At 49.9% G+C, this 249,354-nt stretch overlaps 5 protein-coding genes and 1 long non-coding RNA gene across 23 annotated transcripts; 3 read left to right on the top strand and 3 right to left on the bottom strand.

The window, feature by feature from the left end:
- The first annotated feature begins 21,195 nt into the window (after positions 1-21,195).
- Usp30 (ubiquitin specific peptidase 30) lies at positions 21,196-52,957 on the top strand. Of its 3 annotated transcripts, none has more exons than XM_078038951.1 (13): positions 21,196-21,405; positions 25,222-25,331; positions 26,395-26,577; positions 32,933-33,036; positions 38,335-38,433; positions 39,013-39,055; positions 40,121-40,215; positions 47,405-47,464; positions 47,987-48,073; positions 48,683-48,763; positions 48,861-49,080; positions 51,346-51,466; positions 52,287-52,957. In XM_078038951.1, the coding sequence occupies exons 1-13, from the start codon at positions 21,323-21,325 to the stop codon at positions 52,549-52,551; spliced, it is 1,551 nt and encodes a 516-aa protein (XP_077895077.1). In that variant the 5' UTR covers positions 21,196-21,322; the 3' UTR covers positions 52,552-52,957. The 3 variants fall into 3 exon arrangements, with proteins under 3 accessions (XP_077895077.1, XP_077895076.1, XP_077895078.1); XM_078038950.1 differs by having other exon boundaries at positions 21,198-21,405; positions 39,010-39,055; XM_078038952.1 differs by lacking the exons at positions 25,222-25,331; positions 26,395-26,577 and having other exon boundaries at positions 21,234-21,405; positions 39,010-39,055.
- A 2,151-nt stretch (positions 52,958-55,108) lies between these two features.
- On the bottom strand, positions 55,109-61,874 carry Alkbh2 (alkB homolog 2, alpha-ketoglutarate dependent dioxygenase). Of its 5 annotated transcripts, XM_040289365.2 has the most exons (6): positions 61,737-61,874; positions 60,759-60,816; positions 58,205-59,238; positions 57,560-58,016; positions 56,388-56,586; positions 55,109-55,329 (listed from the first exon to the last, which is right to left on the bottom strand). In XM_040289365.2, exons 4-6 carry the CDS (start codon positions 57,837-57,839, stop codon positions 55,125-55,127), a joined length of 684 nt encoding a protein of 227 aa, XP_040145299.1. In that variant the 5' UTR covers positions 57,840-58,016; positions 58,205-59,238; positions 60,759-60,816; positions 61,737-61,874; the 3' UTR covers positions 55,109-55,124. The 5 variants fall into 5 exon arrangements, with proteins under 5 accessions (XP_040145299.1, XP_013220555.1, XP_040145298.1 ...); XM_013365101.4 differs by lacking the exon at positions 61,737-61,874 and having other exon boundaries at positions 55,109-55,428; positions 59,035-59,238; positions 60,759-60,822; XM_040289364.2 differs by lacking the exons at positions 60,759-60,816; positions 61,737-61,874 and having other exon boundaries at positions 55,109-55,428; positions 57,560-57,841; positions 57,931-58,016; positions 58,205-59,072.
- Ung (uracil DNA glycosylase) lies at positions 61,789-73,705 on the top strand. Its single transcript, XM_005340106.5, has 7 exons — positions 61,789-61,922; positions 62,514-62,720; positions 63,272-63,367; positions 67,024-67,121; positions 67,684-67,772; positions 68,638-68,816; positions 72,656-73,705. Exons 1-7 carry the CDS (start codon positions 61,791-61,793, stop codon positions 72,794-72,796), a joined length of 942 nt encoding a protein of 313 aa, XP_005340163.2. The 5' UTR covers positions 61,789-61,790; the 3' UTR covers positions 72,797-73,705.
- Positions 73,706-79,143: 5,438 nt separating this feature from the next.
- On the top strand, positions 79,144-203,777 carry Acacb (acetyl-CoA carboxylase beta). 9 transcript variants are annotated; one of them, XM_078038943.1, is made up of 53 exons: positions 79,144-79,268; positions 101,463-102,124; positions 124,609-124,741; positions 127,628-127,766; positions 130,577-130,686; positions 131,109-131,190; positions 132,650-132,748; positions 133,429-133,538; positions 133,663-133,773; positions 137,355-137,564; positions 137,872-138,042; positions 139,682-139,843; positions 141,951-142,114; positions 144,736-144,886; positions 144,968-145,071; positions 146,542-146,623; positions 149,288-149,433; positions 150,352-150,502; positions 152,528-152,662; positions 153,507-153,653; positions 155,076-155,264; positions 157,053-157,153; positions 158,618-158,706; positions 158,808-158,932; positions 163,316-163,429; positions 163,518-163,631; positions 163,999-164,088; positions 166,616-166,734; positions 169,748-169,885; positions 171,172-171,271; positions 171,361-171,468; positions 174,148-174,204; positions 174,443-174,484; positions 175,480-175,695; positions 177,170-177,325; positions 178,160-178,363; positions 179,553-179,708; positions 184,132-184,254; positions 184,356-184,625; positions 186,306-186,403; positions 187,276-187,396; positions 189,581-189,691; positions 190,113-190,256; positions 190,697-190,817; positions 192,023-192,119; positions 193,586-193,682; positions 194,151-194,286; positions 195,207-195,384; positions 196,701-196,813; positions 200,655-200,809; positions 201,304-201,474; positions 201,556-201,692; positions 202,402-203,777. In XM_078038943.1, the coding sequence occupies exons 2-53, from the start codon at positions 101,472-101,474 to the stop codon at positions 202,526-202,528; spliced, it is 7,377 nt and encodes a 2,458-aa protein (XP_077895069.1). In that variant the 5' UTR covers positions 79,144-79,268; positions 101,463-101,471; the 3' UTR covers positions 202,529-203,777. The 9 variants fall into 9 exon arrangements, 8 of the variants coding, with proteins under 8 accessions (XP_077895069.1, XP_077895075.1, XP_077895074.1 ...); XM_078038942.1 differs by lacking the exon at positions 79,144-79,268 and adding an exon at positions 89,730-89,939; XM_078038945.1 differs by lacking the exons at positions 79,144-79,268; positions 101,463-102,124 and adding exons at positions 113,870-114,139; positions 118,978-119,042.
- On the bottom strand, positions 202,725-209,463 carry LOC144375175 (uncharacterized). Its single transcript, XR_013434660.1, has 2 exons — positions 208,809-209,463; positions 202,725-207,810 (listed from the first exon to the last, which is right to left on the bottom strand). It is a non-coding gene; the product is annotated as an uncharacterized LOC144375175 (long non-coding RNA).
- A 1,409-nt stretch (positions 209,464-210,872) lies between these two features.
- On the bottom strand, positions 210,873-230,625 carry Foxn4 (forkhead box N4). 4 transcript variants are annotated; one of them, XM_005340107.3, is made up of 9 exons: positions 230,531-230,625; positions 217,761-217,906; positions 216,191-216,315; positions 215,985-216,095; positions 215,616-215,746; positions 214,994-215,090; positions 214,128-214,335; positions 213,386-213,778; positions 210,873-212,569 (listed from the first exon to the last, which is right to left on the bottom strand). In XM_005340107.3, exons 1-9 carry the CDS (start codon positions 230,614-230,616, stop codon positions 212,316-212,318), a joined length of 1,551 nt encoding a protein of 516 aa, XP_005340164.1. In that variant the 5' UTR covers positions 230,617-230,625; the 3' UTR covers positions 210,873-212,315. The 4 variants fall into 4 exon arrangements, with proteins under 4 accessions (XP_005340164.1, XP_040145296.1, XP_040145294.1 ...); XM_040289362.2 differs by having other exon boundaries at positions 215,985-216,098; positions 230,531-230,619; XM_040289360.2 differs by lacking the exon at positions 230,531-230,625 and having other exon boundaries at positions 215,985-216,098; positions 217,761-219,073.
- Positions 230,626-249,354: the final 18,729 nt, after the last annotated feature.

Genomic DNA, 249,354 nt, shown 5'->3' with positions numbered 1-249,354 from the left:
CATGGATTCTAATGTCTCTGAGTTACTATGTAACTCAGCCATTTCCCCACTATCTGTAATCTTCAAAGAATTGAAAGCAAACATTCAAGCAGATCCTTGCCCACCAATGTTTTAGCAACATCATTTACAATAGCCAAAGGGTGGAAAGAACTCAAATCAACCCCAAAAGATGCATGGATAAACAAAATGTGCTTTATACACACAAAAGAATATTATTCAGTTGTATAAAATAATTTAGTTTTAAATAACTCAATCAATAAATGGGCTGAGGATATGAACAGACACTTCATAGAAGAAATACAATCAATCAACAAATATATGAAAAAATGTTCATCATCTCTAGTAATTAGAAAAATGCAAATTAAACTACACTGAGATTCCATCTCATCCAGTCAGAATGGCAATTATCAAGAATACAAGCAACAGTAAATGTTGGTGAGGATGTGGGGGGAAACGGCACACTCGCACATTGCTGGTGGAACTGCAAATTGGTGCAACCACTCTGGAAAGCAGTATGGAACCACCATTTGACCCAGTCATTCCACTCCTCTGTTTAATACCCAAAGGACTTAAAACCAGCATATTACAATGTCACAGCCACATCAATGTTTACAGCAGCTCAATTCACAATAGTTAAACTATGGAACCAACCCAGATGCCCTTCAACAACATACAAATGGATAAAGAAACTGTGGTATATATACACAATGGAATAGTACTCAGCCTTAAAGAAGAATGAAATTATGGCCTTTTCAGGTAAATGGATGGAGCTGGAGAATATCATGCTAACCAAAATAAGGCAATCCCAAAGAACCAAAGGCTGAATGTTTTCTCTGATATGTGGATGTTAATTCACAGTAAGGTGGGGGGCTAGGGAAGAATAGAGGTACTACGGATTAGACAGACGGAAGTGAAGGAAGGCCAATCCATAAAGACAGAGAGTAGGATCAGAGCCAACAAGGGCTGCGGGGAGAGAAGAATGGGAATTATTTAAAGAGTACTGAGGAACTGTGCTCCATGTGTGTAATATGAATTGTCATGCATTCTGCTGTCAATATAACAAATGAGAATTAAAAGAAAAAAGAAAAACATTGCTTGTCTAAATAAACTTGTCTATTTGAAATCTAAAAAAAAATACAGAGTTTCTGTTTGGAGCAATGAAAGAGTTACAGGAATGCATAGCATGGCTGGTTAGACAACGTTGCGAATGTTCTTTATACCACGGAATTGTACACTTAAAAACTGCTTAAAGGAGCTGGGCGTGAGGGTGCACGCCTGACATCCCAGAGGCTTGGGAGGCTGAGGCAGGAGGATCGTGAGTTCAAAGCCAACCTCAGCAATGGTGAGACGCTAAGCAACTCAGTGAGACCCTGTCTCTAAATAAAATACCAAAAAGGGCTGGGGATGTGACTCAATGGCTGAGTGACACTGAATTTAATCCCCTATAAAAAACTGGTTAAAGGATATATAATACATGCAATTGTTATGGAAGAGAGTTTAAAAGTTCCCCTCCAAAAATTGAAAAGAATTAACCTATGATCCAGCAATTCCATTGCTTAGTGTGTATCCAAAAGAATTGAACACAGGGTCATAAAGAGATAGCTGCACACCGGTGTTCATCACCAAGAGTGGGAAACAACTGAGATGTCCCCTGAAAATGAGTGGATACAGAAACCATGGTATACGCTTACAATGGAACATTATTTAGCCATAGAAAAGAAGGGAATCCTGTCATATGCTACATGTGTATCAGGACATACTGCTAAGTGAAATAAACCGGTCACAAGGATGTGGGGGAAAGGTACACTTATACATTGGTGGTGGGACTGCAAATCAGCCAAAGGAACCAAATGCTATGTCCCATTATAATGTTCCAATAAAAAAAGGAAATAAGGTGGTCACCAAAAGAGAAATACTGTATGATTCCTCAAAATCAGAAAGAATGGTAGTTACTATGAGCTGAAGGAAGGGGAATGGAGAGTTGTGTGTATAGAGGATTTCAGTTTTGCAGAACAAAGAAGTCCTACCAATCCATTGCACAATGAAGTGCATACAGCTGGCACTACTGTACTGTTCGTGGGCACAAATGGTTAAGAAGTTAATTTGTAGTGTAATCCCAGTGGCTCCGGTGGCTGAGACAGGAAGATCTCAAGTTCAAAGCCAGCCTCAGTAATTTAGCGAGGCCCTAAGCAAAGTCTCTGAATAAAATATATTTTTTTAAAGGGCTGTGGCTGTGGCTCAGTGATTAAGTGCCTCTGGGTTCAATTCCTAGTTCCAAGGGAAAAAAAAAAAGAAAGAAAAGAAAGAAAGAGGTGTTAATTTATGTGTGTATGTGATCAAACCCTCATGCACTTCAGGCAGGGGCTCTACCACTGAGCTACATCCCCAGCCCTAAGATGCAAATATGATGGTATGTGTTGCTTACTAAAATAAACAAAATGGTTAAAGAGTAATTTTACATTGTGCGCATTTTGCCACAATTAAATTAATACCACTGGAAATGTTAGTCTGACCCATGAGCAAGCATTCTAGAAAGCATTAATGCGGTTGCTTTGCTCACTCATTTGTATTTCTCACCTCCACAACTTAACCACTAACTGTACCGCGTTTTTTGGGAGTCAGGGGAACCAGGGATTGAACTCAGGGGCACTGGACCACTGAGCCATATCCCCAATCCCATGTTGTATTTTATTTAGAGACAGGTCTCACTGAATTGGTTAGGGCCTCCCTGTTGCTGTGGCTGGCTTTGAACTCGCAATCCTCCTGCCTCAGCCTCCCAAGCACCACGGCTCCGCTGCTTTTTAAAGTAATCTTTTGGGCTGGGGATGTGGCTCAAGCGGTAGCGCGCTCGCCTGGCATGCGTGTAGCCCGGGTTCGATCCTCAGCACCACATACCAACAAAGATGTTGTGTCCGCCGAGAACTAAAAAATAAATATTAAAAATTCTCTCTATCTCTCTCTCTCCTCTCTCACTCTCTCTTTAAAAAAATAAAATAAAAGTAATCTTTTAAATTTTATTTTTTCTATTTTTATGTTTTGGCAGTGCTGGGGACAGAACCCAAGGCCTCGTGGGTGCTAGGCCGAGTGCCCTGCCCCTGAGCTACACCTTAGTCCTAAAGTGATCTTTATAAAGCTTGGCTTATGAAAACGTTTGCCATGTGAGGTCGCATCCCCCGGTTAGTCACCACACCAGTGCACCATCTCAGTGTCCTTCACCTTTTAAAAAGACACCTCCATGAGATAACCTCTAAATATTCCAAACTAAGCAAATTATCCTTCTGCAGGTAGGTATTTCTGAAAACATTCACACACAGTGTCTTTTTTTGCAGGGAGGGGTGGTACCAGAGATTGAACCCAGGGGCCCTTAAACACTGAACCACATCCTCAGCTCCCCAGCCCCTGCCCCCTTTTTTTTTTTAATGTTGAGACAGGGTCTTGCTGAGTTGTTGCTAAATTGCTGAGGCTGGTCTTGAACTTGTGAGCCTCCAGCCTCAGCCTCCTGAGCCGCTGGGATTACAGGCGTGCGCCATTGTGTCCGGCTGCACACAACATCTTTTCATGTGATTTTATAAGATCTTCAATATAAGATAACTCCCTTCTTGCACTAGATTTTTTCACCTTTATTATAATTTTTACCCCAAAATAAGAAAGTAGAGAGTTCCTTCCTATATTCACAATTTTCTGTCAAACATTGGCTAAGCCATCATGACTCTGCCTGTTTTTAGCCGACTTTCACTCAGAGTTCTACGAATCTGCAGAAGCAGAAATAACAGAATTGAAAAGTTGAAGGGCAAATCTGAGCTCTTTTGGGAAAGGAAAACCTCTCAGCCCTGAGAATAACCTTGAACCAGGAATTGGCTTCTGACTCACCGCCCTTCCCCTGGTTGCCCTGAAGCCCAGAGCTCTGCACGGTGAGCCCTCCGTGAGTGCTTCAAACCCCATCCGAACACACCCCTCTCGCATGCAGGTGAGGAGGGATCCAGGATCTAGGTTAATCTGCGGAAAGCTCCAGAGGGTTTATCTCAGGGTAGTTGAGTCCAAGGTACTTAAGTATTTTAGTATGTTCACAGGGTTGTGCAATGATCCCATGAGCAACTCATCCTGGGTTGTCCAAGACGTTCTCAGTTTGACCACTGAAAACTCTGAGTCCTAAAAACCTGGGCCGTTGGTCAGCTCCATGTGACACAGACAGTGTTTTGTGTAGCCCGAAGGGTTCAAAAATTATTTTTGAATTTAAGAGTTAGTCAGTTGGATGTGGAAACCCATCTGTAATCCCAGCTACCTGGGAGACTCAGGTGGGAGGATCATCTGTGCCCATGAGATCTAGACCAGAGCAACATAACAAGATCCTGTCTCAAAAAGGAAAAAAAAGTTAAAATTAATAAACTCAGGGCTGGGGTTGTGGCACAGTGGTGGACCACTTGCCTGTCATGTGTGAGGCACTGGGTTCCATTCTCAGCACCACATGTAAATAAATAAACAAATAAAATAAAGGTCCATCTACAACTAATAAAAATTATAAAAAAAGAAAGCATACAAGTACATTTTCATGACCTTGGGTTAGAGGATGTTTTTTTTACACGTGATCTCAAAAGCACAAGTAACAAAAGAAAAAGCAGGTACCCTGTACTGGGTTAAAAATTTTATGTGGTATGTGAGACCATCACACAGTGAAAAGACAGCAGGGCACAGGGCACACACCAGTAATGCCAGTGGCTCAGGAGGCTGAGGCAGGAGGATTGCAGTTCTAAGCCAGCCTCAGTAATTCAGCAAGGCCCTAAGCAACTCAGTGAGACCCTGTCTCTAAATAAAATACAAAAAGGGCTGAGGATGTGGCTCAGTGGTTAAGCATCCCTGGTACAAAAAAAAAGTGGGGGAGAGACAACCCACAGAATGGAGAAAATATTTGCAAGTCATATATCCAATAGAATAAAAAAGACAGATAATAACTGGGATTGGCAAGGATGTGGGGAAACTAGAACCCGTGTACACTCCTAGTTTAAAATGCTGCAACCACTATGGAAAAACAACTTGGCTGTTACTCAAAAGTTGATACATAAGCCAGGCACAGTGGTGCACACCTGTAATCCCACTTATAATCTGGAGGCTGAGGCAGGAGGATTGCAAGCAAGGCCCTAAGCAATTTACCAAGACCCTGACTCAAAATAAAACATACAAAAGGTCTGGGGATGTGCTCAGTGGTTAAGCACCCTGGGTTCAATCCCCGGTAATAACAAAACAAAACCAAAAAAAGTTGAAACATAGGATTATCACATGCTTCAGCAATTCTACTCCTAGAAGTTTTCCCCAAGAGTAATAAAAATGTACTCCATGCAAAAAATTATACAGAAATGTTCATAGTGTATATTTATTGATCATAGCAAAAAATTCAAAACAGACCCATTGTTACCATCTGATGAATAAACAGAATGTGGTACATCCATACAGTGAAATATTAATATGGCAAGAACAGGAGTTGAGGCACTGATTCTGGCCATAATGTCGTGGATAAAACTTGCAAACATTGTGTGAAACAAACAGGGCACAGGAGGCCCCTAGATTTGATTTCATTTATATAAAGCATACAGAAGAGGCAACTTCCCCAGAGACAGAAAGTAGCTGCTCAGGACTGGGGGTGAGGAGGGGACCCCGGGACCGACTGTAATGTATGTGAGGTGCTTTTAGAGGGAACATAAATGGTCTAAAGTGACATGTGATCATCACACCACCCTGAGAACAGACTAAAACACATCCAAGTGTATACTTTAAGGAAGTGAATTGGGTGATATGCAAATTACACATCAATAGATCCCAGCTTTTAAAAAGTAATGATTGTGTGTGTGTGTGGTGCTGGGGATCAAACGCAGTGCCTCAGACACGCTGGGCAGGTGCTCTACCACTGAGCTACATCCCCACTCCAAGTGTGTGACTTTTAAAATTTATTTCTAACATTTAATTTAAAAGATTTCCCTTGAGAGGACTATCAGCTCCTCGGGCAAAGGGGACACGCTGGGCCTGCCTTTGTCTCTGGACAGGAGCAGCTAAGGCCTCTACAGTCTGCCCCAACCTGCTCAGGCTGCAGCCGGCCATGGCAAGTTTGGAACTGATATTCCCTGTGTCCTCTCTGGCAGCTTTTGAGGGTTGCCCCTGAAAACTGGCAGCACAGTATTCAGTACACAACAGGCCCTGAAAGAGAACTTAGATGCATTGGTGCATGCCTATCATCCCAGTTTCTTACCAGGCTGAGGCAGGAGGATCTCAAGATAGAAGCCAGCCTCAGCAATTTAGCAAAACCCTGTCTCAAAATAGGGAATGAAAAGGGCTGGGGGGTGTAGCTCAGTGGTAGAGCACTTAGCATGCATTCAATCCCTAATACCAGGGGAAAATAATTAAGAGAACGTATTGCATTGACTTGTTCTTTTCTGCCTTAGACACATTGACTTATTACCCTCCCCCTCCCTCACCTGGATTGGGGTGAGGCTGAGCGTTTCAATGCTCATCAACTCCCTGGTGAGGCCGCTGATGGAGATTAACCACACAGAACCTCTGTTCTAAAGTTATAATTAGATGAGGTTATCAGCCAAGAGAACAGGGCCTGAGTGTGTTTGTACCTCTCATCTTGGAGACATCCTTGGACAGAATGGGACATTGTAAAGGCCGCTGTCTCCAGCCAGCCATGTATCCATCTGTCTGGGAGATGGGGCCATGTCAAAGGCCAGATGGCAAGGTGCCCTCCCCCACCCCAGCTCCTTAAAACAAAAGTGGATATTTTAAAATAGAGGCTGGAACGGAGATGGACAAGCTGCCTCTTACCCTGAAATACTGAAAATAAAAAATAAAAAATAAAGCATTTGCTGTGTACAAGCAGTCCCCCAATCAATCCTACCCTAAAGACTCTTTTTATCAAGTTGATATTCTACTAGTTGTGAAAGGGTACTTAATTTTAGAAAAAGAAGTCCATGATTTAAATTCGTCAAGAGAGATGTCTTTCTCCAACCCCCACTCCAACTCCCGTTTGGAGCTTTGATCAGATAAAAAACAAAACAAACAAACAAACAAAAAAAAAAGGAAAATAAATCTTTGGCACCGGTCTTGCTGGTGGGATGGCCTCTCCATCTGGAGTCACTCCCAGGTCCCAGGCACTGCGCTGGGAGCTGTTAATTGCCTCCTGACTTTGCCTCAGAAGCCAACAGAAAGGAGAGCCTTGGTTAGGAGGTGAACCTTGTTGACAAATGTGAAGATAGACCCCTGGGAGAGAGCTCTTCGGTTGCATATCAGTTGCTCCATGAAATACAGGACGTGTGATCTATGACTCGAGGACTGGAGAAGCCTCAAAGACATACTCCAGCCAGGGGCGGGGGACCACGCCGGTCATCCCAGTGGCTCTGGAGGCCGAAGCAGGAGGATCTCAAATTCAAAACCAGGCTCAACAAAAGCAAGGACCTAAGCAACTCCATGAGATGCTATCTCTAAATAAAATACAAATCAGGGCTGGGGATGGGGCTCAGTGGCCGAGAGCTCCTGAGTTCAATCCCCAGTGCAAAAAAGACGTAGTCCAAAACCCTCCTAATAAAACCATGATCTCTTGGACCATGCCTTTATAAATGGTTGCAGAATAAGCCAGAGAAGGAGGTGACTCAGCAACCTGTCCAGACCTAAGGGAGTGTCCATCAAGCAAAGCAGATCAATCCATGAGAGGAGCCATCGGCAAGGAAATGGTGACTTCTCTCCACGATGCCACGACTCAGAACTTGTGTTTTCATTTTCACTCATTCCAAGTCTTTTCTAATTTACCTTATTATTTTATCCATTGGTTATTTAATTTCCACATTTCCCACTGTCCATTTATTATTGATTTCTGATTTAATTTCATTGTGGTCAGAGAACACACTGTCTCTGATTTCCATCCCTTTTAAAGGTGTTGAGATCTGTTTTATATTTGAATATATGGTCTCTATGTTCCATGGACCACTGGACCAAGACTTTTGCTGCTGTTGATCAGAGGGTCCTATAAATGTCTGTTGGAAATAGTTGGTTTATAGTGTTGTTCAAGTCTTCTATTTCCCTGCTGATCTTCCCTCTGGTTGTCTGTTATTGAAAGTAGGGTATTGATGTCTCCAAACAATTACTGTCAAATTGTCTAATTGACTATTTCTTCCCTCAACTGTCTTTTATCCCCCCAGTGCAATATTCTGAGGCTCACCAGTTGGGGTGGCACATGCCTGTCATCCCAGCTGCTCGGGAGGCTGAGGCAGGAGGATTGTGAGTTCATCTTTAGCAATTTCACAAGGCTCTAAGCCACTCAGCAAGACCATGACTCTAAATGAAATATTTTTCAAAAAAGGGTTGGGGATGTGGCTCTGTGGTTAAGCACCCCTGTGTTCAATCCCCCACTGAAAATTTTGAGAGTCTGCTTTCAGTATATTTATGTTTACAATTGTTCTTCTGGATAGATGGGCCCTTTTATCATAAAACATCCTTCTTTGTCTCTAGTAACCATTTTTGTCTTAAAGTTTATCTTGGCTGATATTAACATAGGCACTTCATCTCTTTTTTGGTGGTTGTTTGGTTGGTATAACTTTCCCCATCTTTTCTCTTTCAACTTATTTGGATCTGTAATCTAAAAGAGACTCTTGTAGATAGCATGCAGTTGGATCATGTTGTTTCATCCATCCTTCCAAGTCTCTGTCTTTTTACTGGTGAGTTTAGTCCCTTTAGAATTAATGTAAAACAAAATAAAATAAATGTAATGTGATCACCGATGGTATAGGATGTGCATAGCTATTCTGATATATTTTTTTCAAGTTCTATGTCATTTTATTCTACTTTTGCATTAACTGTCTTCTTTTGTGTTTAACATACACATTTTTCTGCTGTGGCTTTTCAATTTGTCATTTCTTTCACTATAAATTTTGTGAGTTATTTTCTTAGTGGTTGTCCTGGATGTTAACATTCACACCTCAATTTCTCATAATCTAACTTGGATTAGTATCAATTTAATTTCAGTGGTATACAAAGACTTTGCCTTGTACAATTACTGCTATGTGCAGTTATTTATTTATTTATTTATTTATTTATTTATTTATGGTGGGTACTGGGGATTGAACCCAGAGGTCCTTTACCACTGAGCTACATTCAAGCCCTATTTTTTTTTTTTAAATTTTGAGACAGGGGCTAGGGATGTGGCTCAAGCAGTAGCATGCTCACCTGGCATGTATGAGGCCTGGGTTCGATCCTCAGCACCACATACAAACAAAGATGTTGTGTCCACCAAGAAAACTAAAAAATAAATATTAAAATTCCCTCTCTCTCTAAAAAAAAATTGAGACAGGTTCTCACTAAGATGCATAGAACATTGTTTAATTGCTGAGGCTGGCCTCAAATTTGTGATCCTTCTGCCTCAGCCTCCTGAGTCACTGGGATTACAGAAGCACCTAGCAATTTTTAAAATTAGATAGGAGAAAAAGGAATTATAAAAAAGAACTAACAGGGCTGGGGATATAGCTCAATTGGTAGAGTGCTTGCCTTGCTTGCACAAAGCCCTGGGTTCAAACCCCAGCACTACCAAAAACAAACAAACAAAAAATATATATATAATGGGGTTGTGGCTCAGTGGCAGAGCACTTGCCTCGCACATGTGAGGCACTGGGTTTGATCCTCAGTACCACATAAAAATGAACAAATGAAATAAAGATATTCCATCCATCTATAACTAAAAAATATTTTTAAAAAAGAAAAGAACTAACAAAAATGTATCACACCAATTGGGCATGGTGGCACACATCTGTAATTTTAGCAACTCAGGAAGCTGATGCAGGAGGAACACAAGTTCAAGGCCAGTCTCAGCAACATATAGAAACTCTGTCTCAAAATAAAAAAAGTAAAGAGGGCTGGCGGTGTGACCCACTAGTAAAGTGCCTCTGAGTTCAATCCCTAGGACCCCCCCCCAAGTCATCCCACTACCCTCTGATCTCCATGGTTTCTGATGAGAAATCAGCTGTCAATCTTACTGAGGAGGATTCCTCCTGTGTGAGAGAGGCTTCTCTCTGCTTTTAAATTTCTCTTTATTTTTGTCTTTTTACTGTTTAAATAGGTTTGTCTAAGTGTGGAGTTCTTTGCATTTACCCTCCTTTGAAGTTCATTGAGTTTCCTTAATGTGTGGATTGATGTTTTTCATAATTTATAGGTTTTGGACTTCCATTATTTCTTCAGCTTTTCATCCTGACCTTTCTCTTTCTCTTTCTCTCTCTCTCTCTCTTTTTTTAATACCAGAGATGAACCCAGGGATGCTTAATCACAGAGCTACATTTCCAGTTCTTTTTTTATTTTTTAATTTAAAAACAGGATCTCCAGAGTAGAATCTATGTTGTGTTTGCTAGTAAATGTACACTAAAGGATTGCCTGTCACATGCCAAGATTGATGATATTATAATACATTTATTTGGCTACAAAATTCATCTCTATGTATCAATGTACAAAAATAAGTATCAAATTTAATTAAAGTATAAAATTAAAATGTTAAAATGTTAAAGTATAAAAAAAATAAAATAAAATAAAAACAGGGTCTCACTAAGTTGCTTAGGTCCTCAGTAATTTGCTGAGACTGGCAATCTCCTGCCTCAGCCTCCTGAGCCACTGGGATTATAGGTGTGAACCACAACACCTGGATTTCTTAAGAAAGGAGAGAGAGAGAGAGAGAGAGAGAGAGAGAGAGAGAGAGAGAGAGAGAGAGAAAGAAACAGGACTCTGAGACATTGACTGAAGTATCATGATGCTTCTTCTCATGGCAAGTTTGCACAGAGAATGCATGTTTACCTCTTGGCTTCTTAGGCTCTCCTTTGTCCATTTTTAGTTATTTCTCCCCAGTGAGGCACAGTCACCCAGTGCCCATCCAGCTCTCCCTTGCTCTAGTGCTATCTCTGTGGAGCTCAATGCACTGCAGTGGCTATGGCAGGAAATTGTATTGTGCATTTTGAGGTTTACAACATGGTGTTAGGAGATACATGCAGATGCAAAATCATTTACTATAGTGAGGCATGTTAACACATCCATCATCTCACATAGTGACTCTTTTTTTTTTTTTTTTTTTGGCACTGGGGATTGTGTGCATGAGTGCTTTATCACTGACCTGTGTCCCCGGCTGTTTTTACTTTTTATTCTGAAACAGGGTCTCTCTCGATAAGCTGTTGAGGTCCTCACTGAGTTGCTGAGGCTAGCCTCAAATTTGCAATTCTCTGGCCTCAGCTTCCCGAGTTGCTGGGATTATGGGTATGTGCCCCATGCTCAGTTCACATAGTGACTTTTTAAAAAATATTTTTTGGTAGTTATAGTTGGAAACAATGTCTTTATTTTATTTATTTATTTTTATGTGGTGCTGAAGATCGAACCTAGTGCCTTGCACATGCTAGGTGAGCATTCCACTGCTGAGCCATAACCTCAGCCCTTCACATAGTGACTTTTGTGTATGACAAAAAGCAGCTAAAATCTACTTGTCCAACAAAAATCCCTAACACCATACAACTTCACTAATTTTGGACCTCATGTTTTCCTTTAGGCCTTTGAACTTGTTCATCTTACATGTGTGCTATTTTGTATCTTTTGACCTGCATCTATTTCCTCTCCCTACCTGCACCTGTGGTCACCACAGTTTTGTTCTCTATTTCTATGTTTATGAACTCTTTTTAAAATGTATATATTCCAGCCAGGTATAGTGGCTCACACATGTCATCCCAGAGGCTCAGGAGGCTGAGGCAGGAAGATCTCAAGTTCAAAGCCAGCCTCAGCAACTTAGCAAGACACTTAGCAACTCAGCAAGACCCTGTCTTTATTTAAAATATTAAAAAGGGCTAGAGATGTGGCTCAGTGGTTAAGCACCCCTGGGTTCAATCCTCAGTACCAAAAAAAAGTACATATTCTATATATAAGTGACATCATGCAATATTTTTCTTCCTGTGTCTGTTTTATTTCAATTAGCATAATGTCCTCCAGGTCCACCTGTGCTGTAGCAAATGGCAGGATGTACTATTTTTAAGGCTGAATAACATTACATTTTATGTATATCTACGCATTTCTGGATCTGTTCTCCTGGTGGGCATTTAGGTTGTTTCCATCTCTTGCTTATTGTGAATAATGCTTCACGAACACGAGATTCCTGGTATCGTCATGAGGAAGTGATTTCTCTCCCGTAAGTATATACCTAGAAGAGGGATGGGCGGGTCAGATGGTAGGTCTATTTTTAATTTCTTTAGGATGCACCATACTGTTTTCCACAAGGGCTGCACCAAACTTCATCCCAACCAGCCACATGGAGAAGGAGCAGATGGCAATACAGGAAGCCAGAGAGATTCAGGGACTGGGTTCAATTTTTAATTAATTTATTGTTTATGACAGTTTGCTCTTTTGAGAGCTCAGTCTATGGGGTTAGTATTAATGCCTTGAGACAATGATGCCCCCATGATCTACTGACCTAGCATTAAGTCCCTCCTCTTTTTTGGGCAGTACCAAGAATTGTACTCAGGAGCCCTTGACCACTGAGCCCCCTCCCCAGCCCTATTTTGTATTTTATTTAGAGACAGGGTCTCACTGAGCTGCTTAGCACCTCACTTTTGCTGAGGCTGGCTTTGAACTCTCCATCCTCCTGCCTCAGCCTCTCCAGGTGGCTGGGATGACAGGCGTGTGCTACTGTGCTGTTGAGGGCCACAGCCGAGTTGGGATGATGCATGGCATTTTTGCCAGAAGTAGTGGTTGAGAGGTGATGCCAGCGAGCCATTAAGATGATGACTTTTGAGTTCTCGCGGAGTTCCTGTTGAGTTCTGGTTGAGCTCTCGCAGGGATTCCTGAAGAGTTCCCGTTGGTTGGTGAAGTTCTGGTGGAGGGAGTTCCGGTTGGTGTGTGGTGTGTTCCTGGAGGAGCCGCGTGGGCGGTGTTGGGGAGAGTTCCCGGGGAGTGTGCTGGTGGAGTTCAGAAATAAAGTTTGTTCCTGCTTGAGTGACTCGTGATTTGTGCCCAGCCAGACTGCGGCACGGTGCCTGGCTAGGAATGTCAATTTTGATATGATCCTCCTTTTCCAAGTTTTAAATTTTAAAAATGTGTTATTTATACTTTGTTATACTTTCAGAATAAATAACACATGCACATAGAATAAAATTCACAATGGACCAAAGCAGGTTCTTTCCTGTCCCCTGTCACATACTATTCCCAGCTTCTTGATTATCCTTATAATTAGGAGCACTTAATTATGTGTTATCTCACACAAATGTAGCATTCTTTCCACCATCATTCTACCCTTTTCTATTTTTAAAAAATTTTTTTAGTTGTTAATGGACTTTTATTTTATTCATTTATTTTTTTAAATATATATTTTAGTTGTAGATAAACACATGGTATCTTTATTTATTTTTATGTGGTTCTGAGGACGGAGCCCAGTGCCTCACATGTGCTAGGCAAACACTTTGCCACTGAGTCACAACCCCAGCCCCCTACCCCTTACTCTTTTCTCTTAACGGTACATCTCAGGTTCTTCCTTAACAGCATACAACAGCACATAAAGAGTTGGCTTGTTTCTATCACTACCTAGTACCCTGTTGTGTCTGTATATTCTAATTTTGCAGGACATTTAGATTGATTCCAGTTTCTTACTGTTGTAAACAATGGTGCAGTGCCTTCTGCTCAATGGTGAAAGATTAAAATCATATCCTTTAGGATAAGGAACCAGCTGAGGATGCCCACTTTCATAACTTCTATTCAACACAATACTAGAAGTACTAACTAAAGCAATTAGATAAGAAAAAGAAATAAAAAGCATCCAAATTAAGGAGAAGGTAAAACTGTCTCAGTTCCCAAAGATATAGTCCTATGGGTAAAAAATCCTATAGACTACACACACACACACACACACACACACACACACACACACGAATTAACAAATGAATTCAGCAAAGTAGTAGGATACAAAGTCAACACACAAAAAACAAAAATCGATTGCATTTATGTACACTAATAATGAACAATCTGAAAAGGAAATTGCAAAAACAATTGGATGTATAATAGCATCAAAAAGAATAAAATGCTTAGGAATTAAACAAGGAGATGGAAAGTTTACACAGTGAAAACCAGAAAACATTGCTCAAATAAACTAAGTAAGGCACAAAGAAATGGAAACAGCCCATGTTCATGGATTAGAAAACTGTCAAAATGTCAATAGTACCAAAGGTCGTCTACAGATTCAATGCAATCTCTACCAAAATATCCTGATTTTTTTTTTTTTGCTAAAATAGGAAAACCCCAAATTCGCATGGGATGGTAAGGGACCCCAAATAGCCAACACAGTCTTACAAGGCTGGAGGTTCATGCTTAACAACATACTATAAAACTGTAGTGATCCAAACGGTGTAGCCCTGGCATAGAGGTAGACATACTGACCTTATAGACAACAAACTGGAGACCCAGGGATTGCAGTTCAAGTCCAAAGGGCGTCTGCGAGCACTGTTCTTTCTTGCTTGGGGAAGTCAGTCTTTGGTTCCATTCAGGCCTTCTGCTGAAGGATGTGGCCCACTCACATTATGGAGGCTAATTTGCTTAGTCAAAGTCCACGGATTTAAATGTTAATCTCATGTAAAAACACCCTCAGCAGATATCCCTGAATAACATTTCGCCAAAGATCTGAGCACCCTGGTCCAGCCACAGTGACACTTAGAATCATCCCTCACACCCAAGGATAAAGATGAATTCCCTAAGTTCACACAACTGGGCTGCTGGAAGTTCTGATCTAGATCTAGGACTAAGGATTTCTTTATTTCAGCTCAGTGATTAGGTGGCCACACATTTGGGGACAGTCTCAGTGCACACCCTGTACAATTAATAATGCCACCTTTTGATGGGCACGGTGGGGCACCCTGTCATACCAGTGGCTTGGGAGGCTGAGGCAGGAGGATTGTGAGTTCAGAGCCAGCCTCAGCAATAGCAAGGGCTAAGCAACTCAGTGAGACCCTGACTCTAAATAAAATACAAAATAGGGCTGGGGATGGTGCTCAGTGGTGGAGTGCCAGTTTTGATTCAATCCCTGGTATCCCTCCATCCAAAAAATATCATAATGCCATTTTTTACTCCCCCAAGCATCCGATTTGAACAATAAAGGTGACCACTTTTTAACAGACGGACCCTTTTCAATGCCACCCGACATGTTTTAGCCTGAGACGTGATGTTTAGTCTACACTTTATCCACTCTGGCCCTGAAATTCACTCATCAACCTGTTTGGGGAGGAGGATGAATCAGTCCCCAAAATGTGACACTGACATGATGAAGGACAAGGTCAGAGGATCGTTGGGGGAGAAAAACCCATAGCAACTACAGGAGAATGAAGGGGAGTCTGTCCGCTGGGCGAGGTTGCTTCGAATGCTTTCCGACCCATTTGCTGGGTTTTGTTTTGGCCTTCAAAACAACCACTTATGGAAAACATAAATAAAAATTCTGGTAGTGTTTGAAACAACCTGTTATTATTCTCCCTGCTTGTGGACAAAAGGAAGTATCTTACATGTGTGGCAGCATCTTGTTTTTCTAGGATAGCCATAAGACCCAAAGCTGAGGACAAAAAGTATCTAGTGTATTATTATTCTTTCTTTTTTTTAATATTTGTTTTTCAGTTCTTGGCAGACACAACATCTCTGTTTGTATGTGGTGCTGAGGATCGAACCCGGGCATGCCAGGCGAGCACGCTACCGCTTGAGCCACATCCCCAGCCCCTTATTATTCTTTCTTTTCTGTACTAGGGGTTGAACCCAGGGACACATTATCACTGAGCCACATTCCCAGTCCTTTTTTAATTTTTTTTTGTTTTTGTTTTAGGTGGACACACAATATCTTTATTTATTTTATGTGGTGCTGAGGATCGATCCCAGTGCCTCACGCATGCCAGGCCAGCGCGCTACCACTTGAGCCATATCCCCAGCCCTCCCGGTCCTTTTTTATTTTGCATTTTGAGACAGGGACTCACTAAATTGCTGAGGGTCTTGCTAAATTGTCTAGGCTGTCCTTGAACCCAAGATTTTCCTCTCTCTTGCGTTGTTTGGATTACAGGTGTGCACCACCATGTGCCCAGTTCCCAAATGCTGCAGTTTAGAGTAGTGTTGACAATCAGAGATCGTCATTTGGACCAGACTTCCCTTCTCAGGGGCTCAGAGAGTGGTTGGGTATGGCCGGCTATGGTGGCACTCAAAGGTAATCACAGTGGCTGGGAGGCTGAGGCAGGAGGATTGCCAGTTGAAACCCAGCCTCAGCAAAAGTGAGGCCCTAAGCAACTCAGTGAGACCCTGTCTCTAAATAAAATACAAACTAGGGCTGGGGATGGGGCTCAGTGGCCGAGTGCCCCTGAGTTCAATCCCTGGTACACCCTCCCCTGTCCCCACAAAAAAAATAGAGTGATCTGGGTAGGTGTGGTGTTTGAGAATGACAACCCAGGTCACTACCAATGCAGAGTGCCTCAAAAAAGAGGAAAACATTGTCTCTTGCCTCACAAGCTACATCAAGTCCTAAAGACTCCCTGTTTGTTGGAAAGCAATGTGCTCTTCACAGGCTACTTGAGGAAGGGTAGAAAAGAAACAGAAAGAGAAGTATAGAAAGGACACTGATCTGAAAGTCTTGTGTGAAGACTCCACCCACCCCCACAGCCAGTTCCCTCCCCCACACCTGGGACTCCCAAACTTCTAGGAAATCCTAAACCTTCACTCACAATCTTAAAGTTAATGGAAACTCACTCACTCATGAAAATTGCCCCATGAATTGCACTACGAGTTAGTCCACACGTATTTTTTAGAAGAGGCTGAGCAAAAGAAGATACAAAGCCTCTATGTATAGAATACTTTTGCAGAAACCTATAACGTAGGGTGATTTCCCCAGGTATGATGGAGTAAGGGTGAAGATGTCGACCTAAGATCCTGAGAATTGTCAGACTGCCACAGACCGTCTTGAGATCCCCAGACTGCTGTCCCCTGCACATACCTTCCCACACCCGCCCCTTCGGGACCTCAGAGCACATGCCGTTCTTGAGATAGCCCTCCTTCTCCACTGAATGCGTCTCTGCTTTCCTAAGGGAATGTCTCTCTGTGTCCCCGACACATCCTTGAATTCATTTCTGTGATGTTTGTTAAGACCTCCACTTGTCCCAGGTTGAGGTCCCCTCTCTGGAAACTCCTCAAACCTCCTCCAGCGACGTGCCTGTCACAACAGGATAATGATCACTTTTAAACATATTTTAAAGGTACCCGTTGGATTCTGGATATCACTGGTGGCTTCGGTCTGACCACAGGGATCATGTTTCTGAAGCTTTATTTCTGAGGTGCTGGAGAGATGGAGGAGAGGATGGAAAGGTCAGAGTTGAGCGTTGACATGGTGTCTTTATGAAGTGCCCAAAATCAATGGTACTTCTTTGTCCGGGCCACTGTTGCCTCTAGAGAAGACCTTTGAACCACATTTGTGTTTTAAATTAAAAAAAAAAATAATGCTGGGTGTGGCTATGCATGCCTGTGATCCCAGAGGATCAGGAGGCTGAGGCTGGAGGATGGAAAGTTCAAGGCCAGCCTTAGAAATTTGGTGAGGCCCTAAGAAACTTAGTGAGACTCTATCTCAAAATAAAAAATAAAAAAAGGGCTGGAGATGTGGCTCAGTGGTTAAGCACCCCTCGGTTCAATCCCTGGTGCCAAGTTAATAAATAATTAAAAATAACCACGACAGGGGCTGGGAATGTAGCTCTATGGTAGAGCATGTGTGATTCAATCTGCAGTACCCAAAAAATAAAAAATGGGGTTAGGTGTGTAGCTCAGTGGTAAAGTGCTTGCCTAACATGCACAAGACCTGGATTCAACCCCCGGGACTGCAATAAATTCGTTAACTAATTAATTAACAGAATAGTAATTAACCATTGAAATGAAATCGCTCTCTGAAAGTGGCTGTCACCTTGTATTATGAAAGGACCTATTCCTTATAATGAAGAAAGGGAGGTATGGCTTCATACAGATGGGACAACTAGAAAAATACCACTCTGGATTTTCATCCTGAGCAGTTGAGGTTGCTAAATAAAACCATTTACTGAAAGACCAATCCCAGCAGCTGAAAAATCTCCAAGGCTCTAACGAATGACCCTGTTATCTCTGAAGATGCCCCCCAACCTCTGCCTGCCTGCCGGAGGTCAGACCTGGTTCCTTGCTGCGTCCTTCTGTATAAGAATTGCCCACACCCCTCAAGGGTGTCAGAAGGCAGGAGACATGGTTAGTTTTCGGATTGTCCTCAATTTTGTCAATATTATTGGATATTGTCCAATGTGGACGAGAGTGACTACTCACGTGGTCATCGCAAGAATTAAATAAAGCAGGCTATGTGCTTAAAATATGGTGGGTGGATTGATTATAAATGCCGTGGTTTGGAATGGTCTGGGCTGTGGCGCTCCGAGCAGATTTGCAAGCGGGGTGGCGAACACGGTGGTCAACAGGGTGGTCCTCAGAGTGTAGACTACAGGCTCCCTGAGGGTACCCCGGACCCTCTCAGCAAGTTGTGGAGGGAAAAATTATTTTCATAATCATACAAAGACATTATTTGCCTTTTCACTCTCACCCACTCAGGAGTGATACTGGAATTTTCCATAAGCCACACACATGTGGTAAGATCCTGAATCCAAAGTCTGAGAGAATGTGTGTCTTCCTATTCTTGGGTTTTAAACTATTCTCAGTTTTCATTAGCAGTTGCCAAAGAGTTGGAGGAGAGTGGACGGGTTGACTCAAAGGGGCAGGGATAATCTGGGGGCAGTGGTGAGTCTATATTTTGATTGTGGTGGTGGTTACATGGCTGTGTGAATTTGCCAAAACTCATCAAACTGTACACTGAACATGGGTGAATTTTACTATGTAAATTAATATCTCACTTCAAAAGTAAAAATTATTTCTCAATTTCTTCCTTTCTTTCTTTTTTTTCTTCATATTGGGGATTGAACACAGGAGTGCTTAACCACTGAGCCATACCCCCAGCCTTTTTTTTTTTTTTTTTGGTATGTTTATTTTGAGACAGGGTCTTACTAAGTTGTTTAGGGCCTTGCTAAATTGCTGAGGCTGGCTTTGAACTTGTGATCCTCCTGCCTCAGCCTCCTGAGCCTCTGGGATTACACGCATAGGCCACCCTGCCTAAATCTCAATCTCAATTTCTTAATTTTTTAATATTTATGTTTTAGTTGTAGTTGGACACAATTTTATTTTACTTATTTATTTTTATGTGGTGCTGAGGATCGAACCCAGGGCCTCACACATGCTAGGTGAGCGCTCTACCGCTGAGCCACAACCCCAGCCCCTCAATTTCAATTTCTAATAGGATAAATATAATGAATTAGAACCCACATGTACAAAAGCTCTCAGTTTTTACAAAGGACTCCTGAGACCAACACTTTTGAGAACCTAACTGCACTAACAAATGTCTTTCTTTTGGCACTGGGGATTGAATCCAGCATTGCTTTGCCACTGAGCTAACTCTTCAGTCCTTTTTATTTTCTGTTTTGAGACAGGGTCTCCCTGAATTGCAGAAGCTGCCCTTGAACTTGAAATCTTCCTGCCTCAGCCTCCGATTCACTGGGATCACAGACACGTGCAGTGTGCCCAGCATGTGTAGATTTCTTTGGGGAAGCAGTTGGAACTCAGTCTGGAGTTGAGGAAAGTGATTAAAAAAGAGGTCAAAACTTCTCTGGCCTTCATGCTCTATAAAGTGTACTGCCAATGTGGACGCCACTAACCACCCGAGGCTTCTAAGCACATGAGCTGGGGATGTAGCTCAGTGTTGCACATGCTCAGCAAGTTCAAAGGTTCCATTGCTAGCAAAACACACACACACATACACACACACACACACACACACACAGCCTAAATTGACACGGTCCAAAAAGACTATAAATTATCTCACTAATAATTATATATGGAAATGACAATATTTTAGATCCAGAAAAATTTACCATTAAAATTTATTTTCACTCCTTGTTTTTTTACCTTGATTTAATTACTGAAAAATTGAGAATTACTTATCAGCTCCCTATTCTATTCCTGTTGGACACTGCTTTTCTGGAGATAGCCAGACTTGACTGCCAAACTCCATCCCACCTCTTACAAGCTGCATCAAAGTCTTACTACATCCCCAAATTTCTTGGATTTTCTGGAATGTAAAATGTGGGTAATGTTGAATTTGTTATGAAGATTAAATGCAGTCGTACTTGGCAACATGTACTGAGCACTTAAGGGAAAAGGAAGTTTGGGGCTAAGTTTCCTATTGGCACCTCAGTTTCCCTATTGGCACCCTCGGAAATCGTCCACGTGCTCATGAAAGGTCCTTCCTCTGCAGCCCATTTCCACCCTGTGACAATATAATGGCAGTGTTACCAGGAATTCGCCCTGTGAACTTTGGCTCTTGTGTTCTAAGGAGAGATTTAGAGCAAGACACGAAACGCAGCTAAAGTGTAGCTAGCAGCCGGGTGCGGTGACCATGCCTGTAATCCCAGCAGCTAGGAGGCTGAGGAAGGAGGATCTCAAATTGGAGGCCAGCCTCAGCAATTTTGGGAGGCCTTTAGCAACTTAACGAGACCCTGTCTCAAGATAAAAAATAAAAAGGCTGGGGGTGTGGCTCAGTGGTTAAGTGCCCCTGGATTCAACCCCTGGTGGTGGTAGTAGTAGTGGTAGTAGTAGTAGTGGTAGTAATAGTAGTAGTAATAATAATAATAATAATAATAAAGTGTAGCTAGCGAAGTCGATGGCGGAAGTGGGAGCAGGCCCTCGGAGTAAATTACAAATGCAGTAAGGTTAAAATGAGACGCTAAGGAACGCAGGGAGTCTCCCGCTGGGATTCCTGGACCCTGGGAATACACGATGCTCGGCGCGTACCTCCAGGCCTCGCGCAGAGGCCGCCTCCACTGCCGGACGGGCCCTCCCCCTCCACACTGAACATATGGCCCAGGGTCCCTCCTGAAACTGGGTCGGTCATCTGCATTTGTGAATGGAGTCTGCTTAAAATGTGAAAAGGAAGCGGCCAAGAGCAGGTGGGCCTCCCTTAGCAACAGTCCTCCGCTCCCGTTGCTAAGGGGGACAGGAAAAACAAAGAAGTGGTCCGGGGGCTATTGCTCTCCGGTGGCCGCCACTTCCGGTTCTCTCGGGGAGCTTGTCCTTCGGCCTCGTTTCCCCCGAAGAGCTGCATTGTGGCCGTGGGTTCCGCCGCCGCGGGAGCCTGGGGAGCCCTCCGGCGGGCGGCGGCGGCGGAGTCGGCGGGGTAGCGGCGGGGCAGCGGCTGGCCTCCGGCGCGGCCGCGATGTTGAGCTCCCGGGCCGAGGCTGCGCTGACGGCGGCTGACAGGGCAATCCAGCGCTTCCTGCGGACCGGGGCGGCCGTCAGGTGAGCTTCGCCGGCGGGGGCGGGGCGAGCGGGAGGCCGGGACGCAGGCTGCAGCCGGAGCCGGCGGGGCCTTTTCACGTCCTGGTCGGGTCCTCCGGGGTCCCCGGTGGACGCTCCCCAGGCCTCTGCGTTCTGACGCGGGGGGAGGCCCGGGCGCCGAGGCGGGAGGGGTGACAGGCCTATCAGGGCCTCCAGCCCTGCGGCGACACCGGTTCCGTTTGCGTCCCCAGTTCTGTCGCTGTCCCCACCCCGCGCCATTGCCACCATGCTGCCAGCGTCCCCGACTCGGAGGGCCCCCCAGTCTTGTCTAGGCCCCGGTGCCCCCGAGCCCTCTAAAGCCCCCGAGGCCTGCGAGGCCCCTCGATCCTGAGCCCCCCACTCATACCGGTCCCTGGATGCCGGGTTCTCTGCCAACCCCAGTCCTCGGTAGCTCCCACGGTCTTACCAGTGCCTCAGGCCCGCCAGACCCCCCCCTCCATTTTGACCATACTCCTGTTAATGTCAGACCCCCCCAATTCTGCTAGGGATCCCCACTTCTGTCTGAGTCCTCAATCCTATTCGTGGGACTGAAGACCCTTGGGAAGGCTCCTAAACCAGACCAGGCCCCTTGATCCGTGAAGATTGTCTGGTCCTGCTGAGGCTTAAGGACCCCCGCCCTTTCCTGGTGTGACACCTGTGTCCCCAGTCCTGTCATCGTGTCTGTCTTTTCCGCTCTCTCCAGGGTGCCAGGCTTCAGAGCTGCTTGCTGCACCCCCATTGCTGACCCTAAGTGACTGAGACCTGTTGCTCAGGTTTGCTTCCTTTGGAACTAGAGCAGGTGGAACGAGTTCATTATCCCGGGACTGGAAGCCCTCAATGCCTGTCCTGTCCAGGGCCCTCATTCTGTAGGTGGAAAATGAGCCTTGAGCTGGCCTTGCCTGGGACCTGATGGCAGAACCGGGAGGAGAAGCCAGATCTCTTCACTCCCAGGCCCTGACATTCTGCTCATGATGTCGTTTTTGTAGAGAAATTGAGTTTGCAAAGTCATCATTTTCCCCTGGGATTCTTGTCCCTGCCCTGCTGAGGACCCGGGCAAGTCCTCTCCCCAGCCTTTCAACACTGCCTTTATGTTTCCCTAGTGAACTTTGGTTTTAAGCACAGACTTTGGAGCCAGCTAGGCGTGGATTCAGAGCCACATTCCCTCGCTCAGTCACTCAGTGACTAAGTTGGCCACATCTCCCAGATCCTTCACCTTGGATGTCAGCAGAACCTACTTCCACAGGGTTGTTTTAAGGATGAGATAAGATTATCAATCGGGCTGGGGTTGTGGCTCAGCCGTAGAGTGCTCTCCTTGCATGTGTGAGACCCTGGGTTCGATCTTCAGCACCATATAAAAAATAAATAAATAAAATAAAGGTGTTGTATACAAGTGGAAAATAAAATTATCAATCACAGTGCCTGGCGTAGCGTATGCATGCTTAAATTTTAGTGTTTGATCAGGAGATTTTAAAGTGCTGCTCAAGTGCTTTACATTTCAGTGTTCGTTCATTTTAGCATTTCCAGGCACTTTTTAAAAAATATTTTTATTAGGTATTGATGAAATTTTTATTTTATTTATTTATTTGTATGTGGTGCTGAGAATTGAACCAAGTGCCTCACACATGCTAGGCGAGCGCTTTACCACTGAGCCACAACCCCAGCCCTCCAGGCACTTTTGTGAACACATTTTGTAAAAATCAGCCCGGTGATACATTAAAAAACTTCAAGAAAATGTCATGAATGAGCCTGAGATTATAATGCTTAATAATTATAGAAGTTGATACTTAAGATCTTGTTATGTACCCTGTGCATGAGAGCTGATGCAATCCTCAAAACAACCCTATGAGGTGTGTCCGCGATGATCACTGTTGAACAGATGAGGAGGCTCAGAGTTACAGGGTGAAATGATGCCCTAGGGAATAGCAAAGCCAGGCTTGAACTTGAGGAACGTGATTCCATTTTCTTAACTAAGTTCTGTGCATTCTTCTGATTCTGTCTTGGAAGATCAAAGGCCTATTTGAAATTCATTTGTCAGCTATAATGCTAGGAAAATATAAGACAGAGTCACTATTATCACTAGTGACTCTTCACTTAGTTATGTTTACTGAGCAGAAATCAAAATTATATTTGGCTAGGTGTGGTGGCTCATGTCTGTAATCTTAGCTTCTTGGGAGGCTGAGGTGGGAGGATTACAAATTTGAGGCCAGCCTGGGCAATTTAGCAAGATTCTGTCTCAAGATAAAATTTTAATAATAGCCTGGGGATGTAATTCAGTGGTAGAGTGCTTGCCTAGCATGTGTGAGACACCCAGTATCAATAAAATAATCAAATAAAACCCCCTATATTCACATAATTCATGTATTGGGATAAGAATTAGCTGGGCATGGTACTGCATACCTTTCATCCCAGCTACCTGAGAGGCTGAGGCATTTATTCTTAAAAAGGCCTAGGGATGGGCTGGGGATGTGGCTCAGCGGTAGAGCACTCTCCTCGCATGTGTGAGACCCTGGGTTCGATCCTCAGCACCATATAAAAATAAATAAGAAAAATAAAGATATTGTGTCTATGTATAACTAAAAAAATTTTTTTTAAAAAAGGCTAGGGGTATAACTCAGAGGTAGAGTGCTTGCTTAGCATGCGTGAGACCCTGGGTTTGATTCCCAATACTGTAGAAGAAAAAAAGAAAAAATAAGAATATATGTGCTACACGTATATAGATATATATTACACATAGAAATCCATATGTGTATGTGTTTGCCTTGGTGGAAATACAGAGCTTTGCATAAAAATAGTTTTTAAATTACTGGAGAAATTTCTTTATTTGTAGTAAAAGAATAAATTCTGTTCAAGGGTGAAATTAAGAAATCCTTAATTTTATAAATGTTCAGAAGATCTTTAATTATATATATATGCTTAATATTTTAAAATCCATTCCAAAATATTTGCTACAGGAGTCAGTCATTGAGTAGGTGTTATTGAGAACCTCTAATGTGCCAGGCAGGGCCTAGACACTTCTGACCCCTGCCCTCACTTGAGGGAGACATACAATAAATGTACTAAGTGGATTTTATGTTAGAGGGTGATAAATACAATGGTTAAAAAACAAACAAACAAACAAAAACATAGAATCCTGGTAGAGAAGGCCAGGAGTGCAGATTCCAGTAACGGGTTCGGGTGGGTCTCTTTGAGAGGTGGAGGGTGGTGAAGAAGTGAAGGAGTGGGCCACGCAGTCTTCTGGGGGACAAGGCTTCTGGGGGAACAGCAGTGCAGAGGCCCTGAGGTCAGGGTGTGGGCTGTGTGGCAGCCAGTGTATCAGTGGAGGGAGAGAAATTGTAGGAGGAAAACTTCTGCTTTTCTTGTGAGACACTTTTGAAAGGTCATATTTTTGTCTTAGATTTTAAATCTTGTTGTCAAAACATCCTGATTCATTTTATTTTTTGGTGCTGGGGATTTGACCCAGGGCTGCTTTATCACTGAGCTGCATCTCTAGCCCTTTTCATTTTTTTTTTTTTTTTTGAGTCAGGGACTCACTCAATTGCTCTGGGCCTTCCTTGCTAAGTTGCGGAGGCTGACTTTGAACTTGGGATCCTCCTGCCTCAGCCTCCTGGGTTGCTGAGATTATAGCTGGGCAACATCCTGGTTTTCAAAACATAATTCTGTTACTATATATTACATTAACCTTAAACTTAGGTATTTGGTAGGATATTTTGACAAAATGTTCTTCTATTTACCTATGGCAGTGTATCAATATGTCTTGTCTGTAATGAGGGAAGACAATAAACTTATTTTCTTTTTTAGATACAAAGTTATGAAGAACTGGGGAGTTATAGGCGGAATTGCTGCTGCTCTTGCAGCAGGAATATATGTCATTTGGGGTCCCATTACAGAAAGAAAGAAACGTAGAAAAGGTAAGAATGGGACCATTGCCTTGTGGTGTTTTTATCTGAGAGTGGTACAGAAAGCTTGGGGAGTGGGTAGTTTTTTCTTCTTTCAAAATCTTCAAAATGAGGCCTTTGGTTGTGAAACAGTGCTTTTACATTGACTCGTTTATTACTGTTTAATGAAAAGATTTCTACCCTGCCTTTGCAGACTTTTGTTTAAGGCAGGCTTTGTAATGACGAATTTCATGCAGCTTAATCAGCTCAGTGTTCTCATTAATATAGCAATTGTATTTTTGGTAGTAAAATTGATTAATTGTGTCATTCAGTTGTGGTTTCTTTGACTAGCTACTGGTAACCAATAAAAGTTTCAAGTTTGTTTCTTCATTAATAGAAAATCTATTTCTTTAAGTGCTCCCTTGTGTAAATATTGTTTTACTTAACATTGGTGAAAGAGAGAGAGTTGTAGCAAGATTTGATCATTGCTAAATCTGGGAATGGTAATAATTTGGGTTCATTATACAGTCTCATGCATGTTTAGAACTTTCATGTTTAAAAGTTTTACAAGATTTTCAGCAGAAGAGGGGATTATATCAGATTTTGTTGATCTCTTTGCAGAAAGATTGATCAGAATTGGTAGAGTGGTGTCTTTCCCAGTGGTTGTTATCAGAACAAAATCATTGTCCCCTGGGAGCAACAAGGGAGCAATTGTTTTCTGTTGTGAGAAGCGTTGCTTTTTTATTGAAGTAGAGGGAACATGTGAGAGAATGACGCAGGGGAAGAGGAGGATGTGGTCACCAAGTGTTCCCATACACTTGACAATAATCCAAGCTGTGCCAGACACTGTGGTGGAGTCAAAGCTAACATGAGACAGGGATGAGTCCTCCTGTTACTCACGTCTGTAGGGGCAGAACTGGGACCAGGCCTGGGTACAGACACAAAGCCTGGCTCCCAGAGCTCATCAGATAAGGACCTGCTCAGATCAGGGTTCCAAACTTAAGGTCACCGTGTAGAAACTCTGGGTCCCAAATGGGAGGAAAAGAAAGTTGGTCCCGTGTGATGTGCTGTTCTCGTGTTCCTCCAATGTTTTTAGGGCTCGTGCCTGGCCTCGTCAACTTAGGGAACACCTGCTTCATGAACTCCCTGCTGCAGGGCCTGTCCGCCTGCCCGGCCTTCATCAGGTGGCTGGAGGAGTTTACCACCCAGTACACCAGGGACCAGAAGGAGCCGCCCCGGCACCAGTACTTGTCCTTGACCCTGCTGCACCTCCTGAAAGGTATCTAGCGGCACTCCCAGGGGGTCGCGCACATTTTCAAGAAAAGGCCTAGATGGCAGGCAAACAAAGGGTTATTAGCTTTTTTGTAGAAAAAGATCACGTAGATGGTCATGCAAAGATAGATAAAACAGGTGTATTTTTTAAAAATCAAAGATTAAAGCATTTATTTAAAAAATAATATTAGCTTTTTTTAAAAAAGGAAAAAATCCACTACCAAAGAAACATTTTGATTGTAAGAAGCGCTCTAGTTTCAAAACCATTAAAGTTGAAAGGAAAAAAAAAGTGTGCCTTAGCCTAGGAAATAAGGGAAATCACAAAAATAAGTCATGTGGAATCCTAATAAATACTCCAGAATTCATTAAAGAAATGTAAACAAAATAATAGTGCCACTTAAATTTTTTAATATATTCTTTTGCCTGTCAGTAAAGATTAAAAATTCACAGTCCTGGCCACTGTCGGATAGCACCTCCACATGCTGCTGCTGATGGGTGGAGCTCTATGTATTCCTTCTGGAAGGTGGTTTGGAACTGCCCAGTAAGAGCTTGTGGAGTGTTCAGTACCATTTGGCCTCATACTCCCACATCTGGGAATCTGTCCTGAGAAAGTACTTAGGAATATGTACTATGGGGCTGGGGGGGATCAGGGGTAGAGTGCTTGCCTAGCAGAGCGTGGCTCTGAGTGTGATCCCCAGCACACACACACAAGAAGAAAACAAGACATGTGCACTGTGATTTATACTAGCCAGGAAAATGGGGTTCTTTTTTTTTAATTTTAATTTAATTTTATTTTATTTTACTGGTTATTCAAAACATTACAAAGATTGCAGAATCACATCGGTTACACATCCGCATTTTTACATAATGCCATAATAGTAACTGTTGTATTCTGCTACCTTTCCTATCCTCTACTATCCCCCCTCCCCTCCCCTCCCATCTTCTCTCTCTACCCCATCTACTGTAATTCATTTCTCTCCTTATTTTTTTCCCATTCCCCTCACAACCTCTTATATGTAATTTTGTATAACAATAAGGGTCTCCTTCCATTTCCATGCAATTTCCCTTTTCTCTCCCTTTCCCTCCCACCTCATGACTCTATTTAATGTTAATCTTTTCCTCCTGCTCTTCCTCCCTGCTGTGTTCTTGGTTGCTCTCATTATATCAAAGAAGACACTTGGCATTTGTTTTTTAGGGATTGGCTAGCTTCACTTAGCATAATCTGCTCTAATGCCATCCATTTCCCTGCAAATTCCATGATTTTGTCATTTTTTAGTGCTGCGTAGTACTCCATTGTGTGTAAATGCCACATTTTTTTTATCCATTCATGTATTGAGGGGTATCGGGGTTGGTTCCACAGTCTAGCTATTGTGAATTGTGCTGCTATGAACATAGCAGTACGCTCTTTTAAGGTCTTCAGGGAATAGTCCGAGAAGGGCAATAGCTGGGTCAAATTGTAGTTCCATTCCCAGCTTTCCTAGGAATCTCCATACTGCTTTCCATATTGGGTGCATCAATTGGCAGTCCCACCAGCAATGTACAAGAGTACCCTTTTCCCCACATCCTCGCCAGCACTTGTTGTTGTTTGACTTCATAATGGCTGCCAATCTTACTGGAGTGAGATGGTATCTTAGGGTGGTTTTGATTTGCATTTCTCTGACTGCTAGAGATGGTGAGCATTTTTTCATGTACTTGTTGATTGATTGTATGTCCTCCTCTGAGAAGTGTCTGTTCAGGTCTTTGGCCCATTTGTTGATTGGGTTATTTGTTTTCTTATTGTCTAATTTTTTGAGTTCTTTGTATACTCTGGATATTAGGGCTCTATCTGAAGTGTGAGAAGTAAAAATTTGTTCCCATGATGTAGGCTCCCTGTTTATCTCTCTTATTGTTTCTCTTGCTGAGAAAAAACTTTTTAGTTTAAGTAAGTCCCATTTGTTGATTCTAGGAATTTGGAGCCCGACCCCACAATATGTAGATCGGAGCCAACCTTTTCTTCTATCAGACGCATAGTCTCTGATTTGATATCAAGCTCCTTGATCCAGAAAATGGGGTTCTAACAGCAAAAATTTTAAGAATGGCTGAACACTGGCCTTCAACTGAGAGACTCTCAGTTGATAATGGTAAAGATTTGAAGTTACCTGTACAACTTCATTTTTTGTGGGGAGTGGTAACAGAGATTGAACTCAGAAACACTCAACCACTGAGCCCCATCCCCAGCCCTATTTTGTATTTTATTTAGAGACAGGCTCACTTTGTTGCTTAGCACCTCACTTTGGCTGAGGCTGGCTTTGAACTCATGATTCTCCTGTCTCAGCCTCCTAAGCCACTGGGATTAAAGACACATGCCACCGCACCTGGCTACAACTCATTTTTTAAAATACTTTCAAATATTTATTTTGACCTTTTTAAAAAAAATTATATATGACAGTGGAATGTATTACAATTCTTATTACACAAATAGAGCACAATTTTTCATATCTCTGGTTGTACACAAAGTATATTCACACCAATTCATTTCTTTATACGTGTACTTTGGATAATAATGATCATCACATTCCACCATCATTTATAACCCATGCCCCCTTCCTTCCCCTCCAACAACTCATAGGGATAGGGAGAGAGGGAGCATGGGAAGAATAGACAATTTCATTTTTAAACTAAACTTTTTGACTGCAGAACTGTCTTTCTTCCTTATAACATCTGTTAAAATCTCATAGGCAGGGCTGGGATATAGCTCGGTGGTAGAGTGCTTGCCTAGTATATACAGTCCTCTGACTTCAGTCCTCAGCACTGCAAAACAACAAAACAAAAAGAAATCATGGGTATTATGTAGAACATGATAGATACACAGAGGTCTCCAGCACAAGCCTATAATGGCAAAAAAAGAAAGAAAGAAAAAAAAGACCATGAATGGTTAAAATGGAATGCTTAAGCAATCAGTGATGTATAGCTATGCAGAATCATTTTTATAAAATCTTTTTAATTTGGGAAAGGCTAAATATTGTTTAAAAGAGCAAGAAACAAAATGTGATATAATGTCATTCAGCAAGGTAAAAACTTCCACAGATAAAGGCTGGACAGAAAAAGACCAAAGCATTAGCAGTGGCCATGCTGGTGTGCAGTTATTGATAGTTTTAGGAAACTTTTAAAAAAATTATACTTCTGCCTTCAATAATAGCATGTATTGCTCTCATAGTCAGAACAAAAAATCAGACTTAAAAAACTCCCAGCTAAAGATTGCTTCATTGAGGTATTTTGCCTTGGGAATCTCTGCTTGATACAAAAGTCTCTAGGAAACAGGTCTACTCTTCTGTATAAGAGGTGAGTTGAGAATAATCCCCTTTCCTACCCTGTTTGAAAAAAATACCATTGCAGTCCTGGTGCAGTGGTACACCCTTGTCATCCTAGCTACTCAGGAGGTTAATCCAGTTAGTTGCTAATCCAGCAAGTTCAAGGCTAGCCTGGGAAACTGAGACCCTGTCTCAAAAATAAAACATAATGGGCAGAGAGAGGACTTTGCTTAGTGGAGAGCATTTGCCTAGCATGTTTGAGGCCCTGGGTTCAATCCCAATACTAAACAAACAAACAAACATTTAAACTATTTTTAAGCGTATAGTTCAGCGGTCTTTTAATATTTACTTTTTAGTTTTCGGCGGACACAACATCTTTGTTTGTCTGTGGTGCTGAGGATCAAACCTGGGCCGCATGCATGCCAGGCAAGCACACTACCGCTTGAGCCACATCCCCAGCTCCTAGTTCAGTGGTCTTAAGTACAGTCACATTGTCATATGACAGTCCCCACCACTCATTTCCAAAGCTCTTCATCACCTTATACTGCAGCTGCACCCATCAGACAGAAACTCCCTCCCTCCCCTCTCTCCAGCCCTTGGGAGCACTGTTCTGTTTCTAAGATTTTGACCCTTACCTCATGGAGCCATGAGATGCTGCATGTCCATGTGCTTCAGATCAGTGGACCCTATAATATTTGTCCCTTGGTGGCTGTCTTACTTACTTAGTATAAGGTCATCAGGATTCATCCACATTAGAGCAGGTACCAGAATTTCATTCCTTTTTAAGGGTAAGATCCATGTGCGTGTACTGCATTTGGATTTTCCATTCATCCATCAGACAGGGGACATTTGGGCCTCCATCGTTGGCTGTCCTGAGTCACGCTGCTGTGAACATCAGTGTACAGATATCCGTCCAAGTCTCTGCTTTCATTTATTTTCTCTGTAGATCCAGAAGAAGCCCTGCTGGGTCAATTGGTAACTTTGTTTAAATTTTTGAAGAACCACCATTCTGTTTCTACAGAGGCCACACCAGTTTATCTGCCAGGCAACAATGCAGAAGGGTCCCAGTCTCTTCATGTCCTTGCCGTCACTTGCTGTTTTCTCTTAGTTTAATGATAACCATCCTCACGGGTGTCGTGTGGTATGTTATTATCTTAATTTGCATTTCCCTAATGATAAGGAATGTTGAGCATCTTCTCATTTGTTTATTGGAAAAAAATGTCTGTTCAAGACCTTTGCCTGTTTTCAAATTAGGTTGTTCAGAGTTTCTGTTGTTGAATTTTGCTAGTTCTTTCTGTGTTCTGGGTATTAATCTTGCATCAGATGTGTCATTTACAAATCTCCTCACTTTGGTGGCTGCAGGGTGGCTGTATATTGAGATGCCCCCATTTATTTCCCTCTTGTTTCCAGTGTCTCGTCACAGTCAGCAGGCTGTGGGGAGCATCCTGTGCGCTGTGGGCTCTTGGGCATATAAGCACGTGGGTCCTTAGGTAAATCCTGAATAAAGTCAAGCTGCTGGACTGGGGGACATGGAACTGTTAGCAGATATCACCAGGTCACCCTGCAGCATTTAGACCAAGTCGGGTTAAAGGAGGCATGGAAATTTTCCTTGGGAGAGAAAAGGTTCTCAGAAGGGCTGCCCAATGAATGTAGGAAGCAGGAAGACTACAGTTCTTCTCAGTCCTTCCCTTTGTTCTGGAGGGTGGAAGACTGACCCCAGGATATGTACACTGATAGATGGACCCTCAGGCCTTCTCAGCACTAGCTGCCCAGGGTGCTCCTTCTCACATGTCCCCATTCAGGGTCACCAGGCATACTCAGACAAGGATGAGGGTGGTGATGGATTGGGGTGGGGTCAGAGTCTACCCCCATCAGAGTCAGAGCTTAGAATATATTTTAAAGGAGTCTCTCTCAAGTCCACTGACTGCAGATCCAAGATGAGAAACAGGCTGACTTACTTGTCTGCAAGTCATTGAACTTCCAGAACACCCCACCCTGAGGTGGCAGGCTCGACTTCTTCTCTCCCACACTCTAGCAGTACTGGTCCAGTGCGGTCTCCTACAGAAACGGGGTGTTTGAGATCAGCAGTCAGGCCAGGCGCGTGGCACAGCTTGTAATCTCAGGGACTCTGGCTGAGGCAGGGGCTTCACAAGTTTGAGGACAGCCTTGGCAACTTAGTGAAACCATGTCTCAAAGTTAAATATTTAAAAAGGGCTGGGAATGTAATTCAGAGGGAGAATGCTCCTGGGTCAAAGCCTAATAACACACACACAGACACACACAAACATACACACAAAATCAGCTGTCATCTCCCTGTGGCCAGTGGGCCAAATCGCTCCCCTTTGTTTTTATTAATAAAGCTTTATTGGAACACAGCCATGCTTATTTGTTCAGGCACTGCCTGTGGCTGCTTTTGTGCTGCAGCAGCAGTTGAGTGGTTGCAATAAAGAACATGCAACCCTTTATAGAGAAAGCATCAACCTCTAGATGTATTTATAAATTCACAAGCAATCAAACTTCTATTTTCTTTTATTAGGATTGCTTCTACGCTTGACTGACAAGTGAAGCTCTCAGCAGAGTTTTCTGGCTGCCACACACACCCTGACACGCTCTGCTGTGGTGGCCAGAAGCTCAAACGCAGACTAGCATGGCGAAGGCCTTACCAGGAGAGAGCCCTGTGTGGGGAGTACACCTCGTTACCCACTGGGTAAGGGGTGGACTAGATGAGTGTTTGAGGGCCCTTCCCCCCAGAGAATTGTGAGCTAACATGGTTTTATTGATGAGAACCTTGCAACAATAGATTTAGACTGACCATGGTAACTCAAAGATCAGAAATCAGTTCCCGCATTTAAATACTACAGACTCAAAACATTAGATCCACTCGACAAACATGAAGTGCTAATAGCATAGTAAGCACAAAGCTACAATGAATGATGACGAAAGCCCTCTAGTTCACAGTGAGTTCTGCGTTCTTAAACTGTGATTAACTGTGGCCTGGTGTACTGTTGTAGATTTTCTGGTGTTAGTCATTTATTGGTGCATTTAGTAACTGGCTTTCCTTTTCATTTCCAGCTTTGTCCTGCCAAGAAGTTACTGAGGAAGAGGTCTTGGATGCAAGCTGCTTGCTGGATGTCTTAAGAATGTATAGGTGGCAGATCTCTTCCTTTGAAGAACAGGTGAGCATAGCATGCAACAGGTGTGGCTCAGAGAAGCCTTTTCCCTAGAGGCTTAGGGAGCAACCTTGCAGTTGCCTGGTGTGAGTGTATGTTTATAGTGCAGGTGACAGAACCCAGGGTCTTGAACATGTCAGGCAAGTGTTCTACTATTGAGTTCCATCCCCAGTGTTTCTGTGACATTTAGACAACCTCAGTGTTTTGGGACCAAAGCACCAACTTCCTCCCTGCTCTCGCCATCAGAGCAGACACACAGCCCTTTGCCACCCAGTGGAGAAAGGTTAGTGGCATGGAGCATAAACAGTTGCCAAAGAGGGAAAATATTTCAGTTCTCCAGTGACCTTGCTCTTACAGTGGCTAGATAGGGAGGCCTGGGTCCTTTAAAAAGTGGCAAATGGTGTCATCTTAGTGTTCCAGAGATTTAAGTGAGATCCTTTTTTGGCCAAAGCTCTCATTTTTAAGGAAGTCAGACTTCAGAGATGAGCTTAAAGTGGCCCCAAGCCTTGAGTAGGGTCATATGCAACCCCAAGACTTTATTCCAGCCACTCCTCCCTCCCTGGTCCACACCTGCAGCTTCGCTGTCCACTTGGGATTTGGCTGCCCTCCTCCGTCCCAGACCACCATTGCCGATGGCAAGCCTGAGCCAGAGGCCCCCGGGGGCAGTTGTAGGAGGGAAAAACCACTCTGTTGCTCACTGCGGCAGAGGGGCCTTTTCTGTTTTGTGCAGGCCGCTTCTGCCCCTCTGGTGCAAACACAGACCTGAGAAAGGGGACATGGCCTTCTAGACCTCCCCAGACTGTGGGGCTGGAGCAAGAGGCATTCTAAAAACATGAAAAGGGAACAAGGGGCCTTTCTAGCTCCCCTTCGTTTAAGATGACCTCTAGTTCCTCGTTCCTCTCTGATCTGAAGCCACGAACATGTTGGTGATGTCTCTGCTTTATATGTATATTTAGTTATATATGGACACAATATCTTTATTTTGTTTATTTATTTTTATGTTATGCTGAGGTTCGAACCCAGTGCCTCATGTGTGCGAGGCAAGCACTCTGCCACTGAGCCACAACCCAGCCCATGTTTATGATTTTTTAAGATGCATATCTTTTAATCCAATTGTATCTTGAAATGTTTTTCCATTTAGAACGCTGGAAAGCATGTGTGTGTGTGTGTGGTGCTGGGTACAGGTACACAAGTACTCTACCACTGAGCTGAACTCCAGCCCTTTTAAATGTGTCTCAACTGAGAGTATGGATTCGAGGTTCAGTCCCTGATGACATTAGATAACTTTTGTCATCAAAGACCCACGTAAGGGCTAGGGTTGTGGCTCAGTGGTAGAGCGCTTGTCTAGCATGCATGAGGCACTGTGTTTGATCCCCAGCACCACATAAAAAACTAAATAAACAAAATAAAGGTATTGTGTCCATGTACAACTAAAAATATTATAAAAGACAACAAAATAAAATAAGACCCACTTAAATTATACCTGATTTCCTGGAAGTGTTCTCAGCATGCTCAGCCCAGAGCAGTCCTGGCTGGGTAGTGCTTTAGTATGCAGGGAAGCCGGTGATCGTGTCTTTCTGTTGGTCTCTTGCTCTTTGAAGGGATCCAGAGCATCTGGCACGGCACCTTGTCCATCTGCACCACAGAGGATCTAGTCAGTCAGTAGCTTACTCTTGCTGACCATCAACACATTTTCTGTCTATAGCTCCAGAAATCCTTCTTTGTGTAAACTGATTTGATCTGTACAACAACCCTGTAAGCAATTACTGTTATTATCCCAAATTTATAGATGGGGTCACTGAGGCTTGGAGAAAGGAAATGATTTATCCAAAGTTACAACGCTGCTTGGTGGCTGAGTCCCATTGGAGCTTACCCGGCACTACAGCATACTCTCAAGTTCCACCCTCTTCTGCAAAACTGTTCATTCCTGGGAGATTCTGCAGCTCTGTGACTGACAGGACAGATTGTGGTCTGACTCTGCCCTGCCTCAGGAGTGCTCCAGGGCTGGGGCGGAGTCCTGACTGTCAGGGCCCATCCAGTCTCCTGGGAAGAGCTGAATCCCTCCCGGCTCCCAGCTTATCACTCCCTGTTCCAGGGCTGACTCTGTGCTTGTGCTCTTGGTGACTGGCCAGGCTGCCCCTGGATTATGAATCTGCCCCTGGATTATGAGTCCCTGGGTGGCAAGACCCTTGCCTTGTTTATTCTTGACTCTTTTTCCAACAAGTATCTATTGAGTGCCTGCCTTGGGCGGGGCCTGTTGAGCACAGGCAGTGGTACAGCAGTCGACTTGGCAGATCCCCTGCTCCCATGAACTTGAATTCTTGTGGTGGAAGGAGAGGGTTGCAGGCTGTAGACAGGTGATTTCAAGATGTGCAAACAAGAAAATAAATAGGATGACATAATAAGTCCGCCGTGGGGCAAGGGGAGCCTGCTGTAGGCAGGCAGGGCCCATCTGGAGAGGTGAGGTTCTAGTGAGACTGAAGCATGAAGAGGGGTGAGGCCATGCAGAATGTTCTAGACAGAGCAGCAAGCCAGGATGGAAACATAAAGATGGCTGTAAGCCACAGAGTTTGGAGGACAGCAGGAAGGCTGGGGTGGCTGGCTGGGGCTGGGGCAGTGGGAGGGAAGGCAGAGGTTGTCAGGAAGCAGGGAGGCTGTGGCAGGGCCTAGCTTTTACTGTGTGTGCAGGAGGGGGCCATAGAAGGCTTTGAACAGCGCCCTGGTTTGATCTGACTTGTACTTGAAAAGGAAGGGGGCCAGAGTGAGAGGGAGAGGAAGGCGGGAGGCTGTGGCTACTCCACCTAAGGTGGCTTATTGGCGGTGGGGGGACAGGCAGCTTTGGATATTGGCGGGGGAGGTCCCCCTGTGGGGAGCCATTTCAGGGAGGCCTGAGGGATGGAAAGGGCAGCTTGGGAACAGGTGGGCACGGCTTGAGATGGGAGTGAACTTGTTTTACTCAAGGGCCATGAAAGAGGCCAGGGGCTGGAGCACGTCGGTGAGGTAGAGTGTTCTAGAATGTGTCAGGGTCAGAGCCTCTCGTGGAGGGCTTTGCAGGAGATCAGAGGCTTTTCCCTGGCAGTGAGAGCCGCCGGGAGACTGGAAGCAGAAGAGCAAAACCATTGGCCTTTAAAAAGATGGCTCCATCAGTGCTCAGCCTTGGGGCTCAGGTCAACAGAGTGCTGTTCTCATTCTGCTGGCCACGTGGAGTCGGGTGAAGAGTGGGAGTCAAGGTCTCCAGGAGGATCAGCACCCTGAGAGCCTGGGGAGGAGAGCAGGAGAGATGGGAGTCAGGGCTTGGGCTTTTGGGGAGAGAGAGGATCATTTGAACTGATCCTTAAAGAGGAGCCTCTTGCCACGTGACCCAGAAGCTCCACTTCGGGGTACATACCAAAAAGTCACAAACAGACTCAGAGTTTCCACACCCCTGCTGCACAGAGCAGGGTTGTTCTCAGAAGCCCACAGGTGGAAGCAACCGTGTGTCCATCAGTAGAGGAACCGATGAACAAAAGTTGTCTGTGGGTGCCAGGGATTGAACCCAGGGCCACTGTACCACTAGCCACATCCCAGCCCTTTATATATATATATATTTTTTAAGCTTTTTTTTCTCTCTCTCTTCTCCCCTCTCCCCCTAACAAGTTTTTTTTTTTACTTTTTTAAAAATTTTATTCATTTATTTATATGTGGTGCTGAGAATTGAACACAGTGCTTTATATATGCAAGGCAAGTGCTCTACCACTGAGCCACATCCCAGCCCTTTGTATTTTTAATTTTGAAACAGGGTCTAGCCAAGTAGCTCAGGGCCTCACTAAGTTGCTGAGGCTGCCTTCAAACTTATGATGCTCTGGCCTCAGCCTCCTGAGTTGCTGGGATTATTGGCATGTGCTACTGTTCCTGGCAAAAGTTTCATGCAATAAAATATTATTCAGCCTTTAAAAAGGAGGAGGGCTGGGTTTGTAGCTCCGTGGAAGAGCACTTGCCTTGCACATGGGAGGCACTGGGTTCCATCCTCAGCACCATATAAGAATAAATAATTTAAATAAAGTCATGTGTCCATCTACAACTAAAAAAAAAGAAAAAAGTTTAAAAAAGAAGAAAATTCTGACACATGCTTCAGTTAGATGAACCTTGAAGACATTGTGCCCCGTGGACTAAGCCAGTCACAAAAGGGCTAATAGTATATAATTCCACTTCTATAATGTCCCTAGAATCGTCAGAGTCCTAGAGACAGGACATGGAGTGGGGCCAGGTCCTGGAGAGGGCAAATGGGAGTGAATGTTTAATGGGGAGAGAGTTTGAGTTTGTGAAGATGGGAAAATCCTAGGGGTGAACGGTGGGGATGGGGACAAACACAGAGTGTATTTAATTCCACTGAACTGTATCTTTAGAAGAGGCTAACGTGGTACCCAGGCATGGCGGCACACACCTGTGGTACCAGCAGCTCAGAAATGGCTGGTGTGGTAAATTTTATGTGTATTTTACCATAACCTAAAAAGAAAAAGCACTCCTTGGGAGTCCAGTGGAGTGAAGGTCAAGGCCATTGTTAGACCAGGACGCAAGAAAAGACCACTGACTCCAATTAAAATCAAATTAAAGCAAGCTTATTATTTTGACCGGCAGGACTGCCTTTCCCTCCCAAAACGGTGGGAACAAGACAGCAGCCCCACCTTTCCTACAGCCCAGCTTTATAGCCCAGAAAGTTACACAAAAGAGGGGTTACAGATAACAGAACTCTGACAAGCATCACACTAACGGTAGTTTACATTTTTTGCTGGCCCCAACATCAGAATTTATGAAGACCATTAGAGCCTCAGAGAGGGTCGTTGTCTGGCCAGGGAAGGCCAATATTTATGAGGTGTCACTAAAGTTTCAGAGAGGGCTGCTATCTGGTCAGAGAGCCAGGCATGGGTGAGTTCAAGGCACGGGCAGGCATTCCAAGCAGGTTCAGAATTTGCAGTAATTTATAGTAAAGCCGAAATTAGCTTTTCATGGCTTTGTGGCAAGATGGCTCCCAATTTAATAAAAGATCAGGTTGGGTCTATCAGCCATGTCAGTTCAGCTGACACTGGCTGCTGATAGGAGGACTGCCTTCTCAGTCCTCCTGGACCTCTGAGTTGAGAGTCCCCACCTTTGGAGTCATCATCTACCATGTGACAGTTTTCCTTAAGGAGCAGGGTCCTGAGAAGGTGGAGAGCCCATTCTGCCCTCTCTAACTACGGGGGTCCGCCTGGTGGCCACAGAGGAGGTGGTGCTGGTCTCGAAGTGACTTCATGGGGCCTCTCTGAAGAATGCTTTGCTCTGTGACAGGATGCTCATGAATTATTCCACGTCATTACCTCATCACTGGAAGATGAGCGGGACCGCCAGCCAAGGGTCACGCATCTGTTTGACGTGCATTCTCTGGAGGTAACCGTTAATATTTTTCACATGCTTAATGCTATTTGAACGTATTTAGTCTTTGTAGAAAACACAAGTATAATCTTTGTACAACTTTAAGCACAAAAAGGTAGGCTTTAGAAAGAATCAGTAGTGGGGATGAGACTGGGGAGGGTCTTAAGGTACACTGTGCAGTCAATGCCTTTAGCTAGAGATGTCAGGCTTTTTAAAATGATGCATTGCTGAGATTTGTGTTCTAGAGAAGAAAGAATGTATTATTTTTCCCAGTTTAATGGAGGAGAACAAAGGGCCATAGAATTGCTAAGTGGGACCTCATTTCCCTGAACAGTGTCATATTTGGGGAGATGATAAAAGTTAACTAGTAAAGGGGAGTGCCCCAGGGAGGGGAGGCGTTTTAATCGCCTTGGATGGAGGAGCCTGCAGGAGCCAGCCAGACACTAGTGAGCATGCTTTGAGAACCATGGGCTGTGTCGGAAGTTCATTTTGAGTGATGCCATCAGCACAGAAACTTGTAAACTCTCTCGGGGTGGAGAGGGAAGGAGGGGCTGCCGCGGGATTTTCAGTCTGTTTCTTTTTCCCTTACAGCAGCAGTCAGAAATAACTCCCAAACAGATCACCTGCCGCACAAGAGGTAGCTGTTTTCTATTGAATGTAACACATAGATGCATACTTTGTAGATATGACACTAATCTACTTGTTTTAAAAAGTTGTTGTTATTTAAATTTTTCTTGATGACACCCAATCCAGCCTGGACTGTGGTCTAGTTACAAAGGAACTTGTATTTTGGGAACAGCTTTAAATGATTGTCTCAGTGTTCCTTGCACCCCAGGCCTGCTCAGGTTCCTCCAGAAGGACTTTGCTTTTCCCACAAGGGCTTTCTTTTTGCTTCTGGAATTTCAGATCGTGGGTAATTCCATTTTAATGCATTCTGTCCTCAGGATTTCCACCTTGGCCCACTTTTACTGCAAATCATCACAGTTCTCCTTTGAAGGGGAATCCTTGTTAACTCTTAAGGCTTAAACTTAAAAAGTAAAATTGACACATAATTTCCTTTGTGCCTTAGTTGTAATAGAAACAAAATACCTCTTTTAAATGCATTTTGTATTCTAGGCATTGCAATTTGTCATCTAAGTTTCCCAACAACTCTATGAAGTTGATTCTGGGGACAGTGGATTAATAATCATCCCTGTTTCCAGCAGATGAGACTTTCAGAGATGAAAGAACTTCCCAGGTCATGAGCAGAGCCAGCAAGGAGGTCGGGCTGCCTGACCCCGAGCCCGTGCTCCTCTCTAGGGTGTGGTCCTCCAACCTCCATCCCAGCCAAAGCAGATCCCAGTTCTTCAGAACTTGCTTATTCTGATCATTTCAGAAGCTTAGCTCCCTGTATGGAATGCTCACTAGTGAAACCTTTCATTGAAATCCCTAGCATTTTAAGCCTGTATGTGTAAGAAGATGTTATTAAATGCAGATTCTTTTTTCAAATGTGGCTGTACCCATGATATAGAGACCCATGTGAAGAACTATGGGAATCTGTGGAGAAGGAATGCATGTGTGTTTGCTGGAAGTCAATGAGGAAAACTCTTTGAATGAACTTTTTATTTTACCTAAAGAGTGTCTCCTGTAAAAAGGAGGGTATGTTTTGAGATTGGTGCCAAAGGGCTAACAGTGGCATATCAAAAGGTGTTTTGTGTCCCAGGGTCTCCTCACCCCACGTCCAGTCACTGGAAGGCGCAGCACCCTTTTCATGGGAGACTCACGAGCAACATGGTCTGCAAACACTGTGAACACCAGGTAAGTGCAGCACCAGCGCTTGATGTTCCTGCGAGCTTTGCTTCTGAGTCAGGGTTCATGGAAGGATCTAGAGAGTGTGGGCTAACCTCAGTGAATGGTGCTGGTGTGCCCAGGCTCTGCATACCTGGAGGGCTGACTTCCCGCTTTGGTCAGCACCAACATGTCACCTGTTCTCACTTGGCGTCTTCTGCACCAGAAGCAGCAGATCTATTGTGAATCAGCAGAATTTTGAGTTCTGAGGTTGAGTTTATGCTAAAGTGGACGCATAGATTCTAGGACTGGAGGGTTTGGTTTTGTTTGCATTTGATATGTTAAGGTAATTTTTTTTTAGAAAGTTTCATCTTTTCTCAAATATTTTATAGTTATACATGGACACAATATCTTTATTTTGCTTATTATTTTTACGTGGTGCTGAGGATTGAACCCAGTGCCTCACATATGCGAGGCAAGCACTCTGCCACTGAGCCACAACCCCAACCCAAAGTAATTTTTTTTAAAATAGTTTTTTGGTTGTAGATGGGCACAATATCTGTATTCTATTTATTTATTTTTATGTGGGCTGAGGATTGAACCTAGTCTAGGCCTCATGCATGCAAGGCAGACACTCTACCACTGAGCTACAGCCCCAGCCCCAAAGTAATTTTTATTATGGAAAATTTTCAACATAATAAAAATATTTTGTAACTGTCACTTCTACCAACTTTAGACATCTCTCCTCTCCTCAAAATAAACCTCATGCCCATTATCAGTGTCTCCCCATCCTCTCCATGTCCCCACCTCTGGCAACCACTGATTGACCTTCCATCTCAGTGGATCTGCCTGTTCAGGACATTTCAGATGCATGGAATCATACCACATATGTCCTTTCATGTCTGGCTTCTTTCATTAGCAAAATATCTTCAAGATTCTTTCACATTGTAGCGTGTATGAATGCATTTCTGTTTATTGCCAAATAATATTGCATTGCACAGATAAACCACGTTTTGTTTATTAAATCCATCAATTGATGGGCATTCGGATTGTTTTCATTTTGGAAACGGTTGTATACATGTTGTTGTTTATTTAATTGGTTCCTTTTAGTTATACGTGACAGCAGAATCCATTTTGAAAAAAATTATACAAGCATGGGATATATCTTATTCTAGTTAGAGTCCCATTCTATGGATGTTCATGGTGGGTATACAGGCTTTTTGTGTGCAAACTTTTATGTAGAAATATGTTTTCAATTTAGTTAGGAGTATATATATACCTAGAAGTGGAATTGCTGCCTGATGTGGTAATTCCATTTTGACCTTTTGAGAAACTGCTGGTCTTTTCTAAGGTGGCTGCACCACTGATTCTCCCCCAGCCGCATGCTGAGGGCTCCCGTTCTTCACAGCTCACCGCCCCTGTGCAGGCTGACTTTTGATTGCAGCCGTCCTTATAGCTATGGAGTAGTGTCTCTCTATAGGTGTTTTCCCTGCTTTACTGAGGCATAACTGATGAAATTGTGTCTATTTAAGGGGTATAGAGCAATGGCTTGAAGAACGTGTGCCCTGTGAGATGGTCACCACAGTCACGCTGTTCAACACATGCATCTCCTGGCGTGGTCACCTTTTCGTGTATGTGCAGTAAAGGCACTTGAACTCCTATCTCAGAAAACAGGACACAGTACAATACTAGCTGTAGTCACCGTGCTGTGTGCAGGACCCGGACCGTGAGCCTTGTAGCTGGAGGTTTGTGGCAGTGTCCCTGGCATCCCCGCCTTGGTAGTTACCATTCTACTCTCTGCTTCTGTAAATTCGACTTTGGAGTCTAGATTCATACTGTAGCGTGATGATGTGGTATTTGTCTTTCTGTGTCTGGATGACGTCAGTCAGCATGTAATGTCCCCTGGGTGCACCTGCGGTATCACAAAATGGCAGGGTTTCCTTCTTTTTTATGGTCAGTACTATTCTGCTGTACGTATTTATTTGTGTATGTGTGTACGTACACACATGCACCACATTTTCTTTTTCCACCCATCCATTGACAGACACCTAGATAGTTTTGGAATCTTGGCCGTCCAGACTAATGCGAGGGGTGATTCTGTCTCCTCTGGGTATCTGCACAGAAGAGGAATTCCTGGGGCACATGGTAATTCTAATTTTAACTTTTTGAGGGGTCTCCACAATTTTCCATGAAAACTGCGTCAGTTTGCATTCCCACAACAGCATAAGGAGTTCCCCATCCTCCACACCTTGCCAGCACTTGGTGTCTCTTGTCTTTTTAATGACAACCTTCCAAATAGGTGTGAGGCAATGTTGTAGTTGGGGTCTAGATTTGCGTTTCCCTGACGGGTAGTGATGTTGAGCACTCAGGGCCCTGTTGGCTGTTTCTCTGTCGCCTTTGGAAATGTGTTTACAGGTCCTTTGCCCAATTTTTAATGATGTTACTTGTCTTGTTTGTTTTGGGGGGAGTTTTCTTTTTTTTATTGTTGACTTGTATGAGTTCCTTATTCATTTTAGATATTAACCCCTTTTCAGATTCATCGTTTGCAAATATTTCTAGCCATTCTGCATGTTACCTTTTTTTATTGTTTATTTCCTTTACTGTCTTGTTTTGATTGGAGTTACCCTGAAGTCTGAGGTGTTGAAAAAAAAATAAGGCTGATACACCACAGCTCCTTGACATGCCTTATTTTATAAGTCACCCGCTCTTCCCTCCTATTTTTTCATTGCATTTTATTTTTATTTTAAAGCTATTGTAAAGTGGAATTAAAGTTTTTTTATTTCCCAGCCAACTGAGGTGGCAACACCTGTAATCTCAGCTACTCAGGAGGCTGAGGTAGGAGGATGGCAAGTTCAAGGCCAGCCTGGGCAACTTAGTGAGACCCTATCTCAAAATAAAATAAAAAGGGTAGGGGATACAGCTCAGTGGTAGAGTGCTTGCCTAGCACATCTGGGGCTCTGGGTTCAGTTCTCAGTACCACACCCAAAAATTATTTCCTGGTTGTTTGCCAGTAGTAGTTTATAAAAACACAGTTGTTTATGAACCTTGTATCTTGAGAAAGCTTCATGTGTCAGTTGTGGAAGTTTTGTTGTAGATCATATGTATATAATCATGTCTGTGGACGTGAACACTGTTAGTTCTTCCTGTCCAATCTTCACGCTGTTTACCTATTTATTTTCCCTGCCATCTGTTCTGGCGAGGACCTCTGTACAGAGTTGCTTAAGAGTGGCCATTGCAGACATCCTTGTTTTGTTTCAGATCTTAAGAACCAAGTCTTTGGTGTTTTATAACTAAGATTGGTATTAGCTTTATTGTAATGAGAAAGTTTCCTGCTATTCCTAGTTTGCTGTGAGTTTTTTTTTTAATATTTTTTTAGCTGTAGATGGACACAGTATTTTTATTTTTATTTATTTTTATGTGGTGCCGAGGATGGAAGCCAGTGCCCCACACATGCGAAGCAAGTGCTCTGCCACTGAGCCACAGCCCAGCCCTGCTGCAAGTTTTTACAGGGAATAATGATTGAATTTTATCATGCTTTTCCCATGTCTGTTGAGATGATCATATTTTATTCTTTTATCCCATTAATATGTGAAAAGGCAGTTTTAAATTTTTTCTAGCATTAAACCAACCTTGAATTTTTGAAACTCGTTTGATTATGATGTTCTGCTGGACATGATTTCTAATATTTTCTAAAGGCTATGTGGCTATTTATGAGGAAGGTTAATGTTTCAATTTTCTTCTCTTGTAATGTCTTCATCAGACTTTGCTAGGATCATGCTGGCCTCATGAAATAAGAGGTATTCCCTCTATTCCTGAACAATTTTGTTTAACATTGTTATTATTTCTTCCTTAAATATTTGATAGAATTTTTATTTCTTTCCTTAGTTCATGGTTCTGTTTACACTTTGCTATGAGATACAGGCACATATACTTTTTCCACATTTTTAAAAATATTTTTATTGTAGATGGTTACAATATGTTTATTCTATTTATTTATTTTTATGTGGTGCTGGGGATTGAACCCAGTGCCTCATATGTGCTAGGCAAGCTCTCTACCACTGAGCCCCAGCCCCAGCCCTTTTCCACATTTTTTATTGGTGCCCAAGCATATATATTATGAGAAATTGACTCTTACTGTCTTAATAAAATGTCCTCTTCATCTCTGACTCACCTACTTCCATGAAATCAAGTCTGTTTGATTCATTTTCATCTTACTAGTGTTTTTTTGATATGTCCTTTTCTTTCTTCATATTTTCAACCTTTGTCTTTGTAGCTAAAGTATAGATTTTATAGATAGCATATGATTAGGTCTTGCTCTTTTATTCAGCTTGAGAATCTGCCTTTTAATTGGAGTGTTTAGTCCATTTACAAGTATTCATATGCTTAGATTCAGGTCTGCCACTTTACCATTTGTTTTGTAAATTGTCTTACATATTTCTATTTGGCTTACACATTTCTTGTTCCTCTGTTTCTTCTTTCTGGCTTCTTTTGGGTTAATCAATACTTTTTGGAATTCTGTTATTGGCCTTTTTGTGTATATGTGATTACTCATTTTACCCATATCATAGCCTATTTAGAGTCAATATCTACTCTTTTATGTAAAAAGTATTGGAATGTTTAAAAATAATTTTGCTGGGTGTGGTGGCACAAACCTGTAATCCCAGAAACTTGGAAGGCTGAGGCAAGAGGATGGCAGATTCGAGGCCAGTCTCAGCAACTGAGCAAGACCCTCAGAAATTTGGTGAGACTCTATTTCAAAATAAAAAATAAAAAGGGCCAGGGATGTGGGACTGGGGTTGAGGCTCAGTGGTAAAGTGCTTGCTTAGGACAGTTGAGAACCTGGGTTCCATCCTCAGCACCACATAAAAACAAATAATAACAACAAAAAGTGTGTATACATGTATATATGTGTATGTGTGAATATATATATATATATATATATATATATATATATATATATACACATACATACATACACACACACATACACAAATCTGTGTATATATGTGTGTATGTTCATATATACATATATGTATTCTTCAAAAATCAGAGCTGATCAAAATATTTTATAGACATGAAATATCAGTGTATCTGCCACAACTAGACCTATAAGAAATGTTAATTGGGGTCATTTTAGGCTGAAGGGAAAAAACATCAAATGGACTTAGATCTACAGGGAACAGAACCAGGTGCAGTAGAGCATGCCTGTAATCAGAGTGCTCAGGAGGCTGAGATAGGAGGATGGAGAGTTCAAGGCCAGTCTCAGTAAAGTGAGGTACTAAGCAACTCTATAGAATTTGGAGTTGACCTTGTTGCTTTTATCTTGCTTTGGTGTACTTTAAATATGTTATTTTAAAGACGTTGTTTTCTTCTGGGCATTTTTTTTCAAAAAGTGTGTCATTCATATTTTCTTCTGAATTTAAAATATCATTTTTCTAAAGCTTCTGCTTACAAGGTTTTCTCTTTTGTTCATCCTGTGTGTAGATAGTTTTCTTAAGATTTATCCTGCTTGGGGTTTGCTGAGTTCCTACAATCTGTGTTTTTGTGTTCCACCAAAGTTTGGAGCTTGGCCATTGTTTGCCCAGTCGTCTTGCCTGTTGTGGACTCACCAGGCTGCTGATGTGTGGTTCCCCGGGTCACTGATGCCATGTTCATTTCTCATCGTCTTTTCCCTCTGTGTTCTACAAACTCAGTCATTTCTATTGACCCATCTTTAAGTTTGCTGACTCCTCCATCCTCGGTCTTTGCCTGTCCAGAACATTTTCCATTTTAGTTCTCTTTAGTTTTGGAATTTCCTTCTTTTCAATAGTCTCCATGTCTCTGCTGAGGTCCTCCATTTGTCCATGCACTGTAACTATGTTTCCCCTTTCTGACCTTGAGCATATTTACAACATACCTCTGAGGTCCTCCTGGGCTAATTTCAACATCTAGGTCACCTCCTTTTCACTTCACCATGGGTCACATTTTCCCTTCTTTGTATTGTGTATTCAGTCATTTTTATTGCATATTTTATATTGTAGTAGAGACTGGATTGTGTTGTTTCTCTGACGGAAAATGGCTTTTGCCCTGGCAGTCAGTTCATTTGACGGGGCTCAGATTCCAGACCCTCCCTCTTCTGCCTGAGGGCCACAGAGTCTCTGCTCAGGTGTTTTCGCTTCCAGATGCTCCCTTTTGCCAGGTGCCCTGCATTCGGCCCTGAGCTGGTGCCATCCAAGATCAGCTCTAAGACTGGGCAGGATCTATCCACAGGTTTTGGAGCTCCTCCTCTCTTGGCTGCCCTCTTTCTGGGATTTGTCTGTGTCTTTTTACCAGCCCTAAACTTGGCATTCTGACAACTCAGGCCTGTAAGATTGCTGCTTTTGCCACCTGGCATTGTGCAGAGCAGGCAAAATAGGGCACATGGCGAGTCATTTTAGTTTCTGCCAGCTTCTGGCGATCATTCAGATGTTTTTTTTTACTGGGTCCATGTTTTATGGTTGTTGGCTGAAAAGGGGCCTGTCTAGCCAGGCTCCCCCGCTGCTACCCAAAGCAGGGAGCTTATCCTGTTTTATGTCTGACTTTTTCAATTAATCATATAAACATCATTTCACATAATCACACGTTCTTCTACCAATTAAGAGCTGGAAGAAACTAAATCCTTATAGTTATGTCTGTGGTTATTTCCTTAGATAAGATCCCCATGTTGCTGGGTCAGGTATGTGATCTTAAAGCTTTTTCAAGCTATTCTGTAGTATTATTGTTGCTGTTGAATTTGTTTGTTTTGTTTCTGTGGTGCTGGGAGTGAACCCAGGCCTCAAGCGTGTATGCAGAATAAGTGCCCTGTGCTGAGCTACACCCCACTCCCACAGTGCTTAGGTTTATAAGGTTGTTGTTAATAGAATTTTCTTCTGAGCACATTATGTTTTCTTATGTTAAATGTGAGCATCTAAATTAAATTAAACCAGGCACAGCAATTCATGCCCATAATCCTAGCAACTGGGGAGGCTGAGGCAGGAGGATCCCAAGTTCAAGGCCAGCTTCAGCAACTTAAAGAGACGCAGTCTCAAAATAAAAACTGAAAAGGGCTTGAGTGAGGCTCAGTGGTCAAGTCCTCCTGGGTTCAATGCCCAGGATTGCTGAATGAATAAATATGTACTAAAGTGTCTCACAGGCACATACATTCCATCTGTTGCATGGAATCTAAGGTTTTGTTTTTTTTTTCCTGCAATATTTGTTTCAGAGTCCTGTTCGATTTGATACCTTTGATAGCCTTTCACTAAGTATTCCAGCTGCCACTTGGGTATGTACCTCTGGTTGATTTGGGGTTGTTTTGCAAATATTTCAATCTGAAAGATCTTCAAGGCACTTTATGTAGCTCAGATCCTGTGTGTTATTCAAGACACATAGTCAGTCACACAATTCTTAACTCTAGGGTGTGGCACCAGGGCCTGATCATGGGGGAGAAAACATGGAGGGTTTTTGTCTTGCTGCAGGAAATTTGGCTTTTTCATCAAACACCACACATGTGCACACACACACTCCTCAAGATTTAAAGACACATAAAACAGATTTAGACGTCCAAATCATGGAAGTCCATAATTTTCCACTGCCTTTTATCCTTATACTCTTAGATGGGTCAGTAGTCGCAGTGCCAGATCCTTTGAGCTCCACCTTTGTGCAGGAGACATCCAGTTGTGTCTGCGGGGCTCTGTTGCCTGGGTTCAATTTGCAAATAATTGGGCAGCTCTGAGCTCCACCCAGCCACCTGCGAGTTCAGTACAGCTCTTCTTTGAATTATTCTAATTTTCTTCTCATGCTGTAGGGTCATCCCCTGACCCTGGACCACTGCCTTCACCACTTCATCTCCTCGGAATCCGTGCGCGATGTTGTGTGTGACAACTGTACAAAGGTATGCCTTGAATCCCAGTGGCGTCTCCCAGCTGGCGCGTGAGCTCCCGTAGTGCCCCTCACACTGCTGGCCTCAGCTCCTCTGACTGCTTGAGCCCAGAGGATGTGTGCAGTCCCTGCCATTTCCACCCGACCTGGTTTGGAAAGTGACTGCCCAAGGAGTTTGTTTCCCAGATGAGTTTCGTCTCATCCACAGCGTGTTTAAAGAAGAAGCATACAGGTTAGGCTGGAGCTGGGAGACGCAGTTCTCTCCACTCCCCTTTCTCTCGTGCCCTGCCTTTTCTCTGTGCTGTCCGTCTGAGTCCCCATGTGACTGCATTTCACCCTTTGAATGGAGAGGAATTGTGTGGACCGAATTTTTGAAGACAGAAGACAAGATAGATTTCATGCCAGAGTTTCAGTTTTGACTCCTCATTTTTCTCCTCCCTCCATGGCTACCGTAATTTAACAATCAAGAGGATCAGTGGGAACAGTTTGCAAATAATTGGGCACTGAGTTGATTTCAGCAGGTAGCAGTCCAGTGCCAGTCACATGCACCAGCCCCATCGCTGCCCTCCATAGATGTCCTGTTCAGGGTTTTCACAGAGAAATGTTGTTACTTCCATTTCAGATTGAGGCAAAAGGAACCTTGAATGGGGAAAAGGTGGAGCACCAGAGGACCACTTTTGTTAAACAGTTAAAACTAGGGAAGGTGAGCCCACCCTTTGCACCAGCTTGACTTTGCTTTGGAGGGATCCCCTATCCTGCCCTGAAACGTCCCGCCCTTTCCGCTTCCTCTCCCTCCGCAGCTCCCGCAGTGTCTCTGCATCCACCTGCAGCGGCTGAGCTGGTCCAGCCACGGCACGCCTCTGAAGCGGCACGAGCACGTGCAGTTTAATGAGTTCCTGATGATGGACATCTACAAGTACCGGCTCCTGGGCCACAGGCCCAGTCAGCACCACCCTAAACTGAAGGAGAGCCCGGGGCCTGCGCTGGAACTGCAGGACGGGCCAGCCGCCCCCAAACCAGGTGTGTGCCCGAAGCAACCACCTTTCCTCAGCACAGAGCAGGGGTTTGGCAGCACCACATTCTGGCTTTCCCATAATCTGAGCACAAGGCTTATACAGTGTTAGTCAGAATTCTTGGGAACAGCAGGTTCGGGAGTAGAAAAGGGGTTTTTTGTTTGTTTTTATGTGTGGTGCTGGTGCTGGGATCCCACCCAGGACCTCATGAATTCTAGGTAGGTGTGATACCCGTGAGCTACACCCCAGCCAAGATTTCTTAAAGAGGTTAAAATTGTACAGTAATGAGGGCTGGGGATGTAGTTCAGTAGCAGGACTCTTGCCTGGCATGCATAAGGCCTGGGGTTCAATCTCTAGAACCGCCCCCCCCACACACACACAAAAATTACACAGTAATCAGAAACAGTTCTTAAAATTCCATTATAGATGAAAAAGTACAGGAGGAAAGCTCAAGATTGTAGACTTCTTTTTCATCTTTGGACTAAACAGTAACTGACTCTGATCATTCCAGTGAACTTGCATTTCTTTCTCCTGGCCCCTAAAACAAGTCATCGCATTCATACAAGGAGTATGTGGCGGGGTAAACGTCCTGGCTGAACATCTTATTTGGGTTCACAGGACTTTTTACTGGATTGTTGATCTCATTCTGTTACTGTCCTCGTCTGAGATTAATTGTTAAATGGGTCCCCATTAGGCAAGGTCACCCATGAGAAACTGGAGGCTCCCTGTGGTTCACAGTTGGCCCAGGGCATCCAGCAGCTGGTGCTCTGGCCTGCAGTGTGGGTCGGGATGGTGTTTGAAGGTGTCTTGTGCAGCCCATTGGGTTCTTTGGAGTTGTAGGTGAGGAAGACCCACCGACTTGTAGGCTCCATGCCTGAACCCACCCGCTGCACGCTGCCCCCAGGTGATCGGGACTGTCCTCCTGACTCCCACACTGTGTGGACTGAGGTCCCTCCCTCCTTTGGTTCTTTTTTCACAACCACAATTGCACGGCCTGGCAAGACCTCATCCGAGGAGACTCTACCTGGTTCTCCCTCACCAGGCCCAGGATTCACATCAGGAACCCTGAGGCAGGGAAGCCAGTCCCTGACCCTTGTTTGGCACCACAGCTCTCTTGCCCCAGCCTGCGCCAGCCCTGACCGAGGGGCAGCCTGCTGGTGCCCAGAGCACGCGGCTCTGTTCTAGATGCCAGTGTGAATTACGTGGTACAGGAGAGCCCCCAGACATGATGCTTGAGCTGAAAAGGGATGGAAATGTCCCCCTAGTGATGCTACCCATGACTCATAAGTGTTAATGCTGCCACATGTTGGTGTTCTTTAGAAGCGGACAGGGGTTTTTAAAAAATACAATGTTTACATCAGTGGTTCTCAGCATGAAGCGATGGAAGACTTTGGGCAATGTCTAGTGACATTTTTGGCTGTCACAAAACACCCTGTAACACAGCACATCCCCCACAATGAAGAGTTGCCCAGCCCAGAGTGTCTGTAGTGCCAGGTCGAGAGACCTTGGATCAAGTCAAAAGCCAATAAATTAACCCTTGCTTGCCAGGTGCCGGGCCACCCGCCTACAAACCCAGCCACTCAGGAGCCTGAGGCAGGAGGATCACAAATTCAAGGCCAGCCTCAGCAACTCTTGATGGCCCTAGCAACTTGTGAAACCCAGTCTTTAAGTGAAAAAGGGCTGGGGATGTGGTCAGTGGCTAAGCACCTCTGGGTTCAGTCCCTGGTACCAAGTAAATAAATACTGCTTTACTTTGGTACCTGTTGTTTGCCAATGGGAATGGGAATCTAAATGATCCACACAGTTATCAAGGCCAGCCCTCGATCTGGGGCTTGATACGCTTTTCCTACCTGGATTTAAAATAGGGACTGAGGGCTGGGGATATGGCTCAAGCGGTAGCACACTAGCCTGGCATGCGTGTGGCCCGGGTTCGATCCTCAGCACCACATACCAACAAAGATGTTGTGTCCACCGAGAACTAAAAAATAAATATTAAAAAATTCATTCTCTCTCTCTCTCTCTCTCTCTCTCTCTCTCTCTCTCTCTCTCTCTCTCTCTCTCTCTCTCCCTCTCCTCTCACTCTCTCTTTAAAAAAAAATAAATAAAATAGGGACTGAAGGGTAGGGAATTTTATGAATTAATTTAGTTCAAAAGGAACTATTGTTTTTCTTTGTGGCATTATAGGGAGCTCATTTTCAAGGCAGTCAAAACCATATTTGTTTGCTGAGAGCCACTGCTGGTGTTCACTGATTCAGGCCTTTTTCTCTTGCAGTTCTGAATCAGCCAGGGGCCCCCAAAACACAGATTTTTATGAATGGCGCCTGTTCCCCGTCTTTGTTGCCAACCCTGCCACCCCCATTGCCCTTTCCTCTCCCAGTTGTTCCTGACTACAGGTGAGCTGCTCTTCAGAAACACGTTCTTTATTCATCATGAGCCGTTGTCTCACTTTCTGATGCTAACTTTTCACCGACATGAATTAATGACAATTTAGAGATTAATTATTACACATTCCTATTTAGGAATTATAAAAGTACATAGAAGCCGGGCTTGGTGGTACATACCTGTAATCCCAGTGGCTGGGGAGGCTGAGGCAGGAGGATCGTAAATTCAAAGCCAGCCTCAGCCAAAGTGAGGCCCTAAGCAACTCAGTGAGATCCTGTCTCTAATTAAATACAAAATAGGGCTGGGGATGTGGCTCAGTGGCCAAGTGCCCCTGAGTTCAATCCTTGGTACCCCCTCCCCCCAAAAAATGTACATAGAATGTATATGTATGTGTGTATATGTATGTATATAAAGAAGAAAATTTTAAATTTCTTGGATTGATTAGATAACCCATTACATCTGTAGAGTCCAACACTGTAGGAGCTGTGTGTAGGCGGGGGCAGGGGCCTGTAATCCAGCTTCTGGGGACGCTGAAGTGTATGCTCCAGGCCAGCCTCGTCAACACAGAGAGGCCCCTTTCAAAACACGAAACAAAAGTGCTATGTGTCTGTGTGTATACACCTGTGCACACTCAAGGTTCTCCCTGCCACCCTCAGTGTGGACATCCTGCCTGGCCAGTAAATGGGGTCTGTATTTCCATGGCTTTATGGTGTGATGCCGTGTGAGTGCACCGCTGTGCTGACCCCTGTGTTTAACACCCATGGTTCTTGTTGTCCTTCTGCCTGTGTGAGAGTCCTAACTGTGAACCCGGCGCTTCTCCCCCACATTCAGCTCCTCCACGTACCTCTTCCGGCTGATGGCAGTGGTCGTCCACCATGGAGACATGCACTCTGGACACTTTGTCACTTACCGACGGTCCCCACCTTCGGCCAAGAACCCTCTGTCGACCAGTAACCAGTGGCTGTGGATCTCCGACGACACTGTCCGCAAGGCCAGCCTGCAGGAGGTGCTGTCCTCCAGCGCGTACCTGCTGTTCTACGAGCGGGTCCTCTCCAGGGTGCAGCACCAGGGCCAGGAGTACAAGTCTGAAGAGTGACTGCCCTGGCCTGAGCTGATGGCCTCGTCCGCGCCATCTAGGATAGAAGCCAGCTGTGCTGTGTGTGTCGCGCAAGCAGCCCCCCAGAGCTTGCCGCGTGTTCCGAAAGTGGGCTCCGTGGAGGAGCCCCCCACCCCCGGCCCTGCTAGCAGCTCTGGAAGGGCCGGCAGCCGGAGAGTGTCCCTGTGTCTAGAGTGTCTTTTTACTCATCTGATTCAAGTAATTAAAAGCAACCAGATCCAGAAAGCACCTTTCTATATTGTAACATGTGAGATGTTCTCAGAGGGCAGTCACCTTCCTAATCCTCTGACATTTCAACATAGATTTTTTATTTTTAATAAGCAGGCCCCTAAAAATTGTTGACATAATTAGTGAAATCATTAAAGGCAACAATTTAGAAGAAAAAGTGCCTTTCACTTTTGATTGCTTTTGTAGCCCAACCATTCTGAGAAAGAGACATGATCTAAGAGTCCGAGAAACAGTTTTTGAAGGCCCTTTTCCTTCCAGGTCACTCAGAGGATATCAAAGAGCAGTTACAAGATGCCTGAAGAGCTCCTCTCCCTCTTTGTACGCCTTTTTCTAACCTTTTGATTCTTTCTATGTCTTAAAGACACATCTGCCAAGTCTCCCCGCCCTGGGCGCTCTTTCACGACTTTGTCAGTCAATGTAAGTGAAACGCTCGTTGCTTTTCTCTTTTGTGTACAACACCAAGAGATGTGATCCTAGTACATTATGAAAACCGTGTGGCCAGCCAGACCGGAGAGCGTCTCTGTATCTGGGCAACCCCTGTGTCTTCTGCCATATAGAAAACCATTACACGAGGACGGTTACTTCTGTGTTATTTATTGCCTGTGCAGGAGCTCTGAAGGCCTACAGGCAGGGTCTTGGGGCTGTGTGAGCTCATCCCTGCCTCAGCTGGAGAGCTAGATTAGGATGCGCGCTGTATATGGGCTGCACTTTTGCTGGGCCTGTTTCCTCATTTGTAAAGTGAAGGGTTAGATTAGATGACCGAAAAAGTTCAATCCTACCACACACAGTGGCACACGCCTATCATCCCAGCAGCTCAGGAAGCTGAGACAGGATGATCGAGAGTTCAAAGCCAGCCTCAGCAAAAGTGAGGCGCTAAGCAACTCAGTGAGACCCTGTCTCTAAATAAAATGAAAAATAAGGCTGGGGATGTGGTTCAGTGGTCAAGGGCCCCTGAGTTCAATGCCTGGTACCAATCCCCCCCCCAAAAAAAAAAAAAAAACAAAAAAAACCTCCAGTCCTTCCCACAGAAGGAAGAAAGCAGTTTGATTTCTGAAACACAAATACAGCCGACATTAGGCATCATCATTATTTTGGCCCACATTCTGAATTTATTCATTCCCAGTAGCCTAATACAAAAAGAGTATATTGAGCATTTTCTTCCCTTTTCAGATAAGTCTCGGGAATGCAACCCAGGGCTGAAGGAATTTTGATGACACAATAGTACCGAGTTTAAGCTAGGTTTGTGATTTTTAAAAAAAGATGCCAAATTCAAACTGACTCTTCAGAGAAAACATTTGGAATCAGACCAATACAAAAGATCACCAGAAGTCAGGCCAAGAACTGTGCTCCTGCTGGGCATGCCCCTGGACTCCAGAGGCTGAGGCAGGAGGATGGTGAGTTCAAAGCCAGTCTCAGCCACGGCGAGGTGCTGAGCAACTCAGCGAGACCCTGTCTCTAAATAAAATACAAAATAGGGCTGGGGATTTGGCTCAGTGGTACCAAAAAAATAAATAAAAGAACTGTGCTCCCTCTACCTGGGGTGAGCTTCCAGATGTGTGTTGGCATTAGTTGACAGTGCAAGAAGCCCAGGTGGTCACCATTCAGCTGGGCCAGTGTGCATCCTAAGGACTTGGGGACTCTCCCTGCCAACAGAATATACTGTGAAGGTTCTCGGAGCCACCAATGTCAGTGTGAAAGCAGGAGCTTGAGCCACCTGGTCCGTGCAGTGCAGACCTCAGCGTTGATGTGGAACTGAATGCACCAGTTTTATCTAAATCCAGTGACGCAAACAACAGGTCATGTGACTGTGAGCTGCACTGCACAGTTGAAGCTCTGAGTAACTGCTGTTCTGCAACCCCGGGAAACTGGCATCAGAGAGATGCATGCAAGGATCCAACAGTGGGTTGGGAGGAGCTCCTTGGCCAGAGGCTGGGGTGTGAGTGAAGGCTGTAAATGTGAATGACAACCTGTCTGAACGCTAACTTCCTCATTTTGTAAATTATTAGGCATTAAGTAGTGGCAGAATAATCTGATTTCTTGTTTTAAGTTATTTACAAAGTCAGTAGCTTCTTTTTGGAAAAGCCTAAGTTAAATTAGTAGTCTAGGCCATAATAACTGATTTATGTATTTGCTAAAGGTACTTTTGTATCTGCTATGTATTATAGCAATAAAAGAATCATTTTGTTAGGAAAAAATCAACTGGTATTCTTTTATAATTCACTGTGCTTTCCTTAACCTGCTCCTGTAAAGAAACACCAGCTCCCTCTCAGACAAAAAAAAAAAAACAAACAAAAAAACAAAAAAGAAACATGTTAAAAACATTTTTATTTCTTAGGCAAAATTTTACGAAATGTCAGGTTGACCCTCGGAGCCAGAACCTTCTTGCGCACGGGAAGACTGTGATACCAGTGGGCATTGGTCGGGGGGTTCATCATCAGTAAGCTTCCGTGGGCCAGCTGCAGCCGGATCACCTCTAGCTTCCGGTGGGGGTTCTTCCCTCGGGAGTCCTTGTGCCGGAAGCAGAAGTCCCTGCAGGCACCAAAGGAGACAGAGGCGATGGGGCTCCTGGGCGCCAGTTCTCTCTCATCGTCTCGATGCTCCCCAATGTGGTCACAGCCATCTTTGTACCTGCAATGAGAAAACAGGCAGCGCTCAGAATGACCTTCTGGAGGCTGTCCCTGCAGGCTGTCCCTGCAGGGCCTAAGCGCCTCCCTGACTCTGCAAGTGAGGCTGACCTGGGGCATCTACATGGGTAACCTCTCCTAAAGCAGGCCGACAACACCTCATCAGCCCCTGGCTCATGCATGGAAACCTTCCTGTCACATAAAAGGATTTCCTCCCTCCATACAGAATAAACTCCCATTCCTGGCACATTCTGGCCCCTGGCCACTCGAGAGCACCCCGCATCCCTTCCTCCCTCCCTCATTGCTTTCTGGCCATACCAGGAGTATTCCTGCTCCACAGGTGCTCTGGGCTTCTCTGGGTGCCTGGTCTGAGCTCTCCAGTTAGTTGCCAGCTCAGGTGTCTCCGTGAGCCCTCCTCTAACCATCTCATCTAAAGTGGGTCCTTCTCCTCTGCCCAGGGTTCTCAGCCAGGGTGATGTTACCCCAGGAGATACCGGGCAATGTCTGGACACATTTCTGGCTGCTCTGATGGCATAAGGTGCTACTGGCATCCCCTGATGGTGGCCAGGGACGCTCTCAGTCCTACAATGCACAGATCAGCCCTGGGCAACAAATTACCCAGTCTATGATGTTCACAGTCCTGCTGCTGCTCAGAAACCCTGAGTCCCAACCTTTCCTCAGCTACTCATTCAAATCAGCCTGCTTGACTGTCCCCACCACACTCCCCACGGTCCCAAATGACCCTGCCCAGCTGTCTGTCCAGGAGTTAATCACCCTTCCCTCCTGCTGCTGCCTGAGCTCCCTGAAGGACGACTGGGCTTGCGTTCTCCCACCATGATGTCCCTTGTGTGCTACTGGAAGGTTTGCTGTGCAGGACCAAGTATGGGGGAGCCCTGAACGCTTCCTTTTGGAGGAGACAGAAGGCTATAAAACTTACACTCCACCAGACAAGGGAGGCATCACCTGTTGACGAGCACGAAGTTGAAGGTATGTCCTGTCAAGCCAGAGACACGATCCCGGACGCACTCTAGAACTGGGATCCAGGGCTTTGGAGACAGCGTAAGGCCTGAAAACGTGTAGGTCAGTCCAGCGTCACCATATGTGGCTTGCTTCCTTGGCACACTGTGCCACTTCCCAAACACCTGGACCCTGGCCAGTGCACCTGTGCAGAAAAAAACAGCAGTGCCAACCCCCGGACCCAGAGAGGCAGGCAACACACCCTCTGAGTACTCGGGAGAGCAAGGGAAGGAAAACAGGAATGGCATGTCCCTCTGTCCTCCAGTGTCATGAAATGCCCTGTTCGGTAATACACCTCCTCAAAAATCACAATGGCTTGCCAAAGTTTTTTGTAAAACCACTCTTGCCCTTCTTTCTGCGGTCAATTCTTGAGCACGGTAATTTAATTGCCTTTCGGAGCAGAACAGAGACTGAACTCTGAGCACAATGAGGTTTTCATGATAGCCAATTTGTGTCAACCTGTCACTCCATGGAAGGCGGAGATTGTGTAGCTCATGCTGGGCCAGATCCCATAACGGCATCATGGGGGGTTCTTAGCCTGTGGTTTGCAGACCAGCAGCCTCCTCATCACCTGGAAACACCTTAGAAACCAGACTGCAGCGTGGCCCTCTATGAGAGTCTGGAGTAGCAACCCCCCCCCCCCCCCCCCCGAATCACGTTCTACCACTTCCTGTCCTGGAAGCTTTTTAAAAAACACTGATGCCCAGGCTGGACCCTAGCTATCCTGATTCACTAGGTCTCCTGTTGAATCCAGCTTTTTTTTTTTTTTTTTTAATTTTACTGGGGATCAAACCCAGGGCCTCACACATGCTAAGGCAAGCTCTCTACCACTGAGCAACAGCCTCAGCTTCAGCTTTGGGTTTTTTCTATGATTGCTTTTGAATTTTCCCAGGTGATTCTAGTCAGTAGCCAGGTAGATGCACTCTGGTCAACTGTCAGGGGCCAGGCCATCCTGTTTTTCCCAGGTTGTATCCCAAGCCCAGAGTGGCACCGAGAGTATTTGTTGATTCCATTAGCAAGCCCATCAGTAATGGCCCTGAAGGCCAGATTTCTCCTGATATAACATCATGGGTTGTAGGAAACAAGCCTTGAAACCCACACACCCGTCTTCTGTTTACCTGTAAAATATTCCACTTTTTCCTCCAACTGTCGGAAAATCTCGTCTGCCTCCGTTTTGCCAAACAAGACCGTGTAATCGCAGTCCAGGCCCTCGGCGCGAATGTGTCGCCAGCTGGGGCCTGCCAAGTGGGCGGCATTCCCTGGGGGATCTCTCCTGGGCCTCTTCCTTGTGTGTCCTTTGTCGTCACCCAGGGTAGCTCCTTCTTCTGTGCTCTGCTCTTGCTCCTCCGGCTTTCCCAAAAGGCTCCCTTGAACCTCCTTCCCCAGGAATCTGTCCATCCCTTCCCTCCACGGAAGAGGATGTCAGCAGCAAGACACCCAGGAAGAGTGCCCAAGCTCTGTCCCTGATGAAAACTCAATGAAAACTCACAGCAATGCTTCTATTTGGGGATGGAGCTCAGTGGAAGGGCCCTTCTGTGTCTAGAATGTGCGAGTTCCTGGGTTCAATCTCAGGGTCTGCAACAAAGAAAACAGTTTCAGCTGGAAGAGCCCTAGGGACTTTCTGGCCAGAGTCTTCAGGCAGCACATCAAAACCGCTGGCTAGGAGTGTGGCTTAGTGGTACAGCATGTGCTTAGAGCATCCTGTAAGCAACTGGGTTCAATCCCGAGCTCACAAAAAACAAACGACAAACAAAAATACCAACCAGGTGAGAAAAGGGATCAGCTGAAAAGCTTGCAAAAACTGAAGCCGGAATCAGAGAGGCAGTCAGTGTAGACAGGTAAACCGAGTCAGGTGGGATCTAGGAGGCCAATTTTCAGTGAGTCTGGGAAGCTGGAGACTGTCTCCTGAGGGGTCTTATCAAGAACCTGCCCCTGCTCCACCCTGTTGCCAAGGTAACCGGTCCCAGGAACTTCCCCTCCCTACACCTCGCCTCTTGGGATACCATGATACCAGCTGTGCCCCCTTCTCCCTCCCTGGAAAAGTCGGTATTTCCCCCCTTTTAAATAAACCCTGCTTCATACGCTTGCCCCGGCTGCTCCTCTAATGTTCAAACCTCAACATGTGGGAAGCAGGACACCGCTAACCGGCGGTGTCAAAGCCTGACACTTGCACTTCACCCCCACGCGGAAAATTTTTAAAGAACACGCCAATCAGTATTTGCAGTCAAGTTTGGAAACTCCAGACAGGGAAAATGACGCCCAGAGGGAGGGGACAGGGAGTTTTGTCAAAGTCACCCACAAATGCAGGTTCTCTATTCCTGTCCACTTTGCTGAGGAAGAGACACCTGGCTTCCTCTTTCTCACCAGCATTAAAACAAGTCAATACGGCGACACTCAAGGGGAAAAGACCCGGAATCCAAATACCAACTAATTACGGTCAAACCCTCCTCCCCTTCTGATAGAAAATAAGAACTGTAACACGTGCGTGCGGTGGGAGCTGGAGAGCTCTCTTTACACCCCCGGACCGCCCCTGCGTGGCTCAGAATCTGGAAAAAACCACAGCAACTCCCGGCCGGCGGGAAAAGATACTCACCCCGCCCGCGGGAGCTCAGTCGCGCTTGCGCATAGGTCTCCGGGGCAGGCTGGGAAGCACAGGCGCATTGGTAAACTCAGTGGCTGCTGACCTCCTGACGCCACCTGTCGGCCCCTGGATGCATCGCAGGCACTGCTCCGTGCCCGGCAATATCTGCTGCATCTGGGCTTAACTGCCTCATCTGTAAAGTGGGGACTACAACCCCTGCCAAGAGAGGAAGTTGCAATGAAGTTGGGGGCTTTGTTTTAAAACTTCTTGGTATACAGTTCTGCAAATTTTGACAAAGCTACAATACTTTATAATCACTGTTGAAACACAACGCAAAGAAAAGGCCACCGACTCCAATTTTAAATCAAATTAAAGCAAGCTTTTATTTGTGTACACCGGAGCTGGCCAGGACTGTTTCTCTCCAAAACCCTGGGCTAGAGATCAGCCCCCCAGCTCTCCAGGAACAAGGTTTTATAGCACAAAAAGTTGCAAACGGGGGGGCGTGTCTTGAGAACTTACAGCCAACAGGATTTTGACAAGCATAGTAAAAAGTCAGATAGATTAATGATCTACATGGGAGTAAATTCTCAACATCAGAAATGATGAAGTGCCACTGAGATTTTAGAGAGGGTTGTTATCTGGTCAGGGAAAGTGAGGCATGGGTGAGTTCAAGGCACCGGGAGGAATTCCAAACAAGTTTAGAAAGCTCAGTAATTTGTAGTAAAACAGAAATTAACTTTTCATGACTTTGTGATGAGATGGCTCCCAATCTTAAAATGGAATTAGGCTGGGTTCATCAATCACCACAATCAAGATATATAACAGTCCTGGCCAAATTAGATTGTTATATTGTGTATTGTGTACATGTGCAAATATGTAACAACAAATCCCCTCGGTATGTACAATGATATTACACCTATTAAAAAATGTGTGGGGGGTGTAGGGCTGGAGCTAGAGCTCAGTGGCAGAGCGCTTGCCGGGCATGTGTGAGGCACTGGGTTCGATCCTTAGCACCACATAGAAATAAACAAAACAAAGGCATTCTGTCCATTTACAACTACCAAAAAAAAAAAAAAAAAAAAAAACTGGGGGAAGGTGGTTAAGATCTAGAACAGTTTCATCATCACAGAAATTCCCCCCATCTTTTGGTTGTCAGCTTTTGCTCCTTACCCAGTCTCTGGCAACTGCATTCTTTCCTCTATCCCTCTAGTTTGCATTTGCCTGAATTTCATATGAATGGAATCATACAATACATAACTTTTTGGGTGTGACTTCTTTCATTTAACAATGGTGCTTTCAAAAAAAATTTTTTTTTAGTTGTAGAGGGACACACAATATTTTTATTAATTTATTTTTTATGTGGTGCTGAGGATCGAACCAATGCCGCACACATGCTAGGCAAGTGCTCTGCCACTGAGCTATAGCCCCAGCCCAAAGGATGCTGCTTTTAAAAATCCACAGCACTAAAAAGAAATATTGTTTGCATCAGTAATTTGTCCCTTTTTTATTGTATCCTATGGATGTAACACAGTTGTTTTTGGGTGATATGAATAGAATCATTACAGTCATTCCTGGACAAGTTTTTATGTAAATATAGATTTTTATTTCACTTGAATAAATGCCTAAGAGGATAATGCTGGGTCACAGAATAAGTGTATAAATGTTTAACTTCGTACAAACTGCTAAACTGGTTTTCAAAGCAAAGGATATTCAATTATGAGTCTTTCTCTTCTTACCTTAAGCTCCTTGCCCTGGGCACTGGCACACAGCATCAACAAGGATAAAGCTCCTGCCCTGGTCCAGGTTACATTTTAGAGATGCAGACAGGAATAAGCAAGGGAAAAATAATTTTATATAATATAGAAATTACAGAGCGATAGGCCAGGAGGTGGGGCTGGAGGAGAAGGCCACAGGGAAGAGTCCTGAGCAGAGACCCAGGCCTTGGGGGAGGAACTGGCTGTGTCCAGCTAAAGTGCTGGGATCCAGATTCAGTAGTAGGGCTTTGGTGGGAGAGGGAAGGAGCCAGCAGAGCTGGGTAAGACGCGAGGGTTTTATTTCAAGCCATTTTGGAAACTGTAGGAGGGTTTTAACCTGGAGGTTGTCGTGACATAATTTATATTTCCAAAAGATCACCGATAGGAAAGAGAAAGCCAGCCTGGGTTGTAAGCCAGAAGATGGGAGAGCTGCTGTTGAATTCAGGATTTGGAGAATTGATTTGCAGATATTGATAGTTTGAACCCCCGGGGAGGGATGGGGGAAGGAACCCAGGTGTGTGTTGGGGGAGGAGGGGGACCATGGTGCTTTTAGAGGGTGAACAGTTTGGGGTTTGACCTCCGTGACCTTAAAGTCAGCTCCAAACCTGGTAGATAAGGCAAAGCGTAGCAAAGCAGGCTGTGAAAAGTGGTTGAGATCCGTATAGCAGTTCAACAAGTAACGGAGAGAAGGCTCGTTTTCATCCTGCCACACCCTGTGGGGCCCGTCCCTTTTTTACAGCTGAGCAATTGGAGCACCAGGCCCAGAGGCAGAAAGAGGACGAAGGCATTTAACTAAGAAAGAGTAGGCGGTCCAAGCCCTACCTCTCCGCTCCCGCGTGGCTCAGCAACCCCTGGGGCGCATGCGCAATGAGCCCTCTACGCCCCGTCCCGCCCCTAGGGAAGCCCCCAACCCCCGGCTCCGAGCATGCGCCGGCTGCTTGGCGCCAATTGCTGACCCACCACTGACTTCTGGGTCCCCGGGCGGCGCTCGTTCGCTCCCTCCTCGGTTCCGGGATGATTGGCCAGAAGACCCTGTACTCCTTCTTCTCCCCGAGCCCCGCCAGGAAGCGAAGTGTCCGCAGCCCGGAGCCAGCCGACCTGGGGACCGGTGTGGTAGCTGTAGCTGAGGAGAACGGCGATGCAGCGGTGAGGCGCGGCGGAGAACGCTTCAGGGCCCGAGGGCGAGGGGCAGGGATGGGGAAGAAGTCAGGAATGCCATCTGCCCGGGGCGGTGCAGGAGCGCACAGCTCGCTCGGTAAATCAGGGACCCGAGTTGAATACAGCCTACATGCCTTCAAAACAGCCGCCTCCATCCCTCATCGGCCGCCATGCTGCAGGGCCAGCCAATGGGAATGGGCCTCGGGAACCACAGCGCCAATTGGCATGCAGCTGTCCCACCCTTCTCAGCCCTCTGTCCAATCAGAGGGGGAGGGAGGCGGGACCCCGGAGGAGGGGTTTTTTGCCGCGAAAAGGCCACGTGGGGACGCTTGCCGCGGATCCCGCAGGGCGGGGCGCCTGAGTGAGTCTCAGGACCCCGCGGGGTTCTCGGAGTTCGGACCCCAAAGCTCTGCACTGGCTCCACCCCGAGCCCTGGAGTCAAATTGTCTGATTTGGCTCGCACCCGCCTTCGCCATGGGCGTCTGTAGCCGACCGCTGGTGGGTTTGGCCCGGAAGCTGCGGGCGCCCGGGAAGCGGCCTGTGCGGTTGGTGACCCGCCTCTGCGGGGACTCGTTGCAGGACCATCCCACCAAGAAGGCCCGGGTCGGGCAGGAGGAGCCCGACACGCCGCCCTCCTCGCCGCTGAGCCAGGAGCAGCTGGTCCGCATCCAGAGAAACAAGGCCGCGGCGCTGCTCAGACTCGCGGCCCGCAACGTGCCCGTGGGCTTCGGCGAGAGCTGGAGGAAGCCCCTGGGCGCCGAGTTCGGGAAGCCGTATTTCATCAAGGTGAGCCGCACAGCCGCCTTGCCCAGGGGTCCAGAGAGCACTGGCTCTTAGTTGGCTTGGCAGGTCATCTGCCTTTAGAGCATGTTGGGCTTCCACGGCCTCCTGTTTTCCCTCCTGCACTGGGTTTTTACCACGAAGCGAGTAAACTAAAGCCGTGATGATCTGAGTGTGCACTTAGGTTGTGAAGGACGGTAAGATGATGTCATGGGTTTTAAGCCACTTAGTTTGCTCCCCAGGAAAGGTTGGCATAAAACAACCAGACCGATTCCCCGCTGTGCTCTTGGGAAAAAGATGAGAAGTATTGGCATTACTCGGACATGAAAGCCATCAGGCAAAACGACAGCGATCCGTCCCCGAGAAACAGGGGAGTTGGGGTGATCCGAACTTAAGGCCCTAGTAGGAACAGGGTTTTTTTTTTGTTTTGTTTTAAAGAACTTGGATTTGAAACGTTTCAGGGAGTCAGATAGCTTGCATGAGAAGTTTTCTTACTGAATTCTTACAGGTTTCCAGTAAGAATCTGATATTTAAATCTAATTAATCTTTTAAATCAGCTAATGGGATTCGTTGCAGAAGAAAGAAAACGTTACACTGTTTACCCGCCTCCACACCAAGTCTTCACATGGACCCAAACATGTGACATAAAAGATGTAAGTACAATTGTGGGTGAATTTTACTAGGGGCTGGAATCAAATAGTACTTGTTAATTAGAGACACTGGAGAAAAGCCATATAATCTGTCATCCAGTAGAAATTAATACTAAAGTTATGGGGTTTGGCTGACTATATTTCACCCTATATTTAATCTTTACTGTGCTACCTTTGCAACAAAAAGGAAAAATATGTACAACAATGTCACTCTTTTATTTATTACTTATTACTACAAATTTATTTCGATGAACCTTTAAAAAATTTATTTTTATTTTTTATATTTTTTTAGTTGCAGGTGGACACAATACAGTTATTTATTTGTTTTTATTTTTGTGTGGTGCCGGGGATCAAGCCCAGTGCTTCATACATGCTAGGCAAGTGCTCTACCACTGAGCCACAACCCCGGCCCTCACCCCCCAATTTTTTTTTTTTTAAGTTGTTGAGGGACCTATATTTTATTTATTTGCGGTGCTGAGGATCGAACCCAGCACCTCCCATGTGCTAGGTAGGTCCTCTACCTCAGAGCTACAACCCCAGCCCCTCCATGAGCCTTTTAAAAATCTTGTTAATTGCAGATAATGGGACTGAGAAAGAAGGATCTCTTATGTACAGAAATGCACAAAATAGGCAAAAAAGAATGAGAGTTATGTTTAGAATCAGCAGGAATGGGCTGGGGGTATGGCTCAGTGAGAAAGCATTGCTAAGCATGCAGGAGGCTCTCTGGGTTTCTTCCCAGTTGGGAGCAAGGCTGTTCAGCTCAATCAGCCTTCAAGAGTAGGGGGTTGTTGAAATCTTGGTAATTTCCCAACTCCATCTCATGTAATAGCCTCATCTTCCCCCATCTAGCCTTCCTATCAGAACTGACACTGCTAAATTAATTGGTAGAGGAAATAGGACAAGGGGTCAGAGGATAATACATTAGTTGGACAGTCAGCCTCCCAAAAATTACAGAGTGACTGAATTGCTTTCCTGTGTTTCGTGATGAATCTCTCAGGGCTTTGTGTGTCCTACCCAGGTATAATCTTTGCTGCTGGGGGAATATGGTCGCTACAGGCCACAGCTGTGAGAGAGCCACAGTTCTAGGAAAAGGACTTGATTGGGCTCATTTGAAGTGGAACGCTTGAGTGTGTATTTTTGGTGGTGGGAGACAGACCCAGGGCCAAAGCGGCCACACCACACAGTAACAGTCCATATATATCATGCTGACATTTTGTGGCTAGATCCCCTCCTCCCTGTTCTTAAAGTATTTGGTCTGCAAAATAGTTACATAGTTAACCATTATTGCCCTTCTCCTTTTATTTTTTAAATATAAACCGGCATGTAGTAATTACACATGTTTATGGGATACAGTGTGACATTTCAATACATGTATACAATGTATAATGAGGAGGTCAAGGTAGTTGTATTACCTGAGACATTATTTGTGTTGGAAACTAGCTATTTTGCAATATTCAATTAATTGTCTACCATAGTTAATCCTACTAGAACTGGAATGTGCTTTGGAACATTAGAAGTTATTCCTTCTTACCAACTGCACCCCATCCTATTAGCATGGAAGACCCTCCTTAGATAGGGCCACATCCTACCTCCCAGCCTTACCTCCCCCCCTCACTCTCCCCCTCCAGAGTTACAGCAACACTCCTTGCTTCTGTCTTGAAAACCAGCATCAGAGGTTTGGGTGTGGTTCAGTGGTAGAGTCCTTGCCTAATATCTGGCTCTGGGTTCTGTCCCCAGCACTGCAAAGAATAAAATAAAACCAGCTGCATCCATCTGTGGTAGTTGAACCTTTGTGATTTGGTTTTCCATGTAATACATTCAGTATCTGCTTACTCTGAAATTTTTTAGGTGTTTTCTTTTTCCTTCCCCATTTAAAAATGGGAGCAGGAATCATATGATTTACAAAATATTCATTAAATCCAGTAGAAGTGGAATAGGTGAAAAACTGTCTTGATAAGGCAGTCACACCTAACGCTTAGAAAAGTTTCACAATTTATCTCCTAGAGCAAGAATTTTGAATCTAGCTCCTTGGTTTTAAAGTTTAAAAAAAAAAAACCAGAAACCAAGTCCTATTAAATTCAGTACTAGCCAGTGGTGCATGTTTGTAATAGGACTGCTTGACAAGTGGGCAAGTTGGAGGCCAGCCTGGGCAACTTAGCAAGACCCAGTCTCAAAAAAGCCTGGGGATAGAGTTCAGTGGTAGAGCATTTGTCTAGTTTGTGCAAGTTCCTAGGTTCATCCCCAATACCAAATATATATAAATATGTACATATTTTTTTCAATGCTAGTTTGCTCCCTGTTTGAATATTTTGCCATATTGTGAACACCAGTGATAATGAAACAGGGTGGCCTCTCAGAATCCACTGGGCTGGCCAGGCTGCTTTATAGGTAAGTGTACTGGGTCAGGGAGATTAGATAATTTGCCCAGAATCTTCTACATCTAGGACCAGAGTCTCAGCGCCAGAAAGCTTTCCTACCTGTCCAGCTGCTTCACCATGAAGAATATGCACCAGGGGCAGGAATTGAGAGCTTCCTGGTCATGGGAACATCTGTAGCTGGATTTGAAGGATATAGAATGCAGAGGAAGGTTCTGAGAACTCCAGGGACAGAAGCAGGAGGAAACAGGCAGGTGCTGCATCCAGAAGCTGAGCCAGCCTGCATTTCACACCTCTGAGTGGGGACCTCATTGCTCTTCCTTGCTTCCTGCTGCCTACTCCCATGCCCTTTGACCTGACCTCATTCTCCTGGTTTCTTCCTTTCCAGGCTCTAAAATGCACTCATCCTTTGGTAGTTCCTCGTCATGAATCTGTGCCACTGAGTGTGTCAGTCTGTCCGGACTGCACTGTTGATCTATAATGGAAAACACCAGGAAATGAGCCCACTGTCCATGGGTAGTGACGATATGCTGTACTGGTTTGCACACTGCTCAGGTGTGTGGCAGGAGACATACGCAGGATAATGAGTGCATTAACCAGTCACATAGACGGTTAAAAATGGTTAACTCTGGAGCTGGGGTGCAGCACAGTGACGAGCACTTGCCTAGTGTGCCGGAAGCCTGGGTTCCTCCCCAGCAAGCATTGCAAAAAGAAAGAAGGCCAGCTTGAGGTGGGATAGGGATCGCCACGACTTCAGCCACTTTGTATATTCCTGGGTGGCTGTGCTGTTACAGGGCACATTCCTTTTTTTTTTTTTTTTTTTTGAGGTACCTTAAATTGAACCCAGGGGTGCTTAATGACGTACCCAGTCCCCTTATTTTTTATTTTGAGACAGAGTCTCACTAAATTGCTGAGACTGGCCTCAAACTTGGAGTCCTCCTGCCTCAGCCTCCTGAGTTGCTGGGGTTACAGAGGTGCACCATTGTACTCAGTTCTACTCTGTAATTTGAAAAGTGAAAAGAATGAATGCAAAACTGACCCCAACTTGAACATTTGTGTTAGAGAAGGGGCGGGGCAGGGCAGCATTTCAGAGTGTTTGACAGATGACTTGGTAATTGGACATAATGGTGACCCGTGGATCCTCCCTTGGGCTTCTGAATTGGGCCAGGAGCAGGGTTTTGCTTTTCACTGTTGTGTCTTCCCATGTAGATGACCAGTCAGCCACATGTTCACTTAGGCCACAACAGTATTATGGTTCAATTCTTTGCCACCTGGTGTTTACAGGTGAAGGTTGTCATCCTGGGACAAGATCCTTATCATGGACCCAATCAAGCTCATGGGCTCTGCTTTAGCGTCCAAAGACCTGTTCCACCTCCACCCAGGTACAGTTGTTTTGCAGATGGCAATGGTCTAGTCATAATTGCTTTTGGATGTGTACGTTGTAAATTACAGGCAGTGGTATTGGGGGGACTTTCACTAGCCTCTGGAGGAGGATTTCTCAACCTGGCACTATTGACATTGGACTGGGTCATTCTTTGTTTTGGGGAATTGGAGTTGTCCTGTGTGCTATTAAAGTTATATGGGGGTCAGAGCACCCCTGGTTAAAAACCACTGCCTTGGAATATTTATATAAAAAAGATAAAAGGGATATGAAACTGTAAGCATCCGTGGGGAGGTGGGTTGTAACTGCTGGGTGATTTACTTGGGTCTTTTCAAGGTATTACTCTGTTCCTTATATCCAAATACAGACCAAAGTAAAGGTCTGTCAGATTGACTTGTCAGGACTGCAGGTGTTTATCTTGTTGATTGGTTCCCTGGTTTCCATTGTCCCTTCCAGGGGCTAGCTTTAAACCTATAGCTTTTTCACATGTTGTCTTAGAATCACTCAACTTTCAGGATTCCACTTAAGATCCTGTTTTTGTTTTTCTTCCTTCTTTCTTTCAGTTTGGAAAACATTTATAAAGAGCTGTCTACAGACATAGATGGTTTTGTTCATCCTGGCCATGGAGATCTATCAGGATGGGCCAAACAAGGTAAGCCAACCCCTGCTAGATGCATTTTGTATTGATACTAACAGTCATCATTTTATCCTGCTCTTTACAGTTTTAAAAGGTCATCATAAAGTACTAAATGTCTAGTTTTGCTGGTTGCAAGTGGTGCATGCCTATAATCCCAGCTACTCGGAAAGCTGAGGTAGGAGCATTGTTATGTTTGAGGCCAGCTTCATCAACTTGGCAAGATTCTATCTAAAAATAAAAAATAGAAAGGGCTGGGGGTGCAGCTTAGTGTCGAGTGCCCTGAAGATCAATGATCTGAAGTACTGGAGGGGGGCAATGATTAGTTTATATGAGTGAAAGTATTTTTTTAGGATATGTCTTTTGTTCTGCAGTCAGTTTTTAAAAATAATTTGAAGCATAATATTTTAAGTTTATCCAGTTCACCTAATTGAACATTCAGAAAGTGGCTCTGCTCATATTGATAGGAGCTGTGTGTCTAGTGCCTATTTTGAGACTTCTTTTTTTAAATAAATTGTCCACAACCAGGATGAAAAAAGAATGTTTACTCTTAATTTCTTGAAGTCTGTTTTTGTTTAAGTGGAATGTTTGGCCTGTTTTCTTATTTGGGGTTATTTAGTATCACATAGGGTACTTAAAAGACATTCTGCTGGTAGGTAACCCATGTTCACCGCTGTAAACTGGAAGGTGCCAAAAGGGCAGAGATGACAATAGAGTGGCCTCTAATCTCACCAGAGCCCACCCTGGCCATGTCATAAGGCTTTCCTCATAACCTAGGGTCATTCTGCAGTGCACATGGTTCATCGTGCGTCTGACCCTCTTGTGGCATCTGCTGCTGCGGCTGAGCCTCCTCCTCACGTGCTCCTGTGGCCTGTGTTCCTAGGTGTCCTCCTGCTCAACGCCGTGCTCACTGTCCGGGCCCATCAAGCCAATTCCCACAAGGAGAGGGGTTGGGAGGAGTTCACTGACGCAGTCGTGTCCTGGCTGAATCAGAACTTGAACGGCCTTGTCTTCCTGCTCTGGGGCTCATACGCCCAGAAGAAGGGCATTGCCATCGACAGGGTATGGGTGTTAATGCTCTAGGCAGTTTAGAGAATTCTAGGAATCCCTGCCAGTCAATGTTAGAAAATGACTCTCTTGGGTTTCCCTTTGAGAACTGAGGGGCATCTGTCCACACACATGGTGAGCTGTGAAGTGGGAAAGGCAGCCGGCCAGCTTTGGTTTCCTGCAGTTAGTGGTACAGGCTCGGCACGCCCTGTTCACAGAGGACACAAAGGTCCCTGGCATTACTCCTGTAGCATGTGGTGCCTTGCCTTGTGAATGAGGCAAGTGTCCTGCTTCCAAGAAATTGGGAGCATGTAGGAAACATGAGGAATTCCACTTAATCACACACCCAGTTTCCCCTGCACGTGGGTCACTACCTGAGGTCTAATTGTGAACGTCCAACACAACCAGACCAGCTCTTTGTGCTGCCTTTGCCGCATCCTCTCCAATTTGCTACCTCTTTGTCCTTCCCCGTGTACCTAGCACACCTGGGTACCTGGTTGCTGAGTTTAACCTGGAAATCATCCTTGAGTCCTCTTTCCCCTTAAATCCTGTCTGTCTGTGAATCTCATCAACTCTGCCCCTAAAACGTCTCCATCCTCCTGCTTCTCACAGTTGCCTTGCTCCTCACAGTTGCCCTGCTCCCCACTGGCATGAGCTATCAGCTTCTCTGCAGCACAGCTGTGGTAGAGGACAGGTGAGGGTGTAGGGTGGAGAGCAGAGGAGGGTTTTGGGTGGGAGGGGGAGGGGGAAGAGTGGAGGAGTGCTGGGTGGGAGGATTCAGAAAAGTGCAGTGGTAGTGAACTGCCCAATTTTGCATGTGCCCAAAGCGGCAGTGAGTGGTGGAGCCATGCTTTGAGTTTGTCCCACAGAGCTCTGGTTTATGTCCCTGCATCTGTGGAGCAGCCCACCGTCACTAGGCATAATCCCCGCAGTCTGTGGGCCAGTGGGTGTGTTAGGGCTCAGCCAAGGATGGAGCTCAAGCCTGCAGACCTCACTCATAAGTCATTGCCTATCTTTTCTCTTTAGTGGAGCTTTGTCTGTATTTTTTAATAGAGTTTTTCAAAGGTATAGTAAATTCTCATGATTGACAACAAGTGCAGTTATGTGATGGACAGCCTCCCTCCCTCCTGTTCTGTCCACTTAGTCCCTCCACCTCACTTGGCTAAGCACTGGTGTTTAGTTTCTGATATTTTTCTGGAGTCCTCATGCATATATAAGCAAATAATAGCCAAGCATGTAAGTCAGATCAAAAAACTTTTTTGTCTGACAAAGTTTGTGTGAATACGTAACATTTTCAGAGTTTGGGGAAGGGGGGTTGTTTTGTTTGTTTGTTTAGGGGTACTGGGATTGAAACCAGGAGCACTCTGAGTATGTCCCCAATTTCTTTTTAAAGTTATTTTATTTTGAAAAAGTTTCCCAATCTGGCTTTGAACTTGCCATCCCTGAGTTTCTGGGATTATAGGCCTGTGCCACTGTGCCTGGATTAGGGATTTTTCTAACTGGAATCTTGGAGGGGGGAAAAAAAAATCTAACCTAAGATTAAATCTTGCATGGATTGCTAAGGTCTTTTTTTTTTTTTTTTAAACTTGGTATAGACCTTTATTTATGTGTGGTGCTAAGAATCGAACCCAGTGCCTCACACATGCCAGGCAAGTGCGCTACTGCTCAGTCCCAGCCCAAAATCTTGTTTTATAAGTAAAGAAGTATACATGGGAGTAATTACTCTTTACCTTAAGGAGGCAGTGAGTGGCTGCTATAGCTCTTACTGTGTTGGTAATCTGTGTTATCTATAAGCATGGTTTGGTCTGGAAGTAAACCATTACCTAGCTCCAAGGCCAAGTCTCCTGAGTGCTAGATTGTCTAGTGCCCCCTCATTAGTGTCCTGGAAGCACATCAAATTCAATCTTGTTTGCATTAAATTCTTCTCTCTCCTCCCTAAACTTGCTCCTCTGTACTCTCCAACAATAGAAAGTGCCACTATTTGCCTACTTGTCCAGCCAGAAATCTGGCACTTAACTCTGGCACCTACCTGCCTCTTCCTCTTCCCCCCTCTTCCCCTCCATGTGAAATCAGTCATGTCTGCGTTCTTCTCTCTGCTGTTTCACATCTCTTCCCTTCTGAACACCTCTGTCCTGAATCGACCCTCATCTGATCTTGCCTGGAGATTCAGAAGCTTACTCTAGAGAAGGCCTTGGCGTAGGCTGACCAGCTGGGTGGGAGATGGCCTCCAGCAAGCCTTACTTCTGACTCCCCGGTTTCCCCTCTGAGCTCCAGGCTGACTGGCCACCTGCACCTTTCCCCGAGCCCCACTTCTTGCCGTTCTTGGCACAGACCGTTTCCTCTGCCCAAACTGGAAGTCTTTGCTTTCCTGGGAGGTGTCTTTCAGAGCTCCGTGTAGCTGACTTTACAGGGGCCTGTAGGGTTGCCGGTGTGGTGAGCCCTGACGTGCCTTCTCCTGACAGCCACCCGTGTTCACTCATTTGATTCTCACAGTGGCCTCCTCCTAGGTGAGGCATAGCTGTCACTTAGCTTACAGATGAAGCTGAAGTGCAGCTTGGTGTTGTGGCCATTCTTGTGGTCACAGCGGCTGAGGGATAGAGCTGGTCTTGGACCCAGGCAGTCATCCCAGGCTCTGCTCCTGGCCGTGCTGGGCTCCTTCCCTGTAGTTTTCCCCCACATGCACACCAAGCAGGGATATTTATTGTGAAAGACCACAGCTTGTTAATTTTTACATAAAATGCAGAAAAGAATTGAGAGGAAAACAAAAATAGACCATAGTCTCTCTGTTCCAGATAACTTCAATTGGAATCTTAAAAATCAAGTATTCCACTTTGAATGCTTTTTACCATTTCCTCTAAAGGAATACTATAGTGTCTTGGGTATTTTTCCAAAAAAATTGTTTGTATTGCTGGAGATCAAACCCAGCGCTCATGCATCTAGGCAAGCACCTTACCATTGAGCGATACCCCCAGCCCTCAAGGAAAAAAAAAAAACAAAACTGAAAATGCATTTATTACTTTATATTGCTTGTTTCCACCTGATAAATTTTAGGGGTCTTGGGGCCAGGGGTATAGTTCAGTACAAGATGTGTGGATAGCTCTGGATTGCCAGTGCCACATTTAAATTTTTTTCTTTGTTTTTTGATGTCCTCCCATATCAGTACACATAGGTTAGTCCAGTTTTGTTTTGGTGGGCTTTTGTTTTTGCTTTGGCACTAAAGACTGAACCCGGGGCTGCTTGGTCCCTTAACACTTGGAACACTGGACTTACATGAAGCTTCAGCCGGCTTTAGACTTAGATCTAAGCTGTGCTATGGTTAGTCTCAATCTCTGCACATCTGTGTGGATGTCATAGCATCCTTTAGGAAATGCAATCTAAATGCAATTATAGCCGAGGAATTTCTAGATAATATATGGGCACTTGAAAATGGCATAGATAAGCCGGGTGCAGTGGCACATGCCTGTAATCCCAGCAGCTCGAGAGGCTGAGGCAGGAGGATCACAAGTTCAAAGCCAGCCTCAGCAAAAACGAGACACTAAGCAACTCAGACGCTGTCTCTAAAATACAAAATAGGGCTGGGGATGCAGTTCAGTGGCCGAATGCCCCTGAATTCAATCCCTGGTACTCCCCCTGCCCCCAAAAGGCATAGATATTGCCAAATTGAAGGCTGAGATGGATCCCCTGCACCACCTAGCAAAGGTAGTCCTGTATAAGTGATGAACAGGTGAGCCCTGCTCTAATAGGAATGCTGAAGGTAGACACCTTTGGGAGGTGGGAATTGCATGGCTGTGTCGAAGTATGTCGTAGTCTTTTGTGAAGGTCCCCAGTCTGCCACTTTTTATTTTCTTTTTCAGAAGCGGCACCATGTACTGCAGACTGCTCATCCCTCCCCGCTGTCAGTGTATAGAGGGTTCTTTGGGTGTAGACATTTTTCTAAAGCTAATGAGCTGCTGCAGAAATCTGGCAAGAAGCCCATCGACTGGAAGGAGCTGTGACCTTGTACTGAGAGGGGGTCTCTTCTCTGGGGGGTGGTTTTTGAGAAGCTGCTGCTGAAGTATTTGTCAATTGTGAAGTCGTTGAAAATTTCCTTATTCTTAAGTGCCTTGCCTAAGAGGAGAGAGCTTCCATTCAACAGCAGAGAGCCAGGCTGCCCAGCCAGGGACAGCAGAGATACAGCACTGTGACCATTTCTGTATTTGAACCCTCCAGGCACAATAAGATGAGGCCCAAGGGTGGCAAAGGTGGCTCTGCCTGAAATAAGCACACTTCTCTCCAGTGAGGTCAGGTTCTGGTCCTGTCCAGCCTCTTACCTCTTTGGTTCAAAATGGAAGAGATGCACCTTTTTGGGACGGCTGTTTGGTCTTGCTGCTAGCATTTTTAGCTGATAGGTTAGACTTTAGGTTACAAGGTATTTGGTGGCTTGGCTTGGAAAAGCCCCTTAAATTTGTGAATCTTCAGGCCATTTCCTAGAAGAATCTGGAGGACCTTTTGCAAGCCTCTAGGAATCTGTCCCAAAAGCTAAGGATCAGAGTTTCCTGATTATAGTAAAGGCCAGGATCCCTGAGGATCACACCCTCAGTGTGAGCCTCAGTGTGATCCTCAGACTGGATGAAGAAGCAGTCTGGAATGATGGGTGAACAGAGAAGAAGGTTCTGTTTTGTTTTCATGCTGGGTGGGAGACTTTCTCCTAGGGTCATCAGTTGAGGTGTTTTAAGGAGGGACAGATTGCCAGATTCTATTTTTATGGACTTGGATTTTTTTTTTTTTCATCACTGGAGATTTTTACATTTTTGTAAGATACGCAGATACATATTTTTTTTTTTTAAAGACAGTGGTTTTTGCTGTTAGCTGGGTTAAAGAGTTAACCCTTATAAGTTTGGTAATAAAAGATCTAACCCGTTGAAGTTTTGCTTCCTGTCCCCTCTTTTCTTTGGAATGTGTGTAAGCCCTCGGGCTGCCTTGTCCTTTGTACTAAGGGACCCGGTGCTTGTTACCATGGCAACCATTGTCTGCAGGAATGGCCAGGCCTTGCCCTTCCTCCTTCCACCCTGAATGGAGCCTCCCACTTGGCCGGGAGGCCTAGTGTTGTGGGACAGGCCAGCCAGGCAGGTTCTGGGGATCCTGGGTGCCATCTGTCTTGCCCAATCTTCCCTCTGAATCTGTCATATGTGACCCATTGGTCTGTTGGCACTTGGCCCTCGTCACTGGTAGGCTGAGGAAGAAGGTGCGATTCCCTGGCTGTCTAACAAGAAAGCAGGATATGGGGCTGAGGTGTAGCTCTGGGTTTGCTATGTGCTTGGCTTGCAGGCCTAGGCCCTGATGAAAAGCGCCTCAGTGAAAACCGAGTCCAGCAGAGGCTTTTCCCAGGAGGGCATGGATGTGGAGACAGACCTTGGCTTTGCCCAGATACGTTGCTTTCTCTGGGTTACCAGAGTTTCCTTTTTTTAAAATTTTTTTTTATTTTAATATTTATTTATATTCTCGGCGGACACAACATCTTTGTATGTGGTGCTGAGGATTGAACCCGGGCCGCTCACATGCCAGACGAGCGTGCTACCACTTGAGCCACATCCCCAGCCCAGAGTTTCCTTATCTATGAAAAAAGGGGCTCAGGATTCCACTGTTCTGTGAGCAGGACAGACTTCTCAAGTGTAATAGATGCCTTCTCAGTTGGGCCTCTGGTCACTTTGGGGTCTTTCCAAAAGCATTGCAAGGGATCAGTGAGTGGATCCTCCTTCCCAGTAGGAGCTACTGCTGTACAAAAATTAAAGAAGCGAACAATTTGGTGTTTTTAACAACTTCTGGTGTGGCAGCCAGCTTCAGGAGGCTGAGGCAGGAGGATCACAACCTCAGCATTGTGGTGCGATCCTCAGCAACTTAGCAAGACCCTGTCTCCAAATATAAGGACTAGGGTTGGCATGGGAATGTAGCTCCGTGGTAAAGCATCTTGGGTTCAAGCCCCAGTACCAAACTAGCAACAATAAAACTTTAACATAGTGAAGCTGTAAATGGAAAAGAAAATGTTAAAAGGCCTATGATTCCCCCCAGAAAAAAATACAAGTTGATTATTGATTATCTACTGGTACTGAGGGTTGAACCCAGCTACTCTGTCACTGATTTATACCCCCGGCCCCTTTTAATTTTTTATTTTGAGGCAGGGTCTCAGTTACCCAGGCTGACCTTGATGTTGCAGTTGTGTCTCAGCCTCCTAGGTTGCTGGAATTATAGGTGTGTGCCACTGTTCCCAGCTCCTCATCCCTCATTGTTTTTCCAGTGCTCAATATATAAAAATGAATAAAAGACAGTTGGCTTTTCAGGCTGGCTTGGCACACTGACGTCTGAGGTACTGAACATTTCAGGTTTCACAGTCGCCTAGTGTGCAAACTGCTTGACTATCATAGACAAAGCAGCCAAGCAAAAAATGTCAACGAAGAGGTGAGGTGTGTTTCAATAAAACTTTATAGACACATTGGGGCTGGGGATGTGGCTCAAGCGGTAGCGCGCTCGCCTGGCATGCGTGCGACCTGGGTTCGATCCTCAGCACCACATACCAACAAAGATGTTGTGTCCGACGAGAACTGAAAAATAAATATTAAAAATTATCTCTCTCCTCTCTCACTCTCTTTAAAAAAAAAACAACTTTATAGACACTGAGATTTGTTCTTAGCATGTTTTTCACGTATCTATAGATAGCTTTTGATTTTTTTTTTCCCTCCAAACGTTTAACAAATGAAAAAACAACTTCTCGCTTGGGAGTTCTAGTTTGCAGGCCCTTAAGCTCCCAAGTTGGACAGGGTGCGAGCAAGCGGAAGCCACAGCTGTATCCGCCCAAGAGAGGGCAGAGTTTGAGGCAGGGTTTGAGCTGTGTCCAGACCAGGAAGAAAAAGGAGCATTCTGCATGAAGGAGCCTGCCCCATGTGCCGTGTGGATCTAGAGAGTTCCACGTGGCACGATGTGGGACGCACAGGAGAACGTGGATGGAATGTTGTTGTCTCCCTTCACTCCTTAGAGAGTGGCTGCTAGTGGTCCTGCTTCCTGGCTTTGGGGATTGCCAACCCAAGGAAGTCGGTTATTATGCAAATGTCATACTGGGAACCCCAAGTTATAAATTAATTGTGTGAAAGTTTACTACGTCATTTTGATCTGGATCCATAGGGGGCAAAGTCGGGGACTGAATTGTTGATAAGGTTTTTTTTTTTTTTTTTTTATGGCCTGGATAATATATTTTCTCTTGCTTAGAATTCACTCACTATTGCTTCAGTTTGCTCCTGGGGTTTTCAGTGGAGAAGTGAACTTTTGGTGTAGATGCATGGAAGCAGCTTTTTCGTCATGTCAAACCTTCCAGATGTATGAGGAAGAACAGGTAGGAGAGTGCTGGGCTACTTTGGAGGGGCCTTAAGGTTGACCGGAGCATCTCTCTGCTGGAGGTGGCCTTGTTTTCTCGGAGCGTCTACCTAACCCTTAACGTTCCCTTGTAGATAATCTGGGTTGGAACCTTTTGTCTTTTTGATGCTGCAGTGGAACCCAGGGCCTCAGGACCTACAGGCAGGCATTCTACCGAAGCTATACACCCCTAATTCTAGTTTTTTAAATTGCTATTTTTTGTGGTACTGGAGGTTGAACCCAGGGGCACTCTACCACTGGGCTGTATCCATAGTCCTTTTTTATTTTGAGATGGGATCTTTTAAATTTATGAAGGTGGCCTGGAACTCGAAATCCTCCTGCCTGGGCCTCCTGAGTTGCTGGGATTATAGGCATGTGCCACCATGCCGGTGCCCTGCTCCAAATTTTCAGTTTTGAAGTGTGTGTGGAACTGTGAGTACTGGTAAGTGGGCCAGCCAGGAAATACTACTTTGCTTCTCACTTGCATATTTCCTCTGTGCCTTTGTCTCTCCTGTTCCTGGTATTTGGCGTAGGAGGAAGGGAGGCTTCAAACAAGTGCTCAGTTCTCCTCAAGCTTAGGAGAATTTAAAAAAACAAAGATGAATTCAAGGCTCAGGGTATAACTGAGTGTGGAGTCCCTGGCTAGCATGTACACAGCCCAGGGTTCCTCCCACACTGCCGAAATGAGGCTTAGGCAGAGTCCATCATTATTATCTGTGGGGACGGGCACCTCATTTTTATCAAGTGTCTGGTTTGCAGCAGGACTGGCATCTTTTTCCCAAATGCCGTTTCCTTGGCCTGTGGTCACTTACTGAGTTTTGTTGTTTCAGCAAATAACTTGATGTATATGACTTTTTTTTTTTAAGAGAGAATGTAAGAGAGAGGGGGAGAGAGAGAATTTTTTTTTAATATTTATTTTTTAGTTTTCGGCGGACACAACATCCTTGTTTGTATGTGGTGCTGAGGATCGAACCCGGGCCGCACGCATGCCAGGTGGGCGCGCTACTGCTTAAGCCACATCCCCAGCCCCTGTATATGACTTTTCAAATCTAGGACGTTTGAAGAGATCTGTTTCTTGTGTTTGAGTATGAATAACTTTGGTTCCAAGCCTTCCATGTGTGTTCTCCAAAACATCTGTCTTGGTGTCAAGGGAGAGTACCCACCTCAGGGCTCTCTGTGTGCCTAGGTGTTTTTTGTTTTTGTTTGTTTTAAACTGGCGATTGAACCCAGAGGCACTTTACCACTGAGCCACACCCCCAGCCCTTCTTATTTTTTATTTTGAAACAGGGTCTTGCTAAGTTTAGGGCTCAGCCTCCCAGGCTACTGGGATTTACAGGCACCACTGCACCTAGCTAGTATTTTCAAAAGTGAAGATATTAAATGCCCATTATGAGCAAGCCACTGTGTCAAGAGCTCAGTGTTTATCATGTCATTTTTTTTCAACCACATGGTGAAGTAGTTAATGAGAACACAGAGGCTCAAAGTCAGGGAAAACCAAAGAAGGATTTGAACTCACTTCAGCCTGATTTCAGAGCCTAATCATCTTGCACTATCCATACCCTTCCTAGATCATAATTGTTTGTGGAGTCATTGGGAGGCTTCTGTTGGTGGTGGTGGTGTTGGTGGTGGTGTTGGTGTTGGTGGTGGTTTGCAGTGGTGGTTGCAATTCTGGGCATGGAACCCAGGCCTTACCCAAGCTAGGCAAGTGCTGTACCCCTGAACTCCACCCTCGGCGTGGGAAGGAATTTTTTTAAATGTAATTTTTAAAAATTCCTTTGAGTTACAGATGGCTTTCCCAGGAAGTGGGGTGTAAGTGGTGCCTCTTTCAGGGGATTGCATGAAGCTGTCTTAATAAATAGTCTAAGGGCTGCACTCGGTTAGTTAGAGCATTTGCCTAGCACTTGTGAGGCACTTGATTTGGTCCTCAGTAAAGGTATTGTGTCTGTCTACAACTAAAAAAACAAGATTTAAAAAATGAAAATAAATAAATAGTCTAAGAATGAACACCAGGTTACCCCTCCGGAGACCTTAGGGCGGGCAGGCCATGCTGAGCCCTGGGCCTGCTGTGTTAGCCCCAGGTCCTGCAGTGAGCACTTGCTGCTTGTGGGGTTTGGCCCAAGATCCTGAGGCTCTGTAGCAGGCATGAAGTCCTCTTTCTGCTCCCAAGTTCACTGGAGAAAATCCCTAGAAGCCCAATATTCAATGACTTCTTTTTCAAAAAAATAAGTCCACAGTGAAATCGCTTAGGCGACTGCCCCTGCCTGGCAGCTCTTGCTGGCTTCCCTACTTGCTGTTCAGTCTGGCGCTTCTCTGCTCGTGGAAGGGGCTGCTGTGTGCCCTCCCTCCCTGTGTGAAGCACAGTGCTCTCCTGTGTGGCCTGCTCAGGTTGGAGCCTGGAGCTGACCTTTGTCCCACATGCCTCAGCACTGAACTGCAGCCTGTGCTGAATTCCTCTGCTCAGCCCCAGCAAGAGCCAGCAGACCCCGAATGGAAGGGAGTGTGTTTTGGTTTGGTTTGGTTTCAGTCTCTCTGTCCCTAAAACCAGGAATGTCTCATTCAGTGGCGTGATTTTGGAGAGTTTTGCCAAATCTTTCAGGGAGAGGAGCCAGAGGATCTTTAAAGGGAACTGCCTTCCCCATTCAGGCTTGTCTCCGTGAGCTTGTTTTCTCACACGCCCAGCAGCCCGTGGACAGCATGTCTCAGGAGGGCCAAGATGACTTTCGTTCCTGTTGCTTATGACAGCTTGGACCTGAGATGCCTCATGGTGAGAGCGCCATGAATCATGAAGTAAAGTGAGTTACAGGGCGGAGAGGTGGAAAGCAGAGCCCTCCCTGGAGTGGCCAGTGCGGGATTGTTTTCCTCTTGCCCGGGCTGTTGCTGCCATTCAGTACCTTGAAGGTTAAGTGCTCCAGGGATATTTTTAAACAGCAGGGGCCAGCTAATCTAAAAGTGACATTTAAAGTCACATAGTGAGCAGCCTGCAGGCTTAGACTCAGGCCCTTAGCAAACAAGAGACTTGGAAAATGTCACCCTGAACGCACAGTTGAGAGGACATGGGAAAAGAAAGGCTGAAGAGCTAAAGTGGTAAGTCAGCCCCTCCCTCCCTGGGATCAGCAATCAGCCTGTGTCTAAGGGACCAGGAACTGAATGTAGCCTGAGAGCAGCCCCAGTACAAAAGTGGGCACTTGGGGTTCCTAGGAGACCCGCTCTGTTTGAGGGATGCTGCCCAGAAAACCTTGGGACACAAAGCAGACAAAAGAGAAGGGCCTTGTGTGGCTTCTGTAACTAGGTTGCTGGGGAGCCACCCAAGTACGTGCCCCTTGATCTCCACAGTTCATTTAAATGAAGTTCTGTGATTTAAATTTTTTTTTTTCAAAACTCCTGTCTTAAGAGAAAGTATGTTTCTTACAGCTGTCCCCTGTCTCAAACTGGCTCATTTTTTAAAAAGTAGACTGTAGCTGGTTGCATTGGCACACCCCTATAATCCCAGCAGCTCCGGAGTCTGAGGCAGGAGGATCTCAACTTCAAAGCCAGCCTTGGCAACTTTGCAAGGTCATGAGCATCTTGGTGAGACCCTGTCTCAAAATAAAATGGGCTGGGGAAGTGGCTCAGTGGTAAAGTACCTCTGGGACCAATTAGTTCCCAGTACCAAAAAAAAAAAAAAAATTTAAAAAGACCCTAAGAGTAAAGCATATTTAGCACTCCTTTGTTACTAGGAAGACAAGATTTTCTTTTAATTTTTAAAAAATGCATTGTAAAGTGACAAGAGTCTAAAAAACAGGAAGAGTCAAACGAGCTGTCTTGCCTATGGCTCCCATGTAATTCCAAGAGATACTGAGCAGAATTTGCTATAAATTCCCCACATTTTTGTGCCCTCACATGGTATGCAGCATAGCTTTCAGTTTTGTTGTTGTTGTTGTTATTGTTATCATTAAATATAAATGGGCTTCCATGTAGGTAGGGTGACCAGCATCCCATTTGTCCAGGATTGAGGGGAACTCCTGGGACTCAGGGCTTTAAAAACAAAGGTTTTAGAAGTTACACTTTTCCATCTAACTGCAAATATGAATTATTTACAGAACCTGGTGTCTTTTTTTTTTTTTGTAGTTGTAGATAGACAGCAGCCCTTTATTTTATTTGTATGTGGTGCTAAGGATCAAACTCAGTGCCTTACACATGCTAGGCAGACACTCTGCCATTGAGCTTCACTCCAGCCCCAAGACCTGGTTTCTTTCCTGATGTTTCCAAGTTTTCAATGGAAAGACTCATCCAATCCGGAATCACATAGGGACTGGAGATGCAAATGTCCCCAATCTGACTTTCTTTGAGAAGCTCTGGGAGGGTACTTTAAATTTGTGCAAAGGCATTTTTATCTATTCCTGCTCAGAGGTTGAGTAAACTGCCTTGTATTTTTATCACCTTTAGGTCCTAGACCAAAATTAGAAAGTTGCATTATGTGAGCTTCTCAGGCTGCGGGGGTTAGGGGAGGTTTCTTTTGAGTGGAAGTTTCCTCCAAGTTTACCCCGCGTGATACTTTGGGATACCTAGTTCTAAAGCTTCCTCTGAATGTTGAGCCAGGGGCTCCTCACTTCAGAGGTGAATTTTCTGTATCCAGAGAACCCTGGATGCTGTCAGAAATCTTGCATTTGATCTGAAAAAGTACATTCCATGTTTATTTCACACTCTGTTCTCACAGATGTGTTTGCTGTAATAATAGTAAACTTCATATCTAGAGGAAGAGTTTTCTAGGCAGATGGGCAAAGTTCATTTATTCTAGGAATCGGGGGTTCCTCGTACCGAGAGACCAGGCAGAGCATAGCTGGAAAACGGAGGTCTTGATTACTGGGTAGCTGTAGGTGCCGGGTGTTTTCTAGTCCATTCCATGGCCAGAAACCAAGATTTAGAGGGTTTCCATGATAAGCTCAGGGCAATAAGATGACAAATGGCAGAGCCCCACCCAGGACTACTCTGCTCCTGAAGTCCTTAGCCCCATACCTGGGTTGGGTCCTCAAGAACACCTGCACTTAGAAATGGTCCCTTATTTATTTTTTACTTAATTTATTTATTGTTGTGCTGGAGATGGAACCCGGGGTCTCCCACCCACCAGGCGAGCACTCTGCCACTGAGCTCCATCTCCAGGCTTTTTATTTTGAGCCAGGATCTCACTAAGTCACCTGACCTTGTGCTTGTGATCCTCCTGTCTCAGCTTCTGGAGTAGCTGGGGTTTCAGACGTGTGCCACCACACACTACTGTTTACCTTTTAAGTCAAACTCATTCCCGAATCAGTGATAGTAAGGAAATCTGACACATTTTCCTTTTTCTTTGGAAGTCTGCAGTTGCAGGCTCGAGTTGTAGCTGGAATGATCAGTTGTGGGAAGCAGCCTTCACCTGATCTGGAACCTTCTCCCCACTCTGTTGGAAGGAAGGCTGGTCTCTTATCTTCACCTCCCAGCAGAGGGGGCCTCTGGAGCCGCCCTGTTGTGGAACAGGGGTTCTGACCAACCCACACGGGGATCCAGACCTTCCCACTGTACTGTGTGATTCTACAAGGTGTGACAGAAACGTTTTTTTGACAGAGATGGGGACCATCTTTCAGGACTGACCCATGCCACCCCAGGGGGACATTAAGCCCCCAGCGCCTTCCTCACTCCTTGCACCATCTGGGGGCTGGTGAGGACTGGAGAAGGGCCACAGGCTGGAACTCTTGAGCAGGGCTTGGGGTGGGTGGGTGAGTGAGTGGCGCTTGACTCCTGGGTGCTGGAGGGTGCTGGAGGAGTCCGCCAGGGAGAAGCTGGAGTGACTCAGATCTGCCACAGCCTGTGGCACTTGATCTCGGAAAACGTTGACACATGCCAGAGCTAGACGAGCCATCGCAGCCCCAGCTCTGCCGCTTCACCACGATGTGACCCTGTCCAGCAGACGCCCCCTCTGGGCCTTGTGTCCTCATTTGTAAAGTGAGAGCACACACATCAGAGTTATTGTGGCCATTCAAAGGGACAGCATAAAGAGCACAGCCCAGGACTCACTGAGTAGCAAGAGCACGACAAACATCGGCTTTCATCATTATTCAACAGGCTTTTGCTTGTCCAGGGCCTGCTCAGTGCCTCCGTGGGAATGCGCTGCCTTTTCAGGAACCCTCTTTTCAGAGTTGTTTTTTGAATGCCAGCTTGCTAGAAGTGGGGCAAGAGGGAATCGGGAGTTGGTGACACACCTGGGCCCTTCTGGCCTTGTTTGGTTTTTGGTACTGGGGACTTAGCCCAGGGGCACTTTACTGCTGAGCCACATCCCCAGCCCCGTTTTTTGCATTTTATTTTGAGACAGGCTCTCACTAAATTGCTTAGGGCCTTTCCAAGTTGCTAAGGCTGGACTTAAACTTGCGATGCTCCCAGCTCGGCCTCTCGAGTCTCTGGGACTGTAGGCGAGCACCACTCACCCGGCCCACTTGGGTTTCAAGCCCTGTCTAGTCTCACTGAGCTCACCTTCCTGTTGGGGAGTCGGGTATATTGTGACGGTGACCCACAGACTACCTGTGATAAGTCCTAGGAGGAAGAGACCAAGGAGCCACAAGCCCAGTGCCACACCTTGACATTCACGCCCGTGGGGGCTCCATGGGAGGGAGGATCCTCCAGGTGGGCAGGAGGGCATTGGGCTAGGCACCCGACACTCCCAGCTAGAGTCAGCATCCAAGCCCATGCTGCCCCTTCTGTGTTCCAAGAGCCCACCCCTGCCCTCGGGAAGCCTGCAGTCCACGGGTGGAGATCAGCAGGTGCATTAAAGACACGTCAGCCTTGATGAGTGGCAGGAAGAAAAGGGACATGTCATTGGGACTAAGACAGACTGTGGAGGGTCAGGACGGGTCTGGAATGGCAACATGGATGCCAAAGACAGTAAAAAAAGCAAGAGACAACAGATAAAGGTGTGGAGAGGGGACGGCCAGAGAGGGAAGAACATTCCAGAACATTCCAGGCAGCATGTGCAGAGGGATTTGGAGGCCCCAAATGACCAGGGCCCTGTGGACCGTGGGAAGCAACACAATGAGAAACCATTGAAAAGCTGAAATTTAGTTGCTGCATCCTGTCAGGGCGGCTGGGTACCTTTAACCCCAAGTTCCCTTTTCAGTAAAATAAGGTACTGGTACTTCCACGGAACTGGTCTCAGGGTGACACGAGATAACAACCCTAACCCTAAGACAGAGCCCAGCGCAGTGAGAACCAGGACGTATTAGCTACTCGTGTTCATGGTTAGCTCTGTGGGTAGGATGCCGGGCATTCCATTTTACGTGGTGTTTGCTTGGTGGGCCACACAAACGCCAGCTTTAAACTTTGTATCCAGGGCTGGGGAGGATAACAGTGAATGCTCATGTGCTCACCTCAGTTCTTAGCTCAGTGATCACCGATGGCCTGTTCTTGGTGTTTCATCTGCCTACACGCTGGCTCTTCTCCCCTCTATTTGGTTTCCTGGCATTTTTATTATGACTATTTCAAACATACAACAGTTGAAAAGAATTTCACAGTGACTGCCCGTGCTCCCACTGCTTGGGTCCTCCTGGTGACATCTTAGTATCTTTGCTCTCCCTCATGTCTGTCCTTCTATCCACATTTTTTATGCATTTCATATAAATTGTAGTCATTAGTATCTTTACCTCTCAAATACTTCAGCATATTTATCATTAACTAAAGTTCTGTTTTTCTGCAATATTTTGAAAATTTCAGCCAGATAGCTTTCTGCCCACAAATATTTTAGTACCTATGTCTAGAAGAGATGAGGATTTTTTAAAACCATACATCACCAAAAGGGTCTCCAACCCAGTGATAGTTCCTTAATCTAGAAGAAGCGTCCCTTGGGATCTGGAATGGGTTGGTTCCAGAACCCCTCCCTTTCCCTGCCCAAGGATACCAAATCCACAGAAGCCCAAGTTCCTTATATAAAATGGCACAGTGTAGCCGGGCACTGTGTCACACCCCTGTAATTCCCTAGGAACTTGAGAAGCTGAGGCAGGAGGATCGCAAGGTCAAGGCCAGCTGCAGCAACTTGGTGAGACCCTCTCTCAAAAAATGCAAAGGCTGGGGATGAGGCTCAGTGGTAGAGCATGTCTGGGTTCAATCTCTAGTCCTCCCCCTAAAGAAAGTCACTTAGATTATTTATAATCCCTAGCGTAATGTAAGTGCTGTATGAATAGTTGTTATACTGTGTTGGTTAGGGAATGATGAAAAGAGAAAAGAACTTTTTTTTTTTTTAATATTTCAATGCGTGGTTGAGTCTGAGGATGTGGACCCACGGTGTGGACAGCTGACGGCACCTGCTGCATGCTCAACTGTCCTCCAATTCTCTCACACTGATTTTTAATTATTTCAAGTCAGGACCCACACGAGGCCTATTAAGCTCTGTCTGATTGTCACCACACCTTTATTAAGTGCCAGTTACTGACTGAAAAAGCTGGGGTTTTTTGTCTTGTAGAATTTTCTACATTCTGCATTTGGCTGATCACATTTCCCAAGTGTCACTTAACTTGTCCCTCTGTGCTCTCCATAAGTACTTAGGCCCAGGGGCTTGACTCAATCAGGTGCACATCCATGGAGAGAGAACTCGAGAGGGTCGCTCTGTTTCCTACCCTATCACAGCAAGAATGTGGCGTCCGGTTTCCTCACTCAAGTGATGGGATATCGACCTGAACCCCCTCAGAATGTTCTCCATCACCCTTTCACCAGTGGTTCTACGAATCATTGGTTAGCCAAGCCTAGGTTATTATTATTTTATTTTATTAGTTGTAGATGGACACTACACCTTTATTTATTTTCATGTGGTGCTGAGGATCAAGCCCAGGGCCTTAGAGGCGCAAGGCTTGTGCTTGACCACTGAGCCACAATCCCAGCCCCATATTGTCTTATTATTGGTTGCAAATGGTCAGTTTCTGCTCCCATCAGCCCTACACCTACTAGCTGTAATTGTTCCATAAACATGACTTTCATCAAGCATTTGGTCACCCTGAAACAGTCCCTATGGTAAAGTTAGTTTGTTTTGTTTTGTTTTAATAATGAGTTGCTCTTGAGGTTTCCGCAGGTGTCAGTGAGATTGTTTTGAGTGACATTGTGACTTCCTGATTTGTGAAAAGATACTTGATGTTTTTCAATACACTGCCATCATCATTGTTTTAGGGCCCTTAGCAGGGCAAACTTCTGGAAGCTCCTTGCTTTCAGGCAGGACAAGTCATCTCTGTTGGCCATGTAACATCTCTGCCCTGTCAATGGCGGTCACATCAGCCATTTCTCCAAGGGGTCAGGTCCCTTTCAATGGGAAGAGTACTTAGAAACCATAAAGAGGACACGAGGGTGCCTGTGAACTCTCACAACATCTTTATGGCTCTTCTGTACCCAGAGATCTGGAGGGATAAGGCTGGGGCCAGGCAGCTGTCGGGAAGCTTGTGTAATGGCCCGAGTGAGAGAAAACAGTGGCTTGAACTTGATCTTAGATAAAGTGCTTAGCACAAAGCCTGGAACACTGGTGAGCGCAATCAACGTTGGCAAACTAGCTTTCATCGTTTGCTTGACTTAAATTGGTTCACTTGAAGCTCACCTACACTATGGGGAAGACGGCCTGACATCCCCACCACGTACATGAGAAAACCATGTACGCACTCACAGTAGAGAATAAACTGCTCAAGGTCATGCAGCAATGAAAGATAACTTGGTTTCAGATCCCATCCTCTGAGCAGTTCACTGTATTAGCCATAGGGTTCAAACTCAGAAATGACTTAGATGATGATGATTTTGTGGTGCCCGAGCTGGAACCCAGGACTCCGCATGTGATAGGGAAGGATTCTACCACTGAGCTACATCTCCAACCCCTTAAATTAATTTAAAAAATTTAAAATTTTAGTTGTTGAAGGACTTTTTATTTTATTCATTTATTCATACATGGTGCTGAGAATTGAACCCAGTGCCTCACACATGCTAGGCAAGCGCTCTACCACTGAGCCACAACACAGCCCTCAAATTAATTTTTGATACATTAATCCAAGAGGCTGGCCCACTCTCACTTTATCAGATTGTAAACTGTGATTCCAGCAAGGCTCCTGAGGGTCAGGCCACCCTGCAGATCCTCTCCCTGCACCTAGAATCTCTGCATCCCTGCTCATTAGTAACCTGAAGTGACCCTTGAGACTGCCATTGATGACCTTTGCCTGTGTGACCTGCAAGCTCTTCTGAGAACACATTCTCATTGATTTAGCCCTTCCAGGCCCAGAGGAGGTTAGCCTTGTTGGAGAGCTGCCATTTCAACACTGTCACCTGGCTGGTGACAGTGCCAAGCCCTCCCCTCTGGACACTGTATCTAGAACTGTTTTTGTGTTGATATCTGAAAGGGGAGGTGGGGGGGATCGCTGGCCCCTGTTTAGAAAGGCAAATTGCCCCCAGGGCTTCATCAATTTCCCCCAACATTTGCACCCAGATCCCAAAGGTGGTGGAAAGCCCTGGGTCAGCCTCAAAACCGAATGCTGTCCCATGGGGAGGCTGTGGCTCAGTGGCGAGTAGGTGGCAGGGCCTCTACTGCGGAGATCACTTGCTGATTGACCAGGGAGTCCCAAGTCTTAGCCCACCTCACTCCTGTCATTGTCATGCTGGATGGTGCAACGCTTCTGCCCCGGGACTGCAGGTTACTAAGAGGCTCTCAGCCAGCAGGGCCAGGGCCAGTTGGTGGCAGAGGTAACCCATCCTGTAGCAGTGACGTCAGAGTAGAGCATTGCATTAAGGTCCCTGTTTCCTGAGGGCCGCCTGCACTCCCGCACATTCGTCCTGCCAGCCACGCCTGGTTCTGAGCTTCCTTTATGCCAGGCTCAGCTTTCACCCATTGAACCAGTCCAACAGCTGCTCTGCTGAAGCTGGCACTGTTACTGTCCCCATTTCCCAGGTGGGGAAACCGAGGCTTACGGCCACTTCTCCTGTACAGAGTGGAGCCGTGATTTTAGCCAAGGCTGTGCCGCCTGAGTCCTTTGCCTAGTCATTGCAGGCCCTCCTTGGCCCCAGAAGGAGAAGTGCCCCGAGTACACCTCAAGACCCTGCCTGGTGCGGTCTGCTGCCGTTGCCATCTCTGTCCCACCCTCGTCCCAGCTCCAGGCCAGTTGGCCTAGTTTGGGTCCTGGAGAGGACAGCTCCCTCTCAGCTTTGTTTTTTTTTTTTTTTGAATAGTGCGGGAGATTAGAACCCAGGGCCTTGTGCATGCAAGGCTAACACTCTACCAACTGAGCTATATCCTCAGCATCAGCTTTGGGTTTTTGAGTTTCCGCTCCTCTGCCTTGCATGCTTGTCCTCCACCTTCCTGCCTGGGCCTCTTCCTGCCCTTCCTTGCACCGTGTCCCCAGCAGGCCAAGCCATCCCTGGTGGTTACTCGGGAACCAGCCAAGGATGCTGCTGGCAGAGTCAGAGCACTGCAGAAGCAGAGGGGCGGGCGGGGAGATTCCACCTGAAGGAGGTGAGGCCCCCCCCCAACCGAGGTGAGCTGGACGGTGGCCTCCCACAGTCTCTGCAGGGTGACTCAAGTGGACTACAGCCCAGCAGTCAGCCTGGTGGCCTTGGAGACAGCAGAACAAGTTCTCGTTGGAAGTGGGAAGCTGGCTCCTGTCACCCTCACCCAAGGCATTGGTGGGGGTTCCCCGAAGACCTGGTGCTCTGGCGTGTGGTAGGTTTGAGAACTACTGACCCTTTTAAGGTCTCTGTTCTGGGTCTCTAATTCCACTGCTCCAAGGGAGTGGCCAGTTAAACCAGTGGATTAGACTGCTCACCTCGACCCACTGCACACCTGGCCGGGATTGTATGCCATGTGTCTCCAAGCTGTGTGGCTTGGGACAAATCAGGCCACCTCTCTAGCCATCAGATTCTCATCCTTGAAATGAGATAAGAATAATATCTCCCTTATAGGGCTGCTGAGATCCCGTGTGGAAGGTGCTGGCTCTAATGGAGGGTGTTAGTGTAGACCCTGTGTGTCTGTAGTCAGGCGTTATCAGAGAGCAGCCTCTCCTTAGGGTTAGGGTTGCAATTCCTTTGTTCTCCCTAATCATTTTTCCCCACAGTGGCAGGGGAAGCCGGGTTCTTGGCCCACATAGGAGTTTTGTCTTCTCAAGTCTTTCTGTCCCTCCACTGTCACCTAAAGGTTGTCATGTTTCCTCCCTCCCTCTATCCCTTCCTTCCTTTGTACCAGGGATTGAACCCAAGGGCACTTAACCACTGAGCCACATCCCCAGCCCTTTTGAGATATATATATATATATATTTTTTTTAAAGAGGCAGGGCCTCACTAAGTTACTTAGGGCCTGGCTTTGAACCTGCGATCCTCCTCTCTCAGCCTCCCAAGCCACTGGGATGACAGGCATGCACCACCAAGGTCCACTGGTTGCCCTCCTGCCTCCTCCTTGGTTTTGCTGTGCCTTGAAGGGGAAGGTTGTTGACTGAGCAAATCTGGCTGATACTCACAATAATTCTGCAAAGTGTCTTTTCTAGATGGGACTCAGAGCTTCAGAAAGAGGATGTGATTTGCCTGTGATAACTCTCCCTTGGCGACAGGGCATCACATCCTGCCTGAGCCTCTGAGTGTGGATGGGGAGTGGCCATCATGGGCAGGGCGCAGCTGCAAACCCAGCACTGTGCAGCGCGAGCCGTCCCACTGAACTCTCCACCATCCCAGGATGTAGGTACTGTCCTTATCCCCGTTTTGCAGATGAGACGGAGGATCAAAGAGGGCATTTAACTTGCCTAAGCCTTACCAACTTGTGGGTGGCAGAGCTGAGATGTGAACCAGGACCGTTTCCAGGGAACCAAGCAGGGTGCCCAGGGACAGTTGGCTTTTGCTGCCAGTACTATCTTGGTATAGATGTCATGCCACCCTGGAGCTAGGGCTCCTGGCCCTAGTCCTGGGGCGGCCTCTGCTCCTCTGTAAATCGAAGGTGCATGGCCGGACAGTCCCTGCGTTGCCCTGCGCTGGGCTGTGGATTGGAGCGGACAGCTTCTGGCGCACTGTGGGCGGAGCCAGCGGCACCGTCTGGGTGCAAGTCGGTGTCCTCTCCAGGCACCTTCTCGGCCCTCAGTCACATTGACTTCTCCCTATCAGTTTTAGGGCTTGCAAAAGGACCTTGTGCCACCTTCCCCCAGCTGGAGTGTCCTCGGCCACCCACTCTGTCCCGATCCTAGCTCTTCTCTTTGCATTCTGCCCAGCGTGGTCAGGCCTAGGTCGTGCTGAGCCTTCCCTCCGGGGGCCACGGGTGTCTGACTGGTGAACGCAGAGCCCCGTCCCGTGTCCTGTCTCCCCAGGCCCTCGTAAGGACGGCATTTAGAACCTAATCCAGAACCTAAGGACATTTAGAACCTAATCCAGAGACGCAGATTGAGCAAGGGGACAATTGCATGAGAAGCAAAGTAGGCTCAAGTACAGGAATGTGGCAAGCCAGAGGGCGGTGGCCCTGGAGGCTGGCCAGCCAGTGAGCGCAGTTGGCCTCTGAGAACTGGAGCTAAGTCAGGTGAGGGCTGAGCCGGGACCTTCACAGATGGCTTCGAGTTGCGGGTGACAGATAAGGGTGCGCGGCAGGACTCGGGGAACACTCGCCTTGGCTGGAACAGCCGTCCAAGCCCCTCCCCCGTGGCCTGATGCAGCACACCACCAGCCTCCCACTGAAAGGTGACACTCCACAGGCCGGGTTCCCTTAGTCACCCTGTGGGCGCCTGTCAGACTCACATGAGAATGGAGCCGGTGGCCACGTCCCCAGGGACGGTAAGTGGCAGAAGCGCTCAGGACTTAAACTGGGTGGGAGGAAAAATCCAAGTGGGAAAGGGGATGGCTGGATGGGGACATTGTGTCCCCTCTGTCCCTGAAGACCTGGCTGTGTATTTGGTGAGGGGTGCAAGGGCAACAGCCTGCCAACCCCCCCCCCAGCTTTCCTCCCCCACACCATGGTGGTTGGCAACTGGCCAGGCTGGCCAGCGCTTGTTGAGCCCAGAGGTTTTGTGTCACAGCAAAGCCACAATGACTCTGGCACCAGGCGGCTGCCACCTGAATTGATCTGCAAGAAGTAGCAGGGCTGGGCCGCAGCTCTGTGGGAGAGCCCTCTCTCACCTTGCATGTGGGAGGCTCTGGGTTCCGTCCCCAGCGGTGCAAAAAGAGAAAGTAAAACAGCTATGGCTGCATCTGGTGCCCGGCTCAGTTGGGTTATCTCAGAGACATAACCAGGCAACAGCTGGGGCATGGTCAGGTGCACACAGGCTCCTTGGGAGCAGGCGTCTGGGTTTTGCTGCTCATGGACTGAAACCAGCAGAACAGGGCTCACTCGGGGTTGCGGCCCAGGTCTGGCCTTGCTGTCTACGCGTCCACCTGCTCTAGCTTGAACCGGATCAGACCGTGGTGTGGGTGATGATTCCTTATGGAATCGATTTGTATCCACTTTCAGTGCGAGGAAAACAGGAAAGGTCAAGAATATTGGGCCAGGATTTGAGCCAGCACTAGTTACTGAGCTTCTCTGAGCCACAGTTCGCCTAATGGTAGAGTGGACGTAAAATCATGACCGCAGAACAGCAGTGATGTCCAGGAGGTCATTCTGAGGATTGGAGGTGGGTGGTGGTGAGGAGCCTGGGGAGCTCGGTGGCTATGTCTGTGCAGGTGTTATTTGAAGGGCAACTGCAAGGCAGGTAAATAGGGCAAGAGGTAGAATCCCTATTTTATAGAGGAGGAAATGAGGCAGAGAGTCTGGTAGCTCTCTCAGACAGTTCCCTCATCTGTCTGTGTGTACCCACTTGGAAAAGGTTCTCCAAAGGTGGGTTGGGATTTTCATGAGATCCACTGGTCCCCATCAGAATAGCAGCAGGTCTTAAAGGGTTGCAGAGTGAAAAAGAAGGCTAAATCATGTTTAAATTTAAGCATTTAAAACTTGCCTAACGTTGGCCACATGTAGATCTGGTCGCTCTACTTACAGAGCTTCCAGTTTCAAATGTGGCAGCTTCACTGACTGTCCCTCAATCGCCTGCCATGCCTATGTCTGACCATCTGCCCGTCCACTCACCTTTTCTCTCCATGCACCCCCCCCATCTGTCTTAGTCCATTTTCTATCACTATAACAAAATACCAGATGCAGGACACTTTAAAAAGAAAACAGGTTTATTTAGTTCATGAGATCAAAGAGCATGGTGCCAGCATCTGCTTGGCCCCTGGCGAGGGTCTTCTGGCTGCATCACAACATGGCAGGTGGCAACATGGTGGAAGATCACATGGCAAGACAGGAAGCCAGAGAGATTCAGGGGGTCTTCCCCTCACCATACTGGGGATGGAACCCAGGGACTTGCACATGCTAGGTGAGCAGGTGAGCACTCTGTCACTCAGCTGCATCCCCAGCCCTAGGCTTGCTTTTGTATTTTTTATTTTTCAACTGACTCTACCAGACCAGCATAAATCCCTTCCAAGGGCCCCACCATGACCTAATAATCAGTCACCTTAGGCCCCACCCCTTAAAGGTCCCACCACCTTCCAAACTCACCACGCTGAGGACCAGAATTCTAACACATGAAACTCTGAGGGACACACTAGAATCAGATCCAAACCATAGCTCTCCATCCAGCTAATTCCAGAACAAAGAGCTTGCATCCTTCAAAACTTGCACCATTAGATCACCTTTCTAGTGGGGATCCATGTACACATGGGTTCTCAGGGCTCACCCATCCTGCACCGCGGCCATCTAGTTTGGCTCTTTTCTCAGATCAGAAGTTTTTCGTTTTACTGTTTTCCTTTGGGGTGGCAGGATGTCCACTACTGATTGCATGCTGTTGCTATTTCTTATTTTACACAATTTCAAAAATAAACATTTAAAACTCGCCTAACGTTGGCCAAATGTACAGGTAACTCTCGGTCCAGAGCGCTCAGAAGACTGGACTCCCTGTCCACGCCCCTGTCGTTCCTAAATGTAACTTCAGACACGAGACCCTAAAGTCTAAAGGGCAGCTTGAGTCAAGCCCTTGGCTGGGCGCTGTGTGTGGGCATGGATTCGGCCTCTCACTCAGCACGCGCTTGTCAGACACCTGCTGTACGCCAGGCACGGAGCTGGGCACGAGGATCCCGAAAGGGCCACCCCACCAGTCAGGGAAAACAGACAAATGTGGTGACATCTGTGTCATCAGGACAGACGTCTGTGCCCGCCAGCTAACTGGGGCAGGCAGGCTGGCCAGGGTTGTAAAAGTGCTTGGCCAGTGTGACCAGCAGAGGGCGTGAGAGGGGACTGCCACTGGGCCAAAGCCAGAGCTAGCAGGACCTTCCACCTGCCCGCCTGGAGCCTGGGGAGGCTGAGCCTGCTGGACCTCTGGGAAAGCCAGGGTAGCTTTCACAACCTTTGTGGCAATGCCCTTGCACCGATTTCAGATTTTTTCCTGGGGGCATGGGTGAGCCAGCAGTTTTCAGGGCTCTGACCTTTCTTGCTGAGGTTCAACTTTTTTTCTTGATAGCTTACTAAGTGCAATAGAAATAGTAATAAAAAACACACCCCAAGCCCCAGAAGCTTCCAGTTGACCACTAGGAACAGGAGGGAGACGGAGAGGCATAGGTGCTAACACAGTGATATTTTGCCCCACATGGGACATTTATCAACATCTGGAGACATTTTGGATTGTTACAACAGTGGGCATGTAATGGGAAGAAGCCAGGAACACTGTTCAGCCCATAGTATCACGCAGGCCAGTACCACGACACAAAGAATTTTGTAGCCCCAAATGTTGGTTATGCCCAAATTGAGAAATCCTGGCATGAGAACAGGCTTGGGCCTCAGAAAGAAACCTACAGCACTGCTGCGCATGTTGAAGTACCTCTTTCTAATTTGGCGGGGGGATATAGCTAGGAGTGAGGTTGCTGGATCTTATGGCAGTTATGTGTCTGTCTTTTTAAGGAACCACACAAACTCTTTTCCACAGTAGCTGCGCCACTTTAAATTCCCATCGACAATGGACAAGGGTTCCAACTTCTGTATGTCCTCACCAACACTTACTGTCTTCGTATATGTACTAATCAGCTTTTTTCACTATAAGGAAATACCTGAGGCAATATGTTATAAAAAGAAAAGGTTTATTTTGGCTCATGGTTTTTGAGTTCTGGTCCAAGATCAAGTGGCCCTAATTGCTTTGGACCTCTATTTGTTTGTTTTGTATGTGTGTGCACACACTTGAGTTTAATGTGCTGGGGACCAAAACCATGTCCTCAGGCATGCTAGGTGAGTGCTCTGCCTCTGAGCTGTGTTCCTAGCCTGCCCTGGGCCCCTGACAAGGCAGCCACCAGGGCAGGAGCCCCTGGGGAGCAAGCCACTCACTCCAAGAACCAGAAAACAGAGCAAGACAGGCCAGGCCAGGGCCCTGCAGTCCCCTTCAAGGGCATATTCCCAGTGACCTTTGTTCTTCCCACCAGGTCCCACTTCCAAAAGGTCCCTGAGCCTCCCAATAGCATCACCCTAAGGACAGAGCCTCGGGAGGCCCTTCTCCAAACCAGCACGAGTCCAAGTTTTCTCTCCCCCTCCCCCACCCTTGCTTCCTTTTCCTCTTTTCCTTTTGGGACTATGGTTATTCTAGTGATATGTCACTATAGTTTTGATTTGCATTTCTCTTATGACTAAGGATGTTGAATAAAATAACTTCATGTTCTTATTGAGCATTTATATATTTTCTTAAAGAAATGTCTGTCTATTCAGATCTTTTGCCCATTTAAAAATTGTCTTGTGATGGGCACAGTGGTATATGCCTGTAAACCCAGCCACTCAGGAGGCTGAGTCAGGAGGATGACAAGTTAGAGGCCAGACTGGGCACTTAGTAAGAATCTGTCTCAAAATAAAAACTGAAAAGGGCTAGAGATATAACTCAGTGGTAAAGTGCCACTGGGTTCAATAAATAAATAAACAAATAAAAATAAATAAAATAAAAATTGCATTGTTTATCTTTTTGTTGTTGAGTTGTAAGAGTCTTTATATATTTAGGACACTAGATCCTTAGCAGATATATGGTTTGCAAACATTTCTCCCATTCTGTAGTTTTGTCTTTTCAATGTTTTTCTTTGTGTACATGTGGTGCTGGGGATTGAACCCTGTGGGCCTGGTGTTTGCTAGACAAGAGCTCTCCACTGAGCTACACCCCAAGTCCCCTTTTAAATTCCTTGATAGTGTTCTATTAATCTCAAAAGTTCTTATTTTCAGCCAGTCTGGTCTATCTATTTGTTCTTAGGATGCTCTTGCCTTCAGTGTTCTGTTTAAGATTCCATCATCCAATCCAGGGTTTCTTGTCAAACCCCTGTTTTCATCTATGAGTTTTATGCTTTCAGTTCTTATATTTAGGTCTTTGATACATTGTGAGTTAATTATTTATTGTATATCATATAAAATCAGGTTCCAGCCTCGTTCTTCTGCATGTGGGAACCCAGCTGAGACTCTTCTTTCACCATACAGTGATCTTAATGTACTTGTCAAAAATAAATGGCTGGCTGGGTGCAGTGGTGATTACACCTGTAATCCCAATGGCTCAGGAGGCTGAGGCAGGAGGATCACAGGTTCAAGGCCAGCCTCAGCAACTTAGTGAGGCCCTAAGCAATTCAATGAGACCTTAACTCTAAATATAATATTAAAAATGGCTGGGGATGTGGCGCAGTGGTTAATTATCTCTGGGTTCAATCCCTGGTACAGAAAAAATAAAAGAAAGTACATTGGCTGTAGAGCAGGAGGTATGTTTGCAATTGATTCTATTCCACTGGTCCATCTTTATGCCATTACCACACTGTTTTGTTGACTGTAACTTTGCCTTAAGTTCTGAAATTAGGAAATGTAAGTCCTCTCACTTGGTTCTTCTTTCTTAACCCTGTAAGTGCCACCATCCCAGAAGGGGATCACCTATCAGAAACTTCAATCCAGCAACCAATATACCATCATAGTAATTTTTAAATAAATGTTATAAATAAATTCTAGAGGATTATTTTTCTTCTTCTTCCTCCTCCTCCTCTTTCTCCTCCTCTTCCTCCTTCTCCTCCTCCTCCTCCTCCTCCTCCTTCTCCTCCTCCTCCTCCTCCTCCTCCTCCTCCTCTTCCTCTTCTTCTTCTTCTTCTTCTTCTTCTTCTTCTTCTTCTTCTTCTTCTTCTTCTTCTTCTTCTTCTTCTTCTTCTTCTTCTTCTTCTTCTTCTTCTTCTTCTTCTTCACTTTTCTTTGTATTTATTTTATGTGAGTTTATTCCTGTGCCATGTTTTCCTTCCCTCCTTTGTCTTCTGTGCTACCTCCTCTTCTGGCTTAGAAACGGAGTGTCCTTTTGCAGTGAGGATCATTGAAATGTGGCAGGGGGCTCAGGTGTGGGTTAATCCGACCACCTGGATGCTCAGTGACCAGAGACCTACCCTCTCTGCATTTTTAAGCATGTGCAGCAACAATTCAGCACTCTTTTGAGGCCACCAACCCTGCATCCAGCCCCACTGTGTGGCCTGGGCACACCTCCCAACTCCACCACTGTACACTGGAATAGCACACATGGCTTCTTTAAGGTGACATCTTTCAGGTACTTGGTGGCTTTTCGTATATGCATACCCCTGATGGCCTACGCACCTCATGGGTGTTCTTAAAATGAACGTGAAGATTTGAACCTCTTGATTTGCATGATTTCATGGGGTTTTTCTGGGTCAAGAGAGTAGCAAACTATTTTCTTTCTTTTTTTCTTTTTTGGCACTTGGGATTGAACTCAGGGCCACTCGACCACTGAGCTCCATCCCTAGCCCTTTTTTGTATTTTATTTAGAGACAGTCTCACTGAATTGCTTAGTGCCTTCCCATTGCTGAGGCTGGCTTTGAACTTGCCATCCTCCTGCCTCAGCCTCCCAAGCCACTGGGAATATTGGCATGTACCACCACACCTGGCAGCAAACCATTTCTTCACAAATCACCTCAGTCACCTCAGGCTACTTACAGGAAGAGGAAGACCAATGTACACTGGAATGGCACACATGTACAGATCTTCACTTCCTTGGTTAAATTTATTCCCAGGTATTTTATTCTTCCAGATGCTGAGTCGCTGGGATGACAGGTGTGCACCACTGTGCCTGGCTTAGTGTGGTCATCTTTACAATAGTAAATCTTCCAGTCTAGGAGCTCTTCATGTATTTTTTTAATATTTATTTTTTAGTTGTAGATGGACACAAGAGAGAATTCACAAAGAGAGTGATATTCTTTTATATATATATATATTTTAGACATTGATGGACCTTTATTTTATTCATTTATTTATATGTGATGCTGAGAATCGAACCCAGTGCCTCACACATGCTAGGCAAACACTCTACCACTGAGCCCCAGCCCCAGCCCTGAGAGTACCACTCTTTTGATAAAACTAAGAGATGAATGATTGGAGCTTTTGAAAATATATATACTTCCTGAATATGAAAAAATATATAAGTATATATAAGCTCTAGGTTATGATTTCCAACTTACTGTAATGCACCTGTGTCAATTTCATTGAAATGTTTGCAGAATTGAAAGCTTGGGACTTGACGGATTAATACAGGGCCATCTGGGGCCTCTTGCAATTTCACTGGAAAACGTATATCACTTTGGGTTGTGTGGTTGTCTTTTTTTTTTTTTTTTTGGTACCAGGGATTAAACTCAGGAGTATTTGATCACTGAGCCACACCCCCAGCCCTATTTTGTATTTTATTTAGAGACAGGGTCTCACTGAGTTGCTTAGCGCCTAGCTAAGTTGCTGAGGCTGGCTTTGAACTCACAATCCTGCCTCAGCCTCCTGAGCCGCTAGGATTACAGGCATGCACCACTGCGCCTGGCTTAGTGTGGTCATCTTTACAATAGTAAATCTTCCAGTCTAGGAGCTCTTCATTTATTTTTTTTTAATATTTATTTTTCAGTTGTAGATGGACACAGTACCTTTATTTTATTTTTAGTGCTGCTGAGGATTGAACCTAGTGCCTCACACATGCTAGGCAAGCACTCTTCCTCTGAGCCACAATCCCAGCCCCTCATCATGTCTTTTTATTTAAGTCTTTTTTAAAATTATTTCAGCAATGTTTTGTAGTTTTTAATGTACAGATCTTCATTTCCTTGGTTAAATTTATTCCCAGGTATTTTATTCTTCCAGATGCTGTTGTAAATGTAATTCTATTCTTACTTTCCTTTTCAGATTGTTAATTGTTGATATATAGAATATAACAACCAAGTGTCACATGTTGATATTTTATCCTACAACTTAACTTAAAATTTTGTTACCTCTGGTTGGGGCTGTGGCTCAGTAGCAGAGCGCTTGCCTAGAATGTGTGAGGCACTTGGTTTGATTCTCAGCACCGCGTATCAATAAATAAAAATAAAAGTCCATTGACAACTAAAATATATGTGGTATATATAAAAAGCAAATAAAATAAAGGCATTCTGTCCATTTACATCTACAAATTTTTAAAAAAATTTTTTATTACCTCCAATAGTATGTGTGTGTTTCTATACACATCTTCTTAAAATAGAAATAGTTTTCTTCTTTCTTTTCAAGGATGCTTTGCATTTGTTTTTCTTATCTAATAGCTCTGTCTAGCACTTCTAGTACAGTGTTGACTAGGAGTGGTGAAGTGGGCACACTTGTCTTGTTCCTATCTTTGGAGGAAAGCTGTCTTGAGTATGATGTTAGCTGTTTTTCATAAATTAATTTTTTTGAGAGAGAATTTTAATATTTATTTTTTAGTTTTCAGTGGACACAACATCTTTGTTTGTATGTGGTGCTGAGGATCGAACCCGGGCCGCACGTATGCCAGACGAGCATGCTACTGCTTGAGCCACATCCCCAGCCCCATAAATTAATTTTATTTATTCATTTTTGTGTGTGTGGGGGAAGTACTGGAGTTGAACCCAGAGGTGCTTTATCACTGAGCCACATCCCCAGCCCCTTTTATTTTTTATTTGGAAAAAGAGTCTTGTTGCTGACATTGGCCTTGAACTTGCAGTCTCCTGCATCAGCCTCCCAAGTCTCTGGTATGCAACACCACACCCAGCCACTTTTTATTATTTAAAAAAAAATTTCTTTTTGTAGTTGTAGATGGACAGAATGCCTTTATTTATTTATTTATTTTAGAGAGAGAATTTTTTAATATTTATTTTTTAGTTTTCGGTGGACACAACATCTTTGTTTTATTTTTATGTAGTGCTGAGGATCGAACCCAGCGCCCCGCGCATACCAGGTGAGGGTGTTACCGCTTGAGCCATATCCCCAGCCCTATTTTACTTATTTTTATGTGGTGTAAAGATCGAACCCAGTGCCTTATACATGCTAGCTAAGCACTCTGCCACTGAGCCCCAGCCCTAGCCCCAGCTCCACTTTTTATTATTTTGAGTTCCCCTTCTGTTCCTGTTTTTCTGAATATTTTTGTCATGAAAGAGTGTTGGTTTTATTCATATTTTTTTTTGCACTGATTGAGATGATTGTGTGGATTTTTAAATTTGTTCTGTTAATGTGGTATATTAAGTGATGTAGAATGACCTTCGACAAACTTTTCTTTAAGGAGAAACTTGAGCCATTAAGGGGGCATACTTCTAGGGAGGCTGAGGCAGGAGGATCTTGAATTCAAAGCCAGCCTCAGCAATGGCTAAGCAACTCAGTGAGACCCTGTCTCTAAATAAAATATAAAATAGGGCTGGGGATGGGGCTTAGTGGTTGAGGGACCCTGAGTTCAATCCCAGGTACCACCCCCCAAAAAAAGAAACTTGATCTTAAAAGATTAAAAAAAACAAAACCCCTCTGACCCTGTGTGTTACCTAGAAAAATACCCTTGCCAACATTTCAGCAATTCTGCTGCCAAAAATGTTCAAAAAGTACTTGGGTCATTTCCAGGAAATCTTGAGAACTTTTCCACTTCGCTTCAGAACAGTGTGTTGAAATGACAAGACAGTGCCATTGAGATACCACAGCCATCGGCTGCAGCTTTGTGGCCCTGTTGTGACTCCTCTGGCATACAATGTGGCAGAAGGGATCATTCTTTTTTTTTTTTTTGCGATGCTGGTTATGGCCCAGGGCCTGGTGCCTGCTGGGCAAGCGCTGCCCCTCTGAGCCACATGCCAGCTTGCAAAACTGGTTCAGAAGTTGTCGAAATATGTTCGGGTGCTAGTGTTTTTGAACAGTACTTTCTTCAGGGAACGATTATGTGCTCATTAAAACAGCAGAGTCTGTGAAGGGAGGAGGCGAGGGCCAGACACCAGAGCCTCCGAGCTCATTCAGCCGCAGAAGCCCCCACTGCACACAGAGTCCTAGACCCTGGGACTGGAGCCCCCCTGGTCTCACTGAGGGGTGTCCCAGTGGTCAGCACACCTGTGTCAGGCAAGGAGGGGGCCTTCCTCCCTCCAGGACTGCGGTGACAGCGGGGACAGTGATACAGTGACGCAGGGGGATGACAGGAGCAGTCACACCCTTTACTGTCCCACGGTGGGACATGCACATCCACGAGAGCCTCAGCAGATTGGCTCCAGGGCCGTGGATACCAACACCCATATGGAGAGCGGTGTGTCTGCCTCCAGACCTGCGCTCCTCCCCTCGTAGGCCACCATCTCTAGGCCACTCACATGCCTGACGCAGGGCCATGCTGTGGGCAGCTGTGCACAGAATCGTTCAGGAAAACGTCTGTTTAGTGCAGATGCAAATGTTTTTTCTCTATTTTTTAAAAATTTTTTTGTGGTGCTGGGGATTTGACCCAGGCCTTGTGCATGTGAGGCAAGCACTCTACCCACTGAGCCATGACCCCAGCCCTTCCCCAGATATTTTTCATCGGTCGGTTAAATCTGATGATATGGAATGCACGGATACAGAGTGCTAACTGTATACCCTAATCTTAAAAAAAGTTAACAGTTTCATTGAGACATAATTCACGAACCATACAATTCACCTGAGTGAAGGAGAAGTCAGTGGTTTTCAGTGTCTTCACCGTCTCCTTGGTCAGATTTAGAACATGTTCATCACCTCCCCGCATCGTCATATGCTCCACCTTTAGCCAGCCCCTGCCTCCCCACCCCCAGCAGCCTTCAGTCTTCCTCTTGTATGTGTGGGTGTGCGCATCCTGGACAAGTCATATGCATGGAACCATCCAGTCTGTGGTCTTGTGCCTAGCTTCTTTCACTTGACATAATGTCTTCAAATGCTTCCACCTTATAGCATGGATCAGAGCTTCGTCCCTTTTCATGGCTGAATAATACTCCATTATATTGTAGATTGACATTCTGGTTACCTATTCATCAATCAAGGGTATCTGGGTTGTTTCTGCTTTTTTGGCTTTAGGAAGAATGCTGCTCACTTAGTCCTCTTTCACGTGCAGGTTCATGGTGCATGTGAAGCATGTGTTAGTATTGCTACCTTAGTAGTGTGCTGTTAGAATACCTGAAACCAGTCATTTTTAAAGAACAGAGATTTATTTCTTACAGATCTAGAGGCTGGGACGGCCAAGATCAAAGGGGGCCCTCTTACTGTGTCTCAAGCAGGAGGCACAGGGCAAGAGAGCTCCTGAAAGAGGGGTCCAGACTTTCTGGGTGTGGTGGTGCACACCTATAATCCCAGTAGTTTGAAAGGCTGAAGCAGGAGGATCATAATTTGAGGCCAGCTTTAGCAATTCAGTGAGGCTCTAAGTAACTTAAAAAATAAAAAATTTAAAAGAGTTGGGGATGTGGCTCAGTAATAAAGTGCCTCTGGGTTAGTACCAATGGGGGAAAAAAAGAGGAGTCCAGACTAACTTTTCTAAAGACCCACTCTGGTGCTCACCAACCCACCCCATGAATCCCTCTCTCACAGCACATTGCAGTCACCTCTCAAAGGCCCCCCTCTCCACAGTGCTGCACTGCAAGGGGGACTCCATTCCTACCACATGAACTTCGGGGAACTCATTCAAACCGTAGCCATGGCTCTGCTCGGGAGGCCGAGGCAGGAGGATCGTGAGTTCAAAGCCAGTCTTGGCATAATCAAGGTGCTCAGCAACTCAGTGAGACCCTGTCTCTAAATAAAATACAGAATAGGGCTGGGGATGGGGCTCAGTGGTGGAGTGCCCCTAGGTTCAATCCCCAGTACCACGCCTGTGCAAAAATAAAACCCTTAGCCCTGTCATTAAACTAGAGTCAAGAAACCTAGACCCAGGCGGCGGAGGACCAGCCCGGTCACAGAGCACCTCCTGGGCCAGGCTGGGTGGAGGACCATCTCTGCCTGCTGCCCCGCGCCCACCAGCTCCTTTATGTGAGAAAGGACTCCTTACTCAGACCTTAAAGTCTCTCTCCTTTTCTTTACAGATTTCCTGAATGGTCTTGCTTCTTTTCCTGTCTTGCCTGATCTTCTACTGTCTGACCTTCTCCTGGTTAAAAATCTGGGGGAAAATGACAGATACCCAGCCAGCCACCAATGGTCAGCTGGAGGCCAGCTTCACCCCGAGCCAGGAGGCCTCTCCAGCCTCAGACCGCTCGGAGGACCACCTCCAGGGAAATGGCAGCGCCACCCTCCCGCCAGGGACCCCCGGCGGGGCCGAGCTGGCCGCGCCCCCGAGCCCCGAAGGCGCCCGTCGGCAGAGAAGCTCCAGACCCCCCGCGCACCAGAGGCCCCCAAGAATCCCCGTTTCTTCCGATGGCACGTGGCCCTCCCCGGAACCCACCGCCAGCGGGACGGGGACCCAGGGACCAGAAGCCCCAGGTACCAATGGCCTGTCCTCCCCAGCCCGGCCCCAGGGCCAGCCAGCCAGGCCCCTCTCCAGAGCCGACGAGAAGCAGGCGCACCTCAAGCGGCAGCTCCTGACCAGCTTCATCCTGGGCTCCTTTGACGACAACTCCTCCGACGACGACTCGGGGGCCAGCTCCTTCCGAGAGTCCCCCCGGAGGGGCAGCCGGGCCAGCCTGGGCGCCGCGTCCCCGGACTCTCCTCACACTGCCAGTGAACCCGAGACCTCGGTCCCCACCATGAGGTAACGGGCCTTTCTCCTCCAGACTGTGCTGCACAGGTGGGCAGCGTTAGGGGTGTCCCGCACCCCTCCCTGGCCTGTCCCCCACCAGGCTGCCCCCCCCACCGCCAACATTTCAAGGGTAGCTATGTCAAAAAGTAGAAGTAGCAGGATGCCGTGGTGCATGCCTGTTACCCCAGCAGCTGGGAGGCTGAGGCAGGAGGATCGCAAGTTCACAGCCAGCCTCAGCAAAAGCGAGGCCCTGAGCAACTCAGTGAGACCCTGTCTCTAAGTAAAATACCAAATAGGGCTGGGGATGGGGCTCAGTGGTCAAGTGTCCCTGAGTTCAATCCTCAATACCACCACCCTCCAAAATAGAAGTGATAGCTATTTGCTTCCTTTCAAAATCATCTATTAAGCACCTACTGAGTGTACTGTGTTCTGTACCAGCAAACTGTCTTTCTAGTCAATCTCAGCCCAGCTGGGGAGGATGACTGGAGTGTAACTAGGATTTTTTTGGGGGGGATGGATAGTGGGGATTGAACTCAGGGGTGCTTTTCCACTGAGCTACTCCCCAGTCCTTTGTATTGTATTTTATTTTGAGACGAGGTCTTGCTGGGTTGCTGAGGCTGCCTGAACTTGCGATCTCCCTGCCTCAGCTCTGCCCCTGCCCCTGGGATGACAGGGGTGTCTGCAGCCCCACACCTCGTGTGTTATCTAGTTTATGGTTGAAACCCAAAGAACCAAAGGTGATCTGGGGAGCCTGAAGGGAGAGGGTGTTCCCAAAGAGGCAGCCATTCATTCATTTCCGCTAATTGATTCAGCAGGTAACTAACAACTGAAAACCAGCGTCCCCTAGTGATGCCTAAAACACACAAACTCAAATAATGATAATCCTCCACCACCATTGATGTTGGAAATGAGCACTGACTTGAAGGTTGATAACAGGTGGGACTGCCCCAGGGGTGCAGTTGGTGGCTTTTTGCTGTTGTTCTGTTATTGACCTTCCAGCCCCAGAGTACAGCAGTCTCTGGAAGAAAATTTGGGGAAAGAGAGAAGAGCAACGAGCCCCCAGCATAACTGCCCGCTGGAGAGACTCTGCTCTCTGTCCCCTGTTCCTTCTTCCCGTCTCCCTACCTTAAAGGTGAAGTTTTGTTCCTTCCAGTATTTCCTGTCCTCTCTACCCCAATGGGAAAGATCTGGGTAGGGTCTTTCACATGCACCATCTTCCCAGTGACCTTTAACCCTGGTTGCTGGAAGAAGGTAGAGAAAAAAGAAAAGGCCAACCTTTTGCATAGAGGGTCTTCAGGGAGACTGTGGTGAACTTCTGGAAGGGCTGAAGAAAGAGGAGCCTTGGGAGCCTGGTACCGGGAGCACAGCCCTGGCTCTGTCACCTCCTGCTACGGCGTGGCCCTCACCTCTCCCACCTCTGTGCCTTCTCTGTAAAATGTGGAAGGGGTTAAATAAGATAATGTTTGTGAAGTATGCAGAGTTTGGTACACAGTAGGCGCTTAAGTGGTCAGTTTCCCCCAGCTCCTTCCAGGCCTGGCCCTCGTCCACCCAGTATCTTCGCCCCACCCCGAGCACCCAGGTTCACCCAGAGCCTGCCCGCCTTTCTTCTACCCCCAGTTTACCTACATTGCCCACTTGTCCCTGACAAGGGTACAAGGCTGGAGCAGGCTCACTTCGTAGATGGGGAAACTGAAACCCAGGCAGGGAGATCTTTCTGAAGACACACATCTGGGAAGTGGCAGAATCAAGTTCAAGGCCAAATCTGCATCTGCAAAGCCCAGGTCCTTTCCACGTGCCACAGGGTGCTCTGTGCCCTGCTCTCCAACTTTCTTTCCCCTGCACCCTCCCTTCGTGTACCCAGGGGCCATGAGGGGACTCTGCTGGCACCTCCCAGGATGCTGACAGCCATGGGGAACAGCCCCAGCCCCAGCTGACTCCCAGAACCAGGAGCCTCTGGTGGAGGACGCCCACAGGGTTCTTTGTGTCCAATGACCCATCATGAGAATCTCGTGTCAAAGAATCTTCAGGGAGTTAAGCTCAGACAGTTGTGCTAGTGCCTCTGCCTCTGGTGGTTGGATTAAAAAATTAGGTCAAAACCTATGTGTTCCAGCCTGTTGGGAACAACACAAATCAAAATGAGGCTGAGCAGGCTGTTATGTAGAATTTTTGGCCTTGGATTTCGGCATCTTTGGGAGGCGCAGTACCTGGTGTTTGCCAGTCCTCTGTTGACCCCTTTTCCACATCTACTGGTAGGGCCTTGGGCCAACTCCTGAAGGTATGTCCACGGGGCCCCTTAATCTCATCTTCATAAAACCCCTCCACAGTGTTGCTTTGTGGACGGCGCCCCTGGGCTCTTCCTCTCCTGCAAGAGAGTAATGCCTAACGCTCAAGCAGGTTTTGGACATGAGTTCTAGAGGGTGGTGTCAAAAGAAAATCACCACAAATTATTTTTAAGATTGATTTGGCTTCTATTTACAAGTCTAGAACGAGGTAATTCTACAACATAGAACAGGTATTCCAGGAAGCTGAGCACAACAGGCTGGTTTATAGATAGAAAAGGGCTGAGGAAAGGAGGAGTATGGAATAGAAAGCAGACTAGTCGTTTCCTTATAGGGTTAAACAAGGGGGACTGCCTTAGCATGCTGGCCCCTTCTGATTGGTTGGTGTGAATTTCTTGTTCTCTAAAAGCTTGATCCATTTTCAAGTTTAGTTTGATTATGTGGCACTTAGCATGAGTGACTCCATTCTGGTATGGACTGCTGGGGTTTAGTACAGGAGCTTAGTCTAAAACAAGGGACTCACATATATTTTATCTAACAGCAATGTGGTAAGGCCAGCTGATGAGTTGCCTATAACCAGATGTAGCATTGAGGAAGTGAATCCTGACCCAAGAAGGCAGGTATGGTGAACAAAAGTTCCTGTTAATAGAATCCAGGAAGCTCCATTTAATTAGTATTTTTCCTTTAAAGCTATTGTCTTAGTTTTCATTGCTATAACAAAATACCTGAGACCTGGCAGCATATAAAAGTTTAAGCTGGGTGTGGTGGTATATGCCTGTAATCCCAGTAGCTTGGGCGGCTGAGGCAGGAGAATTGTGAGTTCAAAGCCATCCTCAACAACTTAGCAAGGTCATAAGCAATTTAATGAGACCCTGTCTCTAAATAAAATAGAAAAAAGGGCTGCGGATGTGGCTCAGTGGTTAAGTGCTCCTGGGTTCAATCCCCAGCACTACAAAAATAAAAATAAAAAAATAAAAGTTTATTTGACTCCCATTCTGGAGGCTGGGTGGGCCAAGAACTTGGCTCTGGCATCCGCTCAGCATCTGGTGAGGGCCTACTTGTTGCACCACAACATGGTGGAAGGTATCACATGGGGAGACAGAGCGGGAGTGCTAGCTCTGGTCTCTCTTCCTCTTCTTATAAATTCACTAACGCCATCGCGGGGCCCCACCCCCAGGATCTCATCCAATCCTAACTACCCGCCAAGGGATCCATCTCCAAATACCGTCAACATGTGAATCTGGGGATTGAGTTTCTGGCCTGTGAACTTTTGGGAGACACATTGACACCTTAGCAGCTGCTAAATTGTCTATTTTTGGACAAATGTGACATTTTGAGGTACTCACTTTCCACAAAATGAAAGCAGGGGCCAGGGATTTGTCCTGGTTCTTCTGACCCTAATGTAACCACTTCCAAGACAGAAAACTAAGACGTGGGAGAAGCCCAGGGTATTTGTCCAGGCCCTCTGTTCGTGTGGGAGCACAGTCAGGTGGTGTGGGTGTGGTCTGCTCTCTCCCTCAGCCATTCCTGGGGCCCCTCTGGCTTCTCTTCTGCCTCGGAAGGCTTCCTTCCTTCTGGGCCTCTTCCTGCAGGGCCACTGGCAGGAGACTGCAAAACCACAGATGGAAAATCCATAAGTTGAAACCTGTGCCTGGGGAGAAGCTCTTTTGAAGCAATCTTCAAAGAGGCTCTCTTTCCTGCTGTGTCCTCACCACTGAGCACTCAAGCTGGGCCTCCTTCTGGGCTCTTGCCCTTGGTGTGCCTCTCTTTTGTCCTCTTCCTGCAGGGCCACCCACCAGGACCAACTGTCCAGGCATGTGCCTTGCCCTTAGAGGGACCACATGCTTGATTTAATACTTTGCCGTCACCCTCTTGTGATAATAATTTTTGAAGGCGGCACAGTGATGCACACCTCTAATACCAGAGTTCCAGCTCTTTGGTAGGCTGAGGCAGAAGGATTGCAAGTTTAAGGCTAGACTAGACAGTTTAGTGAGCACCTGTCTTAAAATAAAAATAGAAATAACAATAGTAAGTGCTGGGGATATAGCTCACCCGCAGAGCGCCCCCTGAGTTCAGTTCCCAGAACTGCAATATATATTATTAAAATATATATATTTTTAAATAAGAAAAGAGTTTCTTGTTTGGATTTTGCAACTGAGCTCTGAAAATTTATCTGGTCCTGCCATCACCTTCCTGTCCCCCAATTCCTTGCTCATCAAAATCACCTTTTCCAGGGGACTTCCTTGCCCCTGTCCCACCTTTAAGGTATCCCCTTATCCTGACCCCAAGTTCTGTTTTGACCACTCTGTTTTAGTGTCCTCAGGACACTCACTCACTCCTTGCGATTATAGCTTTTATTTCCTCATTTGGCCACTTGTTAGTCCCTGGCTTTCTGCCTGGGTCTGCAGTTCGTGAGTGCAGGGCCATGTTGATGATAACCGTCTCTGATTTCCCCACTGCCCAGCTTCATGCTAGTTCACAGGATGCTTTGTTTATTTATTTATTTATTGGTACCAGGGATTGGACTCAGGGCCACTTAACCATTGAGCCTTTTTATATTTTATTTAGAGTCAGGGTCTCACTGAGTTGCTTAGGGTCTCACTGAGTTGCTGGGGCTGGCTTTGAACTTGCGATCCTCCTGCCTCAGCCTCCCAAGCCACTGGGATGACAGGTGTCCAAGCGAGGCTTCATAGTGGATTTTCAATGAATATTTTTCAAATGCCAAAACGGAGCAAGCAACCTGAGCTTGCCACAGACAGAATTTTGCATTCTGGGGGCATGAAAAAGACTTGAATGGGTGTGGGAAGGAAGGAAGGAATGGGCAGACAGACAGATGAATGGCTAAACAATTTTATTGTAGCAGTGGAATTTTATTTTCTTAAAATTCCTCTTGCGTGTATTTGGTGACCTCATAGACGAGTTCTGGAGTTAAACTCCGATTTGGAATTTCTCTTGGGTTTTTAACATGTTGTGCAGACCCCCCTCCTCTCCTTTCTGGGCCAACGGCTGCCCAAGCTTATAGATCCAGTGGCTCTGCGCAGTCTTTTCTGCTCCGTCTTCCCATGTCCTCTGCTTTGGGTTCATCTCAGGTCAGGGGTTGGAACTTGGCCTTCCTTTGGACTTGGAAGCTGTCCTTGGTGGCTGGAATTCCCGTGCAACTCAGAAACAGAGCTGAGGAGAACATTACACGATATGGCTGAAGAGCTGCTTGCGTACTCTGAAGTGAAGGTTACCAAAGACCATGATTCAGTGTTCATTTAGTTTCATTTAATTTTTGGTACCGAGAATTGAACTCAGGGGTGCTTTATCTCTGAGCTTACATCTCCAGCCTTTTAAATTTTATTTTGAGACAGAATTTTGTTAAATAGCTAAGGCTGGCCTCAAATCTGTGATTCTCCTGCCTCGGCCTCCTGAGTCTCTGGGATTACAACATGTACCACCTTACCTTTGTGTGACCTTACCTCAGTGTGACCTTATTTTTTTTTAATAAACAGTGATCCTGGCATAAGGTGCCCAGATTCAAAGCCACCCTTTACTAGCTCATTCCCCTAATAGCAACATTGTGGGGTGCATACTAATGGGATCAGGGCTCAGCTTCAGTGCTGAAATTTAAAGCTATGCAAGTGAACATTTTCAGTTGGCAGTGAACTTATTTGGAAGCAAAAGTTCCTGAATCGTTGAGAAGTTATTTATAGTCTTTACCTGGTTTTGTGTGAATATTCACGCTCTGCTGCTGAAATTTAACACGGTGATACAGGATATAAAACTTGACCTTCCTGCCAGGTGCAGTGGCGCACACCTGTACTCCTAGCAGCTCTGGAGGCTGAGGCAGGAGGATCCCAAGTTCAAAGCCTGCTTTAGCAACTTAGAGTGACCCTACCTCAAAATTAAAAATCCAAAGGGCTGGAGATGTGGCTCAGTGGTTAAGCGCCTTGGTTTCAATCCCCTGGTACTCAAAACCAAACCAACAAACAAAAATAGCTTTACCTTCATTCATAAACAAACAAATCCCAATTTCAAAGCACACAGGACTCTGGGAGTTTTAGATAAGAAGTTCTGGAGCACATTATGCACAGAAATCCTGGGGCTTAATAAGTGTGTGTGTGTGTGTACTGTAAGGAGTGTCTCCAGATAGTGAATGGTCATTGTCTTTATGGAGTATGATTATGAATGATTGAAAATTTCTTCTGCATTTTCTAACTTTCTCCTCTAAATATCATAACACCTTTAACGATGTCTCATAATAAAACAGTATAAATGATGGGGGAGTGAACCAGCCGTCGCACTTCCTAGATAAGAAGCTGAAGCCCAGAAGCATCTGAGGCTCCCAGGGTGCTGGGACCTGCAGTGCCACCGAAACCTAGACCCAGCTGCTAGTGTCGGGGCTGCTGCTCCCTCTTCCTGGGGTGGGGAAGAGGCTTGGGCTCCAGAAAGCCACCTCCCTCCCCTTCCTTCCTCATTTCAGAGTACACAAACCACTCTTCAGCCATGTCCTCTCATGTTCTTCCTGTTGACAGGAAAGGTCAGGAGGCAGGGACTGTTTCCTGGGTGACCTTTAAGCCGTTTGACCTTGGAGAGCTCTCCTGCCCTCTGGAGACTGAACTGCAGGCTCCAAGGCTGTTTGTGGCTCTTATAGTCTTGGTGTGGGTGTGTGCAGAGGGGACTGGGGAGGGAGATGGTGGAAAATGTAGGAAACGAGTCCATTTGGAGCAGTTTTCTCCCTGGTCCCCAGAGAGTTTGTGGCATGGCCAAGAGGAGACGCTAAGGTTTATGCCATCAGTTCCTTGGCTCGGGAGCATTTGTGCTGGGTGCCAGGCACTGTGTGGGGTGCTGTGGATGCATCTGTAGAGGGCGAGACTGGTCCTTGTCCTCAGGGAGGCCAGCATGAACCAGAGGCCCGGCTGCCCAAGGCCCGGGGCATTTCCCACCCCTGCCCACAGGTCATGGAGCCGTGAAGGGCACACATGCTGAGGCCACCTCCTGGAGGCTGCCGGGCTGTCCCTCTACATAGCCGCCATGTGCCTTTGGGGCCCAGTTGCATGACGCTCTGTCTCCTTGTCCTCTAAAATGAGGTCCTAGCGTCGCTCCCTCGCAGGGCTGGGATCAGGCTTTTGGAGTTCCCGTGGTCACCACAATGAACGCAGGTCACGCTGCGCCATCACGGTCACTGGGTCCAAGGCACAGTGTCACAGTGAGGCCACAATCCTTACTATCTGGGTCAAGTCTAGGTTCAGGCCTGTCCCGTTACTCCTCTGAGCTGCGATTTCCTGCTGAGCAGAAGTAGGACCACAACATGCCTGCCTCGGCCGGTTGGTGAGACGAGCTGGGAGCAGATGGCCCAGAGGTGGCTCAGTGGCCCTCAGTGGCCCAGGCTGGTATGAACCTAAGGATGTGGCACCTGCATCCATGGAGGAGGGAGGGGACTGCAAAGGCAGATGAAGGACAAAGGACCAGGAGGTGCCGGGTCCTTCCCCGGCTGCTGCCTCGTCCCTGCTGGTGTCCTAAAGGTAGGAAGTTTAGGGGTGCAGACCTAGGACCCCAGGGAAGCCCCGTGGAGTCTGCCTGAAGGAGGTGGCCCTGCCCAGTAGGTCAGAGAACACCAGGAAAGTGACACCAGGGCCCTGTGCCACCCTCCCTCTCCAAACAGCATCCCCAGTGGCTTGAAATGGGAGCTGCGGCCTCTTCCTGTTCATGGTCCCCGTCCCCACCTCTTCCCATCAGCGCCAAGCACTGAGCAGGCCATGAATCTTTAAATCACCTATAAATATTTTTTTTGTGTTTGTAAGCAGAACGCCAAGGATCTTTCTATATTTTATTTATTCATTTATTGATTCAGGAAGGGGCTGGAAGAAACCTCATTTTCATAGCTCCTAAAATGTTTTCTGGGGGCTTGGGAGAAAAAGATCTCTTGTCTTTGAGTTGTTCTACTTGGGGGACAGATATTGAGGTTGGGGGGTTGCTCTTAAATGAGTGCAGGGTACGGAGCAGCTAACTCTATTTACTGCCTCTGTTCCCTTAAGCATCATACTCTGTTTTTTTTTTTTTTTTTTTTTTTGGTACTGTTATTGAACTCAGGGGCACTCGACCACTGAGCCACAGCCCCAGCCCTATTTTGTATTTTATTTAGAGACAGGGTCTCCCTGAGCTGCTTAGCACCTCTCTTTTGCTGAGGCTGCCTTTGAACTCATGATCCTCCTGCCTCAGCCTCCTCAGCCGCTGGAATGACAGGTGTGACCCATCATGCCTGGCAGTGCTGTTTTTTAGAAAAATCCTTCATTTCTGCTCTGAACTTAATGTAACATTTCCTCCCTCATATATTGAAAGGAATTCTTTCTATTTTATTTTTCTTTTGTTGAAAGCAAACTATATATGGGTGTGTTTATAGATGAGTAAGTGGAGAAAAGAGATTTCCTTAGGGTCACATTGGAGGGTAAGGACAGGCCCACGGGAGCCTGTAGAACAATGTTTTTACCATTCTTGCCTTTTTTTGTTGATGGTGTGTGGGTTTTATCTCGGCAACACAAACAAGCTAAATTTAGCCTCTGATGAGTCTGAGAGGAAGGTCTTAAAGGGCAAGACGGTGCCAGGATCAGTGCACACCCCTGTAATCCCAGCCTCATCGGGGAGGCTGAGATAGGAGGATCCCAAGTTCATAACTTAGCAAGGCCCTGTTTAAAAAAAAATAAAAATAAAAAGGGTTGTGGACTTAACTCAGTGGCAAAGCACCCCTGGGTTCAATCCCCCCAAACAAACAAACAAACAAACAAACAAGACAGCTATTGAAGCCACTTTCAAAAAAATTTTTTCAAATTCATTGAAAAGCACAAGTAATGTCTGTATAAAGGTGGTGTAGTAGCCAGGCGTGGTGGTGCTCTCACACCCATAATCACAGCTATTGGAAAGGCTGAAGCAGGAGGATTGCAAGTTAGAGGCCAGCCTGGGCAATTTAGTGAGACCCTATCTCCAAAATGAATGAATGAGTGAATGAATGAATGAATGAATAAATAAAAGGCTGGGGCTGGGGATGTAGTTCTGTGGTCGAGTGCCTCTGGGTTCAATCCCTAGTATTGCAAAAACCTATCAACCACCATAAAGGTGGCTTAGTGCACAGGGTGCATAGTGTTCCTTCATTCCTATCTTCTATTCCCTAATAATACAGGCAGAGAGAAACCAGCTGGGTGCTAAGGTGTCTACCATTAATTCTAGCTACTAGGGAGGCTGGGGCAGGAGAACTGCTTAAGCCCAGGAGTTGGAGGCCAACTTAGTGAGAGACTGTTACAGGGGAAAAAATAGAATTGGGATAAATCCATGTCATGATCATTCTCATTATCTAAGCCCACCTAGGTGACCTCCCTTTCCTTAGGCCCTGGGTAAAAGCAAGGTGTGTTAGATGCCTTTCAGGTAGTCTTAGCAGAGGAGGTAAAATATCCACACAGTGTGAAGAATGTTTGGGCTTTGGCAACCAAGAATAAGAATCTAGAACAATGCAAGGAAGCTGGCAAACAGTTCTCTTGTACACGACTGGGCAAGGTCGGGTGTTTGAAATATTTTAATTTCCTGATTTCCCTATGTTTGAGGTAGATACTTATTTATTTGTTTACTTCGTGGTGCTGGGGATGGAATCCAGGGTTTCATGCATGCTAGGCAAGGACTCGACCACTGAGCTGTATCCCCAGCCCCCAAGATTTTTGTTCATGTGTGTGGCCGAAGGGATCAAGCTGCTAGGCACGTGCTCTACCTCTGAGCCACACTCCCCAGCTTGAGGAGTTTTACTTTTAAATTTGGGTCACTGGAAGAATGAATACTTTTTGGTATGCTTTGAAACTTGAAAAAAAAAAAAAAAGAAAAAAATGAAAGCATGAAAGAACTTCCAAATGTGGATTTCTTTTTTGGAGGGGCAAAGATAAGGCCATGAAGAACCTTCTAGAACCCTGAAGAACTAAGAATTTTATCCACCTGTTTGGTTTGTCTCTTTCTCCCCTGGGGTAGTAACTCAGGGGTGCACTACCACGAGCTACATCACTGTCCTTTTTGTCATCGTTGTTTTGTTTTGAGACAGGGTCTGGTTAAGTTTCTTAGGGCCTTGCTAAGTTGCTGAGGCTGGTCTCCAGCTTGCCATCCTCTTGCCTCAGCCTCCTGAGTCTGTGGAATTACAGGCGGGCATCACCCCACCCAACTATTTTGTATTCTTTTAAACTTGTTGAAATGTTATTTAACACATGGTTAGAGCACAGCGATTCACTGCCCTCAGGCAGGACTGTTTCTAAAACTGGGGCAAAAGGGTCACAGTTCACATTATGGCAATTTGGGGTGCTCCCTGGAGGTGTGACCCTGCCTGTACCTTTTGAAAGGAATTTTTTTTTTTTTTTTGTACTGGCGATTGAACTCAGGGGCACTCGACCCCTGAGCCACATCCCCAGCCCTATTTTGTATTTTTATTTAGAGACAGGGCTCACTGAGTTACTTAGTGCTTCATTTTTGCTGAGGTTGGCTTTGAACTCGCAAGCCTCCTGCCTCAGCCTCCCGAGCCACTGGGATGACAGTTGTGCACCACCCCTGCCCAGTCTTTGAAAGGAATTTATTAGCCAGTATTTACAGTATTTTTTTTGTTTGTTATGAACATAGGTTATATTTATTACACTATTATTGTTGTTATTTTCTTGTGCTGGGGATCGAGCCCAGGACCTTCTGCCAAGCTCTCTCTGCCAACTGAGCCCCAGCACCAGCTCCCGTTACATTCATTATTCTTAGTGTTTTCTATGCAGTATTTGAGTTTTTCGTCTTATATTCCTTGAAATTGCATCCTGCATTCCTTCTGACTGAAACTCAGGCACTGAGTCCAGCTCTGTCACTTTGGCCAACAAACCTGTCTGGGCCACGGTTTCTCCTTCTGTGGGATGGGAAGAAAAACTATCAGATCACTGTGAGGGTCTGACTAAGGCGTACTCCGTAAATGTCAGTCTTCCTGGGATTTTATTTAGGATGACAGGGGCAGCTGGGGTCCTGTTGACCTGGAGGGGACCCAGGTGGTTCAGAGTGTGCGCTGGACGCTCACTGGGTTGGCAGTGGTTGCCAAGCACACCAGTTCCTGGGAGTTAGAAACAGGAGCTCGGAAGCCAGAAGTTGTCCTGACAACGGGATCTTTTAACAGGCTCCGCAGGAACCTCTCATTTTAAATTTCCCGTATTTCTCAACACTTCCCAGTGCTGCTTGGGTTCTAGCATGTCCATTGCTGTGCTCGGTAGGGGTACGCAGCCTAGAATTCTTCTTCCCCAGGGCAGGGAGCTGGGGAGGAAAGCGAAAGGCAGGGTTTTAATAGTCTTCCGCTGCTCTCCTCCGGCGCCCAAGGTCAGCGCTGGGTGACTGGTGGCCGGCCCGGGGGGGCGGGCCCTGCGCAGGGGGCGGGGCGAGCCCACCCGGGAGGCGTGGGCGGGGCGTGGGCGTGGCCGGGCGGTAGCGTCGGCCTCTGACACTCGCGCGCAGGACGCATTTCGGGATGGGGCGGGCGCAGCGCAGGGTCGGGAGCCGGCTGGCTGTCGCAAGACGCGGCCCGAGGCGCTCCAGGACGGCTCCTGCGGCTCCGGGCCGTGACCTGGCGGCCCTGCCGGGCCTCGGGATCCCGGGCTGCTCCAGGGCACTAGGGGGTGCAAGCGCCGCCCCCCAGCAGGAGTTGGGTGGGACTGGTCGGCGGGTCGGTCATCATGAGTCCTGCCAAGTGCAAGGTCTGTTTTCCTGATCGCAAAGTAAAGTAAGTAAAGCCTGCAGTTTTACTGACGGTTACCTTTGACCAGTGTATACAGTTCTCCCTCCCCAGCCCCCAGAAGTCAGGCTGTGCATCCTCCTAACACCCTCCTTTTCCCTTATTCCGATCCAAAGAAACGCAAGCTCAGGGTTGGCTGCTGGTTCCTGGAGCCGGTCTTGCTGCCCGGGCTGGCCATGGCGAGGAGGCGGGACCTGCAGGGAGCGCGGATGCTCGGAGGGGGGCGCTCCAGAGCCCCGTGGTGCCCCGAGATGGGTCGGTGGGTGGGAGCCGCCCTCTCCCCCTCTTTATCCCTGTGGCCTTGAGAAAGGTGACGGGTCGTGGAAGGCAGGATTTTTTTGAAGCTGAAACCTAGGGACAGTTGAGCTGGACCGGAGCAGACATCGCATTAAGGTCATTTTTTCCCAGTCGATTAGTTCAAGCATCTTTGTGCCCCAGAGCTTCTTAGCTGAACCTGCTTGATGTTGCCTATTTGTCCTTATTTTATTGCATTTTCCAACAATTTACCAAAACAATGCTATTTTTGTTGTGGAAAGTTATAGATTAGCCAAAAGGACGAACAAAACCCACCATAATTCCATTCCTTCTGAGGGTCAACAGTTGTGTATCCTTGAAGTCCATTTTCTTTTTTTCCAGGAGGTGTTTTAATTTATTTACAATATTGGGTCATTCAGAGCATATTGTACTGAAATTCGCTTTTAGTATTCTTCCATCAGCTAGATCCAAACTGACCCATTGCCTGCTAATGACAGCATGAGAACACAGACTGGTTCTTAGGGTACTTAAAGGGTTGAAAAATTAAAAGAATACTGTTTTGTGACTTGTGACAGTTATGTGAGATTCAAGGGTCAGTGTCCACAAATAAAGTTTTATGGGAACACAGCCACACTCATTAGTTTTTGTGCTTTATCGTCAGGGTTGAGTTGGGGGCAGAGATTGGCCCATGACACCTGAAGTGTTTGTTGACTGACCTTTGACAGAAAACACTGGTCAACCCCTCCTGTACACCATGCTTTTACTGGGTCCAGAGTGTTTGTGTAAATGGGTACATCTTAAATGTGTAAGTGACCCACTTATAAATAGAGGATATTTGAGCTGTTTCCCCCTTTCTTGCCATTATGGACAGCATGATGAGGAACTTGTAGCTGAGTTTCTGCCTCCTTCATCATGTAGGGTAATTTGCCTGGTGTGTAAATGTTCCTTGCACACCTCCCAGCCATAAAGCCTACCTCTGGGACCAGGAAGGGTAACAAAAATGTTTGGGAGACATGACTTCTGCCCTCCAAGAATTTCCGATCCGGAGGGGAGCCAAATGTCTTCTGGATATAACATTCCCCCCTTATCTGTGGTCTTGCTTTCTGTCAATCATGATTCAAAAATATTAAATGAGACATTCTAGATAAATTCCTAGAGTTTAAATTGCTCACCATTCTGAGTAGTGTGGTGCAGTCCTATGCAGTGCAGTCTCACCCAGGATGTGAATCATCCTGTTGTTCAGTGTATCCATTCCATATATGCTACCTGCACGTTAGTCATGGTATTATACTACTTGTGTTCAATTCACCCTATTTTACTTTATAATGTCCCCCATGCATAAGAATAGCGATGCTGGCAGTTTTATTACAGTATCTTGTTATAATTATTCTATTTTACTATTAATTGTCATCAATCTCTTATTGTGCCTAACTTGTAAGTTAAATTTGATCATAGATATGTATAGGAGAAAACCACGTCTGTAGGGTTCAGTACCATCCCTGGTTTCAGGCCTCCACTGGGAGTCTAAGAACGTGTGTCCTGGGGTAAGTGTGTGTGTGGGGGGTCTCGTGTTATTCTAATTGCTACTATCTGTGCTTTGGAGATGTGATCTCATGCCCAAGGGCTCTAGGTGGCTGCCATCGTCCCTGTTTCTTGTACCATAAGGAAACTGAAGTCTTCAGCACTGGTGAGGTCAGAATGGAGATTCAGACCCAGGCAGCCACTTTGTGGGCACAACCTTCTCAAGTAGACCCGGCAAAAAATAAGCGAGACCTCCTAATGCTGGAATGGTCAGAAGACTATAGCCCTCGCTGCGTAACTGGTCACTGTGACCATGCGTGTCTTGGGGAAGCAGGAACTACTGGAGGCACAGAGCCTCAGAGGCTTTATCCTCAGAGGGGAGGTTCAGAGAGGTCAAGAGAAGTGTCCCATCCTGCAGCCAGCTGCCCGGAGGGAGGCTGGCCTGCCGCTGGCCTGCTGTTCTTTGGTTCTGCTGCAGAGCAGATCTGCTGTCAAGGGCACCTTCCTGGAAGTGCCCAAGGCCAGAGGAGCAAAGGGCCAGAGGAGGGGCAGCACTGGGTCTGGGACTGGGTCTAGGTCACATCCTTCTGGTGCACTGAGTCCTTCAGGGAGCGCGGAGATCCCATTTCTTCCCCTTTTGAAGCCCTAATCTGTGTCCTGCGGCAAAAACACTCAAATCCTAGAGTGTCACCAAATCAGGCCGTGCCAAGGAGAGAGTCTTCCTGATCTTTAAAGCTATTTATCCAAGAAGTTGAGCATCTCAGTCAAATCCATTGAATTGTCTGCTTTATTCTCAATATAAATACATTTCACAAACTACTTTATTAAAAAAAAGAAAAACCTTGGAAGAATTTGAAACTGCCCCAGGAAGCCCAGGACATAGAGTCCCCATATTGATGATAGCATGGATGTGCTGTTTGGGGAATGTCCTTGCTCCTCCATTAGCTTACGGCTGGCTAAGGATGCTAAAGCTCTGGGGTTAGACGCATAGCTTGTGGGGGGCTGGGCCACTGAGCCGGGTGACCTGCAGCAGGTGCCATCCAGCCGTGTCTGTCCCTGGGGTTGATGCTGGCGGGTCTTCCCAGAGTTCTTGAGGACGCCAGCCTTGAGGCCTTCCTGGCTCAGCGCCAGTCTCACTACCCATAAGGGCCAAGTCCCGTTCAGTGGCGAGAGACCTCTGGGGAGTCAAGAGTCTCTTGGGAGCCTTCCCTGGAGTCCTGGGTCATCTGAGGATCCAGAAACCCTACGTCGGTCCCAGCGCTGCCCAGCTTTCCTTGGCATGTGAACCGGGTCAGAGTTCAGAGAACAGGACCCGGATGGAGGAGAAGAGGCTTCTTGGGAGACACATGGGTTCAAAGGGACGAAATAAAGTTGGGGAGGGGGAAGCAGAAGAATCTGGGCTGCGGAGAGTCCCCTTGCTGAGGGACATCACTGCACTGGGAGTTGTGCTCAGAGCCTGGGCGGCTGCTTGCATTGAAATGGTCCTTGTGGCTCTGGGGGGGTCTCACCCTTGGCTGTGCCTTAGAATTTCCTGGGGGGAGGGAGGAGGACTCTCAAAAAGAGATGCCTGGGCCCCCCACCAGGACCCCTAGAAATGCTGATGGATGAGTTCCAGGTGCTGCTCAGGCTCCTCCTGTCAGGGTTGGAAACAGCTGCGTGGCTCGGGTCTGCAGGCCACTTTCATTAAGGCCAGATAGTAAATATTCTCCGCTTCGTGGCCTATGGTCCCTTACAACCACCCCTGCCGCTTCTTGCACCCTCAGCCAGCCGTAAGCTGGGCGGTTGAACGGGCCTGGCTGTGTCCCAACATTCACGGACACCGAACTTGGAATTTCATTTAATTTTCATGTGTCACCAAAGAGGAGTCTTTCCCCAGCCATTTCTTTTTTCAAATATTTTGTTTTAGTTGTAGGTGGACACAGTACCTTTATTTTATTTTTATGTGGTGCTGGGGATGGAACCCAGCGCCCCGCACATGCCAAGCAAGCGCTCTAGGCTGAGCCCCAGCCCCAGCCCCAGCCCCTTCCCCTTCCCCTTCCCCTCCCCAACCATTTAAAATGTTGAATCATTCTTAGCTCGTGGCAGATTGCATTGGCCCCTGAGCCCTCCTTTGCCCATCCCTGGCCTGTTGGTCATCTCAGAAGGCATTGGGAGGATGGTGGCCAGCACAGTTTTAGAAAGAGAAGTTCCGAGTTGTTAGCTTTTCCTGGGCCACACTGTGTCCTTTCTTGCTTTCTGATAAGGGGAATGTTTGGGCCCCCAAGATCCCTTTCCTCCCCTGGGCTCACCGACAGGATGGCTTTTGCTGTCCTGTTTGAGGCTGAGGACTCGAGGGCTGGGTAATGCCCAGCCCCTACCCAGTGGGCTGCCCCAGGCTGCAGTAATGGCTGCTCTGCAGGGACGTACAGCAGCTGAGCACTTGGCAGAAGGTCAGGCCCTGACATTTATTTCCCAATACTTTTATTATTCCATCCTATAAGGGAACTGAGGCACAGGGTATTAAACTAACTTTCAACTGTGGCCTGTCATCCCAGTGGCCTTGGAGGCTGAGACTGGAGGATCGTGAGTTCAAAGCCAGCCTCAGCAACAGTGAGGCCCTAAGCAACTCAGTGAGACCCTGTCTCTAAATAAAATGCAAAATAGGGCTGGGGATGTGGCTTAGTGGTCCAGTGCTCTGAGTTCAATCCCTGGTACCCACCCACCCCAAAATAAGAAAAGTAACTTTCTCAGGATGTAAGTGGTAGAGTCTGGATTCAGTCTATCAGGATTTTTCAATGGGGGCTCTGCTGTCCTGTGCACTGTAGGATGCTGAACAACATCCTTGGCCTCTGCCCACTAGATGTCACTAGCACACTCCCCAAATTGTGACCACCAAAAATGTCTGCAGGTATTGCCTTGTGTTCCCTGGGGATCAAAACCGCCCCAAGTCGAGATGTTAGCATTGCATATATTGTCTTTTATTTCAGAGGCAGTGTGTAATGCTTGTTTTTAAAGTCTAATCAATAGAGGTGTTTCCATTTATCTCAGATATCTTTCTGCCTCAAAATTAGATTCTGAGATCGGATAGAGTTGGATTGGAAGCCCAGCTCTGCCGCTTGTCCGCTGTGTGACTCAGGTAAGTGGGCTCTCTGAACCTCGGTCTCCTCATCATGTGCAGGAAATGATAGCCTTTCCTGCACTGGGCTGTGGGAATTCAGTGAGAAGCCCCGCTGAGTCCAGTCTGGAGCAAACACTTGAGAATGTTTGTTTTCTCTCTTCCCAGTACAGTCCTGCCTGGTCTTGTGCTCTGACAGCTGACTGTATTTGGCACTTCCTCTATTGTTGATTGCCACCAAAGCCATTTCCAGAGTCTCTGGGGAACATTTCTTCCCACACCCTCCCCTGCCACGTAAGGTCAGGGTGGAAGGCGTAGCCTCAGGATGTTGGTTCTCCTTCAACTGGAGCAAAGGCCAGCTGAAGGTCAGCTGTCCAGAGCCAACACTGGTTGGCCTCTGGTATTGTCCAAAAAGAACCAAAATAGCTGCCATCCTGGACTGGGCCGGATGCAAGGCCACCTGGCAGTGCTGAGCGCTCACCTCCCTGTTGGCAGTGGGCATGTGGCTTGCCTGACAAGGGGCTCTGTCACCAGCTTTGACGTCACAGTGGCAGCCCTGAGCAGGTCTTTCTGGGCCTAGGGATGGACTTTTCCTCGATTGTGCTTTAAGTCGGAGGCTGAGAGCTCTGGTGTCGGCGTGGATGGGGTGAGACCTGCTTGACTTTCTAGAGCAAAGGAGGGTCCCAGAGAGAACGGGGAGAGTGGGCGGGTGGGGCCTGGCGGTGGCTCCTAGTCTCCCTGGTTGGGTAGAGAGCAGCCATGTCTGGGCCTCCCGGTGTCCTGGCATTTACCACACAGGTGCCGACCCTCACTTTCTGGGATGGTTTATCCTCAGGGCCTTGTTGAATCCCTATCTCTGTGTATGGCTTTCTTTAGTGAGGAATGTTTTACCATCACCACTTTAGACACATGATACCCGGGCACCTTGCCCAAGGGACACCGGAAGGCTGTGGCCTTGGGTGTCTCTATTACAAAATTAATAGCTTTTTTCTTTTGGTACCGGGGATTGAATCGGGGGCACTTGACCACTGAACCACACCCTCAGCCCTTTCTTAAAAAAATTTTGATGTAGAGACAGGGTCTTCCTGAGTTGCTGAAGGCATCACTGAGTTGCTGAGGCTGGCTTTGAACTCATGATCCTCCTGCCTCAGCCTCCAGAACCTCTGGGATTGCAGGTGTGCAGCCACTGTGCCCAGCCAGCTTTTTTTTTTTTTCTCTTATAGAAAATAATACCTACATTTCATATAGAATATATTTGTAAGAAAAAATTTTCAGCAAAGAGAAGAGAACTTGTATTTAACTGCCTCCCCGCCCCCTCAACATGGGGGCTGTTCACATCTTGGCGTCTGTTTGCCTAGATCAGGGGCCTGCAGATGATAGCCCTCAGGCCACCTCTGCCTGTCCTCGTAAGCAGGGGCTTTGGAGGGCAGCTGTGACAAAAGCACTCCTCACATTTGCACGATGATGATGACTGTCCCCGGCACCTGTGTGAAGCCAGCCTCCTCAGCAGTCCTGCCCCAGGAGGTCTGGGAAGAGGAGCTGCTCCCAGTGAGGCAGCAGCGGGGGGCCAGGCCACCTCCAGGCCGGAGATGCTGGCCACTGCTTTGTTGTCCGTCATCCAGGTGCCATGCCTCAGCCCTGAAAAACCATATCCTGCTGCTTGTGGCATTTCAAGGGTTGCAGTCATTCATTTCTCTCTTTGTTCCTGAGGCGTAGAAGCCCATTTCTTCTTCTGACAGGCAGAGTCTTGGGTGGCTCCCACTGGGGTGTGGGTGGCAGGTGACAGATTTGGGAAGGTGGAAGGGCTTTGCCATGGGGCACTCTCTGGGGCATGGAGACTCTACGTAGCAAAAACATCCCCACATACACGCCACTTTTCCGGCCTACCCTGTGCAAGAGGCACAGAGCACCAGGCCTGCTGACTTGCGGGAGTCCCGGCTCTTTGGCCTGACTGGGCCTCAGTTTGCCCATCTATAAAATGGAATTCCAATTTCCAGCTGCTCATGCGCTCCTGGCTTTGCTGACCCCTGCTTGGACAGCGGCCAGTGGCGTGCTGGTGGTCATCTCTGGGATCAAGTTCTTTACCAGGACTTTTGGCTCCTTGAATCCATTCAACCCTGGCCTCCCAAGATGCCTGATGGTGTGGTTGCCACACAGACCTCTGGTGGTTAACCTCTGACCTGATTCCTGGGGTGGGGGTGGCTCCCAAGGACCCCATCGGCATTGGACTGAGTGTGCAGCTTTATTCGGGATTGGACTGAGTGTGCAGCTTTATTCTGCTTCTATCAGAACCTCTTCAAGTGACAGCAACGAGATTTATTTATTTACTTATTTGGGTACACAGGTAGGCGGGTACTGGGGAGGGAACCCAGGGGCACTCTACCCCTGAGGTATGCCCCCAGCCCTTTTAAATTTGTATTTAGAGAGAGGGTCTCTCCCTAAGTTGTTGAGGCTGGCCTCAAACTTGTGATCCTTTGGCCTCAGCCTCCCAAGTAGCTGGGATTACAGACGTGCACAACTGTGCCCGGCTGTTTGTTTATTTTTAAAGAGATGGAAACCCATCACCCCTGGAGAACAGGAAAGGAGATTAGCACCAACATTTTGGGAGCTAGAAAGCAGATGAGCAAGTGGTAACTGAATTAGCAGATCCAAGAAAGCTGGGAACTCCCTGCCACCATCCCCAGATCTGTGCTGTGGAACCCCCAAAAGGCACAGGGGCTGGCGACATGGGGTGCATGTGGAATTGGGGCTGAAGGGGGGAGGAGAGGGTGGTACTAAAATGAGAAGGATGGGGTGAAGAGTCCCATGTCCCTTCTGTTGTCCCTTGGCTGGCTGTGCCCTCTGACCCCAGCAGAGGGTGGCAGAGGGTAGTGGAGCATTCTCGGGGACAAGCAGAGGGGTCTGACTGGAGATGGGTGGGTGGAGCTGCAGGGCTGATCCCCCGTGTGTAGCCGAGTCCTCAGAACTGCCCTGTGCCCTGGGCTCCTGCTGGCCTCCGTGGTCTGGGCCAAAGACCCGGAGACCTCCCCAGGGAGTCTGCCCAGAGAGGGAGAAAGCCTCTGAGGCATCCCCAGCACACGGGCCACCAGACGGGCCCAACAGCCCCACCCAGTGCTTCCAAGCTCAGTTTCCCACGTGGTCACGAGGATGTGACCAGAGCTCACCAGCCTTCGGGTGCCTGCCGACTCCTTCCATCCCCTTCCCTCCCTCCTCTTTTGAACCAGGGCTTGGGGCTTGCTAGCCACACCCCCGCCCTTGGGGACAGTTTCTAACATGGAAGACAGAGCCCAGGCAAGCCGGCCTCAGACGGGAAACTTAGGAGAAGTAGAAACTGTGCCAGAGGAGTGGAAAGTACTGTCACCCCCAACCCTGAGAGGTCAGGCAGGACACTACCCCACGGAACAGGCTGCTGTAGAGAAAGAGACCCCAGGATGCTGACCGTGTGAGAGCAGGGTAGAAGAGGAGGCTGAGGAAGAAGGTAGAGGAGAAGTCAGAGGGAGATGCACCCTAGGCTAGGAACGTTAGCACCCCAACAAGAGGACTCAAGGAAAGGGGGGAAGGTGAGGAGATATTTGGAGGCAAAGTCCTAGGAGATGAATTTCCAGACTGAGCATCAGGGCTGGGGTGGGCTCAGTGGTGGGGTACCTGCCCAGCATGCCCGAGGCCCTGGGTTCTGTCCCCAGCAGTGCACACACAATCAGAGCAGATTCAGGGATCTGCAGCCTCATTAATGGCAGCAGACATACCTGGGCTCATCCCCATGAAGTTATCCTCTACCTGCGACAGAGAAGATCCTCCAGGCTTCTGGATATGAAATAATAGGTTATCTACGAACAATCAAGGATCTGAACAACCTCAGAAGTCATGACAGGATGGGACTGGTGCCGGACATGGTGGCACACACCTCTAATTCCAGTGGCTCAGGAGGCTGAGGCAGGAGGATCGCGAGTTCAAAGCCAGCCTCAGCTACAGCGAGGTGCGAAGCAACTTAGGAAGACCCTGTCTCTAAATAAAACACAAAACAGGGCTGGGATGAAGATGATACTCCCTCCCAAAACTCTGAAAGAGGAATTCTAAAATTCTACCCACTGTCAAATGATAGAGTTGAATATGAAGGCCCGAAGAAAGACATTTTAGAATATGCAACGCCACAGAACACTTAGCCCACCAAATGCCCTTTCTTAGAAAGCTACTTAAGGATGCCATCCAATGAAACCAGAGAGTGAACTAAGGAAAAGCCTCATAGAAGATGGGTCCAACACAGTATCCAAGGGTGTCTCCAGGGTGGTGGTGACCAGGAGGCTCAGGGCACCCAAGATTAGGACAGGTACGTTGAGGGTGTCATTGTCACGTGCCCTGCCATCATCCTGTCTTGTTATCAGAAAAATCTCCTAGAGGATATGCTCCAGCAAGACAAGGGAGTCCATGGAGAAAGAAGGAACCCGCTGATCCCCCAGAGATTCCTCTGAGGTTCTAATTCAGAGGAAAGGCAAATGGAGGTCTAAGGATCCAGCGAAGGGAAACCCCTTGGGACACCCATGTAAGAGTTAAATTCTAACCTCTCAAGATGGGGAGGCCATAGATGATGTCTCCAGTGGACCATTCCTAAGAGTATAGTTGTATGCCAGATAATGACCTTTCAGTCAATGACAGATCACTGATATGTCAGAGGTTCTCGTGAGATCGTTACCTAGTGCTGGCCTAGTTTGTGCAAATACACCCTCTGACATTTGCATGGTAGCAGGACCGCCTAACTACACCCCTCTCCAAAGGCTTCCCCCTCATCAAGCAATGGGTGACTGAGGGCGCCTATTATTACATACTTTGCTAGTGTGAAGAGATGGGAAGAATCAACAGTGATCTCTTCTGGTGTGAGAGCCTGGAGAGGCAAAGCAAAGGACCTCTGTTTTGTTGTGATTTCAAAACATTGTTTTCAGTATTTTTTCCTTAAAATTTGAAATATGCATACAAAAAAATTCATGGATTTTTTTTTTTGTACCAGGGATTAAACCCAGGGGTACTTTACCACTGAGCTAAATTCCCAGCCCTTTTTACTTAATTTTTTAATTTCGAGACAGGGTCTCACTAAGTTGCTTAGGCTGAGGCTGGCCTCAAATTGCTGAGGCTGGCCTCAAACTTTCAATCCTCCTGCCTCAGCCTCCTGAGCCACTGAGATTACAGGTATGCATCCCTGGTGCCCAGCAAGTTCAAGGAAGATTTAACAAGCCTGAAATATTAGAACACAGGCCTTCCTCCCTGATCATAAAACACCCATCCCTGGTAGAAAGTATTTTAGTATTTGAGTTCCTAAATTATAGTATGTCAACTAAAACTGAATTTGAGGCATGGCAAGTCAAGGGGTCAGTCACACCTCTGAGTTCAATCGCTGGTCTCCTGAGGTGGTGCTTTCTGCCCTTGAGCCTCCTGGTGAACTGCTTCAGGGTCTCTGGAGGCGACTGTGGGGTGGGGCTCTGATGCACCTGGTTTCCCTGTCGACGTGGGACTTACAGGTGTGGGACTTACAGGTGTGGAGTCCCCACGCCCTCCCTGAGCCCTGTCCCCTCCCTCATGGCATCTCCCTCCGCAGGCCGAGCATGTCCGGGCTGCACCTGGTAAAGAGGGGCCGGGAACACAAGAAGCTGGACGCACACAGAGACTTCACCGTGGCTTCCCCGGCCGAGTTTGTCACACGCTTTGGTGGGGATCGGGTCATCGAGAAGGTACAGAGGGGTCCTGCGCTCTGGGTGGGGCTGAGTGGGGGTGGAGGGGGGAACCAGCCTTAGGTTCCTCCCTGGTGCTGCCAGAGCGGGGCAAGGGCCACCCCCTCGTGACAGTTGCTGGGTGCAGGGCGCTTGACTTCAGGAAGGCCCAGGGCCTGGCGCTGTTTGGTTACTCCTGTTGGATTCCTGGACCAGGTGGACTCAGAGAGCTAACACTGGTCATCCAGGGTTGGGTAGCTCAGGGGTGGCAGAGCCTGGGTTTAAGCCCGTGTGGCTGCCAGGTCTCATCCTCCTCCATTTCATCTGGGTGCCGTGTCTGGTAGCCACCGCAGAAGCAGCAGCAGCAGGAAACCATTTCTTGAGGGCCCAATTGGGGGCAGCTGCCTGTTACCTGCTTTATGACACGGGCCATCTCCACAGCTTTATCAGCGGGTTTTATTTTTACAGATTTGGAAATTTGGAAACTGAGGTCCAGAGAGGGGAAGTTGCCCGATGGTGGGGCTGGGATTTGGACCCCAGCTGTGGGACCCAGAGGCCCCCCATGCCCTTGACCCATCCTAGTGAGAGCAGTACTGATCCATGGAGACCTCCTCGGGATCCTGCCCCGCCGGGGTCAGTCTTGTGGTTGTGCTTCTCCCAGCCTGTCCCAGACCCTGGGGCTTAGACTCCTGAGGAGGATCCAGAAGCTGCATTTTGGTCACACTCACCAGGGACTATTTTGCACCAGCCCAGCAGGGGGTGGGCAATGAGTTCTCAGGGGTCAGGAGGCCTCCTGTGCCCAGAGCTGCTGCACTTGGTGGCTTAGGATCTGACCTTGGCTGGAGGGAAATCCACAGCCATGGGGATTACAGCAGCAAGCCCCCCTCCTCCACCATCCCAAGCTGGCTACCGGAATGTGCTAGAACAAATGGGGCCACCCAGAACCCTTCTCTCTCGACCAAGTCTTGCTTTGGTAATAAGAATGAGAAAGGGACCGTCCAGCTGGTTCATCATTCCTTCCTGAGAGGCATTTTAAAAAATTGTTCTTATCAGTTATACGTGACAGTAGGATGTGTTTGATATATTATACATTTAAGGAGTATGACTTCCCATTCTGTGGTTGAATATGATGTGGAGTTGCACTGGTTGTGTATTCACATTGCACATAGGGAAGTGATGTCCGACTCATTCTACTATCTTTCCCACTCCCATCCCCCCTCCATTGCCTTTATTTCCTTTTGTCTAATCCAAAGTACATCTCATCTTTCCTACCACCCCCTTTTTGTGATTAAGCATCTGCATATCACAGAGAACATTCGGCCGTTGGCTCTTTGGGACTGGCTAATTTCACTTAGCATGATAGTCTCCCGTTCCATCCATTTACTGGCAAATGCCATAATTTCATTCTTCTTTATGGCCGAGTAAAATTCCATTGTGTATAAGTAGCATATTTTCTTTATCCATTTATCTGTTGAAGGGCACCTAGGTTGGTTCCAAAGCTTAGCTGTTGTGAATTGAGCTGCTATAAACATTGATGTGGCCATCACTGTAGCATGCTGATTTTAAGTCCTTTGTGTATAAACTGAGGAGTGGGATAATTGAGTCATATGGTGGTTCCATTTCAAGTATTCTGAGGAATCTGCATACTGCTTTCCAGAGTGGTGGCACCAATTTGCAGTGTGTGAGTGTACCTTCCCCCACAACCTTGCCAGCATTTATTGTTCCTTGAATACATTTGTTATATCCTTGATGATTGCCATTCTGACTGGAGTGAGGTCAAATCTTAGTGCAGTTTAATTTGCATTTCTTTAAGAAGTGTTTTTGACAGGGTGGAAAGAATACTGACCCTGAGACTGTTCTGGACTCTGGGGTCAAATTCTAGTGCAGCTGCTCACGGGATGTGAATTCCTTGGGATCAGTTTTCCCTCCCATAAAATAGAGGCAACCACATTCAGAATCCCTAATGAGTCTTGCCTGGCATGGCTTCAGGGAGATTGTACAGAGGTCGGGAGGATTTCCTTGACCAGATTGTTTTGTAAGTCAGAACTTGAGGACGGAGGTGGAGTGTTCCCTCCCTCCCCCCTCCCTCCCCCCTCCCTCCCTCACTAGGTATTGAACCCAGAGGTATTCTACCTACCACTGAGCTCCGTCCCCAGAACTTTTTTCCTTCATTCTTGTTTTCTTTTGAGACAGGGTCTGGTTAGTTGTCCAGTTTGGCCCTGAACTTGCAATCACAGGCATACATCACCAACACCGAGGGCTCATTTGTTTTGTGAAACAAGAAAACTGGGGTTTGGTTTATTTCTGAAAGCCCAGGCCGGGAGGACAGCCAGCTGGCTTCCTGGTGGGGATGTAAAGCCCAGAGAGGGAGATCTACCTAAAGCTACACAGGAGTTCAGCACACGGAGGAGTCCACACCAGGACTCGTTCCCTGCCCTCTGCTGATCCTTCCTACCAAATCCCAGACCCTGGGCCTTTAGATCCCAGAGGCCGCTGGGGGGACAGCTCAGAGCTCAGGTGATTGCTGAGTGCCCGCTCCACCCCTTGCTGGCCATGTGACCTTGGGAAGGTGCCATGACTCCTCTGAGTTTTGGTGTCTTTAACCCAAATAGGATAATAATGAAGCCTCTTCCAAGGGCAGCTGTAAGGATGAACTGAGGTAGGCGAAATGCAGCTGCCCTGTGGCTTGTCACCGCCGAACTGTCTCGCGGAGGTGTTCTCTCTTCCGTGCCTTCCATTGTCCACACACTCGGCCGCAAACCTCGAGCACCTTGCTCTGAGCGGCGACATGCTGTAGAAACCCAGAGAGACACGAAGCGCCGCGGGCACTATGCGAGGCCGGCCTCGGTGGAGGGCCTCCGCCGCGGCCAGACGGGCAGCTGACTGTCTCCTGGTTGTGCCCTGCAGGTGCTCATTGCCAACAACGGGATCGCCGCGGTCAAGTGCATGCGCTCCATCCGCAGGTGGGCCTATGAGATGTTCCGCAACGAGCGAGCCATCCGGTTTGTGGTCATGGTGACCCCTGAGGACCTCAAGGCCAATGCAGGTGCCTGACCCTCACCTCTCGTCCATCATTCTCTGCGCATGCCTCCTCTCATGAGTCTAAATTTGTTTGCCCCTCCTCCTTCCCTCCCTTCCTTTTTTCTTTTTTGGTACCAGGGATGGAACTCAGGGGCACTCAATCACTGAGCCACATCCCCAGCATTTTATTTAGAGACAGGGCCTCCCTAAGTTGCTTAGGGCCTTGCTTTTGCTGAGGCTGGCTCTGAACTTGCAATCCTCCTGCCTCAGCCTCCCCAGCCATTGGGATGACCGCGTGGGCCACTGTGCCCAGCTGCTCCCTCTTTCTTTAACTAAGCATCTGCTCTTAACATGAGTGAGTTGTGGCACTGACACTGAGTGTCCTCCTCTCTTCTCTGTAACAGTCTGGTGCGTTTCCTTCCTGGCACTGACTCCTAACTGCTTGTGAAGCCTGAGTGAGGCACTGGGTTCCATCCCATAAACATAAATAAATAAGCTGGGTGCGGTGGCACTCACCTGTAAGCCTGGTGGCTCAGGAGGCTGAGGCAGTAGGATCTTGAAACATGCTCCCCCCCCCCCCAATAAACCTATCCCTTTCCAGACCCTTTTTCACGGAGCAGCCAAAGTGCTGTTTTGAAAATCTGCTCAGGTCTTGTCCTGGCCCTTCTCCAACGGCTGCAGAGCCCGGTGCTGTTCCCAGGCTACAAAGCTCAGCGCTGCCCCCTGAGTCCTCCTGGAGCACAGGCCCTGGGCTCCACCCTGCAGGGACACGGCTTTGTCTGTTTCTCACAGCTCATTTTACAGATGAGTCAGTTGGGGCTCTGGGACATAAATTTGTCACTTGCCCAGTGTCCCATGACCAGCATGTGACACAGGTGGGACTGGAAGTTCGGTGTGTCAGAGTTCAGAGCCCCCAGACCCTCACCCTGGCAAGGAAGGCCACTCAGGCCCTGCTGGGCACTTGCCTTACCACCTGGTACCCTCCCTCTCTGGGTCCCTGTCACACTGGCCTCTGGTGGCTCCTGGGCCACCCTGCACCCTGTACCCTCCTGCCGAGTGCTGTCAAGGCTGGCCTCCGGCACCACCCCCTTTTGCCAGGCAGGCCCCTCCTCCACCTTCAGAGCTCCGTGTCCTCCTCTCTTCTCTGGAACAGTCTGGTGCGTTTCCTTCTGGCACTGACTCCTGACTGCAGTTATTATCTTCATTTTCTTGTTTATCTTCTCCAACATTAAAGAAAGACTGGCTGCCGACCAGGACCTTGTGCCAGAGCCTAGGAGACCCTGGGACCTCCCCAGTGGCCGACATCGGAAGCAGGCGGGCTGGAGGACGGGGTGGCCCTGGTTTTGGAATGGAATCTAGCTTTCACAGTCCCAAACACTGCCCAGCCACCGTCCTCTCACCTCATTCTTTGCCCTCCTCCCTGAGTCACTTTTTAGGACATGTTCCTAGAGTGGAACTTCTAGCTTAAAGAGCATGAGTTTTAAATTTAATTATTTGGGACCAGATTGGACCCAGGGATGCTTCACCCCTGAGCCGCATCCCTGTCCCTTTTTATTTATTCATTTATTTTTGAGACAGGGTCTCACCAAGTTGCTTAGGGCCTCACTACGTTGCTGAGGCTGGCCTCAAACTTGCCTCAGCCTCCCAAGTTCCTGGAATCACAGGTGCATGCCACCACACCTGGCATTTTTAATTTAATTTTGTTTTCAGTGTGCTGCGGATCCAGGGCTCATGCACGCTAGGCAGGTGCCCAACCACCGAGCTCCTTCCCAGCCCCGGGCAGGAGTGTTTTAGCATCAAAACATCATGTTGCATTGAGCCCTCAAAAGGAAGGAAATCTTATCATATGCGGCCACATGAATGGATCTTGAGGACATTATGCCAAGTGGAATAAACCAGTCCCCAAAAGACAAATACCGTATGAGTCCCCTTGTCAGAGGAGACTAGAATAGTCAGATTCCTAGGGACAGCGTGCAGGACAGGGAGCGCCAGGGTCTTCAGGGAGGGGAAGGGTGTTTATGAGTGCACAGTTTAGATCTGTAAGATGAGAAGGTTCTGAAGATTTGATTCACAGTGATGTGGAACACTAGTGAACTGCACACCAAATGGATATGATGCTGAAGTTTACGTTTCACACACACACACACACACACACACACACACACACATTTTGTACTGGGGACTGAATCTAGGGGCACTTAACCATTGAACCGCATCCCCAGTCCTCTTTTGTATTTTTCTTTTAAGAGAGAGAGAGAGAAAGAGAATTTTTTTAATATTTATTTTTCAGTTTTCAGTGGACACAACATCTTTGTTTTATTTTATGTGGTGCTGAGGATCGAACCCAGCGCCCCGCGCATGCCAGGTGAGCGTGTTACCGCTTGAGCCACATCTCCAGCCCCTCTTTTTGTATTTTAAGACAGAGTCTCGCTGAGTTGCTTTAGGGCCTTGCTGAGTTGCTGAGGCTGGCTGTGAACTTGCCATCCTCCTGCCTCAGCCTCCTGAGCCATTGGGATCACAGGTGTGTACCACTGTGCCCAGCAGTGTTATGTATTTCTTTACAATTAAAAGAAACCAGTTGATTGTTTAATGGTAAAACAATATCAAGATAAACTTTATTTTTTTTAATCACCCTAATCCCCCTACCTGGAGACGGCTTCCTGTGTCTTTGTCCTCGTCTGGCCTTGTCCAGTCGCACCTGCTCTTTGAGTTCCCTGTTGGGCAGTGGCTGACACGACGCCTTCAAGGCTTGTTCTCAGGGAGCAGATCGTAGCTCCCCCTTCTGGTTTCTGCAGTTGACTTGTGGACACTGACCTCCCTGCTGTTCAATTCCAGAATACATCAAGATGGCGGACCAGTATGTCCCCGTCCCCGGGGGGACCAACAACAACAACTACGCCAACGTGGAGCTGATCGTGGACATTGCCAAGAGAATCCCCGTGCAGGTAACTGGGCAGGTGCCTGGTGTGCCCAGGGCGGGTGATGCCCCTGAGCCCTGGGACAGGTGGGTGCTGCCGTTCAGTAGAGGCACTGGGTCCCCCAGGATGAAGGGCAGGGAAGAGGCTGATAGTGTGAGGGGCGGTGAGAGCTTTTTTCTTTTCCGTACTGGGGTTTGAACTCAGGGGCACTCAACCACTGAGCCCCCGCCCCCGCTCCTCCGCCTCGGCCCCAACCCTATTCTGTATTTTATTTAGAGACAGGGTCGCACTGAGTTGCTCAGTGCCTCACTGTTGCTGAGGCTGGCTTTGAACTGGTGATCCTCCTGCCTCAGCCTCCCCAGCCACTGGGATGACAGGCGTACACCACTGCGCCCAGCCGGGAGGTGAGATTTTGAAGGAGGCTCTTTCACCCTTTTCCCTGTTTACAGGCCGTGTGGGCTGGCTGGGGCCACGCCTCCGAGAACCCCAAGCTTCCGGAGCTGCTGTGCAAGCACGGGATCGCTTTCCTAGGTAGAGTGTTTCCTCCAGCAGATGGCGGGGAATCAGGGCTGAGGCCCCTGCTCACCTGGGTCACAGCCTCTCTCTGGGGCTGCTCTGTGGGGCGAGGGTCACTGTGCCTCCCCATGTCACCTTTTCATTGTGAAGAGCAAAGGAGTCCAGGGTGGGAGGGCACACTGGGTGAATCCATTCGGTCACAGGACCTGGAGCTGTAGTCATGGTTACCACAGTGGGAAGCTGCTGGGGCCGGTGGAACCCCCTGCTAGGTTTCAGCCAAGTTCTGGTATCTGATAGGTTGGGAGGTCCTGTTTCTGAGAGCGCCACATCTCAGGTCTTTAGAGTGCCCTTGAGACCAGAGTCCCCCATCTGTCTCATTAAGTCAAACGATCCTTGTTGCCTTATGGCATTTGTTGGCTTCTGGATTTTTTCTTGTGTGAATCTCTGTTAACTGTACATGTACATGTGTCCTTCTGTGCCTCTGGGGATTGGCTCCACAACCCCTGCAGAAGCCCAGATCTGCACATGCTCAATGCCCTTCAATAAAATGCCATGGTATTTTCATACAACCTCCTGTATACTTTAAGTCATTTCTAGATTACCTAATACAACATCAATGGTATGTTATTCTGTATTATTTAAGGAATAATGACAGGAAAAAAGTCTGTACATGTACATTCCCAGTGATTTGGGGGGGTGGAGGGAGGGAGGGCACCAGGGATTGAACTCAGGGGCACTCGACCACTGAGCCCCATCCCCAGCCCTATTTTGTATTTTATTCAGAGACAGGGTCTCACTGAGTTGCTTAGTGCCTCACTTTTGCTGAGGCTGGCTTTGATCTCACAATCCTCCTGCCTCAGCCTCCTCTTTTATTTTGAGACAGGGTCTCACTAAGTTGCCTACGGCTTTGCTGAGTTTTGGAGGGTGGCCTCAAACTTGTGATCCTCCTGCCTCAGTCACTGAGATTACAGGCGTGACCCACCACACCCAGCCAGATGCCAGACACAACTGCTAAAATGTATTTTCCATTCTTGGTTAGTTGAGTCCTCGGATGCTGAAGGCCAGAGGGATGGAGATGGACTTGCAGAGCTGAGTCATTGTGACAGAGCCTAGCAGACCCACAAAACTGAAAATATTTCCTGTCCAGCTCTTTATAGAAAACACTTGCTGCCCCACCCAGCTCTCCGAGGTGCTGGCTTGCTCCCTTGGTCCGGCTTTTGGCCGCCCCTCCACGTGAATCTCATGTGAGCCTTGTGGCTTGATTGCCGCTCAGGTGTGTTCACAGTGCGCAGGTGTTGAAGGCCGACCCAGGCAACAGCAGACAGATGCTCTTCCTCCCTGGCAGGAGGTCAGGCTCCTCCAGGGCTGGAAGCTGAGTGCTTCTCCCTGTCACCTTACTCCCCACCTGGTCCTGCCCCCTGCACTTGCTTTGGGGTCCCCTGACTGATGGGATTCTGCTGTCCTTCTTGCCCAGGTCCCCCCAGCGAGGCCATGTGGGCCTTGGGAGATAAGATCGCCTCCACCATCGTGGCCCAGACCCTCCAGATCCCAACCCTGCCCTGGAGCGGAAGCGGTAAGGGACCCATGGGGGGAGCTTCTTGGCTCAGTCTTGCTGCTGTGAGCAGTCCCCTGAGAGGAGTGTGCTTTTAAAAATTCTTTTGTTTAAAAAAAGTATTAAACCTTACGCAGGTGGTTTGACTTCATTGTAGCCAACTTCGAAAATGTGAGACATCCACAAAAGAAACAGAAATCCTCCATAATCCTATGATCTGTGTTGGACATTTATCGCATTGAAGATGTCTCCTTTTTCAGGCTTTTAAAATGGACTTAGCCTTTAAAAAAACCAATTTTCTCCTGATGAGTATCTATGTTAGCAAATACACTTTACAACATTTAAAATGTCTGCATGGGATTATCCTATGGATATGCTATAATTTCCTTAATAATCCTTTGTAGTTATACAATCTGGGTTATTTCCTAATTAGTTTTCTGGTTTAAAAAATTAGTCAAAGGAATGGAGCTTTGATAATCGCTAAGCTTACAGGTGCTTTCTAATCATCTTCCTAGGATAAATTCCTAAGGTGGATTTCTAGAACAAGTTAAAAAATAAACAGGAAAAAGTCTCAGGAGTTTCCTGTTCAAGTTGATATTTTCCTCCAAGACTTGAAAAATTTCCATGAGTGAGCCCCATGGTTTCCGGGTCATGTGATTCTCCCATCTTGGGAGCCTTCAGCCCTGTCTGTGACTCTCCAGGCCTGACGGTGGAGTGGACAGAGGACGATTGGCAGCAGGGGAGGCCAGTCAGCGTCCCTGAGGACGTGTACAACCAGGGCTGCGTGAGGGACGTGGAGGAGGGCCTGGAGGTGAGCTGGGGGGCGCCCTTCCTCCTCCCCCTCCTCCTGCTCCCCCTCCTCCCCCCCCCTCGCTCCCCACCAGCTGCCTCCACTCTAAGGAGGTCTGTTTGGTCTGTTTGTCCTTTGCCCCCAGGCAGCAGAAAAAATTGGTTTCCCAGTGATGATCAAAGCTTCTGAAGGCGGTGGAGGGAAAGGGATCCGGAAGGCAGAGAGCGCGGAAGACTTCCCCATGCTCTTCAGACAAGTGAGCAGCGGGTGTCTTTGGGGTCTTTCCCTCCAGCTTACTCCTGTTGGCATTAGTCCATCACCATCGGGAAGCCACGTGCAGGAGTGTGTCCTGGGTGTGTTGTATGTGCCCTCTCTCAGTAATCCTGCAGTGCTCGGGCTTGACGGGGACCTTGCATGTGGTGGGCAGGGGCTCTAACCACTGAGCCACATCCCCATCCAGGTTGTGTTGTGAAGCAGGTGCTTACCTCAGTCTGTGTGGACCTTCACACCTTCTCCTTAGAGGGTGGGAGTCTATGAATTCAAGAATTTCAGAGATGCTGGGTCAAAATATGTGTTAGTAACTATTTGCCTCTTGAGAGGCAGAATGTTATGTAAATTTAGGAATGTTAGAGTTTTTAACATTTCTATATGATCAATTTCAATTGTGAGAACTGTCTATTTTTTTTACTTGAAGCTAATTTTCTTCTTTAAAACAGTACGCATGTTACTAGCAATGTCTTAACAACAATTATACTGGGGTCTAGTGCTCCTGTGCTAGACATGTAATAAATTTTGTGTGTTCTATTCCTTATAAAAAGAAAAATTATACTGGCCATTCTCCCATTCTTAAAACTATTTAAACATTTCTAGGTTTTCTTCTAGACTTGTTCACGTGTACATTTGATAAAGTTATATTGGCCCACACAAAATTTTCTTCTCCATAAAAAAGTTTCTAAATGATAGATCTTGAACATTTTCACCATGTTCTTCCAATCCTCAGTTACTTTTATGATGATACATATTCCACATGCCATTGTAAAAAAAAAACTTATGAAAGTATTTCTTCTCTGCTAAATGTTTAGCTTATTTCCAATTACCTTGTTATGAATAATCCATTGTGTTCTGTAGAATTGTCTTAATCTGTTTTCTGTTGCTATAACTGGGTGTTGCTAACTGGTATTGCTCTAAAGAAAAGAGGTATCTATTTCAGGTCACAATGGTCTGATGCTGAGGGGATGCATCATATGATGGCTTTCTTACTGGCACAGTCTCAAGGTGCCTCAGGGTATCACATGGGTCTAGACAAGGGAGTGAGTGTGTGTGTGTGTGTGTGTGTGTGTGTGTGTGTGTGTATGTGTATGTACATGCACACATATCTCCTTGGGTCTCTTTCTTCTTATAAGGCCACCAGCGTTTGATCATGGGGCCCTCACTCCGATGATCTTACGTAATTGTAACCACCTCCCAAAGGCCTCCCCTCCAGACACCTACTCCGGTTACTCCTCTTAAGCTCACAATGGGAGTTAGACTCCTGTCTGAATTTCAGAAGGGACAAGCCATATTCAAAACATAGCAAGTATCACAAGCATCACTAGGGCTGAGGATGTAGCTCAGTGGGAGCATGCTAGCATGTGTGAGGCCCTGGATTCGATCCTCAGCACTGCATATAAATAAATAAAATAAAGGTATTGTGTCCATCTATATAACTAAAAGCATATACTTAAAAAAAACAACAACTCCATATTATTTAATACTATAAATAATGCTTAGCTATTTTCCTCTTCTGAGTTCTTTTCTTAGAGAAAGTCCTAGGGAGACAGACTGAGCTAAGTTGCGGGCCCTTGGTCCATATCAAGAAATTGCTTACTAGGCAGGTTTCACCAGTGCCATTGCTCATGGCAAATTGTGTCACATAAAGAATGTAGTGGCTTTACTACCTGGTTATCTTGTGAGGTATACAGCGTTTTTAGTGGGACTCGGAGGCAAAGGATTTAGATTTGTAGGAAAGTTTCAGCAGCAGGACAGAGATCCCTGCTCCCCGTCCCCCACTGGCCCACTCTTGACTACTGCCCCATCTGTCAAAGCTAAGAGATGAACCTAGAGGACTGTTTCTGTTAATTCATTATGTCCCAGCGTCCCCTATGTAGGATGCCTATAAAACCTTAAATGGGCCAAGTTTGGTGGCAGACGCCTGTCATCCCAGGAGGCTGAGGCAGGAGGATCACCAGTTCAAAGCCAGCCTCAGCAACTTAGCAGGACCCAGTCTCTAAATAAAATATAAAAAAGGGCTTGGGATGTGGTTCAGTGTCCCTGGGTTCAGTCCCTGGTACCAAAACAAAAACCATCAACGGAATTCAACTTCTATATGGTACATAATGGGTTTTAAGTTGGTTGCAGACTTGATTTGCATTTCAGGAATTTCCCCACGAATGTCCTTTTCCTGCTACAGGATACCATGTCTTGGATACCATGTTGCTTTAGGTATCATAGAGATTTTAAAATCTCCTTTTCTTTTTAGTGTTTAAAACATAGACAGTCTTTTAGAGTCACCATAAAATAGATCAGCAAGTAGAGAGTACGTGTGCCCCCACCATCACACACCCAAGCCTCCCCCAGACTCTTGAGGGCATTAGGGAAGGTCCTTAGTGTAAGAAGTCACACAAGTGAGGGACGTGGCAAGAATGGAAAAGTCCCTTTCAGGATCACCTCCCATCCCCGTCTCCTTGCTCAGATGACTGCCGGCTGCAGGTGGTCTCTTTCCAGCACTGGCTCTGTCTGGACTGTGACCTAGATGTTTGCACAGTTTAGTTTATCATTTTAAGTACAGGTGGACCATCCCATAGATGACTGCAACTTGCTTCCCCCCCTTTTTTTTCACATCATCTTCTTTTCTCTCCTTCTACTTGTTTTCTTGGTGCATTAGAGTCGTACATACTGATGGGATTTGCTGTCACACCTGTAGGTGACATGCCTACAGGGGACCATCTTTCAGCCATGAAAAGCATGGAGTAAGTCTGTCTAGAGTTCCGCAGGGACAGCCAGCTGAGGAGCACGTGGAATCTGGGGGAAAGGCAGATGGGAGTGTTTTGTCCTATTTTTTGTTAAAAGAAATATTCTGTTTATGTGTTACTGCAGGTGTAGAAGAAAATCAGTTTGTACACCAAACTTTCCCCCCACATTTCTTTTTTAGGGGGGTACTGGGGATTGAACTCAAGGGCACTCAACCACTGAGCCGCATCCCCAGCCCCATTTTGTATTTCACTTAAAGACAGGGCCTCGCTGAGGTACTTAGCTCCTCATTTTTGCTGAGTCTGGCTCTGAACTTGCAATCCTCCTGCCTCAACCTCCCATGCTGCTGGGATGGCTGGCGTGTGCTGCCATACCTGGCTTTTCCTCCCATTGTGAGATATAATTGTCAAGTAAAAATGGATATATTTAAAGCAAGCAACTTGATGTTCTTAATTTTATGTGTGTGTGGTAGAATGATTTATTGCTTCATGTGGTGACCATTTTTGTCTGTGTTTAGTGAGAATACTTGCAATTTCTCTTTGTAGATTTCAAGCATACAACATATTATTAACTATCATCACTATGGTGTAGATCCCCACAAACCGGAATCAGTGTATTATATTTAGAGATGAGATTTGGGGGCGGGGATTTCAACATTTGTACAATGTGAGAAAGTGAGAGAGAAAACAATATTTAAAAATCAGCAGATCCTTTGGGAAGTCCCTAAACTGCATCATTGCTGTCGTCAGATGAGCTCTTCTGGGAACTTCTAGAAGCTTCCAGAGCTGCTTTCCCCATGAAGAGTGGCTGGCTCTGCTTCCCCCACAGGTGCAGAGTGAGCTCCCGGGCTCACCCATCTTTCTCATGAAGCTGGCCCAGCACGCCCGGCACCTGGAGGTCCAGGTCCTCGCTGACCAGTACGGGAACGCGGTGTCGCTGTTTGGGCGGGACTGCTCCATCCAGCGGCGGCATCAGAAGATCATCGAGGAGGCTCCGGCCACCATTGCCATGCCGGCCCTGTTGGAGTTCATGGAGCAGGTGTGTTTGACACAGCGGGGCTTCTGTGTGCGCATGCGCGTGTGCGCTGCCCGGAGCTCCATCCCAGCTCAGAGTGGCCCAGGACTTTCTGTAGCCACGTGGCCCGAGAGTGGGGCATGTGCCCGAGAAGAGGAGGGGTAGGCCCGTTTCGGGGCCAATTGCATCTCCTGGGTGTTTTGGATCAGGTCATCTCTGAGGTCCCCAAATATTCCCAGGTCACAGGTCCTCGGCCTGCCCTGGGTGAAGGAGCTGTTGCTGTTTACAGCTATCCGAGAGGACCCCCGGGTCCTGCCCTGTGTCTTTGCAGTGCGCCGTCCGCCTGGCCAAGACCGTGGGCTACGTGAGCGCAGGGACAGTCGAGTACCTCTACAGCCAGGACGGCAGCTTCCACTTCCTGGAGCTGAACCCGCGCCTGCAGGTGGAGCATCCCTGCACCGAGATGATCGCTGACGTCAACCTGCCCGCCGCCCAGCTGCAGGTGAGCCGGGCCTTCCCCCCTGGGGGGCCCTGTCCCTCCCACGAGTCCTTCCGGACCTCTCTCAACTGCTTGTCCCCTGCGGAATGGCCATTTTGATGTGTGAGTAGCATTTGGAGCTATGACAACTAAGAACCTTCTGGAAAGTGATTTGTCCCTTTTGTCCAGCCAAGAGCCCTTGAAGACACGGGTGAAGGCTATGGACTTTGTCCCGGGAGAAGGCATTTCATGCATTTTCAGACGCGAATACCCTTTTCTCCACCCAGAGAGGTGTTCTCAACACTCGGCCCCCCATTATCACCCTCTCTCAGGAGATTTACAGACGTTTTTTCCTAATCCCTTTCCTTTGTCACCCCAGATACACTTTCTGTCTCTTTGGGGACTCTAGATAGATCTGTGCTTTACATATAAAAAGAGTATTTTCCACTCCCTTGGGGACAGTGTGACACCTGTTGACAACACGTGACCCACAGTGAAGGACTCTGCATTAACTGAAATTCCCCAATTTTTTTTTTAATGAATGTCACCTTCCCTCTCTCTCCTTTCAATCACCAGATTTTTTTTTTCTAAAAATATTTTGTTTACCTTTTTTTTTAGTTTAAACAATTGCAGGAGAGTTGGGAGATTGATATAATGAGCTCCCAAACGCCCTGCATCTGCAGCCACCAATTGTCACGCGTGCATCCCCCCCCTCTACTTGTCTGCCTATGGGATTATCTTGGGGGAGTCCACCTTTTGAGACAAGGTTGTACTGAACCTTTGTGGCAGGTGGCCTCTATAAACCATCAGTATAAAATCCCCCAAACAAGGGTATTCTAGCTCAGGGCCATAATAGAGTGACCACCCTTGGGAAGTAGGGCTGTCAAGCAACACATTTATTTAATCAACTGTCTACATTGAAAATACCTCCCCGGTCCCACTGATGTCTCTTTAGGGCTGTTTTGTTTGTTTGATTCATTTATTTTGGCGTGAGGGATTGAGCCCAGGGGTGCTCTACCCCTGAGCTGCATCCCCATCCCCCTTTATTTAGAGACAGGGTCTCACTGAGTTGCTTAGGGCCTCGCTAAGTTGCTTAGGCTGGCCTTGAACTTGCTATCGTCCTGCCTCAGCCCCTGAGAGGCTGGGATCACAGGCGAGCATCACCTCAGCCCGCAGCGCTGACCTTTTGAAGCCATCAGACAGAAGGTCTGGGTCACCCGCTTGTGTCAGGTTCACACTGAACGTGTTGGCAGAATATCACGGAGGTGATTTTGTGATCTGATGTATCCCACCAAGAGTCCCCGTGTTGGATGTGATCGTGTGGTCAAGCTGGGGTCTCTGTTTTGCATATTTTTCCTGCCAAAGATCCCAGTGCCCTTCACCAAACCTCCGTTTACCTTTCTGGCCAACAGGGTCCCCTCTGTCCTTCCACCCTGTACTTCTCCCGGGTCTCTGGATATGGCTTCTCTCCATAACGGTACCTTTGCCCCGGGGAAACAAGTCTGGCCTCCTGGCCCTCTTCTTTCTTTGCCACCCTGTAGCAGTGTCATGGGGCTAGTCTGGCTCAGCCTGTGACAGTTCTCCATTGCACCCCCCTGCGCTCACCGCGGTGGGGCCAGCATCGCAGAGGGACTGACCCCGTGGGATGGGTTTTCGGTTTTAGATCGCCATGGGTGTGCCGCTGCACCGGCTGAAGGACATCCGGCTTCTGTATGGAGAGTCGCCATGGGGCGTGACACCCATATCTTTTGACACCCCTTCAAACCCTCCCCTGCCTCGAGGCCACGTCATTGCAGCCAGAATCACCAGCGAAAACCCGGATGAGGCAAGTGCTGGGGACCCTGTGTCTCCTCCATCTCAAATGCCCCAGCCTGGAGCTGACCCTGGAAGTGGGCCTCCTCCAGGTCCCTGTGGTCCAGCTCCTCGGCTTATAGAAAAGGAAATGTCTGGAAGGGACGTTCCATGGTTTATCAGCTCATGGGACACACAGTGTGTATGGCACCGGTCTAGCCACTCATGTGACATTATTTCAACCTCTGGGTGTTACCTGTGTAACAGCTGGACAGGTTGGGGTGACCTATCCTTGCTACTCCTGGACCTCTAAAGGCCAGGCTGAGCCCCGACTCTCAAGATAGTATCCATCTCTGGGATAAAAAGTTGGTTTTAGAGCCAGGGCCTTTGATTTCTGGCCCCAGGCACTTTTTGCTGTAATATAGCATTTGTCTCCTGTGGGAGTCCCTTATTGTCCTTTCCTGGGTCTTGGAAAAGGAACCGACTGGCTTCTATCACAGTACACATGCTTACTGATTATCAAAGGATTCGTGAACCTATTATGTTTTAGACTTGTGTATTTGTTTTATCATTTATTTATTTATTTGTTGGTACTGGGAATTGAACCCAGCGTGCTTAATCCCTGAGCCACCTCCTCAGCCCTTTTTATTTTTTAAAATTTAGAGACAGGGTCTCACTAAGTTGCTTAGGGCCTTGCTAAGTTGCTGAGGTTGGCTTTGAACTCTCGATCCTCCTGCCTCAGCTTCCCAGGTCCCTGGGATCACAGGCATGCACCATCATGCCTGGATGTTTTACTTTATTTTTTGAACTAAATATACTTTTTAACTGATAAATGAAGACATAAACATTGTGCATGTGAATGAGGTAATGTGACGTTTTGAGTCAGGTATACATTGGGTAGTGATTAAATCTTTATATTCAAGAAATTTGGGTTAGGAGGGAGTCCCCGACCCCTTGATTTAGGTTTTTTTGTGTATGTGTGGTACTGGGGATTGAATCCAGGAGTGCTCTTCCACTGAGCTAATCCTGAGCTCCTCCTTTAGTCTTATTTTGAGGCAGGTTCTTGCTAAGTCACCGAGGCAGGCTTTGAACTTGGAGTCCTCCTGCCTCGGCCTGCCAAGTGCTAGGTTCCAGGTTTGCACCACACGACCAGCTTGGTTAAAGAATGTTAGGCTCTGGTAGCTGATTTGTTTGGGATTTTTGGCTGCAAACCAAACACCAGCTCTGGCAGATAAGCAAACAGGAATTTTTCAGAGGGACAGTGGCTTGCTCACAGGACCCTGGAAGGACAGAGAATCAGGTTGAAATTAACCCACCCGGGAGCTCTCTACTCCCATCCACATCTGCGCACTCCGCCATACGCCCGCATTGTCACTTAATTCATGCGTCCTAACCCTAGCTGGAGGACTCCATGTCCACCCACCCTTACCACCTTCAGAAAGGAAATCAGCCATGTGTCATGGGTCCATGGCGCCCATGGGACCTAGGGCCTTAAATAAGCTGGGCAAGTCTCTGCCACTGAGCTGTACCCTTAGCCCGCACTCTACAATTGTATTTTAAATTTTTTTGTTGTTGTTTTGATACTGTGGATTGAATCTAGGGGCACTTTACTGTTGAGCTATATCCCCAGCCTTATTTTTTTGTTGTTAATTTTCTAAAAGTTTGAGACAGGGTCTTACTAAGTTGCTGAAGACCTCACTGAATTGCTGAGGCTGGCCTCAAACTTTTAATTCTCCCCTCTTAGCCTCTCAAGTTGCTGGGATTACAGGCGTGCACCACCACGCCTGGCTTATTTAAAATTGATATTATAGAAAATGTCCAGTGTATAAAACCAGAATGCACCTCCACCCAGTCCAGCCGTGATCCATGTTCACCCATGTGACGCTGGCATCTCCCCTGTCCCAACTTGGTGGTGGTGGTTTCAGAGATTTTTTTAAAGGAAGAATCACATCGAGGTGCTCACACAGATACACCCAAGGATCGATCTACCCACACTGTGGCAGGAGCTATGAGTATTTGCTGATCCCCGTAAGCTTTTGCCTATGGTCGGGGCTCTTGGATCTTTCTAGAACTGAATTCTGATGAGCACATACCTGGAATAATGCCTTCTCATACCTTGCTCTTTCCTGTCTGGGCTCCAGGGGTTTAAGCCGAGCTCTGGGACTGTCCAGGAACTGAATTTCCGCAGCAGCAAGAATGTGTGGGGTTACTTCAGCGTGGCTGCCACGGGAGGCCTGCACGAGTTTGCTGATTCCCAGTTTGGCCATTGCTTCTCCTGGGGCGAGAACCGGGAAGAGGCCATTTCGTCAGTATCGCCTCCCTCCCTCCCTCCCTCCTTCCTCTCCTCCTCTGGTCCCTCCTTCCCTGTGCCCTCCCCTCCCTCCCTCCCTCCCTCCTTCCTCTCCCTCCCTCCCTCCCTCCTTCCCCTCCTCCCTCTCTCCTTCCCCTCCCTCCCTCCTTCCCTCCCTCCTTTAAGAACCAGAAGTTCCCCTGCATACCCATCAGGTCTTTTTTTTTTTTTTTTTTTAATTTTGTTCTTTTAGTTGGCCATGACGGTAGAGTGTGTTTTGACATATTATTACTTACACAGAGTCTAACTTCCCATTCCTGTGGCTGTGCATGATGTGGAGTTTCACTGGTCATGAATTCATTATGAACATAGGGACGTTGTGTCCGGTTCACTCTACTGTCTTTCCTATTCCATCCCCCTCCCTTCATTCCCCTTTGACTAATCCAGGGAAATTCTGTCCCCCCACTCCACCAAGCAGCCTGTGCAATGGTTTCATTAATGAGGTTCTAGGCATAAAGTTAGTTTGAAGAGGTCGAAATAAAACACACAGACTCAGTTACCTTATTTCTATTGCCAGGTCCGAGATGGCTCCCCTCTCTGGTTCCCTCCTCTAACCGCCCAGCAGGGCAGCAAGGATTACTCAGGGCTAGCAGGAGAGAGAGAGTGAACATGCCTGGAGTAGCCTTTTATTGGGGAACAAGAGATTCAGGGGAGAATTCCATCCAATGAAGGTTGAGGGGGGCTGCACCCCAAGGTCAGGGTCAGTGATTGGGTCCCCGGGGTCAGTGGTCAGGCACACCCCCACACGGATGGGCTCTCTCATCAGGAAAGGGCCGGGAAAGCTTCGACACAGCCAAAGCGCCTCAGACCCTTAACGGGAGTCACCCAATCCCGTGTCAGAAATGGCTTCCCACACCCCACCTCCCGCCATCTGACCCAAGACCCTCTCCAACTCCTGTTCACATCCGCACATCAGGGAGAACATTTGGCCTTTGGTGTTTGGGGATTAAGCCATTAGATCTTGGGCTTGTAAGGGGTCTCACTTGAGGGAGACCCAAAGGATGCTTCAAGGTGATGCCAAGAATTTAAAAGGGGCCGAGTGGGGCAGCTGAATTAAAGGACAGAGGCGCTTGAAACCTAGCTCGTAAAGAGTTCCCTCATTGGCTGTATTCATGGCTCAGACTAAATTCGGGGGGGCGGGGAGGCGGTTCTGCTGGGTGCCAGTCACCACTCTGAGGCCTGTGACTGCAGGCCTGAGTTCCAGGTGGAGCCAAGTCCAAGTTCTCCTGGTTTCTGCAGAGCTGAGAAATCTGACATTGACACGGGACACTCAGGTTCTGAAACGGCACACCTGACCTGGGCACCAGAAGAGACTCACCGGCTCTTGTTGTAATTAAGCCTCTTGTGGGTGGCTGACTGCCCTTCACAGTGACACAGCACACAGGCGTTGTGGGCATTTCATTTATAAACCCTTAGCCTCTGACCTGGTGCTTGGCTGCTGATGAACTGAGTGGAGATGGCGGTTTCCGTGATCAGGCCTCCTTGGCAGCTTAGGTATTCATTTTCATTATGCCCAATGGACATGGCGGTCTTGAGGTTCACCAAGGACTGTTTGTAGCAAATAAGATTCACGGGAGGAGGTGGGAGGCGCTGAGCGGCCAGCCCCCGGGATGGAATGACTTGACCCAGCATGGCCGTCAGTGCCCCCGACTCCCACAGCTTTCCTCATGGCTGACAGAGGCCGCCTAGGGGCTCAGTGGTCTTGGTTTTCCTGGAGCTGGTTTCTCTGGACGTGGGCCCTCTGAAGTGGGGTAGGCCCCAGCTAGCTGGGACGAGTCAGTGGCCTTGGGGGCTGGTGGCTTCATCTTCAGTTCCGACCACACCTGACATTCTGTTTGAGCCCTCTGTCTCCATTCTCCCCTCCTCTTCCCTTGCCTGCTGACGGCTGGGGACGCTGCCTGCGGGAAGCTCCCTCTCCTGGAAGACACGTGTTCAGTCCCTGGCCTTCCCCTTCTGCCCTCCAGACTGGCTATGGTCCCCCAGGGAGTGGGGGTCTCCACCCTGTGACCTGTGCCCTTTGCATTTGGAGGCTGGGTTTGGGGGAGGGAGCCACAGAGCCTGCTGGGCCCTGAGTCCGGTAACTGCCATCATGGGCAGGTGGTCCTCAAGCACAGCTGCGGGGGTCACAGTGGCCCTCCAGAGGGCGGCTCCAGCTCTGGGACCAGGAGGAGACTTGACTAGGTCAAGGGGGAGACGGCTCGGTGATGAGCAGAGAGGCTGGCCCTTTCTCTCTCAATCATTAATTATTTTCGTAGTTGATTATAATCACAATGATATTGAATCATGTTCACAGATTAACGACTGTGCACTCTGCATGGGGTGTGTCATCTTAATCCTCAAACACCCGCATGATGTCAGGGTTATTCCCCCATTTTACAGATGAGGAACTGAGGGCCAGAGAGGTTAGGTCAACTGCCCAAGGTCACTCAGTCCATGAGGATACTGAGGCTGACACTCTGGCCATCTGACCTAGGACCCCCTCTAACTCCTGGTGGCTCTGGCACTCTGGAAACCCATCATGAGGCGTCCCGAGGACTTGTCTGAATTCATCAACCACTCGTGCTTTTCCCCTCCAGGAACATGGTGGTGGCTTTGAAGGAACTGTCCATCCGGGGGGACTTCAGGACCACCGTGGAATACCTCATTAACCTCTTGGAGACTGAGAGCTTCCAGAACAATGACATAGACACTGGGTGGTTGGACCACCTTATTGCTGAGAAAGTGCAGGTAGAGGTCTGCCCACGTCTGCCCTCCAGGTGCCTGGGACTGCAGCGCCCGGCAGACACTGAGACAGGGAGTCTTTCCTAGGCAGAGAAGCCGGACGTCATGCTCGGGGTGGTATGCGGGGCCTTGAACGTGGCCGATGCGATGTTCAGAACCTGCATGACGGATTTCCTGCACTCCCTGGAAAGGTAGGGTATGCGATCTGTCCCTTTCCTCTTGTGAGGTGTGTTGGTGGCCCGAAAGGCGAGACGGGCTTTATTGGGGTGGCCAACCGGTCACCAGGTAGTGGTGAGCCCTTTCTACCTGTTTACCTTCATGAAATTCCTCAGATAAACCTGGGCTGCCTCTGGGTATGATGTCACAGGCCTGTCATCCCAGTGCCTTGCGAGGCTGAGGCTGAGTCAGGAGGATCTGGAGTTCACAGCCAGCCTCAGCAACTAAGTGAGGCCCTAAGCAACTCAGTGAGACTCTGTCTCTAAATCTCTGGGATGTGGCTTGGTAGTTAAGTGCTCCTGGGTTCAATCCTCAGTCCAAGAAAACAAAACAAAACAAACAAAACCCCCCAAAACAAGACTGGGCTTCTGAGCCTGGGCGGGGGAGGGTCTTGTGGAGTGGGCAGGGGTGGGGTGGGACTCTTGAGGCCAGGCGACAGTGACCTTGCAGTCAGTCACGTGCACGTCCCTGTGGAGTTGTGTAAGGGGCATTGTAAGACTTGGGTGGAGGTAGATTGAAAAGCAGAGTGGGTCAAAGGCCATCTTTCCCAGACCCTCCCCAGCTCCACAGGGGACCTGTGACCTGGACTAGAATGGAGAGTGGCCACATGCTGTCTGGACAGCCAGGTTCCCACCTCAGCACCAGCGACATTTTGAGCTGGGTTATGGTGCGTGGGGACCGTCCTGTGCCTTTCAGGGTGATGGCAGCATCCATGGGACAGTAACTTGTGTGCCCAGATATTGCCAAATGTCCCAGGGTAGGAGCAGCATCTCCTCCCATTGAGGACCACCGTGACAGGCCAAGGATGCTAAAAAGGATGAACAGGTGGAAAGCTTGTCACTGCTCAGCCGTCTCCTCTCTGGTTTCTTCTGTAGCAGGTGACACGTCCCCACACGGGGAGTTTTTCTGAGAAGAAGCCGTTGTGGATTCTGCTCCTGAGAAGCTTTTGTAAATTTTTACATTCTTGAACAGATGCTGATTTTTTTAAAATTTTTAATATTTGAGGGGATGGAGAGAGAGCTGGGAATTGAACCCAAGGGCACTTTACCCCTGAGCCACATCCCCAGCCCCTTTTTATTTTTATTTTGAGACAGGGTCTCTCTAAGTTGCTGAGGGTCTCACTGAGTAGCTGAGGCTGGCCTTGAACTTGCATCCTCCTGCCTCAGCCTCCTAAGTCACTGGGATGACAGGTGTGCAGGATCTAAGTCTTTTGATCAGACTTAGCCTTTTAGCACAGTCAGGCTCTCGGTGCTTGGGAAGGTCAAAGAGGTGGGTGATGTTTTTCTTTCCTTTTTGCAGCGGGTCACTGGGGCTTGAACCCAGGGCCTTGTGCATGCCCAGCACTGAGCGGCACCTCCTGCCCCTGGGGATATTTTTAGACCCCGGGGTGGCTGGGGCGTGCTCGGCCCCTCCCCAGGCTGTCATGGGTCTGCCTTGTCTTCCAGGGGCCAGGTCCTCCCAGCGGCTTCTCTGCTGAACCTCGTGGACGTGGAGCTAATCTACGGGGGTATCAAGTACATTCTCAAGGTATAGCCCTTGGGCTTCCGGGTGCAGCGCTCTGGGGGCCGCAGGGGGTTTGTTCTGCGTGGTGGGTGAACCTCCTGCAGCGGATTTTTTCCTGAGTCTGAGCCGCTGTGTTCCTCGGGAATCCCTGAGTAGTTCCTTTGTGACTCTGGAACCTAAACACTGGTTTTCTGAAAGTGTAGGGCCGGGTGGTGTGCAGGGGTCACAGTGGCACCATCTGGTGATCTCCTGTGGCTGCTGGAGTAACATGCTACCCAGTGGAGACTTGAAACAACAGCAGTTTATTTTCCCACGGTCTGGAGGCCAGAGGTCTAAAGTTCAGGTGCCAGCTGGGCCGCGGTCTCTCTGATGGTGCTAGGGAGGGACCTCTGGCCTGTTGGGCTTCCGGTGGCTGGCTGTCGTTGGCGTTTCCTTGGGACTACACCACTGCTGACTGACTGTGCTTTCACATGGCCTCTGAGTGTGTGTGTGTGTGTGAGTGTGTGTGTGTGAGAGAGAGAGAGCTGTCTCTTCACGTTGCTTCTGGGTCGGCACCTGTGTCTCCATCTCTTCCCCTTTTATAGGAGCACCATTAGATTGAATTTAGGACCCATCCTGACCCAACCTGATTTCATCTTAACTGTTTACATCTGCAAAGATCCAGTTTCCAAACAAGGTCACATTCTGAGGTTGCAGGAAAGTCAGGAGTTTGGGGAGGTCGTTTGTCCCCCAAAATGAGCAGAGCCTTCTCTGAGCTGGCCTGGCCCACGGTCACTCCCAAGGGCTGGGAGGCTGGTTTACTTCTGCATTCCGCACCTGGAATCTATGTGCACATTCCGGGGTTCATCATCAGCGTTTCTGGGGCTTCCTCTGGTGGCTGTCCTCTCTCGGAGGTGTCTAGTTAGCCTTCCCGTGACACTGAAGGTCCACTCAGCCCAGAGGAGACCTGATGTGTGCAGGCACAGCATGAGGCCCGGGGTCCACATGGGCTGGGTGACCATTCCTGTGTGCCAGGGTCTCTGGTGCAGCTGCAGGTACTGAATGTCCCCCTGGAAGCAGTGGCCTGCCTGGCACTTCCAGCCTCGTGTTTTGGGGATGGGAAGAGGACCGAACCTGAGTCTGTTTCTGAGGCACAATTTTATTTTCCTTGACTTTACTTTTCTTATTTCTGAGCACACAGAGACTTTGAGTCTAGGCAAACAAATGCGTTGTCCTTGGGAGGTACTCTCTGTCTATATTTTTGCCCCCCCCCCAAGGTTTTTTAAAAGATGTCCTTTGGGCCAACCTGATTTTCAATGTGGCACAATCTAATTGTGGAAAACTTTAAACTTTTCAAACCAGTCCTCGGAGTCACCAACCTCAAACGATTCTTCACTGCTACGTGGAGGCGGACTCTCTTCATGTGTTAGCAGAGATCATGGTGCAAGTCATTTTCCTGCTGTGATACCTAAAGTTTCCTCCAAAGCCAGTTTGGTCTCTGGCATGTTGTCCAGCAGGACTTTCCATGGTGATGGAGATGAAGCTATGCTGTTCACCTGGTCAGGGTCCCACGGGGCACCTGAAATGTGGCGAGGGTGACCGAGGAACTGAATTTTACATTTTATTTAATTTGGATTAATTTAAACAGGCCATGTTACTAGGGCGTCACCAGATTGGACCAAGAGGGTCTGGGCTTTTCCACAACAAAGGTGACAAGATGGGATGCTAGTTTCATGGCAGTTTTTATTATTATCACAAATAACATTGCCACCCGTATTCCTGTATTCCTGGCTATCTTGTCAAAACCTGTATTTTGTTGGTGGTGGGTCCTGGGGATGCCCGTTTCAAAACACATGATGACCCTTGGGTCAGGTGGGTGGGTATTTCAGTGGGACTGAAACTCAGAGCCAGGCCAGAGCCTAGTAGCCTGTCCGTTTCTCAAGTGTCCCACAGCTCACATGTGTCCCTGGACAGAGCTGGGCCTAGGGGGCGGAGCCATAGTCCATGTTGGGGTGTCCTTGCCCATAGATGGGGTGGCTTATCAGCCGCAGAATGTGGTGCTCACAGTCCTGGAGGCTGGAAAGGCCAAGGTCAAGGCACAGCCGATGCTGTGTCTGGTGATGGCTTCCTGGTTTGTGGCTGTGCCTTCTCTTGCTGTGTGCTCGTGTGGCAGAAGGGGACAGGAGCTCTCTAGGGTCACTTTGTAGAAGTCACCGGTCCTGTTCATGGAGACTGCACTCTCCTGGCCTGATCACCACCAAAGGCCCCCCTCCCACCATTGCATTTGAGGTTAGGTTTTAGCATAGGAAACTGGGGGGCTTGGGGGGTACATAAACAGTCAATGGAACCAGGCCACTGGGGGGGTCTCCAGGGCTGCTTAACCCAGAGTGTGATGAGCCCCCAACCCTGCTACCCGCAGCCTTGCTCAGGGCTGGCGCTTGGTGATGGGAACTAGAAGGGAGACCCCAGCCCCGGAGGGTGGACATCCCAGGAGAGATGGCCAGGTAGGACATGTGTCTGCAGTTGCCACCATGGACTCCAGGCCCCGCCAGCCCTGCTAGTCCCACAGCCGCTCCCTTGGGGTGAGTGAGGACGAGGGCTAGAGGCGGGGCCCCCCACCCTTTCTGCAGAGCCTGCTCTTTCCCACGGTGCGAGGAGCCGTGTGGGCACATTCTGAGTCCAGGTGATGACACAGGCCTGTCCCCACAGGTGGCCCGGCAGTCTCTGACCATGTTCGTCCTCATCATGAACGGCTGCCACATCGAGATCGACGCCCACCGGCTGAACGACGGCGGGCTGCTGCTGTCCTACAACGGCAACAGCTACACCACCTATCTGAAGGAGGAAGTGGACAGGTGCGCGGGGGCCCAGGCCCACAGGGGACACCAGGGCCCACGGCGGGCAGGGTGTGCACAGGGCGTCCAAACTGCAGAGCTGGCCTGTGCACAGGTCTGTGGACGAGGCCTTCCCTGGGGAGTCCCGGGGGTGCCTGGGGAGGGTCCCCTCCTGCCTGGGGTTCGTGCCACTGCCAGGCTTTCAGGGAGGGCTCCCAGGCGGGGAGCACCTTCCTAGGGACCCAGAGAGGTTCAGAGCTGAACGGGGCAGGGCTCCCAGCTCTGTGGCCTGGGAGGTGCATGACGGCGCGCCTGCTGCCCCCGTGGACACCCTCCAGCTCAGCTCATCTGATCGTTCTGAGATCACACGGTGACATGTTGGTAACCCTTGCAGAGCAGGCAGCTCATACTGCAACCACAGAGAATGGAGGGTGGAACATGGGCCAGCGACCCCCTGCTCCCGCTCCCGAGGAGGCCGAATTCGCAGGCCTTGGTGTTTCGGGAGAGGGCAGATTAAGTGCCTGCCTGAGGGACGTCATCATCTCTTTTCTAAGCTGAGTTCTTTCCACCAAGAACATGCAAGATTATGTAGGTTCTACCCAAACGCACGCACTCCTCAGTTCAGAGGCAAGGAGAGGAGTTGGAATCTAAGATGGATCGAGTAATGTTTATCAACGGCTTTCTCGGTGCCAGGACCTGTTGGGATTTATCAGTAAAAGGCTCTAGTTTTCAGCCAGGGTGAAAAGAAACACCTGTTTTTCTTCCCCAACTCACTTTCAGTATCTCCATGATAATGGTCAAATGTCCCCATTTGAAACCGTGGAGTCCCCACTGCTGCTCAGAGGGTGTCACACATGGCCACCTTCAGGGGAAGCTGCCTTGGGCTTGCGGGGCCGGGGGTCCTCATCTGTCCCCCTACCTGCTCCTCTTCTCTCCCAGTTACCGAATCACCATCGGCAACAAGACTTGCGTGTTTGAGAAGGAGAACGATCCCACCGTCCTGAGGTCCCCCTCGGCCGGGAAGCTGACGCAGTACACGGTGGAGGACGGCGGCCACGTGGAGGCGGGGAGCAGCTATGCCGAGATGGAGGTAACTGATGCCCTGCAGCATTCAAAGGGGAAATCTGGGCCCAGGGACGAGTGAGAACTGAGGCCCCCTCAGGATGCAGCGAGTGTAGGGTTTAGGAAGTCCTCACTGTGGGCAGGTGCTGGCCTGAGCACTTGACCTCTCTACTTCTTCAACCTTCCCAGCAACCATGGGAAGGGGCACAAATGTGATCCTCGTTTTACATGTGAAAAAGATCAGGCTCAAGAAGGCCAAGGAAGTCTGGCTCGGAGGCCCATGCCTGTCATCCCAACAACTCAGGAGGCTGAGGCAAGAGGATGGCGAGCTCAAAGCCAGCCTCAGCAAGCAGCAAGGTCCTAAGCAACTCAGTGAGACCCTGTCTCTAAATAAGATACAAAACAGGGCTGGGATGTGACTCAGTGGTTGAGCAGCCCTGAGTTCAATCCCCAGAACCCAAAAAAAAAAAAACCCAAAAAACAAAAACAAAAAAAACACCAAGAAATGTGCTCAAGGTCACCCAAAGTCAGGACTTGAACTTGGCCTCCTCGCAATGCCCAGGAAAAAGGACAACAGCAATGCAAACCCAGCAGGGAGGTGAGCGGTGTCTCAGACTCCCGCCACAGGATGGGTGCCTCATCTCACGCAGTCCTCTCGAGAGCCCTGGGGTTCTCATGACTCATGAGTCCCGTTTTACAGTTGGAGAAACTGAGGCTCAGAGAAGGGAAGGCACTTTCTGGAAATCACAGAGGTGGCGATTGGGGATCTTGGGTTTCAGCCCTGGCCTGGCTGACTTGGGTGCCCGAGCTGTGACCTGCCAAGCCAGGGGCAGCACTGCCCTGACTGTCTGAAGCTGGGATCATGCGGACAAATCCTCTGCCAGTCACGTCTGTAGACCCCAGGGAGGTGGGGAGGCGAGCTGTGGGCTGCTGGCCCTTCCGTGAGCTGGTCCCCCATCCCACAGAGCACCCCCAAGGCCTCTCAGGAGCTTGTGCCCCAGGAACTGTTGACAGAGTGTTTGATTCACACGGCACATAGGAGGAGCATCATCAGACGGTTTCTTCATCATGCAGATGTCACACAGTGACCTTGCATGGCCTGGATGGCGTGGGCCAGTCGCCCCATGTGGCCTTGAGATGTGAGATATAGGAGGTGGCTGCTGGTGGGCACGGCAGACTGTTGTGACCTTTTTTGTTGTTGTTGTTTAAATAAATAGAAGGAGTATGTTCTCAAACACCCATAGAGAGCGTAATGAATACATCAACCAGTCAACAGCCCTGTGATGTCGTCATGGAGTGTGACATGCTGTGCGCGTGCTTGTGCTGTGCTTTTGCAGACCAGCACGTAGGTTTTTCACACCAGCAATCACCTCAGATGACTAGTGTCTTGCACCGTGACCTTAGGACGGCCACCATGTCACTGGGAGAGAGAAGTTTTTACCTCTTTGGGCCCTGCTGTCATGATTGGCCTGTCGATGACCGAAGCCCTATTGTGGGGCACGTCCCTGAACACCAATCACTGATGCAGTATGCCTGCTCTGTATTTCTGGGGGAGAGGCCTGCCTTTGAGAATAAATGTCAATATAAGCGAGGGGGTGGGTGGCCCAGTGTGGGCGAGGCCTGGGTTCTGTGAGAAGCAGCATAAAAACTAAGTCAACCTACAAGCCCCAGGGAGAATCAAGGTTCCTAGGGTCAGAGGAGTAGCTCATTGTCAGACACTCGCCTGGCACAGCCCAGGGCTCCGTGCCCAGCTCTGCAACCAAAAACAAGAACTAGAGAAAGCAGCAAAGAAATGCAGCATCCCTGTCAGGGAAGTGGGCACGAGGAGCCCCTCCTCCCGGCAGGCTTTGCGGGTTGAGAGTCTGGGCCCGGAGCAGCCTGGAACGCGGTGGGCTCTCCCTACTGTGGGTCTCCCCCTTTCTGCTGAGTGCTGCTGGGTGTCTCTCCGTCCTAGGTCATAGCCCCTGCTCTGCATTCCCTGGTTCTGGGTGGCTCAGGGTGCCACCCACCAGCGGTCCCCGTTGTCTCTGTCCTACTTCTCTTTGCCCAACAGGTGATGAAGATGATCATGACCCTGAACGTGCAGGAAAGCGGCCGGGTGAAGTACATCAAGCGGCCGGGAGCCGTGCTGGAAGCCGGCTGCGTGGTGGCCAGGCTGGAGCTCGATGACCCCTCTAAAGTGCACCCGGTATGTGCAGCGGGAGCCCTCTCAGCCAACGTTTCCTGTGCTGGGTTGGTGAGGCAGGACCTGGCCACCCCCAAGTCCCTGTAGGGTCACAGAAATCTGAGGCTCATGTGAACTCCCGGGAGACAGATGGGCACAGGATGTCATCCAGCCTCATAATCGCAGTGAGAGTGGTTGCCTTTGGCCTCGGCTGTGGGGACCCAGTGCAGAAGCCAGCAGCTGACTGCAGAGGGGATCTCCTCAAGTCAGCTCACAGGGGAGAAGGAGCCTGCAGGGTGGCGAGGGTTGGGCAGGAGACCGGGTGTTCCAGACTTGGAGGACGGCCTGTCCCAACCATGTGGGTGCCAGTGGACCTTCGTAGAATGAACTAGCACATACATGGCTGTACTGAGTCCTGTGGCCGCTCTGGGGAGCTGGTGATTTTTCCTCCTGGTTACCTGAGGCTGAACGTTTATGATTTCCAAAACTCGGTTCTGTTTCCATGAGGTTTTCATCCTGCCGGGCCTTTGTCACTCACTAGACAGTGGAAATGAATAGAGAAAATAGGGAGATGGTCTTCATTACAAAGCAAAGCAAAATAAGAAAAAAAAATCTAACGACTTCTAAAATAGTTTGGAGTCTGAATCAGTAACGCTGGGACATTTGCGGAGGGGCTGAGTTGGGACACGTGGTCAGGGCACAAATTCAGCAACTCCAAATCCTGGTGCAGCCTTTTCTCCTGTTGGTTCTTGAAGTTCACCCACCTAGATCAGGTCTGTGGGAGCCCATCCATCTGCCTCATGCCCCGGCTTGTCGAGTCTCATCGGGTTCAGGGTTTCTGTGACCCGCCCCTCTTGTCCCTCACCAGGCACAGCCCTTCACAGGAGAGCTGCCCGCCCAGCCCACACTGCCCATCCTGGGGGAGAAGCTGCACCAGGTGTTCCACAGCGTCCTGGGGAACCTCACCAACATCATGAGCGGCTACTGCCTGCCAGAGCCCATCTTTAGCATAAAGGTAGGTCCCCTGTGAAGAGCAGGTGCGGTCCGAAGGGCTCACTCCGTGACATCAGAGGGCTTTTTTGGAACATGGAATGAGAAAACAGTCCTCTCTTGTTTCCGTAAAGGACAGTTTCCTCAGGGAATTCCTCCGTTTGTAAGTTTTGGGGTGCATTTCCTTCTCCATGATCAGCTGATGTTAGTTACCTGAGTTCACGAAGTTAGGGAGGAGTCTGTGGGTGTGGCCAGCCCTGCCCCACCTTTTTGGTGCTGGGCATTGAACCCAGGGGGGCTCATTTCCCAGCCCTCACTAAGTTGCCGAGGCTGACCTTGATCCTCCTGCCTGAGCCTCTCGGGTTGCTGGGTGGGACAGCCCTCTTGATGACACCAGCAGGAAGACACTTAGTTCAGAGACACTGTCCTCACCAGCCACCATCCCAGGGTCCCAAGAGAAACACGGAGGTCCCCAATCATAGACCTTCCTGAAAGACCCCTGATGCTAAACCGACCAAGATCCCCCTGAGGGCTGCCCCTCAGGAGAGCAAGGCTCAGTGATGTGGCGAGGACAGGTGGCGAGGACAGTGGTGACAGCCCTGGTCTGGACATACTATGTGCCTGATGCTGTTCTCGGTGTGTAAAGTTGATGAAGTCATCAGATCTTCCCAGCAACCTAGGGAGCAGGAACCTTTATGATTTCCATTTGCAGATGGGGCAGCTGAGGCACAGAGAGGGTAAGAAAGGTGCCCTGCTTCTCCCACGAAGAGGTAAAGAAGGGGTTTGAACCCCGACCATCTGGCCTCAGGGTCTGAGCTCTTCACCACTGTGCCACGCTGCCTAATGATGATTGCTGTAGGGATAGAGTCTTTCTATAGATCAAGTATTGCTGCAGAGAGAGTCTTTGCACTTGCCAGTTACATTTTGAACCTCCTTTGTTGTTGAGTTGGCACCGTTATCATCCCCACCCAAAGACCGTCTCTGGTGGTCAGGCAACTGTTGGAGGCATGTGAGCTCAATGGCTTTGGTTTGCACTCTGATTTTGCTTCTTGGTATAGCTGGGTGATCTGGGGTAACTTAATCAACCCCTCTGTGTTTTAGTTTCAATTGTGAAAGGGAAACGGTTATCATTCCTACTTGGTAGGATGATTTCTCAGGATCAAAGGACGGCTTCTAAAGAAAAGTTTTTGAGGGTGTCTGTCACTAAGCAAGTGTCTCACAAATGCTAGCTGGTCACATGACCTTACGTTTCTTCCTCACCCTGTGCTGGGTGCAGAGAAGGGAGCAGGGGGCCTTTGCCCTCTGGACTGTTCTAGAGGTTGCGGGGTCAAGTTCTTTGGCAACAGCAGTGCTCAGGCCTGGGCGGGTTGAGTTGGGTTGGGCTGTGGTGGGTGGCAGGGTCCTTGGCCACTCGGGGCTGTGGCTGACTGGTTGGTCTCCGCTGCAGCTGAAGGAGTGGGTGCAGAAGCTCATGACGACCCTCCGGCACCCGTCACTGCCACTGCTGGAGCTGCAGGAGATCATGACCAGCGTGTCGGGTCGCATCCCCGTCCCCGTGGAGAAGTCGGTCCGCAGGGTGATGGCCCAGTACGCCAGCAACATCACCTCCGTGCTGTGCCAGTTCCCCAGCCAGCAGGTACGTGGCCCAGCCAGCCCCACGGGGAAGCCCGCTCTCCATGTCTGGCCTCTGATCAGGTTGGGCTTCGTTCTTTCTTTCATTCTTTCGTTCTTTCATTCTTTCTTCCTTCTTTTTTAGTACTAGGGATTGAACCCAGGGGTGCTAAACCATGGAGCCACATCCCCAGTCTTCTTTTTTTCCTGTTTAAATTTTATTTAGAGATGTGGTCTTACTAAGTTGCTTAGGGCCTTGCTAATGACCCTCCTGCCTCAGCCTCCCAAGCCCTTGGGATGTCAGGCATGTGCCACCAGATCCAGCAAGTTGGGCTTCTTGACACCTACTTACAGGTCATCCCCAGAGGTTGAGAATGCTAGAGATTAGATTTTTTTTTCCTTCACTGGGAATGGAACCCAGGGCTGTCCATCAAGGTTAGAACATGGTTCAGCCATAAAAATAAATGAAGTGCTGATTCATGCTAAGGAAAAAAGCCAATCACAAAAGACCCACTTGATTTATGCTTCTGTTTAGAAGAAATGTCCGTAATAGGAGAATCCATGGAGAAGGAAGTAGGCCAGTTTACCAGGGTGTAAGGCAGAGGGGACTTGAGGAGTGATGGCTGATTAGTGTGCAGTTCTGGGGTGATGAGGGTCCCTTAACATTACCAGGTGCAGTGATGCACGCCTGTCATCCCAGCAGCTTGGGAGGCTGAGGCAGGAGGATCTCAAGTTCAAAGCCAGCCTCAGCACAAGGAAAGCCCCTAAGCAACTTAATGAGCCCCTGTCTCTAAATAAAATACAAAATAGGGCTGGGGATGGGGCTCAGTGGTCAAGTGACCCTGATTCAATCCCTGGTACCACCTCCCCCCCCAAAAAACGTAAAAGAAAGTGCCCTAAAATTAGTCGGTGTACACCTTTGTGAATATCATGCAGACCAAGGAACGGGCACCTTAAAGGAGGTGGGAGAAGAGTATGGCACGTAAGTTGTCTCTCAATTCAAAATAACAAAAGCCAGGCTCCAGAGGACCCCAACTGAAAAAAGCACATGGTTGGAACTTTCAGAAATTTATTCCTGATGCAGGTTTAATTTTCTTTGAAAATCCCTTTGTCAGCCGGACACGGTGGCACACATTGTCATCCTAGCAACTCAGGAGGCTGAAGCAGGAGGATCATCAATTCAAGGCTAGCCTCGGCCACATTGTAAGGCCCTGCCTGAAAAAAAAAAAAAAATTAAAAGGGCTGAGGTGTGGTTCCATGGTTCGGCACTTGCCTGGAATACACGAGGCCCTGGGTTCAGTCCCAGGACTGGAAACAGCAACAATAGCTTCTTTTGTTGCCGAAAGCAATAGACCAGTGACATTAAGTCTAAATATAAATATAGGACCCTTCCCGGGGCAGGGGCTGGGGCTCAGTGGTAGAGCTCTTGCCTGGCATGTGTGAGGCACTGGGTTCGATTCTCAGCACCACATATAAATATGTAAGTAAAATAAAGGTCTATCAACAAATAAAAAAAACTATTTGGAAAAAAAGGCTAAATGTCTAAAAAACAAAAAAAGGACCTTTCTCCCCTGCACCTTTGCTGGGCTTGGGTCCTTCCTCCCCCTCTGTCCCAGTGCCGTGCACCTGTTTGGTGACTGTTGTCATTCTGAGCTCTTGAAGTCTCCCAGCAGTACCCCGAGGGGGGACCAGGGCTGTTTCAGGGTGACCATTTGGGGCTGGGATTCTTTGAACCCTGGGTGGGGCCCCGTGATGGCTACTTCGGGGCTTCGTCATCTGCTGTCAGTGGTCAGACCTGTCTTGTCCTGTCTAGATTGCCACCATCCTGGACTGCCACGCGGCCACCCTGCAGCGCAAGGCCGACCGAGAGGTCTTCTTCATGAACACCCAGAGCATCGTGCAGCTGGTGCAGAGGTGAAGGGCCCCTGGGCCCTCCAGGGGGTGCGGTTTTCACACTGAGGGGTCGCCTGTCTCCAGAGCTGGGCTGGGCTGTCTGAGGGGCAGGTCCTCACTGACACCGAGCGCATGAGTCCCGGCTCTGCCGTTACTGAAAGCGGAGACCTGGCCTTAACCTCCGTGGGTCTCAGTTCACCAGCAGGCGAAGGGGGTGTAAAAACACTTCATAAGATATGTCACTTGGAGTTGTATGGAGGTTAACCTTGGGAAAGCCGTGACATTTGGCCAGTGTTCACCAGGTGGTAGCCTGGATCAGGACAAGGACACAGTAGGATGAGATGGTTTCATGTACAAGAAAGGACCGTGCAACTACATTGTGGTTTTGGGGACCACTGCAGAGGAAGGTTGGTGAATAACTTGAAGCGTATCTTGGGTAGGTAGGGGCAGGGGCAGTCTGCTGCAGGACTGTGCTGATGATAAGAGAGATCTTTGCCATTTTTCATGAAAAACCTACGTAGCAAGATGGCTTGGCTCATAGAGAGAATGGAAGCAGATTTGATCCAATCAGATCACTACCTATTTACCAAGTGCCAGGAACTCAGGTAGAGAGAATGGGGGGACCTTAGGAGGTGACCCTCCTTTCAAGGAGTTCCGCAACTCCTGGGCTCCGACTGGCCCTGTAGGCTGCAGCAGAGGGAGGGGATTTTGAAGCGCATCCCCACAAAATGAAAGCCTCACAGCCAAGGAGTACCAGGGAGTCCCCCCAAAAATGCATCCGCTGCTCACCTTAAGCCCACCCTTTACGCTTCAGTGAAACACTCAGAAGGAATGACACATGGTATTGATCGTCTCTAGCAAACTTTTCCATGTTGAACATAATTATCAAAGTTCTACCCCATGCTGTGACTGAAAAGACAATTGCATTTGGAATGATTTTTTATTTACTATTTTAATTCTTGTTCTTTTGTTGTCATTGAGTCCTGCTGGGGTAAGCTGGTTTCTGATTCCCTAGAACTTAGTATCGCACCCCCTGAGAAACCCAATTCCCTATGTTCACAAATATTCTAGAAGAGAAAATGTTTTGGGAAACGTGGTTTAACCCAGGAAAAAGTTTTATCTCAAAGGGGAAATGAAATTTACACAGGATCTATCTTTTGGTGAATGTCTTTCAAGTTTGTCTTTTGGGAAAATCTCTTTATAGGCTGGATGCTTAATTGGACATTTTTATTTTTGCGGTTAAAATTGGCTTCCCCCCTTCAGCATCCAGCTTTCTTAGATTTGTTCCCTTCTCTGGGGGGCTGCCCCAGGGCTCCATCCCAGGTACTCACCCAGCCAGGCCGCTGGTTTGAGGGGCAGGTCTGCCTGCAGGCCCAGGCCACGGTGCCCTGGGTGACTGTCACCTCCTTTCTAAAGCCATAAAAGCCCTGGGGGATGTCCCAGGAGGCGAGGTGGGCGGTAACCTGGCTACCTTCTTCTCCCCAGGTACCGCAGTGGGACCCGTGGCTACATGAAGGCGGTGGTGCTGGATCTCCTGCGGAGATATTTGCAGGTTGAGCATCATTTCCAACAAGGCAAGAGACAGGGCCCTGCTCATGGCACGGGTGGCAGACCTGGGCAGGGCAGTGGGGAGGAGCTGCCGTCTTAACCCCAGGCCACCTCCTCTCCCCTCTAGCTCACTACGACAAGTGTGTGATAAACCTCAGGGAGCAGTTCAAGCCGGACATGTCCCAGGTGCTGGACTGCATCTTCTCCCACGCACAGGTGGCCAAGAAGAACCAGCTGGTTATCATGCTGATAGTAAGCAGGAGGTGTCCTCCACCCCAAGCCGGGCTGGGTCTGGGGCCAGAAGGCAAGCATTCTGGACTTGGTGGGGTGGGCGCTGTCTGGACCACTCGACTCTGCCATTGTTCAGTGTTCCAGTAAAACTTGGTTTGCAACCATAGGCAGGGTCACTCCCAAAGCCTCTGCTCTGTGCCAGGCCCTCTTGGAGTACTTTACAAATAAATATTAACTCATTTAGTTCTCACAGAAACCCTAATAACGGTTCTCACCTCCCATTGGAAGAGCTCAAAGAGGTAAAGCCACTTGCCCAATTTACCCAACTCTGTGAGTGCAGAGCCAGGATTTGAACCCACAGCCTGGCTCCAGCATCATGAGCTATTAGGAGTATTGTGTTCTTGGTCTGGTGGTAGGTCCTTATTGTGCCTTCTTGGAGACGTAAGGCATGTCCTGCAAGATAGTCATAAGCAGTCTTTATAGTTAAAGACTTTCCCCCTGGATACCTGTCCTGATGACTCCTTAGAAAATGTAGGATCAGCAGAGAAGGAGAGCCTTGGACTTGGCTTAGAGCAAGAAGGGCTTGGCAATTTTTTTCTGTAAAGGGCCCTAGAGGGTAAATATTTCAGATTCGTGGTCACAGGGCTTCTGTTGTAGCTCCTTAGCCCCATGAGCTTGTAATCTCAAGCAGCTAGAATGAGTGAGGCTGGGTTCCTATAGCACTATTTTTTGGGGGAGGGGTTACCAGGAATTGAACCCAGGGGCACTTAACCATTTTGAGACAGGGTCTTGCTGAGTTGCTCAGGGACTCACTAAGTTGCCAAGGCTAGCCTTGAACTTGTGATCCTCCTGCCTCAGCCTCCAGAGCTACTGAGATTGCAAGCATGTGCCACCATGCTCAGCTCCTATAACACTATTTACAAAAATAGTCAGTGGGCAGAGTTTAGGAGAGTAAACACCTAACAAGTTGTATTTATCAATGTTGGTATTTTGGAAAGGGTCATTTTAACATCTCTTTGTGCAGCACATTTCAATCCTGGTGGCACATGAGAAGCACCTGGTGGGCAGCAGGGTTTAAAAAAAAAAAAAAACCAGATGCTCAAACCCTACCTCAATTAAATCAGAGGTTTTGGAAATGGAGCCCAGAGGTTAGTATATTTTGAAAGCTTCGGCAGTGGGAAATTGAAACATGGACTGTGTGTCGGGTAATATCGTTAGTGTCATGTTTAGTTTCTTTTGTTTTTTAGAGATTCTGTAGGCAACTGGGAGAATATTTTTTCTCTCAGCCAGATATGTACTTAAATAGTGTAAAAGATCACGGTGTCTGCATCCCACTTTCAAGAGGGAGAGTGTGAGCATGCACATGTGCTTACAGCGAAATCCAATGTGCTGCTGTGATAAAAAGTTAACAATTAGTGACTCCGGGTGTTTAGGATCTTCGTTACCTCTGAAGTTTTTAAAAGATAATTTTAGGGGGAGGACTCCCCAAAGTAGTTACAGGGTGAGGCCAGGATCGGGCACCTGTGCCCAGGGAGGTGTCTGCTCTTCGGGGAATTCCACAGCTATAGTAATAGAACGCTTTTCAAAACACTTCCTTTGGTGGAGTGTTTATGAAGTGTGTAGAGCAAGGTTTCCTGTTGTGTGTCAGAGTCGGCTCCGCATTCGAAGACCTGACTCTTCAGGTCTTGAAGTTTCTAAAATCATGTGCACCAGATGTCAGCCTGCGGGAGATAGTAGAATGGCCCAGCTCAGAGAATTGGGATGCTTACTTGGGGCTGCTGCTGCTTCGTCTTCTTTTTTTTTTTTTTGGTACCAGGGATCAAACTCAGGGGCACTCGACCACTAAGCCACATCCCCAGCCCTATTTTGTATTTTATTTAGAGACAGCATCTCACTGAGTTGCTTAGTGTCTCGTTTTTGCTGAGGGGGGCTTTGAACTCGCGATCCTCCTGCCTCAGCCTCCCGAGCTGCTGGGATGACAGGCATGTGCTACTATGCCCAGAATGTTGTCCCAGGCGTGGTTTGGGGGTCAGAGGTGAGATTCACTCTGTGGCTCTTTTGTTTTCATTTGTTAGGAATCAGTGAGTTCTTTACTTCCGGTGGAGTTTGGTCCTGCAGAAGCTTTCGGCAAAGGCTTCCCACTTTGATTCCTGTGAGATGAGATTGTTTGGAGTCTATTAAGGGGACATAGTTTCTGCATGTCATTTAGGGGTCCTAGAACTTGGCGACAAGACAAAACGTGGTAGTGTAGAATAAAGTACACAAGGACAAAGAAAGAAGGGATTCGGTGCTCTTGTGTGTGCAGGGTGGTGTCCTGGCTTTTAAAATGCTCACACACACTCACACACTCACACACACGGTCACACACGCACACACACTCTCTCACGCACTCACACACACGGTCACACACGCACACACACTCTCTCACACACTCATACACACTGTCACACACACATTCGCACATTCACAAACATACACTGTCACACACACACTCACACCATGATCACACTCTGCCATCCTGGTGGCTGAACAGCACCTGCCCTCTGTGCTCTCCTTGGAGCCACAAGCTGGGTGGCATGGTGAGGGCAATGTCACCACCCCTTGACCATACAGAGTGAATCAGAACTGGGGGAGAAGAGAGGATTTAGATAATTTCCCATGAAATTTCTTGAGCGTCGACGTGCCTGTGTGCTTATGTATGAAATATTAATACATAAAAAATCACGACTCTAGGGCTGGGATGTGGCTCAGTGGTAGAGTGCTCGCTTAGCATGCACGAGGCACTGAGTTCGATCCTCAGCACCACATAAATGTAAAATAAAGATATCGTGTCCACCTAAAACTAAAATATATATATATATATATATATATATATATATAAATTTCCGACTCTAAAAGCTGCATGGGTTTAACATAATTAGGGAAACCCGTGCATGAGAAGCGGTCACAGCCCCGCCCTCTGGTGAGACTCCTTGGGGAACAGTGGTGGCTGATGGCGGGGGGCTGTCTTCTGTGGTCTTGGACGAGGCTCCTGCTCTGGCCGTTCCCGAGGCCCTCTTGTGCTCAGGGCATAAACGAAGACGCAGAGACCATGGTCCTGGTCTCCAGCAGGAAGGTCCCCCACACAGAAGGACTCAGTACCCCTTTCTCTTCTGCAAGATTCCACTCCCAGCTCCTCCCCTCTGAAACTGAACCCTTGAAGTCAGGTAGCAGCGTGCAGCAGGGGAAGCTGGTGGCTTCAGGGACCCAATAGAGCTGTGCTCCCATCTGCTCCACCTTGCACAGGCTCCGAGCCTCAGTTTCCTCGTCTATAAAATGGGGATCCTGATAGTAACTCCTCAGAGGGTTGGGAGAATGGGGAGAAAAGCGTGTAAAGGATCTAGCTGTTTACCTGGCACACAGTCAGTGCCTGCTGAATGCTCACTAGAATAGTATAAGATTGAGCATCCCCAAGCCAAACTCTGAAATGCTCCAAATTCTGAAAGTTTTTGAACACCAGTAGGATGCCACAAGTAGAAAACTCTACCTCTGCCCTCCTGTGATGGGTTGCAGTTGAAATGTAGATGTACTAAAAATATCACACAAAATATTTCAGGCTGCGTGTGTGTAAGGTGTTTGTGTGACTATTTGTCTGGTTTTAATTTTTGCAGAGCTGGGGCTCCAGCCCATGGTCTTCCACATACTGGGCAAACTCTCTCCCACTGTGCTCTGTCCCTAGTCCCAATGTACTCGAAACATACACAAGTTTCATGTTTAGATTTGGGTGTTGTCCCCAAGATAACTCATTATGTATATGCAAATATTCCAAAATCTCCCTCCTCCCAAAAAAGATCTGAAATCCCAAGCACTGCTATTCCCAGCATTTCAAAGAAGCATCACTCAACCTGTGCTCTAGGCAAAGACTTAGTTATATTTTTCTTTTCCTTCTTTCTTTTTTTTCTTTTTCTTTCTTTCTTTCTTTTTTTTTTTTTTTTTTTTTGGTACCAGGGATTGAACCCAGGGGCACTCGAACACTGAGCCCCATCCCAAGCCCAATTTTGTATTTTATTTAGAGACAGAGTCTCACTGAGTTGCTTAGCGCCTCACTGTTGCTGAGGCTGGCTTTGAACTGGCAATCCTCCTGCCTCATCCTCCTGAGCAGCTGGGATTCCAGGCATGCGCCACCGCGCCCAGCTTAGTTGTATTTTTCTTCTTGCTAGGTATTGAGGGTGTGTTTTGGAGTATGAGTGGGCAACTGGGTGAATGAAGGGGTAGGGGTGCCCATGGTAGAGAGGGGCAAAGGAGTGTCTCAGGCTGTGCCTCTTGCCCTGATAGCAGACACTGGTTTGTTCCGGCAACTTTACGCCTGACCTGTTCCCCTTTGGCAGAGAAAATTCATTTGGATTCTGTTTCTGTTCCCTAAAGGATGAGCTCTGTGGCCCAGACCCTTCCCTGTCGGACGAGCTGACCGCCATCCTCCACCAGCTCACTCAGCTGAGCAAGACAGAGCACTGCAAAGTGGCCCTCAGAGCCAGACAGGTCAGGGCTCCAGGCACCCGGACCAGGCGCGTGGCTGCCCCGAGCCCACCCGGCTTCTTTTATGCCAGCCTCGCCCCCTTCCTGACAGGTGCTGATCGCCTCCCACCTCCCCTCCTACGAGCTGAGGCACAACCAGGTGGAGTCCATCTTCCTGTCTGCCATCGACATGTATGGCCACCAGTTCTGCCCAGAAAACCTCAAGGTGGGACATTTTCTTCCTTCCAGCTTCCACAGAGCACGCCCTGGCCCAGGTGGGGGTCTTGGGGCCTACAGGCTCCCCCTGCTTCAGGGTGCTCACTTCCAGGCTTCCAGGAACCCTGGCATCTGAAGCTGGGAACCCTGGGCAGGATCCAGGGCTTGATTGGCAGGTCTTCTGAGGCTGCATGTGGGAGGAGCCCGGAGTGGGAGGAGCCCAGAGTGGGAGGAGCCCGGAGTTCGGGGGTCCTTGGCCAGCGCCAGGGACAGCACCGCGGCCATCTTCTCCTACTCCCACTCCTCCTGCGCCTCTGGTTGGTGGTTAAAACCTGTTCACATTTTTTTTTCCTTTTCCCTTTTTCCATTTCCCATAGAAATTAATCCTCTCAGAAACGACCATATTTGACGTCCTGCCCTCTTTCTTCTATCACACTAACAAAGTCGTTTGTATGGCTTCCCTGGAGGTAAGTAGGGGAGGCCTGGGGGACAGTGGCAGGCCTGAGCTTGCCAGTTGTAACATTCAGTGCCGGCTGGCCCGCACCTGACCCTCCTGGGCCATGGCCTTGCAAACATGACTTTATGCTCTCCAAGTTAGTATTCATCTTGCAGAGGAATGAACTGAGACAGAGGTGAAGTGGTCAAGGTCATACAGCTAGGAGGGGCAGGACCAGGATTTCCACTAGATCTGTTTTGTTGCAAAGTCTGTACAGGTAACCCGTGCTGTGTCCTGTGTCACCGCAGTTCTTCCAGGCAGGACACAGCTAACTGCTAACCCTCAGATCCAAGTCCAAGGCACCTTGTCCAGACTTGCTGACTGTGTGCATTAATTAATACTTCAGATAGACTTTTCTACCTGGAGCTCTGAGAGCCAGAAGGAGCCTGGGTGACTATTTAAAGTGACTGCCCTTTGTGACAGGACAGAGAAGGGTATGTATGACCAGCAGCAAAACCCAGACGAGGGCCAGGTGGTCTTGCTCCTGTCTCTCTGCATTTAGGAGCCAAGAGGTGATCACTTATTTTTAGGAATTCAGACTTTTACTCTGCTTTTTGTGGGACACAGGAGGTGACCCTTGGGCACTTAGATGGCTCTCTTAACCTGGACTACGTGACTGGTTGTGGTTTTTCCTAATCTCCTGGCTCTCTGAGTCCAGTGGCTTGACCCCCACAGCCCCCCACTCTCCTGGATCTTTTAGACCCCGTGAGTCACCCACCAGAACGCCAGGTTTGGCTGGGTCTTCCTGAAGTCCTTTGAGGCTGTGAGCATGTGGCAGCCACTGGGCCTCCTGGACCTGCAGGTTATACCCCTTTTCGGGTTCAGCTCTGGAAGAGTCCTTCCGAGGCCTCACTCCTGTTTTCCAACAGTGAGACCCAGTGCGTCTCGTCAGTACTTTTAATTTCATTTCATTAAACATTTATTAATTATTCATCTTGTAGTACTGAGGATTGAACCCAGAGATGAGCTACCATTGAGCCACATCCCCAGCCATTTTTATTTTTTATTTTGAGACAAGGTCTCTCTAAGTAGCTGAGGCTGACCTTGAACTTGCAAACCTGCCTCAGCCTCCTGAGCTGCTGGGATTATAGGCCTGTGCCACTGCGTCCGACTCATGAGTATTTTTTAAAGCACTAAGTCCTATTTATGTGTATTAGAGATTTTTCTAGGATGTACTTTCTATGCATTCTATCACTTTCTACAATGGCACTTTTTTTTTCTTTTTTTTGGGTACCGAGGATTGAACTCCAGGGCCCTTGTCCACTGAACCGCATCCCCAGCCCAATTTTGTATTTTATTTAGAGACAGGGTCTTACTGAATTGGGCCTCGCTGTTGCTGAGGCTGGCTTTGAACTCAAGATCCTTCTGTCTCAGCCTCCTGAGCCACTGGGATGACAGGCCATCGAGCATAGCTGGAAGCAGGTCATTTAGAGGGCAGCAGTGACACTGTTATTTTATTAATATTCATTTTTTAGTTGTAGTTGGGCACAATACCTTTATTTTATTTATTTTTATGTGGTGCTGAGGATTGAACCCAGGGCCTCGCACGTGCTAGGCAAGAGCTCTACTGCTGAGCCCCAGCCCCAGCCGGACACTGTTATTTTAGTTCTTATGGCAGAGACCATCTATTCTCCAGGCAGTTAAAAACCTCCCAGCATCTGAACACTAGACTGTGTCCCCCACTATGGCAGCCTCTGGGCCCAAGAGGTTAGTGAGCACTTAAAATTCCATTTGTCTGAGTCAAGCTGTGCCTGATTCCAAAGACTTAGTAGGGGGGAAAGAATGTGAAATATGCAAATATTTTCCTTTTATTACATGTTGAAATGATAATATTCAGGGAGAAATAAGAGTGTTATTAAATTATTTTTAGCTATTCCTTTTCTTTTTCTCCATGGCTATAAAAAATTAGAATTCTAGGTGTCGCTTGTGTTGTATTTCTTTCTTTTTTTTTTTAAAGACAGAGAGAGAGAGAAAGAGAATTTTTAATATTTACTTTTTTAGTTTTCGGCGGACACAACATCTCTATTTGTATGTGGTGCTGAGGATTGAACCCTGGCCGCACGCATGCCAGGCGAGCGCGCTACAGCTTGAGCCACATCTCCAGCCCCTTGTGTTGTATTTCTATTGGCCAGAACTGCTCTAGAGCAGGGGTTGGCAAGCTGTGGCCCACAGGACATATTTCATAAATAAAATTTTCATAAATAAAATTTCTTGGAACAGCCTCACCTGTACATATTTTTAAGGCTGGTTCCGTAAAGCAGTAGCATCAAGTGTTCATAGTAGCGATGATGTGTCCCGCAGAGCCCAACGTACTTGATATCCAGCCCTGCACACAAACAAACTAACAAGCAAAAAAACTCCATCAGCTCTCACTGGGATGTTCTCAGCGGTTGCTTAGAGATTCGGCGGATACCTTTCCTGGTGTCCCTCAGCCTGGGCTTTTCAGGTTTGGAGGACACAGGCGCCATCTGATGTCCACAGCGTCTCTTCTCCCCCAGGTCTACGTGCGGAGAGGCTACATCGCCTACGAGCTGAACAGCCTGCAGCACCGGCAGCTCCCGGATGGCACCTGTGTGGTGGAGTTCCAGTTCATGCTGCCCTCTTCCCATCCAAACCGGTAGGCGCTGGCGCTCCCTTTCTCCTCTCTGACCTGTGTCCTCTGCGAGGACCCAGCCAGTGCTTCTGGAGTGCTGCTGGGTGGACGTCGGGAAGACCCTTCCTCGCTGTGGCTCTCCCACAGCTCCATGCTCTCCTCTGTGGAGGTACAACCACGGCCCACCTCCTACCCACCTCTACCTCCTTAAATTAAATCAAGTGGAAATAACGTGAACAACTTCAGCCTCTCCATCATAACAACTGCATTTAAAGTACCCAGTGGCCACTTGGGGCTCGCAGGTGTCCTACTGGACTGTGCCAGAATGTTCTAGAAAGTTCCAGTAGAGAGTGCTGTCTTCCACTGTTGGGAAGAGTAAATGAGATAAGGCACATGTGCCATTTAGGTTAGCACATGGCACAGAGAAGTTTGTGGGTATTAGCAATCCCCGTGACGATTGTGACCAGTGCTGTTGTTGTCACCGCCCGATGGCCTGCTGTTGGCCGGACACTATGCTCAGGGTTATAGATTCTTATTTCATTGAGCCTTTGCCCTTTGTTGGCCAAACGGGATGTCATCTGCATTTTACAGATGGGAGCCTGGGGCGTCTCTGGACCTGGGCCGAGCTGCTCAGTCACCTGGGGTGGGAAGCTGAGCTTACTTTGTCAGGGGCTCATCTCAGTGTGCTTTCCCCAGCCCTTGAGCATGCTCGGGAGCCAGGTGCAGGGCACATGGCCTGTGCCCACTGGAGTCTGGCCATCCGGCACCGTGGCTCAGTGACTCCGCAGTGTTCTCACCCGCGGACAGCTGGCGTGTGTCCTGCGGGCTCACGGTCTGTGTTTTAACCCATCTTATTTCAGGACATGAAGTCCCATTCTGGTCAGGTGGCGTGCCATATCGTCCACAAAGTAATTATGTCCTCCTGATGTCCAGAGCAGTCCCTTCTACTCTTCCTGGTTCTTCTGTTACGGGTTCCTGGGGGGGTTCCCACATTGCTTGTGGCTACATGGTGTCGTGGTGATTTGGGGTTCCCCTGATCAGGTCTTTGTCTCTTCAGGCAGCAGGCTTCATGTTTTCTGCAAGCAGGGATTTTCCTGGTCTCTTGGGATTTTGAAAATTATATTTTAGGCTGGGTGCAGTGGCTCACGCCTGTCCTCGCAGCGGCTCGGGAGGCTGAAGCAGGAGGTTCTTGAGTTCAAAGGCAGCCTCAGCCACTTAGTGAGGCCATAAGCAACGTATTATTTATTTTGACCCTTCATATTTCCAAAAAAGAGAATCATGATATTTTACCCCATTGTGAGAATAGTCTTGTGCTGCTTCTGGCCTGGGGTCATTTTGGGGGTGGCAGGAGGTGTGGTGTGGACTTTTCCCTGCCACTGGGGGGCAGTGCTTTTCTCTCCTGACCTCACTGGGCACTCACACAAGGACCTGGGCCCTGCCTCGCGTCTCAGGGAGGACCTATGTGGATACCAGGGTATTGCCCAGGATGGGCTCCAGGTCCTGTTTTGACCAGAGAGACACTGAGGACTATGGGGGTGGGTTCCTGGTCTAGGTCTTAGATTCTGGCCTTGCTAAGAGCTGCAACCGCTGGCCGATGACTCTGGGCCTTGGCTGGCCCTGGAGTCCAGCCCTTGGAGGCCTCTGGGGAGGGCTGTTTGGACGGAGTTCTCCCCGCCAGGAGGGCCTGGCCTGGCCCTCAATTCCACTGTCTCCAGGTATGTGGCAAGTTGGGTCTCTGGGACCAAGGGCAGGTCAATCCTGCTTGAAATCAGTTGCTCCAGGTCCAGGGATCTGTGAGAGGGCTGGATGGGACCTGGGTCACACCTGGCCTCTGGCCCTGCCCAGTGCTACCCTGCAGGACTGTGGTCAGGTAGGCCAGGGAAGAAAGGGCAGGTCTTCATGTTTGTTAGAAGTGCTGTGTTCCCCAAAGTCACTGGAACCCTGCCCCACAGAATGCCAGCGTGCGACCTCTGGGTTTAGTTGTCCAGGAGCAGGGGCCCGGGATCCTGGTTACCAGGGGACCCAACAGGAACTCAGATATCTGTGTGGGGGGTGCTCTTGGGCAGGTTGGAGGACTTGCTTGAAGGACTCAGAGGATAGAGTCCACCCCCCCTCAGGACCTTGAATAGTGAAGGGGCGCACGGCAGTGTCCACGGAGGCAGAGGGCACCGGGGCGGGGCCGAGGGGGCAGGAGCAGGCCTCAGAGCCCCTCCCCGCCTGTGCTGATGGCAGGTGGCAGTGTTGCTGTTTGGCTGCGGGAGCACTCACCAGAGCTTGGTGCTGGGTACTGGTCACTGAGGCACCCTCTGCCTCACAGGCAGGGTCCGGGCTCCCAGAAGAGGAGAGGTGTACACAGCGCGGCCAGCTGTGTCATTTAGGGAGGAGTGGGCGCCTTCCCCCAACCCAGTTCCCGAATGCCACCGCGGGCCGCCCTGCAGGCAGGTCTCCTTTCTGTGAGGTGCCGCTCGGCCTTCTGGGTGGACTCTCTTCTGCACCGTTTGATGGCTCCTCCTACCCTGGAGTCCAGGGCTCAGTCCCACCTCCTGAGATGACCCCTTGGTATTTGCTCCTGGTGAGCGGCCCGTTCTGGGGCCATGGCGTCTGGATTCTATAGAGGCTGTTGGTCTTGCCCCAGGAGGGGTTTGGTGGAGGCAGATGGGGCCAGGAGTGGAGGCCTGGCGTGCTCCCAGCCCCGAGGCTGCCCCCTTGCCAGCCACCTGGCCTGGCCTGGGCCTCTGCAGGAGAGATGGATGCTGGAAGTGTTAGTTCTCTGTCTGGTGGCTGCAGTCCCCACCTCTGGATGTACCTTGGACTGTTGGGGACTGGCCTCTCTTGCATGCATTCCTTCACTCGTTGGGCTCTGACCACACCAGGTCCTGAGGAATCAGATGAGACCCCCACCCACTGGCCCCAGCCTCCGTCCCTCCCCATCTGCAGTTTCAGAGCCCAGCGTGGGGGGGGGGTCTAGTCCAAGTCTGGCTCTCCGAGGCACTAGGCACCAGAGTAGCTGCCTCACCCTCCACTTGTCACCCTGCAGGATGGCGGTGCCCATAAGTGTCACCAACCCCGACCTGCTGAGACACAGCACAGAGCTCTTCATGGACAGTGGCTTCTCTCCACTGTGCCAGCGGATGGGGGCTATGGTTGCCTTCCAGAGGTTCGAGGATTTCACCAGGTACTGTGTGGCCTGGTCCCCCAGACCCAAGCAGGGTATGTGGTGGGCTTCCCCGACCCCGCCATTCATGAGGCACATGGCTGGGGGGGACCAGACACAGCAAGTTGAAAGTTACACAGTCACAGGGGAGGGTTCGTGGGGGGCACCAGGCTCCTGTGAGAGAGGAGCCACGGGCCCTGGCTGCAGCAGAGCAGGGTGACCCGAGGTCACGGGGCTGCCCATTTCACAAACTGGAAGAAAGTATTTTGGAAAGCTTTCACCATAAAGATAAATGTTCTGGGAGATAAATATGTTTAACTCGATGGAAACATTACACCACAGTATATGTATATGGAAACATTACCTGGCTCTCCTTTACTGTGTGTAATTTTTTACATTTTATGTAGCAGTTAAAAATAAATTTAAAAAAACAACAAACTGTGGGGGAGAGGGGGACAGTGCCCAACTGTCATCCCAGCTACTGGAGAGGCTGAGACAAGAGGATCGCAAGTTCGAGGCCAGCCTGGGCAAATTAGGGAGACTGTCTCAAAATAAAAATGTATGATAGCGCACTTATCTTGCATGTGTGAGGCAAGACCCTGGGTTTAATCCTCAGTAATACACACATACACACACACACACACACAATCATAATAGTATTATCATAAGGAGCGTGAGGCCACATGACAGCTTACTCGTGTTGAAATCCCAGCCCTGCACTTCCTGTGAGACTGAACAAATGAATCAACCTGTCTTGATTTTCTCATCTGTAATATGGGTATAATGGAAGGACCTACTTCGCTGGGGCATTGTGAAAATTAAATGAGATAGTGTGTGTGAAATAAGTACTTGAAATAGAGCTCACCTGTCAATCACATGCCCTCGGCACATCGCCACTCCCCCCACTGCTCCTGGGGTCTGTGTGGTGCTTGGCTTGTCCTGCTGAATCATCCTGTTGAGTTTCTGGGCTGCGGGAATTTCTGTTATTACCCTCAGGTGACTTAGGCGAGGCAGTCTCTGGGGCCTCTGAGCCAGTCGGAGCGGGTCAAGAGTTCTCCTCAGGCCCAGCTGCAGGCCTCGACAGTTAGAATCCTGTCCTCGGTTCCTGATTCTAGGCTGCGGAGGGTCATTCTTATCTTTTGGGGACGACCCTGTTGGGGTGCTTTGGACTGAGTCAAGGAACGACTTGAACCTGCGTTGGCTAAGAAAGAGGGAGGCCCAGGGTTCCCGTGGGCCTGGCTTGGAAGCTTGACCTGGTCTTGATGGGAGTGGCCCCTTAGCTTTCCTTCTCTGCCCCGCACCCCCAGGAACTTTGATGAAGTCATCTCCTGCTTTGCCAATGTGCCCAAAGACATCCCCCTCTTCAGCAAGGCCCGCACCTCCCTGTATTCGGAGGACGACTACAAGGTCAGCGGCTCAGCCCAGGGAGCAGCCTACAGAGAGGCCAAGCCTGCGCCTCCCGGTCCTTCTACTCTCAGCCCTGTTTTCTCACTTAGAACCTCCGAGAAGAGCCCATTCACATTCTGAACGTGGCCATCCAGTACGCAGACCATTTGGAGGATGAGGAGCTGGTACCGATTTTCAGGACATTTGTACAGTCCAAGGTACTCTGGGTGTGCCCCTGCCATTGGGGGAGCAGGTCGTCTGTTTTGTGTTGCTATAATAAAGCACCTGAGGCTGAGTGACTTTTATAAAGTAAAGAGGTTTTAGCTCCCAGGTTGGAGGCTGCATTGGGCACTGCATCTAGTGAGGGCCTCTGCTGTGTCACAGCATGGCAGGTGACATCACAGAGCAGGAGCATGTGCAAGTGAGCACGTGATAAGACCGGAAGCTGTGGGGGGAAGGGCCAGACTCACTCTTCTGTAACAACCTGCCTTCACAGGAGCTAGTCTGATCCTGCAAGAACTACCTTTAGTCCCTTACAAGATATGACCCCATGACCTAATTACTTATTACCTCTCTTAAAGGCCATGCCCCCTCAATACTGTTACATTGGGGCATTAAGTTTCAATGTGAATTTGGTGGTGGAGAGGCCCCTGGACAGGGAGGTGGGGCTGGTCTTGGTCTGAGCTGTGTGGGGGCACCCTCGGGCACTTTACCACTGAGCCACATCCCCAGCCCTTTTAATGTTATATCTTGAGACAGGGTCTTGCTAAGTTGCTTAGAGCCTTGCTAAATTGCTGAGGCTGGCCTCAAATTTGTGATCCTCCTGCCTCAGCCTCCCAAGCTGCTGGGATTACAGGCATGTGCCACCACGTCTGGTATTCTAGATGTCTTCACCCATACCACAGGGCCAGCATTTCTCTCTCCCAGGAAGCCACAGTGGTTAAAATTCCAAGTATGTACACTGCTTAGCCCATCAGGAGCCTGGACAGGCTGAATAGTTTGGGGCTCCAGGAACGAGAGCTGTTTTATTGGAATCATCAAGAAATCTGCAATTTAAAAATGCCCCTTATGTGGATGACTGAGTAGGACAATAGCTGTGGGTGGCTTTTGTAAGCCTGTGGCCACCCCTAGCATCTATTCTCACACTGGCCTTGGGTGTCTGCAAGGGCCCCAGCTGCACGCAGGCACGGAGTCGCACGAGGAGTCAGAGATTGAGTACAGGCACACGCTAAGCGTGTATCGCACCGAAGAGAGGAGGACTGGGAGGACTGCAGCCATTGGAAAGGAGAAGCTTTGTTCTGCTGGCTGTGTGATTAAGGAATCAGACATTTTTACATTCAGCCTGTGTGTGTGTGCGTGTTTGCACACAGACTCCCACGTGCACATCAGTGAGCACACATGCACCTGGCCGTGGTTGAGGACCAGTGAACAGGCTGAGTCTTCCTTGTGCAGCCTGAATGGCCTCTCTCCAGCCTGCTTTCCTCCCGTGTCCATTTGTATGTGAGTTTATCTCTTTCTGAAACAGGCCAGGGCTGTCCATTTCCCCTGATAATTTTCTGTACCAGGTTGATAAATTAAGTAATAGCCTTGTTTTCTTGTCTTCCCCACAAAACTTTAATTTTTAAAATTTTTTTTTTTTTTTGGGGTACCAGGGATTGGACTTGGGCACTCGACCCCTGAGCTCCATCCCCAGCCCTATTCTGTATTTTATTTAGAGTCAGGGTCTCACTGAGTTGCTTAGGGCCTCACCGTTGCTGAGGCTGGCTTTGAACTCGCCATCCTCCTGCCTCAGCCTCCTGAGCCCCTGGGATTACAGGTGTGCGCCGTCGAACCTGGCTTCCCCACAGAACTTCACATCACAGTACTGATTTTATTGAAGGAGCAATAGGGAACACCTTCGCACTTTCCTGTGTAATTACTTTTGTTGTTGGAGTCTAATAAGAAAGCAAAAAGTCACAGACGCCCATGGCTTGATGTGCTTTCACAGTGGGATCGGTGTCAGATCATGAATGGGCCCTCTCAGCTCCCAGAATCTGTCCCGTGTCCGCTCCCCCTCACTACCATCCCCGGAGACGACTGGCTGTGTCCTGACCTCTGACACCGTCAGTCAGTTCCTCTGTTCCTGCGTTTTTGACGAGAGCAGGCTGAGCTCTCCTGTGTTGGGCATTCTCGCCCGGCTTGTCCTTCCCCAGCTTGGTCGAGGTGTCATTGACCAATGCAAATCCTACGTATTCACAGGAGGCATGACGTTGGCCTGTCTCTTCCTGTAACACCTTTATTGAGATATAATTGCACAGTTCACAGTTCACCCATCAAAAGTGTACAGTTCAATGTTTTGTAATGAGTTCCCAGAGTTGCACAACCACGACCATGGTTCATTGAAGAATAGTTTCATTCCCGCCACCTCCTAAAACAAACAAACAAAAAAACCCGCATACCAGCGCACACCTGTAATCCCAGCAGCTCGGAGGCTGAGGCAGGAGGATCGCAAATTCAAAACCAGCCTCAGTAATGGTGAGGTGCTAAGCAACTCAGTGAGTCCCTGTCTCTAAAAAAATTCAAAATAGGGCTGGGGATGTGGCTCAGTGGTTAAGTGCCCATGGGTTCAGTCCCTGGTACCAAAAAAATCACAACCCCTATATTAAGTCACTCCCATCACCTCCCAACCCAAGCCTTCTTGGACACCCCAGCCTCAGGCAACTGCTGATCTACTTTCTGTGCCTGCAGATGTTTTCACTCTGGATTTTCCATTCACATGGAACTAGGGGGTCTTTCGTGCCTGACTTATTCCACTGCGCACACTCACAGGGTTCAGCCACATGGTAACAACGTATCAGCCCGCCAGTCCTTTTTTATGGCCACGTAATATTCCATCATGTCTCTGGTTTTTAATGCAGAAAAATATCCTTGTGGATTACGGACTCCGAAGAATCACATTCCTGATCGCCCAAGAGGTCAGTCCAGCTGTCAGGTCCTCTGTGCTAGTCTTTTCCATTCTCTGAACCTCAGAGTTAATTTTGGTCCATATTTTATAGGTGGGGGTAGAAGCGACCCGTTATTAGAAAACACTTTTCAAACGATTCATTCTGAAAGCAAAATGGTTCATTGTTAACGATCACAAAATAAATAGAGAGGATAGTTCATGGAGTCTTGTTTGATCTAATCGTCTTTTCTGTGGGTTTCTTTTTACAGAAAGAATTTCCCAAGTTTTTCACGTTCAGAGCAAGAGATGAGGTATGGACCAAAGCAGCGAAGTGTGTGCTCCCACCACTGGCTTCTTTGATATTGAAGAGGACTGTCCCCAGTCCTCGAGGCCTGCTTGTTTTCTAGAACATGGCAACTGCTGTGTAGACTCCAGTTTTTGGGGGGAGTTATATTTCCCATGAGAACCCCATGTTTCCTGCAGGGAATTCAGACCCTCGGGCTCCTCCTCTTTCCACCTCCTCTGAGTTGTCATGTTTGTTGGGGTCCTCAGTAAGACAGTTCTCCAGCCTTCTTTCCTCATCTTCTTCCTGACCAGTGGTCGGCAAGGTATGACTTGCAGACCAGCTGCCTATTGTATAAATAAAGTTTTATTGGAACGCAGCAGCCACACAGGCATTCCATCACCTAGTGTCTCCGTGGCCTTCAGGCAGAGGCGGCAGAGTTGAGGGGTGAGCCGGGAGCTGTGTGGTTCATCAGCCCCAACAGGCCGCGTCTGGCTGGCCCTTGGGTGTTTCCTGCTCCCTAGTTGAGCAGGTGGGCTCGTCCCCAGCCCAGGTTCAGGACCCTGCCAAGCTTAGTGTTTTGCATTGCGATTTATCCAAAGCCCAACTTTTTTTTAGGTTCTTCATTTTTCCTCTTGTCCCATCTCCAGCCCTGTTGCTTCGTTTTGGGGATCAATTCCCACCCAGAAACCTGGGTTAGTGACATCTTGAGGAGTACTGTGTGCCATGAGAGCGGCCTCCTCATGCTCGCAGGTGCTGGGGACCAGTCGGCTCCCCCAGGAGCCAAGAGGCACTCCCAGCACCCCAGAATCACAACACTTTATGCAAAACCCCAAATCTCAGGAGCCTTGGGGACCGTTCACAATGAGGGGACACAATGAATGTCACATCCCTGAGCACTGTGGTCTGCAGGAGAGGGCCTGGACCACAGGGCAGGGAGTTTCGATGTCAGATTCCATGTTCTGTGTGTGGGTGTGTCTGTCTGTCTGTCTGTCTCATCCGTCCTCTCTCTGGCGGCTACAGTTTGCAGAAGATCGCATTTACCGCCACCTGGAGCCCGCACTGGCCTTCCAGCTGGAGCTCAGCCGCATGCGTAACTTTGACCTGACGGCGGTGCCCTGCGCCAACCACAAGATGCACCTGTACCTGGGTGCTGCCAAGGTGAAGGAGGGGGCCGAAGTAACGGACCACAGGTTCTTTATCCGCGCCATCATCAGGCACTCGGACCTGATCACCAAGGTAAGGGCGCAGTGTTCCTGCCTCCTCTGGTCCCTCAGGCCCTGGCCTTCCCTTCCCGGGTTCCTGCTCTGAGCTGCACTCGGGGAACTTGAGGACATGCTGGGTGCACACGGCTCTGCCCATGTGACACAGCTGTGGCAGGAGGTGGACAACAGGTGGCCTATTTTGTCCAGCGGGGGCTCTTGGATCACTGTGTTGATCGTGGGGTTCTCTCTGTGTGAGATGAAGGCTGAGGAGACAGAACGAGACTGGTTCATTCAGGGAACTTCTTATATTTGCTATTGAGTGATCATTTTTGAATTATTTCTAGCTTTTTGAAAAATAACCCACGATCATACTGTAAAAATCTCAACCAGTCCTGAACACTGTTTCTTAAAGATCAAGTGACAGGACCCAGAATTCTGCCATGAGGGGCTGGCCCTGTGGGTGATTCTTCCCAAACCTGATTCCACCCAAAATCAGGGCTCCAGTGTTGCAGGTAGAGCTCAGGGTGCAAGATCATCTGGGAGCTGTTACCTTTTCTAAGGACAGTTACTTACAGACCTTGATCCATGGTGTGTGCGACAGCCTTACATGGACGAGAGTGAGTGTGTGTGTATGGTACCAGGGATTGAACTCAGGGGCACTCGACCACTGAGCCCCGTCCCCAGCCCTATTTTGTATTTTATTTAGAGACAGGGTCTCCCTGAGTTGCTTAGCGCCTTGCCATTGCTGAGGCTGGCTTTGAACTTGGCATCCTCCTGCCTCAGCCTCCCAGGCCACTGGGATGAAAGGCGTGCGCCACTGCACCTGGCTATGGTATCTGTTTTAAAACTGGTTCCTTCTTGACGGATATTGAGTCAATCTCAGGTTTTTGCCCCTTCAGTCGAAGAGATGTCTGGGCTCTATCATTGTTCAGGAATGGTGAGGCCAAGAGGTCAGGACGTGACTGTCATTGGAGAGCTAGTGTCTCACCATCCTAAGAAGGGCCTTGGCCCACCATGGGGGGTGCGAGGGCAAGCACTGGCCTTGGTCAGGGGATTGAAGGAGTGAAGAGAAAAAGTGGGCAGAAAACTTTCTGTGTGTGTGTGGGTTTTGAAGGAAGGAAGGAACAGGGAGGTGCAGGTTGGCTGGTCCCAGTGGGCGGGGCACAGGGCTGCCCCTAGTTGTCCTGGCCCCAGCGGTGAGGGGGCCTGGGCTGTGAGCCAGTGAAGGCCATGTTTGGTTTGGACTCTGGGTTAATTTACATGTAATGATCCTGCTCCCTGGACAGTCGTGGGCCATCTCTAGGAATGGCAGCCCTGGGAGGGCCAGTCACCCTGCCCTGATGTCCCCGCATCAGATACAGCAAGCTGAAGCCTGGCGGATGTGCCCTGCAGCCCGGGCGAGGGGACAGGGCTCCGCCGGGCTCTTGGAGGAGGGGAGTGTTTCCTCTCCGAGGGTGAATTTCCGGCCCGAGGCTGTGTCCTGATCCGCTGTCCCTCGCCCTCTCCAGGAAGCCTCTTTCGAGTACCTGCAGAACGAGGGCGAGCGGCTGCTCCTCGAGGCCATGGACGAGCTGGAGGTGGCCTTCAACAACACCAGCGTGCGCACCGACTGCAACCACATCTTCCTCAACTTCGTGCCCACCGTCATCATGGACCCCTCCAAGGTCACGCCCTGGGGCTCTCACTGCGGGTCCCTCTCACTGGGCTCCTCCCACCGTGTGGCTCTGGGGCTCTGTCTCCTAGCCCTTGAGACCTGAGGCCCGGGATGATGTCCCTGCCCGAGCCTCTGTCACCCCAGGAGAGCCAGCCTTCTACGGTCCCTGCTGGGCCTGAGGCTTAGCCACACCCTGGTACCCTTGGCCGTGAGGGTGACGTGCACGCCAGGGACACCTTGCACAGTGGAATTTGCAAGAATTTCCCGGGTTTCAGGATCTGCAGGGGATGGGGTGGGATCTGGGGACCATGACCACCCAAAGTCTGGCTGAGCTGTTCGGCTGACTGTCACGGTGGGGATCCTGGGATGAGAAGGATCCCAGCGCACCTGTGGGGTGCAGAGGGGCCACCAGACCCCTGGCCCCACTGGTCCTCGTATTTCCAGGAGAAAACTGAAGCCTTGAGAGGCACAGGAAGATGGGACCATGTGGGAGCGCTAGTGCTGTCACCTGTCAGCCTCCGTCTCCTTCACCTGTCAGTGGGGGATAAAGATTCCTGCCTGTAGCGAGGGTGGTTGGTGTTGGAGCACTTGCTTAGCGTATGCGAGGCCCTGGGCTCCGTCCCCAGCATCACGCATGGACACACACACACAGGCTCCTTGCTGTGCACAGAGGAGGACGTGAGAGCCTGGGTTCTCATCACTCAGCAGGGTTGCTAATGGCTCATATTTTGCCGGGTGGTTCCGGGTCCCAGGTGGTCAGTGTCTCACTGCCCACTGCCACTGGCGCCATTGCAAGCGTGTGCGTGGGATGGCCTCTGAAAGGGCTTTCTCTGCTTCGGGGCAGATCGAGGAGTCGGTGCGCTCCATGGTCATGCGCTACGGCAGCCGGCTGTGGAAGCTCCGTGTGCTGCAGGCCGAGGTCAAGATCAACATCCGCCAGACCTCCACCGGCAGCGCCGTTCCCATCCGCCTGTTCATCACCAACGAGTCGGGCTACTACCTGGACATCAGCCTCTACAAGGAAGTGACTGACCTCAGATCCGGAAACGTAAGGCCCAGGGGGCGGACCACGGGGGTCCAAGTCGAAGCCCAGGCAGGCTGCTGGGGACCAAGGCAGGTTAAAATGACCCCTGGGGGCCCTCTGCCTGGCCTGCGGACTGTGGCAGGTCTGTGATGTTCCATGAGTGAAAAGCTCCAGGTTGGGATGACGGGCAGTTCCCAGTGAGGCCTCCTGGGCAGGAGCCCAGATCTCCAAAGCCCAGTCCCCCGCAGCCCTCCTCTGGATGAGACGCGGAGGCTCTTTTTGGTTATGATGCGGCCCGGACATCAGGTCACCTAGGCAGACAGACATTTCCCCCACCATTCTATCAAACAGGCTCCAGGAAAGTGAATCAGACATCCTTTTGACTGCCATTATATGTATATCTGAATATTTTTATTTTGAAATCATCAGACTCAAGAGCTTGCAAAAAAAAAAAAAAAAATCTGCACACCTGTAATCCCAGCCTGTCATCAGAAGCCTGAGGCAGGAAGATTCCAAGTTCAAGGCCAAGGCCAGCCTTGGCAGTCTCAAAATGAAAAAAAGAACTGTCTCAAAATAAAGAGCAGAAAGGCTGGGAGATACCCAGTGGTAGAGCATCCCTGGTTGAACCCCCAGGGCTGGACAGAATAAAAGTTGCTAAAATGGTACAGAACAAGAACCAAAAACCTTTCCTAGTGATGTCCTTTGCCAACCCTGAGTGTGTCACCCACCCGGGAGATTGACATGGGCGCAGTACCAATCCCCTCAAATGCAGCTCTGAGGACTGGGCTGGGCTGGGTGGTAGCGCGCTCGCCTGGCACCCATGAGGCCCTGGGCTCCACCCTCAGCACCACATAAAAAGGAAGTAAAGACATTGTGTCCACCTACAACTAAAAAATATTTTTTAAAAAATGCACATCTGAACATCTGGTTCAAATCAGCAGTCTTTGTGAGCACTTAGGGCTGTGTTTGGGCGTGTCAGACCTGCGTGTTTGGGACCAGGAGTCTCATGTTCGGAGCTGTCCCCATGTCCTCCTGTTCTGGTTGCCCCCTGGTGAAGAAGAGAACACAGACCCTCCCAAGCAGGAGGTCCCTCTGGCGACACCTGCTGTGCCCCCTGCCCTGAGCTGTCCCTAAAGGCTGAGTGGAAGTACCCGGGAGGAGGTGGCTCCTGGGGACCTGTCTCCCTCACTGTTGTCCTTTCTTCCTTATGCAGATCATGTTCCACTCTTTTGGGGACAAACAAGGGAACCTCCACGGGATGCTCATCAACACCCCCTACGTCACCAAGGATCTGCTTCAGGCCAAGCGCTTCCAGGCACAGTCCCTGGGGACCACCTACGTGTACGACTTCCCGGAGCTGTTCAGGCAGGCAAGTCCCACCCAGGGCCTCTCCCCGTCCCCAACTCGGCTGTACTTGTGAGATCCCATCTGAACAGGGTCTTCATGACTGCATAGTGTTTCTTTTTTCCCAAAAAATAAAGCTGATTTTTATCCCCGTGACAAAATGATATAGTAAAAAAAAAAAAAAAATGTTTCCTCCTCTTTTTTTTTTTTTTTTTGTGCTCATTTATGAAGCAACTGCTACTTTCCAGGCCCTAAAGCCAAATAGAAGAAGAAGAGGTTGGGGTCACTGATCTTGAGGGTTTTTTTTAAAATATATTTTTTATAATTCATTTTATTTATTTAAATTTTACATGGTGCTGAGGATCGAACTCAGTGCCTCACCACTGAGCCCCAGCCCCAGCTCCGAGGATTGTTTAGTCTACTCTTACAACATGCTCTGGGCCCCGGGCTCGGTGGTGTGCACCTGGAGTCTCAGCAGGAGGGAGGCCGAATCAGGAGAATCCCTGGCGCCCAGGAGTTCAAGGCCAGCCTGGGGGACACAGCGAGACCTTGACTCAAAAAAAAAAGAGAGAGAGAAAAATTATTTATGATGTTCAAAGTAACAATTTATGTGTTTCCTTTAAATACTTTTTCCTGTGCCTTTCTGTATGAAGAAAACCCTGTAAAACAGACTGAGCGTGCTGACGTGGGTGACATCAGTGTCCTCCTATCCCTCCGTGGCCTTGTGAGGGACATACTTGGATCTGAGGTCAGGGACCTTCCGCTGTAGCAGCAAGGGTCACTTCCTGCTGAGGCTTGTGAGTCAGGCGGGGATCACAATCGAAGGCAGAGCTTCTCTTCAGAGCCACTGAGGCCTGGTGGATCCCAGATGGGTCCTTGGTTTCCTGTTTTTCCTGGGCAAGTTTCTTGACCTCTCTGGACCTCAGTTTCTCCTCCTCTGTAAAATGAGGATAAGAAAAGTACCTACCTTACAAAGTTGTGGGAGGAATGCAAGTATCCAGTAGGTGCTTAATAAATGGGAAATTTCCTGTTGAAGGATGCCATTGTATCTTTTTGCCTGTGACCTCAGAGGCCACAGGGAAGGAGCTTGACTACATCATGAGGAAATCTATGTTCATGCATTTGAACTTAGATGTAAGGAAAACACATCTTACCAAAACTGACTAGGGAGGAAACAGAAAATCGGATCTAAATAGATTATGAGCATCAAATCAGTCAGATTAATAGTTTATGAAATCTACCCACTAAAATTTGGCTCAGAGAGTTTTAAAACAATTTCTGTCAAAACTCTAAGAAAGGCTGGGTGTGGTGGTGCACACCTGTCATCCCAGCAGCTCTGGAGGCTGAGGCAGGAGGATCGTGAGTTCAAACCCAGCCTTGGCAAAAGTGAGGCCCTAAGCCGCTCAGTGAGACCCTATCTCTAAGTAAAATACAAAATAAGCCTGGGGTTGGGGTTCAGTGGCAGAGCACTTGCCTAGCTTTAGGTTTGATCCTCAGCACTACATATAAATAAGTGAATAAATAAAAGTATTCTGTCCATCTACAACTAAAAAAATTTAAAAAGAAACTTAGGTCAGTTAGCTTTGTCTTGTGATTTCGTATATGATTTTGATATCAGGAACTCTCTTCATGTAATGTATCTTATTACTAGTTTAAGAAAAAAACTTAAAATTTCTCAATAGGTACAAAAATAAGGATTTGAAAAACATCTATTATGATGAAAAGTTGTAATAAACTAGAAGAAAATTTGTTTATCTTGATAGAAGCTATCAATCTAAAAGTAATAGCAATAGTGAAAGTAATAGTAATAGTGAAATGTCAGCATTCTCTCTAAAGAAAGATCGAGGACAAAAAATAGCCGTTGTCACCCCTTCTGTTCCATTTTTTTTTTTTTTTACCTAAGTTCCTGGCCAGTGAAATAATCAGAAAAAAGAAATAAAAGGTATTAAGACTAGAAAGAGAAAAGCAAGATGGTGGGTTTTGCAGAAGATATAAATGTCTATATAGGAAATCCAAAAGAATTGATAGAACCAATTAGAGAATATATAGCAAGATTGCAAGACCACTATACAGGAAGTCAACTGCCTTCCTATAGACTAGCAGTGAGTATGCAGTGAACTTGGGAAACAAATACCATTCACGATCAAGTGAGTTAGCTGGGCCTGGTGGCTTACTCAGATAATCCCAGTGGCTCCGGAGGCTGAGGCATGAGGATTGTGAGTTCAAACCCAGCCTCAGCAACTTAGTGAGACCCTGCCTATTAATTAAATATTAAAAAGGGCTGGGGATGTGGCTCAGTGGTTAAGCACTCCTGGGTTCAATCCCTCGTACCACTAATAATTAAAAAATGAACTAACTCTAAGTTAACTCAGGAATAAATCAAGCAAAAAGCATAGAAGAGAAATTTTTCTTTATGAAGTATATTTTAAAACTTCATTGAGATACTTTAAACCTAAATAAATGGAGAGATGTACCATGCTCAAAAATGCTAGGGAGCTTTATTTAATATTGTGAAGATGTTAGTTCCTTCCAAATTAACAAACTCAGTATACTGCCAGAGTTTTCTGGTGAAGTTTGAGAAGCTGAGCCTCAAGTATTCATAGAAAAAACAAAAGCTCGTGAATAGCAAAAGCGGTTTTGAAAAAGAACAAAGTCAGGCGCACTTACCTTGGCAGATGTCGTGACTTATTTTGAAGCTGCAGTAATTAGAATGATGTGGTGCCCTGGGCTGGAGCTGAGCTGGTGGACCAGTGGGACAGAACCCAGAGCCTGGACTCAGACCCACTCCTAATGCACGGGACCCAGAGGTGGGATTGCACATGGGCAGGGTGCGAGCTCTAGCTACCTAATGGGAAAAAGCAAATTTGATAAACAAACATAAATTTAAGAGGATTAAAGCCACATGAAATCAGTTTGTGTGTAGCATAAACTACACAGAAAAAGACCCATAAATTGAATCACATTAAAACTTAAAATTAAAACTTGCCAGGTGAGGTGGCACACGCTTATGATCCCATTGGCTTGGGAGGCTGAGGCAGGAGGATGGAGGGTACAAAGCCAGCCTTAGCAACTTAATGAGACCCCTGTCTTGTTATTTAGAGACGCTGTCTAAATAAATAAGACCTAAATAAATATGAAAAAGGGCTGGGGATGTGACTCAGTGGTAGAGCACTTGCCATGTATGTGTGAGGTGCTAGGTTCCATCCTCAGCACCACATAAAAAAATAAGGTGTTGTGTCCATCTATAACTAAAAAAATTTTTTTACAAATAGGAGCAAAGGTTATCCACAGGAATCTTGAGAAAAAGAAACTTGTGGTCAGCAGACGCTCAAAGGCATGTCTCTCACTAGGAGTGGGTGAACCGCAGGTCAGACACCCATAGGGTTTCATAGCCAGCAGGTGGGTAAACATTTAAACAGTCAACAAAACCAGGCGTTGGAGATGATGTGGCACAGAGGAGCTCCTACCCAGTCTTGCTGAGCTTCTAAGGGGTTCAAAAACTCAGGGAGTTGTACAGTAGGATCAAGTAAAGTGAAAGCTTCACATGCCTGAGGCCCAGAAGTTCCTAGGGGGGTGTGTGTGTGTGTGTGTGTGTGTGTGTGTGTGTGTGTTACCTGTGTGTGGACATATACACACACCTGGAGAAACTCTCACCTGTAAGAAGAGGCTCTTTGAATTCACCATAGCATTATTGATAACACAGAACGCTGGATACCTAGGGACGACCTCAGCAGGGTTATATAAATAAATAGTGCTATATTCCCATTACAGAAAACTGTGACAGAGGGACTGTGAAATAAACCAGAGCTAAATGTACCACTATTATAAATCTCTCAAGTGTAATGGAGAGTAAAATAAGTCAGTTACAGAAAGATGGGTTTTCGTGAGATACCATTTATGTCAAGTTTGTCACACGAAATAATATCATGTGTCTTCACATCATACATGTATGCATGTATGATAAAGTAAAATTAAAAGCGTACCCAGGGCTGGCGGGTAGACACTAAATTCAGGATAATGATTTGCAGGGATTTGGAAGAAGGGAGAGGGAAGGTGGGGGAGGGGTGCACCAGGGACTCTATCTTCTTTCTTTAAAAAATTCTTAAGCAGAGCTGGGCACAAGCATGTGCACCTGTGTTCCCAGCTTCTCAGGAGGCTGAGGCAGGAGGATCTTTCAAATCCAGAAGTTCAAGACCAACCTAGGCAACATAGCAAGGCCCTGCCCCATCTCCCCAAAAAATCTTAAGTAAATATGAAAAGATTTAAGCCATTGGATAGGGACCAGGTGTTTATTATTCTGCATGCTTTTTATTTTCTCCTAGTATGCTTTAAATGTTTTATGATTAAAAAGGAGAAAGAACTAGGAAATTCACCCTTCTTTTGTGACAACCAGGAAGGACAGTACCTCTCTACCAATGATGTTTTTCCTCTTTTCTCCCCTCTCTCAGGCTCTCTTTAAACTGTGGGGTTCCCCGGAGAAGTACCCCAAAGACATCCTGACCTACACGGAATTAGTGCTGGACTCTCAGGGCCAGCTGGTGGAGATGAACCGGCTGCCAGGTGGAAACGAGGTGGGCGTTGGCAGAGCCCGCTACCGGCCCGTGTCAGCCTTTCCAAGACTTTTCCTAGGAAGAAAGAAAACGCTTTCTTTATGCACCGGTGTCCCTTGCAGGTGGGCATGGTGGCCTTCAAAATGAGGTTCAAGACCCAGGAGTATCCAGAAGGCCGGGACGTGATTGTCATCAGCAACGACATCACCTTCAACATCGGGTCCTTTGGCCCCGGGGAGGATCTTCTCTACCTGAGGGCGTCTGAGATGGCCCGGGCCAAGGGCATCCCCAAGATCTACCTGGCCGCCAACAGTGGGGCCCGCATCGGCTTGGCCGAAGAGATCAAGCACATGTTCCAGGTGGCTTGGGTGGACCCCGAAGACCCCCACAAGGTACGTCTGGGAGCTGGGGTGGGGAGTGGGGCAGGCTAGCTGGTACCCAGCCAACGTCCTCAGCTCAAAACCTGAAATCGAAAACACTTCAACATTCAAAACTTTTTGAGGTGCCCCCCTGAAACCCCAAGTGCAACATTCCACACCTGACTGGGGACAAGTGACGGTCAACAGGCAGGTGCACTTAAAATATGGAATGAAATCACCTTCAGCCTCTGAGTCCACGGTGTAAACAAAACAGAAATGAATTCTGTGTGGAGACCTGGGTCCGAGCCCAGGATACCCCATTTATCTATGGAAATCTTCCAGTCTGAAAAAAATCCTAACCCCAAACAAGAGACGTCCGGCCTCTCCTATATGGTGTGTGGGGCTGATGGCACCTGGAAGATGACAGAAAAAAAGGCCCAGCCTTTTAAATGTCTGAAGTACGTATCCCACCGAGAGACGAAGTGCCCGTGTGAGTCTCATCGTTCACCAGTGTCGCTGGGATTAGGAAGAAGTGTCCCAGGCCCCTCAGAGGGACGATAATGAAAACAAGCTGATGAATACTGAGCCGGTGCGTGCTGAGCTTCTCCTGAATGTGTGAGTGAGGGAAGCACCGACCCTGGGCTCTGGAAGCTCTTAGAGGTCACCTGGGGACATATAGACCCCATTGCAATAAAAGGCAGAATGAATGAGAGAAAAGTCCACCTGTCCTGATCTGAGACCACAGGGGACACCTGCCCTTCCCAACTGGAGGCTGGGGAAATGTTCCCTCGACCAAGGGGACAAAATTCATTTGGGGGACAGCAAAGAAAAAAAAATTCTGTTCTTGTAGGAGTTGACCGTCCCTAATCCAAAAATCCCAAATCCAAAATGATCCCAAATCTGAAGCTGTTTGACCATGGATAGGATGCCACCAGGAGGCTCCCACACCTGACCTCTTGATGGAAAAGCACAAAGTTCCTCAAACGTGGAATAGTGCTCCCTCCGGCCTGTGTGTGCAGGGCCACATGAAACAGAAGAATTTCCCATTCCATCTCCGAGACGTTATGTGGCTGAGATTTCAGATATTGCAAGATCTGAAAATATCTGAATTGTGGCACTTCCGGTCCCAAGCATTTTGGATAAGGAATAGTCGACTTGTATGTACAACACACACGGTGCACAAACAGGGCACAGCGGTTGATCTTTTATTTATTTATTTTTGGTGCCAGGGATTGAACTCGGGGCACTCAACCCCTGAGCCACACACCCGGCCCTTTCTTTTTTGTGATTTTATTTAGAGACAGGGTCTCACTGAGCTGCTTAGGGCCTCCCTAAGTTGCCGAGGCTGGCTTTGAACTCATGATCCTCCTGCCTTGGCCTCCTAAGCTGCTAGGATGACAGGCGGGTGCCACCATACCCAGTGACAGTGATCGTTAATGTCGCTTTTTCTTGGGAGAGGTTAGCAATAGGGAGAAAGAATACCTGGAAGGGCTTCTTGGAGGAGCGATACTGAAAAGTGGAGCAACCAGGGGGTGGTGAGACTGCTCTAGGACGGTGGGAAGTGCTGAGCCGGAGCCGACCCTCAGGAGGGTTCTGACAGGGTCTCCTGGGTGTCCTGTTGTTAACGTCCATGCGGTGCTGACCTCAAAAACACGGCAGGGGCTTGTGGAGGCGGGGGATGGGCTCACAGGCTCACTGAAGTGTGTTTTTAAGGGATTCAAATACCTGTACCTGACGCCCCAAGACTACACCAGAATCAGCGCCCTGAATTCCGTCCACTGCAAGCACATCGAGGAGGCCGGGGAGTCCAGGTGAGTGACTTACCAGGGCCCTGATTTCACTTGTGGTCACCTCCGCTCGTAAGGGGGACTCCATCTCTGCTCCGGGCCTGAGGCAGTACCCTCCAGTGGGTGCTGTTGGTCCCTTTCTCAATTCCCATGATGTCCCAGGAGCTAGAGGCTCCCTTTATCCCCCAGGTATCCAAATTGGTGCCGTGGTCATCTGGGACGGAGCGGGTGAGAGGCAAGGGTCAGGTCTTTGAGGGAGTCAGAGGCTCCTGCCTGTCTTTTCGGGGAAAACCCTGTTTGTTTATCTTAATGGTTAACCAGAGAATTTCCCAGGTGTGATTTTCTGAATGATACGTGGGGGGAAACTTTAAAAAAATATATTTTTTTAAATTTCCATAGTCAATTAAGTTTAAGAAAGTCAAGAGTGTTTTGAGAAGCTCCAAGTAAAATGGGGTCTAATAACTCCTTCCTGCGGGCCTTCTCAGAGCCTTTAACCCACCACAGTGCTCTGTGACTTCCTAACGGGGTTTGGCTAACCGGTACTTCTCGTTTCAAGGTGGCCATGAGATCTTGGTTGGTCAGTCATGAACTGTGGACCCCCACCTCTCTGGAGACCAAAAGCTGGTCTAGACTGCTTTGGAGCCATGAGGGGTGGGGAGGATAGTCGCCATGAGCCCCTGGACAGCAGACATCGTTGGTTGGGGGAGGGTGACGTCTGTTGAACTTGACCTTTAGACGGTTTAGTGCCAAATCTGAGGGTCCTTGCCCTTTGCTTCCCTGTCACCTGTTCCAGTCCCTTCCCTCACTCATCCTCCTGCTCTGGGGCCTTGGGAGACACACCCCCTTGAACTTTGGGGGGACAGAGTTCAGTCTTTCACCCGCGCTTGGCTCCTAAGGTACGTCATCACCGACATCATCGGGAAGGACGACGGCCTGGGCGTGGAGAACCTGAGGGGCTCGGGCATGATTGCTGGGGAGTCCTCCCTGGCCTACGAAGAGATCGTCACCATCAGCATGGTGAGCACCCCAATTTCTTTTCTATTACAGAAGCTATGCGCTTGTCACAGAAGTCGAGGGACTTGGCTGTGAGCCCTAGGTGACATCACACAGCTCCTCCAGGGACCCACACAGAGCCACTCCTAGTTTGCACCCATCTCACAGTGTTTTAAAGCCAACTCTCCTAGCAGGTCTCTTCACCCAGTAGCCCGTTGAGACCCAAGTTTTCAGTTCTGTGACTATTTCTACGAAACGGACACAGTGCGTTAAAACAGGTGGAAATCACAATCCAAAGCTTATTGTGATTCACTGTCATTAGTAATATGAGTGAATACTATCATTATTACTTTTCTCCAAAGAATAAAACTCTCAAAATAGATTTATTTCAGCATTACCTAAGTGGAATGTTTGTCACTCAGTTTCCATAAATGGGACGTTGGGACATAATGGGCTTCGGGGTAGACCCTTAATGGAGAAGAATCTTTCCTCCCCCATTTATATAACCTCAATCCTGTTAATACGACCCAATAAAATCCTCAGTTCTTTAATATCAGAACTCAGGGTTTTTTTTTTTTTCTGGTATCAGGGATTGAACTCAGGGGCATCCCCAGCCCTATTTTGTATTTAATTTAGAGACAAGATCTCGCTGAGTTGCTTAGGGCCTCGCTTTTGCTGAGGCTGGCTTTGAACTCGCCATCCTCCTGCCTCAGCCTCCTGAGCCACTAGGATCTACTGGGTGCCCATCAGAACCCAGTTTGTTTGTTTGTTTTATTTTTACTTATTTATTTCTCAATGTGGTGCTGAGGATCGAACCCATGCTAGGCAAGTGCTGTACCACTCAGCTCCAACCCAACCCTGGCAAAACCCAGTTTTAACAGTTACCTTTTGTAGTTGGTTTGTTTGAGTCAGGGTCCAATCTTTTCTTTTTTTTTTTTTTAATATGTATTTTTTTGGTTAGATGCAATACCTTTACATTGTTTATTTATTTTTATGTGGGGCTGAGGATCAAACCCAGGTCCCGCCCATGTGAGGCGAGCACTCCACCACTGAGCCACAGCTCCAGCCCTGCAATCTTTTCTTATTTTAAAGGTGTTAAAGGTTTAGAAAAACCTTTAACCTGACTTTAACTGGTATAAAATGAATATTTCCCCCTCCCACACACCCCTCATGACCTTTCCAAAAAACGTCCCCTGCTTCTTCTAGTAGCCATACTGACAGTCTCTTCAGTGGTCAGCTGTCACTCAAGGCCTTATTGTTACACACGGTGTTGGAGCTCCATTTTCTACCTAGAAAATCAAGTTGGCCGTGAGTCTTTTTCAGGCTTGTTTCCTAGGCACACATGAATAGCCCATCTCTTTGAATTTCAAACAGTTTGGGACTCATCCGAAGCCACAGGGTGGTACAGAGAATTCCCGGGTGCCCTTTGTCCAGCTCCCCACTGACAGTATCCTACCTACCACAGTGATTATCAAAACCAGGAAGGTGACGTGGCACAGGGCTGTGGGCCTGCTGCAGACCCTACCTGGATTTCCTCAGTTTCTGCTCACACTCCTGGATGTCCTTGTGTCAGGGCAAGAGAACGAGATCCCTTGTGAGCGGCTGAGCTCAGAGGAGCTGCCCAGAGCAGCTGAACCCAGCCTCCCGTCTGCTGCTCTCCCTACAGCCCCTCTTCTTCTTGCTAGTCGGCTTTCTGTCAGGGTAGCAAATGCCCGAGAAAATCAACTTACCAGGACAAAAGGTTCATTTTGACTCACAGTTTAGGAGGGTCTAGTCCATGATCAGTTGGCTTTGGGGCCACGGCCAGGCAGCACACCATGGTGAAGGCCTGTGGCAGAGGGACATCTCTCTGACCTCATGGCCGGAAAGCCAGAGGGAGAGAGGAAGGGGCTGGGGTCCCACAGTCCTCTTTCAGGGTGTGTCCCTAGGGACCCAAGGTCCCCCCACCAGGCTCGCTCCCTCTTCAAGTTTTGCTAACTCCCATATGGCCAGTCGGGGACACGGAAGACCCACGTGACAGCAGAAACCAAGCTGCACCCCACCAGCGGCTCCAAGAATGAGCTTTGGTTTTGCTGTTTGGCCCCAGATCAGGTTGCCCTTGTCCAGGAGGTGACCTGCATTTGTGCCTTGCAGGCTGTTGAGTCCTTCCTCTCTGCGGGGTAGGGCGATGCCACCCTGTGGGACTCAGGAGGGGCCCTGTCTCCACAGGTGACCTGCCGCGCCCTCGGGATCGGGGCCTACTTGGTGAGGCTGGGCCAGCGGGTGATCCAGGTGGAGAACTCCCACATCATCCTCACGGGGGCCAGCGCCCTCAACAAGGTGACCAGAGGGGCCCCGCGGGGGGTCGGGGGGCCAAGGGTCATTTAAAAATTCCATCGACCTCTGGTGGGGAATCTCTCCCAGTGGGTCTCATTCCTACCGTGTGAGAGCTGTTGTTCCAATTTTGTAATTATCTGGGCGCCTTCTGAGCCAAAATAAAAGAAGTTCTAAGCTCCTCTGGTGGAACTATTTTACATTAAAAAATATTGAAGTGGCAAGATGCTTTGTAGGAAACTGGACAAGGCACAATGACAAATGATTCCTGACATCAGGTTCTAGGGTCACTGGTCTGGGTACGAGCTGGGTGGCAAAGGGTTTGAAAGCTCCCGGTTGATTGTCGCATGCAGCCGGGATTGAGACCCACTCTGGGCAAGGTAATTCCCAACAGCAGGACTTTGCTAACCGCATTGTGTCGAAGCAGGTGCTGGGAAGAGAGGTCTACACGTCCAACAACCAGCTGGGTGGTGTTCAGATCATGCACTTCAATGGCGTCTCCCACATTACCGTGCCGGATGACTTTGAAGGGGTCTACACCATCCTGGAGTGGCTCTCCTATATGCCAAAGGTGCAGGATCGCTCCTGGGCTTAGAGCCTAGAGGACTCTATCATCAAGCCCATTTGGGTGGTGTGGAGGGTGGGGGGTGGGAAGCCCTTCAGATGTGGCTAGGTTCATTCCCTCCTCCCGCCTGCCTCTCTGATACCCAGCCCTGTGCGAGCTGCTGGTTGCTGTTTTGGTGGAATCATAATGATTTTTTAAAAAGGAATGACCTTCACTCCCCACCTTCATCAAATCCATTTGAATGGTGGAATGCACTCAGGACTCCTGACACTGGATTTCAAAAGAATCCATAGAGCTAGCCCTTGCCTGGCATTTCCCAACCAGAACATTGGCTTCCAAAGCCCGAGTGAGAGGCATAACCAGGCATAATTGTAGTTGGAGGCAAAAAACTACGGGTGTTACTGAGAAGCCCTGGAGACTGAATTGGAGACGGCTTTCTTTTCTAGGATAACCTCAGCCCAGTCCCTATCATCACACCCACTGATCCTATTGACAGAGAAATTGAATTTCTCCCGTCCAGAGCCCCCTACGACCCCCGGTGGATGCTTGCCGGAAGGCCTCACCCAAGTAAGTCCTTAAGTGTGTTGCCAGGGACCTGGAACTTCGGTTTCTTTTCTGGGCCTGAGATAAAAGAGCCTGAAGGTAGAAGCATTGATATTTTTCCCCATATCCCAGAGGGATGTCCCTAAGCTGAGAGGCTAGTGGAGTTGGGGGATGGAGATTTTACTCTATGGTTTTCTGGAGTCATTGACCAATGAGTGTTGGAAACAGCTGTAGTTTCTGGGGCTCATAAATGGAAGGGGACTCTGAGTTTCCCAGGATGGGCAGCTTGGCCTCTTTCACACACACACACACACACACACACACACACCTCTCTCCCCTTCTGAAGGGGATGGCTCTGTCTCTTAGAGTATGTCATTACATTCTGAGCAACCAGAATGGACCGGAAAGCTGAGCTCCCCTGACACCTGTCACCATATCCCAGGTGTCGAATTCCACCTGCTGCTCCCTGCAGATGTGCTCTGCTCACTGAGCTGTGTGCTGATGCGGGGACGTGACCCTTTAGCCAACAGAAGCATCTCTGTGGTTGCGTCCCTCTCTGCTTTCCTCTGAGGCCCTTACGCCTGTGAGCATGGAGGGCCCGTGTCTGACTCAGTTCAGAAATGAGCCACTTTGTGCTGGAACCTTGCTCCGTGGAATCCGGCCAACCCTGCCACAGAGCCCAAGTGGGCTGCTTGGTGCCCGGCACCAGCCTCCGTCGCTCACGCCTGCAGCTTGAGACACTCCCCGCGGGCTTGCATCCTCTTGTCATGACTGAAGCCACCTACACCATGCTGTGGATTGAAGTTGCTGTTTCCTTCCCAGAAGTGGCATTGATGTCGCATTGTTTTTATCCTACTCTGGGACGTGGGGGGCTCTTCCCAGCCCAGTGGTTCCCAAGCTGTAGTTCAGGGGTGTCTTCCAGGGCTGTGTCTCTTCCGGAAAGAGGTGCCCGGAAGGCCTGCTCTTGGGCAGGAGGGCGGGGCCTGAGGCATCACCGCAGCTGGAGGCGGCTGGCCCTCCATGTGGGCTGAACAGGCTCCATGTTGTCTTTGCGGCGTGGCTTTTGTTGCTGCTGTTTTGTTTTGGGAGGTGAGTGGTGGGGAGCTGCGCGTTTTTAGGGAGAAAAGGGCATTTGGGCTCTGAGGTCAGGGTCAGGCTGTCCTCAGATGAGGACGCCAGCCTGGGGTGTCACCAGCCCCTCCACCTGGGCTCCTGTCTTCTGCCCACAGCTCTGAAGGGGACCTGGCAGAGTGGCTTCTTCGACCAGGACAGTTTCAAGGAAATCATGGCGCCCTGGGCCCAGACGGTGGTGACGGGACGAGCCAGGTAACCCTGATGACAGGACGGGAGCAGTCTGCAAACCCCTGGCCTTGCCAGGCGCTGGGACTCCCAGCATCCCAGGGTCCCCAGGGGTGCCTCCTCCTTGGCCCCAGGATTTTCTGGAAGAAAAAACCCAGTTTTGCCAAAGGTTTCCTGGATGATGAAGCCGTTCGTAGATTCTGTTCTCATCTGTGGCCTCAGAGGCACCTCAGTCAGCTGCTCCTGGGGCTGGGACCTTGTCCCTAGCCTCAGTCCCCTAGCCGTGGGGTCCCTTTGGGCCTCAGAAGGTGGCCCTGGTACCCTTCTGGAAAACCTCAGACCCTCAACACTCTGACTCCGTGTAAGGAGCCCCTGGAGGGCACCACGGCCGATGGAAGCCATCAACACTTGAATGCTCAAGTGAGCGCCCCTCTAGCCACATGGTCCTCATCTTTGGGGACCTTCCCCCGCATGGAGCCCTCATGACTCACCACTCACATCCCTGGCAGCACGTGGAGCTACGTCCACAGGCCTCTGGGCCTCCACGCCCTCCTCTGTAGAATGGGGTGGTCGTCCTACCCAGAGGGCCTCCATGACCATGAACGCAGCAGTGCGTTACAGACTGGAAGTGCCACGCAGGGCGCCCACGTGGCGGTGTCCCTGTCATAGTTATTATCTACCTTCCTGGACAAGAAATATTAAAATGCAAAGCACGGTTGGGCACAAAGTTGTGTTCTCTGTGTTTATTTAAAATGCATTTTTCGTAACAACCGGAGATGACATCCACGCCTCCTTCCACACGGAGGCCCTTGGTCCAGAGATGGCCGTGCTCCACCTGCCCATAGGGTCATTGCATGAGTGAACGAGAACGTCCCCATGAAGCACGTGACCCGGGGTGGCCACCAGTACGAGGTGACGGTCCTGATGTCACGGTGACCCCTGAGCTCAGTTTCCATCAGGCTCAGTGTCCCTTGGCCCTCTCCACAGGTGGTTTTTTCTCTGTGCTGAGGTCATCACCAGCTGCAGGTGATGGGTGGAGGGGCAGTTTAAGGCTGGGGTGTGGCTCGGGGCTAGAGCACTCACCTTGCATGTGCAAGGCCCTGGGCTCGATCCCCAGCCCCCCCCAAAAAATGTCTAAAGTTAGAATTTAAATGAAAGAGGTCACCTGGGCGTCTCCTTGAGCTGCCGTATGGGACAGTTCAGGTGAGGAGTGCAGCTGTTGTCACAGGAAGTCCTCTCAGGCCAGCTGCTGCAGTCCCAGTGGCCCCTCACCCGACAGGGCATGGGCACCTGCTGGACCCCCGGCTTGCCAGGTTCTTGGAGCTTTTTTTTGCCATCTATTAATCCACCAGAGTGGAACCAGCGTTCTCCTCCACATGGCCTTGTCCCCACTCCCAGAACCCTGCAGCCAGGGCTGGGTACAGCCTGGTCTCCCACCCCGAGGTCTGCCCAGGGGCTGCCCGGTGCCCGGCTCACCTGTGCTCACCTTCCAGGCTGGGGGGCATCCCCGTCGGAGTCATCGCCGTGGAGACGCGGACCATGGAGATGGCGGTCCCCGCGGACCCTGCCAACCTTGATTCCGAGGCCAAGGTGAGGGGCTGTGGCTGCTGGGCGTCATTCTGCTGGTAGGAGAGGGTCCTGCTATCCCAGCCTGGAGGCTAGGAAGCAAGGGCCATGGCCCTGGGTGCTGGGAGTGTCCCTGGGGCCCCCTCCACTGAAGTGTGTCTGCTACCTCTGGGGGGATGGTAGGTCCTGGGGAGCCCCCTCCCCCAGCCCTGCCCCCACTGCTGTTTCCGCCGTCAGCTGCAGCCCACAGTGGGAACTGCCCGGGGGTGGGGGACTGCTTTGCGGGATCTCAGTGTGGCCTTGACTAGCTTGGCACCTCTCTGAGCTTAGACATGGGGACAGTGGGACCCTCTGCTGCTTGGTGAGTGTCACATGAGGCAGATGAGCTTTGAGCCTCCTGGCTCCAGTGTTGGTGCCAGGGACAGGCTGGGGTTGGAGTCCCAGCGACCCACGGCCGCTTGGGGTGTGTGACGCGGGCCGTCCGTGTTCCAGATCACCCAGCAGGCGGGCCAGGTGTGGTTCCCAGACTCGGCCTACAAAACCGCCCAGGTCATCAAGGACTTCAACCGCGAGAAGCTGCCTCTGCTGATCTTTGCCAACTGGAGGGGCTTCTCTGGGGGCATGAAAGGTAGGGCCGCCTGATCCATCCTTGTGGTCACTGCAGCCTTGGTCCCCGGGCAGCGCCTTCTGCATGTCCTGCCCCCGCTGTCCCCTTAGCTGTTCCTCCTGGAGACCAGAGGTGGTTCAGGTAACGCCGCCCTTTTTTATAGATGAAGAGCCATATGTCAAAGGCTGTGTGGCTTCCTAGAGGTCACATCTGAGTGGCAGGAGGGGAGGTTAGGTGGCCTGGCTGTCACCTCCCCACTTGGTAAGATGAGAAGGACATGCGCCCACCCACCTTCCCTGGGGCTGCTCCAAGCCTCAGGTGACCTTAGGGCTGTGCAGGCTCCCTCAGCACCACGCATCTCCAGATGCAGTGGCTGTCAATGGGATGCAGAGGAAAGGGCTAGCATGGGAGGGAGGCAGATCTGCTGTGCATCCTTGCTGGCTAGGCAACCTCTCTGAGCCTCAGTTTCCCTCCTTTGTGCAAGGAGTTAAAATAGAACCAACCTTGGGAGGCCAGAGCGAGGTTCCCGTGCACAAGGTGCGCGTATTGGTGGTGACATTACTGTCACTGTGTAGGGTGCCTGGGTACCTGGAGGGTGTGTCTTGGTGGGAGGTGAGGGCAGGGGAGTAGGGGCCGTTAGGATTGGGGGCTCTCTGTATAGGCCACACAGGGTGGCAGGGGTCTCAGAGGTGAGTTGCTTCTGGTGCCTCTGTTTACAGGTGAGGATACGGGCCACACTGGGTGACTGGCCTGTCCAGGGCCACACTGTCACTCAGGGGACCGTCTATGCTGGTCGGCGCCCCCTCCCAGCCCAGTGCTCACCAAGCCTCCCAGCAGACCCTGCTCCCTGGGGACCCAGGGACCGTCTGGGCTGTGGGCTTTGCGTGTGGGTGAGCCGGGGCCTCCGGTCACCTAAGCGGGCGGGTGGCCTTGCCTTCCAGACATGTACGACCAGGTGTTGAAGTTCGGGGCCTACATCGTGGATGGCCTCAGGCAGTACACACAGCCCATCCTCATCTACATCCCGCCCCACGCGGAGCTGCGCGGGGGCTCCTGGGTGGTCCTCGACTCCACCATCAACCCCCTGTGCATAGAGATGTACGCGGACAGAGAGAGCAGGTGGGTGGTCCCCCATCAGCCCGAGTTTCCTGGAGACAGAGGTCCCTCACTGAACTGGGGCAAAAGCAGCACGGGAGTGGGTTTTCTCAACAGCTGGAACCCACAGGTGGTAGAGGTATTGTCTCCTTATGTAACTGATCCTCAAGGAAGTTTGCCATGGAAAAATAATAAAGGAAATACCAAAATGATAACATGATTAAAAATGAAATATTAAAGGAAAGACTCAAAGCCCATGAGCCTCCTGGCAGCCAGGAGGAAAAGGGAAATATGAGTTCTGCCTCTCCCCCTAGGCTCTGAGGCTAGTTTCTGGGCCCAGGGTCTGTCACCACGCCTGACTCCTCTCAGGGATGGGGAAATTCTGACAGAACACGTGACCAGATAAAGACCTGAATGATGGGGTCCTGTTCCTTGTGGGGGAGAAACCTTGTCATTTTCTTCAGGAGGAATAAATCCCAGAGGCTCTCAGACGGGGTGTGGTAGGAGTGCCTGTCGTGGTGGTCGGGGCCTTCAGAGGGAGCACCTTATGCTACCTGCTGTGTCGGACATAAAGTCCTCAAGAGTGGTTCTTCCCCAAATGTGGGCACCCCGTTCTGGGTTCACTCCTTCCTCCTTCCTTAATTCACTGAGCAGTCACTGACTTCCTGCCACAAGCCAGGCATTTTGTTGGGTATTGTGTCACGATGTCCAGTGAGCCAGCCTGTCCTGTCTTCACGGTGCCTAGACCCTCATGGCAGGCTCCTGAGGCCAGTCCTTGGGGAAGACTCGGAATCCTGCACCTCACTTGAAATTCAATCAACTTCTCCCTCTGGCCGCTAGGAAGCTCAGAGCTGCCTGTCGGTTTCCTAGGGCTTCTAACCTATCCAAAGCAGAAGGGGGTGAGGTAGGCTGAGGGGTGAGTGGGAAGGTTGGAGATGAGGGGGTTCTTGGCACAGAACAGGCTGGGCTCTGTCACTCCTTCTAAGCTTTAAAGGGCTCAGAAACGGTGCCCCGGCTCTAGAAGAGCAGGAATCGGGGAAAGTCACAAAGGGCCGTGCTGGGAGTTACGCTGTTACGGAGAGAGTTATGAAATGCAGCTCAACGGCTCTCCAGAGTTGAGAAAGCATCATTTTAAGATGTTGGTTCAGCCCTTCCTTCCCTGGGTATAGAAACAGAAACCCAGAGAGGGAAAGTGACTTGCCCGAGAGCACACAGCAGATCTGTGTTAGAGCCGACACCCAGGTCTCCCAGCTCCCTTACCCTGAGCTTCCTCCACCTCCAGGAGCTGGGGCTTGCTGGCGATGCCTGCACCCACCCACTCCTGCCTCTTCTTTTTACAGGGGGGGCGTTCTGGAGCCCGAGGGAACGGTAGAGATTAAGTTCAGAAGAAAAGACCTGGTAAAGGCCATGAGGCGCATTGACCCCGCTTACAAGAAGCTCGTGGAGCAGCTAGGTGAGGGGGCTGGGGGCCAGGAGGGGGGGCAGCCAGTCCCATCATGGTGGTTTCTAATGTATTAAAAAATGAGCAAGAAAGAGGGCTGGGGCTGCGGCTCAGGGGGAGAGCGGTTGCCTCGTATGTGGGAGGCACTGGGTTCAAATCTCAGCACCGCAGAGAAATGAGTGAATCAAGTAAAGGTCCAAGCCAGGCACCGTGCTGCACGCCTGTCCTCCCAGCAGCTGGGGAGGCTGAGGCAGGGGGATGGCGAGTTCAAAGCCAGCCTCAGCACAAGTGAGGCCCTGAGCAACTCAGGGAGACCCTGCCTCTAAATAAAATACCAATAGGACTGGGGGTGTGGCCCAGGGGCCGAGTGGCCCTGAGTTCAATCTCTGGTACCAATACCAATCAATCAATCAATCAATCAATCAATAAAAATCCATCAACTAAAATAATATTTTTTTAAAAAATGCAGTAAAGACCTGGGGTTGTGGCTCAGTGGTAGAGCGCTCGCCCAGCGCAGTCAGGACCTGGGTTCGATTCCCAGCACCACATAAAAATAAAGGCATTGTGTTGTGTCCTTCTACAAAAAAGGTCTATTCTCTCTCTCTATCTCTCTCTCTCTCTCTCTTTAAAAAAAAAATATGCAGTAAAGACACACCAAACACAGCTATGGTAATTGTGAGATTTTTCCAAATATTTGTATTTCCAAGTCAATTATTTTAACATTAACACACACACACACACACACACACACACACACACACACAGGTTTACTATCCCTTGGGAACAGGTATATTCCAGATGGCAATTTTTTTGGACTTGGGAATATTTGCATCTGTACAATGAGGTCTCTTGGAGACGGGACCCACATCTAAACCCCAAGCTCATTTATGTTTCCTCGACACCTTATGTATAAAACCTGAAGGTGATTTATGCACGTTGTTATGCACCTGTAATTTGATGGCGACCTGTGCCTCGAGGTCCAGGATTTTCCACTGTGACATCATGACGGCACTTTACAAGCTCTAGGTTTTGCAGCATTTGGATTTTGGATTTTGGGGTCAGGGATGCTGAACCTATAACACCACTGTGAATTTATTTCTTAGCACAAAGTATAACAATTGAAGTGTTGGGGTTAGAATTGTGGTGACAAAATCCTATTTATTTAACGTTTTCATTAGTGCATCATAGTGGGGCCCAAGAGTGGGTCTGTTTCAACATGAGAACACCTGCACGGAGCCCAGCTGGCCCCTCAGTCCCCAGCGCGTCCTCTTTCCCTCTCTGCCCTCCCCCTCCCCTTCCCTTTATTCTGCTGGGCTTCCTCCTGTTGATTCTTGGTTTTGGAATCAGTGCTCTATAGAGAGGCCTGAGGGGACCTTCATGGTGGTTCTTCATGGACGTACAGAGCAGTGGGTCAGTTGCTCTCCACCACTCTTCCCTCTTCCCGTCCCTTCCACCTCCCCCTCAGTCCCCTTCCTCTCCCTTCTGTCCCCCCCTCCCTGATTTTGCAGCAGTTTCTGCATCTGAGAGGAAACATCTGACCCTTGACTTTCTGAGTCTGGCTTATTTCACTTAGCACCATGTTCTCCAGTTCCATCCATCTGCCAGCAAATGCCGTCACTTCATTCTTTTTAGTGGGGAGGGCATACCAGAGATTGAACTCAGGGGCCCCCGACCCCTGAGCCCCATTTCAGCCCTAGTTTGTACTTTGTTTAGAGACAGGGTCTCACTGAGTTGCTTAGGGACTCACTGTTGCTGAGGCTGGCTTTAAACTCGCCATCCTCCTGCCTCAGCCTCCTGAGCTGCTAGGAGGACAGGCCTGAGCCACTGCCCGTGGCCATCATTCCATCCTGTATGGCTGAGTAGAACTCCGTACACATTTTCTTTACCCATTCATCCATTTGTTGACAGGCACCCAGTTGGTTCCATAACTTGGCTATTGTGAACTGTGCTACTGTACACACTGACATGCCTGTGTCCCTAGAGGACACATAGAGGGTGGTGATTCTAGGTCTTTGGATAATACCGAGGAGTGGGAGCTAGACCTTTGAGGACTGTCCATACTGCTTTCCAGAGTGGTTGTGCTGGTTCCCAGTCCTACGAACAACGTGGGAGTGTCCCTTTCCCCGGGTCCTCACCAGCGTCTATCATCGTTTGTATTCGTGATGACTGCCATCCTAGTGAGGTGACATCTCAGTGTAGTTTAGATTTGCATTTCCCTGGTGGCTAGGGAGGTAGAACATTTTTTTATATATTTGTTGGCCATTTGTGTTGCCTCTTTTGAGGAAATCCGTTGAGTTCTTCTGCCTGTTTATTAATTGGGTCGTTTTTCGTGGTAAGGGTTGAGTTCTTTGTCTATTATGGATGTTCATCCTCCTGGAGGAGCAGCTGGGAAAGATTTTTCTCCCCCGTTCTTGGGTAGACAGAATCAGTACAGTCAAAACAGCCCTGAGTGTTACACAGGTTCAGTGTAGTCCCCACCGCAGTGCCCATGACATTCTTCACTGAGGGCCACACACAGTCCTAAAATACATCTGGAAGAATAAAAGACCCAGAATAACCAGGCAGTCCTGAGCCAGAAGAGCAGGCGTGAGGTATCCCAGCGTTGGGCCTCCAGGTGCCCCACGGAGCTGCGGTACCAGAACGCATGGCAGCGGCATCCAGACAGACACGAAGAGCAGTGGAGAGCAGATAGACGGATGACGTCATCTGATAGTCAACACAGGTGCCAAAAACATGCCTTGGAGAAAAGACAGCCTTTAAGTAAATAGGAAAACTGGGTATCCACGTGTCCAAGGGTGGAACTACACCCTCACCTGCCGCCCTGCACAAGTCAACTCAAAACGGACCAAGACCACAGATCCAGACCGGGAACTGCAGCCGCCAGAAGAAACGGCTCCACACCCCTCACGTCGGCCCAGGCCCCGAGTTCAAAACCCTGGAGCCCGGGAAGTGACACCAAGAATCAATAAGTGGGGTGACAGCAAATCAGAAAGCTTCTGCACGAGCTTGGAGAGCCACAAATTGTCCCTTTGGAATTGCCAGCTGGACATCAAAGTTGCACCATTTTGTTCGACGGCTTTGCTTCATCGAGGTCTGTAGGGGTGGTCTGCTTCAGGTGTCCGTTTGTTCTCCACGTTATGGCAGCGGCTTTATCACTGAGTCTTCCCCAGATGTGTGGCCCAGTACGTGTGAGTTCTTTGTTTTGGCATCAGGGTAGTGCGGACCTTGGGGATTTGGGAAGTCTGTTCTATTTTCTGGATTTGTGTACAATTGGCATTATTTCTTTAAATCTTTGATAGGAAGATTCTAACTACAAAGTCTCCTTCTTATAGGAATATTTTCTTTCTTCCTCCTCTTCTTCTTCTTTTTTTTTTTTTTTTTTTTTTTGGTCCTGGGGATTGAACCCAGGGGCACTTGACCCCTGAGCCCCATCCCCAGCCCTATTCTATATTGAATTTAGACACAGGGTCTCACTCTGTTGCTGAGGCTGGCTTTGAACTCCCATCCTCCTGCCTCAGCCTCCCGAGCGTGTGCCACTGGACGGGGCTTCTTATTGCATTTTATAATTTGTATTAAAATAGTAATTGATAGTATGCTGTGGAGCAGAGGGCCTGACAGAAGGGTCAGAGTTAAAGCTGCATGTAGGACACCGTCCTGCCGACATGAGTCTATTCCTGAGCCCACAGAAGGTGCTTGATTTAGGGAGAACATCAGCGTTAACGCCCCAGTATCTCATGGGGCCCGCCTGTCCTGCAGACGTTTATGCACTGTCAAAAAAAACCCTCCAGCCCTGCCCTGTGTGGCCGTGTTCCGAGGTGCGCCCGGGTCCTGAGCGGCTCCTCTGCCCCCGCAGGGACGGCCCAGCTCCCGGAGAAGGAGCGCAGGGAGCTGGAGGGCCGGCTGAGGGCGCGCGAGGAGCTGCTGCTCCCCATCTACCACCAGGTGGCGGTGCAGTTCGCCGACCTCCACGACACGCCGGGCCGCATGCTGGAGAAGGGCGTCATCTCCGTAAGGCGGGGGAGGACCCCCTGAGGCCACCAGGGCCCCACCGGGGAGGAGAGTGGGGCTGAGGGGGGGGGGACCGACCTGGGAGTCACCTGAGGAGCTTAAAACAAAAGTCTCCATGCTGGTGGCACCGGCACAATGACACCCTAGGCTGGGAGCAGGGAGCCCTACACAGTCCCAGGTGGTAGCAGGAAGCTCGAGATTAGTGTTGACCAAGGCGAGGACCCAAGGGAGCCCTCGTGCCACCCGGGTTCTCCCAAGCCCTGGCCTAATGTCCCCAAGAGGACATCCCATAATCACCTCCACTGCGTGCCAGCTTCTCCTGCTGGAATGTCGCGTGTCCCCAGAGGGGGAGGTGGCCGGTGCTGGTTTAGGCGGGGCTCTGCCCCTTGCGGGGCAGCGTCCCTCCCCCACGCACAGCGACCTCGCTGTCGCCTGTCGCCTGTCTGGAGGGGGACAGCTCGGGAGGGACAGTTGCTCAGCCTGGCCGCCCACAGGACGTGCTGGAGTGGAGGACGGCCCGCACCTTCCTGTACTGGCGCCTGCGCCGCCTCCTCCTGGAAGGCCAGGTCAAGCAGGAGGTGCTGCGCGCCAGCGGCGACCTGGGCCAGGAGCACGTGCAGTCCATGCTGCGCCGCTGGTTCGTGGAGACCGAAGGGGCCGTCAAGGTGGGCCTGGGGCAGGGGCGAGCCGGGGTCCCAGGGGCCTGCCCCGTGCAGGGTCCCATCTGAGCAGCCTGTCCCCCCCAGGCCTACCTGTGGGACAATAACCAGGCGGTGGTCCAGTGGCTGGAGCAGCACTGGCAGGCGGGGGAGGGGCTGCGCTCCGCCATCCAGGAGAACATCAGGTACCTGCGGCGCGACTCCGCCCTCAAGACCATCCGCGGGTGAGTGTCCTGTCCCCAGCCCGGCCTGTTCTCCAGCTGCCCAGCTCCAGGGCTGCAGGAACCCGCACTGTCTTTGGTAGCAAGGTGCCAGGCCCGATTGCCCGGCTCCACCAGGGGACCACACTGCCCAGCGTCCCCTCTCCCAGCACCAGGCCAGGGGGAGGCCCAGAGACCTGGGAGGCCACAAAGATACCACGATGCCTTCTGTTGTGATTCCTGCTGGAATCTGGAGGGTGACTTGTCCCATGTCACACCCAGAACCTGGTGGGTGTCCCTCTAGACCTGGAGTTTGGGTTCCTGTCCCACTGCCAGCCTTTCCAGAGGGCAGCAGGACCCCATTTAGGGTATGAAGCTGGGTACTCACCTCAGGTGCATCACACCTGTAATCCCAGAGATCAGGGAGGCTGAGGTGGGAGGATCACAAGTTGGAGGCCAGCCCCAACAACTCAGCAAGGCCCGAGTGACAGTGTTTCAAAAACCAGAAAAAACTGGGGATGTGACTCACTAGAGCACCCCTGGGTTCAACCCCCAGCACCAAAAGGAAAGATAAACAGAGAGTCCATCACCCGGCCAGTGACCAGAGAGGATGGTGCTACCCTTGAGGTGTCCTGACCCTCACGAATGTGTCACCCCCTGTAAGAGGACACGGCCAAGGTCGAGGGCCCTGGACTAAGCGACAGGAGTGACCCAGCCCTTTGCTCCCCCGCAGGCTGGTCCAGGGGAACCCCGACGTGGCCATGGACAGCATCGTGTACTTGAGCCAGCACATCAGCCCGGCCGAGAGGGCCCAGGTGGCCCAGCTGCTGTCGTCCACCGAGAGCCCGGCGTCCACCTGAGTACTCCAGGACCAGGGGCGGGAGAACCCAGGCGACCGGCCACAGGCCCAGCCAGGACCTTGGCGCCTGCTGTGTCAGAGAAACGCAGCGTCCGGCGGACGTGTGCCCTGCCAGGGCAGCTGGCCTTGGCCCACTCCTGCCGGGTGGAGGCTGGGGCTGGGCTCTTCGCCTCCTTTCCTATCAGATCATGGGATCCTTTTTTTTTTTCTTTTTTTTTTTTACTCTGAGACCAGCACTTGACATAAACGTGACCTATTTCAGCAGAATCAACAGCCAGGTAGGGGACCCCTAGGGACAAGACCAGAGAAGCCCATTTTTGTACCGAGGAGTGTGCAGATGCTGCCCGGGTGAGGTTTGTTTGTCTTTTTAAAATCATTCAGATAATGAAATGGCATTTAATTCCCAAATGGCCCTGGTGAGCCGCTAGGATTGTTGGCCCTCGTCAGCGGACGGTCACTTCTTCAAAGAGATGAAGCAAAATGAGCAGAAATGTCCCAGGCTGCAGGCCTTCGAAGGGTCACAGGCTCTGCCCGGCCCTCTCTCAGAGAAGAGGGACCCTGCTGGACCTGCCCCCCGGGCGCACCTCAGGCCTGACCAGGGGACACAGATGCAGGGGAGCCCTCCCCAGGCTCAGGCCCAGCTTGCTCACCAGCGAGCGTCTTGGCCAAGGTCACCGCCACCTCCCCCTTGAGGCCCCTGGGGACACTGTCCCCTCTTCACCTGTTACTTCTGTGTCCACGGTGGCTTCCAGCACTGAGGGCAGAGCCATGGGCAGCTGAGGACGAGACGATGAAACCCTGCCAGTCTGCTCAGGAAGGACTCGGTGACAGTGTCCCCAGCCCCTGGCCCTGCAGACTGCACCCGCCAGCCCTTGCCGTTTGGGCCTGTGAGGGGGAGAGATCCGGTCCCGCCAGCCCCTGTGCTGGGCGGTGGTTCCTCCAGGACACTGGACATTACACCTGGCCGGTGGCAGCCCATGGGGCGCTGTGGAGGCCTCGGGCCGAGATGCGGGAACCTGAGTTTAAAAAAAAAAAGTCTAGCCATCAGCAAATGACAACCCTGGCACACGAAGGTGGTGTGGCATGAGGGAAGGAGAAAGCTGCTGGATCACCTGCTGTTGCACACAGAGGCTGGGCCCGGGCTTTGATGCTGCTCTGGGAGCTGCAGGCCTCTGGGTTGTGGAGGACAGACAGGCCGTGCTGCCCCCAGCTCCGTGGAAACGCGCACAATAAACTATTTTTTGGAGGAAGCACTTTGGCCTTGACTGACTGCGTAGCCCAGAAAAGGCAGGCTGCCCGCTGGCTGTGCCCGCCGGAGACCCCAGCTCTGGAGCAGCTGGGGACGCAGGGCGGGAAGCCGAGGGCCAGACTGTAGTCCTCGACGTCTTCCCCTTCTTTAAGCCCCGAAAGGCTTTATTTAACCAAATTATAGGGAGCCTCTTCCATCCATGAGGCCCAAAGGAGGCTTCTCTGGAGGAACCATGGCCGGGTCCCTGTTCATCTCCGTCGCCCAGCACTGCCGCCCAGCCCTCCTTTGCAGATGAGGAAAGCCAGGCTCAGAGAGGTGGAGGCACCTGTCCATGGGCACACAGGACAGCCCCTTTGACTTCAGAGCCCAGCCCCCTCCTTTCTGACAGAGGCTCCTGGTGGTCTGGTGTGGCTTGAGCCACCCTTGGGAATTGGCACGGGTCCAAATGGCAGAAGCCTTCCCCCTCCCCCACTGCACTTTATCAATATACAGGGACTATTCAATTTTGTCTCTAAAACACAGAACAATGGTCACTTTTATTCTGTCCGGCATATTTTTTCTTGGCATTTCCACCTCACTGGGGTGGGTCATAGCCCAGGTGTGTATTCCCAGCAGAGCCAATTAGAATGCTTTGGGGGTGACTGACAGCACTGACAGGTGGAAAGAACCTGCCAGTGTAGAAGGAGGTGGTACCAGAAATGGAGAGGCCCAGTCCTGTGGATGCCTGGATCAAGCCATACCTGAAGTCCCAGGAACTATGTTTTTTTTTTTTCTTTTTATGCTCACATTAGTTTGAGTGTGAGCTACATTCTTGTCCCTAGACGTGGCTCACTTGACCCAGAAGCAGCAGTTAAAGCCCACCCACACCAGCACCATAGAGGCTGCATCAGTAAACCCCACAGGTAGAGAGCTGAGAGCAAGCTACCTGCAGCCCCCGCTGAGGTGGGCAGAGGAGGCTCTGGTTGTATTTTGTGTCCTGGAGACTACACATGGCTACTTAGCTCAGCTTGAGTCAGACAGACACCAGGGGCTACCTGCGGGCCGATGCTGCCGGAGGCTAGACCATTGGAGGTGGCTCACTTTCCTTGACAAGGCTGGCTCTCCTCCCACAGGGGTGGGGGACAGGACCAGATCCCTCCACATGGACAGAGGCCCCTAAGGTCCAAACGAGGCTCACATCCTTATGCTCTGCCTCCCCTCCAGAGTTAGGGTCACTTTCTCCCTGACTTGTATTTTGAAGTTTTCCAAACACCAGAGGTGGAGGTATTGGAAGCAAACACCAGCCCCCGGCCACCTGCCCAAGCCACCTCTCCACCCCACGGCAGGACTTGCCGTCCTGCCTCCCTGTCCATCTTCCGTCTCTCCTTTTACCTGTGCCTCCATCTTATAATCTTGCCGCGTTTCAGAGTGAATTGCAGGAGGAGCACACTTCTCCAGAGTTACTTTGTTTCAAAACAGTTTTGTTGGTTGTTTGTTTCCAGAGTTTTCCTGTAGCCAGGACCACAGTAGTCCCAGGTCCCCAGTCCCTTAAAGTGCGCAGCAGAGTAGTTGCACAGAACCTCGGCCTGTTTTTTTTTTCTTTTTTTTTTTTCCTGGCTCTGATATTTTTTTCTGAGTTTTTAATCTTGTCACTTCCCCCCACACGACGTAACAATCTGCACAGCATTCACACTGTGTGAGTGATGGGGAATGACCTGGAGCGGTCTTACAGGGTACAAGAGGAAGTGTCAAGGTTCTGTGCAAACACTCTACCATTTATCTTAAGGGATGGGCTATGGAGAGCTGGCTGTCCCCAAGAAAATCAGAACAGTGCCCGGGGGAGGCAGCTGGCTGTGCCTCGGGAGGGAATCGGGGCCTCGGGAGGCTTTGTTTTCATCTGCTATTTTATTGAGCACGTGCTATGTGCCACGCGCTGTCAGGGGCAGAGGCACCAGCCGAGCCCTCCTCGTCAGCCCTTGGGGACCGACATCCAGGGCTCCCAACAGGTAGGCATTGCAAGTGGTTAACTATTAGGAGACCCTCGGGGTCACAGCTAGTAGGCAGTGTTACATCCAGAGATGCCCAGGGTGACCTTCCAAGGCCACTGAGGCAGGAAGGGAACTAGGCACAGGCCACAGAACGCCTCCCTAGGGACCACTGTGCCCAGGAAGGCCTTCACTAACCCACCCTGGTGGGCACTGTCCATGCAGCTACGCCCCAAGCCAGGCTGCTGTGGGCCAGAAAGCCACGCTGCTCCAAACACCGTGGGGCACGAGGCTTGGGGTCGGCCAGCCTGGGCAGTCTGGCTACGGCAGCCTGAGCTGGTGGCTGGGGGTCAGAGTTGCTTCTAAGGTTTCAACTTCTTGGCGATTGGAACTGTCAGATCACCTCCAGGGGAGCGGGAGTCTCCTGCGGGAAACGCCTTCCCTCTTGACTTTGCCTCGAGGACCCCTAGGCATCCCTCAAAACCCCACTCCAACGATACAGCCTTCTCTGACCACCTCTCCAGTGAGTCGGACCCCCCTCTGGGGTCCACAGCCCTGTTCTCCACTCCTGTGCAGTGTTTGTGGAGCGTGGATTTATGGGTGAATGTATTCCTAGGCATCTCCACATCCCTCTGGTCACCCACCGAGGACAAGAGTCCACCACGGACTGAGGGGGCCTCCGCCGGAACATGAGGTCAAAAATCGGCTTCTGGTGACATTCTACATCCTGTGACATCTGACCCGTGGCAGGTAGCTTCCAGCAGAATAGTATGTAGGAGATGCAGGCAAAGAGTCGACAAGGTTCTTTTCTAATCCATTTTTTCTTGTGCTAAGATAGACATAACAGAATTTACCCTCTTAACCTTTGGCTTTGGGTTTGTGGCAGGGGTGTCTGGCTGTGTGGCCCAGGATGGCTTCAAACTCCTGGGCTCAGGCCGTCCTCCTGCCTCGGCCTCCGGAGTAGCCGGGACTGTCACCCAAACTCAGGCTCCGGGGGCAGAGCTGTAGGGATGAGCCCAGATCTGGGAGGAGCTTAGGCACAATGGCTTCCTGGGGACTTCTGCTCAAGCCAGAGGGGACACGGCACAAGGGCCCAGAGAGCCCCGGCTGACAGCAACCAGCGACAAAGCGGGGCGGCTTTAAGGGCATCTCAGGGCTTGGCAGGAACTCGGTCCCTTGATGTCACCCCGTGCAGAGGCAGGACCTGGGTTGTGCCTGTGCTCTTTGTCACCTGTCTCCATGCCGCGAGTGGTCGGCTGTGCATTGGTTATGCTAATAAGGTGAACGTCACCGTGGCTTGCTTAGTGACCTCTACATAAGCATTTGCCACCTGCCTCCTGGCATCGGCCCTTATCATCCGGGAAAGTCTCTGGCCTTGTTTTTAGCAGAACAGTGGCGACCCCACGGGGGTCCCAGGTGGCATCCCGCTGACCACACAGAATGGGAAGCTGCGCTGGGCTCCCGGCTGCCCCCTCCTGGGCTCCCTCCCTCCCACCACCTTGCAGACTGCTCTCTTAGCTCCGGATTCTCTGGAGTGGCTGCTAACCCCATAAGACTGAGTGCTGGCTGTCTGCTCTCTGTCCCCTGAGGGGGTTGGTCCCTCAGTCCTCAGAGGCCCTGCTTTCCGTGGGGGTCCCTGATTATCAGGCGGGCGCCCCTCTTCACCATTTTCAATTGTACAGTTCAGGAGCAGCAAGTGCCTTCATCTCCCCCTGAGACCCACGCAAAGCTGAAAGTCCAGATCCATTAAAAGACAACTCCTCCCTCGCCCCTCCCCGCCCCGGCACCTGCCGCTCTGCTTCCCGTCTCTATGAATTCTACAGCTCTAGCTACTCGCTATAACTGGAACCCTACAGCATCTGTCTTTTTGTGACTGTGTCCTTAAGGTTCATTCATGTTGTAGCATGTGTCTGGATTTCCTTCCTCTTCGGGGCTGAGTAATATTCCATGGAGTGTAGGTACCGCTGTGTTCATCCTGTCATCTGCTGACGGACACGGGTTGCGTCTGCACATTGGCTGTTGTGAGGAAGGCTGCGGTGTCCCCCGCTTCCAGTTCTTCTGGGTTCACGCCTGGAAGTGGGACGGCGGGGTCACCTGGCTGTGGGGCGTGGCCTTCTCTGCGGCAGCACCACCCCGACTTCCACCTTTCACATTCCTCGGGCAACGCACGAGGCTCCTACTCCTCCGTCCTCCCAGCTGCCTGTTTTCTGAGGTGCTTTGTGGGGGTTCCTTTGTTTGATAGCAGCCCCTGCGAGGCGTGGAGCTGCCAAGTCCTTTTAATTCGGGTGTCGTAGGACCTTTTCCCTGACCCGCTCACACCGCCGCAGGACAGTGGGGCCCGAGGCCCTGGATCCCTCCGCCTCCCTCCTCCCTCCCGCCCCAGGTTCTGCGTGTCGCCTTCCAAGCGCAGCAGAGGCCGCCTGGCAGAGGTGGACCCCCGAAGTAGAGAAAGGGCGGCCAGGCTCATCACCCCGAGGAGGGACCCGCGGGCTGTCCACCACCTTCCCCGTCCGCCCTCGGTGTCACCTCATAACTCACCTCGGAGCTGTGCAAGGGCCCGGGGCCCTCAGCCCCAGGAGAGGAACGTTCTGGACTCTCCTGGTCTTGTCCTGCCTGTCTCTTACCCAGCCGCCCAGTGAGCCTCGGGCCCTCTGCTGTGGCATCTTGTCACCCTTTCCTCGGTCCCACATTTAGAAGGGGTTCTTGTTAAAAACCCAAATCAGATGGCGCAGTGGCCTATGCCTGTCATCCCAGCAGCTCAGGAGGCTGAGGCAGGAGGATCGCTAGTTCAAAGCCAGCCTCAGCAAAAGCGAGGCTCTAAGCAACTCAGTGAGGCCCTGTTTCTAAATAAAATACAAAATAGGGCTGGGGATGGGGCTCAGTGGTCGAGTGCCCCTGAGTTCAGTCCCTGGTACTCGGGACACACAAAAATGAACCCTCAAATCACCTGGCACAGGGTGGCACCTCTAATCCCAGCTACTGGGGAGGCTGGGGGGAGAGGCAGGCTGGGGAGAGAGGCTGGCCCTACCTCAGCCCAGGCAGGAACCCAGACGGCAAGATCTTCTTACCCCACAAGGAGAAGGGCCCCAGGAGCGGCTGCTGACCAGCGTCTGGGACCCGGGTTCCTTCCTTAGCCAAAGGTGCTGTCCATGTGGCTGGCCTCGTGCCTGGCAGAGAGTCCAGAGGCTCCTCGGGCTGAGCATCCACAGGGAGGAAGCAGGTCCCAAGGTGAGCTGTCCCCCTTCTGCAGCTAGAGTTGTCCCATCCCACGGCAGCTGGGGAGCTGTACTGAGGTGGCAGTTCTCCTGGGCTGAGCATAGCTCTGGGGACAAGGTGACCTGGGGACGAGGTGGCCCTGGGCAAAGGGCACAAGGCCTGGCCCCCACGCCTTAGGCTGCCACTGAAGCTGCCCACGAGTCAGCACTTGCTGGTCTTGTCCTGCTGCCCCTGACCTTGGAGGGCTGAGACTCCAGAGGCAGGAAGTGGTCACCTCTGTCCTCACCACAGGAAGTCCCATCCACACGTCCAGCCTGGTGTCACCTCCCACCTCCGACAAGCTCCCCCAGCTGCCGTCTGAAGCCCACACTGGACAGCCAGTGTGGTCCCAGGAAGGGGCTGGCGGGGTGCCGGGAGGCCTGCGTCTGGGCTCCAGGGCACGGTGGCCTTCCTGCCCTCTTCCGGTCGCAGAGGCCACAGGGCAGCGCGTCACATCCGGCCTTGTCTCTTGCCTCCCTCTGGAGCCCAGCTGGAGGATCCAGGGCCATCTCCCTGTGTGAGGCCAGCCGAGGAGGACAGGGGTCCTGTCTGTACCCTTGGTGCCCCTGGCCATGTCATGTGACATGTGCAGGTCCCAGGGCTTAGGATGTGGTCGGTGCTGGTGGAGGGGACAGTATCTGCCTGTCACGGGACAGCAGCATTTTACCCTGTGGCAGGAGGAGGGCCAGATGGGACCCACTGTGCCTGAGCGCGTCCCGTGGCTGCTGCTGTCCGGCTGCTGGAGTGGACCTGGTTATGGACGGGGCGGTGGAGCCGCGGCCCTGGGACCCCGCGTGTCGTCTAGTTCCCCGCCAGCTCCCCAGAACCTTGCTCAGCTGAGCCCTGTCCTCTCCTCCGTGACCTCCTCCTGGCACCCGTGTCACCTTGGCCCGCACAGAGCCTGCGCCCTGCACCCTGGACGTTCTGGCCTGGACTCAGGCCAGCCTCGGCCCCGACCCCCACCCGCAGGGAGAAACTGAGGCCAGGCTCCAGCCGGGCTCCTCCCGGCTCCCACGGGGCCCCGGGGCTCAGGCGCTGTCCCCCAGCCTAGCACCCAGGAGTGGGGGCGCACGCCTGCCCTCAGCCCCTGCAGAGCACGTGGGGTGACACTCACTAGCTGTGACCAAAATGGCCTGGTCACTCGGTCCCCACCTCAACCAGCTGCTGGGACTGGGATGTCCTGTTGGGTTGGAGTCCAGGTGTTGGACTTCAGACAGCCCAGGGCCACCACAGGTGCCCGCTCCCTGCCACCTGCCCGGTGTCCACTGCAGTGGTGCCCTGTCCAGTGCTTCTCAACTCTGCCCATGGCCTGTGGTCCCCTGGGCTTCCCGACTTGAGAATCGTCACCTGCGTGGGGGAGGACTCTTGCCCTCCGCTGGCCGCAGGCCACCTCCTGGGTGTCTGAATCAGGGCAGCCCTGGCTGTGGAAGTCACTGGGTGGGCTCCTCTGAGCCTCGGTCGTCATCTCCAAAGTGGGTGCCGTAGCTGATCAGTCCCCCCAGGGGCACCAAGAGTGGACGAGCTCGCTGTGCCGGCCCAGCACAGGGCCACCTACCCAGCCGGGCTGCCGTCTGCCTCCCCCAGCGCATCTGCCCCAACCCAGGCACACGCTCAGGGGGCAGCTGGGAGAGCGCGGCTGAGCTCTGTCCCCTGCTCTCCACCGACAGGACCTCGCTCGTTCCCACCCACCATGCCCGGACCTCTGCTTTGGGGATTGGCGTCCACGATCCGTGTTGAGGGCAGGGAGGGGGTGGGGGACGCAGGCTGCGCCGAGGGGGGTGACCACACCTCCCGGGGGCCCAGGATCCACGGAACCTGGTGCCTTTGGTGCCGTGGGTACGTCATGTCCCCGTCCTCCTCCCCCAGAGCCACAGAGCTGCCGTTCAGCCTTTATTGACAGAAGACAGGTCCTCGACACCATCGCTACAGAGTCCCCGCGCTGCCCCCACCCGGGTCTTCACCAGTGACAGTTGAAACATCTCAACTTAGGGACGCACGCGGCAGCTGAGTGGGCCGGTCAGGGGGGCGGCGCTGGGCTGCCTCAAGCTGGCGAGGCTTGGCAGAAAGTTCCAGAACTAGAGAGGACTTACAGCGGCCCTTAAGACAGGAGTGACTGGCAAAGCCCGGGACGGCTGGCGAGTCAGAACGTTCTGGCCCTAGGGCTTGGGGGCTCGAGGATGTGGCCTCTAAACACCGAGGGTGGAGGGGGGGTCCCTGCTGCTGCCCCAGTTTCGGCCGCAGTTGGCAGAGCTGTCCCCAAACCCCTGCTAACCCTGCTGCCCACAGAGCCTGCCACGTGGAGAATCAGTCGTTGACTATGAGGAAAAGAAATGCCCGGGGGACAAAGAACTGGGCAAGTGGGTGACGATTCGTGCTCTGGGTGGCGCTGGCTGCCCGGGCCACACTTCCCCCCGGGGACAGCTATCTGTCTCTCCAATGGGGGTCTTAGCCCCGGGCACAGAGCTCCCTGCTCCATCCGCCCATCGCAGCTCCATGGGTCCCTAAAAAGTCCCCAGGCCCCCAAACCATGGCACCTCTCCTCTCAGGTGCCCACAGGAAGAGGTTCATGACAGTGAGAATATCAGTGTCCCTACGGTTCAAACCAGGATGCCTCACACGATCAAAAGTGCTTGTTTGTCCTAAAAAGAAGCCTGCGGCTGCCGAGGAGGACAAGCCAGTTAGATGTGACTCGCTGGTCATTTAGAGGCTGGGGGGGCCGGGGACCCGGGAGGGATGGAGGAGTCTCATCCCGGAGGCCTGGGGCTGGGTTTGCTGGGGTGGAGGAGGCCACAATAAATATAAATAAACCTACTCAGGGCCCAGGCTGTCTGTGGAGTGGTGGCCTGCTCCGGGGGAAGTGGGCTGCGGCCCCCCAGAGTCCAGGCTGCTTCATCCCAGAGATGTTCTGAGCTCCCAGGCCCCTCCTGGCCTCTGGCCTCCCCAGGCTGAGGCTCTGGGCTGCTCGGCCTTCTTGTGACCACAGCAGGTGGAGGGCCTGAGTGTGGCCCTGGTGCACTGGTGGGTCCCAAAGCAGGCTGCCGGTCACCGGGGGGCCCTCCCCAGGAGAGTGTTCAACGAGGCCAGGCCTGGGGGTCCAGGCCCCCGAGGAGCAGGGGAGGCCAGGCTGCGTGTCCACTGTCCTTGGCCGCAGGGACTTCCAGTGGCAGGAACGGGTTCCCCTCCCGGCCAGCCACCTGGTGGGAAGCTCTGGAGGGGCCGGTGGGAGGCGAGGGGCCTGTCTCTGGGACACCCCAGTCCACATGGTCCCCTGCCCAAGCCAGCTGCTGGGGGCTGGGGGGCCACTGAGGCCGTCGGCCGGCTCAGGGCAGAGCTATGGGCTTGTGCCCTGGGCCACCCAGGTACTGGGAGGCGGCCGTCGCCGAGGCCACACTGTCCGGGGTGGCGTACGCGGTGTAGAGACCCGTCACCTGCACGTCAGGGAAGGACTGGTCGTTGCCACCAGAGACAGGGGTCAGGCCGGAGGCCCCCAGGTCACAGCCGAGCGGGGAGTCAGCAAAAGCCCCCAGAGCGTCCAGGCTGAAGCCCTCGTCCTTCATCTCGTCCCACAGGTTCCCTTTCAGAGACAAAAGCACAGGGCTGAGCTGGCTTCCCGCCCCACAGGCCCGAGCTGCAGTCCCTGTCTGACTTGGGGAAGGGGCCAGGCTGTGCGCGTGGGCAGGGTCATGTGCTGGGGAAACCCTCTTCCTGCTGTGTGTCTTTGGGAAAGTCACTTCTGTCTCTGAGCCTCAGAGTCAAATGGAGGTGACCAGAAAACCGACTTCTGAGGCTGTGGCCAGACGCCAAGGGGCTCATGGTCAAAGCCAGGAAGACAAAACCAGGTGTCCCCTTTTCTTCAGCAGCAGAACCGTGCAGCTGTCCAGGGCCAGGGCACAGGTGTCTGAGCCCAGGGCCACACAGGCGGGTGCCTGCCTCCGGGTATCTGGATGGACGGGGGACCGCAGGCTGCTCTTTCTTTATCCGTAGCCCATTTATTGAGGGGGACCCCGTGGCTGGCAGGGGTCAGTGTGACCTGCCCTGGGGTGGACACAGCCAGGTGGGCAGTTACTGACGGCTCGTCTGGGGCCTGACGGACCTGGGGTGGCACCCCCTGGCTGCGGGACGAGCTTGGGCCAGTGAGTTGACTTCTCCTTGCTCCCGCACGGGGCAGAATGGGGACAGGAAATGGCGATGACCTGGGAGGGCCACTAGAGGGGGCGCAGGGTGAAGCCCGTGAAGTGCGTGGTCCAGGACCCAGCACACGGTAGGTGCCCACTCACTGCTTCATGTGCGGGTACTGGGTGGTCGCCATGGCCACCCAGAGCACAGCCCGGCTGGCCTTGTCCTGCTGTCCCCAGCCCCGCCCCCACGGTCCCCCACTCCCGGGCCTCACCCTGCAGGGCAAAGTCCATGATGCTGGGGTCCAGGGCATCCACCTCGGGGTTCATGTCGGTGCTGATGTTGACGAAGTCCACGGGGGTCCTGCCCATGGCGGGCTGCGGGAGGGGGCCGGGGCTGGGGTCGGGCAGGGCGTGCAAGGGCGGGGTCTGGGCCGGAGCCGGGGAGTCGGGGGCCAGGTGGGCCTGGGGCTGGACCTGGTGGTGCAGGGGGACGGCCTGCAGGGACAGGGTCATCAGGGGCTGCGGGGGGAGCTGGGAGATGGCCAGGCAGCTGTGGGCCACGGCCACCGAGGTAGCGTGAGTCAGCACGGGGGTCTCGGGCTCCCCCGCTCTGCCGGGTCGCCGGCAGCTCTCCGGCCGGTCTGAGATCAGCTTGTCCAGCTCCTCTGCAAACAGGAGGGAGCCATGACTCCGAGCCCACCCTGCAGGGACCAGCCCCCAGCCCAGGCCTGGAGCCAGGTCCCCGTGCTACCCCCTGAGGGAGCTTAGCCAGTCTCTGGGACTCTCTGAACCTCTGTCTCCTCATCTGTGCGATGGCATCCCATGCTACACACAGGGTGGCTGTGGAGCTGTAATGACACTCACAACAGTGCCACCGAGGAGTGAGAGGTGCCATCAGTCATGCCATCTCCTGTCAGCACAGGCCTGTTGCCCTAGGACCGCCCTGCACTGGGGGGAGAGGCTGGGAGGGTGAGGCCCAGGAGGCTGAAACAGGACCGGGCCGTCGGGGCTCACCGGGGTTGGCCATGCTCCGGTGGATGGCGGCGAGGTCTTTCCTCTTCCACTTGTGCATCTCCTCCTCCATCTTGTCGATGCGGGCCAGGTTCAGCGCCCACAGGCAGCCCTTGCGGGAGGAGCCGCTCATCTTGTTCTCCACCTTCTCGAAGCACTTGTTCAGGGACAGGTTGTGCCGCACCGAGTTCTTCCAGCCGTCCGGAGCCGTCTGCAGGGAGATGTGGGCACTTGGGGGACCTGCCTGTGGACCCCTGCCTCCCTCGGTGGTCACAGACTCAGGTCCCCCGGGCGGGATGCGGCGGGAGCCCAGGCAACGGGACAGCACTCGATGCTCAGCCTCCAGGTGGGGAGGCGAGAGGGAGTGGTGGGGACTGCGGCAAGAGGAGAGCTCCTGCCCCGGGGAAGGGGGAGCCACAGCGGAGCCCGGCTAACGGAGAGGACGTGAGCCGCAGCCCAGGGCGGCCGTGGCTTCCTGTCTTTCTCTCCATCATGAATGGGGTAGCCAATGGCTCGTCAGTAGATGAAGATACTGAGGTTCACAGAGGTGAAGGCTCTTGCCTGGTCTGTGTTCTGCACGTGATGTTTCAAGGAGTCTGTGCTGAAGATGGAGGCTGGGACCTCCACCTCTACCCTCTCCTTCCTGAGAGGTAGGCGAACTCCTCTTCATCCATCAGAGCCCAGTTCAAATGCCCCCTTCTCTTTTAAAATGCTTCTGGGTGGGTCTGTGTGCATGTGTCCCCACGGCCGGGTACACAGACCAGGGGGCCCAAGACCAGGGCCCGGTTTAATCTAGAGCCGGCCCTGGATTTGGTGGTGACAGGGGAGGCTGGGTGGCTCCTGTCCCCGTCCCTGGTTGGAAGCCTCACCTTGAAGTAGGGGAAGTGCTCCTTCATGAAGCTGTAGATCTCGCTCACCGGCAGGCTGCCCGTCTTGCTGTTCTTGAGGGCCATGGCGATCAGACAGCTGGGCCGAGAGACGGGACAGGGTGGCCGTGAGGGCTCCCAGGCCAACAGCCCCAGGTCGCCTCTGCCAGGAAGCCTCCCCTGCTTGACCAGCCCCTGCACACTCACTGTTAGCCCTTTTCATGGCCCAGTATCTTTCCTACCCCATGTCCTTCTGCTTGACCCTGGGTTTAGCCATTGGTATTGATCTAAGGACAACCTTTACCCTCCCTGTCTCCATAACTGGTGTCTGTGGGCCTCCACCCTTTACCTAGGTGCTTCCCCCGCCCTCACCATCACCTAGTATTCTGATAACTTTCTGCATTTGAGGACACCTAGGTTCAGAGAGCCAATGCTACTTTCCCAAGGTCACACAGCCTAGGAGTGATGGAATGTCCGTGGGTTCTCAACCCCGGGGCTTGACTGACAATCTGTGGTCATTCCTGAGAACAGATTCCACATGGGAAGTCTGGGCCACTGTGTCCAGCTGTCTGCGCCATCCCGGGGCAGCCCTCAGCCCTCTCCACCGGTGCCACCCGGGCCTCACCTGTAGGAGTAGATGGGCTTGGGGTAGTGCTTGGGGTGCAGCTGCTCCTGCGGTGCATGCACTGCCATGTGGGCCTGGGGGTACGAGGGCCGTGCCCCCAACGGGGGGCCGTAGAGGCCCACAGGAAGGCACTTCCCGCAGCAGAGAGAGAGAGGGGATGAGAAGGTGCAGCGCCACACGAGACCGCCCACCCGTCCCTGGGCCCGTGACCGCAGAAACCACGGGTCTCCCCCCCACCCACGGGAGTTCCCAGGGGCCACGCGGTCGTGGGGGGACAGTTATCCCCACGTGCCTGGTGAGTCAACTGAGGCTCAGGGAGGTCCCTGGCTGGCCGGAGGCAGGGTCCTCTGCCTCTGGGTCCAGGGCTACCTGCTGGGCTCCCGGGGGGAGCGGGAACTGTGGCTGGGTCCCCGGTGAGTACAGCTGCGAGGGGTCCTGCAGGCCAGAGGGTGGCTGGCCCCCCACGGGGAACTGGCTCATCTGCTGGGGCCAGGAGAGGAGAAGACAGAGGGTCAAGGTGGACCGGGCAGCCCTGGGGCAGCCCTCGCACTCGCCGACCCACACTCGCCACTTACACTGGCTCCGTGGCTGGACAGGGGGCCCAGGCCCAGCATGCCTCGGGGCGCCATGCCCGGTGGGCCGTGGAGCAGGGGGCCTGGGGTGGCTCCCACGTGCAGGTCGGCTGCCCCAGCCAAGGCTCCTGTAGGAGGCAAGCCGAGAGAAAGCCCCGTGCTGGAGGGATGGTGGACAGAGCCATCCCTCACCCTCAGGACCGGGCACATGGTAGACGCTTGGCTAATCACTTTGCTGGGGCGTAGTGGTGAAAAGTGGGGTTCCCGCCAGCTGTGTAACCTGGGGCCAGCCTCAGTTTCCCTATTTGTACTCGAGCCCCTGGTGTTACCTGTTACTACCTATGAAGTTGCTGTGGGGGTTAAATGAGATAATATTTACCAGTGAGTGTAAGTCAACAGTAAATAACAACGAGGAGGAGGCTTTAATACCCTCCTTAAACTCGAACACCGATTTCTTGTTCATCCCATGGCACCCGGGACCTCTAGGTTGAGATCCAGACCTTCTTGCCTTTCCTCCCTTTGCCAAGCCCTGCTCTTCTGCCAAGGGTTGGCACTGGTAGAGCCTCCCCCGGGGCCGGGCCCAGGGCAGACATTGCTAATCCATCTCCGATCCTCACTGCACCAGCCTGACTTGGGGCAGCCACCTCTAATCAAGCACAGCTGACTTCCAAGATGGAGCTAGCCCTGGGGGCCGTTCTAGAACATTGTCACTGTAGGTGAAGAAACAGATCGGAGAGGAGAGCACTTGCCCAAGAGCACACCACTGTCCCCTGGGGTCCTACATGAGGATTAGGAAACGGACCCTAATCAGCAGGCCAAAGGCGGCCCACAGGCTGGTGTGTAAATAAAGTTTTATTAACACATGGCCCCACCTATCCGTTCAAATACCATCCATGGCTGGTTTGGGGTACATGGCAGAGTCCAGTGGTTTTGACAGAGACTGTGTGACCAACAAGGCCTAAATTACGTATTTCTGGACCCTTTACAGAGAAAGCTTGCAGACCCGGATGTACATGTTTTAATCGAGAATAATTTCTTCCATGAAAGAAAGGATCCCCAATGCTGACTCTGCCACTCTGGGTGTCTTCAATGTTCCGTGGCAGCTGCTTTTGGCCATTGTGTCTTTAAAGCACTGGATTCATTTGCTATAATTGCCATTAGCTGTCACTTATGGAGTACCTAATTGTGTGTCAGGATTCCCTTGGAATCTTCTAGAACATTGGGGTGGTAGAGTTCCTGTAAAGGACTGGACAGCAAATATTTTTGGCTCTGCCAGCCATCTGGTCTCTGTCTTCTTTGTTTTTGGACAGAGAAACATAAGGCCATTTTTAGTGTTTGCAAAAATAGGTTGTCGGCTGCATTAGTTTGGGAAGATGGACCTGTCATTCAAGGGAGCGAGCGACAGGGAACCTCAGCTCACCCTGGGCCTGGCACACGGTAGGTAAAGGGCGAATCTTCCCTCGGAGGAAGATGGACTCAGCCCAGAGAGGTGGACTGACTTGTCCGTGGCCACACAGCGGGGCAGGGAGCCCCCTCCCCTCTGCCGCCTTGCCTTGTCCCCCCTGGAGCCTACCTGGGTGTGGATGTGGCACACTGGGGCCACCCAGGTCCATGCGGCCACTCGCCATCTGCTGCAGCCGAGGCACGTCCACAGCCGTGAGCCACGAGAGTGACTGCAGGTCCCCTGGGAGGTCCTCGTCATTGGCAGAAGGCAGGAGCCTGTGGGAGGAGGGGAGCTTGGGCGGGAGGGGAGCCGTGGCCAGTGCCTGGGGCTTCTCCACCTCGGGAGGCCCCTCAGCCCCCGTCCCCAAGCCACTCCCGTGCAGCCTGTGCGTCCTTGGGGCTGGCATGGGACCCCAGCCCAGGACCCTGTCTGGAAGCCACATTGCTGTCCCTGCTCCCTCCGCCCGCCGGACCCCTGCCAGCACCTAGTCCCCGAGGAGTGACATGGGGGGGGGGGCAATTTGGTCCCTCCCTGGGTGTGAAACCCTGTGTCGCCCAGGGTGGGTCATTATTAAGACCAGCTGGGTGTCCCCAAGACACCAACTGGAATTCTGAGAGTCCAGAGTCCTGCGGGGCACCTTTGGGACACGCGGATGCAAAACTCCAGCCCTCAGTTCACTGGTGGGGTCAAAGGCAGGTGCTCTATGGCATCGAGGAAGGTCACTGTGACCCGTGTGTGACTGGGGTCCCCCCACAAGAACCTCATCGTGTGGAGGCTCACATTCCAAAAAAAAAAAAAAAAAAAATCCAGAATCTGAAACACTCTGGTCCCAAATGTTTTGGACAAGGGACACTCAGGCTGTGGTCCCACGTGACACATGGGGACACCGAGTGGGAGCACTGAACCACTCCCTCCAGGTTCCACAGGACCTGGTGGGGCTGGGACCTGCCCGCCACCCCTCCACCTGGCTTTCCCGGGGGGAAGAGGCCCCCCCAGTGCCAGGCGGGCCCCCCAGCTGGGAACGTGGCTCCCTGGTGACCCCGCAACCCTGTCCTCGAGGCTCACTGAGCACCAGGCGTCAGGATGGCATTTTTCTGCACTGTGACACGGTGGCACTCAGCCCTGACCAGACGCCACCGTGTGTGGCACCCACACGGCCAGGGGCGGCCTCCTTTGTGCCCAAGGAGCTCACAGCCCCCCCTCTCGGCTCCAAGTCTCCAAGGCCCCGTGTCGGGGCCCAGGGTGCGGCGGGCGGGGCCAGGTGGCAGCACAGCCGCGGTTTCCTGGGGCACCCGGTGGCCCGTCCCTCATCTGCGGGGCCTCCGGCTCGCGCCCTCCCCGGCTCCCCTCCTTCCCTTGTGTTTTGGGGCCACGATCAGAGTTGCCATGGACACCGCTTCTCAGTTGTCACAGGACCTGGGCCCTGGGCCCACGGAGCTGGCATCAGGTGACCGCCCGCTGCCCCCGCGATTGGCTGCCTCGAAGGGAAACACAGCCCGGAAGCGGTTTGAAAACTCAGCTGGCCCGTGTCAGGGCAGCAGTTGGCCCGGCTGCTGTCCCCCGGTGGCCCATTGTGTGACAAACGACTGTTGCCCTGTGGCACGTGGCCCCCATTGTCCTGGGGTCTCCAGGCTGTTGTCTCTGAGGCCCCCCGGCTGCCGACCCTTCAGCCTGCTGGTAACTCATCGGACTGAGTGACAGCCACGGCCCCGTCCTGGGCAATGCCATCTGTCCCCCCGGTCCTCGGAGACCACGGGGAGAGGTGGAGGGGCTGGGCCCGCTGCGCCGCAGCAGGAGGCGACTGGCCACACGCACCCTCCCTCCTGGCCCCCGGCCAGCCAGCCTCCCGGTGTGGCCGAGCCCACCCCCTACAACCTGCTGTAGCTCCCCATTGCCCTCGCTGCTCTTAGTCCTGGAGAGGAGAAGAGGGGATCTCTGATGGCAAGAGGGGGACCTCACAAAGCTCTCTGAGTGGTTGGCAGGGGGTTCCTAGACACCAACAGGGAGCACATTCTCTGGCAGTGGGTGAAGCCAACGGGCCATATGAGTAGTAGTTAGTAACTCAGGCTCTGGATCCTACTCTGGGCTTCCTTGAGCCACTGGCTTAACCTCTCTGAGCCTGTTTGTCATCTGTGAAATGTGGAGAATCCTTGTTCCTGTCTCATAGGACACCACGAGGATTGAGTGTGTGGCCCACAGCAGGGGGCATGAGCATGACTGGGCTGCTGCTAATATTAATACCAAGGTTAATTGGATGGTGAATATTAGGTTCCCAAGGGGAACCTGAGGTCATATAGACACCCGCCCCCGCCGCCATCGCTATTTATTGAGCACGTTCTGGACACCAGGGGTTATAAGCCCTTCTATTCTACATGAGGAGAAACTGAGACCACTAGAGTCACTTAGTGCTCAGCCTGGAGGAGGCAGCAGGTGAGGCTGAGCATGGGGGAGGCTGAGGGAGCGATGCTGTCTGAATGTCCTCATTTTCTTCCCTGCCATCTGTGACCCCGCGGCAGGAGCAGCAGCCAGCCTGCCTCGCCCACCTGAGGTCACACCTCCAGCCCTTTGCATTCCCAGACTTCAGCTGCCTGCCACCCTCTTAACGTCAGATGTCACCTGATGGCACCTCGTGTACCTGGGGAGGACGGCTCCAGAGTCCCACGTCACCTGTGTCTCACCCACTGTGGTGCCACTTAGGTGCCTGCTCGGCCGGTTGAGTCAGGCTGACCCTGTGTAGCCTGCCCTGGGGACGTGGCCAGGACCTTCACGTCTATCTGCATCCCGGGGCCTTGCGGAAACCCGGGCTATTTTACAGATGGGGAAACTGAGGCCAGACGGAGCAAAATCCATTGGCTGAAAGAAAGGCAGCTGGGGCTCGAACCCAGGTCCTTCTGTGCCGACCCTGGGTTGTTCCAGTGGCGCTGCAGGCAGAGGGTCTGACATCTACTTGGGGAGGCGCCACCCTGACCGGGGTCCCAGTGCAGAACTGTGCCAAACAGCAGCGTCTCCTGGGGTTGGTGGAAATGGGGGGTCCGGCCCAGCTCAGGCCCCGGGTCTTCACCTTGGGGTTCCCAGCTATGTTCTGGGGGGGAGGACAGCCTTGAAGGGGTATGGCCAGGGCTGGGGCCAAGTGCCAGCTTTGGCTGGACAGGTCTGGGATGGAGTCCTTGCCACCCCGGGAGCGTGACCTTGGGCATGGGCTGGGGTCCTCACGCCTCCTTCCCGGGGTGGCTGGGAGGGCGGCTTGGCCAGTGCGCTCAACTGTGCTTCCCGCCCCACCCTCCCTTCCCAGGGGTGCAGGCCCCAGCCCTCCCCCCGCCTCGGGCCTCCCAGAGGGTCTGTTCCTCTAGCTGTCCCATGAGGAGCCAGACACCGTCTCCACGTGCCCAGGCTCCTGCAGACCTCACTGTGGGGTCCCCATCAGGTCCCCTCGCAGCCAGGCCTCTGCTCTGGGCATCCTGGGGACCGGGGTGAGCAGGGCTAAATGCACCATGGCCTAAATGGGCATCTTGTCCCCATACCCTGTCCCCACTGTCCCTGCACATTGGCGCCCACTGCTCCAAGCGCCCCTCACCAAGGCCCGCGGTTCCCTCCCTCAGGACGGCCACAGGGCCCAGCCCCACTCCTTCCCAGTGTCTTGCTTTAGAGAGTGACCTGCAGGCTCAGGAACCACTCTGGCCTCCCGGCTGTCGTCCCCCAGAGAGGCACTCAGTCCCCACCTCCGTTCTCCTGTGTGAAGTGGGTGTGGGTGACGATCCTAGCCATGGCACGGGTGCTTCTCACCCCAGGACTGGCACGTGGGTGGGGGCAGGTCTCGGGGACTCGGTCTGTCATCGTGCAGAGCTCGGGGATATTTCCTGATAGGTGTGTGTGAGAGAGAGACAGACGGACAGACAGAGACGGACATCCTACACCAGCCTCCGGAGTGGGGGTCCCCTCTGGAGACAGTGACAGGGCTTTTGCAATCCAAAGGAAAGGACAAGCCTGGGACCCCCCAGTCTCCTGTGCCCTCCCTGGGTCTGTCTCTCCGGCTTCTGGCTGAGTGGAAAACCAGGCCCTGTCCCCTTGGGTCACCTGCTGCCTGCCAGAGGCCACCTGGGGGGAGCTGAGCAGGAAGAACTTCAAAGGCCCAAACCCCTCCCCTCTGCTTCCTCCCCCATCTCTGGCCCTCAGGTGCCCCCTCCGTCTGTCCTGACTCCCTCCCACGTGCTGTGTGTCCATCTCTCTCTCTCTCTGCAAGCGTCTCTGTCTTTGTCACTGTGATGGAGTCCTGGCCTCACCCTTCCTGATTAGTGACATCAGACGGGATCCTGAACCTTCCTGAGCCTCGGTTTTCTCATCTGCAGAATGGGGTAGCGGGGAGGGAGTAAAGCTCTTAGTAAGCGTGCCTCTCCTCTTCCCTCTTCTCTGACAGGGCTTCCGGGACCCCCGACTCTCACAGCTCCATCTCTGTCCCACACACCCAAAGTCACCCACCCCGAGTCCCTGTGTCCACACAGGGCTGCCCAGAGCCACTGCGCCAGGCTTGCGGGGAAGAGTCCGTGAGCCTGCAGTGGACGCCGCCCGACCCCCAGGCAATCCCCTACACCTCGAGCCAGGGAGCTGGGCCCCCGCGCCCCCAGCCAGCCCTGGTGACCCTGTGCTCCAACCCGGGGCAGTGTGTGACGCTGCCCTGGGTCTGCAGAAGCACTGTGGGCCCTGGGAGGGGACAGTGCCACTCTGCCTCCTGCAATGAGCGCAAGGGTACCTTCCTCTGTGGCTCCATGCCTTCTGTTCCCTCCCAGTGGACACCTTTCCTGTCCCCTCTGCACCTCTCAGCATCTTGCTCAGGAGTCCTTAACAAGGTCACCTTGTCAGGCGTCCCTTTCCTCTGAGCCCCAGGGAGCCCTGCTTTGCCACAAGCCTGTACCTTCTGAGCCCGGCTGGTATCCAGGGGGAGAGAGGTGCTGTGCCCCCCCCCCCAGCCCTGAGGCCAGGCACAGGGAGGAGGCGGGGACAGGGGCCACCTCTCTGCCACTACGGGTGGTCTCAAGAGCTCCCAGGAGCTCACACAGAGCTGTGCACACAGTGGGCGCCCAATAATTATACCCTGAGCCACTGGGCAAACATACCAGCTCCCTGCACACCCCATCTGAAGGGAGCAAACCCTTTCTGAGTGTCTTGTCCTGATCGAAGGCCACTTAGAGGCATAATCCCGACCTTGGCCCTTTGACCCCATCGAGAGCATGACTGGGCAAGGTGTGCGTGTTACCGCGGTCCCATTAGCCAAATGAGGATGCTGCGGCCAGGGAGGAGGGACAGGCCTTGGGTCACTCAGCAGGGAGCTAAGGAGAAGGAACTCCACCTCTAGAGCCGGTGGCCCCGCCCCTGCCCCAAGCCCCACCCCTGTCCAGGCCCCACCCCTAGCCCAGGCCCCACCCCCACCTCAGGCCCCACCCTGCCCCAGGCTCCACCCCTGTCCAGGCCCCGCCCCTGCCCAGGCCCTAGGCCCCACCCCAGCCCCAGGCCCCGCCCCCAGGCCCCTACCCCAGGCCCCGCCCCCACCCCTGCCCAGGCCCCGCCCCTGCCCCAGGCCCCGCCCCCATTCCTTCTCCCTGCTTGAGGAAACCTGCTCTGAATTCCAGAAGATTCTAGCCCGGTGCTCTCCAGCAGGTTATCTGCTAGGGAAGATGGCTATTTACAACTAAATGTAATAAAACGAAGTAAAATGGACAGATTCGGTTCCCTGGTCCACCAGCCACATTTCAAATACCCAGTGGCCACATGTGGCCAGTGTGGACCCAGCGTGTCTCCATTGTCCCCAGGCGGCAGTGGTCAGCAATGTTCCTATCAACCCTAATAGGAGAGCCGGTGGCCTTTCTACAGTGCCTTGAAACAACAGGACCTTGGATTTAGGTTTGGAAATTAGGAGCTGGTTTCACGGAATTTTGAGTTGAACATATTTCATGATGAAAGATCCGCCCCCCCACCCCCAGCAAGAGGGGTACAGGCCCCCGGGGCTGCGTGGCTTCCGGAGCTGTGTCCCAGGAGGACCTCAACCTCCAGGAGCCCTTTAGCAGGAGCCCAGGGAGGACCCGCCAGGCCCCTGGTGGATGGCAGATGAGGGGGGACCCTCTACAGGGAAGTCCCCTGGTCACACCTCCAAACTTCCACCATCGTGGGCAAGCCAGGGCCGGCCCCTCCAGGCCGCGGCTTCCCCAGCTCTAAAGCCACAGCAGCAGCTCAGGGGCCCCTCGGGGCCCACCAGCACTCAAGCCCGGGGAGGCAGAGCAGGGGAGGCCGAGTGACCCGGGCAGGGGACTTCCTGTGCTGGGCCTCAGTGTCCCCAAGGGTAAAATGGGAATAACAATGGCACCCACCCTAAGGCACTTGCTGAGAGTGTGGTCACAGTCCCTAAAGTATCAGAGCAGAGGCGGCTTCTGGCTTTCTGTTGAAAAAGCAGGTTAAACTGTTAGTTTGGGGTCCCCTGGGGGGCGTGGCACCCCTGGAAGTCCTTCTTAGTGAGTACAGAGTTTTGGGGGATAAACGAAAATTAAAAGAGCCTCCGGGCACTCCAGAGCCCCTGGGGAATCCCGTGGCTCACCAGCAGCCGCTGTCCCCACCCTGCCAAGCGGCTCGCCTGGAGTTTCAAAGCTTAAGGATATTCAAGGTCCTGAGAGGGACCATCGCCCCCCTTCAGACACAGGAAAGGTGAGGTCAAAACCCAGAGCCGCTGGGCACGCGCACCTGTCCTCCCAGTGGCTCGGGAGGCCGAGGCAGGAGGATCTCGAGTTCAAGGCCAGCCTTAGCAATGGTGAGGCCCTAAACAACTCCATGAGACCCTGTCACTAAATAAAATGCAAAATAGGGCTGGGGTGTGGCTCAGGGGTCGAGGGCCCCTGGGTTCAACAAACAAACAAAACCCAGAGTCACAGCAGCCCCAGGTACCCTGCCCCAGCACGTCCTGCCCGACACTCTCGGGCCTCGGTTTCCCCATCTGAAATACGGTGGGGGTGGGGTGAGCCACTCCTGTCTCTGTAGGGCTGCCACTGTGACACCCGACCTGTGGGGACACCCAGCTGGGAGACCCTGAAGATGGGCAACAGCCTGAGCAGAGACGGAAGGCTTTGGTCACAGTCTGCAGGGGTCATTGCCAGGGGTGCCCAAGGGAGGGGCCAGACCTCATCAGAAGCGAGGTGACCCCTGGGAAAATCCACTTCAGACTCCTGCTCTATGTCAGCACGGCCCACTCCCTGGGGGCCTACCGTGTGCTGGCACCGCCCTTCCGAGTCTCCCAGGAGGCCCGGCCCTCGGCTGCACCACGTCCTGAGCCCACTCCCACCTGGAGCCCGGCTGTGGGGCCTCCCTCTGCAGCAGGACAGCCTGGTGGCCACGGCCTGGGCTTCGGGGCTCGGTCGGGCCTGGGTGTGAACTCCCCCCAGCTGCTGCACCTGCCCGTGGTCCCCCGCCTCCCTGGCCTCAGTGGGCTCCTCTAGGGGGCACCAGGCCCGGCCCAGCCCACGAGGCGTGGTGAGCATCAGGGGGACCATGCAGGTGGGTGCTCACCCCTGGGAGCCCCCTCTGAGAGCTCGGACCTGGAGGCGAGGGCCATGTGCCCTGACCCTTCCCACACTCCTGTGCGCCAGGCCCTGCTCTGGCAGATGAAGCTCCTCGAGTCCCAAGGAGGACGGGCTCAGGGCGCGCCCCCTGCCTGCTGGGCCCTGAGGTCTGCGTCTCCGCCATCTCCCAATGCCCAGGGGGTGGCCGCCTCTCCTCCCCCTCTCACAGGGCAGGTGGCCGAGGCCCAGGGTTGAGGTGACGTGTGTCAGTCCCCCAGCATGTTGGTGGAGGACCTGGGCATCGGACAGCCCATGCCCACCTGGGGCCCCTTCTCTCGAGGCTGCTCCAACTGGTGCAGAATAAACCAGGCCAGGGGCAGGAGGGGCCAAGCCTCATTAAAAAGGATCAGGCTGCCATGTGTCTCCACGGGGACAAAGCCACTGGTCACAGGACACTGTGGTGGCCCTGGGAGACGCAAGGTACCACTGGAGTCCAGCTGTCCTGCGCTGACCAGGCGATCAACCCAGTCACTTAAATGAACCATGTCCTTAATTATTCAGTCACGTTGCCCGAGGGGTGGAAGATAAACCAGCAGAGCAGGGCACTGGAGGGAGAGGGACCTTGGGCAGGTAACTCAACACCTGAGGACCTCCCTGTCTTCATCTGCCACTTGGAGGTGAGAAAAGGGCCTGCCTGCTGATTCCAAGGTAAACCACAGGCATTGTTTACATGGTACAGTGGCTCTGGAAGGGCACTGCAGAAATGTTTGCAGAGGGGATGAATTTAACCCCTAATAGCTAGAGCAGTCTGCCACTTTCTGAACCTGCCACTTTCTTTAAAACCCATCAGGAGAGCAGACATTGACCTCTTTGCTATGGTCTGGCCCTTGGCCATCTTCTTCCCACTCTGCTCTAGCAAACCTGCTTCCTCTGAGTTCCTCAAATATTCTAAATTCTCATCCATCTTAAGGCCTTTGCACATGCTATTCTCTCTGTCTGGAATGCTGTTCCATGCACTCATTTACAGCCGGCTCTTTCACAACCAGATAGCTTTTTTTCAGAACAGACAGCTGGCTTAGGACCTAGTGTGCGTGCATGTGCATGTGCGTGCATGTGCGTGTGCGTGTGCGTGTGCGTGTGTGTGTGTGTGTGTGTGTGCATGTGTTTCTGGAGGATGAAATTGCAAGATCCCAAAAGAGGGGTGGACCCCGATAATGCTCCCACCTCCTTGTCCATGGGTGGCTGAGACCTCCTTCTACCCACCGTGAGGGTGAGGATGTAAAGATGTCAGGACAGCCCCTCGCCGGGCAGACGCCCCTCCCCTGCAGGTTACAACTGGTGGGTGGGGCGTCCTGATAGGAACCTGACCCCCCCCCCACACACACACACACAGTGGGTGGGGAGGGTCTGGAAGAGGTTTCTCATGGCTCAGAAACCTCTGCGTTTCCCTGGACGCGGTATTTCTTGTGCGATGCTGGTCTGTGCCTCCATTTCTCCAGTGACTAGTAAACCTATTAAATGAGTATCTACTATGCGCCAGCACTGCAGTTCACAGGTGAGGAGGTCGCCATGAGAGAGGGGAAGGACGTTCCCCAAGGTCACCCTGATTCTTAGGGCAGGGGCTGAGGTGGGGAAGTAGATGTGGCTCTGAGAAGCCGAGGGCTCATTGGGCCTCCTCGTGTCCCTCCAGGCCTCAGTGCCGGTCCCTGAGAGGAACTTCTCGGAACTCTAGAATAAGTTCCAAAGTCGAGGGCAGGTGACTGGTGACTGTAGCTCTGTCCCTCCCCAAACGTGTGGCCAAGTCATGTCTGGGGGCCTCCATGTCCACGTCTGGAAACCCAGGTCATGCGGGGCCTGTCTCAGGGTTTTACTGGGAAGACGGTCACTAAGCACCTACTGTGTGCCAGGACCTCCAGGGTGGACCTCCCTCTCTCCACCTGAGCTAAGAAGGAACGCTGTTCACCCCCGGGAAGCAGGAGCTGCCCGCCACAGCGTTGCTCGCTAGATCCCACTTGTCCCCAGGCCCTGGTCCCTGCTCAGTATCCGTGGGGCCGAGGGCTGCGGCCACTGCGCTGAGCCCAGACTGCGGACGGCTCCCCGGGGAGGGCTCCGCCCCCAGCTGCTGGCCCCGCCCTCCCTGCGCTCAGCCATTGACAGCCAACGGCCAAACTGGCCCCAGGGGACGGTGGCAGGCTGCTGGGCCCGGGCTGCCTGGGGGCTGGACCGGCTGGACCAGCAGCCCGGGTAGTCCCCAAGCATTCTCTGGAGACACAGGCCAGCGAGTGAGAAGCCCATAAACTTCTCCAGGTCTATTATTTGGGGAGAAAAATGGGAGTGGCTGGAAGCGGGGACTCACTGCATAATCAGCCCCCGCCCCATGAGAAAGCGCTGGGTCCTGGGGCCAGCCGAATGCCTTGCCCCAAGCAGCTGCAGGTCCTCCCCACAACCGGAGAACTGGTTCTATTTCACAGAAGAAGAAACTGAGGCTCAGAGAGGAGCAGTGACTTGCCCGGTATCACACAGCAATGAGGTCATGGAACACTTATGTTGGACCAGCTGCTGTGCTTTTATCAGTAGGACACAGGGTTGGGGGCACAGTGTTCCGAGGGTGTGGCAGTTCCAGATTCTAGTCCCCACTTGACCTGTCACTGTAAGGCCTCATCGATTTTGGGGGTGGGGGGCCGATACTGGGGATTGAACCTAGGGGCACTCCACCACGGAGCCACATCTCCAGCCCTGTTTTTTATTTTATTTAGAGACAGGGCCTCACTGAGTTGCTTAGTGCCTTGCTTTTGCTGAGGCTGGCTTTGAACTCCCGAGCTGCTGGGAGGACAGGTGTGCTCCACCGCGCCTGCTGCAGCTCATCTTAAGGCGTTTAAACTGGCTGAGCCTTGATTTCCTCATCCACCAAATAGGTGCTAGAGAGCTGCCCTCGTGGGACGGGATGTGGGGGTCTAGCTGGGATGGATGCTGAGACCTGGCCCAGGAAGGACAGGCTCATGGGAGACACGGAGGCGGCACCTAGTGTTGGCCATGCTTATCTGCCTGCTGGGTACCTTGGAAAACCACCCTGAAACCCTGCGAAAAGGACAGGCCGTGCCCGGTGGGGCACCTGGGCACCCCTAGGTTCAGGGTTGATGGGGGACGGGCCTGCTTCTCATCCCTGCTCTCCTGGACCCTGCCTCTGCCCGATGGCCAGTGAGCGGGGTGCACACTGCCAGGCCCCAGGAAGTGTGCTGTCTGCTGTGCCCTGATTTGGGGGAGACACTCAGAAGCATGGGGCTGAGCCTGTTGGAAGCCCTGGAGCAGCACCTGGGGACGTGGATTCAGAGATCCACCCCCCCCCCCCGCCCCCAACTTCCCACCCAAAGGCCCTGCACAGACCTGTCCCCTGCAGACCTGGCTCTTTCATGTAACTAAGTGGTACAGGTAACAGTGACTGCTAGTTTGTGGTTCTTCTTGATTTTGGGGGGGGGGTTAGTTGCCAATGGACCTTTATTGTGTTTGTTTTTATGAGGGCCTCCACATGCTGGGCACGCGCTCTACCGCTGAGCCCCAGCCCTGCCCGGCTCTGGGGTTCCTGTTCTACCTGCTTTACTGACTGAGTCCTCCTGGCACCTGAACGAGGGATGTGCCTAACGGTGCCCATTTGAAAGAGGAGGACACTGAAGCCACCAGGCCTGTTCCAAAGCTGCGCTTGGGGCAGCGCGTGTCTGATCCCGGTAACTCTCTGACCCTCTGACCCCCCACCCTCTGGGGCGCTCAGGAAGCTCTTCTAGGCAAGAATAAGAAGCCACATCTTGTGGCCCTGGGGAGGGCCAGCCCTGGGGGAGGACCAGCCCTCTCCCTGGCTTTGTTAGGAGGCAGAGAGGTCCACACAGTGCCTGCTGGGTGCTGGGCACTTTCCTAAGCAATGTCCCATCTAGTCCTCCAGGGGCCGTTTTGCTTACCCCCCGGCACAAACCTATGAAAGTTCAAAGGCGAAATTGCCCAGGATCGTGCAATGAACCAGCAGCAGAGCCAGAAACAGCGATTTAGTTGTCATAACCACACGGGGCCTGGGTAGGATTCCCATCTCCCTCTTACAGATCAGGAGAGTGGGCCTGAGAGCCAGGCACACCCCCACCCCTGTAATTCTGTACCCCCTGTTAGCACTGGAAGGAAGCCTCAGTCATGTGATCCTGGGAAAAGCCCCTTCATTTCTCCGAGCTTCGGCCTTCCTCACCTGGACAGTGGGCCGTCCCAGCGCTGGGCACCTGGCCCGGCTGCTCCCACAGCAGGCTTTCTGCAGACATCTGCCTGAACTGGAGGCCTCATTTGGTCCCTAGAAGGCAGCCTCCGTCTGGGGCCCTCAGAAAGCAGCCTCCCTCTAATTGGGGGCTGCTGGCTGCCCCAGCAACATGAGTCCCCAGGAGGGCCAAGCTGCCCCTGGGTAAACAGGGCTGATCCGAGGTGACAGCCTGCTCTTCCTGGGCCAGCCCTGATCCTGCCCCTCTTCCTCAATATCAGCTGTGCCCCCTCAGCCCCAGACCTGGTGTTTGCTCTGGGTTCTGGGGCCCTGGGAACCGGGTCAGGCCTCCGTGGGCTCAAGGAAGGGAGATTGGGAGGGGCAGGTCCCTCCTTTTCCTCTTCCTCTCTCCCAGGGGCTGTGTGACCTTGAAAAAGCCCCTTCTCTCCTCTTGGTCTCAGTTTCCTCATCTGTTAAAGAAGGCGACTGGACGGGTTGGATCCCTCCGGGCCTTTCCAGCTCTGAGGTTAGGAGAGTGTGGGGGAGGGCTCTGAGGACCTCCGTCCACCCCCTCAACTTACTTCATCCTGACTCAAGATTTATTTTGGCCTCAGTTTCCATGTAATTGACTCGTGGGACCCAGGAGACCTAGGAGAGCCCTAAGAGCACCTCCTTCAACAGCATCATTTACGTGATGAGGAAATCAGGCCCAGAGAGGCTAAAGGGCTTGCTGAAAGCCACACGACCAGGCTTGGGACCCAGGAGTCCTGAGCACAACGTTCCAGCATCCAGAGGGAGAGAAGCCAGCTTCCCCCAGAACGCTTTTGAGGGAGGTACATTTCCTAGAGCCCCTGCTAGGGCCCTGGAGGGAAAGCAAGAGCCACTGTTGTCACCAGGATGGCCAAACAGTCCCTAACCCAGGAGGGACCTCTTTTGGAGGGGACAAGAAACTGCAGGCATTTCAGGGTCCCACTGCACTAGGACAGACACCTTCGGAGACCAACTCTGAAGTCAATACCTTCAAGCTCTTCTGCAAAATCGCGGCACCAAAGCGACAGTTTCAGAAACCACAAACGGCCCAGAACACCTGAAGTCCTCCAAAACACACGGCGGGTTATTGTTGAAGCCCTCACCTGTACTCCTGCGGTGAAGGGTGGTGATTTTGCCCAGAGTTTCGACAGAGTCCTGACATTATGGATGAGATGTCACTTTCTATCATCTCCTTGGGGAAAAGACAAACAGAAAACAACACTCCATCAACGACCGACGTGGACAGGGCAGAGACCCAGCTGCCCACAATTTCCCTGCAATGCAGAAGGACAGAGCTCTAAACCACCAGCAGAACAGGGAATTCCTGCACAAAGCAGGTCACGATCCCAGCGCAATCCTACAAGATTTCAGAGGCAAAGAGAAGCGAGGAGATGAAATCACAGGTTCTTAGGAATTCATTGGGAGAAGGGCAGGGGGACATCTCTATAATCCAAATGTCAAGGTTGGGAAAAACCGTGTACTCTCAAAACAGTCGTCAAAAGAACTTGATTCCCTTCTAGGTCTTCCATTTTTGACCTTGAATCGGTTATGATCACTTTGAAAATTAAAAATAATAATAATAAAAATAAAGGGGAAGCTTGATGTGTCACTGGGTTTTTCTGGGGGAAGTCTAATCCCTTGTGGCAAAGGAAATCATTCTGCAGGGTCCCTGTCCTGGAAATACCTTGGGACACGACACATGCCCGTGCTGAGGACCGCCACCACTCTCTCTCCACCCCCGCAACGCAACACAAACACAGCCCTAAAAAGAAAACTCCTCCAGGTCCCTAAGTTCCTCAAACTCCAAGCGTGAAACAACACAGAAACCCACCAAAGGTTCTGATCAGTCCCGCCCCCAGAGTCGCCCAGGGAGTCCCAGGAAGCGGAAAAGGGGACCCGCGGCGGACGCCCTGCGGCCCCTGAGCCCGGGGTCTCTACCCTGGAAACGCAAAGCGGGACACTGCCCAGGAGCAGGGCGAGAGGCGGCCCTGCAAGGCGGTACCTGGAGCCGATCCTCGCGGGGCCGCAGCTGCCGGCGCTGGGGGGCGGCCGGGGTTCCGGAGGGGGCTCCCTCGCGCTCGCCCCTCGCGCTCCGCAATTTGGCCGCTGTCGCAGCTCGAACCGTTTTTAAATTTCCCTCTCTGGAGCTGTCCAGCTCAGAGCATGCGCAGTAGCCGTTCGGGGGGCTTTTTCCCCCAAGGGTCAGTTACAGGGCAGGGTCAAGGGGATTGCTTCGGGCGTTTCCCAGCAGCAGCGAGTCTCGCACGCCCCGGGGCGCCGTGTGTGTGTGTGTGTGTGTGTGTGTGTGTGTGTGTGTGCAGGGGGTGCGGTTACAGACAGGATATACAGGGATAGGAACACCCCTCTTTAGACTTTGCCCACAGTGGCAGCCCCTGCACGCCCGCCAGCCTGCGTTCAGGAGCCGCGGGAGGGTGACTTGGGTCAGAATTAAGTTGCAAAAGATGCGGGGACCATTGAGACTTGCAGTCCGTCACGGCCCAGGGGTACAGCAGGTGGCCGGAGGAGGGAGCCTGTCTCCCCCGGAGTGGGGACTGGCCAAGAGGGAGAGTGCGGGCCCCAGGTGGACGCGGATCTGGCCACCTGTGACTTTAAGAGGTTTGGGCCGGCGTCGCCTGGCGCGCGCCTGCAGGGGGCTGCGGAGCGGCGACCTGGAGCCCGGAGCCTCCCGCCGGGCGCCTCCACCTGCCGCGCGCCGAGGGGCGCCCGGGTGGATGGCGGCGGCGAGGCGCGTGGGGCGCCCGGGGTCTGCGCAACTCGTCCCCCTGTCCCGCGCCGAGGGTCAGCGCGGCTGGGCCCGGGTGCCGCGGCGACTTCGCCCGCAGCCCTGGAGGCTGCGGCGGCGCTCGGGGTCCGAGCCCCGCGGAGCCGTTGGCGGGGCCCGCCCGGGAGCCCGCGCTCAGCCCGCCCGCCCCGCCCCGCCGGCGCCCGCCGCGGGAAAGGTGGCGCGGACCGCGGGCGCCGGCGGGACCCGGCGCGGACAAAGGTCTCCCGGCCCCGTGGGGGTTGGCGAGTTGGGTCCCCTGAGAAAGTCTGCGGGTCCGGCGCCCGAACCCTGGAGCCTCGCTTGGACTCGTTGGTGGAGACGGCAGTGACAATAGGGACAGCCACCCTCGTCCTTAAAGCCGGCCCCTCCTTTCTTCCTCACTCTGGTCTCTTAGGGGTCACTAGGGTCTCCTTTTTTTGCAAATGAGGAACTGAAGCCCCGAGCGTGGGTCCGGAGCGCTCGGCCAGGATCAAATCTGCTCCAGCCCACCCCACGGCCCCTGAACCTGGACAGCCTCCCGCTGTCCCTGCAGGGTCAGGCTCAGGCATCCCAACTGCTGCTGCAGTCGTCTGAGGCTGTCCCCACGTTGGGACCGGGAAGGCCTTTTTTTTGTTTAAACCCAGGAGGAAAGTGCCCGGGCTGGGTGTGCCTGCATTTCATTTTCCATCCAGGTGGGCTTGGCACTGGTCCACGTCCTCCTGAATGGCTTTCCTGTGGCACCTGGACGACTCTTCTCCTTTCTTCTCTGTCAGGAGTGAATAGATGGGTTTGCGTGGTCGGGGGGGGGGGGGGGTGGGGTGGGGGGTGGACAAGTTTACAGATGTTAGGTAGGGCATGGCCGTGAAACGTTCTCAGTTTCCATCTCTCTGACCTCATATACTTAAAACCCAGTTTCCTTGGGTGTGAAAGGTAGTTTACATAGTCTGTGTTGCTCTGCGTGTCCGGGAATGACCTGTAATTATTTTGCCTTTTAAGTTATAAGCATTCGAAGCATTTTTTCTAAGAACAAAACAAAACAAAACAAAACAAAAAACAAGTTTTTAACCAAGTAACTTACCAGAAATCTTTATTTGTTAGTTAATGTATTTCCTCTTTTATAAATGTATGCTAGGTCTCAATTTCAAATCACCTGGGTGAATCAGAGCCATAAAAGGGAAAGTTTGGCAATCTTCAATTTTTTAAAAATAGGAGTCTCAGGTGACTCTATGATCAAGCAAGTTGGGTCACCTGTACGGAGGGAGGGATACCTTTATTAAGCTAAAGGAGATCAATACTCTGTGTGTGTGTGTGTGTGTGTGAGAGAGAGAGAGAGAGAGAGAGAGAGAGTGTGTGTGTAGGGCCAGAGATTGAACCCAGGGCCTCACACATACCAGGCAAGCACTCTACCACTGAGTCTCGTCCCCAGTTTGGCCAATACATTGTTTAAATAAAAGAATATGAAGTTCTCCTGTTTCCGTCACCGTATCACCCTTTATCACTTATTCTCACGTTGGGGGCGTATCCCAAGTCTTAGATGGGTCCTGATTTTGCAAAGGTATTTAAGATGCCCTGCCAACAGGAGTTCCATAGGCCTAACAGCGATTTGAGTCGGAGACGCTGCAGGAGGGAGACAAAGGACCAGGTATGTGACTTTAGGTTCCCTCTCCAGGCCTATGGTGTGCAAGGTGCTCTAACCCGGGTCTCTTTTCTTAGATTGTGATAGTTTGATGGTAGGTATTTGCCTGTCCTGTTTAAAGGTAGGATGCCCATGGCCGCCTAAGAAATGTTGGTTCATGAGGTTGACAATGAGCTTAAAATCAACCCTGTTATAACTGGGAATACCAGCTCCTCGGATGCACCACAGACGGACAGTGTTCATACTCAAGGACTACAAATATTAACCTCTTGGTGGTGTTGAAGCAGGTTTTCTCTAATCAGAGATCAATTTTATAATAGATCATGACCATTTCTTCTCCCTTTTCCTAAAAATCTTGCTTTTGCATTGCTTATTCTGATTTTCCCTTGGTGAGGAGGAAATGGGAGGAAGGTCAGGAATGCATGATTGGGAGCATAAATCATCTTACCCAACTAAGCTCTTGCCTTCATTTTCCACCAGGAGACTCTGTTCAGCGACAATCTTTCTTCCACCCTAGCCATTCAGTAGAGACAATTGCACGGTGTGTCTAGGCCTGACAAATGCTAAGGTCTTTTTTCGTGAACCATTAAACTAGAACTGTCCAGAGCCACAGCACGGAGGACGGGGTCTGGCCCATGGTAGGTGCTGTGGGGATCTGTGCTATTTCCACCCCCCCTTACTTTGTTAATTGCTGAAAACTAACTAGGTGGCATTTTCTTATAAGAAATTTCTCAAAGGGAAGTGTATCTGTAGCCGCTCTCCAAGTTCATTCCCGTTATTTCTGATTTCAGGAGATGTACTGTTCAGTAGTCCCAGGGAAGCCGCTGCTGAATGTCTAAAACCTTCTGAGGACAGAGCCCAGGGTTTTCTTCCCCCCTTCTTTCTGTGGGAGACTGTGAAAGTCCTGCTGATCTCTTTGCTTCTGTTAGCATGACGGATACGTGGATTATCGCACTCTTTGGGAGCACGATTGTAGAAGAGCGGCGGCTCGTATGTAACTGTGGTCATACATCTTATTTAATAAAAGGATGTGAAACTCTTGGATGTTTCCAGGAAAAGACCACTAGAATGTTTCAGCATTTAAAAAAAAAATTTTTATTTTTTGCCTATCCTACCAAGATCCAATTCAATTACTGTCCTATTTCTACTTCTTAGGTGAAAACTAGCTAATACAATGAACTCTGGTTAGGAGGGTCATAGGTTCAAGGCCAGCCGGGTCCACTTAGCCAGCTCCTGTCTCAAATTAAAATAAGGGCTCGGGGACTAGATTAGTTTAGCCTGCACAGGGCTTTGGGTTCATTCCCCACACCACGGTCCAAAATGAAGCCCACTAAAGAGCATCTCCCACAAATGTACACAGGCAGGTGGTGGGAGCTCTAATGTCATCTTTTATTTTTATTCTTTTTTTTATAATAAACTCACTTATTTTTGTTAATATCCAGGGATTTCTATTGGAAATAGAAAATTTTTCTTGGGAAAAATTTTCTCAAGGTTCTGAATCAGAATAGGACCCTTTTCTCCAGGACTCCACAAAACAGCTTAAAAATAGTGGATCAGGGGTTCCAGCGTTTGTTTTCATTAGTATAAGGAAAAACTTCTCAAGGATCACACAGTAGTCCTGGACAGCATGTCCGCCTCGGGGTAGAAGGTAGTTAGACTGAGCAGTTGATGCCGAGGGAAAGGGGAGTCACAAGCCAGAAACAAGTCAGATTAGATCTCTGAGGTCCACCCACCTAACCATGTTCTGCATCTTATCCTTGACGCTCAATGCCAAGTCCCCGTAGCAAAGCTTCTGTTGCAAGTAGACAATCAAGTTCCTGCTGCTTTCTTGCATGTTTACATGTAAATGCAGAGGAATGCAAAAATAAGTGATGTGGGGGAGATTTTAATCTGGGCCATTTCTCACCTGATATTACTGAATAGCTCTCTGCACCATGAGACTCTGACTAGATGATTGCCGGGCCCTGAAACATTCTGAGACATTCAGTTTGGGGCATAATCTTAACCTTAGGCATATCTTATTTTTGGAAAGTAAATAGTTAGTCATTTTAACAACAGCAGTTCCACAGGGATTAGAATATGTGCTCAGACATGCGCATCCCTCCCTGTTAGCAGACTTTGGGAGCAGCAGGACTCTGGAGGGAAATCTTTAACTGGCCCAGCTGTGAGGCAGACCAGGGTTCAGGTCTAAGCACTGGTTCTTTCTTGGCCAAGTGGCTTTGGGTGATTTTTTTTTTTTTTTTTTTTTTTTTTTTTGTATACTGAGGATTGAACCCAGGGCCCAGGGGCACTTAACCACTGAGCCACATCCCCAGCCCTTTTTAAAATATTCTATTTAGAGACAGAGTCTCACTGAATTGCTTAGGGCCTCACTTAGTTGCTGAGGCTGGCTTTGAACTGGCTTTGATCCTCCTGCCTCAGCCTTCCGAGCCGCTGGGATGACAGGCATGCACCACTGCACCTGGCGTAGGGCGAGTTATCCCCTCCCCACCCCATGTCTCCAAAGAAACAACAGCATTCGCCCTTCAGGGCTGGGTGAAGCTAAAGAAGAGCATGGGGTGCATCCTAGGTGCTCAACAGCAAGAGCTGTTCTCCAGATATTTCCAAAGGCTGGTTCTGTAGCAAGACGCTCCTGCAGTCAGTAAGGGACCAAGAGATTTTTGAGCCATCTCCACTTTTTCAACGGATAAAATCAGGATTTTCTACACAGTTCTGGCGACCTGAGAGGTTTGACCTGCCAGTCCTTCCCTGGGCACCAGGAGAATGTAGCCTATGTTCTTTCAGGATGAGGCTGGGAATTTAAAAATATTTAGGGTCCTGGTCTTTGGCACTGAATCCCTAATGTAACCAGTCTGAGCCCTAGGATTCCTATTCCACCAGGAGAATCTGTTCAGCCATGACCAGTTGGGGGAGAGCTCTCTCGCCCCTTTGTAGCTGCGACCGTGTTTTCCCACGTGGGACAAGAGTCACCTTCGGCCCCCAGACCTGTTAGGGGCACAGTTCACCTATAATCTACCTGCGTCTGAGCTGAGTCTACGTTCCACAGAACTCTCACGGTCGCTCTTCTGATCCATTTTTTACATTCAGCCACCGACAGGCTTGGTCTGGTCAGGAGCTCTCTTTGAAACCATCGGAACTAGATGCTGGCATTTCAAAATTTTTCCAGTTGGGAGTTTCCGTTTTTCTGGAAGGATCTGAAGAGTCAGCCCTGCTGGGCCACCACAGGGACTGCGTGCAGCCACCCCCCATTAGAGGGGTGGTCCCGTGACCTCCACTTTGCCACAAGCCCCACGGCTGTCATCTCCCAGCCCCAAGGCCTGTGTCTTTTGTCATTTGTCTTTGGAAGCATTTTTCATAGGTCATTGTTGTTTTTCTTGAAGACAAAAGTTTAAATTTTTTTTGTGTGTTTTGTGCTCATGCTATTATGGAAACATCAGAAAGATTGTTCATAATAAAAATCTGCTTTTTAAAACAACGTTCTGGGGCTGGGGTTGTGGCTCAGTGGTAGTGCGCTCACCTGGCATGTGCGAGGCACTGAGTTTCATCCTCAGCACCACATAAAAATAAAATAAAGATATGGTGTCCACCTAAAAAAAACTAGAAAATAAAATTCTAAAAAATTATATATATAAAAAAATTCTGTGTCCAGTGATGGGAAGGTCTTGCTCAGTCCTCCTTACAGGGTGGGGAATGAGCTGGTGATAACGCACCCACGTGAGGGGAGAATTCTGGTTTATCTATTTCTTTCTTTCTTTTTTTTTTTTTAGTTGTAGATGGACACAATATCTTTATTTTATTTGTTTATTTTTGTATGGTGCCAGGGTTCGAACCCGGTGCCTCACGCATGCCAGGCAAGTGCTCTACCACTGAGCCACAACCCCGCCCTGGTTTATCTATTTCTAGCTCACAGTGTCAGGGGACCGGGACGAGGTGGGAGGCACAGTCCCCCACCTCCTGATTTTTTTCCTTTTAAATATTTTTTTAGTTGTAGATGGACACAATATCTTTATTTGTTTATTTATTTTTATGTGGTGCTGAGGATCGGACCCAGGGCCTCACACCTGCAAGGCAAGCGCTCCACCACTGAGCCCCAGCCCCAGCCCCCCACCCTCCACCACCTCCTGCTTTTCTGCACCAGTCGGCTCCTGTGGGGCTGGACACTTGGGGCATCTTTTATTATTGTGCCTGGCTCAGGACCACACGGGTCCCACTATGAAGGATGAAGCTGTGACCCAGGGAGCTGCAGCCTGCCCCCACCCCCCCCACCTTGGCTCTGTAAAGAGAACGTACTCAGTGCTTGGGGTAGGTTATCATTTCTTTAAAAATAGCTGAAAAAAAAACTGGAGCTCTAGACCACTTCACGACCTTATTAAACACATCTAGCATCTCAACCATTTGATCCATAAAGATCTGAACACACCATAAAGAGTGTAGGAAAATAAAATGGCTACATTCATTTCACTGGAATAGAAAGGCTTCCCCAAGAAAGCCCAGGAAGACGTGTGTCTGCTTTGCATAGACTCGATTTCCAGTAAGCACGCTCTCTTGCCTACGATATTTTGAAATTCATATAGCTCACGTTGCAGTAATGCCTAGAAATAAACTAGGATTTTTTTTAAAAAGTGTGTTATGAAAAAGAATCTTTTCCTGCAGGCTTCAGGCAGCTCTTAATGTGTGGTTTCAGGGGCTCCTCCTTTGTCCACAAAAGGGCTTTTAATAGCTCATTGCTCAACAGAGAATCCAGACTCACACTTTTCACCACAAGCAGCTTTAGCCTGCAAACACCACGCTGCCCTGGATAGTTTGGAAAAAACGCACTCAGCACGGTGAGTCCCTCCTACCTCACATACAGGACGTGGTCCCGGTAAGGAAAAGCTGCGTGTTGGCTGAGCCCTTTCCCAAGGTTCTAGACTGGGCCGTTTTCACTTCTCTCCGTTTGTAGCTAAAGCAGAGGGAGTGTGAACAGAGGGGCCTATCAACTTGCTCAGATAAAGCAGTCCCCGGACACTTTCCTCTGTATTGCAAAGGGACAATCCCTTTGCAAAGCCACAATCCGGGCTGTTTGTTTTAGAAATGGTAATGTTGTATCATTGTAACAAATTATACTTAAAAATCATTTAGTGTGAAATTGCAGATTAATCCCATAGGGACGGGGTATTAACAATCCCCGGGCCCTTTGAGCATGCAGATGGTGGATCTGGGATTTACAATAGGAACAATCGCTGATTACATGCATGGGTGTAACGGACAAAAAAGGCCTGGCATCTTAGGCCTGCAGAGTACAGTGGAGGTCCTAGTGCCTGACTTGTTTGGGACTTGTGTGAGTCCCTAAAAAGAAAGTCTGCCTCCTCCATCACCTAGTACGGGTGAAGCCCTGCAGGGCGTTCTGTGTGCTTTGAAACTTCCCAAGGATCCATGCAGAAAGAACGTTCTCTGAGCATGCTCGGCTTGGAGGCTTCTGAATTCTCCTGGAATTCTCACCGCAGCCCAGCATGCACCGAGAATTTGGCAAACGTGCCCAGTCGAGCGCCTGCTGTTTACTAGCTACCGGAAAGGACCACAGCCATGCCCTGCGTGCCCTGGGGTTGGGTTAGTGGCCTTAAAATCCTGCACCGGAAATGAAAGGGACTCTCAAGTACTTACGATGCCTCTGATCTTGGAACTGTCATTTGGTGACATTCCATTTGGTGGAATCTCCCACTGAAACTCTTCGATGGGCTGGATGTTGGCGTGCTTGTAGGCACGGTCTTGAAGACAGGTCATGTGACAGTCGTGACCAGCCAGTAAGGCTGTTTTCAACAATTTACCTTTTCTTTTTAATCATTGCTAAATTTTAACATAGGATCACAGCCTTTGCGGTGGAGATTTGGAATCTGGAACAACTTCCACGTACACTCCAAACACATCTAAACACATCTAGCATCTCAGTCCCTGCTGATCTCTGGTTGGATTTCAGATGCTTAGGTGAGAAATAGCTTTGCAATCAGAATGCACCGTCTCAGAGAAAAGGTGGAATGCTTCAAAGAGCTCAGTACACTTCTCTCGGCTTTGGGGAGACTTGTTTCTCAAAAAACAGCCCCTTTATTGGAATAAATTGCTGTTTATCCCAAGCGTTCTTTTTCATATCCCTTTCTACAGAGCTGAGAGCAAATGCTAGTAAAAATGCTGTTAGATTTGAATGTTCCTTTGGAGAAACTGCTTTGCTTCTTGGTAGGAATGTGCGCCCCACACTGGTTTTATTGCTAATCCTTGAAGGCAGGGATCTGGGATGGCATTGGCCAGCCAAGTAATAATGACAATGTCCTTCTCTCTGTGAGACCAATGAATGACCTCCGTCAAAGGGTTTTACAGCCTTTTCTTGAGGGGACACTTGTAAGCTGCTCAGCCCAAATCTCGGGGAGCTGTGTGACTGCTCCCTATTTCAGCCCTGGGTCCCCAGCCTGGGTTGGATAGTGTCTTGTTCAAAATGATCTGCATCCCATTTATCGTCACAGTCATCAGGGGCAGGAGTATCCTCAACTGTGCCGCAGATTCACTCCTGGATCCGTTTCCATCAGGTTACAACGTATATTAAAGAATCAAATGTAAAATACGTAGGCATTATACCCTGCTTTAAAAGTAGTGCACAAAATCAGCTACTTTTGCATACATTGTCTAACTGAAGACATGTCACACTCCCTCCTGCAGGAGGTGCAGGTGAGTTTTTCCCTGGCCCCACCCCCTCCTCCATGGGCTGGTCACAGTGACTTGCCTCCAAAGACACTGGAAAGGAGAGACAGGAGCAGCCACTGCAATGAACGGTAACATCACCGCGATGAGGGCCTCGTGGCCCCTGGGTGAGATGTGATGAGGAGAACTGGGGCGCCTCCCCTTCCCCCAGCCTACTCCAGAATCAACCATCCCATAAACCACACTTGAGACATGTTGCACGGCATACCTGACCCGTACCCTTCAAAACTGTCAAGGTCATGAGGAACTACCCAGGCCAGAGAAGAGTGGGGCAGACGTGACAACCAAATGCACCGCGGAACCCTGGATTCTGCACCAGGAGAAGGACATTAATGCTGGTGAAATCTGAATCACATCTAGGGTTAACGTAAATGTACCACGTTGGTCTTAGTAGTGAAAAACAGACCCCAGTCACACCAGGAGATAAGGAAGGGGGAAACCCGGTGAGGCTAGACAGGAACTCGACACTGTCTTTACTCCAAAAGACTCCAAAGTGAATGTCCAAGTCAAGGAAACGACACATCTGAATTCTGGGTTTGGACCCCAAAGAATTGGAAGCAGAAACTTGGGTAGATGTTTGCATACCCATGGTCATAGCAGCATTGTTCACAATGGCCCAAAGGTGGACAAGCCCGAGGGTCCTTTGACAGAGGAACAAACCGAATGTGGCATCATGCACACAGTGGAGTATTAGTCAGCCTTGAAGAAAGAAGGAAACCCTGTCCCATGCTGCAGGATGGAGGAAACTTGACACGATGCTAAGTTTTAGGAAAAGGCAGTTACCACAGCACCCTCTGCTTCCATTAGGTGCCTAGAGAACCAAACTCATGGACTCGGAAAGTGGAAGGATGGTTTCCCGGGCTCGGGGAGGGGATGGGGTACAGGGTTTCAGATGTGCAAGGCACAATCCTTCTGGAGATCTGTCGTCCAACGGCACCAACAGGCTTAACGTGGAGATGGTAAATGGTCTGTTTTCTCACAATTGTGTTGGGAAGCAAATGAATATAGCCATTGCAAAAAAAAAAAAAAAGTCTTTCTCTTACCATGAAAAAGGGCTTCAGCATTACTAACATTTGGGCTGGATGAGCCTCTGTTTGGGGGACTGTGCACATAGATTGTCTAGCAGCATCTCCGTCTCGTGGGGTGGCCATCAGCACCCGAAGCCTCGTGGGGAGACCTCTGTCGCTGCCTGGCTTCCTAGTTCCCTGTACCTCCACCCACACTTGTTGTTTTGCACTTTAAAAATAATCGTCCCCTCGTGGGTGTGAAGTGGTGTCACCATGGCATTGATTTGCCTTTCCCTTATGCTCGGATGGGATCCTTGAATGTCACCAATTTCTCCTTAGTTTCTAAACTGGATCAAATTCCAATCAGAATGGTCCATTCCTACTCTAAAGACAAAATGAAAGCAGATTGGTACAGCCACCTCGGCGAGCATCGAACGGACCGGACAGTCAGAGGATGGATATGGGGGTGGATATGGGGACAGCATTGAAAGGTGGAATTGAAAAGAAAAAAAAAAAAAAAACTACCTCTGTATGTGGAGAAAAATGAGCTGGATTCTCGCCTTACACCCATGCACCAAAGTAATCTCTAAAAGGGTTTCGAAGCCCTAGATGCCAAGAGGTTGACGGTAAATACAAAAGAACAGTAGGCTGTCAGGGAGGACCCGTTAACCCCCTCCCCCAACTCAAAGGGCAAAAGTGAATAAATCTAAAAAAATCCTTCCTCCAAGGACGCCGCTCACCAGCGGGAGGTGATGGATGCGAATCTCTTTCCAGTGCCCAGACCAACCAGGGATTCAGATCCAGGACTCGAGGATGAAAGGGATCTCAGGTAACCAGCAGAGAAGACGCACACCCAGCAGAGAAGAAGGGTCAGGCATTCGTATGACCAAAACATTTACCTGGGCAGTCGTTGGGATGAGTCAGTCTTTATAATCGCATAGAAATCAACGGAATACTAAAAGAATCATGAAATTCAGCACATTCATCAGGCTGGGATCATAAAACCTGGAAACACCATGTCCTGACAGCGATACAGGGAAACAGACCTACAATACACAAACCCAGAGGTGCCACCATCTCTAAAAGGGCGGCTGCGTGTCCCCGTCACCCGGCAGTCTCGTTCCTGGCCATACAACCTGCGGTCACGTTCCCTCACTCAGGCAAACGTCTGAGAAAACTGGCCCATAAAGAGACGAGGTCGACTCGGGTCCACAGTTTCAGAGCTCCCGGTCCATGATTGGTTGGCCCCGTTGCTTGGGCCTGGGGCGCAGCACAACCACTTGGCTCTTGGCCAGAACTGAATGAAGAGGGGGGTCTTCTGAGGTCCCCCCATCTCCTCTGAGGGCGTGTCCCGGTGTCTCCAACACCTCCACCAGCCCTGCTTCTTAAAGTCTCTACCGCCTCCTGAGAGAGAGTTCCAGACTCGTTACTGAGCCTCTAACACCTGGGCCTCCGGGGGACACTCAAGAGAGGACCCGCAGCCCCACCCTAAGAAATGCACAGTCCCAACGAGACGCACCTCAGGAAGGTCATCATGCTGATGCTTCAGGAAGTGAGCTGAGGGACCCCTGGGGAAAGGGCTGGGTTGAGCAGATGGAACTGCACTTGGAATATTGTCCAGGAGTTACGAGCCAAGAGAGATCCAGAGAGTAGGTTTAAAAAAAAAAAAAAAAAAAGATTACTACAATAATTTAGATTTGTGTTCTTTATAAATATTCCTCGGAGCTGGGCGCAGTGGCACACGCCTGTCATCCCAGAGGCTCAGGAGGCTGAGGCAGGAGGATCGCGAGTTCAAAGCCAGCCTCAGCAACTCAGTGAGACCCTGTCTCTAAATAAAATACAAATAGGGCTGGGGGTGTGGCTCAGGGGTCAAATACCCCTGAGTTCAATCCCCAGTATCCCCCCCTCGCAAAAAAAAATTTCCCTAGAAACCTTCTAGACCCTTTGATTTGCAGCTCTTTGATTGGAACTGAGTCACTTTGCCCCCTCTAGCTGCAAGAGAGCCTGAAACTCCAGTATTTGACATTCCTGGACTTCTAAATAAGTAAAGAGACAAGGAAAAATGGTCTCTGCCCAGCCTTTGGAATACCAATCCAAAACATTTGCCATGTATTCTGAAAAATGCAAAATTCAGATTTATTTGTGCACTTCAACTTCACAAATCTCTGGCACAGGGTCAAAGTTGGTTGTTATTGTTGTTTTTGGTTATGAGACTACGCCAAGTATCATTGAATGAATCGTCTTCAGTTCTCAGGGTCACTTTATGGTGGAACAAGGACCTAATAACGCTCTTACAAAACCTTCTAAATACAGAATCCTTCTAGATTTTTATCCTAAGTCTTTTACAGTTTTCTCTCCTTACTTAATTTAATGGGAATTAATCCACAGTCCACACTCTCTCTGTAAGACATATTGAGAGGTATTTTTGTACTCGAATCCTGTTGCAATATTGACATGAATCACGGTAGCACAAATAGGTTGGGGAACAAATACAGGTGGATTTCAATATTCATCCAACTTGGGGGTGGAAAAGCATGAATGTTCTGGAAAACCCTGTTTTTCAAATTTGCACAGATGGGTCATTTGGGAACCTTATTAAAAGACAGATTACGACTTAATAGATCTGGGAGGGGCCTGGGATCGTGCAATTCTGAACGTTCCCAGATGGTGCTGATGCTATTGGTTCCTGGACCTTAGGATCGTTCTGGAAGGTTGAGAGTTCAGGAAGCCTGGTTTGGAGAAGTCACTGAAGAGAATATATTCCTCCTTGTTTCCTTTATGACTGGGGAGTAATCAATGGTCTCAAAGCTCGTGGCCTAAAACCACCCTTTTATTGATCTCACTGATTCTCTGCGTGGGGAATTCAGAAAGTGTACAATGGAGTTGGCTGGTCTTTGGTCTTGGATGTCCAGGGCCTCACTGGAGGGACTCGAAGGCTGGGTGGGAGTTAACTTGATAGGTGAACTCTAGTCACCCCAGAAATTGCTCAGTCTCATGCCTGGCCCCCGGACTGGGGAGAGCGGAAGTCTAGGCCTGTTGACCAGAAGGCCTTCACGTGGCCTGGACATAGTGGGGAGACCAGAGGGAGAGAGAACCTTTGCTAGGAAAGACCAACATCCTTCGTGATTTAAGGCATTAACTTTAGGCAAACCAGGGTACGTGGAACTTTCTGGACTTTCTTTCCCCACTTTTTGGTGTGGCTGATCTTCTGTATCTGAGGGGGTTCTGCATCTTCAGAGTCAACACCCACGGATAGAAAATATTTAAAGAAATGTACTGAACATGTACAGATTCTTTTCTTGTCATGATTCCCTAAATAATACCATGCACTACGTAACACGTTAGGGATTGCCAGTCACCTAGAGATGATTTAAAGTATACAGGAGGATGTGCAGAGGTTACATGCATCTATGATCACCACTGTGTTTCTTTTTTATGGTGCTGGGGATAGAACCCATGGCTTCATGCGTGCTAAGCACACACTTGACCACCGAGCTACACCCCAGCCCCTCTACCATTCTGCATGAGAGACGTGAACATCTTGTGGACTTGGGTTCCAGAATCCTCTGCAGGTACCAGGCCTCTGTAGATGCAGAGGGATGAATGTAAGTCTAAAATCATTCCAGATAAAAACTGCACCCCACACAAATACCCGTAATTCTTAGTTTGTAAACACACAGAGGCACATTTAAATGTACACACACGATGTCAGCTACATGCCCCGAACCCTCCAGTATTTTTTTTTTAATTGACACGTGATTGCAGATTTTTAAGGGTACAGAGTGATCATTTGATGTGCACAGACAATGTGCCAGGATCAAGGCTAATCGGCACTGGCATCTCAACTTTTTCAGTCATTTGACCATATTTAAATGATGGCTGCTATTCTTCAAAAGTTTTGGTAGCACTGGGCGCACCGTGGGCTAGCGGTGGCTCTCTGGATGTGGCAGGCAGACACACATCCCGCCGGGTCACTCTGGTCTCTTAGCTGAAGGACTTCCTACTTCCCTATTTAATAACTGGATTCATGAGGGCTTCCTAAGCCTGAGCGTCCCATACTTTGTTGCTGGGCCTATCCCGATGACCCCTACCAAGACCCCTGTCCCAATTCGTCTGTCAGAGAAAAATGAATCTCCTTCAGGAGCCTTCAGTCCTCATTATCTCTAATTGGGTCTGGCGGCTGGAGACGGGCCTCATTATTTTTAATTGGGCCCCATAGTTCTAGAAGGGAACACACCCAGTTTTATGCAGATCAAGCCTGGATATTTTTTCTTGCAAGTTCAAAGTGAAATGGTGTTGTGGGGTTTCCAAGAAATCACACAATTTTCTACCTTCTCTCCCCCGACCCCCCACCCCCCCGCCCGTCGTTATTTGGAGTTGCAGTCTGGGGTTGTTAGACACAGAGGAATAATTGAATTAGGACTGTCCGTGTTGGTCAAGAGGGGCTTTTAGCATCTGGGTGGTGAGTGGCCCTGGAAATTTTTCTCTGGGCATTCATGAATATTACAGAACTCGGCTGTCTGACAGATTGCTCACTTAAGTATCATTTAACTGTGGCCATGAGCCTGGTGCTGTGGACTAGATAGATTTTCCTGGTTCAGGGACTCATTTCTGTTCATTTTCTCAATTGGCTATAAAATAGTAACCCTTCCCACACCGGAGTCTCTGATGTTGCTTAACCACTCACTGAGCCACGTCCCCAGCCCTTTTTAATATTTTATTTAGAGACAGGGCCTCACTTTTGCTGAGGCTGGCTTTGAACTCCAGATCCTCCTGCCTCAGCCCCCAGCCCCCAGCCGCTGGGATGACAGGTGTGAGCCACCGCGCCTGGCTTACCCTTCATGTTTTTACACTTAGTAGAATCCTCTAGCATACGGCCAGCTCAACCGGATTCGCATTGGCTGCCACCTCCTCATGTTTGAGATTCTCTTCTGAAATCTTTGTGTCAGGTGAATGTGTCTGATTTGGTGTTCATTTCTATTATTTTTAATTTTAACTTTTTTTTTTTTAGTTTTACACAGACATGATACCTTTATTTACTTATTTTTATGTGGTGCTGAGGATGGAACCCAGTGCTTCCCACGTGCTGGGCAAGTGCTCTACCACTGAGCCACAACGCCTGCTCCTTGGTATTAATTCTTTGGGTGACAAATTCACCATATAAAGTGTAGTACTCCCCAGGATCCATGCCTTTGCTTTTTCTAGTTTCAGTTGCCCATCGTCAATACCTGTTGGAAAACATTAAATGGAAAATTCTGGAAATAAAGAATCCACAAGTTTTAAATGATTTTTATCATAGTATTTTTATATTTATTCTGTTATTAATTTTTTGCTATGCCTGATTTATAAATTTTATCATCGGGTTATTATATATAGGAAAAAAGCTTAACATCCATAGTGTTGGGTACCGTGCATGATTTCAGACATCCACTGCGGATAAGGGGGGATTAAGGCACAGGGGCTTATCAGAGATCTGCCCTGAGTTATTCCTGAGCAGTCACAGACTTAGGTCCTTTTTTTTTTTTTTTTTTAATTGCTGGTATTGAGGGTTGAACCCAGGAGCACTCTACCACTGAGATGCATTCCCAGCCCTTTTTAAATTTCACTTCAACACAAGGTGTCTCATTAAGTTGCCCCGTCGGGCTCAGATTCGCAGTCCTCCATAGTGAGACAGGATTTCACTCTGTTGCCCAGACTGGCCTTGAACTTGAGATTCCCCTGCCTCAGCCTCCCGAGGAGCTGCCATGACAGGAGTGTCCATCTGTGTCACCCTCTAGGCCTGGATGACACTTCCTGAGGTGAGGTGACATCAGATCGTCAGCCAACAGACAGGAACACCTCTCCCCTCAGCGTGTGTCGACTATGTTTAGAGCACCAAAAAGAAGCCCAAGAGCCAGGCACAGGGGCGCAGGCCTGCAATCCCGGTTCCTAGGGAGGCCGAGGCAGGAGAATCTCAAGTTCAAGGCCAGCCTGGGCAGCAGAGTGAGCTCCTGTCTCAAAATGAAATGTAAAATGGGCTGGGGTGCAGCTTGGTGGTAGAGCCCTTCTGAGCTCAATCCCAAATTCTAAAAAAAAAAAAAAAAATCTTAAATTAAAAAATCAGCCCAATATGTCCCTTGACACGGGATACTTTCCTCTTTGCAAGGAGGTTAAAACTGTGTGTGACCACGTGATGCCAAATGACGGGGAAAGGGTCTGGTCAAACCACAATCATTCCCAAAAATGGCTGGGGGGAAGGGGGACGCCAGGCCGGCCTCACAGTGTGACAACCCCGGGTCTGACCCGCCCACGGGCTCTCGCCAGCCCAGTGTGGATGTGCATGTCCCCAGGTTCAGCCGCTCTGCATGTCTGAGACTCTTGACCAAACCCTTCCAGCCTGTGACCAGGACAAGTCGGCGCGGCATCTTGATCTCGTCTGTCACCCCCTGTAAAGCAAACCTCCGACGGCATCTTGGAAGAATATGAGGAATTCAGAAGCAGGTACTGCACCTGGCTTCCGGGCTGGGGGCTCTGGGCAGGCTCTGGACCCTTCGGGGCTTTGGTCTCCTTACCTTCTTACCAGGACTCACAACAGGATCCGTCCCGCGGGGGCTGGAAGGAGTGAGGATCTATAGGGAGCAGTGTTTGGGAGCGGAACCCCCGCAGAAGCTCTGCTAGGATCTGCTCCTGGTGCTGAAGGGCTGCAGGGGTTTTGTGAAGCTCCGATCAGGATAAGCCAACAGCCCAGTGTAAGTGAGAAGTGGTTAGGCTTGGAAATAAATGTATTTGGAAATTGCAAAAGTTTCCAGATTACCCAGGCGTGATGTTGCACACCTGGATTCCCAGCAACTGGGGAGGCTGAGGTTGGAGGATCCCAAGTTCAGGGCCAGCCTCGGTAATTTAGCAAGACCCCGACTCAAAGTCAAAAATAAAAAGGGCTGAGGGTTTAGCTCAGTGGTAGAGTGCCCAGGGTTCAATCCCAGCACCAAAAAAAAATTAAAAAGCTTAGGCAGGACCAGAGGCCTTAGTGACTGTTTTCTCCTACCCTCCCCAGTGCTGAGATAACCATACACCATGAGATTTGCTCTTTTGGAGCATATAGTTGAGCAGGTGTTCGTATATTTACATAGATGCGTAACCTTGACCAATATTCCAGAACTTTTTGTCCCTCCACCCAAAAGAACCTCTGTGCCCATTAGCAGCCACTACCCTTGGCTCCCTCCTCAGTCCATGGCGACCTCTAACCTACCTTCCTTCTCCCTGGACTTGCCAATTCTGGACATTTCATATAAATGGAGCCATATGGTATGTGGACTTTCACGTCTGTCTTGTTTCCCCTACCACAAGGTTTCCAAGATTTATCCAAGTTGGAGCCCATATCAGAACTTCATCTCTTTTAATGGTTGAATAATATTCCATTGAATAGATTTAACACATTTGTTCATTCATTTATCAGTTGATGGACTTTAATTTTTTTATACTTTTTTTTTTTTTAATATTCAGTCTTCCGTTTCTACACGGACTTTTGCAGATTGGATGGATTGGGAAACTTTGTAGCCATGAAAGCACTTCTTACAACATTGTGTACACTCTTTCTCTTTTTGACAATATCGTGCTGAGTTGCACTTTTCATAGAATAAAAGGAATCAACCACCAATGAGAAGTAACTCACCAGCTTTTCTACTTCAGATATTTTACAACAGTAAGCTTTGTGTTTCAGCGGGGCTGGGACGAGGGGGAGGTAAATGAGGCACTTCACTCAGGTTCTGAATTTAAGGGAGGAGTCACTAAAAACATAATAATCAAGATTAA

Source organism: Ictidomys tridecemlineatus, chromosome 2 (genome assembly GCF_052094955.1).
Source record: "Ictidomys tridecemlineatus isolate mIctTri1 chromosome 2, mIctTri1.hap1, whole genome shotgun sequence".
In the NCBI taxonomy this organism is placed as follows: domain Eukaryota; kingdom Metazoa; phylum Chordata; class Mammalia; order Rodentia; family Sciuridae; genus Ictidomys; species Ictidomys tridecemlineatus.
The sequence above is the reverse complement of the archived record's forward strand: the minus strand, read 5'-3'. Positions and strand labels throughout refer to the sequence as shown.

Coding starts and splice junctions, on each gene's coding strand:
- Foxn4 (XM_040289360.2), bottom strand. CDS start 218,073: ATGTGGCTTCCAGACAGGGTCCTGGGCTGGGGTCCCATGCCAGCCCCA. Junction 216,099..216,190: donor TGTCCAGCCACGGAGCCAGT/GTAAGTGGCGAG, acceptor TCCTGGCCCCAG/CAGATGAGCCAGTTCCCCGT. Junction 214,336..214,993: donor AGCACTTCCCCTACTTCAAG/GTGAGGCTTCCA, acceptor ATCTCCCTGCAG/ACGGCTCCGGACGGCTGGAA.
- Usp30 (XM_078038950.1), top strand. CDS start 21,323: ATGTTGAGCTCCCGGGCCGAGGCTGCGCTGACGGCGGCTGACAGGGCA. Junction 26,578..32,932: donor CCTGCTGCACCTCCTGAAAG/GTATCTAGCGGC, acceptor TTTCATTTCCAG/CTTTGTCCTGCCAAGAAGTT. Junction 38,434..39,009: donor TTGACGTGCATTCTCTGGAG/GTAACCGTTAAT, acceptor TTTCCCTTACAG/CAGCAGTCAGAAATAACTCC.
- Alkbh2 (XM_013365101.4), bottom strand. CDS start 57,839: ATGGACAGATTCCTGGGGAAGGAGGTTCAAGGGAGCCTTTTGGGAAAG. Junction 56,587..57,559: donor AAAAGTGGAATATTTTACAG/GTAAACAGAAGA, acceptor TTTTCTGCACAG/GTGCACTGGCCAGGGTCCAG. Junction 55,429..56,387: donor AACTTCGTGCTCGTCAACAG/GTGATGCCTCCC, acceptor TTCTCATTGCAG/GTACAAAGATGGCTGTGACC.
- Ung (XM_005340106.5), top strand. CDS start 61,791: ATGATTGGCCAGAAGACCCTGTACTCCTTCTTCTCCCCGAGCCCCGCC. Junction 62,721..63,271: donor GGAAGCCGTATTTCATCAAG/GTGAGCCGCACA, acceptor CTTTTAAATCAG/CTAATGGGATTCGTTGCAGA. Junction 67,122..67,683: donor CCTGTTCCACCTCCACCCAG/GTACAGTTGTTT, acceptor TCTTTCTTTCAG/TTTGGAAAACATTTATAAAG.
- Acacb (XM_078038943.1), top strand. CDS start 101,472: ATGGTCTTGCTTCTTTTCCTGTCTTGCCTGATCTTCTACTGTCTGACC. Junction 171,272..171,360: donor ATTCGGAGGACGACTACAAG/GTCAGCGGCTCA, acceptor TTTCTCACTTAG/AACCTCCGAGAAGAGCCCAT. Junction 184,255..184,355: donor GGCTGCCAGGTGGAAACGAG/GTGGGCGTTGGC, acceptor TGTCCCTTGCAG/GTGGGCATGGTGGCCTTCAA.